The sequence below is a fragment of the Grampus griseus genome, assembly GCF_964374135.1.
Source record: "Grampus griseus genome assembly, chromosome: 6".
NCBI classification, from domain to species: domain Eukaryota; kingdom Metazoa; phylum Chordata; class Mammalia; order Artiodactyla; family Delphinidae; genus Grampus; species Grampus griseus.
Genome location: NC_139000.1, coordinates 95,105,162 through 95,387,059, shown reverse-complemented (window position 1 = coordinate 95,387,059; position 281,898 = coordinate 95,105,162). Strand labels below are relative to the sequence as shown.

The 281,898-nt window shown below is 44.8% G+C and overlaps 1 protein-coding gene across 1 annotated transcript; it reads left to right on the top strand.

Annotated features, from left to right (window-relative positions):
• Positions 1–54,083: 54,083 nt before the first annotated feature.
• Positions 54,084–267,360, top strand: ROR2 (receptor tyrosine kinase like orphan receptor 2; the record flags this gene model as incomplete). The annotated part of the gene is made up of 9 exons (XM_082657268.1): positions 54,084–54,171; positions 219,612–219,689; positions 237,265–237,552; positions 238,362–238,392; positions 254,723–254,850; positions 258,651–258,965; positions 260,180–260,425; positions 263,504–263,706; positions 265,088–267,360. The coding sequence occupies 9 exons, from the start codon at positions 54,084–54,086 to the stop codon at positions 266,531–266,533; spliced, it is 2,823 nt and encodes a 940-aa protein (XP_082513394.1). The 3' UTR covers positions 266,534–267,360.
• Between the last annotated feature and the right edge of the window lie 14,538 nt (positions 267,361–281,898).

The window sequence follows — 281,898 nt, the reverse complement described above, 5'->3', positions numbered from 1 at the left end:
GAAGATCTATATTTATTAATCTTTGTCCCCTCTGCCCCCTGCATCAGTGCAACCTGACCCTCATTGACCCAGTAAACACTGAGTGAATAGATTCTAGGACAAGAGCAATGAGCTCTTGTTATAGACCCACGGCATTGGCTCTTCCTTACAGCCTTGTACAACCCTGAGCAAATAGCTTTACTTTATGACAGTTGGCTTTCTCATCAGTAACATGGTCACAGTCTTATAAGTCCTGCCTACCTCTCGGTGATTCTAGAACCAAATGTGTGCCATGCGGTGTCAGAACACTAGGAGAATGAGCTAAGGTGAAACTCCCTAATGAAATGGAAATGGGAGGAGGTGGAAAGACAGGTAAAAGCTAGACAAGAAAGAAAATGTTCTCCTTGGACTGTTTGCTACCCATCCCCCAACCACCCACAGAAGGCTCTAGAAGAGACAAAAGACATCCTGTTCTCAGGATCCCTGGAAGTCTTAGGGAGCTGCCTGGGACCTGGGGGAGTAAAACACCTCCAAAAATGATGGATGAACCTCTGCTTAAAACATCTGACAAAATTGCAAAAGAGTGTACAGAGCCCAGACCCAGCAATGACTCCTTCTCTCCTTATCCTTACCTGTCTCTGCTCCTCCTTGGCATTCTGTCTGTTGGAAATCAGACCGAGGAAAACGATGGTCTTTAATTGAAACTTACAATGTACCAGATGCTGTTCGAAGCACTTTTTCATCCTCAAGGAAACCCTGTGAAGTGGGGATTATTGACATCCACATTTTATGGTTGAGGAAATAGAGGCACAGAGAGGTGGAGTGACTTGCCCATCATCACACAACCAATAAGAAGTAGAATCTACATAGAACCCAGATAGTTGGGCTCCAGCGACTATGTGCCCATCCACCAAATCACACTGCTTCTTATGCAAAATCACAATTTTCTTTTTTTTTTTTTTTTTTGTGGTACACGGACCTCTCACTGTTGTGGCCTCTCCTGTTGCGGAGCACAGGCTCCGGACACGCAGGCTCAGTGGCTATGGCTCATGGGCCCAGCCTCTCCGTGGCATGTGGGATCTTCCCGGACCGGGGCACGAATCCGTGTCCCCTGCACCGGCAGGCGGACTCTCAACCACTGCGACACCAGGGAAGCCCCAAAATCACATTTTCAATGTGCTCTTTCTCTCTGTTGGTTACATGTATCTGAAGATCCTAAGAATCTTAGATATCCATCTAAGAGATATATATTGATACTTATCTCCAAAGTAAGGTGTCTAGAGTGATGTTCAGCTAATGTTAATGTTAATTCATATTCAAAATGAAAATGCTTTGGAAACTATAACGTACTTTAACATAAAAGATTTATTTGGTGTACATATCACTGTGCTGTATACCTGAAACTAATACAGAATTGTAAATCAACTAAATTTCGATTTTAAAAATGCATTAATTAAAAAAAGAAAAAAAGAATTCTGCATCCTAATTCCAGGAATCTGTGAATGCTACCTTATTTAGAAAAAGAGTCTTTGCAGATGTAACTAATTTTAGGTTCTTGAGATGAAGAGATCATTCTGGAGTATTGAGAAGTGATGGGGGCGTACCTAAGTCCAATGATAAGTATCTTCAGAAGAGACACACAGGGGAGATGAGAAGATGTGAAGACAGAGATAGAGATCAGAGTGATGTAGCCACAAGCCAAGGAATGCCAAGGATTACCAACAGCTGTCACAAGCTGGTCATCTTACCCCAGAGCCTCTGGAGGGAGTGCAGACCTGCCAACATCTTGATTTTGGACTCTGGCCTCCAGAACTGTGAGAGAATAAATTACTGTTGTTTTATTACCTATCCGCCCCCCCCAAAAAAAGATTTCTTGGTTTATATTTTTATGTACTCTCGCGTTTGTATTTCATATCTATTTCATTTTCAATATAATTTTTTCTGTTCAATGTATTTTTGTGTTCTTGTAATCTGCTAAAAAGTCATAAAATATGATATATTTAATTCCTATATAAGATTTATTAGAACTGTTTTTTATTTGTCACTTATCTGTACCTATTTGAATCCTTCTATTTTGTGAATAGTATGTTGCTGTCATTTTTGAAATTATATCTTAAAATTTTTATTCTTATGCAGCATTTTCAGTGTAATTACTACTGACTAGATGACTCTAAGTGAGATATTTCCTTTAATTTTTTGAAAGATATGGATGAGGCTATTTGACATTAGTTCTTTTTCTTTTAAAACTTAAAAATCAAATTATATTGAAGGATTTCTACCCCAAATGTTCCCACCTTCAGCCACACTCTCACGAGGCAACCACTTAAACCTTTTTCTCTTTATTTCTTCTGGAGAACCAAACATTTATCTAAGTAATGTTATGTCTCTATTTCCTCATTTATCAGCCTTAGTTAGGATCTCCTATTTCAAAAATATTTTGTACATATCTTTTCCCCATTTCTCTGTCTGAATTACTACCTTTCACTTGTTCATTCTTCTAGGAATTCTTGGTTTATGCCAGGTAATAACCCCTTATAGTTTCATGCAATTGCATTACTAGCTGACCTCTATATCTTAGCTGTCTCATTGAGCAGAAGCGTGCATTTTGATGTAATGAAAGCTATCAACTTTTTTTCCTTACAGTTTTTGCTTTTGAAGTTTAGTTTAAGGACTTTTCAACACTCTTAGCTCTCCACTGATTTCAGATCTTTATTTTCACATTTAGGTCTTTAATCCAGCTAAAGTCTATCCCTGTATCAGGATTAGGTAAGGGTCAAATTTCATTTTTATTCTTCTTCACATGGTGAGATTGTTTTCCCAAATCATTCACTAAGCAAACTGTTGTTTCTCCATTAATTTATTCTTATAGTTTATCTTATATTAAGTCTCATACAAACAAGGATCAGTCTTTAAGTTATTATGTTCCCTTGATCTGTTCATCTGTTCTCGTGCCAATTTCACTGTCTTTATTAAATTATCATCTTTCAACATGTCTTAATATTTGGCAGGGCACACTCACCCTTTGTTTTCTCTAAAACTGACTTCACTATTCATAGATTTTTATTCCTTCATATACGTTTTAAAATAAATTTAGTTGAGTTCCTCAAAAAAGATCCAAGTGGAATTGTCTGATATTGCATTTCATTCATAGATTAATTTAGGAAGAATCAACATCTTATAATATTAAATTGTCCAATCTAAGAGAATGGGACATCTTTGTAAATATTTATTCAGATCTTCAACCTCCTTTATTAGAGTTAAGTTTTCCCATACAGGGATTTTTGTATTGGATAATTTCTAGATATTTTATACTTTTAGTTATTGTAATTTGTATTTACTTTTATAGTATTTACTGGTCAATTTTGCTGGTGTAGGAAAGCATTGACTTTTTTTTCAAATTTATTAGTAATTTATTATATTATAGAGTAAATGCTCCAAGTAAAAGAAAAGAATTTTAAGATTGGATAGCAAAAACTTAGGTATATTAAAACTCCACATAATGTCCACTGTGTGTAAAGTGACATTAAAAAAGTAAATAAGATTGAGCAATTAAGGAAAAGCAAACTGATATAACTACTGATATACTTACTGATGAGCATCATTAAGAAGTAGGACAGCAGGGATCCTTGTTCCCTCTTCTTGCCCCAAACACGGGCAGTTGTCTAGGGGAAGAGCTTTCATAACTGGATTCCAGATGCTTTTCTGTCTTTCCACCCAGACTGGCCACTAGAGTTCTGCCTCTTCCAGGAAGCCACGTCTCCATCACCAAAACTGTTGGACTTGTGACTTGATTATTCCCTTCTTCCAAGGAAAGTTAGCCTGTTTGTCTTGGTTCCCTTTGTTCCTGAGTCTCTCAGGGGTGACACAGAGGGCCCACGTGAAGTCTGCACATACGCTTGGTTGTCTCACAGGAGAGGAATGCTGAGGTTGTGGGATTTATTTCAGTTTCTTTGAAGTAGGAACCAAGCCTGCTTGTGTCTCAATGGGAGAGATGAGCTCGTCTATCCGAGTTCCTCACTGCATTTTTCAATTCGATGTTACTGCTTCAATTCCAACAGATGTTTTTCCCCCAGGATTATCCTGCTGAATTGCTGAGTCTTGGAGGACTCCTCTTCTCTCCACTGTCCTCAAATCTTCTTCTTGTTCTAACCAAGAGATCAGAGTGGGTTTCAATGATTGATACCCTGCTGTGGTCAGGTTCGCAGTTCTCCAGGATCACATCTCTGAAAAGAGTCCAGTAAAGTCCACTCTTCCTGGGTGAAGTCCACAGCCACATCAGCGAAGGTCACTGAGTCCCAAGAACAATTTCTCAAACACTCAGTCATCATCCTTTCTGCCTCTATCTTTTCCTCAAGAAGGCAGAAAGGGTCCTTAGAAAGGACACATTTTTCCATTTTCATTTCTTGTGGGTACTGAAAACAATTCATTATATATATGATATACACATCATATTTATATTAGACACCACTGGTCAAGACTGCAGCTGGATATTTGAAAGGAAGAAAGATGAAGTTTTTTATTCAGTTGACATGCTTGAGCTTCCTTGATGGATGTTGGAGAAGCTTGAGGCCTGGGCTTCCCTTTAATTTATCTCTGGCTTATTCCTTTATGTGTTCAGTAGATAATTAAGAAGTTATGAGCAGTTGAGAGCAGAAACATATTCAGAAAATGTCTTGGCATTATAATTCAAAGTTCCAAGCACACTCTGAACCACACGATGACCAGCATGACTCCAGCACTGATTTTTTTTTTTTTTTTTTTTTTTGCAGTACGCAGGCCTCTCACTGTTGTGGCCTCTCCCGTTGCGGAGCACAGGCTCCGGATGCGCAGGCTCAGTGACCATGGCTCACGGGCCCAGCCGCTCCGCGGTATGTGGGATCTTCCCGGATCGGGGCACGAACCCGTGTCCCCTGCATCGGCAGGCGGACTCTCAACCACTGCGCCACCAGGGAAGCCCCAGCACTGATTTTTATAAGTTGATTTTGAAAACTTACTGAATCATTTGTTGATTCTTTTGTTTTTTTCTAGTTAGTTGTTCATTATACCTCTTATTTCTTTTTCTTTCGTTGTAGCATTGTCCAGGATCTCCAGAACAAGATTAAATGGTGGCAGTGGTAGTGGGCACGTTTATCTTGTAATTAACCATAAAATAAGTTGGGAAGTGTTCTCTCCTCTTTACTGGAAGAGGAGCAATTTGTAAAAATTGGTATTCTTTAAATGTTTGGCGAAATTGTCTATTTGAAAACATCTGAAACCTGGGGATTTCTTTTTCAGGAGCTTTTATTACAAATTCTATTTCTTTAATGATTATAGAACTATTCATGTATCTATTTTATATTGCTGAATTTTGGTAGTTTGTGGTTTTTAAGGAATTGGTCCATTTCTTCTACGTTATCAAATTTATGAGCATTGAGTTTCTTGTAGTATTTGTTACTTATTATTTTAATGGCTGCAGGATCCTTTGTGACATTGGTGATTTGTGTCACCTCTTTTTGTCAAGGGGTTTGCCAATTTTATTGATTTTTTTTGACAAATGAGTTTTTTGTTTCATTAATTTTCTCTCTTGTTTTTATTTTCATTGACTTCTGCTTTTTTGTTGTTGCCGTTTGTTTTGTTCCTTCTGTTTGCTTTTTATTGTTGTTTTCTCCTTTCTTTTCTATTTCCAGTCTTTTGAGTTAGGAATTTAGACTACAGATATATTTTCTCTTTTCTAATGTAAGGATTTAGTGCTGTAAATCCCTCTCAGCCCAACTTTGATATGTTGTATTTTTTATTTCATTTATGCAATTTTTTTATTTTTTAAGTTCTTTTGAGACTTCCTCTTTGACCCATGGATTATTTAGAAGTGTATTGTTTAATTTCCAAGAATTTGGAAAGTTTTCTGTTGTCTTTCATCTACTGATTTTTTTTTAATATCTTTAATGGAGTATAATTGCTTTACAATGTTGTGTTAGTTTCTGTTGTACAACAAAGTGAATCGGCTATATGTATACATATATCCCCATATCCCCTCCCTCTTGAGCCTCCCTCCCACCCTCCGTATCCCACCCCTCTAGGTCATCACAAAGCATTGAGCTGATCTCCCCTGTTCAGCTTCTGACTTCTTGATTTGATTTTATTATGGACAGAAAACATACTCTCTATGATTTCAATTCTTTTAAATTCATTAAGCTTTGTTATATGACCTAGGACATAGTCATCATGGTGAATGTTCCATGAACACTTAAGTAGAATGAGTATTCTGCTATTGTTGGGTGGAGTGTTCTATAAACGTCAGTTAGATCTATTAGGCTGATGATATTGTTCACTCATCTGTATTCTTGCTGATTTTATCTCTGGTAGTGCTACCAAATATTGCAAGTTGGGTACTGAAATACCCAACTACAACTGTGAATTTGTCTATTTCTCTTTTCATCTCTATTAGTTTTTGCTTCATGTATTTTGAAATGCTGCTAGGTGCTGCACACATACTCAGGATTGCTACATCCTAGTGGGTTGATTAATCCTTTATCATTATGCAATGCCCACTTTTGTTCCTAATAATTTTCCTTGCCCTGAAGTTTACTTTATTTGATATTATTATGGTCACTCTTACTATTTTCTAATTCCTATTTACATGATACATCTTTTTACTTCCTACTTATCTATGCTATCTGTGAAGTCATTTTCTTAGTCTGTATATAATTGATAAATGTGTATTATTCACTCTATTTTTAATTTTTTTCCAACTTTACTGAAGAATAATTGATCTCTTTTAATTGGTTTATTTAAATTAATCATTGATGTGTTAGAGCTTAAGTTCTGCCATTTGGTATTTGTTTTCTATTTGTCCCTTTGTTTCTCATTCCTCTATTTTTTTCTTGTTTTCTTGTGAGTTACTTGAATGTTTTTTCTTGCTTTATTTGCAATATTCTTTTTTTTTAATTGTTTTTTTTTTATTTTTGGCTGTATTGGATCTTCATTGCGGTGCACGGGCTTCTCATTGCGGTGGCTTCTCTCATTGTGGAGCACGGGCCCTAGGTGCGAGGGCCTCAGTAGTTGTGGCGCACGGGCTCAGTTGCTCTGTGGCATGTGGGATCTTCCTGGCCCAGGGCTTGAACTCGTGTCCCCTGCATTGGCAGGCAGATTCTTAACCACTGTGCCACTAGGGAAGCCCTCCAAATACAGTCTCATTGAGGATTGGGGTTTCAACACATGAATTTTGGGAGACACAATTCAATCCATAACGTTGTTTTTTTTTAATGTTTGGAGAGCTTCCTTTAACCAACCTTTAGATGTAGATCAGATAGCAACAGATTCTCCTAATTTTCTTTCATCTGAGAAGTCTTATTTTCCATTCATTTCTGAAGGATAATTTTGCCAGATATAGAATTCAAGGTTGACAGTTCTTTTCTTTTATAACTTGAAAGGTGTTGTGCTGCTAAGTTCTGGCTTGATGGCTTCAGATGAGAAATCCAGTGTCATTAATTTGGTCTTCCTGTATAGTTAATGCATCATTCCTCTCTGATTATTTTTAAGACTTTTTTTTTTGTCTTTAGTTTATCAGAAGTTTAATCATGGTGTGTCTTTGTTTGGATTCTTTGGGTTTATCCTATTTGGGTTTCACTTAGCTTCTTGACTCTGAAGTTTTATGTCTCTTGCCAAATTTATGAAGTAATTAAACATTATTTCTTTGATATAATGAAAGAACTATTTGAGTATTTTTTCAGCCCCACTCTCTTTCTCATTCCCTTCTGGGACCCTGATGATAGGATGTTATATATTTTAAATATTTAGTTACATATCTGTTTCACAGATCCCTGAGGCTCTGTTCATTTTTTTTCAGTCTATATTTTTGTTTTGTTCATATTGTATAGACTCAGTTGATCTATCTTCAGGTTCATGGATTCTATCCACTGTCATCTTTACTCTACTATTGAGTCTACCATGTGAGGTGTTTTTTTTTAATATTTGTTATATTTTTCAGTTCTATAATTTCCATATAGCTGTCTTTTGTATTGATAATTTCTATTTTTTGCTGAGATTTTCTATTTTTTCCTTTGTTTCAAGAGAATTTGTAATTGCTTGTTGAAGCATTCTTATTAAATACAAGGATTTTAAAATCCTTATTAAATAAATTCAGCATCATAGTCATTTCAGTACTGGCATTTTTTTAAATTTTAGTACTGGATTTTTTTTTCCTCATTAAAAGTGTGGTTTTCCTGGCTCTTGGTATGATGAGTGAAATTTTATTGTATCCTTCACATTTTGGTTATTATATTTGGAGATGAGTGAACTTTTATTGTATCCTACACATTTTGGTTATTATATTAGGAGACTTTTAAATGCTATTTAAATCTATTTTATTAGACACTCACCCTTTTTAAGTTTAATGTCTAGATTCTGGCCTATTTTTGTGAGCTGTAGTTCCAGTGACAGTTTAGTTTTCAGAGCCCTTGACGTTTTATTCTGGTCTGCTTCATTCTTTGGCATTTCTGGGGCTCTTGCTCAGTCCCTGCAGGTGTTGCCTGAAGGGGTGGAAGTTGCTTTCCTGGGTCACCTAGAGTGCAAGGCCACCTTCAGCCAAGGGAGGTGGAGAGACTGAAGTCACAGGGCCTGGATCTTCTCATGCCATTGGATGGAGAGTGAAGCCATGCCAGGCTGTGCTAATGCTGCCCCATGGTGGATCAGTCTACCCACCAGTCCCCAGAAGAAGGGGTGGAGAAGGGGTTGGGTCAGCCCGGTGTGACTTTGAAGGCAAATGGAACCCTCTGATGTGCCCCCTTGTGAAGTGGGAGTTAGCATTCCACCCCACCCCCCACCATTTTGGCTCTGTTGGGTTTCTCCTTTCTGGGTTCTTTGGCCAATGCCTTTCTTGTCTGTTTGTTTGTTTGTTTGCTTGTCTATGCACATTGGTGATTCCAGGTTTCAGGCCTCTCTGGCACCCATATGAGGCATATAGGAGATAAAAGAACTCACCACATCATCAGTCCTGAAGTCCTGAGGTCTCTAAGTAGTCCACCTCTTCTTTCCAGCTTTCAGAATCCTTTATTCTTGTCTGTTGGATTATTTCCAGGCTATTTAATTGTTTTTTGGGGGGGATGGGTGGAGGAGGGATAAATGAGCCTACACTTTCTTGTTCTGGAACTGGAAATGCTATTAAAGATTTTGCATATGGAAAGAGGAATGAACCATTTAAATTGCATGGCTGCAAGAGCCACTTCTGGGCCTTGGTACAGAGTGGGCACTCTGTAATCATTATTGGTTGAATGAATGAAAAAAATGGAGTTTTCATACTTTAATTTCAGTGTCCTGGAGGCATGTGTAAGACAGAGCCCCGTTTTCCTGAATTCTTGGACAAGTACTTCTCAGGGCTTTTAGGCTTCATCTTTCTGAGAAAAGACCACAATGAACTGGTGGCCTAAAGGTAGGAGATTGCTATTGTTTGAAAGCGGATGACACTACTATGTCCTTATATCTGTCTATCCATCCATCCATCTGTCCATCCATCCATCCATCTCTCTGTATATATATAATCACCTCGAGGATCATTATTCTTTTCTTTTCCAAAAAGAAGAAAACTTGCTCTTCAGTATTCAGACACACTTAGCATAATAAGTCAGGACTCGAAAACACCCCCTTAGCTAGAATCTTTCTTCAAGAAAAAGGCCAGTATTTAAGATACAGAAATGATAACATTTTTGAAATTTTACTCTTAGTAACACCAGATTAACATGACAGAATGTCAGCACTTTTTAAAGATGTTAATGTTGAGATTTCAATGAGATTTCCTTCAGCTCCTATTTCCTTTTCTCTGTGAATAGTATGATGCCTCTCAGATGTGGCTTTTTAAATAAAAACATCTTAATGAAGCAGTAAATAATTCTACGGTGAGGGGATCAACTGTGAGGGGTGTGTTTCACAAAGGATCACACTCGCAGGTTTTGTTTTTGTAAATCTGAATTTTACTCCCCAGTGGATACCCCACTTTTTGTATTCAAGAGATGAAATACATAAGGAATTCATTAAGAAATCGGGCTTTGGTGGGACAGCTTTGATTTGACACTTTTGAAATACGATCTAGGTCACAGTGGTGAATGGTGCAAACCTCTTTTTTGGCAACGGCATCTGGACTTGATTATTTTAAATTAGGTTGTGGGGTGCTGGCATCCACCCCTCTGCAAAACTGCTACTGCAGACAGCCCTTGTTCCCCGAGAAGATATGGCAGATTAGATGAGTTCTGAATACTTAGAAATAAACTTTTATATTCTCAACTTTGTTGTTTCAGTAGCCCATTTTTATAAGCTTTGAGAATGTCACCTATTATCTTTCATTAGTAATGATGGCTTTCATGCCCAAGATAAATTAAACCTGGAGCATTTTATTAATATTTAACTTCTTCCTTCAGAAGCATAAGTGACACTAAATAGGTTCTTCAGCGAGTATTTATTAAACGAATGGAAAATTACCCCCAAGGTAATCTATCATTAAGAACACGCAGTTGTGTTCCGGGAGGTCTGCGGGCGGCTCTGTGGCTACCTGCACACTTTGTCCCACGGGCTTCATTCTCTTTCCATCTCAAGTGTTCAGGAATTCAAAACCCAACTGTCTCCTTCACTCCACCCTGACTGCAGTCAAACAAGAGGGTGTAAAATTGGGTTTAAACCCAGTTTTCGGCAGCTAATAGGTAGTTTTCTGATTTCAGGAATGTTTATATTTGAAAGTTGATTTTTCAGGATCAGAGTCTGGTTAAAAAAGAAAGAAAAAACACACTTTAACATCTAAAGAGTTTACCAACTGTATTTCCTCTTATACGTTGTTTCAGAAATAGTCACACAGCCATTTCTTAAATAATTTCATAGAAACCAAATTCCAAGTGTGTTTATGTTTCAGAGATGAATGGGTTATTTTGATGAGCTTTCAAATTTGTAAGGGCTTTATAACAAATATTTTGGGAAGAGATTGTGCACCAAGAAGAAATGGAATGAGGATCTTCATTTGTACCCACACGTCAGGGTGATACAATTGGATCCCACTTATTCTTCTCCGCAAGACTTAGCTTAAAAGCACCCAAGGGTGTAGAGTATTAGCATCTGTCACATTATATCTCAAAGCTCTCCAAGAAACTGCAACTCATTTAACCCACCCCCCAAAACCCACTTACAGATGAGAAAAGAGACAGGGAAACTAACTTGCCTCTCGTCCTACAGCCAGGATGTCACCAAGACCTGTTCTTGACTCCTATTCACTCCATTTGCTATACTTTTCTCTCTATCACACAGCAATCCAAAATGGGCTAAAAAGAGCCCTGGAAGATAAAATCCTGGGAAAACAATAATTTCCAAAAGGGCCCTCGAATCTCCCTTAATTTCTAATCAACGTGACTTTCCTTTGTTCCACTGAACTGTAACATTCTTTGTGTCCCACTCACCACCTTCTACTTTTAAATTTGGGATTTTTTTCCCTTCAAATGATGGTGTTTGGGGTTTTTTTGTGGGTTGTTTTTTTTTTTTTTTGGTGTATCAAAAAATAACTTATAAATCACAAAGTGAGAGAAACGCATTTATTTGTTAGAGAATAGGTGTTTAGAGTCTTGGGAACATTATTGATATTCCTGGGCTATTGTTTCCGAATCACTTTTCATCTGTTTCTGGACAGGCAGAGCAGACTCTTCCACGTTAAGAACAGAGGACTCTGGAGTTTTTCAGGAAGATAGAATTTCAATAAGGGTCTCCCAGTTTCTTAGCTCTATGACCTCAGGCAACGTTTTGAGCCTCAGTTTCCCCTTCTATGAAATGAGGTGGGACAAGCTGCTTCCCAGAGGCGTGGGGCAATTCCACAAGGCTTAGGTAATCAGATACCCGACCCACTTAGGGCAGAGCCCTGATTCCAGCGATGACCAATCAGAATGGATGCACACAACTGACGGCCAATCAGAATGGCGCCCACAGCCAGCCTCAAACTGAGCTCTGACTAAGCGGGTCACGCAGAGCATCCAGCTTGGTGCTGATTGAATGTCTACTGACTGACTGTGGCTGAGTTTGGGCTCCCTCAGGAGCAGACCCTGAAATGAAGATTAAAGTGACAGCAGTGTATCTGGGAGGTGATCCCGGGAAGCACCTGCAGGGGAGTGGGAGGCACTGACATCTCTCCAGGGATGGATATCAGTGAGAGGGTCACTCTGTGGACATCAGGGGCTCAGTCCTGCTGGGAACCTCTCAGTTGACTGCTTGGAGAGTCAGAAGGCTGGTTAGTGGCCCTACTCCTGCCCCTCTGGCTGAGGGCTGCTCAGCACATTCTTGCCCACTCTGCACAAGCTCTTGCAGCCACAGGCACTGGCTGTAGGTGTCACAGATGGGCAGACATGAGCTCTGAGGGAACGTGGCATCCACAGCGTCTGCTACGACTGCTGTTACAGGTTTTGCAAAAGAGGACTCAGTATTTAGCGAGTCTCCAAGGGGACAGTGGTCACTTTCAGCAGAGAGTTAAACCTAGGACTTTGGAGGACCTGGAAGCACCCTGCCTGGCTGTGCCGCCTCTCCCTGTTCTCTGCACGGTGAGCAGGCCTGGCCTGATGCTCAAGTTCAACTCCGGGCACCGACAGCAGGCCTTCACCCCAGTCAGTCATTGGGCGAGTTGCGCTCCCAAGGTAAAGCGCTCACTACAACTGAGACAGACCCTGAAGGAGCTGACAGCTGGGGCAACAAGCCCTTCCTTCAAGGAGTAACTGGATGGCGTGTCTGTCCAGTACATTCTAGAATTCTGGCAGGTGGCAGACTCTCAGCTGCCCAGGGCCACCCCCTCTGAGGGTCCTTCTTTGGAGAAAAAAACCTCCAAGCGCTGACATGTGGAGTGAAAGAACTGGCTCACTCCTAGGAGGCCGCTAGCCCCAAACTCCCTCAGCCAGCTTCTCAGCACCTGACTCTTCAATACGAGCAGATGGATGAAGATCACCATCGTGGGAGGGACCAAAACAAATGAACGCATCAAACATAATCAGAATTATTTACACACACATTCCTGTGGTTGGATATCATCAGAAATAGAAGAGAAAATTCGGCATTTGTGAATTGAGAAGAATTATCAGAGACCAAAAAAAAAGTAGCCTAAATTAATTTTTTCTTTTTTTTTTTTTTTTTTTTTTTTTTTTTTTTTTTGCGGTACGCGGGCCTATTACTGTTGTGGCCTCTCCCGTTGCGGAGCACAGGCTCCGGACGCGCAGGCTCAGCAGCCATGGCTCACGGGCCCAGCCGCTCTGCAGCATGTGGGATTCTCCTGGACCGGGGCACGAACCCATGTCCCCTGCATCGGCAGGCGGACTCTCAACCACTGCGCCACCAGGGAAGCCTCCTAAATTAAATTTTTTTTACAAGTTCAGTAGGTGGCATGGAAGATAAAGTTAAGGAAATATCAGGGTAAGAAGGATGGAAAATATAAGAAAATTAGAGAATCATTCTAGGAGGAACAATATCGAATTACCAAAGGTATAGAAAGAAAGAACAGAAAAAAAAAATGTTAAATGTTAGCAGATTCTCATTCACTTGGGTTTTTTTAATTAAATGCTTCCGCTTCAGCCAAATGTTCTAGCCGAAGCTGAATTAAAGAATATGGGGCTTAGAGATATCTACTTCTGCCCCAAACAGGGAAAATTGATAATCCTAAACTTCCATAGAGAAAAAAAATACAGATCTTCTATTGTGACAGCCACTGTGGATGTCCCCAGCTCAGAAGCCTGCAGTATGGCCCCTCCTGGGGGAAGAATCATATCCAGGTCAACTAGGGCCCCTTGGCCAGTTACTGGACAGGGTGTGTTTTGGCACAGCCCTGACCAAGGAAATGCAGGGAGACATCTACTGGGACTGTTTAATGTTACTGCTACTCTCCTGTTACTCGGGCTGTGATGTGTGGAGCTGGTGCAGCCATCTTATCCCAATGAAGAGCACCATTGCTGACACACTGAGGAGGGAGGGGCAGAGCTGGAATAACCCTGGAGCCTTTGAAGAGCATGGGAAGGTGCCAATCCAGCCTTGAGATTGCTTCCTTCTAGACCTCTCCTTAAGGGAGCAATCAGTGTACTCATGCTACTTTTAGACATGTGTTATGTTCTGGGAAGAATCAGAACCATGCACCCCAAAATATGACGCTTTGGCATAAGGATTATTTTGAGCTGAAGGCAGTTGAGAAGCAGCAGATATAGGAAATGCTCTCTAGCCTCCCACTATCTGCCTAAAAACAGGGCATAAGTTTCCCTTCATAAAGCTGTAACCCTCTCCCCTACCAGGAAGGGAAGAACCACCTTTATCGCTGGAGATGGAGGTGATAAGTCTGCATTAAAAAACCTTACTGAATAATCCTTATCTTTCACTACTTACTCCCGTATATATACCTCCCCAGAATTTACTGCCTCTAGAAGCCTAAACCCCTCTCCTTTATCTAATTGCATCTCCACAGTTTATCACTTTGTTAAAATGACATAGAAGTCCCCAGGTCTAACCACCCCTTGGGGTCTTTACTTTTTTTCTGTAGAGGCCTCCATGTACACATAAAAATTAACATCAAATAAAATTTGTGTGCATTTTCGCCTGTTAATCTGTCTTTCACCAGTTTCATTTGCAAATGCAGCTACAGAAACTAAGAGGGTAGAGGAAATGTTTTGCCTCCCCTACAGTTCCTTGCTACCCAAGGCAGCTTAATTAATACACATACAAAGAATCAGAAATAATAGTAGCATGGAACTTTTCAGCAGCCATATGAGAAGTTAAAAGAGTAAGAGATTAGTAGAGAGTGCGCATTTCCCTCTGTCCTCACCAGCACTTCCAGTGGGTACCCCATGGTTTCTCACTGTCATTTTAATTTACATTTGCTGATAGCCAGTGAGACTGAGCATTTATCACAGATTTATTGGCCATGTAGATTTCTTCTTCTAGGAACTGTCCACTCGTTTATACACTTTGAATTCCTTGCTCTTTCCTTACTGATGTGTAAATTTCCTTTTGTCTTCTGGTACTAATCCCTTATTCTCCATGTTGAAAATGACTTCTCAGTCTGTAATTTGGGGAGATTAGGGCTTGCATTCTGGTTGTGTCATCTTTTTTTTTAAAGACTTTATTTTTTAGAGCAGTTTTAGGTTCATAATATAATTGAGAAGGTACAGAGATTTCCCTTATATCCTCTACCTCCTCACATGCATAGCCTTTCCCATTATCAACATCACTCACCATAATGGTACATTTTTTACCGAGGATGAACCGACATTGACACATTATAATCACCCCCAAATCCATAGTTTACCTTAATGTACATTCTTTTTTTCATTTATTTCATTTATTTTTTTATCGAAGTATAGTTGATTTACAACACTGTGTTAATTTCTGCTGTACAGGAAAGTGACTCAGTTATACCCATATATACATTCATTTTTATATTCTCTTCCTAGGCTATTAAATATAGTTCCCTGTGCTATACAGTAGAACCTTGTTGTTTGTCCATTCTATATATAATTGTTTGCATCTACTAACCCCAAACTCCCAATCCATCCCTCCCCCACGCCCCCTCCCTCTTAGCAACCACAAGTCTGTTCTCTATGTCTGTGAGTCTGTTTCTGTTTCATAGATAGGTTCATTTGTGCCACATTTTAGATTCCACGTATAAGTGATATCATATAGTATTTGTCTTTCTCTTTCTGACTTGTTCACTTAATATGATAATCTCTAGTTGCATCCATGTTGCTGCAAATGGCATTATTTCATCCTTTTTTATGGCTAAATAGTTATTCCATTTTATATATATATATATAATATATATATATATATATATATAGAGAGAGAGAGAGAGAGAGAGAGAGGGAGGGAGGGAGTACACTCTTGATAATTGTACATTTTATGGGTTTGGATAAATGTATTATGATATATGTTCATCATGATGGTATTATACAGAATAGTTTCACTGCCCTAAAAATCTTCTAAGCTCTGCCTCTTCATCCCTTGCTCTCTCCCCTTTCAATGACAACCACTAAAGTTTTTAATGTCTCCATTGTTTGGCCTTTTACGGAACATAGTATAGTCAGAATCATCCAGTATGTAGGCATTTCTAGACTGAGTTATTTCTTCCTTTTTTTTATTGAAGTATAGTTGATTTACAGTATTGTGTTAGTTTCAGGCGTATAGCACAATGATTCAGTTATATATATATGTCATATATACATACACACATATATATATGTGTATATATATATATATATATATATATTCCTTTTCAGATTCTTTTCCCTTATAGATTGGTTGTGTCATCTTTGAGACTAAACCAACTCCTTTGTGATCTTAGGCAAATTATTCAACTTCAGCCTCCTCTTTTCTAACCAGGTGATATAACCCAACTCACAGGATTGTTTGGGGCATTAAGTGAAATAAAGTATGTCAACAGGGTAGTAGATTAATATATGGAGGTAGCTTTTGTGATTTTTAAAGCCGGAAAGAACCCTAGAAATCATTGAGTCCATTGATCATCAAATTAATTCTATTTAGACAACACTTACCAGGTACCAGGGGCAGTTTTGAGAGTTTTACACATATTAGCCTATCTAATCCTCACAACCACGCTATTTGATAGATACTATTATTACCCCAATTTTAGTATAAGAAAACTGAGAAACAAAGAGACTAGGACGCTTGCCCAAGACATCTTGGAGTGGGTAAGCAAGATAAAGGTATTGATACAATTTCTGCTCTTTCATCAACTGGGAGGAGTGCTCGCAACAATTCAGTTTAAAAAATAAAGAATGTTGTTTAAACAGGAGATCATTTGAAAAGGACTGATAACCACTCCTTAGCTATTGCAAAGACATCTCAAGTTTCTAAAGAACTACTGGTTGAGACCTACAGCAGGGTGCGAGGAGCCACGGACCCAGACCCGAAGTATCAGCTACAGTCCTACTTCCAAGCCCGCAGCGCCCCAGGCAGTGTTCCCTGATCATTTCCCATAAGTTTGCAAGAAATGCCATTGGATGCTGTAAAGAGGGACCATCCACCCTCATTATACACAACTGTGCTCTTCTGGGAAGAGAGTCCGTAGCTTCCATCAGATTCTCAAAGGGGCTTATCATCCCAAACAAGGTTAATTTACTAAACAAGCTCCCAGTCTAAATCTTAAGCTCCCCCCAAAAAGCTAAGAGACAGAACTTTCTTCTTTTTATTTTTACAATGATAAGAGCTCCAGTTTCCCTGAGCTGCAGGGGCTCCTTGAGCAAGATCTACTCATGTGGATAAAGGAGAGTCAAGAGGTGGTGTAATGAGAGGGGGAAAAAAATGCATTTTTTCACACTCTTATGTTCAGTTCCTGGGACCCTGCAAATTAAACTGACAAAAAAAAAATTAAGGTGAGAAAAAGTTTATGTCATATACAAATGAGGGAGGCTCACAGAAATGAAATGAAAACATGAGTGAAAGATGGTGGAAACAGGACAAAGGAAAGGGGGTTTATGTTTCTAGGGGCAGTAAATTGAGGGAAGATAAATATATGAGGGAAACTAACGGAAGATAAGGGTTGTTTTAGTAAGGTTTGTTTGTGGGGATCCATCCCGGTATTGACTCTGTGGTAAGAATGTTCTCTGCTTAGTATGGAGAGAGCACTTTATAACTGGAAATTGATGACCTGCTTTTAGGTGAGAAGGGGGAGGTCAGAGCCCTTCCTGCACCTGCTGTTTCTCAAGTGTTTGCAGCTCAAAATAATCAATATGCCAAAGTGGCATTTTGGGGGTGGCATATTCTGATTTTTCGGTGAGGGGTGTCTCCATCACTCCCCTCCCCACCTTCCCCGTCCCACCAGACTTCTCCCAGGACAGGGTCATTCACTTTCATTAAGCAGGTAAACAGCCTGGAGATTTTTAACCAGAATGGGTACTCTGTGCAAACAAATGCTCTGGGGACTTGGATGAGCTCTGTTCAATGACCAGAAGTTGTGAGGCCCTGGGATTTGGGCCCCTGGGGGGACCTTCCCAGTGTCAAGGCCTCCGCTGCCCCCCCTTTCCCTGAACCATCAGGGGCACTGTTTACAGCCACTTAGTTCATTCCATCTCAACTGGAATTCGGCCTGGGCAGCTATATTCCAAATGCTTTCTTCAATGCTTTCGAGGTTTATTGCTGTAGAAAGAGTTTTCTGAATTAAACCCATCTAGGTTAAAATCCATTCAAGGTTTTAGCAGAGCTTGGTGAACAAATGCTAATTCGCCTATATGGTTACACTTAGGTAAGGAAACTCGGGCTTGCTGAATTTAATCCAATACCTGGCCCACAGCACTCCAAGGTCTGGAGGGAGTTTGTTTAAGCAATCCTATTTCTCAAAGCCGAAACATAAGTAAATTAAAATTCTTTACTGTATTGGGGAAATTTGAACAGATCACATTTTCCTGGTGGTACTATTTTCAAAAGAAGAAAGATGAATCCAATTGTGTGTATTTTACAAGCTAACATAATAATCTCCCTAACACCGTTCTGATGTATAAACAAACAAGTGTGGGTGCCCAAGGGGGAAGCAACTGTGCATTTCAATATGAGAAGCAAAACGGGAAAGACATCCTGTCTCTTCAACAAAGGGAGATTTCTACCTCATTTTGAGCAGGGTTTAAGGGTTACATTATAAAATCTTTTAAATAACATTTTATTATGATAGAAAAAAATATATGTTCATTGTATAGAAACTTTAAATTGTTCAGGACAGCATCAAGGACAAAAATCACCCTTGATCCTTCCCCACAAAGGTAAAAGACTAATTATTATTAATACTTGCAATGAGTAACTTGATTAGTGATAGAGTTAGTTTAGGGGGTAGGGGAGTAACATTTAAAGAAGAAATGCGGGCTTCCCTGGTGGCGCAGTGGTTGAGAATCTGCCTGCTAATTCAGGGGACACGGGTTCGAGCCCTGGTCTGGGAGGATCCCACATGCCGCAGAGCCACTAGGCCCGTGAGCCACAACTACTGAGCCTGCGCGTCTGGAGCCTGTGCTCCGCAAAAAGAGAGGCCGTGATAGTGAGAGGCCCGCGCACCGCGATGAAGAGTGGCCCCCGCTTGCCACAACTAGAGAAAGCCCTCACACAGAAACGAAGACCCAATACAACAAAAATTAATTAATTAATTAATAAACTTCTACCCTCAACAACAACAACAAAAAAGAAGAAATGCTTGAAGATGGTCCACATAACACTTAAAATCAAACTAATAATAATAACAGTTTTATATATATATATATAAAATATACATTAATTCCGTGGGATAGGTATTCATCCCATTGTATAAATGAGAAATGTTTTTCTGAATGAATTTCTGCTGGCATCTTTATGAATTGTCCTATTTATCATGATACTGTTCCTGAGTGATTGGAGCAATAACCATAATGAATGATTAGTATTTAATGAGCCCTACATTTTGTCAAGCACTTATCTGAGTCCCTCAAAAACCAGGCAAAACCTCTCACGAATAACAAACTTTTTATGACTAAAAATTTAATCGTTAGGTCAAGATTAATTAGCAGGAGATTATATTAAGATATTAGAAAAAGTCCAGTGCCTTTGGCATGGAGCACCCGTTGAAATGGTAACTAGCGTAAAACAAAGGCTACCTCTGACTTTAGAACTGTTTCGCATCAGTTACAAATGCCGGGAGGGAGGCACCAGATTTTGGAGCCAAGGGCAGACAAATGGAGCAGCCACGTACATAATGGAGTCTAACCCTTTGAATAAATAAATATCTGAAAGTCCATACTGGCACAAATAAAAACTTGAATAAGTAAATAAATGGAGAAGTAGCAACAGCTCTTTCTTACAGGTGAATTCCAGTTAACAATGGTATAAGGAAAGAGGGAAATAGAAAGTCAACATTAGGTAGTAACAGACATAGTAATCGCTGTAGGCAAGATCCACCGATGGGTGTGAAAATTAGTGAGGAAACGTTTGAGAAGAAATAGGATAGTTGCATTGTCTCAAAATATTCCCCCCTCCAATAATGACACTGCATAGTGGGGACCCCAACAGACAACCTTCCCCAGGGGACTGAGGACAGACTCACATGAGGAACCCGGAGAGGGCACCTTGCACTAAGAAAGGTGCGACACCGCTTGGGTGGTTTTCCTGCTGAAAATGTGTAACCTCAACCTAATCATGAAAAAACCTCAGACCCAAATCAAGAGGCATTCTATAGAAATAACTGACCAGTGCTCTTCGAGACTATGTTAAGCCCATGAAGGACAAAGATGACTGAGGAACTGTCCCAGAACCGTGGAGACTAAGGAGCCATGGTAACTAGATGCCAGGTGGGATCCTGGAACGAAGAAGGGACGTAGTGGGAAAACTGGTGAGACTTGAATAAGGTCTGTGATTTGGGTAGTAGCATCCTTTCAGCACTAATTTCCTGGATTTGATCACCATGGTTTGGAAGATGTTACAGGAACCTGGGTGAGGGTATGCAGGAACTCTCAGCCCTATTATACAACTTTTCTGCAAGACTAAAATTATGTCAAAATAAAAAATATAAAGAAAAGAAGCAATGGCAACAGAGAGAATGATTTCCTCCCACTTGAGCACCAAATCACGAGACCCACGGGTGGCTGCTCTCCATGGCTGGCATGGATTTGTCATCAGTGATCTGGCTGAATCTCTCATGGGCAACTGGAACAGTCCCAGGAGAATCAAGGTCACGATTTATTTAGTCTCATGAAAAATGGAAAGGTGCCGGTTATTAGTAATAAGAGAACTGGCTCTTGATCACTAAGACCGGCGTATGACTTGAACAGAAAGTCGAATTAAGGAATCTTCGAAGATATGCCAACAAATTGACTAAAATGTGTTCATAATTTAAAATGGAAGGCATGCACAAAGTTCTCGAGCTTGTGTTGAGATTGCTGGGGGGCAGCAAATAATACCCCTCTTTTCTTCTCCTGAATTCTGAACTAATTGACAAGTAAGACAATCAGTGATCAGAATACCAGTTTTACAAGTATTAAAGTGGATTGGAGAAAAGGGTTTTTTCTTTACTTTCTAAGGGCTTTTTTCTTAATATCCTCCCCCAGCCCCATCCAGTCACAGGCAGACCTGAGCCACCACAGCCCCTGAGAAGGAAGAAGAGTCCAATGACCAGATCTGGAGAGCCTGTTACCTCCAAAAATCACGGATGATCCAGAAACCCTCGGCTTCCCCCAAACACCCATCAGAGAAATTCCCCTCTTTCCTTGTGCTGACTGGAGTGAAGGGGAAGAGATTCCTTGCTCCTGGGCTAAGCTCAGAATGCTGGGGGGAGAAAAAGGGAGGATGATTTCCCTACAGCTTATATCTAAAAGTCTAGCAAAACTACATGAATTAAGGTTGCCAGGGGCTGGGGGAGAGGGATGAATGCAGAGTTAGTGTTTGATGGGGACAGAGTTGCAGTTTTGCAAGATAAAAAGAGTTCTGTGGAGGGATGGTGGTAGCATAACAATGTGAATGTACTTAATGCCACAGAACCATATACTTTAAAAATGGTTAAGATAGTAAATTTTACATTATGTGTATTTTACCACAATTTTTAAAATTTTAAATTGAAAATGAAAAAAAAGGTACATGAATTAATAACATGGCCACAAATCAATTATGACTTTACTGTACCAGTACTATTCAAAAGCAAAATGAAATGCCATCACTATGTCTGGATTTATGCCTGCTCTGGAGAGAAGCAGAAAATGGTCTCAGAAACTTTCTTTTAATTATTCTTTCTCCAAGGACTACAGCATAGGGAGGACCAGAAAAATACTTCTCTAAACCTTTGTACTTGCTTCAGGAGTGAGTGAGTGAGAGGATGCCGTGAGTTTCCCAGTGATGAACAGGGAAGAAGCTAACATGGGGTCCTAGCAAAGGTAAAGCCAGTGGAGACAGGGATGGTGGGGAAATCATTCAGGATAGCGTTTTGGTCTACATCAAACGCACAGATGATGGACCCTGATCAAGGTCGCATGGGGAGGTAGAGGGGGCACTGCGTCCCCTTCCCAAGATCCCATCTTGACTCCTCTGGATACAAAGTGGCTCTGAGACGGCTCCAGATGGAGACTGAACCCATGACCTCTCCGCATAAAGACATCATGACACCCACTACGCCATCTGGGGCTCATAAAACCACATTCTCTATCTTTTCTTGGCTCTCAGGCTAGTCAAAAGCTGAAGGGCAATATTTGGGACGGCTCTGGTTTATTCGTGGGCTTTAATTCAGAACACATTTCCACAAAGAGAGGCAGAACAAAGCACAATAGCACTAAAGTTCAATTTACATTCTCAGTCAGTGAAACAAAATGGAAATAAAAAACAGTTGTGCAAGAGTCATTTATAACTAAACTATGGCTCCAAAAGAGCCTTTCCTATAATGTCATGGAATAAAAGAAATTTTTAAACCACCAGCAAGAAAAGCTTAAGTGACCAAAAAAGGAGAGGTGAAGGCTTTCTATTAAAAAAAAAAAAGATTAAATGAAATTAGAGCACCCATGACAGCATGCAATCTCTCTCTCCGAATTTGGCAGATACAAAGTTATGTCAGTATTTCCTGATTTAAAGTGCTTTCCTCCTGGTGATGTTGGTTTTAGTGCTTCTAGTCATTGGGAAGTCAGTGCTGTCACAGGAAATTCTGCAGGTTTCACTTCACAGTTTGGCGAGACTCCTCCAAGACCACAGCGCTTGTCCGCCATCACATCTCCGTGATTTCCAGGTACAAATTTGCCATAGTGAGTTATGTCTGGCTTGTTCTGCAAAAGAAATTTACCAAGTGCTAGCAGATGGCTGCAATTGCAACCACCATTGGCAGCTCCGCAGTTAAGAACCAGCACACGAAGCACGAGTGTTCTTACAGGATGGGAACCGTTCTAAGATTGCAGTGCTAAAGAAAGGGGCTCCCTCAGTTAAATTTCAAACTTGATCTCCCACAGCTAGTCAGCAGCAGAACCAGAAGGAGACTCTTGACTCCACGTCTTGCACATCTTCTGCAGAGCTAAAAAATGAAAATTCTTAGAAGAACACACACAAGCCCTCACAAGAGTGGTCCATAAAGCTGCTCACAGCTCCTCGAGGTGCCAAGCTGTCCTCATCACCACGCCTTCATCTGTGCTGAATTTTCTCTGAAACATTTCTGAGTCCCCATGCTAGTTTGTCACTGTCTGTTTAGTGTTTCTTTTGCAGGACCTTTCCCACATTATATTGTAACTATCTATTTATAGGCCTGTTCCCACAGTTGTACTGTAAACTTCCTAAGGATATGGGACATCCCTCAGTCATCCTTGTCTCCAGGGATTTCAGCCCAGTGCTTGGTGTGTAGTCAGGGCCTTGTGAAATGTTTATGGAACGAATTAATGCTCCATCCATACTAAATGCAGTAATTTTTCCAAGTTAGGTTTTTTCCTATTTTTGTTTTCCTTTAATTTGTGCATGGATATCTACTAAAGAAATCTACTTAGAAGATACATTTCGATAGAGTAAGAAACAGTGGGAGGGCAAACTTGTTTTTTAGCTCCTCCAGAACCCAATTCATAAAGTCAACTCCTTTGCTTGCCCCTAAGAGAGTTTAGAATGGCTTAATACTTGGATAAACAACAAGGTCTTACTATGTAACATAGGGAACTATATTCAATATCCTGTGATAAACCATAACAGAAAAGAATATGAAAAAGAATGTACATATCTATAAAACTGAGTCACTTTGCTGTACAGCAGTAATTAACACAACATTGTAATTCAACTATATTTCAATAAAAAGATTAAAAAGAATCGCTTAATACTTGTTTCCCAGACTCCCTTGCAGCTCAGTGTGCCATGGGAGCAGTTATGGCCAAAGATATGTCAGTGAAGGTCCCATGGGAGGCTTCCCCTTCTTCTTGCACCGAAGGTCACTGCAGCCACCTCCAAACAGGGGGCAGCAAATGTGAATCTGAGATCCATCACACCAAGGATAGAGGAGCAGGGAGACAGAAAGATCCGGGATCTCGGGGTACATCACAGAGCAGCTGAACCTACATCGGCAACTGCTATCCCCAGACTTCTTGTTCTGTAAGAAAAAGAAGCCCTTCTTTTTTTGAAGCCATATTTAGCCCAAAGGTGGCCTAATGTCTTTGAACGTTTTCAATTCAACAAAAAATAGTGGAGCAATTGCTCTGAGCAGAGCACTGTGCTAGTTTGAGGGGAAAGACATAGTTTGACTAAGGCAAAGCATCAAGGAAGAGGCTTTCTGGAATTTATAGCAAAGCCTATTTGAGAGTATTGTCATGTTCCCAAGTCTTATAATATTTTGTTTTTTTCTGCTATGACTTCCCAATATAAGGCTATGTATGTATTTTTTCTGAACAATTATAAAATGTGTTGTAGCTTTCATGACACTTTACCCCTGAATACTTCATAATGAATCATTTCCAGATGTAATCTAATGCTCGGTCCATATTCAAATTTCCCCAGTTGTCCACCCCAAACATGTGCTATAGTTCAGCCATCCCCTACCTTTTAGGCACCAGGGGCAGGTTTCCTGGAAGACAATTTTTCCACGGACAGTGGGTGGGGTTCAGGGGGTAACGCGAGTGATGTGGAGAAGCAGATGAAGCTGCACTCGCTTGCCAACCGCTCACCTCCTGCTGTGCAGCCTGGTTGCTAACTGGTTCCTGCTGTGGACCACTACCCGTCTGCAGCCCGGGGGTTGGGGGCCTCTGCTGGGTTTTAGAACCACGATCCAAGCATTGCATTCTGTTTTTATCTAAACTAGCCCTCCCAACCCCTTATATCTGCATAATATTGGCTTGTTGGAGAGACCAGGCCAGTTGTCATGAAAAGCGTCTCACTTTAAGGATTTTTTCAGATTGTTTCCTGTTGGTGTGTTATTTTATTTTTTTACTTTTTTTTGTGCGGGGGGGCTGCATTGGGTCTTCATTGCTGCACGCAGGCTTTCTCTAGTTGTGGTGAGCGGAGACTACTCTTGGTTGTGGTGCACAGGCTTCTCATTGCGGTGGCTTCTCTTGTTGCAGAGCACGGGCTCTAGGTACGTGGGCTTCAGTAGTTGCAGCACGTGGGCTCAGTAGTTGTGGCTCATGGGCTCTAGAGCGCAGACTCAGTAGTTGTGGCACACGGGCTTATTTGCCCTGCAGCATGTGGGATCTTCCCAGACCAGGGCTCGAACCTGTGTCCCCTGCGTTGACAGGCGGATTCTCAACCACTGCACCACCAGGGAAGTCACTGTTGGTGTCATTTTATTGTTGCTCTGTCCCTGTATTTCCTATAACTGGAGTTATGTCTAAAAGTTTGGTGAGATTTGAGTTAAAATGTTTTTAGCCAGAACACAGTAGGAGAGACATGTGGATATTTCTCACAGTTTCTTCTCGTCACACAGATCCGTGTGCCACCTTTTACTCCCAGGCCAGCTTCTCAGCCATCAGTCTTGTGACTCCGCTCCTTGTCCAGAGCTGTACACTGTCACTGTGCTTGGTCTGATGCACCTTGCGGTCACCTCCATGCCTCTGTGTGTGCTGGGCTCTATACAAAGATCATTTTTCTCCTGTAGTCCATAGTCATAAGCACAGTGAACATGGCCCTTGTGTGTGGAAAGGACCTGGCACTTGCTTCTGATCAGTAAAATACAGCACTGGTGAAGGAAGGTCACTCCCCTAATTAGGTTGCATACAATAGTAACTTCCAGCTGGCCAGCAGATTCTCTCTCTTGCTGACTTTAATGAAGCAAACTGTCATGTTGGAGTTGATGTGGCAAAGAACTGAGCACAGCCTCCAACAACTCCCAGCTAGGAATGAGCCCCTCAGTTAAACAGCTGTCAAGGACCTGAAGCCTGTCAAGAACAATGAGAGCCCGGAATTGATTCCTTCCCCATTTGAGCTTCAGATGAGACCCCAGCCCTGGCTAACACTTTGATGGTAGCCTCAGGGGAGACCCTGAGCCAGATCACTTAGCTAAGCTGCACAGGGATTCCCTACCCACAGAAACTATGAGATAATAAATGTATATTGTTTTAAACTGATATGTTTTGGAATAATATATTAAATAGCAATAGATAATGACTACAACCCACATATCACATTTCCGTATTTCAAGCCAATTAGTCTTCAAGGACCAGCCTAAATACTTTAGTATCCTTAGTACCCTAATGTTCTGAGTCCCTCTTGATCCGTCATTGTCAGAACCACACAATACATGATCTCAGACTACACCAGGACCATTAATACTATCCCTCCAACCAAGCCATATGTTCTTTGCAGGCAGGAGCCACATTTAAATGCTGCATTCTGAAGCATTACGCTGCATACATAAGAGGTACTCGCTGAACACTTCTTATTAACAACAGTAGCAATTATTATATTCAACAATCTGTTACAGTGTATACTCACTATAATCCTGGCTTACTAGATGTTGAGAGCTGTATCAGTAGCTATAATCAAACATGTCTATAATAAAGAGAGATGTTTGGCCCTGGAAAAGAAAACATTGTTATTTGGGATTTCCTCTTAGTTTTTACTTCTTGGGGAAACAATACAAATGGAGTGAGTTAGTGACAACGATGTTTTCCAGATGTTCTCTAGATATGACAATAAAAATATAAACAAGAGCCTTTTCTTATTTTTTTCCGGAGGAAACTCTAATAATAGGTTCACTGTTAAACCAATTGACCCTTCCCCCCACTCACATTTTCCCCTTAGCTTGGTGTGCCAAGCACAGGAAGGACTTAAAGAAACCATGTGTTGGTAAAGGTACTGCAGGGTCCCCAGTTCAAGATGGGGTCCTAAGCATAGTATTTCTTCCCTTAGAAATCCCATGAAATGGGAGAAAACTTACTTTTAAATGACAAATCCATCAGCTTGTTGAAAAACAGCAAAAGGGCTTATCAGGGAATCAAACATTTTGCCTAATCGTAAAAAATTAGGTGGCAACAGAGATGTTTGTCCCAAAACTAAAGCTCCTAGTTCACTTCTCAAGGGTCTAAACAATGCAGAGATCTGACAGCATGGGTATTTTTCTCTTAGAGAAGCATGGGAGAGAATGAGGTAATTTTGGACTAACAGGAAATTGGAAAGAAAAATAAAGATATCTCACCCCAAGGGTAAGAGATATATGAACTTACGCCACCCCCTGAATAAGAGCATCCATTGACAGTTATGCAGCTCCCTGCCATGCCTACCTTCTCCCCAGCACACCTTCAGGAAAGGAGACTGATGGGAAGTCCTTAAGGAAACACACAAGAAGGCTCACTCGGATGCCGTCTGTCATTAAAATACGTGGAACATCCATGAGAGAAGGACCAAGATGAGCAAACACAACAGACTTGGAAGAAAACAGAGACAATAAAGAGAGCAGTATGTGCTTGACAGTCTATTGTAAGCAAACAAGGCATCAACAACACTTCCATCTATGGTCTCCACATTGCAATAGAGCCAGGAACCACATTCCCAGAATCTCTTTCCTTGATTGGTTCTGGGACAGTGTCTGCCCATGAAAGACACGTGCAAGAGATTAGGAGGACAGAAGACGAGAGACGATTATTTAGAGGTGGCAGTTATAATAGAACATGTGAACAGATGTTGAACTCAGAGCATCTCCCTATATTGCCCTACAGAACTACCCATCTTACTTTTGCAGAGTGAAATTTGGTGGGAGCTTCCAAAGATTTATGAGAATTGCAGCAGCATCCTGGGAATCTCCTGAGAATCACCAACTTCTGAGGAGCCAAGCTAAAAATTTTAATGGCTGCTTCACTTAGCTTTATTCCCCCACCTTTAAATAGTTATGTGAACCCTTAAATCTCTGTATTAAAATCCTTAATACCTGGACAACATACATGATTTTTTTTTTATACCTGAGAAAACCCTGCCCAATGTGAATTGCAATCATGATCCTTAGATTCAGTGCCTATACCGCATCAATAAAACAAGAATGGGGGACTTCCTTGGTGATGCAGTGGTTAAGAATTCTCCCACCAGTGCAGGGGACATAGGCTTGATCCCTGGCCTGGGAGGATCCCACATGCCGCAGAGCAACTAAGCCTGTGCGCCACAACTGCTGAACCTGTGCTCCAGAACCCATGAGCGACAACTACTGAGCCCATGTGCCGCAACTACTGAAGCCCGTGCACCTAGAGCCTGTGCTCCGCAACAAGAGAAGTCACCGCAACGAGAAGCCCGCGCACCACGATGAAGGGTAGCCCCCGCTCACCGCAACTAGAGAAAGCCCACGCGCAGCAACGAAGACCCAGTGCAGCCAAAACTAAATAAAATAAAATAAATAAATTTATTTAAAAAAAGCAAACAACAAGAATGGGCTGCTAGGAAAAAGGAGCAACTAGAGCAAAAGTTGCTAGAACTTTTAAAATTTATATATTATATATATAAAATTGTGTAAATGTATGATTATTATAACTTGGGATTTCATCTGAAATTTCAAATTATTGATACAAAGCAGGTAAAGATGGAATTATTTGTGGTCTATAAGGTAAAATCAAGGAAATTAGAGGTGAGAGAAAACTTGAGACCTCAAAATATGTATATGTAAGTCAAATAAATTGGTTAGATTCTTTGAAGAAGAGAATAAAGTCAATAGGCAGATAAGGGACAATAAAGAAATAATGTAAGAATATTTCTTAGAGATGAACAAGTTTTGAGATTTAGAGAATCCACCGAGTACCAAACAGAAAAATTTACAAGACACACACCTAGGTACAATTTGGAGGAACTCCTAACATCAAGGATAAGGAGGAAATCCTAAAACTTTCAAAGAAGATAAACAGTTTATTTCATGAACGACAAGAATTAGACTGAGGTCTCTATCTCATGCTTTTTTTAACACTGGAAGATAAGGAAGCAGTGCTTTCCTTCTTAGGGGAAATTACTTTGAACTTAGATTCCTGTACACAGCCAAAATATCGATGAAATCTGAGCAGAGAAGAACACTATGTTGAACTTGGAAAGGTAAGCTTTTGATTGAAGGCAGCAGGAACCCTGAGGTAAGGCAACGGTCACATGGGGTTGCTTCAGGGCTTAATGATGGCACTAGAGACCCTGTTCCTGTCTGTCCATCTCTCCATTCTACCGCTTCTAGAATCCGCTTCATTCTAAGACTCGCTCTCATTAGGGTGTCAAGTTTCCTAATTTACATGCATCAGGAGAGAAAGAGTGGAAACTCTACTTCCTTCCCTTCAATCTGATGAAACTGGCTCAAGCTGTGTGTGCCCTGCACAACATAACACGTGCTGATTATCTTAAATTAATCCACAAACTCAGTCATGTGGTTGAAGTGGGAGAGGGGTAAATACCTCAAAAAGCTTTTCTTGGAAAGAAAGAAGGAAAACGGGTACTGGATTGCCAAATAACAATCCACTACACACTCTTGTATCCCTTCCAAAAAAATAATTTAAGGATATACTCCAATAAAATAGAAAAGACCTTCAGGAAAAAGGATGACACCCAAAGAAGAATGGTGAGCAAAGAAACATAGCGGTATATCTGATAGTAGTCAATGATATGGCTATAAAGTGGAACTCAGCTTTTATATAAGCATTCCTTAAAAATTAGAAGCAAACATTGTTTTTCTAAAATAAGGTAATCTGGAATCACAATTCCCAATTATTTCAGCAAAATACAGGAAAAAGAAGCAGTTAAAAGACAAAGTCAACAAAAACACCAGAGAGTTTGTCTTGAAAGGTAGGAGAGTAACATAAATATATTTATTCTCAAAATTATATATATATATATATATACATATTTGTCCAGGTGGTAGTGGTGAAATTATGAATACAGAAAAATAACAGATTCTTTTCATTAACCATTAGGGAAAAGCATAATAAAACAACAAGGGAAAACAATTTCTTTTCTTTTCTTTTCTTTTCTTTTTTTTGGCTGCGTTGGGTCTTCATTGCTGTGCACGGGCTTCAGTAGTTGTGGTGTGTGGGCTCAGTATTTGTGGCTCAAGAGCTCTAGAGCACAGACTCAGTAATTGTGGCACACTGGCTTAGTTGCTCCACGGCATGTGGGATCTTCCCGGACAAGGGATTGAACCCGTGTCCCCTGCACTGGCAGGAAGGTTCTTAACCACTGCACCACCAGGAAAGTCCATCCATCATTTTGGTAAACATTTGTTTTTTTAACTTGAGTTTTGGTCGGGGTAAAGGGAAATATACTCTTGTAGAAGTGTAAATGCATAAGCCATCTGGAAGGGGATTTACTAATATCTCTCAAACATTCAAACACTTTTAACTAGCAATTCCCCTTCTAAGAAACTTTAAGAAATATTTGCACTTGTTCATACAAATAAATGTTGACAATGATCCATGGAGTATTACCTAAAATTAAAGAACGGACCTATAAGCCCTCTAATAAAGGAATGACTGAATTGTTGAATATCCATACCACAGAATCTTCTGCAATAGTTTGAAGCAGAGTTTGGTTAAGTTTTTTCTGTAAAGGGACAGATAGTAAATGTTGTAGGTTTTGGGTGCTTTATGGTCTCTTCTTCAACTGCTCAGTTCTGCCACTGGAATGCAAAAGCAGCCCTAGGCAATACTAAAATGAATGAGCAAGGCAGTGCTTCAATAAAACCTCATTTATACAAAGAAGCAACTGGTCCGATTTGACTACAGATTGCCTGCCATTCATTTAAAGGATTTCGTTTATCTAATGTACTGATAAGAAAATGTTTCTATCATGCATTAGTTTAGAGAATCAAGTTGGAAAACAATGTACTATATGGTGCAATTTTGAAAATTACATGTGCATTTACATATACAGTCAATTCTCATTATTCGTGACAGTCATGTTCTATAAAGTGACTTCCAACAGTGAATTATCCAATACTGAACCATTTGCTCCTAAGGGAAATACAAAGTTAGGTTTCTGTGAGCTGCTGGTCACAATATTTTCACGAACTGCTTAATATATACATAACCTTGTTTTATGTGTGTTTCTACTTAAAGACACCTTATTTACATAATACATATTGTTGATTCATGAACATTGAACTCACAGCCAGCAGCACTGTGACTCATGGGTAGAGGAAGTTTATCTGACACATGATTTCTCCATAAGACACATGACAGCCTTCCTGTGCTTAGGACACCAGGTAGCACTTCAACACCACGCTGAAATCACCACCAAATGCACAAAAATGAGAAAAATATGCTCAGTAGACCGCGAAAAGGACACTTCTGTACAGCATGAGCTGAAACAAGATGACAGAATGTCACCTTGTCGACCTCAGCTGAGAACATGGATTCAGGCAACTCACATTTTTGCAGTTCCTTGAATGTGCAAAAGTGACCTTGAAAGTACCACGAGTATTGATTTTTTTTTTTTTCAGTACGCGGGCCTCTCACTGTTGTGGCCTCTCCCGTTACGGAGCACAGGCTCCGGATGCGCAGGCTCAGCGGCTATGGCTCACTGGTCCAGCCGCTCCGCGGCATGTGGGATCTTCCCGGACCGGAGCACGAACCCGTGTCCCCTGCATCGGCAGGCGGACTCTCAACAACTGCGCCACCAGGGAAGCCCCACGAGTATTGATTTTGAGGTTACAAATAAAATTTAATGAGTAGATAAATTTGTAAATACAGAATCCATGAATAATGAGGATTGACTGTATATATTTGTAAACATAGAGGAAAACATTTTAGACAAAAACACTAGAAATAAAAGGTTTACTTCTGGGAAAGAAAGACGAATTGGGGAACACAGAGGGAGTTTCCATTTTTCTCGTCAACAGTTCTCAAGTGTTTTAATTTTTCATGACTCCATATTACTTTTGTGGTATTCAAAATGACTCAAGGATTTTTTAAAAGTAATTGAGAATATGGCTTGCTGATCAAAATATTTGAAAGGTAGCCTAGAAATTAATTTAAAAATTTTAGCAAGTACCCAAAAGTCTGTCAACTGATGAATGGGTAAACAAAATGTGGTGTATTCATTGAATGGAAATTTATTCAACAATAAAAAGAAGTGAAGTACTGATATATGCTCATATATGGACATATATGGACCTTGAAAATATTTTGCTGAGCAAAAGAAGCTAGTCATAAAGACCATATATTGTATTCCATTTATTTAAAATTCTAGAATAGACAATTCCATGGAGATAGAAAGTAGATTAACAACTGCCTAAGGCTGGGAGGTTTCAGGGAAAATGGGGCTGGGAAATCTTTCTTTTAGGGCAGACAAATGTTTTAAAATTATATTGTGATGATAATACATTCATAACTCTGAATAAACTAAAAAACACTGAGTTGTATACTATAAATGGCTGAAATGTATGGTGTGCAAATTATATCCTAATAAAGCTATTTTTTTAAATGTTTCAGTGAGAGACTTCCCTGGTGGTGCAGTGGTTAAGAATCTGCCTGCCAATGCAAGGGACATAGGCTTGATCCCAGGTCTGGGAAGTTACCACATTCCGCAGAGCAGCTAAGCATGGTGCCACAACTACTGAGCCTGTGTGCTGCAACTACTGAAGCCAACGCACCTAGAGCCTGTGCTCCGCAACAAGAGAAGCCACCGCAGTGAGAAGCCCGCGCACTGCAATGAAGAGTAGCCCCTGCTCGCCACAGTTAGAGAAAACCCATGTGCAACAATGAAGACCCAATGTAGCCAAAAATAAAATTAATTAATTAGTTAATTTTAAAAAATTTCAGTGAGTTATTTCCCTCCAACTCAAATTTAACTTCTTGCATATTTACCTTAGATACCTCTGTGTTCTTTTCTCTGATTTTGTCTTCCTTTTCATCCATCTAATTAAAAGAGAGGATTTCAAAGACTTAAAAGTCACATGCTGGAAAGAAAGAGTTGTTAGCTTTGCATGATGGCAGTGTTTAAAGTGATCTTTATTTTCTACTTTTCACCCTTTTTTTTTGATAATACAAGTTTTTTACAGTGAGCATTTATTACTTTAAACACATTTATATTTTTCTTATAAGACTTTCCTATGGCAACTGTTTTGTATTTAACTTCAATTTCCAAATAAAAATTTTTAATATTTTTTTTGAAATTTGTTTCTTTTTTTTTTCTGATTTGTCACTCTGCAATTAAAGAAAAATGTTTCTGGGTGCATCCCATAATATGCTTTCATGCTCCAAGAGTGAGTCATCATATTTCTGAATGGAGCAAAAACAATAAAGATACAAGTTTAATCTTCTGATGAAGCGCCCTGGCACTGTGGGTTTTGAAGGTGTACACTCAGTCAAGGCCACTAAGCTCCATTATTTACTAAGGAGGGTGGGATCTACCCTTGGTATTTGTAGGAGACTAACAATAATGGTCCCCAGTGAATCATGCCTCTTCATGTCCAGTGCCCTCTGCTGAGTGACAGTGATACTCTCTCCTTATAAGTGTGGAATCTGTTTCTCCACCCCCTGAATCTGATTTACTCTGACCAGCTGATGGTGGCAGAAGTAACAGAGTGCCATATCCAGAGGCAAGGGGCCTTGCAGCTCTCTCCTTTGCCTGGTAGAACCAGGAGGCCACCCATTCTAGCCTGTATTGGATGGAGGAGAACTGAGGTGCCCCAGCCCATAGCTAGCACCTAGGAGTAAGACCATCTCAGACCTACCTATCCAGGTTACCCAGGAGAAACCACCAGAGGACCCACCCAGCCCATCCACAGAATCATGAAAAACAAATCATTGCTGTTTTAAGCCATTAAGGCATTTGGGGGTGATGTGTTTTACAGCAATAAATACTGGATCCAGTAACTGAGAACTTAAAAGGAGTGAATATTGGACTTAAGGGAGGAATGGGAGTACAGAAGGCCAGGGAACTGCTAGTTTGAGAGGTGGTGGAGTTCTGAGCCTGGCATGGTATCAGTCTCGGGAAGTGCAAATCTCAGTGCATGGGCAAAACATGCATCCTGCCATGGCCCAAGACTAGGGGACCATCCCAGCACTGCAGCCTCACATACACTTCCCACCTACTCATCTTCTGTTAACTGAATGAATTGGACCAAAGTAGTTATACTATGGACGTTCTATCTGGAATTTCCCATCAAATCACCTAAATGCAACTGAGCAACACCCTTGGACATGAAAGACTGAACCCTCTAGCACAATCATGGATTCACACTGGAGGACCCTCAGACACCTAATGGGTGGGGGCTAGTTTTGTTGCCTTGTGTTGTCACCAGCCAGTGAATGGGGAGCTCCAGGGTCACCTCTGAGTGCACAGTCTAGACCCCATTTGAGTCCTCAAGGATGGAGAACATGGATAATGAACACTCTTCTGAAATCATTTTAGCCTTATTTCCATTATATATTGAGCAAACATTTAAAATTTCCCTGCTTCCTACTTTATCTAATCCTCTCTTACATGGAGCTTACTTTAACTGTCATGCCACTTCTACACTGTGTGTGTTATTTATTAGGGCTGCTGTGATAGTTTTATGTGTTGACTTGTCTAGGCCACAGTACCTGGGTATTTTGGGTTTTTTTTTTTTTGTGTGTGGTACGTGGGCCTCTCACTGCTGTGGCCTCTCCCATTGCGGAGCACAGGCTCCGGACGCACAGGCTCAGCAGCCATGGCTCACCAGCCCAGCCGCTCCACAGCATGTGGGATCTTCCCAGACCGGGGCACGAACCCGTGTCCCCTGCATCAGCAGGCGGACTCTCAACCACTGCGCCACCAGGGAAGCCCAACAGTACCTGGTTTTTGTTCAAACACCAGTCTAGATATTGTTGTGAAGGTATTTTTTCGTTGTGATTAATATTGAAATCAGTAGACTTTGAATAAAGCAGATTATGCTTCATAATGTAGTGGACCTCATCCAATCGGTTGAAGGCCTTAAGAAAGAAAGACTGAGATCCCTTGAGAAAAAAGGAATTCTTCCTCCAGACTGCCTTCAGACTCAAATCTTCAATTCTTGCCTGTGTCTCCAATAGATACACGTGTCCTATTGGTTCTCTTCCTCTGGAGAACTCTAATACAACTGCTGCAACCTAGAACCACAGGTTTCAAGAACAGAAATTTATTGTCTTGCAGTTCTGGAAGTCAGAAGTCTTCCAGAGATCAAGGTGTTAGAAGGCTTGGCTCCTTTTGAGTTTGTGAGGGAGATCTGTTCTAGGCTTCTGACCTAGCTCCTGGTGTTTTTTCTGGCAATCTGTGGCATTCCTCAGCTTGTAGATGCATCACCCTGATCCCTGTCTTTATGTTTGTGTGGGGTCTCCCTATGGGGTGCCTGTCCCCAAATTTCTCCTTTTCAGAGAAGACGCCAGTCCTGATGACCTCATTTTAATTTGAATGCCTCTTTAAAGACCCTGTTTTCACATATAGCCACATTCTGAGGTACTAGGGGTTAGAACTTCAACATATGAATTTTGGGGGACACAGTGCAATACATAACACTCTGCCATTTATAAATTACCTCCACTTTCCTCCTACAATCTTTAACTTTCCATAATTTTATTCATCCTCCCTACCTTCAGTGGGCATTTAGAATTTGTTTCCCCAGCAAGCACTACACATGCTTAATGATATCCTTTTGAAGAAATACTTCTGCCCTATTGTGTGCTGGCAAAGGTGCATCCAAATGCACCTCTGCCACTGTAAAAGCCAGAGACAGCTTCTCACTATGACTGATGCCAGTACAACCTGAAAGAGAGGCCTGTGCACTAAGTACACCAACTGGACACTCTCTCCAAGAGCTCAAGACACAATGACCGAAGGAGTGATTGGAGGTTATATATTTCAGCAGGGTCATACTCATCAGACTGACTCTATTCTAGAACTAACATAATGAGTGAGTCCTAGGGCATACATAACCCCATTGGTTTCCAATGATTTCCAGGCTCCCATTTATTTCTTGATATTCTTCCATACAAATTCTTCTTTGCTTAAGGAAACTTGAGTTTATTTCTGTTCCTTACAGAAAATCATCCCTAAGAAACACATTAATTAGTACCAGTTGTGGGGTAAATGTATATGGCAGGTTAAAGATGGCCACAAATTCTTTGATACTTTTCCCATAGAAGTGGGTGTCTTTCTCCTCCCTTTGGATCTGGGCTGCTCTGTGACTGCTTTGACCAATGGAGTATGGCAGATATGAAGCTATGCCAGTTCTAGACATAGACTTTAAGACCAATACCCAATATCTTGCCCTCTTGGAGCCCTGAGCTGCCATGTAAGAAGCCTGACTAGCCTAAGACCATCATGCTACAAGCCCAAACTATGAGAAGACTCACTGGAGAGTAAGACACCATGTGAAGAGAGAGAAAGGCCAAGGAAGGCCAGTGAGCACTGAAACATATTGAGTAAAGAAGCCATCTAGAAGGAAATGCCCCAGCCCCAGGGACCTTTGTTGACCCTATGTAGCTCAGAGATTGACTCTCCTGTTGAGCTCTTCCAAAATTTGTGTCCCACAATATCGTGAGCAAAATGAAATCCTTGTTTTAAAACCAAGAGTTGTTTTTAAATTGTTGTTTAAAAACAAATGGTTGTTTTAAGCCACTAAGTTTTGGGGTAGTTTGTTATGTTGCAGTAAGTAACTGGAAGAATTTAACAGATCCTCAGGAAAAGATGGCATGGAAGACCGTGATGCTTTATGGGAATAAAATAGCCAGTGATATTCTGTAGCAAAACCTGCATTCCTAGGATAAATTCCACTTGGTCATAATGTATTATCCTTTTAACATCTGTAGAATTTGGTCTACTAAAATATTACTTAGACTGTTTTACATTGAGTTCTTGAGAGATATTAGTCTATAGTTTTGTGTTTTTGTAATGTCTTTGTATTATTTTGGTATTCAGGGTAATGCTGGCCTCATAAATTAGGCTGAGAAATATTTCCTCCTTTTAAATTGTATGGAAGACTATATATTGAATTGTTATTTCTTCTTTAAACAGTTTTTAGAATTCACCAGTAAAATCATCTAGGTCTGGCTTTTTCTATGGGAGGAAGTTTTAAACTATAATTTCAATTTCTTTAATAGCTATAGGGTTATTTAGTTTATTTCTTTCTTTCAGAATGAGCTTTTGTTAATTTGTGCCTCTTGAGGAATTAGCCTGTTATATCTAAGTTGTTGAAATTATTGGCATAAAGTTGTTAAAATATCCTTTATTATCCTTTTAATGTCTGTATAATCTGTAATGATGTCACATTGTGTCACTCTAGCTAGAGATTCATAAATGTTATTGATCTTCTCAAAGACTTGGTTTTATCAATTTTCTGTTGTCTGTTTCATTTAATTCCTCTCAGATCTTTATTAATTCCCTCCTTCTACTTACTTTTGTTTTATTTTGCTCTCTAATTTCTAGTTTCTTGTGGTAGAAGTTGAGGTTATAGATTTAAGACCTTCTTTCTTTTCTAATATATGCATTTATGCTATTGATTTCCCTCTAGTATTGCTTCAGCTACATCCTCACAGACTTTGATATGTGGTGTTTTCATTTGCATTCAATTAAAAGTATCTTATTTCTCTTTTTATTTCTTCTCCATCCCATGGGTCATTTAGAAGTGTGTTATATAGTCTCCAAATATTTGGGGGATTTTTCAGAGACCTTTCTGTTATTGATTTCTAATTACTCCATTGTGGTCAGGGACCACCCCTTGTATGGCTTGAATCCTTTTAAAGTTATTGAGACTTATTTTCTGGTACAGAATGTAGTCTGTCTTCAAAATTTTGATATTGCGTGGAGTATTTTATAAATATCATAGTGTAGTTCAAATCTTCAATGTCCTTATTGATTTTCAGCCTACATCATCTATCAGTTATTGAAAGAGTAGTGTTGAAACCACTGGCTATAATTATCAATTTGGCTTTTTCTCCTTTCAGGTTTTATATCAATTATTTTGGAACTTTGTTATTAGGTCCATAATGGTTTATGCTCTAGGACTGTGAACATTTTCATATCCTCTTGATAAACTCACCCTTTTATTATTATGAAATAATCTTCTTTACCCTTGGTAATATTCTTCACTCTGAAATTTGCTTTGTTGGATATTAATATAGCCATTCCAGCTTTCTTTTGACTAGTGTTACCATGATATATCTTTCTCCATTTTTTTACTCTTCACCTAATTGTGTCTTTTTATTTAAGGTGCATTTCTTATAAGCAGCATATAGCAGGGTCTTGCTTTTTCAATTCAATCTGATTATCTCTGACTTTTAATTATGGTGTTTAGTGATTTATACTTAATGTGATTATTAAATTGATTACATTTAAGTCAGTCATCTTGCTCTTTGTTTTCCATTTGTCCTATCTGCCCTTTATTCCTTTTTCTCTGTTTTTCTGGCTTCCTTAGGATTAATTGAGAGTTTTATGGTTCTATCTCTTTTATTGGCTATTGAGCTGCAACTCTTTGTTTTGTTATTTTAGTGGTTGCTTTAGAGCTCATAGTATAAATTTTTAATTCAACACACCCTCCTTACAAGTGATATTACACCACTTTATGTATAGTAATGGAACCTTATAATACTATACTTCCATTTTCTCTTTCTTCTTACTTCTATTATTCTGTTTATTCTTTATTCTATTGTCATACATTTTACTTCTACATATTTTATAAACCCCACAAACTATTCTGTCACGTAGTCTTAGAGCCTAGATTGTCTGATCCAAAGTCCATTTTTTTAATCTATATGCTAAGCACCTTGACAGAACAAAACAAGAAAACAAATGAAAAACAAATAAACAAAAATCCTCTGCTCAAATTTGGGCTTTGACAGACCTCAGCTAGGAAAGGTTATGCTGATTAAATGTAAGGCAGATCCTGGGTAAGATGTAACACAATCAGGAAATTCAACTGTATATTACTAGAGAGTGTTCATAGTTTGAACAATGCATGTTCGTTTAGGCCTCAAAAAGTTCTAAAATAGCTGTTGGGATAAAATTGATAGTTTTACAGGGTAATGTTACTATAAACTATTTTTTCATGTGGAAAATAAAATACATAATGTAACAAACAGCTTTGAGTTCTATAATGAGTAATAATTGCTTACACATATGTTGCTTATGGTATACTAGGCACCATTCTCAGTGCTGTATGCATATTAATTTATTTAAACTTATTTCATTGTAAAGTAGTCCATTTACATCAGGACAGTGAGAATTGCTATATATGGCAATTCAGAAAATGTTTAACTTGAGAGTGTAATCAATTTTGAGGATGGTATGCATCTTGTTATATTACTTCGCTACATTGGTTAGATCATGATTTACCAAAAAGGATGTAGTTTCCATCCCATGTGAATACTAAATTTCTTTCTCTCCTTAAAAAGAAAAACACTTTGCGTTTTATTATTTCAGCAAGTTCTCAATCTTATTGTTTCAACTAGTACCAATAAATTTTAGTTCTTACTGTTCATATCATTTTTATGATATGACATCAGACTCTCAAATAAATACTGACAGGAGCAGGGCTGGAATTCATGGCATAATACATTGTTTGTATAATCTACACCTCCTAAGAGATGAATAAATCATACATTCTTGTGTAACAGGTTAGAAGGAGCTCCCATGTGCTCCAAAGAAGGAACTCTGAGCACATCTGTGGAATGTCAGAGCCCTGGTTCAGGAGGAAAAGACCACTTGAGGTGGAAGTCCCATGGCTGCAGGCACAGATGCCAAAGGAAAGTGGTGACATATCACCCCAAAAGGTGAGATGGGACCAAGGAGCAGACCAATAAAGCCATCCCACCATCAAGGTTACTGTGCTCTCTGCATGGATCTGAGGACTCGTCTCCCTCCTCCTCATCAGGATGAAGTAAGCTACACCCATGCTCCCAGACGATGTCTTATGGAAGTGAAGAGGTGAAATCTGAAAAAAATCCATTTGGATCAGCTCATGTGGCGAGTTGAATACACACTCAATGAGTTAAATATATAGTGTTATAGATAGTGATACATGCTAAAGATTAAAAATAGAGCAGCCAAGGGAGACTGGAATGGTCAGCTTTGGGGACAGTGTGGTCAGGGAGGGCACCAGTGAGAAGATGACATTTGAGTAGAACCTGGAGGAGGTGAAGCAGCATGCCATGCAGGCTGTTAAGAGAAGTGCAGTCCCGGCAGCAGCAGGGGCAGTGGGCCTAGCCTGCTGAAAAAGACTAAGGAAGCTAGTGAGGAAGCAGTGAGTGAATAAGGGCCAGGGAGGGTCATAGGAGCAGAGGATACCATGTGAGATGGAAATGGAACAGCTTGGAGGAGAGTTAAAATTTCTAAACTTTTTCAGAAGAACAGGCTACTTACTAACTTCAGACTTAAATTTAAGTATGTATATTTGTTAGGAGTAATCAATAAAAATAGAAATATAGTGGATAACTATCAAGAAAGTAAAGTTAGCAAAAAATATATTTTTAATTCAACAGGAGTCAAAAAGGGTAAACATTAGAAATAAAGAGAAAGCATAATAAATTGGAAGCTAAAAATAAGTTGCTAAAAATAAGTTCTGGGTTTCCTGGTGGCGCAGTGGTTGAGAGTCCGCCTGTCAATGCAGGGGACATGGTTTTGTGCCCCGGTCCGGGAAGATCCCACATGCTGCAGAGCTGCTGGGCCCATGAGCCATGGCCGCTGAGCCTGCACGTCCGGAGCCTGTGCTCCGCAACGGGAGAGGCCACAACAGTGAGAGGCCCGCGTACCGCAAAAAAAAAAAGTTCTGATATATATGGTATATGATATATATATATACCATATATATATATAAATTTTATCTGAAGAGTTGGAAAAAATTGGATTAGATAATAAAAATATAACAATATGCTCCATAAAAGGCACACATTAAATATGAAAGGGAGGGCACCAAAAGGACACTTCAAGCAAAACACATAGATTGAAAATGGACTTGAGGACATGGGGAGTGGGAAGGGTAAGCTGGGACAAAGTGAGAGAGTGGCATGGACATATACACACTACCAAATGTAAAATAGGGAAGCAGCCGCATAGCACAGGGAGATCAGCTCGGTGCTTTGTGACCACCTAGAGGGGTGGGATAGGGAGGGTGGGAGGGAGACGCAAGAAAGAGAAGATATGAGGATATATGTATATGTATAGCCGATTCACTTTGTTATACAGCAGAAACTAACACACCAAAAAAAAAAAAAAAGAAAGAAAATAAATGAACACAAAAGCATTACAAGGCAAATATTGTACTATAAAAACAAAGCTAGTATAGCAATATTAATATCCTGTAAGGCACAATTTAAGGTATGGAGCATAAAAAAGGACAAGAGGGGCCATTTTATACTGTGATCAATTAGAATTTCATTTGTGGCAGTAACAAAACCCAACAATGGTTACTTCAACAAAGAGAGTTTATTTTGACAATATAAGTACTTCATTACCAGGCAAGCCAGACCTGCCTCAGGGTCTCATGCTGTCAGCAATCTCCTGGCTTCTTTCTTTCTCTATGTTCTGTCATTCTCATGGTTTCCTAATGATACTAAAATGACTCCTTTACCTCCTCTGTTTCAGAGAGGAGGAAGAAAAAGGGAATGCCAAGAAAGAGTGGTATCTATATCAGAAGTTATACCATGGCTACTCCTAAATAGAAGGGAAATCAGCAAAGGCAAATTATTAGCTGAGTATATTGTTACTCAAACCAAAATTGGGGTGTTGTTGCTAAGGAATAAGGGGAGAATATGTATGACGTAGGCCACAACCAGTGTTTATTATACACAATGACAAAACAAACTGTAGTCTAACTACATAAAATTATCAGAAACTTCTATGTACCTAACAACATCACTGAGAAATACAAAAGGCAAAACATAACATAATTATAGAGACAAACTTACAAAATCACAATCATAGTATAAACAAGCCTCTTTCAGACACTGATAAATAAAGCAGACAAAAAATAAGAATAAAGAACCGTCATCAAAGAGTCTACAAATAGGGAGTTCCCTGGTTGTCTAGTGGTTAGGGTTCCAGGTTTTCACTGCGTGGCCCAGGTTCGATCCCTGGTTGGGGAACTGAGATCCCGCAAGCCATGTAATGTGGCCAAATAAATAAATACATAAAAGTCTACAAATAACAAATGTTGGCAAGGATGTGGAGAAAAGGGAAGTCTTATACACTCCTGGTGGGAATGTAAATTGGTGCAGCCACTATGGAAAACAATAGGGAGGTTCCTCAAAAAACAAAAATAGAACTATCCAGCAGTGCTACTCCTGGGTATATATCTGAAAAAACTGAAAACACTAATTTGAAAAGATACATGCACCCCAATGTTCACAGCAACATTATTTACAATACCCAAGATATGGAAGCCACCCAAGTGTCCCTTAATAGATAATGGATGAAGATGTGGTGTGTATATATATGTGTATATATATATACGCACACACACACACACACACACACACGGACTATTACTCAGCCATAAAAAAGAATGAAATTCTGCTATTTGCAACAATGTGGATAGTCCTTGAGGGCATTACACTTAGTGAAATATGCCAGACAGAGAAAAACAAACATTGTATGCTATCACTTATATGTGAAACCTAAAAAATAAAAACATGAATGTACATAACAAAACAGAAACAGACCCACAGATATAGAAAACAAACTAGTGGATACCAGTGGGGAAAGGGAAGAGGGAAGGGGAAAGATGGGGTAGGGAATTAAAGGATACAATCTACTATGTATAAAATAAATAAGCAACAAATATACATGGTAGAGCACAGGGAAATATAGCCATTATTTTGTAATAACTTTAAATGAAGCATAATCTATAAAAATATGGAATCACTATGCTGTACACCTGAAACTAATATAATATTGTAAATAAACTACTTGTCAATTTAAAAATAAGCAAAAAAGAAAAAAGAATAAAGAAGATTTAAATCAGTGCTGCTCAAAGTTTGGTCTGTGTACCACTGTGCTACGAAGTTAGTAGCTTATGCCAGAATGTACATCAATTATGCCGCTAAGCACACTGTTCAGTTCAGTTAATAGTTTTTTTTTTAATAGTAAGAGTTTCTTGTTGAAGAAAGTTTTTTACATTGGTTTACTTTCTAGCTTAAGCTCCTTATCTTGTCATAGACCTGATAACGTGTTCACAGACCAGCTATTTTTTGAGTAACATTGATTTAACTCTTTTTTTATCCCCACATAAAGATTTGTTTTTTGACCAGCTACTTTGATTAATACTGGTTTAAATAATATCTTAACAAGGTTGAACCCAACAACAGATGATAATTACTTTTTCCTAAGAGTTACTGTGTGCCAACAGCTCAACCCTGACAGAAACCCGGGGGCATGTGAATAGAAGAGCCAGATTTGAACCCAGGCAAATCTGGACGACATTGCTGTTCATCGCTCTGCCTCTGTGGCCCGCACAGGAGGTCAGTTCTGTGGTGGCTAGCCTAAGTCACAGTGCTAGTCTCGTCCTCCACAAAAACAGTGCGGCGTGACACACTTCATCTGCCAGTGTGTGCACAAAATCTGTGCTGGTGCAATTTTCATCGCGTGGAGAATGGCTGATAAGTTATAAGTTTGAAACTTGCACTTCAATCTTACCTCCTACTAGTTTCATTGACTAAAGTCAAGTCCATTTATGAGGTTTATTTTCAGAAATTCCTGACCCCAGGGTGGAGGAACAAAGATGTTCAATTCTTGTGCTTGAGGGGGTCAAGGCAAAGGCTTGGGTGAGATCTCATTCTCTGTTGTTCGTCTTTGGGGCACACTGAGGAATGTAGAAAAGACAGAGCCTTGTTCCACAAATCTTATCTGTGCTCAATGTTGTACTTTCAGTTTTCTGGGAATTGAGGGTAGACATCATTGTGAGGAAAATAAGGAAACACTTGGAATCGTGGATACGACTTATCCGTGACTTTTACCCCAATCTCATTTCTTCTTCCTCACAGACAGGCACTGTTAGCAGTTTAAATTGTATCCTTCAAGTCCTAATAATATGCAATTATATAGTACAGATTGGGTATGGGATTATTGTTTTATTATTATTATTTTACAAAAAATCCTATATTGCTTGTATTGTTCTGTGACTTGCTTTCTTCACTTAACATGTCTTGAAGGTCTGTCTGTCAGTATATGTAACTCTATCTCATTGTGTTAAACTGCAGGTCAATATTGTGGTAAATATACATATGTCTATGTTCATTTAGACATTTCCCTATTTATAGATATTTAGGTGATTTCTGATTTTTTGCTATAACAAATAATGCTATAGGTATTAGTGCTTAGTCTCCAAAGATGGCTCTCAATAAAGTACACCTCCAGGTTTTCATGTCCTTACAAAGTCCCCTCCCACACTGACTCTGACATTGTGACTTACTGTACCCAATAGAATGCAGGGGAATTGGTGCTGTAATAGCTCTAGGATTAAGCCTTAGGAAAGACTGGCAGCTTTCACTTCTGTGGTCTTTGGAGCTGGCCGCAGCGTAAGAAATCCAATACCCTTCTGAACGGAGAGAGGCCATCCTACAGAGGCCTTGGAGAAGGACATACTCCACACTTCCCCTGGAGACAGAGGCCAAGTGGAAGAACACAAAGGTGCCAGACATGTAAGTGAAGAAGCCATCTTGGGTGTTTAATCCAGTTGAGCCTTCAGTGTCCTACACCCCAATGGAAAATCATCCAGCTGAGCTCAGTCAGACCCGTAGAACCTTGAGGGCTAATCATGAATTGCTGCTTTAAGCTATTAAGTGTTGGGGTTTATTAAGTGTTTTAAGCTATTAAGTGTTTAAGCTATCTATGTGGCAAGAGATAAGTGAAATTCTGCAATAAACAGTACAACTCCCCTCCTTAACTCTGTATACAGAGAACTAAATGGCTAGGTCATAAGGCACACACATCAAATTTTAATAAATCCTGCTGAGTTAACCTTCAAAATGGCTGAATACCACCATGATTGGGAGTATCATTTTCTCCTAAAGTGCTTGCCAGATGAAAAATGAGATTTTAGGGCTTCCCTGGTGGCGCAGTGGCTGGGAGTCCGCCTGCCGATGCAGGGGACGCGGGTTTGTGTCCCGGTCTGGGAAGATCCCGCATGGCGCAGAGCGGCTGGGCCCGTGAACTGTGGCTGCTGGGCCTGCGTGTCCGGAGCCTGTGCTCCGCGGAGGGAGAGGCCACAACAGTGAGACGCCCTCGTACCGCAGGAAAAAAAAATGAGATTTTACTTCATTTTGCATTTCTCTGATTATTAGTCAGTTAAATGTTTTTCTTTATGTCATGAAGAACCTAGGGGTAAGACAGGAATAAAGACACAGAACTACTAGAGAACGGACTTGAGGATATGGGGAGGGGGAAGGGTGAGCTGTGACAAAGCGAGAGAGAGGCATGGACATATATACACTACCAAACGTAAGGTAGATAGCTAGTGGGAAGCAGCCACATAGCACAGGGAGATCAGCTCGGTGCTTTGTGACCGCCTGGAGGGGTGGGATAGGGAGGGTGGGAGGGAGGGAGACGCAAGAGATATGGGAACATATGTATATGTATAACTGATTCACTTTGTTATAAAGCAGAAACTAACACACCATTGTAAAGCAATTATACCCCAATAAAGATGTTAAAAAAATGTTTGTTTTTCTTTGTGTACTGGCCATTTATGTTGACTTTTCTGTTAACTGCCTGTTATAGGAGAGACCATCAGGATTGTCTGCAGTGCTTCTCTCACAATTACCCTCCTACGGCGATTCTCTGCCTCAACTTCCCAGGGTTTCCAGGTACTATTGACATTGGTATGTAACTCCAGCTGACAGACAAGGTATTTATCTTGCTGCCTTGGCAAGGCCACTCTCATGTCCACAAGAGCCCCATTGTCATACATTCAGGTGGGTATCACTGATGCCCTCCCAAAGTCTCAGTGAAAAAGGAGAATGGGGCTTCCCTGTTGGCGCAGTGGTTGAGAGTCTGCCTGCCAATGCAGGGGACGCGGGTTCGTGCCCCGGTCCGGGAAGATCCCGCATGCCGCATAGCGGCTGGGCCCGTGAGCCATGGCCGCTGAGCCTGCGCGTCTGGAGCCTGTGCTCCGCAACGGGAGAGGCCACAACAGTGAGAGGCCCGCGTACTGCAAAAAAAAAAAAAAAAAAAGGAGAATGGCTGTGTGCCATTCTGCGATGATGAGAGACTGCACACTGTGTACATCATCCTGCTGTTGGCCTTCTGAACTGGGAGGGAATTATGACCCTCAGCTCCTGTTCCGGCCACAGCACCCCATCAGCTCACATTTGAGGACTGCCTAATCCCAGAGACAGCCACCACATCTTTCAGCACTGAAGTACCAGGGTGGTTTCATTTGCATCTCTGTTAGACCTGTAACACCTTGCGGGAGGGGTTGCAGAGCACCCATCACATCTAGCACCAGAGTACCAGGATGTCCTAAGTATGAAAACACTGCTCCCTCCAAGCGGCTGCACGCTGCTACTCTACTCGCCTAAAGTTGGAAGATCAAGTCTTTCCTGGAAGCTCTGAATCTCGCTCTGATGACAGCCCTTGGAGTGGATCCAGTTCTGGTTCTCCTCCCCGCCTCCCAGAAAGCAAGATCATCCGCATGGATGAAGCAATCACTGAACTAGCACTCACTCCCTCGTGAAGGAGAAGGCACTGTGGTCTTCTTCGTCTAACGCAGGAAATGTGTGTGTGTGTGTGTGTGTGTGTGTGTATTTCATCTAGTTTAGATACTTTTATATTGGACAATCTTGTGTTATGTTTAATACTTTTATAATTAATAGTAAGTAATTCGAAAGGACTACCTCTGGGCTGCACCCATTTATTACATTATATTAGCGTCCTGGGACTGTTGTAACAAACCACCAGGACAGGGTGGTTTAAACAAGAATTTATTGTCTCATAGTTCTGGAGGCCGAAGTCTAAGATCAAGGTGTCAGCCAGACCAGGATCCCTCTGAAGGCCTCACTCCAGCTTCCTTGGCTGTGGCAACATAACTCCAATCTCCCCAGTATGTCTTCCCTCTCTACATGTCTGTCCCTCTGTCCAAATTTCCCCTTTTTAGAAGGACACTGTCATACTGTATTAGGGCCCACGCTGATGACCTCTTCTTAACTTGATCATCTGAAAAGACCCTATTTCTAAATAAGATCACAGTCACAGGTACTAGTGGCTGGAATTAGTACTTCACCATCTTTTAGGGGACACAATTCAACCCATAACATACACCAAAACCAATGGCTGAATGTAAGACAGCTGAATGTAGGTCTTAGGCTTCCAGAAGCTTGAACTAGTGGAATCAGGACAATTTTCTATGTATTCCAGAGACTCTGTTACATAGGAGAAGAGCTGGATATATAAGCACAGACAATAAGACTAATAACTGTTGACTCATAAGGGATAGAGATTTTACATTTGCTTTTTTTTTTTGCGGTACGCGGGCCTCTCACTGTTGCGGCCTCTCCCGTTGCGGAGCACAGGCTCCGGACGCGCAGGCTCAGCATCCATGGCTCACGGGCCCAGCCGCTCCGCGGCATGTGGGATCTTCCTGGACCAGGGCATGAACCCGTGTCCCCTGCATCGGCAGGCGAACTCTCAACCACTGCGCCACCAGGAAAGCCCTCTACATTTGCTTTTAAGACTGAGAAATAAATTATTTTTAAAGGGGATTTGGAAGATATTTTAGCCATGGAATATTGTTGAACAAGAACATTAGCAATATTAGTACTTTCATCCAATAATCCTATTGTTGTGACCATGATGATTTAAATACTTCTTGGTTTTACTGACTTTTCTTTTCAAAAAAAGAATGGACTATTATTTTTAATTGCCCTGTTAGGAAAAATATTCTAACCACACGTATGGTATAATTTGGTATAATGTGGTATAACCTTTGTCTCTGGTTCCTGGCACAGAGCTCCTAGATCCCTTGAAATCTGAGTGACAGAAGTGTCTTTTGTTATTCACAACGAACCCCTCCAACCATACCTGAATTTATGTTAATGAGGTGACTGACTCTCGGAGGGGTCTAGAGAGCTTTGGGATGGGGGCTGGTCACCAGAAAGACCAACCAAGCCGTGATTAGTCACCCACTCCCAGCCCCCACCTGCCTCCCAACCCGACGTCTACAGAGGGAAGAGGGGCTGGATGTGGAGTTCAATCACCAGTGGCCAATGATTTAGTCAATCGTGCCTATGTAATGAAACATGCATAAACCCCCCCCCCATGAAAGGGCTTGGAAAACTTCCAAGTTAGTGAATACGTGGAGGTGCTGGGAGGGTGGTGCCCCGAGGGAGGGCATGGAAGCGCCACGCAACCCCCGTTATACCTTGCCCTATGCATCTCTTCCATCTGGCTGTTCCTGAGTTGTATGCTTTATAATAAACTGGAAATATTAATTAAAGTGCTTTCCTGAGTTCTGTGAGCCATTCTGGCAAATTATTAAACCTGAGGAGGGCGTTGTGGGAACCTCCCCGCATTGTAAGCAAGTTGGCAGAAGAGTAGGTATCTTGAGCACCCAATACCTGAGACGGGTATCTGACGTGAGGGTTTCTTATGGGACTGGGTCTCTAACCTGTGTGGTCTGATGCTAACTTCTGGTAGTGAGTGTCAGAATAGAGTCAAATCATGGGATTCCCAGTTGCTCTCTGGATCATTGAAGAATTGGTGTTGGAAAGACACCATGAAGTTGCTATCCTGGGAAGAAAAACCTTCTCAGCATGATTAAGGAGATAAAGGCTTGAGCTTCAACCAGTAGTGGGCCTTCTTGAGATGACCCCCTGCCAGGCGGGAGTCACTGCCATGCAAAATGATAAACTATAAAGGAAGAGATTAATTCCTGTCAGTCTCTTTCTGCTGCCCCCATTTCTTGACATAAAGATTGGAAATTTAAGATAAAGTTTCTTTGTTTTAATGATTGTGGTCAAGATTTAGAACTTCTAAAGCTTGTAGTTAGTGGTGGAAACTGGAATCTTTGTTTCATCGTACCTGAATCTGAGCTTTTGGGAACAAAAAAGCCTACGTAAGCTGTACGTAGACATAAATGGTTTGAGATAAAATATACTTTATAAAACCACTATAGTTTGGGAGGGATGTGTACTTTTGGGATAGACCCATAAAAAAATTATTCAGTCATTTTAAGTGTGAAATGGCAAAACTGCTAGCATTAATTTTATAAAGATTTGCTACACATTAGAGAGAAAGGCAGTAGGCTGGTAAATGAAAGAATTTATTGTTAAATCAGCGTTCAACACATCAGGGTTTTTCTGCCTTGCTTCCTCCTTCCTTCGTTCCCTCTCTCCCTCCCTCCCGTATACGCTGCTATCATATCTCAGGCATTGGTGAAAATACACCAGCCTGTTCCTTATGGAGGTTCAGATCAATAGGAAAAAGCGACCTAATCATGTCAGCTTGCATCATATGGGTAAGATTAGAACTGTGATGTGTGCCTGCAGGTGGGGTCCTAGGTACTCTGTCTACATAGAGCCTTGATCCATCGTGAGATGATGGTGATAGAAGGGGTGTCCCTGAGGAAGTGACAGCTGAGGGAGGAGTAAATGCTACCTAAGGGAAGGAAGTCAGGGAGAGCATGTTCCAAGCAGAAAGAACAGCTCGTGGAAAGTCCCCATGTGGAAGGGAGCCTGATGCTTTTTGTGTTTTTGAGGAAATGAGAGACCAAAATGGCTGGAAAGTAAGAGCAAAGATAGCATGGTGCAGAATGAGGCTGGGCATTTGTGTGGGGTCAGGTCCTTTACGTAACGTAAAGGTTTCAGTCTTTGACTTAAGAGCAGTAGCAAGCTATTGGGCAGCAACTTGGTTAGACTTGAGTTTGAAAGATCTTTTCATATACATGTGTGGAAAGCATACTGAAGCTGGGTGATAGTAGAAATGGGGAGACTGGTATGGAGGCTCTTATCAAGGTAAAGATGTTATTATCTTGAATTATGGTGATGGCAATGGTGATGGAGGACAGCAGACAGAAGGCATCCAGAAGGTAAAACCAATAGGATGTAGCAATGGGGTGGATGTAGGGAGGTGTCAAGGACAGGGCCTAGGTTTTTATCTTATAGAGATACATGGATACCTTTGCATGAGGGAGGGAATTTAGGGAAAAGACTAGGTTTGAGGCAGAGTTCAGGGTTTGGGGGACGTAGATCACAAGTTCAAGTTGGATAACTTTAGTTTGAGGTGCCACTGGGACAGCCAAGTGGAAATGCCAAGGAGACGGTTGAAAACGTAGGTCTGGAGGTCAGGGGAATAGTTCAGGTTGAATGTGTACATTTCGGAGTTGCCAGGCATATAGGTGGCAGCTGAAGCCATGAGCTTGGAAGAGATTTCTCATTTGGGAGTGTGGAGTGAGAAGAGAGTATGGTCTAGGACCGTGCCCAGCATAACTGCCAAGTGGAGAGGTTGAGTAACAAAGGAGAACAGGAGGAAAGCCTAAAGAAGTAGCAGTGGAACCAGGAGAGCTTGGTGTCATAAAGCCAAGGGGAAACATGTGTTTTCCAGAAGGAGTGGTCCAGGATAAAGTGCTGCAGAGAGGCTGAGAAAGAGAGAAACAAAGATGTCCATTGGGTTTCATAGTCTAGGGGTCCCAGCTGACCATGGCTGAGCTGTTTGTGTGGACTCAGTGTGGAGTGAGGAAATGGAACCATCCTGTTTTACAAGTTTTGTTATTTATCCTGTTTTGTACTTAATTTTTGTATCACATGCTGCTGTCAGAGACGTGTACAATTCGGTTGAGAATTTCCCAAGTGAAAAGAAAAATGAGCAAGTGACAATTTCACTGCACTAGTTTGCATGTGCTCCCCACAAAAGCCCAGTGGGCGGAAGGCTGTGAACTGTAGTTATCAACTTTTCACATTAGGGCAGTAAAGTTTGGTATGCTCAAACACTCCAGATTCTCACTGATTGTTTTGGTTGGAGCTAGCATCTACTGAGACTCAAAAAGCACTACCCATAAAAGCAAAGAATTGATTAAATTGAATTTCATCAAAATGAGAAACTGCTGCTTATGAAAAGACATTGTAAAAAACATTAAAAGACACATCAGAGGCTGGGAGAAAATATTATCTATGTCCAAATCTTTATCTTCCTGAAATGGGCTTATATCCAGAACATATTAAAAAAACACTTAAAACTCAAAAATAAGAAGTTAAAAGATGAGCAAAAGATTTAAGCAGACATTTCACAAAAGAAGGTATACAAATGGTCAATAGACTGTTCTTCAGATACCCCAGGACCCCTTGGTCTTGAAGCCTTCACACTGGCCCATTTCTGCACCTGGAATGCTTTCCCCCAGATATCTGCATAAAGACAGGCCTAAATAATTTGAACAGATTCCTTGCTCATGCTCTTCAAAGGGTGCCTGGCTTCTTCCTGTTACTCTTGCTGGCTCACACCACGACCATTTCCTCTCCCTGTTGCCTACTGCCTGTCCTGGGGACAGCATGGCTGTGTTCAAGGTACTTGATGTGATAATCAGTTTCCTGGTATACATGCCTCCATATAGTTTCCTCCTACAACAAAGGGGTCTGGCCTGCAAAACCAACAAGATACTGTGGAAATGACTGCACATGACTTCCAAGGCTGAGTTATAAAAGACTCTGCTGCTGCCACCTGGCTCTCACTCTGGGGGAAGTCAGGCGCCATGTTGTGAGGATGCTCAAGGAGCCCTGGGGAGAGGTCTGTGTGGCCAGGAACAGAGGCTTCCTGCCCACACCCTGCATTAACTTGCCAGGCATGTGAGCAAGCCACCTTGTGAAGACCTTCCTGCCCCAGTGAAGCCTTCGGATGATGCAGCCCTGGCTGACATCCGACTGCAGCCTCATTGCAGATCCTGAACCAGGCCTAGCTAAGCCTCTCCTGAATTCTTGACCTATGGAAAGTATGTGAAATAATAAGTGTGTACTGTTTTAAGCTGTTAGGTTTGAGGGTGACTTGTAATGCAGCAATCAATAGCTAATACATGTGGGAGGGAATAAGTAGGCCCAATCTGGCTTGGGATCTAAGCCACATTCTGCCAACTATTTAGAAAATGCGTATTTCAACCCTACCCATTTATAGGTGTAAACTTATTACGTTTATCCCTCAGTTCTGAACCTGTAGAAAGGGGAGAAAGGAGGGAGTGAGGGGGGAGGTTGGGGAGAGCAGGTCAGAGTTATAGGTAGGGATACTTTGGGGAAAGAGAAATCCTGAAAAGATGATTTTTAAAAAGATTTAAGAAATTATGTGTGATATAACCCCCATTTCTGACCCCACCCAAGAAACCGTCAGCAAAAATACATGTCACTGTTTAAACTGTTGGGTCAGGTGGGGAGCCCAGTCATGTGAAAATTGCAGACAGATGGGGGGCTGAAGCATGATTAGGTCGTTTCCCCAAAGTTCACACCCAGAATGTGGCAGAGCTGCTCACCCAATGGTTCTGGAAGGACAACCTCAAGCATATGCAGTGGAAAGCAAAAGGGGTGCAGGTCCATGAAAAGGACAAAGCTTTGCTGATTAACCGGTTTTTGAAGGCAAGGCTCATAGGACCTTTCTCTGCCCTCTCTGTCTGTTTTTCATTAAATCCAGAATGGACGAGTCTGGAACTCATGCTTCAAGACCAATTCTTAAAGCCTTATTTACTCTAAAAGCATCCTTGAGGGCCCCCAGGGGAAGAAAAGGGAGGAAACACCCAAAGATAAACACCTGGCAGTCCTCACAGAACACCGGGGAGAGCGGCCCGCGGTTCAGACCCGCAACAGTGGTGGCCGGAGGAGCAGCTGTCTGCGGGCCGCTGCAGCTGGATAATGATTTTACCATCTTCTCCCATTCTGCCTTGGATCCCTGGCCGCCCCTGGCCAGTCAGAGTTAGAGTCCTTCGTCTGCTTTAGGAACGAGAACTGTGTGGGATATTCCCCCAAATAGATTCGGCAGAGACAGACAGGCCTAAATAATTTGAATAGGCGTAAGGGGCGGGGCTGGCTCAGTCACGTTGTCAGCAGACCACAGCAAGAGGACTTTTATTTCCTGCCATGTGTGAGGCGGTGGAAGGGCATTTCCAGGGGGCCGAGCTCAGGGGTCTGCGGGCCTGGCACCCAAGGCCGGGTCTCTCCCGAATTCACGCCAACTCGCAGGAAATGGTGTTTGAGCAAAAGCGCCAAACAAACTGTTCGATAATCAGTTAAAAGATAAATCGCACAAAACAAACAACTGAGCCCCTGGAGGTTCCGAATCCTTCCTCCAAGAGAGCAAAAACAAAGAAAATTCCTAAGTTACAAACAGGAGGGTCAGGCCTTCCAATTCCAGACCTTTGCATGTGTTAAGCAAAACCAAGAATAAGCAAGAAAATATGCTATTTGAATTGCGTTCAAAATGTCTTTTACAAGTGAAGCAAATTACTTCTGCATGTTCTGAGGCTCTGCAGAGAACAAATAGTGGCCTTTAATGGGTAAAATTACACAATTTGCTTTTAACAGTAAACCCAAAGCCGCGGTGGCTTCAGATAGCATCGCACTCCCGAGAGCTCCCTCCACGCAGCTCTACTCTTAGCAGTTTCTGAGCATTTTGGAGGGACGAAGTTGTCCCCACCGGGCGCAGCGTGGCGAGGAGGGGCCGGGAGTCCCCGGCGGGGACGCGGCCTGTTTCTTTCCTTGAACGTTCTGCTTCTCTTCCTCCCGCGCCGCCAGTTTCTGGGACTGGGTGGCTCTTTGGTTTGCCCCACTGTAGGCTGGCGGGGCGCAGAGTCGTCCTGAGTTACAGATTTATGACCAGGCCCCCGGGGGTCCCGCCCCCTAAAGATGGGTGCCAACTGCCCCGGGCGTCTCTTCGGCGAGGGGAGCCTACCCCGAGGTTTGGCTGTACGCCCCCAAGGCTCCACCTTTGGGGCCAAGCGTCCCGAGGAGCAGGCCCGAGGGAGGGAGCGGGAGGCACGTCCGGGGACTGAGCTGCTGCCCCCGGTCCCGGCCCCCAGCTGCCCGCGCGCCCCGCCCGCCGCAGGCGTGTCCCTCCGGCAGGGGGCGCCGGCGCCGACCTCGCTCTGCCCATCGGGGCGGGCGAGCCTGGGACCCTGCCTCCCTGCTCGCCCGCGCCCGCCCCCCGCGCTTGTCCAGGCGGCCGGAGCCGAGAGGCGCATCCCGGCCGGGAGAGGAGGAGGACCACGAGTTGCTCGAAAGGGACCAACTCGCAAAGTGCCCAGGAGAAAGGGCAGCGGACGCGCGGCCGACAGGGGTGGTGGCGCCCGGACCCCGCGCCGCGCCGGTCCCAGCGCCCCGGCCCCTACGGCCCGCGGCATGGCCCGGGGCTTGGCGCTGCCGTTGCTGTGCGTCCCATCCGTCTGGGCGGCCGCCGCTCTCCTGCTCTGCGTGTCCGGGACCTCAGGTAGGACCAGCCGGTCCGCGCCTGCCCTGGCGCACCTCCTCCGTGCGCGAGTACGGGGCTCGCGGCTCGTGCGTGTTTCCCTTCCTTCGTGATTCTGCCCTGGCCGCCGCGCCGGCGCCGCTGCTCCCGAGAGAGGGGCGCCTGACTGGGCCCCTCCGCACCCGCCTCGGCCCCGTTCCCCTGCCCGCGCCCCGCCGCGCGAGGCTGCTTTCAATAAGGCGCGCTCTGGGGACGGCTAAGTGATTCCAGAGGCCGGGGCGGGCGGCGCCGGCGCCCGCGGGGAGCCCCTAGCCGGGGGTTTATGAGGGTCGTGAGTGTGAATGCGGCCGGGCCCCGGGTCCGCAGACGTGTCCGAGGTTCTCAGCACCTTGACTCGGCCCTGCTCCCTGAGGTTCCCTTCCAGGGCTCCTGGCCCGCGGCGCCCCCCTCTGCGCCGAGGTCTCCCCAGGGCGGGCGCCGCGGTGGGACGAGGCTCGGGCAAGGGGGCTCCCTATCCCCGCCGCTTGGTTGAAAGGGGATTTGGCTTCCCTTTTGTTGGCCCCTCACCCCCTCCCCCACCGCCGGGAGGTGGCCGAAGCGGCATTTCCTGTGCCTGGGGTCCCCGGGCGGCCTTTCGGCTGATGGGGACCTGGCCTCCTTCGGGCAGGCTGGAGGGGCGGGCCCGGCTCCCGGGTGGCGTTTTCCTCGAGGGTCGAGCGATCTTGGGCGGCGTGGACCCCGGGGCGCCCAAGAGCTGCCGCCAGGTTCTGGGGGAACCTGGGGGGACCGGCCTAGGGGGCCAAGCCGTCCCGATCCCCGGGGCACCCCTGGCCTGCACCCCTCGCCAGATTCCCGCACCCTGCCGCGGCGGGGGAAGGCGGCGGGGCCTCCAGGTTTGGAGGCTGAGGGGGTTCGCCTCACGTCCCAGAAATCCGTGAGCCTCCCCTTACACGTGAGTGGGTCTCAGTGTCTCCACTCCACGCATTGCTTCCTCCCCCCCACCCCCCGCTCCATTTCTGCAGGAAGGTGAGAGTTAGGCAACAGGCGCGAGAAGGGGGCTCAGCTCTTCTCGTATCCTGCTGCCAGCTGCGCGCTCCAGGGACCAGTCCTCAGATTTAGGAATGCTGGGCAGCCTTTCCTGGGGGGCGTTTGGGTTTAAGCAAGGGCCGATTACGTCACACATCCCTTGTTACTTGATTTGGGAAAGGGGTTTGCATTTATGTCGCTGCTCCTTAAAGCATAAGCCGCTCAGGGTGCAATGTGCAATGGTAGGTAAACCAGACCTTCTAAGTCAGTCTTTGGGGTTTTAACAACATCCCTGTGGATTTCTGAACCTCTCACCCCGCTAGAATCCCTCTCGCCTTTCGAGTCTGGGGATGCATTTGCTGCGCTGTGGGAGGGGAAAGAGGGGGCTTATCCTGGCGACTCGACGTGCTTTTGCACAGCGTTTGCGTGGTGGCCTCTGGGGGTTAATTGCCCTGCAAAAGCCTACCTCCTAAACTTATGCCTGGCGGCGGTTTAAGTTGCATTTGTCAGGGAAGAGTTGGAGGTGGGTGATGTGAGAAAAGGTGATGGGTCTGTTGCTTAAATAAAGGTTGTAAGAAGACTGGAAAGACTGCTCGCATTTTAAAAGCGCAGAGTAGTTTAAACATTGCCGTCGTTTACAGTCGAGTTTAAGAAATCTCTGAGGAACGAAGCCATCCAATATCATTTTCATTAATTTTTGAACCCTGTGTGGAGGTAATTTTCTTTTTCCAGTAAAATAATAGTAATCTCTATAGGGGAGGGAGTAGGGAAGCTGTTTATAATTCTTTTCCTTCTGGAATGCTAGGCTAGCTGGAAATTCAAAGAATATGATCATATTCAAAACTATGAATACAATTTTATGATTACAGGAGATTCGAGTGTTTGGCATCTTTTCTGCTGTAAAGAAGAATCCCTGTAATTTGAGTGTATTTTATACACAAAACATAAGTTACTATGTAAAAACATGGAAAAGTTATTCTAAAAGGATTTATAAGTTCTACATTTTTATAGAAGACTCTGTTCCTTAACGAGACAAATACCTGATTTGGGACCGTGTGCCCCGCCTGAGTAGGTTAGGCTGGGAGTTTTGGGGTCCCCCACCCCAATTTTGACAGTGCAGTGTTTGCTTCTGGCCCAGATCCCTGGAGTGATGGTGGTAATAAATAATGATAGTGATCCATTTGGAAGTAAGTAAATGAAAACATCTTGAATAAGAAGACTTTATGGAAAAAGAAAAGTTTTTATATACTCTATAGTAAGGAAGCATGTTTTTCTTATTATGGCTGTGTACTAAGCAAAGAAGAATCACACATTTGAAAATTTTCAATGTTTAACAGTGAGAGCAAGTTTAACCCTCACGTCTACTTGATAAAAATGCCATCTGGAGAAAATGACCACCACTGACCCTGTGTAACGTTCCTGTGAGCTGCTGTGCTAAACTGTTTATAAAAATGGCGTTAGGTGACCGAGGGGCTCTAGTCAGTGAGGCTGAACTCCTGATTAGTAAAGCAAGTCATAGTTAGAAAACTTAACAAGAAATCTGCTTAATATTTTGCAAGCAGAAAAGCAACATGGGTTTAAAATGGTGCGTTTACCAAGAGTAGTTTTTGGTGAGAGTGATCTGCAGATTTACGAGGCAATGTGAAATAACATTTGTATTATTATTGCTAAACCGTTTTTGTATTGTTTGGTCAAAATACCGCCGTAATTATTGTTTGTATGTCAGTCTCTGTTATGGTGTGATTTGTAGTGAATTACTTGTTCCCTGAGAACGTTTTGTCTCTTTAGCCTCGGTTTAACCTCTGAGACATTTAAGCCTGGCAGAGTTTGGGTTTAATGCCTATCCTCTGGAATCTTTTTCTGAGATCAATGGGATAGAAATGCCGGAGTAGGGGAACAGCCCGTCTGACAGGTAGGGAAGATTAATCCCCTAAAGGGGGATTTCTAAAGCAAGGTTTCAGCCGGAGAAGTGGCGCTCCTTTAAAATGCATTCCACGGGAGGCCAGGATGTGGAAAGTTATCATTATCATTGAAATGGAAACTGGGTGTGAAAGGCTTGGCCTCCCTAATCTGCAGAACTCTTGACTACTCTGATTAAAAAGTGTAGGAAATTTGTGTACTCTGTAACTCTTTTCCCAGGGAGAGCTGTAATTATACAATTCCAAGTTGTCAGGGAAAAGAAAGTGGGCTACTGTTATCTGAACCCAAGGTTTAAAACCATCTTCTAAAATGCTCGTTGATGTCAGGGGCCTTTTGGTATTTATCTCGTCCATTCCCTGGGAACCTGGAGGGGAACCGGCAGCATCCTGTGCTTACCACCTGGAGAAGGGCTGGGCTGCGGAGCTTTGGGTTTACCCTGCTGTGCCCTACGGGGAGCTCCCTATGGGCTGTGACATATTTCTGTTCATGGTGAAGAAAGTTGTCATTAAGATATTTTCTTCTTTGGGGACCTGTGGTGACTGCCAGGTGGACTCCATGAATACCATACAGTGGAAGGTGTCAAAAGCAGAGTAACCAGGGGGGATTTGCTTTGCAGAGGAAGCGTTACTGGTTAAGTCTGGATTTTCCATGGCCAATAGTAATTTCGTGAAAGGACAGTTGGGCTGGTTTTGAAAACATCGCTTCTCAGTGACTCTGGGTTCTTTGGTTTTGTATTGTTGGACTGCATCACTGTAACAGAAACACTAGGAGTTCGGTGGGTAGTGCGGGCTTCTTGAGTTTTGAAGTAAAAATCTAAGCAACAAGAGTAGCTCTGGCTCACTAATTATGGCTGCAACTGGCTGGGGTTTGTACCAGCCTCCTTTTTCTAGTATGTATTTATTTGGTTTTGCCGAGGAGCTTGCCAAGTTGGAAATGAGGGTGGGACAGCTCTGCTTGCATGTGCTGTTGTCTAAAATACGTCTGGGGTGTGATCTGTTTAAAATCATATTAGCAGAGTGGCCAAGGAATTGTTGAACATTAGGAAGGCTTTTCAAAAATAAGGAATTGTGTCGGTGTGGTTTGTGTTATTTTGGGGATTTCTGGGTTTTTTTTTCTTTCCCTCAAGTTCTATCTCTGAAAGAACCAAAAAAAAAAAAAAAAAATCAAAAGCCAAAGGGAAGGAAATAATTACAGAAAAATTTAGCCTAATTAGACTAAGTGGCTTGTCCTCCAGAAAGTCTTAAGTTCCAGTGGGATGTGGTGTGTGTGTCTTTAATTGTCACTGGAATGAGCTTCAGTAAGCACTCTGTCACTTTTGAGATGTTATCCGGGGAGAATGTGGCTGCTTCTTCAAATCCTCCTGGAGTGGGGGAGGGTTTTCCCCAAGTCCCCAAAGCTGCCAGCCTAATAGTTTCCACACACCCAGTGCCCTCCTGGAGGGCTAGTTAACCCAGCGCGCACTTAAATGACAGAAATCCTCATGGTAGACTTGTGCTGTGGAGTATAGTAGCCGCTAGGCACATGTAGCTATCTAGGTTAAAATTAATTAAACTGAACTGAACCGAAAGATTCAGTTCCTCCACCGCACCAGCTGCATTTCAGTGGCCGCGTGTGGCGGCGGCTCAGATGGCCCAGGTACGTAGAGGACATTTCCAGCATTGCCGGAAGCTCTGTGGGCCACTCTCCTGTTTGTCCAGGGTCTGTGTGTTGGTCACTGTTGCTTCAGGAACAGTCTTGTGGAGTCCAGAGCCAAAGAGGAGCTTCGCCTTGTTTGCTTAGAGTTCTGTTTGTTGACTGTGGGAGATTGGAAGGCAAAAATGAAATGGATTGACTCTAATCGGTGGAACTAGAGGGCCCTGCCCCAAGAGGGGCTTAGCAGAGGTGTAATGATGACCAAGGCAGCAAAACCTTAGCGTATATGCTTGCATACTGCACAGTGCTGATATGAGGGAAATGTTAGCTTTAAAGAATTTGCATGTGAGGGGCTAAACGAGATTATGTGAACACGTGTGTGCACACTCACGTATGTGTTCGCGTGTGTTTGGGAGAGGGCACACCATGGCTTCAGTGCCATTAAAAAAGCACATGCAATGGTGATAGTGACGACTGTTTCCTCAAATTAGGCTGTCTGACGAAATGGGAGATCTTCAAGTGGTGAAAGGAAACAAATGTCAATGGAAGAAGGTTTAAAGTGCAGATTCAAAAGAATCCCAGCACAAGAAAGGCAAAGGAAACCTGCCCCGTGCCTGGCACATTGGGGGCATGCAAAAGCAGTTTCCCACGTGGGGAACGAAATCACAGTAGGGGAGGAAGAGGGAATGGGGAGATGACATCTGAGGCCATACTTATGGACGAATTCACAGTCCAATCTGAACTGAGTCTTACATGCATCAGATATGATTTGCCAAAGACTTCCTGGAGCAAGCATATCTGTGATAACGCCTGTTAGCGGCCAACCCTCGCAAGATCTTCTCCTTTACCTCTGGTAACCCGCCATGTGGGATGTGGTGGAATGTGTTTGTGGAATGTGTTTGCAGACCGGAAAGGGCTGAGAGAGGAGGGCAGATGTGGGAAGAGGCAGTAGGAACCAAGAGCAGCCAGAGCACCGTCCACAGAGAAGGGGAAATCGTGTGGAGTCAAGAGTCTGAGGATCTTAGCTCCCAGGCAAATGCAGGATGTGATGCAATAAGCAGGGCAAGGCATGGCGAGCTGCAGCCACGTTTTTGGAGGATAATTTGGCAGCAGCCGGGGGTGGGGGTGGGAAAGCTAAGAGGGTAGTGGTTGCACCCAAGAAAGGAGGTGCATGAAGAATCAAGGGGCTTGGTCTTGGATTTGTTGGGGGAATTCCCAGGAATTCCTGGGAGGAGCATCCTGGGAGAAAACTGATGCGGAAGGGAAAGTTCAGTCATTCCTTAGGGGTCTGGAGCAGGGATGCACACAACATTTTGGCTCCTGGAAGACAATGGGCATTGGGAAGGAGAATGAGTAGGATTTGTGGGATGATGAGGAATTGAGTGAGGACTTAAGAGTTCCATCTAAAATAGGGAGCAGCCCACAAATGAATGGCAAGACGGGTGTAGGAAGGGAGTGAGGGGTCACAGGCTGAGAATGCTTTTAGGCACAACCTCTGGGTCATATTCAGTTAAGTGTCCACCTTGCTGTCCTTTTGTAGGACGTTATTTTATGTTTTCAACTCTTATAGAACATTTGGAAATAACATATGGAAATTGGGAATTTTCCTCCCAACAGTGAAATAACTCCCAGGTCACCATAGTCTTTGTATAACATTGGATACGTTTCTAGAGGAGCTTAAAGTCTACAGGAAGAGTGGTGACAAGGGGGGGCTCTGTCTTAAGTGAACATGAGATGTGGAGGGAGGGCAGGAGTGGAGGGACTGGCTGGTTGTGCATCTGCTTATTTTGCAAAAAGAAACACGGAAAGGGGAAACCATAAAGTGACACCTCAGATCTTTTCTTAATTAAGGGAAAATATGCATAAAAGAGACCTTTTAAGCCATTTTTAAGTGTACAGTTCACTAGCATTAAGTATCTTCACACTGTTGTGCCACCGTTGCTACCATCCATCTCCAGAACTGTTTTCATTCCCCAGACTGAAACTCTGCCCCCATTCAACAACAACTCCCCATTCCCTCTTCCAGCCCTGGCAGTCACCATTCTACTTTCCATCTCTATGAATTTGACTATTATAGTATCTCAAATAAATGGAATTATATTATTTGTCCTTTTGTAACTGTCTTCTTTCACTTAACATAGTCTTTTCAAGGTTCATCTGTATTGTAACATGTGTTACTACTTTTTTTAAGGCTGAATAATACTCCATTATACACACACGTGTGCATACATACCATGCATATACCACATTCTGTTTTTCAGCTTTTTCTGTCTTTCGGTGGACATTTGGGTTGTTTCCTCCTTTTGGCTCTTGTGAATAGTGCTGTTATGAACATGGTACACAGATATCTGTTCAAGTCCTTGCTTTCAGTTCTTTTGGATGTACACCCAGAAGTGGAATTGCTGGATCATATGGTCGTTCTATGTTTAACTTTTTGGGTAACCGCCATACTGTCAACATTTGTTATTTTCTGTTTTATTGATAACAGTCATCAAAATGAGTGTGAAGTGGTTTTAATCTCATTGTGGTTTTGATTTGCATTTTTCTAATGATTAGTGACGTTGAGCATTTTTTCATGTCATTTGTATACATTTCATGGCCATTTGTATATCTTCTTTGGATATGTCTGTTCAAATCCTTTGCTCATTTTTTAATCATATTGTTTGGGTTGTCTTGGTTGAGTTGTAGGAGTTCTATGTGTTCTAGATATTAACTCCTTATCAGATATATGATTTACACATATTTTCTTCCATTCTGTGGGTTGCTTTTACACTCTGTTGATAATGTCTTTTGATGCACAAAAGTTTTTAATTTTAATGAATCAATTTATGTTTTCTTTTTTTTTTGGTTTTACCTGTGGTTTTGGTGTCATATCCAGGAAATCATTGCTAAGGTCAATGTCATGAAGCTTTTCCACTATGCTTTTTTTCTGAAAGTTTTTAGTTTTAGCTTTTTTTAGGTCCTTGATCCATTTGGAGTTAATTTTTATAGATGGTGTAAGGTAAGGGTCCAGTTTCATTATTTTGAATGTAGACATACAGTTTTCCCAGCACCCTTTGTTGAAAAGTTTGTTCTTTATTCATTGAATAGTCTTGGCATCCTTGTCATTTGCTACATATGTAGAGTTTATTTCTGGGCTCTCTATTCCATTGGTCTATGTGTCTGCTCTTAAGCCAGTGTTTTGATTATTGCAGCTTTGTAGTATGTTTTGAGATCAGGAAGTATGAGTGTTCCAACTTTGTTTTTTGAGATCAGGAAGTATGAGTGTTCCAACTTCGTTTTCTTTTTCTAGACTGTTTTGGCTATTTGGGATCCCTTGAAATTCCATATGAATTTTAGGATAGATTTTCTATTTCTACAAAAAGCGTCACTGGGATTTTGATAAAGATTGCACTGAATCTGTACATTGCTTTGGATAGTACGGACCTCTTAACAAGTCTTCGAGTCCACAAACACAGGCTGTCTTTCCTTTTATTTAGATGTTCTTTAATTTCTCTCAACAATTTTTCAGTGTACAAGTCTTTTATCCACTTGATTGAATTTATTCTTAGTATTTTATTCTTTTTGATGCTTTGTGGATGGAAATGCTTTCTTAATTTCATTTTTGGATTGATTTTTTTTAGTGTATAATAGTGCAGCTGATTTTTGCCTGTTGATTTTGTATCCTGCAAATTAGTTTAATTAGTTCAAATAGATTAGTTTAAATAGTTTAATTAGCTCAAATTAGCTCAAATAGAATTTTTGTGTATCTGTATGTAGGATCATGCCATCTGTGAACAGAGATAATTTTACTTCTTTCTTTCCAACTTTGGATGCCTTTATTTCTTTTTAAATTTTTGTCTAATTGCTCTATCTAGAACTTCCAATATTATATTTAATAGAAGTGGTGAAAGCAGACATCCTTGTCTTGTTCCTGATCTTAGAGAAAAAGCTTTCAGTTTTTCACCATTGAGTATGAAGTTAGCTGTAGGCTTATCATATATGGCCCTTACTATGTTAAGATAGTTTCTTTCCATTCTTAGTTCATTCTGACATATTTTTGTATGAACATGTTAATGTTCTACATGTTCAAAAAATAAAATTAAATCACTGAAAATGGCAGGAAACTAAAGCTGAATACAAACAAGTAAGTCCAACTATAAAAGAAACCTGTTGGGTGGGCCAAGAAGTGCCTTCGGTTTTTTAAGTAAAAATAAAGGACACATTTTTCATTTTCACCAAGAACTTTATTGAACAGCACATTCACCCTTTTGTTCCACTACCATCTGCCATTTTTCAGGCAACTTCATAATTCCATCTTCCCAAAACTTTTTATCTTTTTGAGCAAAGAACTGTTCCAGGTGCCTTTTACAGCCTTCCAGGGAATTGAAATTTTTTCCATTAAGAGAACTTTGTAAAGACTGAAATAAATGGAAATCCAAAGGTGCAATGTCTGATGAATACAGCAGATGAATCAAAACTTCCAGCCAAGCTGTAACAGTTTTTGCCTGGTCATCAAAGAAACATGGGGTCTTACATTATCCTGATGGAAAAATTTTTTTTTTTTTTGACTAATTCTGGATGCTTTTCGTGGAGTGCCACTTTCAGTTGGTCTGATTGGGAGCAGTACTTGTTGGAATTAATCGTTTGGTTTTCCGGAAGGAGCTCATAATAGAGGACTCCCTTCCAATCCCACCAGAAACACAACATCACCTTCTTTGGATGAAGACTGGCCTTTGGTGTGGTTGGTGGTGGTTCATTTCTCTTGCCTCATGATCTCTTCTGTTCCATGTTGTTGTACAGTGTGTACTTTTCATCGCCTGTCACAATTTGTTTCAAAAACAGAACATTTTCATTACGTTTAAGTAGAGAATCGCATGGGGAAATACGGTCAAGAAGGTTTTTTTCACTTAACTTATGTGGAACACAAACATCAAAGTGATTCACATAACCAAGCTGGTGCAAATGATTTTCAATGCCGGATTTGGATATTTTGAGTATGTTGGCTATTTCCTGAGTGGTATAACATTCATTGTTCTCAGTTTATGTCTCGATTTGGTCACCATCAACTTCAGCTGGTCCAGTTGACCGTGGAGCATTGTCCAGCGAGAAATCTGCAGCACGAAACTTCGCAAACCACTTTTGACACATTTGATCAGTCACAGCACCTTCTCCATACACTTCACAAATCTTTTTTTGCATTTCAGTTGCATTTTTACCTTTCTTGAAATAATAAAGCAGGGACTTCCCTGGTGGTCCAGTGGTAAAGAATCCACCTTTCAATGCAGGGGACACGGGTTCCATCCCTGGTCGGGGAACTAATATCCCACATGCTGCGGGGCAACTAAGCGTGCTTACCACAACTACTGAGCTCGCACACGTCAACTAGAGAGCCCGTGTGCCACAGACTACAGAGCCTATGTGCTCTGGAGCCTGTGCCACAACTAGAGAAGAGAAAACCCGCACGCCACAGCTAGAGAGAAGCCTGTACGCCTCAACGAAGATCCCACGTGCTGAAAGGAAGATAGGGCCAGGATAGGTAAAAATATAAGATGAGCCAGGAGCGTAATCTTATGATAGAAAGTGAACAGAAACAATGGGAACATATCAAATGTACAGTTGCCAGCTTGGAGGCGTTCCAGCGGTCAAATCTCCAACAGGTTAAGCGTCAAATAAATAAGGACAAGCATGGATTATACGTGGAACAAAATAGGAATCTATGATTCAACACCGATAAGTAAATAAGTACAATTGCCCCTCTGTATCTGTGGATTCTGCATCCTCGAATTCAACCAACCATGGATCAAAAATATTTAAAAAATTCTAGAAAGTTCCAAAAAGCAGAACCTGCATTTTCTGCACACTGGCAACTATTTACATAGCATTTACATTGTATTTACAGCCTTTTACATAACATCTGCATTGTATCAGTTGTTATAAGTCATCTAGACATGATGTAAAGTATACGGGAGGATGTGTGTGTAGGTAATATGCAAATTCTACTGCCATTTTATATAAAGAACTTGAGCATCCTTGGATTTTGGTATTTGCAGGGGGTTGGGGGTAGTGGGGTGGCCCTGGAACAATCCCCTACAGATACTGAGAGACAACTATATAGTTAAATACATGCATTATTTTCCTAGGGCCGCTGTAATAAAGTACTACAAACTGGGTGACTTAAAACAACAAAAATTGTTTTTCTTACAGTTTTGGAGCCTGCAAGTCCAAAATCGAGGTGTCAGCAGTCCATGCTCCCTCCGAAGGCCCTGAGGGAGAATCCTTTTTTGCCTCTTTCAGTTCCTGGTGGCTCCCATTGTCCCTTGGCTTGTGGCAGCATCACTCCAATCTCTACACCATCTTCACATGCCCTTCTTTCCTAGATGTCTCTCTGTGTCCATTCCTCTTCTTATAAGGGACAGCAGTTATTGGATTTAGACCCACTTTAAATCCAGGATGATTTCATCCTGAGATCCTTAACTCATTACTTCTGCAAAAACTATTTTCAAATAAGGTCACATTTGAAGTTTTGGATGGATATGAATTTTGGGGGACACTATTTAACCCACTACATTACATAAATGAACAGAATAGAGAGGGAACAGAGGGTACTTCCATACAGTAAAATGCAGGCTAATAAAATTGAGGTGACTTTAAAAAATTATGATTTGCAGCAATAATTGTGCAAATTGATTTGGGCGATGAATGTTGAATGCAATTAAATGGGGCCATGTTTGATGGGGAGCAGGGAATGTCCATGGCTCAGAGTATTTCCCCACAGAGCCTTTATTTGCAAGGGGACAATTAGCAGCTACAGACTGGAGAAAGCAGACGTCATCTAACTCTGTGACCAAGGCTTACATCACCACTGTGGGCAGGTGGACATAGTCCTTCCAACAAGGGCATTGATTAGCCTGCATTCCAGCTGGGGATGCAGAACCTGAGTCTCATGGTGACAAAAACCAGCAAGCCCGGGCTTCCCTGGTGGCGCAGTGGTTGAGAATCTGCCTGCTAATGCAGGGGACACGGGTTCGAGCCCTGGTCTGGGAGGATCCCACATGCCGCGGAGTAACTAGGCCCGTGAGCCATGGCCGCTGAGCCTGCGCGTCTGGAGCTTGTGCTCCGCAACAAGAGAGGCAGCGATAGTGAGAGGCCCGCGCACCACGATGAAGAGTGGCCCCCGCTTGCCACAACTAGATAAAGCCCTCACACAGAAACGACAACGCAACACAGCAAAAATAAATAAATTAATTAATAAACTCCTACCCCCAACATCAAAAAAAAAGAAAGAAAAGTTAACTCTACAGGCAAGAAAAACCAATCCTTCCTCAAAAAAAAAAAAAAAAAAAAACCCCAGCAAGCCCAAATGGAGGGGCATTTTATTAAATAACTGGCCTGTAGTAGAAAACCTCAGTGTCGTGAAGGGTAAAAAACAGCCAACAAACAGGTCCAGCTTAAAGGAGACGACAGGAGGAGACAAGTAAATACAGAGTGTGATTCTGGACAGGACTGGGTTAGAGTGAAAACTGATGTGCACATCATTGGAACCTCTGATGAAATTGGAATATGGAGGTAAAGTATTTAAAAGTGTTGTCAAAGTTCACTTTCCTGAGTTTGTCAATTTACGGAGATACCGTAAGAGGACATCTTTGGTCTTAGGAAGTATGTACTCAGTGTTAAGGGGTAAAAAGCATGATGTCTGCAACCTACTCTCAGACAGTTCAGAATAAAAAAACAGTGTGACTATGGAGACAGAAAAGTGAAGTATATGGGTGAAATGTGAAAAATAAGTGAATCTGGGTAATGAATATGGAGCAGTTTCATGTATGAATCTTCCAACTTTTAGGTAAATTTGAAATTATTTCAAAATAAAGGACTAAAATCATGTTAATTGATACAAATGTATGACTGTAGCCAGTGGAATCAACAATAGAGTTGAGCATATTCTCTTAAGAGAAAGACTCAAATAGTTATAATTTTATGGGAAATGGTGTCAGACCTCATCCAGGGATGGGGCAGGGCAGGTTCCATGTGCCTTTCAGGCCAGACAGAGTTTCATCAAGGAATGAAGACAATTATAGGACAGATGAGGGGGTCTGTATCCAGAATACATAAAGAAGTCATAAATAAAGAAAGTAAATGTTCCAGTTAAAAGAGGGACACAGAGTACAGCAGGCAGTTTGCAGAAAAACAAATACAAACAGCCCAAAACTTAAGAGTTTGGCCTTAGGATTCAAGAAAATGCAAATTATGAGGCAGTTATCCCAATGTTCTTCTGACTGAGCTTTGCCTGAAGTCAGAAGTGGGTATTAAGTAGCAGGTTAGTAATGATGCGGGGAGGGTGGGTGGCACAGTGGTGTGTAAGCTACCACTTTGAGGGCTGTGTGACATTTAAAATACACATATTCTGTGGTCTGCTCTAAAAAAATACATGCATGCCTGAGAGGCATCCTGTTCACAGCTCCACCATTTCTAATAGTGAAAGTTGGAAATATCAACATGCCTTTTAATGGGAGCCAAATAATCGAACCGGCACCATGTCTCAATTGTGGATTATTGTACAGCGGCTAAAATGAAGATGGAAATCTGTGGATGTCAACGGAGGGAGAGTTCAAAGCAAGATTCTGGATAAGGAGAAAATCAAGTTGCACAGGGATATGTGCTGCATGGGATTGATCTAAAAATCCCACCTCCCTCCCCCATTTCTGCGGATATAACGGTCTCTAGAATAAGGTCTCCAATCTACACGTCAGACTGACAACAGTGGTTACCCTGGGAGAGATGGGAAGACATAGGAATCTTCAGGATCTTTGATTCCATCATATCTCCTGTGCTAGGGATTACTTTACTGGATCCTGTCTTTTAGCTCCTGGGGGATGACATTTATGTCTACACGTTTACATACATTAGCAGGAACTGTTACACAATGACCTCCTCCCTCCCATCATCTTTCCCTTTGCTTTGTGAGAAGTTCTTGTCCAGCTCTGGCCAGAGGGGAAGGTGAAGGAAAAACATGGAAAGTCAGTTTGTTGAGGACATTGTGGAAGTTCGTAGGTAATTCATAAGCTCTTCAGGGGTGCATGTTGATCTTTGGGGTGTTCTATGAGCGGGTAAAGAAATGGAAGTTTGGGGATGCAGGAAACTCACAGTTAGTTCTCTGAGTTGTCAGATTCTCTTGGCTTTACAAATATTTGATCCAAATTCCATCCTGAACATATTTAACGGTTTTAGAGCTGTCACGAAGAATACCCCTAAGGTCGCTTCATACCAGCCCCGTGGTGTGTCAGTGGGCATCTTTGGGTCTGCTTGTTTTGGTGCAGATAGGAGCAGCCGTCTCTGTTTAAGCCTAGAATCCTGAGTTTGCTCTGAGCGCTGCTGAAATACTTTTCCTTTGTGTAAATGCCCACAAGAGTCAGAATTTTCTTGATATTCTGAAACTAAAGCAAAACACAAGAAATATAAAAGGACGTTGAGGTAGAAATATGATTGGAGCTGTCTTTCAAAATGTACAGTTTCAAGTTTTTATGGCTATTAAGATGAAGTTCGTTGCTTTCACTTAATGACTGTATTATAAAGAGAATAGTATACAGTTACAGGTTGAATAGCGTTTTCCCCCCAAAGATACAGTGTTGGAGTCCTAACCCCCAGTACTTCAGAATGTGACCTTATTTGGAGATAGGGTCTTTACAGAGGTAACCAAGTTAAATTGAGGTCATTAGGGTGGGCCCTAATCCAATATGACTGGTATCCTTATAAAAAGAGGAAATTTGGACACAGCCCTACGTACACAGAGGGAAGACCATGTGAGGACACAGGCAGAAGGTGGCTGTCTGCAAGCCAAGGAGAGAGCCCTCAGGAGAAACAACCCTGCCCGCACCTTGATCTTAGACTTCCAGCCTCCAGAACTGTGGGAAGATGAATGTCTGTAGTTTAAGCCCCCTAGCCTGTGGTGCTTTGTTAAGGCAGACTGAGCTGACTCATACATACACATCTGCACGTACCTGCGTGCTAATCAAGTACGGCTTTCTATTGATTTTCTTTTCGGAGCATCTGCATTGGAATTTATTTGATAAAAATGTTCCACTGCTAACGGACACTCCTGTCAATGAGCCCATCGCGCCTGGGGTAGTAGCTAACTGGCTTGACCCCACAACTGGTTAGTATTGTGGTCAGGAGTCAGTGTTACCAGGCCCAGCATGGACTGCAGTCAGGGTGCCTGTCTATGCCTATGGCCTGACTCAGGCGAGTCCCTTGGCATCAGAGGGCAAGTCCACTTCCTGGAAAGCTTGTTGTCTGGGGCTGCTGCTCTGGACAGCGCTGCGGCCAGGCCTGTGTGGCCTCTGGAGCACCTCTGTGTAACCAGCCCTGTGTCCAGGCCTGCTCTGTGGACGTCACTGGTCCCCTTCACCTTCCTCCAGCTGCTGGCCTGGCTGTCAAGAGAGGCTTTAATGGGGACCTCCCGGAGGTCAGAGCAGAGAGAGGTGGCCCGTTGAGGCCCTGAGATCCCAGGCACCCATCCTTTGTTTCCCTTGGGGGAACCTGGGTAACAGTGAAAACAAAATTCAACAAAAGCATACATCCTCAGGCACCGGGATGGTGTGGCTGTCAGCATGGGTGATTTATCTGGCCTGGAAGCCTTTGAAGCAGGAGGTGATTGGACTCCCTGAAGGCTGGCGCCGTGGGAAGGGCCTGGAAGTGCCAAATGGAGAGGAAGGAGCAAGTGGGTCCAGAGGGCTGGTGAGGGAGGGAGCCCTTGGAAGTGTATTTCTCTGTCCTTCGGATCAGAGGCTCCTTCCTTCACCCTTGTCCTGTTCCAGAGCACAGGGGTAGCTCTGGAGGCTGCAGGAAGATGCTGTGGACAGAAAAAAGCATTGACTTTGTGCTGGCCCTAAACTCTGAAAACTTTGCCAAGGGGGACCCCCAGGCTGCTCCCCAGTAGCTTTTTGGAGACCTCAGACAGGGGCGCAGCGGGACGAGGCCAGCTGCTTCCCGGAGAGGCACCTGGTGTAGGCACCGTTGGGTGTTAGAGAGCGGGGGGCACGCATGGAGCTGTGCAGAGGATGAGAGTTAGCAATGAGCACACGTAGGGGTGTCAGCCTGCACCAAGTGGCTGCTGGGGCTTCTGACCGGAAGGCAGCTTTATAAGAAGGAGCCCAGAGGATGCCTTCTTGAGTGGAAACAAGAGGTGTAATTCTGATATAACCTTCTGATTGTATCAGTAATGGTCAAGCACATAATTGTTTCATTGTGAAGATTCAGCTAACTTTTTTGACATGTACATACTAGGTTTCCTTCACTATTTGCTAACTTCAGTATGTCTTTCTCATTTTATTTTAAAAGAAGGAAAATCCTTTGTTTAGCAAGGCAGAGAGAGCCCAGGCACAATTAACCTCTAATTAGTGAAGTGTTTTCAGAGTTCAGATAAGGTTCACCTACTTTTTTTTTTTTTTTTTTTGGCTGCTCTAAACTTTGAGCGCATTTATTTTCTTTCTCTAAAAAAAAAATAATAATTAAGAAAAAACCCCAAGATAGTCACGTTTCTTCTAGTTGACTAACCACAAATTTCTATGGGGTCTAAAAGCCAAGCTGATTCAAAACAAAACAAAGGGAAAGAGGGAAAGCCAAGTATGGGTATAAGTAGATCTGCCTGGGATTAAGTTTTTAAAAATGCTCTTTATAATTCCTTTTTTCCCCATCGGTGGAATGGGGCCTGCCGTGAGTTTTGGGTGTGTGTGGGGCGTGGGGTGTCCTCATGATACTGAGGGAACTTTGGCTTCGGCCCAATTGTCTTTTTATAATTGAAGGTATTTATTCAAAAAATCACTATGTGAAAACTCCCACAAAACAATACTATATACTTTCTATCTTTTCTGTGAGCAAATACTTATAAGAGGGCCCTCCTGGCGCTTGGGTGTGATTCAAAGGGACTTCATGTAACTTCCTCTGGATTGTTCTCATTTTATTATTATTTTTTACATTAAAATTTTTTTAATTGGCCCCGCCGCGCCACGCTGCGTGGCTTGTGGGGATCTTAGCTCCCGGGCCAGGGATGGAACCCGGACCCCTGCAGAGCAAGTGTGGAGTCCTAACCACCGGACTTCCAGGGAATTCCCTATTTTCATTTTAAATCAGGGGAATGCATTTATTCCTTGATTAAGTAATAATCACGAAAAACAAAAAACCCAGTAACAAATGCTTATGGCTTGAAAAACAAAACTGAGAAGGTGTAAAATGAAAAGAGCCTGTCACTTCTCACCCTACCCCTGCCACTCTCTCCCCTGCAAAGGTCCCAGATAATCTCAGCCCACAGTCTTTGTACTTCTTTCCAGACATTTCCTAGGCTCATGTGCTTGTCGGTGCATCTCTCTTGTTAATTTTTTTTTAAAATTGTGGTAAAAGGCACATAACATGAAAGTAAGCATTTTGAAGTGCACAATTCAGTAGCATTTTGTACATTCACTTTATTGTGCAATCATCACCCATATCTAGTTCCAGAACACTTCCATCACCCCCTACTTTAGCAGTGACGCCTCACTCCCCTCCCTCAGTCTCTTGTAACCATTACTCTACTTACTGTCTCTCTGGATTTACCTATTCTGGAAATTTCATATAAACAGAATCATACATGCTGTGACTTTGTATCTGGCTTCTTTCACTGAGCATAATGTTTCCAAGGCTCATCCTTGTCGTAGCATCCTTGATTTATATATATATATATATATCTATATATATATTTAACATCTTTATTGGAGTATAATTGCTTTACAATGAATTTGTTTTTATATACAATGAAATTATACCATGCATACTGAACTGAGGTTTGGTGTTTTCACATAACAATAGTTCTTACAAATCTTTCCATCTTAGCGCACGCCGTGCACCTCATTTTTAAAAATCTTTGCTAATATCTGTCATTTGGATACACATCATTAATTTCACTGGTCTCCTATGGATGGATACTTCTGATTTTTAGCTATTACAGAAAACAGTGCTGCAGGGAACATCTGTACATACATTTTTTGTTCTTCTATACTGTGTGTATCTGTAGAGTCAGTTCTCAGAAGTGAATTTTTTTTGTCCAAGGTATTGATATAGATTTTTGATAGATTCTACAAGGTTACGCTTCCAGAAGGTGGCAGCAATTTATGTGACAGCAAAAGTGTGTGAACTTCTCTGGTGTTTCCAAGCCCTGACCAACTCTGGAAATTATCAGGAATTTTAATCTTAGTAAGTCTTCAACAGAGAAATGGCATGTTAATTCTTTCTGTTGACATTTAAAAAATTGTCCATGAGGCTGAATGTTTACATAAGTCATTTATTCATTTTTTTTCTGGGAAATAAATGTTTGCTTTCTCTACTACTTTTCTACTAATTGGTCTCAATTGTTTCACTGATTTCTAAGACTATTTAGCTGTATTCCAGATCATATGAAAAGATTTTTTCTCAGGTTATCCTTTGACGTTGCTTATGATTGTTTCCATGCAGAAAGTTTTATTGAGTCAAACTAAGCTAGCTTTTATTTTATGTATTTTGAGTTTTGAGTCAGACATTGGAATCTCTTTTCCATTCCAAGATTATTTTAAAAAATTAACCTTTTTGAGGGGGAGTTTTAGGACTTTTTTTTTGGTTAAATCTTTCATTCACATGGAATTTAGATCCAACTTTAGTTGTTCTCCTCAGGAAAATGAGTTGCCCTGAACTCCTTTATTGAATAATCTGTTCCTTTTCAATTACTGGAAAAGCAGCCTTTTTTTTGGTATTATAAATTCCATGTTTGTTTGGTGTTATTTCCGGATCATTCAGTGTCTGTCCTGCTTTTAATTAATTACCATAGCTTTATAAGTTTTAATATTTAGTAGAATTAGTCTGTCCCTTTGCACATTTCCCCCAGAACTGTCCTGGCTATTCACACTTAGTTTTCTACATGAATCTTAGAACAATTAACATTGTTAATTATAAGTAAGGCAAGTTCTTAAGGGTATGAATTTTCTTATGAGTGTAGCTTTGGATACAGCTTTTAGATTGTGTTACATGTTGCATAATGTTTTAGTTGTTATTTTCCAGATAGTCTTTAATCTCAGTTTTTATTTTCTCTGTGATTCAAAAGTTAAGAAGAACATTTCATACTTCTAGGGACTCATTTTGTAGTTTCATTGCATTTTGTTTATAGAGAGTGTGGTCTACTGTATTTGGGTGTTGGGGAATTTGATGGTTTTTAATGGCTTAAAATATGGTTATTATTTGTTATGTACAGTGGGGACTTAGATGTAATCTCAGTTTAGAGCAACCTCATTGATTATGTAATTTCATTTTTCTTTATCTTTACTTACTTTTTTTTTCTTTATTTGCCTAAGGCAAAGAAGTGAATTCAGTATCCTATGCTATTATTTCTGTCTATCTCTCTAATTTTACTTCAGTTTTTGTGTTTTAGACACTGTGTTATTTGCTACATATATCATGAAAGTTCCTCATCGAGGATTGTAACCTTAATAATTTAAAAGTGTCCCTTTTGCTTTTTGCTTCTAATTAAATCATGTACATTAATATTATGTAATTTTTTTGTTCTTAATTATGGCATTTGTCTAGTAAGTCTTTGTTTCTAAAGATGTTTCTGCTTCCTCATTGTTTGGTTTTAGATAGATATTTTATTTTATTTTATTTTATTTTATTTTATTTATTTATTTTGTTTGTGGTATGTGGGCCTCTCACTGTTGTGGCCTCTCCCGTTGTGGGGCACAGGCTCCGGACACGCAGGCTCAGCGGCCATGGCTCACAGGCGTAGCCGTTCCGCGGCATGTGGGATCTTCCCTGTCCAGGGCACGAACCCGTGTCCCCTGCCTCAGCAGGTGAACTCTCAACCACTGCGCCACCAGGGAAGCCCTAGATAGATATTTTAAATATTGATATAATGGATAGCTTTATTTGGGTTTTGATCCTGATTGTTTTTTTCTTCTAGATAATAAGTGTTCCTCAGTCATATTTATTGAGATGTGGCCTTAAATCTATTGCCTTTTTTGGGTTATATCTTCTACTTCTATTTCCTTTTTCTTTCCCTTTTGTTTGATTTGTTTTCTTTGACTTTTATGTAACATAGCTATCTAAATCCAAGTTACTAGAAGGTAAAAAATAAAAAGAAGGGCAAAGATTTACCAGGAAAATATTATGAATTCTTGAACTTGAGTGATTTTACCAGTTTGTGCCCCGACAATGGCTGATCTGTTTCCATTTTTCTTGGGACCCATTGTACAAATAAATTGTCTTCCTTTATTTCAGTTCATTTTCATCTGTTATACCTTTGAATATATTTTTTTGTTTGCTATATTCTCTGGGACAACACTCGTGGGTATATTGTGTCTCAGCTTCTGTAGTCAGCAGCTCTACCCTTTTTCTCCTCAACTCCCTCTATGTGATTTTCAGCCTTGCCCGTGAGATGGACTCACTGATGGAGCTCTTCATTTGTCTATAGTGAGATCCATGTCAGGTACCAACGTTTCCAGTGACTCTAATGAGAATCTCTGCTTTTCTGGGGAGCCTTTCTCCGAGGCCCTATGGGTGGCTTTTCTGCCCAGGCATCCATCACTGTTGAACCCAAAGTGGTGTCCACTTCAGGATCTGCCCCCCAAATTCTGTGGAATGAACAGGTTCAGTGAGCAAGGTTTCATCTCTGACCGGCACTCCTAGTATAGGATTACTGTTATTCCAAGTTTGAGTTCCTGTGGATTGCCTGTCCGTAGATTTGCCGACTTCTAAGCAACTTAGTTATGTGTGAGCATTTGGGGGCAGGGAATAATCATGGAGAGGGAATTGGGAATTGAGGCTTGTGCAGAAACAAGTCACAAGGTCAAGAAGTGGGTATTTATGCCAAGCACCAAAAGCAAGCAAGCGCATGCATGTGCACACAGACCAGAGGCCGAGAGCATCTCTGGAGACCTGGCTCAGTGAGCCCCCCTGCCCTGGGTGAGGGTGGAGCACACCTGGTTGGGGGGGGCTTTGGTCTCATTTGTGGAAGGCTGTATCTTGGGGCAATTCGTTCCTGAGGGCTGTTGTCAGTTAACGTCTGCAAGATGAACAGATGTTAGGTGCTACGAGGGTATCCTTTTCCAGAAAACAGGAACCCCATGGTAGGGATTGTCTCAGTTTGGTCCCTGGACCAGAAGCACCAGCAGCACCTGGGAATGCATTAGGAATGTGAGTTCTTGGACCTGCCCCAGAACCTCCCGAATCAAAAGCTCTGAGCTGGGGCTCAAAAGTCTGTGTGTTAACAAGCCCTGCAGGGCCTTCTGAGGCATGCTAAGGTTTGAGAACCACCAGTTGTGATTCCTGTAGCGGGCCTGGGACAGGGGCACGCTGGCAGCGGCCACTAGCCTTGAGGGTGTCACTCAGCACCAAGGGATTAAAACTGACGTCAGCTTCCTTCTGCCTTTTCCTCCTTCTCCCCCACGGCAGGGACCGGGCAGTCCCCAGCCTGACTGCGGAATTCCTGGGGTTTCAGATGGGACAAAGAAGAAAGGAAAAGGGGCTCTGTGGTCAGCACCTACCACAGAGGAGCAAAGCCCTCACCCCAAGATGCCCCTGGGGGCATGGAGTGCCAGGCCATTTGTCCACAGTGCGTGTGGGCAGCGGGGCAGCGGTTTGGGGAGAACTGGAGGGGATTATGATCAGTCAGTATGGCCAAGAAGCATTGCAGGGAAAAATTAAGGGTGTCAGCATATAGTGGATCGAAGTGTGGCCTGCAGTGGGAATGTGTGAGAGCAGACCCTCCTGCAAAATCTGGGGGAGAGGAAGGCACCCATGTACCCAGAGGCTGTCCTCAGCTCTCTCAGTGGGAGTCACATAGGGCAGTTCATCTGACACTTTTGCCACCTACAGAGTCCTAGGGTCCCTCCATCTCTGTGTCCACAGGGGCCTGACTCTCCCAAATTGTAAGGGTATACCTGTTGGATAGGTATACAGTCCAGAAAATGTACTCCTTTGTATGTATGTTGTTTTTAACGAGCCACAAATTTATAAGTGCTTTGATAAAATTGTAGGTCAGGGTTAAAGTATTAAAGTCACTGCTGTCCACTTGAAATAAATTATAAGACATTGGTTACTTAGGAAGAATATAATATTTGTGGTCCTCCCGTGTGCCATCTTCAATGCTTTAGTGTAAATTTTAGAAAGAAAACGTTCAGATCTTTTCCCCAGCCTGGGGTCTCCATAACTGTTTTCCTCCCCAAGACCTAAATTCACTAGCTGCAAATTCTCTTATTTTGGACATTTCTGGAATGTAAGTTCAGGATGCCTGGGGTGTGCATTGTTCTGTAGCTCCTCTGTCCAGTAGGTAGCCACTAATCGCGTATGGCTACTTAATTTAAAGTCATTAAAATTCAGATTACAGACGGAGTTCCTCAGCCAAGCATTAGTGCTAAGCAGCTGCAGGTGGCTGGTGGCTACTGGCTACCGTGGTGGGTAACGCAGATACAGAGCATCATTATCACCACGGAGATTTCTGCTGGCTTCTGTACTGTGTCCTCTTGTTGCCATCGTTTTAACCAGCCAGTCATTGAACACCTGCTGTATGCCAGGAGCTGCTAATTTGTTGATTTATTCAACAACATATACTGGGCATCTCTGTAACACATTCCCTTTTACTGTTATTATTAGTGGGTTTTTTTTTTTTTTTTTAAGTTGGAAAAAGCCTTTGACGTGAAGGAGTGGCTTTATGTGAAGGTGGAGGTGTCTTGGGCAAGAGTGCTTGCTGGGGCTGAGGGAGGTCATGCCCACAGAGCCCTGGAGAGGTGGGCCCGTGGGGGACAGTGTTTGGAGGGACTGAGGGCTGTTCCCCAGGAAGGAGGGGTGGGACCGGGCTGTGCAGCTTAGCCACAGGGCTGGTTTGCCCAGCTAGCTGGGAGAAGAAACACTAACACAGGTGAGTCGACAGGCTTTGGAAAAGATTCCCATCCAATGGTTTTTAAAACATTATTTAAGTCTACTTAACATAAAACATTTAGTATGGACATCACACAGTTAATATTTAAACTGTTTCTCACTGGATTGCAAAGAAGAAGATGCGATCTGTTGGAGAAGTCGGTGTGGATTCCCACAGTCACATTTCCTTCACACAGACCATTTTCAGCTCTCCTGGGTACACCTAGGAGTAGGATTGTGGTGCAAGTCCAATAGGCATCTGATGCTGGCTAATGTTTGCAGCATCTGGCTGATTTCAGTCTTAGCTGGTTCTATATTTTAGCTGCTAAGGAAGTACTTTATATAAAACCTCAAACCTCAATTATTTTTTCCTGAGAATTTGTTTTAATTTTAACTTACACATTTCAGTTTAAGCCATTAAATTTTTAAAAATGTTAAAGCCTAATTATTCTGTTTTTCAAAACTTTTTTTTCTTCCAGTTTTATTGAGATGTAATTGACATGCAGCACCGTGTGAGTGTAAGGTGTACAGGGTAATGATTTGACAATCATTTCGTAAATTTAGCAAATATGCATCATCTCATATAGATACAAAATTAAAGACATGGAAAAAATATTTTCCCTTGTGAGCATTCTTAAGATTTATTCTCTTAACTTTCATATGTAACGTACAGCACTGTTAATTATATTTATCATGTTGTAAGTTACATCCCTGGTATTTATTTATCTTATAACTGGAAATTTATACCTTTTGACTGCCTTCAACCAATTCCCTCTCCCCCCACCCCTGCCACTGGTAACCACAAATCTGATCTCTTTTTCTATGAGTTCGTTTTTTTTTTTTTTTTTTTTTTTTTTTTGCGGTACGCGGGCCTCTCACTGTTGTGGCCTCTCCCGTTGCGGAGCACAGGCTGCGGATGCGCAGGCTCAGCGGCCATGGCTCACGGGCTCAGCCGCTCTGCGGCATGTGGGATCCTCCCGGACCGGGGCACGAACCTGTGTCCCCTGCATCGGCAGGCAGACTCTCAACCACTGTACCACCAGTGAAGCCCAAGTTCGTTTGTTTTTGAAGTATATTTGGCCTACAACACTGTTAGTGATTCGATATTTCTGTGCATTTTAAAATGATCACCATGGTAAGTCTAGTTATGATATGTCACCATACAAAGATATTACATAGTTACTGACCCTGTTCCCCACACTGTACATTTCATACCCATGACACATTTATTTTGCAACTGGACTCAAACTCTATTTTGTTACAGACCAATGAGGCACATCCCTTGGCTGATTGCGGCCACGGTAATTGAATTATGTTCACTTCACATGTCTCCTTGGTGCCTTTACTGGGGTTCCACTTTCCATTTTGTCTTTGGTATGTTCCCTTTGAACATACCATCTACTTGATCTATTAATGATGTGTTTGTTTTTTGTCTGCTTCCCAGCCCGAGGGCAGAGATCCTCCTTCCCTTTGTTGATGTATCCCCCAGGGTCCTGGAAGGGCATCTGAAGCATAGTGGGTGTTCAGGACATGCCTGCTGAGTGAAGATGTCAGCTTCCTCCGCTGGACTCTGCCCCTTCTCCCCTCTCTGCACTCTCATGCGGGAGGATAAAGCACAGTGCTTATTCTCAAATACATACAAAGGCCTAAAGTTAAAGAAAAAAAATGTACATCGTAGTACCAGAGTTTTCGAATCAGACGGTATGCTCTATATCAATATTTGGGTCCTAATAAAATCTCATATGTAATTCACTAAGGATTAGATTCTTTTCTAACATTTTACGAGTTACTCCAAAGGGGAAAGAAATATCTCTTCAAACTTTCATTTAACACAGTGTCTTCTTAGGGGTTGTGGATTTCTGGGCGCTGGGGAGGGCCTTTGGTTACTTGCAGACAGTCGGGATAGGTGGCCTCGGTGGGGCAGATGTAGGGGGGGCGGTGCTTGGCTGCTCAGAGCAGTCCCAGCCAGCTCGTCAAACACGTTGCAGAAAAAGGCACGGTTGGAGCTGACAGTCGGTTCTTCTCTCCCTCGATTCCACCCCGTAGTGCACGACAGACACTCTAAGGGGTGCAGAAGAACCTTTCCAGTGAGGTCAGAGGAAGCAGAATCTAAGACTTGGGGGGGGGCCTGGGTCCACCCCTTCCACCTTCCCACCTCCACCTGGTGGGCTTAAAGACCTGTGCATGCTGGTGGAAGCAGCTGGAATGAGAATTTGTGTCGCCAGCTGTCAAAGGGAACACGTTTGTCTGGAGACTTGGCTAAATTGGTATTGTAGGAACCCAGGTTCATGTTTGGTAAGAAGAAAAAAAATTAAATGAGGCCATTAAACATGTGAAATGATCCTCTGAGATTTTTCAGTGACATTAATACTGGAAGTGAGGTGGAGGGTTGGAGGGGGAGGAATAATATTTGGAAGGCTATAAATCTCGGGTTAGTTGTTCAGATAGTCCTGTGCTCAGAGACAGAGAGGGATCTGTGGGTTTATTGAGCCGTTATTTTTACAAGCTGGCCTTTGCTTTAATATGAATTTATACTGGTATTGGTATAAATTCTTTAAATATATTGGTATTTAAAGAAAGAATGGACTCAGAGAAAATAGGCTCATGTACAAATCCAGAGCACATCATGTTACACAGTTTGGCTGAGGAATTTTGATTGCCTGAGAAATCAGCTGTTTAAAAGCAAGGGATCTTGTGTAAAAATCCTAATTATGTTAGTAGCTATAAGGAACACTTATGAGTGCCCGTTTAAGAGCAAAGTGTTGCCTTGGGCACGTGAAGAAGTTTGTTCACAATGTAGTATTTGTCCTTAGAGATTTTCCAATGTATTTGGGCAGCTGGCCTACATACATTTTAAAATGATGTAAAATCCTAGACAGCGATTGTGTCAAGAGGAGGGGGCTGGAAAATCAGGTCAGCAGGGGATGTAGACTCCAGAAAGTGACCACTGTGGTGTCTAGGGGAGATCTGGGTATGGGATCTAGGGGAGATCTGGGTATGGGATCTAGGGGAGATCTGGGTATGGGATCTAGGGGAGATCTGGGGATGGGATCTAGGGGAGGTCTGGGGATGAGATCTAGGGGAGGCTGGGGATGGGATCTAGGGGAGGTCTGGGGATGGGATCTAGGGGAGATCTGGGGATGGGATCTAGGGGAGGTCTGGGGATGGGATCTAGGGGAGGTCTGGGGATGGGATCTAGTGGAGGTCTGGGGATGGGATCTAGGGGAGATCTGGGGATGAGATCTAAGGGAGATCTGGGGATGGGACATAGGGGAGGTCTGGGGATGGGATCTAGGGAAGATCTGGGAATCGACAGAAGCTCAGTGTACAGGCCTGACAAGGGCCAGAGGAGGCTAATTGCTAATTCTGCCCTGTTTGTTCCCTCAGCTTCATTCATCTGTAATGAAAGCAGTTTTTGCTACATTTAAGCAAACCTCTTAGATTTGACCAGAAATTATGTGCTCAGGACATTTGCAGGTGCTTCTTGCCCCTTTTACTTCAACAACAGAATTATTGAGATGATAGAGTACACATACCATAAAATTCCCTTTCAGCATGTGCAAGTCACTGTTTTTTAGGATAGTCTCAAAATTGTCCAGCCACCACGACTATCGGATTGCAGAACGGTCCATAGCGTGTGCCTGTTTTGACGAGATAGAGGAGGTTGTACCATACAAGATTGACTGCCTCTGACCATTTTCAACCTACAAAGATGGCAATCTCCTATGTTCCAGTTTTCAAACATTGTCTTAAAAGAGTTTCTCCTGAAAGCTAGCATAAGATTTTTCCTCCATCTTAAACTACCCTAAAAATGTTTGGGCATCAGGAACCCTGTGTGTGGAGAAGAGTTAAAGGGGACTTATGGGCAGCCCACTCTTGGGCCACCCTCAGGCCCTTGAAGTCTGTCACATGGGAGAACTTGCCCAATGGCTCTGTGTGCTTTGGCTTCTAAGGGAAACAGTAGTAGGGGGACAGTCGGGTCACTGGGAGGAGGGATTGCGACACAGATTTCAGCTTGATACAGCAATGAGATTTCTAGGTATAAAGCTGCCTAACCAACCAGCTCTGTGCTGTGTCCAATCATCGCTGGGTGAGCTTGAGCTGAGATGGGGGATGCCTGGGCTGGGGCACAGGTGGGAGGTTCCCCCACTGGCCTCTCTGGCTTCTTCTCACCTGTCCAGGTGCTCTCCTGAGCACCCCACATGGGAAGCGCCCTCAGCATCCTCAACCTGCAGGAACCACCTCTTCTGTCCGAGAAGCCCCCCTACATTTGCCTGGTCAGCGCTGTTCCCAGAAGATGCCAGTTTCATTGTGTCTGTGTCCTCATCTGGGGCCCCCCAGACTGAGGATGGTGTGACCCCACTCTGGGCCCTGGCTCCCCTGCTGGACCAGAAGCTCCCTGAGGACAGGTCTGTGGCCACCTTTCTCATTGCTGCACCCCTGGCCCCCTCTACGATGGGCCCAGGTCCCAAGGTTTTCAGTGTCAGAAGAAATGATGGGACTTGCCTTGTAAGCAGGTGTGAGAGTGTGCACACAGATATGTGTGTGTGTGTGTTTTATTTTGTGTATATCCAAAGGAAAATAATTCTATTAGGTTACAATGAATGGTATGAAATCACTGCCTTTGTGGGTTGAAAATGGCTGAACATTGAGTGATAGCAGACAATCTGAAAAGGCTGTGCACGTATCCCAACCATATGATGTTCTGGAAAAGGCAAAACTATGGCAACAGTAAAAAGATAAGTGGTTGTCAGGGGTTAGGGAGGAATGGAGGGATGAATTTTAAGGGAATTTTTAGGGCAGTGAAACTGCTCTGTATGATACTATAATGGCAGGTACATGACTCGGACATTGGTTAAAACCCCTATAACTTTCTAACAAAAAAGAGTGAACCCTATTGTAACTATGGACTTTAGTTAATCATATTTTATCAGTATCGTTTCACTAATTGTAACAAATGTACCACAGGTTGAATAGGAGCAGTTTTTATGATTCAACCTTCCCTCTGTTAGATTCTTCTTAATAATAGTAATAGCTTTATAGGATTCATATGTCATAGAAGTTTAAAAGTATACAATTCAGTGGTTTTTAGTATATTCACAGAGCTGTGCGTCCATCACCACAGCCAATTTTAGAACATTTTCATAGCTCTGAAAAGAAACCCTGCACCTCCGGCCCTGAGCCATCTGCTTTCTGTCTCTATGGATCTACCTGTTTGGGATAATTTCATGTAAGTGGAATCATACAATAGGTGGCCTTTTATGACTGGCTTCTTTCGTTCAGCATTATGTTTTCAAGGCTCATTCGTGTCATACATCGTATCAGTACTTCATTCCTTTTTAAAATTAAATTCTTTATTTAAGAGCAGTTTTAAATTTACAGAAAAAATGCCAAGATAGTCCAGAGAGTTCCCATATACCTCACACTCCATTTCCCTAATTATTAACATCTTACACAAGACTAGTTCATTTCTCAAAATTAGTGAATCAGACTGAAGTCCATAACTGTATTTGTATTTCTTAGTTTGTACCTAATGACCTTTTTCTGTTCTAGGATTCTACCTTCCGTTTAGTTGTCAGGTCTCCTTAGGCTCCTCTTGGCTGTGACAGTTTCTGAGACTTGTTTTATTTTATTTTTTTAAATTTTTATTTTTTTTGCGGTATGCGGGCCTCTCACTGTTGTGGCCTCTCCCGTTGCGGAGCACAGGCTCCGGATGCGCAGGCTCAGCGGCCATGGCTCACGGGCCCAGCCGCTCCGCGGCATGTGGGATCTTCCCGGACCAGGGCATGAACCCATGTCCCCTGCATCGGCAGGTGGACTCTCAACCACTGCGCCACCAGGGAAGCCCCTGAGACTTGTTCTAGATGACCATGACAGTTTTGAGGAGTACTGTTTGGGTAGTTTGTAGAGTGCCCCTCAATTGAGGTGTGTCTGCTGTTTTTCGTATAATTAGACTGGGTTTGTGGGTTTGGGGAGGAAAACCACAGAGGTTAGGTGCACGCATCCTATTAAGGGACCACGCTATCACCATGCCTCGTTACTGATGCCGTCCACCTGGCTCACCACTCTTTCCTTGTTGTTGCTGAATGTATTCCATTGTATGGAAGTATCACTGTTTATTTATTTGTTTATCAGCTGATGGACATTTGATGTATTTCCACTTTTTGGCTATTGAGAATCATGCTGCTATGAACATTTATGTACCAGCTTTTGTGTGAACACACATTTCCCGTTCTTTTGGGTATCTACCTGGGAGTGGAATTGTGGGGTCATATGGTAATTCTATGTTGAACGTTTTGAGGAACCTCCAGACTGTTTTCCGTAGTGTCTACACCATTTTACATCCCCACTGGCAGTGTCTGAGGGTCCCAGCTTCTCCACATTCTCATCATCACTTGTTATTGCCTGTCTTTTTGATAGATTCTGTTGTTGTTTAAGAGACCCAGTCTAACTCCTTGAACTTACCTCTGGGCATTTTCTTAGTGTCACATGCGTCTTCCATGCTGCAGAGTTTAGCTGGCCCATCTATCTTGCAGCTCAGAAGCAGCAGAGAGTTGGGTCTGTGCCTGCTGTGGAAGAAGGTGGGGGGCGGGTAGGCAGGTATTGGGTACTCAGGCCCTCCTGGGCAGCTTTCTAGTGTTTTTAGCTCATCTGTTTTAGCACAGAGGGCTCTTGGAATCAAAGGTCCAGGAGGTTGGCATGCCACTGCCTCTGACGGTGAGGGCGCAGGCCTTCCCCCCTGCTGCATAATGAGCAGTGCCATTAGCCTCAGCATTAATTATACTTCCCCAGAAAACCTCTCTCTTGGTAGCTTCTCCCCAGGTATCTTCTTCCCCCAAGTATCTGGGCTTTGGGTTCTTTTTCCTGAGTAGATTTTTAGATAGCAGTGGCTCAGGAGTTTAGAAACGTACAGACCAGTGGAGGGGGGACATGACAGCATGAAAGACAGCACACAGATTCCGTTTGCAGAGGGAATTTGAAATCCACGCCAGACCAAAAACGGCTGAGCTGAAGTGTTGCTCTTAAACTGTTCAAGAGAGTAGGAGGAATGCAGTGGGATCAGGAGGAAATTAATGACCGTCGACGGATGGTTGGTGATGAAACAGATAAGCGACACTTGAATAAACACGGGGAATTAATTTTGGAGCCACTGGGAAGAAGTAAAGCTAAAGAATTATGGAAGACACAGTGTCTTGTGGTTTTATTTGTTCCCCGAGACTCAGAGGCGGCAGATATTTTCCATCTAAGCATGGGAAAACCTTGAGCAAAGTGAAGCTTTGTTCTTTTTAAAGACCTTGAGAGGGTCTTTCTACCATGCTGGGGGCCACCTGCGTGTTTTTCCCTCCTTTGCCTGTTTCTTGTGAGAAAGCAGTAGTTCAGTGCCATTTATATAATGAGGTTTCACATTCTAAAGGAGTGTTGCTAAGTTTCTCTTCTTTTTTTTAGTTGATTAATTTATTTTTAATTAATTATTTATTAATTTATTAATTATTTATTTTTGGCTGTGTTGGGTCTTCGTTGCTGCACGCGGGCTTTCTCTAGTTGCGGAGAGCGGGGGCTACCCTTCGTTGCAGTGTGTGGGCTTCTCATTGCGGTGGCTTCTCGCTGCGGAGCACGGGCTCTAGCCACGCGGGCTTCAGTAGTTGTGGCTCGCGGGCTCTAGAGCACAGGCTCAGTAGCCGTGGCGCACGGGCTTAGTTGCTTCGCGGCATGTGGGATCTTCCCGGACCAGGGCTCGAACCTGTGTCCCCTACATTGGCAGGCAGATTCTTAACCACTGCACCACCAGGGGAGCCCTAAGTTTCTCTTCTTAAAAATTTTATGAAATACTGGGCGTCAGGGCATGGGAAAGGCCCCCAAGTAATTGTCACTTATTTGGATGCTTTGCTTGAGATCTGAATTACCATGAGGAAAACCGTGACCATAATGCAAACAGATGAGATCAGCTGGCTCATGGTTACAATTCTTATTTTAAAGAAGGGTTTTTGGATTTGAAGTCTAGTGAATGTTGGCATTTGGGTGGAGGAAGGGTAGTGAGGAAAAAGGTGAGGGGCAGGTGACTGGAGGCCACGATCCCTCAGGTGACCAGTTGAGGCTTTGGGGAGGGGGCAGGGAAGCGGTGAGATGGGGCTGGTTGCTGACTGAGCACAGGCAGGGCATTGCACATCGGAAATACTTGGCTAGATTAAAGAACTCATCGACAGAAAAGTCATGGAAGCTTCCCCTGAACAAAATTAGCTAACAGGACTTAAAATTCTTCTGAGATTATTCATGACTTCAAGTTTCTAATTTCATTCCAGAGTTATGGACATCTGGCAAGACCATGGAAGAATTCCAGGTGCCAAAATGATTAGTGGCCAAGGAAACCCATTTCCATGATTTGATCAAGTCAGCAGTGGCTCCTAGGAAGAGTCACCTTGCCCTTCTGAGTGGAGCCAGTTGTAGCCAAGCCGTGACTTCACATCCATCCCAGAGGCCACTGGGCACAGTCCTTTGTGAGACTGAGCTCTAAGAGCCTCTGTTCACAGATGCTGTGATATGACTGAGGAAGAGACATTAAGGATTGCCGGACACTCAGTTCTAGAACCTAAGCTAGCAGCCTGCCCTTTACATCTCCTGCCTCACTTCCCCAAAGGGAAACAGAAATGTACTCAATTCCTCCCCTGAGGGTGCCAGAAAGACGGATTCTAGTTAGAAGGAGCCACCTACGGCGGACCACGTGTGCAGGCCGTCTGTTGGGGGCCACATGTGGCAGTCAGAGTCCTGTATTCAGTTCAGGACCCTGTGTGAGGTGGAGGGTTTGGAACCTTGGATTTGTCCTTCTCTGTCACAAAGGGGCCGACACAGGCTGACTGCTGAGCTGGTGTTGAGACCTCAGCACCTGGAAATACCAGCTGTAGAAAGCCACTGCTGCTGTTACTAGGATGGTGGCCCCTGGGTTTGAACGGCCAGTTGCTGACCCTAGAAGCAGTCCTGACGTCAGATGCTACACTAGGGGGATGGGGATGTTCTGACATGGGTGGTGGAGCCTCCTGTGGAGGTAAAAGTTGGCCGATTGGCTCTTAAGTGGTGGTCTTGAGTAGACTTGTGATGTTTTAATCCAGAAACCAGCAAAAGAAACAGAAAGATTAAGCCCTATGTGAGGGCTTCCCCGCCCTTCCCTGAGGCCTTCCTTGTTCACCTTCTTGCAGCCAGTGTTCAGGTGTCCTGGAGCTGGCTGAGGCTCTGAGCTCAGACACAGTCCATGGCCCACCTGACCACTAGTCATGGTTGGCCAAGACCTGTCATGGCAATCACATTCTTCTTTGCTAGTAATTGGTCTGGGGCCAGTCCATCTCCTGGTTCTGACCAATGAGATGTGAGGGAAGGCGGGGCTTCTTCCAGGAATAAGGAGAGTCTGTTGGAGAAGGCCTTTGGCCACTGCCCCTCCTTCACTGCTGATAGCTGGTGTGATCCCTGGAGCTGCCACCTGTGACTATGAAGTAACCAACAAGAGGGTGGAAAGCTCATTGCTAAACATGATGGGATGGACAGATAGAACCTTAGGCCTCCATGATGTCACTGGACCCCTCCCTGAAGACCTCTTCCTAAGTAAAGACCCTTATGGTTAGGATTTTTTTGTCATACTTAGAGTCCCAAACATCCTAACTCCTGGACACAAATATAGATTTGTATTGTATGCATATCTCTCAGGAATTCAGTTTCATTCTGGTGATTGATTTGCTGAACAAAATTGAACTGAGCTTTTTTGGAGGCTTAACCTCTCTGCAGATACATTTGGGATATTGTCATGTTATGTTTGGTAGGAAAAATAAAGTTTATGAAGCTATAAGCCTTACCTAATGAGCTAAAATGAGGCTAGTTGGTGGCTGAGTTCTTAGCTCTTGAACTTGAAGGTGACTTGATTCTGCAGAGCTCTGTCTGCAGCTTCCCTCTTTCCTAGGGCCTGGCTGTGGTCGAGGCCTGCTCTGACGACGTAAACACACAGGTAGGCACCTGGGCTGGTGGCAGTGGTGGCATTAAGTACATTCACATTGTTGTGCCAGCATCACCACCGTCCATCTCCAGAACTCTTCTCAGCTTGTAAACTGAAACTCTAAACGATTAAACACTAACTTCCCGTTCCCCCCTCCCCTCAGCCCCTGGCACCCACTGTTCTACCTTTAGTCTCTGTGACTATTTAAGTTACCTCATATGTAAAAGCTTTATGAAAATCAGATTTCTTAAACTCTCAAGACTTGTGAAAGCATTACTGGCCAGCACAGAGTAGGATTTGGGGATAGCTTGGAAAAGAAATGGGGGTTAGCTTCCTGGGAAGCAGAGCTCATGACCTTGGGGGAATTTTTATAGAGCAAGAAGTGGGCATTGCATTTGCCTGATAGTCATTCTGAGTTGAGTCTCTGCCTCTCACTGTTATTCAGAACTTTCCTTGGGCATTTTAATTCTTGCCTTCCCTTTGCCAACTAGAGGTAATTAGCTTCCTCTCAATTGATGTCATCTTTTTAAGTAATAGTGGGTCCTGGGGCAGCTACTGGTAATTGTCTTCCCCTTGGTCAGCTTTGGCCATTGAGTCTCTAGAAGGCAGATGAAAAGTTCTAGTGAATTCTCTCATCTCACGCAACATAGAATTCCATGTCCTTTTCATTGACTTGAAAGGCTGGGATCTTTTTGTAGAGAGAAAAGAGACTAATCTTTCCAGTGTGATTCATTCCAAAGAATAAAAGTCTGCTCAGCCTGTATCAAGTGACGATCCTCGTTACCATATAGTGTCATCTGATAGATTTTTGTAGTCAATTTAAATTTTAATAAATGTTATCAATTTTTCCCTTAAAAAGATGTACCATTTTATATTCTTTGCTGGCTTATTACTTAATTAGTTATGTCCATTTTTATGATCTTATGAAAATATTAACTAAAGATCTAATTACTGTATTCACTAATACAATATAGAAATACAATATTAAATAAATATTATATTTAAACATTGCTTAAAGAATAGAGTTATAACTGATAAATCAAGAAGATCCTAAATTTTTACCTATTGCTTGTTTGATGGATTTAATAATTTTTTTCTGAAAAATTTATTCTTCACATTCTTTCAAATACATTGATTTTTTTTTTTAAAGAATCAAGGGTTATCTTTTTTTTTCTATTATTTTTGTCTGTGTTGGGTCATCGTTGCTATGCGCAGGCTTTCTTTAGTTGTGGCGAGCGGGCGTTACTCTTTGTTGCGGTGCGTGGGCTTCTCATTGCGGTGGCTTCTCTTGTTGCAGAGCATGGGCTCTAGGCACACGGGCTTCAGTAGTTGTGGCACGTGGGCTTCAGTAATTGTGGCTCACGGGTTCTAGAGCACAGGCTCAATAGTTGTGGCACGCGGGCTTAGTTGCTCTGCGGCATCGGGGACCTTCCCGGACCAGGGCTCGAACCCGTGTCCCCTGCATTGGCAGGCAGATTCTTAACCACTGTGCCACCAGGGAAGTCCTTGATTTTTGTTTTGACTTTAGAAGAAGGTGCATCCTAGCAGGAGAATACACACGCACACATGCGCATGCACATACAAATACTTTTATTTTGAAGTAAGTTTGGATGTATAGAAAGGTTGCAAAAATAGGGCAGTTCCCTTAACTCTTCACCCAGCTTTCCCCAATGTTAATATCATATGTCGAGGTGCACATTTATCAAAACTAGGAAATTAACTTGGTGTGATACTGTTAATTGAGCCACAGACCATATTTGAATCTTGAAGTTTTCTCATTAATGTTTGCTTTTGGTCTGGGATCCAATCCAGGATTCCACATTTCATTTGATTCACACCTTTCTTTCTTCTTTTTCAGTCTGTCATAGTTCCTCAGTACTGCCTTGTTTTTCTTGACCTTCACACTTTTGAAGAGCACTGGTCAGTACTTTTGTAGAATGTCTTTCAGTTTGGGTTGGTCTGTTTTCTTATGCTTAGATTCAGGTGATATATTTTTGGCAGGAAGAAGACAGAAGTGATGATGTATTATATCAGTAGGTGTGTTATGTCCACATGTTCCTCTGGTGGGGAAGTTAGCATGATCACTTGGTTAAGGTCGTGTGAGCCAGATCTCTCTGCTGTACAGTTTCTATTTTTTTCCTTTTTTATTAGTACATATCTTGCAGGGAGATACTTTGTGAGTATGTAAAAATCCTGTTTCTCGTCATGGTTTGTCCAATGATTTTAATAGCCAAAATAATTCCTGTGGTTTTCGATCAAGTGGCTTTGTATTTCCATCATCCGTTCTACATTTAGCAATTGGAATATCTACTTTCAGAGAGAGCTTGTGTTTAGAGCACTGAGTTTTGTCTATTTTTAAAAGGAGCAGGTGACAGGGTTGGGTGGAGTCATAGTGATGAGACCAGCAAGGGTTAGTTCCTTCCTTTGTCCCAGATATGTATTTGAAAACATCATCTATAGTGAGTGCATAATAGTATTCTTAAATACTAACAAAATGAAGAATAAAAAATCATATGATCATCTCAATAGATGCAGAAAAAGCATTTGAAATAATTCAACATTCATTCAGGATAAGAACTTTCAATGAAGTGAGTATAGAGGGAACATATATTAACATTATAAAGGCCATTTGTGACAAGGCCACAGCTGACATCATACATGCTCAACACTGAAAAACTGAAAGCTTTTCCTTTAAGATCAGAACAAGACAAAGATGCCCACTCTCTCCACTTTTATTCAACATTAGTATTGGAAGAGATAGAACAATTAGTCAAGAAAAAGAAATGAAAGGGATCCAAATTGGAAAGAGAGAAGTAAAACTGTCACTGTTTTCAGATGACATGATATTATATACAGGAAACCCTGAAGACTCTACCACAAACTGTTAGAACTAATAAATTCAGTAAAGTTACAGGATACAAAATCAGTGTACAAAAATCTGTTGCCTTTCTATACCCTACTAACAAACTCTTAGAAAGAGAAATTAAGGGAACAATTCCATTTACAATTGGATCAAAAAGAATAAAATACCCAGGAATAAATTTAACCAAGGAGGTAAAGGACCTATATATTGAAAACGTTAAAGAAATTGAAGAAGACACAAATAAATAGAAAGATAGTCCATTTTCATGGATTGGAAGAAGCAATATTGTTAAAATGTCCATACTCCCCAAAGCGATTTACAAATTTCAGTGGCATTTTTCACAGGAATAGAACAAACGGTTCTAAAATTTGTATGGAACCATGAAAGACTCTGAATAGTCAAAGAAATTTTGAGAAAGAAGAACAAAGCATGAATATATGCCCTGATTTCAAATGATATTACTGTAGTAATTAAAACAGTGTGGTATTGGCATAAAAACAGACATAGATCAATGGAACACAGTAGGGAGCCAGAAATGAACCCATGCATATATGGCCAATTAATTGACAACAAAGGAGCCAAGAATATACAATGGGGAAAGGACAGTCTCTTCAATAAATGATGCAGGGGGGCTTCCCTGGCGGCGCAGTGGTTGAGAGTCCGCCTGCCAATGCAGGGGACACGGGTTCGTGTCCTGGTCCGGGAAGATCTCACATGCCGCGGAGCGGCTGGGCCGGTGAGCCATGGCCGCTGAGCCTGCGCGTCAGGAGCCTGTGCTTCGCAATGGGAGAGGCCACAACAGTGAGAGACCCATGTAATACAAAAATAAATAAATAAATAAATAAATAAATAAATAAATGATGCAGGGAAAATTGGATAGCCTCATGCAAAAGAATGAAATTGGACCACTCACTTACACCATACTCCCAAATTAAGAGAAAATGGAATAAAGACTTGAACTTAAGACCTGAAACCATAAAGCTCCTAGAAGAAAATATAGGTGGTAAACAGTTTGACATAAATCTTGGCTATGATTTTTTTGAATCTGATACTAACAGCAAAAGCAACAGAAGCAAAAATAAACAAATGGGGCTACATAGAACTGAAAAGCTCTGCCAAAGGAAACTATCAGCAAAATGAAAAGGAAACATACTGAGCGGGAAAAAATATTTGCAAATCATATATCTGATAAGGGGCTAATACCCAAAATATATAAAGAACTCATACAACTCAACAGCAAAAACCCAAATAGTCCGATTAAAAAATGGACAGAAAATCTGAATAGACATTTTTCGGAAGAAGTCATACAGATGGCCAGCATGTACATGAGAAGATGCTCTACATCATTAATCATCAGGGAAATGCAAATCACAATGAGATATATCACTTCACACCTGTCAGAATGGCCATTATCAAAAAGACAACAAGTATTGGCGAGGATGTGGAGAAAAGGGGAACCTGTGCACTGTTGGTGGGAATGTAAATTGGTGCAACCACTATGGAAAACAGTATAGAGGTTCCTCAAAAAATTAAAAACAGAACTACCATATGATCCAGTAATTCCACAAATTACTTTACTTTGGATAAAGTAATTTCTTTATCCAAAGAAAATGAAAACACTGATTTGAAAGGTATATGCAGCCCCACGGTCCTTGCCTCATTATTTATGATAGCCAAGATATGGAGACAACCTAAATGTCCAATGATGGATGAATGGATAAAGAAATTTATTCACACACTCACATATATATATATATATATATATATGTATATATATGCATATATATATACACATACATATATGTTATTTAGCCATAAAAAAGAATGAATTTTTGCCATTTGTGACAACGTGGATGGACCGAGAGGCCATTATGCTAAGTGAAATAAATCAGAGAAAAATAAATACCATATGATCACTCTTCTATGTGGAATCTAAAATAAATAAATAGTTAGATAGGTAGATAGAGCCAAGCTCATAGCTACAGAGAACAGATTGGTGGTTGCTAGACACAGGGGGTGGAAGGTGGGAGAAATGGTGAGTTTTTTTTTAGTTTAAATAAACTGAATAAAATTATTTTCTTTTGTCCTGTTTTAATTTGCTTCTATTGTGCTATATCATTAAAAGGGTCACATATTTTATGCATTAAACATAAAGCCAAATTTCTTTGAATATGGGCATGTCTCTGTATTCAAAGCTATTTCTTAAACGTGTGTTCCCACATGTGAAGCTAATAGGTCCTCACCATATTTTGGGGGTGCAGATATTAGCAGTCATAATAATAGGTCCAGGTATTTTGAAGTGGTGTGATTAATCTGACCAGATGGCCTCTAGCACACATTCATCAATCTGCTCTCCAGTTAGCAGTGTCTGTTAGCAGTGTCTCCAGTTAGCATAAAGCTTAAAAAAAAAAAAAAAAAAAAGCAGATGATTTGAAGTAAAAAAGCACAGTATTTCTTTTCTTTTGAAAGAAATAAAGTTTTTTCAAGGGATCAAAATCCACAGATGGGACAGGAGGGAAAAACCAGGTCTGAGATACAGTTAATTCATGTGTGTCTGAGAGACAGAAGTAGGCGAGGATACCTGTCGAGAGTTTGGTCTTCATTCTCGTTTCCCAATCAGTGGGGATAAACCTCTTCTTTCGGCAAAGAAGAGGAGCTTCCCTGGTTTCTGAACTGGGAACCAATGTGTACAGCCTCATGTATACTGTTGTCATCTGCTTGTTTGGGCCACTTCCCTGCGAGCACTGGCCAAGGAAGCAGCAGCTGTGTGGAGGGACTGGACCCTGGCCCCCGGGGTCGAGGGTGTACAGACTTGACTCTACCCTGGTGGGAGAAGCACACCCAGGCCCAGAGATTTGAAGACAGATCGCAGGATAGGAAAAGCAGTTAACAAGCAATTTAAAATTTCTCTTCTGAAGGAAATTCTATAGGTTGTTTTTGGCAAAGTGGCGTGTTGCGTTAGGCTCCGTGGACTCTGGTGCTCTGTAAGTTAAAGAGGTTGGAGTCATTGTGGTTTCTTCTTAAATTCCTCTTGTTGGCTTGATGCCGCCAGCAGCTGGATCCACCATGATGTGCTAATTTGGGGGGATGGAAGAGAAACTTTCCCTCCTGGTCAGCAGATTCCAACTGCCCAAGGTGTCAGCTTTATGGGTTTCCATAATGAAATTGTAAGGGGGTTGATTTCTAGGAATTTGAGTCATTTTTCTTGATTGGCATCTTCCACTTGAAACTCAGTGCTGTTTCTTTTGGCTCTATTGAGTGTTTTAAAATCTCAGTGGGGCTCATTTTGGATAGTCTCTTAATGGCATTAATTTTATTTGTTATTCATATCATTAGTAATCAATTTTGAAGGAACAGTGGAGGGATGTTTAATTTATTTTAAGCATCTTTCTTTGGGACTAATATTGTTTATTTCCCCATGGTAATGATGTCCTCTGGATTCCTATGTAAACACCCCTTCCATAGGGTAAGTACCAGCACCGACCTACCTCACAGGGTCATTGTCTTGGGGCTTAAATGATTTAATAGTTATAAAACGCTTCGGGCCATACTTGGCTTGCAGAGTGTGAGATTGGTGTTTTTTAAGATAACTTCTATAGAGCCTGTTTGTGCTTTTTGTTAAAAAGTTGTTAAAACCTATATTTTCCCTAGCTAAATATTCTTTTCGAAAAACTGTCTTTGTTCCCATTGTTGGGAGACGTTTTGGTGGATGTTTTCCATAGATCCATTGCTACAACAGGTCTCACACTGGATGTGCCGGGAGTGCCTCAGAGGCTACAACTCCAAAAACAAACTTGTCATCAGCCTCCTTTGGGGTCTACCAGCCTGTCCTTCAAGGCATGGAGTGTCCCCTCCATTCCTCTTGTGACCAAGACAGAAGCCAGGGAGTTGCTCCCGACTCCTCCCTCTCTTCACATCTCTCCTCTTCCTCCCCAGTTGATAAAACAGCCATGTGTTAGTTTCAGTTCCAGACTAATTTTGGATTCCCCTCTCTGTCTTATCCCTCTCACCCAGCCTGTCTTTGCCTGCCACCTCTGCTGTGGGTGCCACTGAAATCTGCGCAGCATCCTCAGATTTATTTCATGGTGTCCTTACTGTAAACTACAGGGTGCTCTTCAGGCTCCTCCTGGTGTGCACAGGTGACTCACACGGCTGTAGAGATGTGGGCAGCGATGCCGCCTCTCCACAGGCACTTTGGGGTGCCTTTCAGCAGAGCCTCGCTGACATCCAGGCTGCTGCAGAATTCAGCACTGGCTTCTAGAAGCAGTGAGGGTAACCAGGCTCCTTTGTCATGCCCTCTCTTCAGGCTGCACTCCTGGTGGCGGGTCTTATCTCCCTCCGCCTGTGATGCCTCATTTAAAAGCAGTGCACAGGAGCTTTTAGGATGGTGGCTGGCTTTGTTTCAGGGTGGACGGACCTCCATGCTTGTTTCTGCTCTCTTCAGCCTGGTGACCCTCCGTTCTGACCCTCCTCATTTTGTCTTCACTGCACACATTTGGAGGGAGCCCTCTGAGACTGTCATTGATCGGAAGAGGCCAGTTTCTGGGAAAACAACAAAATTTAGGGTGGAAACCAGAAACTTCTCTGAGAGAAAAAAACAAAGGCCACCCATGCTTTGTAAGGCCCCACCCATGAACCCTGGTATTAATTAATTAATTTTTATCGGAGTATGGTTGCTTTACATTGTTGTGTTAGCCTCCACTGCACAACAAAATGAATCAGCCATACACATACAGATATCCCCTCTCTTTTGGACTTTCCTCCCATTTAGGTTACCACAGTGCATTAGGTAGAGTTCCCTCGGTATTTAGAAGTATCTTTACAAAATCTAGAATCTGCGGTTTTCAGGTACATAACCTAGCATGTGTCTGTGTAAGGAGCTGCTTAATTCCCCGTTTATTAACCTGGAAGGGGGATGGGCCCTTGAACCTGTTTCCCCATTGTATCCCAAATGCCCAGATGCGTGGAAGACACTTCATAACTAGTCTCGGGTTTTAAAAAAATCTTAAAATTTTTTTAATCGTGGTAAATTATATATAACATAAACTTGACCATTTTAACCATTCAGCTCAAGCAGTGAAACAGTTCAGTGGTATTAAGTACACTCCTACTGCTGTGCAACCGTCACCACCATCCACGCAAAGAACTTCTTTTCGTCCTCCCAAACTGAAACACTGCCCCCATTAAACACCAATTCCCCGTTCCTCCCTTTCCCCAGGCCCTGGCAACCACCATGCTACTTTCTGTCTCTGAATTTGTCTACTCTCTATACTTCATTTTTTAAAAATTGAAGTATAGTTGATTTACAGTGTTGTGTTTGTACTTCATATAAACGGAATCAGGCGGTACTTGTCCATTAGTGATGGGCTTATTTCACTCAGCATAATGTGTTCAAAAATCATCCATGCTGTAGCATGTGCAGACTTTCCTTCCTTATTAAGGCTTAGTGTTCCATTGCAAGTGTAAACCTCATTTTGTTTATCCATTCATCTGTCCACGGACACTTGGGTTGCTTCCACCTTTTGCCTATTGTAAATAATGCTCCTGTGAACACGGGTGTGCAAATACCCCTCTGAGACCTTGCCTTCTGTTCTTTCGCTCTCAATTCTTTTCAGTACCCGGAAGTGGAATCACTGCATCGTAGGGGAATCCTGTTTTTAATTTTTCATCGTGGAGTTTTTGCATCGTGACATTTGCAGTCTCCAAGGAAGTTATTTGTCATTACAGTTTAGTTTCATCACAAACCCCAGATGTTTCCCGAAAGCCAGACTCTTTCTTTCCCTTTACTCTGAGGCTTTGCCCCGCCCCCACTGGGGGCAGTGTGTGTGGGGTGTCCAGGGCTCCCTGGATGCATCCTAAGCCTGGGGGCGGGGGTGGCCCCCAATCCTGCACTGAAGAGGCTGGTAGGAGGTAAGAGGCTCACAGTTCATTTCACTCCATTCGCGGGTCCATTTAGCACATGAGACGATGACTTCTATTTAAGGAATGGAAGCTGCCCCTTTAGACATTAAAGTGTGTGGTGTGCTGGCCGAGGAGGCCCGCAGTATAGCTGTTTAGAGTGTGGTTTTCTCAGAAAGATGGCTTAATTGATTCATTTTTGATCCCTTCTGTTTTCAAATCCCCTTTCCCAGCTCTTTATTTTTTGGTTCCTCAATTTGCAGAATCTCAGGTCACTTATGGATTAATAAGGTGATGCCCTGAAAGAACTTGGGCTGGGCAGCCGCACAAATCCTCGTGCCCGGGGAGTGCAGGAGAGTCCGTTCTTCCCTTCCTTTCCTTGTGGATTTTGGAGAAATTCTTTGCATCCGTTTGTGTTTGGGAAGGGCATTCCCATGTGTGTCAGCTCCTGTGACACAGGCACTGTCCCACTGGTCATGCAAGGAGGGGCCTGGGGGCTGTGGCACCGCTCGGCTGGGAGAAAAAATGCACGCTGGCTCCTGAGAATGTGAGGCTTGACCCCCTTGTAGGGAGTTTGTAAATAAATGGCTTCCTGTCTAGGGTTTAAAGATAATTATGCAGATTTCTCACTTGATGAGGTTTTATTTGCTGCTGTGATTCAGCCCCTGCCGGTTTATCTCCCTTGATTTTAAAAATAGATGAGATCCAATGGGGAGTTGTTGTGAATGGGACAGAGTTTCAGTTCTGCAAGATACAAAAGTTCTGGAGACGGAGGGTGGTGATGGTTGCACAGATCTGTGAATGTACTTAATGCCACTGAACTATGCACTGAAAAATGGTTAAGATGGAACATTTATGTCATGTGTTTACCACAATTTAAAAAATATATTTTTAAAAAAGCCTGGAAGCTTGAGTGCACTGGGCTGGATGGAAAATGTGTACAGCTGAAGACCGGACAGTTTGTTAACAATCTTCTGTGCTCCTCAGACTGTCAGGGAAAGAACTGGTTGGGTTTTTTCCCCAATCATTGCAAATTGGTGCTTTTCTAAAACATAACAGAAAGAGTTAATAGAAAAATAAAGACAAAGCAATTAGATGAAATTCATTTAATAATGCAAAGATCATATGACCATAACTGAAAGAAAAAAACAATAAATAAAATCTAAGGGATTTTCCTAAACTCCGTGAAGGAAGCTGGGAGAGACTGTCAGTCTTCATCTCGGCAGGTCAGACACCGAGGACCATCCCTGGCTGCAGTTAGGTGGTCCCTTGTCTGGAGGAGGGACTGTACATGTGATCTCGACCTGGTGATTTCTGTGGCACCTGCCACCACATGCCGGTGGGAAGGCTGCTCAGGGTTTGGGGGGAGTACACGTGCTGAGCCATCCTCGAGGGGTTCTTTTCCTCCAGATGCACAGACTCTCAAAGGTTACGATGCACAGACCTTGTTCTGTTGGTCAAGAAAGAATTTTCCTTATAAAATGCAAGTTTGTCATGGCTGACATCCCAGGTCGGCACCCAGGACCTGAAATGTCAGTCTGCAACTCATAACCCGTGCCCCAGAGCCACCTGCAGCCCGGGGACATACAGGCTCCCTTGAACTCAGCCCCTGCAGTCCAGGCCAGAGGGGTGCCCAGGATGGCTGCCATCTGTGGGCATCACACGCATCTCCTGCAGCCAGAGCTGAGGTCACTGCTGGGACAGCAGGAGCTTCAGGGACAACCGACGCCTCTCTGGGGTTGGTGTGGTTTAAAAACCCTCCCCTGAATTTAGCAGTATTATGCCTGCTCAGCAATTATTACTGTTTTTTTTTTTTTTTTAAAAGAATTCTCTTCAAATGAGCAGTGTTTCTGCCTCTTCATTAATAATAGTTTCTCAAAACCAGCAATTCAGTGTTGCACATAAATCTAGCCTGTAATTTTCTACATTTTCTTTAATATGCAATCTTCTACTGGGATCTAGGATTTCCCAGGAGTGCTTCTACTCTTGGCTCTTAAAAGAAAAGAAGAGTATGCTGGTCGGCTCCCTTTCTTCATTCTTGGACTGTCTCCCCCATTTCTTCATATTTGCCTTCATTTCCATTTTCTTTTCTGAAAAGTGTGCTGTTTCGCTCCCTCTTCTCCTCCCCTTGTTCATCTACCATGTGGAGCAAGGGCTTGTGGTCTTTTAAAAAAAAAAATTGGAGGTGTGTGTGTGTCCGTGCACATGTGCATGTGTGTATGTGCACGTGTGGACGTGCATTCTGCAGCCGTGAGCGCAGTGCAGTCCCAGGTAGCAGATGGTATTGAAGGCGGTGAGTAATAAGCAGTTTGATTTTTCCCTTCTGGAGGCTCTGCCTTGTTAGCTTGGAAGCAGGGGCTCCTAAAGCCATAGTTGGCATCAGAAATGAGGAGCCATCCCATGGCTGGCTGGGGTATCTGATTTTGGAGACAGGACACTGTTAGGCTGGAAGGGCGCCGCAGCATGCCTGGTTGCCCTCCATCCTCGCCTTCCTGTAAGGCTGGTGGCTACTCTCCTCACGCAGATAGGGGGTCCCCCTGCTCTCATATCTCAAGGGCAGCCCCAGGTGGTCAGCACTCTGCCTAGACCCCTGCCAGTCTCTGCCTCCGTCTCCTTGCTGGGAAATGGAAGGGGTCACGACTTTTCTCCAAGGTGAGGGCATGTCTAGTTTTGTCCCAGGTCCTGCCACTCAATTCTAGACGGTGGTCTAGAGGAAGTCGGTGCCCCTGCCCCAGGCTGAACCCGCCTGATGGAACATTCTTGGACCCTGGTGACTCATGGGCATCCTTGGGTCGAGTGATGGCAGAGTGAAGTTGGGAGGGCTCTCGGGTTCTGACCTGGGGAATCTCCTCACCCCAGTATCCTGTCGTTCTCCTGACTCTCAATAAGGCTCAGGGTTCACATGAGGCTGCCACTCACACAGGTAGGGCAGTGATGCCTGGGCTTGTGGATGGTTCACCTCTTATTTCCTCTGAATATGTACAGCCACTCTCCTTTAAACATAGTTCAACCATCATCTGATTGTGTTTTTGAAAACCAAAGGGATTTTTTTCCAATCAATAAACATTTATTTATTTAACCCCCCTTTTCCCCTGTGGTATCAGTTGATATTTCTCCTCTTTTTTTATTATTTTATTATTATTTTTTGATATTTCTCCTCCTTGATTTCTTATTTTATTTGGGTCCTCTCTCTTTTCTTCTTGGTGGGATTAGTAGATACAAACTAATATCTATATCTCTCTCTATATATATATAGATAGATAGATAGATAGATAGATAGATAGATAGATAGATAAACAACAAGGTCCTACCGTATAGCCCAGGGAACTATATGCAATATCTTGTAATAAATTATAATGGAAAAAATATGAAAAAGAAAATAAATATATCTGAATCACTTTGCCATACACCAGAAACTAACACAACATTGTAAATCAACTATAATTCAATAAAGAAATAAAATAAACATTTATTGGGCCCGTACTATGTGCCAGACTCTGTCTTAGGAGCTGGGGATATAGCAGTGAATAAAATAAGGCAAGTCCTCGCTCTCGTGGTGTATCCGCTCTAGCGCCAGGCCCTTCGTGGGTCAGGAGGAAGCCAACGCTTCCTGCCCACCCAGGACCCTGCCCAGCCACCCCCCTTACAGCCCCACCTTGGCCCCGCTAGGCAGTGCTCGCGCAGATGCTGACCTTGTGTTTGAAACAGAACAGATGGGCCACCTTCCTCTTAGGACACTTGTCTACCCCATTGTTGACCGAGGAAGGAGCCTGAGCTGGTAGGAAGCCAGGCTCTGGTGGCCACCACACACTCACCAGCCCAGTTAGTTTCCACTCTTAAGCCCCCTAGACACTCTCATATTTGCCCCAACCCCCAATTCCTGCCCATCGCTCCCCTTCAGAATTGTGTGTTGAGAATGTACAATAGCCCTTTAAATGCATAAAACAAGCGTGGGCCTTAATTGCCATATACTTCCTAGTTACCCTTAGTCTCAGGCATTTTTATAAGCTCCTGGTAAACTTGCTCTGGAAACCGACCAAGTCCGTTGTGAGCCCCCTTTGTCTGCAGGGCTGCTCGTGTTCTCGCTGAGCCCAGGGGGACCCGGATGACCAGGGGGACCGGGCAACTGTGCCTGCTGGGCGAGTGCTGCCTTGCCTGACACTGAGAATGTGGGGAAAACCCATTTCTGGGGAAGGAGCCGATTTGCTGGCTGCAGGGAGAAAGTTGTTATCTTTACAGAGAATACTTAGGTTGACATGTTTGTTCTGACCTGTGCCGTAGAAGAATTTGGAGACGTGGACCTGGGCTTCATTCTGACTTGAGAAAGTATGGAATGACCTCTTGGGGTACATTTGTTTGGGGGGGCTTGTGTTGCAGAAGTGAAAGGGTGCCCCGGGGTAGGAAGGACTGAACCAGACCCCCTTCTCTTGGCTTTCAGGGCCGGGAGGGTCCGCAGTCCAGCATCCACGCAGGCTGGCTGGGAGTCAGGCCTGCCCTTGGGTCCTTCCAGGCAGGAGCACGGAAAGATCTGATTGCTCTTTGAAGTGGCGGTTTTTCTTTTCCTCGAATTCACACTTTAGGGGAGAATATTCTTTTTGTTGTTTTTATTTTTGAGCGTATGGCCTTTTTCCTTTTTAAAAAAATGATGGTAAAATGACACACCATAAAATTAACCATTTAAATCATTTTAAGTGTACTGTTTGGTGGCATTAAGTACATTCACATTGTTGTGCGGTCATCATCACCATCCATCTCCAGAACGCTTTTCATGTTGCAAAACTGAAAAACTGTTCCTGTTAAACCAACTCCCCATTTCCCCTCCCCAGCCCGTGGCACCTACCATACTACTTTCTGTCTCTATGAATTTGACTGCTCTAGATTGCTCATGTGAGTGGACTCATACAGTATGTGCCTTTTTGTGACTGGCTTGTTTCACTCAGCATAATGCCCTCTGGGTTCATCTGTGTTGTAGCATGTGTCAAAATTTCATTCCTGAAATTTTTCATTATGAAAAATTTCATACGATTTTTAAACAGTCATTTTTTTTTTTTTTTTGCCAGTGCCGATAAATGTTCATATATTAATTCTACTCTGATGAGCCAGGTTCATGTTAAAATAGTTCCAACATGTTCTTTTGTTGTTACTGATGGGCTGGTGTGTCAGTGAGGGCAGCCCCGCCCATGGGGTCTGGTGAGGGTGGGGCCCTGGACCTTATGCCCTGACCCACAAGCAGTTAGGAGGCCCCAGGACATGTGGCCCCCATCAGGAACTGCTTTTGGAGATACGCTTCTAGTGAGGGTTGCTGTAGGCTGAGGGAGGAGGGGCTGGGGGCACGGGAAGGCCTGGCTTTGTGGCTCTGGCAAGTCAGGTGGGCCCGCTGGAGAGCTGATACTGGAAGGAAAGAAAGCAAAGGGCTCTAAGAGGGAGGGGAAGGTTTACTTCCTTTGGGGATAAGTCAGGAGAGAACATTGAACATTTTGCATTGGCTTGATGCTTTCTCCCATGTAGGAAAGAATTAGATAAAGAAAACACAAGGAAAACTTTCGGAATGATTGCTTCTCCGTCCTTCTCCATTTTTGTGTGTATCCCAATCTCTTAGTTGTTTGCAGAGTATGTAGGATGCCAGTCAACCACTTTGGGATTGCTTCCCCCATGACCCTGGGAGGCAGATTCCCCAGTTTGGAGGAGATCCTGTCCTGTTCAGGTCTTGGCATTATCATTTGTCCTGGAGGAGAAAGCACAGAAGGCCTTGGAGTTGGGATTTTGAGCTGGGTGGAGCCCTTGTGAGTTATTTATCGCCCTGATCCTCAGATTCTGCATCGGCAAAATGGGCATGACAACCCCATTATGTGGATTAAAGTGTTGGGACTTGTTGACTGAATTGAGGGAGGTACTTTGTGCAAATGGTCTTTTTTCAAGTGCCTTTAGCGCTCTTGGCCTGATTCTCTAGACCCAGGTAGTGGCACCTGGCACAGGTACAGATGGCCTCTTTCACGCAGGAGCTTTGGAAGAATAAACCAAGCTCCTCCTATGCCTCAGGTTTAGAAACGTCAGAGCACTTTTATTTTTAACCCTCTGCAGAAGGAGATAATGTACTGAGCCAACATTTGAAATTACACGAGATAATGTACTGAGCCAACATTAGAAATGACACGGAGCTTTTCCGCCTTTTGGAGAACCTAGAACATAGCTCTAAATTGGGGAGAAATTAAGCCAGTGAGGTCATTGAAGGTTTGGTTACATTTGAAGCAACTTTTAAACTGTCTCTCCTTAGTTGCATGTGTTTTATGACTTCCCAGAGAGATCTGAAACATGCCCACAAACTGTTAGCATGCAGGTTTACATTTCCAGTGGATATGGTTGGATAAAGTATAGTTTATACTGGATATACTACATAATTTATCTATTTATATACACCATGTATTTTACACCATCCCTATTTATAGTATAGTTTTGCATTTCAGATGGGTATAGTTGGGCAGAGAAGCAAAAAAATTTGATGCTACAATTCCTGTTTCTTTAACTGAATGACAAGAGAAAGATTAGAGAAATCATAGGCGATGGTGTCGAGAGCCCTGTGATCAGCCTCTGTGTGATCAGTAAGGCAGAGGGGCTCATGGTGCAGCTTCCCAGCTTGTACAGGGAAAACCCTGTAGCTTTTCTTTCTCGTCTGCCCGGAAAAGGAATTTACAATCTAGTACCTGATTAAACTGTGTTTTTTAATTTCAAGAGTTTTGCTTCTTAGTTGCTCTTTAATTAATAACGGATTCCTTTCTTAAAAAAACACATGTGCATTCTTGACTTAAAAGTTTTTTTGCCTCCAAGAGGGGATTTATGTTCCTCTGTTATCACAGAATCGAGGTGCAAAGTGGGTGCAGTTGTAGTGACAATTTGGGGACCGTGGTTTTACGAGAGAGACAATGGCTGGTGAGAGGGACCTCCCTATCCCCGGCCCTCCCTAGCCTCCATCCCATCCGAGACTCATCGTAGGCACTCGGCAAAATGGGCCCCAGATCTCGAAGCAGCTGTGTCTTCCGGCCATGGGGTGCCTCAGCCTGCACAGAGCTAGGAGCCCCTGGGGAAGCGGGGTGCAGCCGTGCCACACAAGCTCTCCTCAGGGGGTCTGTGGCCAGACCTGATGGCGCTGCTCAGCCCTGCCATCTTACCATTTTCTAGGGGATGCTGGCATCTCGATGACCTGTTGGCCTCTGTCACCACTTCAGCACACTTCTTTCTTGTTCTTCAAGTCTGCATGGTGCGGGGCCTCTAGGCCCTGGGGCCCTGTTGCACACATGTCCTCATCTCAGCTCTGTGTGTCTTCCGGCATCTGGAGCCCAGGCGGATAAAGTGCTGAGGCCAGTTTCCTCCTCTCCAACTGTCTGTTGCTCAGACTGACTAATCTCCGTGGTCGAGAACCGCCTGGTTAGGGGCTGGATGCCTTTGGTCCCTAGGTACTTAGAGGTTAATGTTTCACTAAGTTATCAAGGCTGCATTCACAGGTCACTAAAGATTCTATACCTCTATAAGCTTAATTCCCTCACTCTTGGTTTCCTGGTGTGTGGGTGTGCGTGTATGTGTGAGTGTGTACTGCATGCCTGTAATGTGTATGTGTGTACATGAGTGTTTGTGTGGTTTCCTGGTGTGTGTGTTTGGCATGTGTGTGGCTGTGAGTGCGTGTGTGTATATTTGTATGTGTGTGTGTGTATTTGTGTGTGTGTGTGTGTGTAGTTTCCTGGAGTTTGTGTGTGAGTTCGCGTGTGTACGTGTGTGTATGTGTGTGCAGTTTCCTGGCCTGTGACTGTGTTGGGGTCGAGGTGTCGCTGGGTAAAGGCAGAGTTTTGGGGACCCTTTGGGGGACCTGGTCTCAGGTGGATACCTTAGCCCCTCCTCCTCTCCCCTCCCTGAACGGGAGAGGGTCTTCCCAGCCGCCACACCACCACCACCCAGTCCTGCCTGTCCTGGCTTCTCTGCTTCTAAGGAGGCCTGTTTCCCAGGGGTAACCTAACCATTTACACTCGTGTGCACCTGACCATGGGGCAGGGAGGGCGAGTTGCACACGGGCACGGGCATGGGCAGGAGGAGGCCTAGCCTCTGGTCACACGTGCAGTGAGCGCCTCAGCCCAAGACCCTGCTCTTCCCGTTGCACTCAGATGTTTACAGACCCCCAGCTCCATCCCCCCCAGCCATGGCGCATGAGCCCTCTTAGCTGCCTCCTTCATTCCAGTGGTTCCTTCTCCACTGTCACCCGCACCCCAGGCCTTCCTGGTGGCACTTACCGCCCAGGTCTTCTCTCACAGCACGTGTGCTCTCATGGACTGATTTTGGGGGATGCGAGTGTCCCACCCGCTGACTCGGCCACAAATCCCGGAGGGAGCTGAATGGGACGAGCCCTCCTGGTGTGGCCTGGGCGGCTCCTGGCAGCTGTGTTGCCTGGACACACGGAGAATGAGTGACAGGGCTGCCTTCTCAGCTGCCCTCCTTGTTCAGAAAGCTGCCCCTGCTGTTGCTTCTTGAGCAGCACAGAGCGACCAGGGGCAAGACGAGGGCGAGGTGCCTTGGGGCACATGGTATGCGGGGGTCCCAGCCCTCCCCCAGCCTCCTAGAGGCCTTGGGTGGAGGCAGGACAGCATTGGCCCCACCAGGGGAGGCCAGTTAGGTGCTGGTCCCCTGCGGTCTCTGCTAGCTGACCAGAAGCTCCGCCCTGAGAGGGGGAGTAAATTCAGCTTTGTAAACAGGACTGTGTCCTTTTAAACTGATGCAGGAATTTGTGAGTTAAGGGCACCTGGGTGAATGGTCCGCTTGCCAGTAGGTCCCTGGCCCAGACACCCTGGTAAAAAGGTGTCTTGCATTGTTCTGCTACACAGGTGAGTGTTCATCACACCCAGCCGTGGGTCCACATTGTCACATGTAAATTACACCTCAGTAAAGTTGATGTGAACCAAAGTGTGGGCTGTCTGGGACCTCTCCAGCGTCAGATCCTGGCTCTTTCCACGTGTTTTGGGCAGGTCATTTAATATCCTGGGTCCCACTGTCCACCCGTAAAAGGGAACACCACTTCTTCCCTCACAGGGGTGTGACCAGGTCGCGCACCAGCACACTGCTGGCCTCTGGTGTTGTCCGGGTGACCGCTATCATTGCTTGGGGTCTTTGAGTCGGCCATGGTCACTCTTCCTCTGAGGGAAGCTTGGAATGGACCATTTGTGGAGAAGAAACTCACCAAATGCACACAGATAATCATTTGGGACATGCTTTCCAGAAGTAGTGACCATGATGGTGAGGCCCAAGGGGTCCAAGGGTCTGGGGACCCAGCCGTGGCTGGGTGTCCATTTGGCCTGTCTGTCACGTTTGCTCCATCTTCAGGCATCTCCAGTCTCACCCTTTGTGGCTCCCAGGCATCAGGGCTGCTCCCTTCGTAACACAGTGATGCAGCCTAGGACGCTCTCAGAGGCTGATCCGTCTTCAGGGTGGGAACTCTGGGTGTCCCAGCTGGGTCCACCCCTAGGATTCCTGCCTGGCCCCTCTCTCGGAGCCTTGGAGTCGACGTCCCAGGCCTCGAATGTTTTCACCTAGAAGGAGTGGTGAGGTTCTGAATGAGCTGGTCTCTGCAGAGTCCCTCCCAGGCAGGACCCAACAACTACCCAGCCCAGGTGCTCCCACCTCTGGGCTCTGGGGAAGCCTGTTGTCTGCCCACTGTGGGCTTCTCAAGCTCACCCCACATCCAGGCCTCTGCACCTTTGGCCAGGTAGTTCCCTCCACCTGGAACACCTTCAAAATCCTGCTTTTACTGGACTGAGTTCTGCTCCATATGACTTCCTGCTTTCATTTCATGAAAATTTCCTGAAGTGATGGAATTTTGCACTACTTTTTAGGGGGGCCCAGCTGTGGGACTATTTATACCATTTATTAGCTCCAAGAAGTCTGCAGTGCCTTAGAGTAGGGTATGCCAGGAGATCTCGGTTACCTTCCTTCCTCTATGCAAATGGGATGGGACTGTCTACCCTGGATCCCTGTGCGATTATTTTGACCTCAAACAAGAGATCGTATTTGGATGCACTTTGAAAATTAAGTAGTATAGTTTTAATTGCTAATATTAATAATTAGCTTGACTCTCAAGTCTAATGGGACTTGAAAACTCCTCACTTCCCACTTAATGTGGGGGTATTGATTCTGATCACAACACCTTGCTGGGCTGGGTGGGGGCTCCCCCAGTGCCCTCATCATGTCCAGGGTATACCCAGCTCCCGGTGCCAAATATAACTGACAAGAAAGGGGAACTTTTGTGGAGCAGAAACACACCCCCATCTCTCCCACAGCTCATGCTCCCTCTTTAAATGAGCTGTGTTACCCCAGGAGAGGGTCTGAGGAGAGCAGTGGAGGACGGCGGAGCCCAGCAGTGTTTGCTGGGGCCTGGCCAAGTGGAAAGTGGGCCCGTCAGGAATGATTAAAGAGCCCAGTGTTAGAAAAGAACAAGCCTTTATGTTGGTGGTAAAATGATTAGGAAGTAATAAGAAAAATGCAGGTTTGGACAGAACATTGTTTTGTTTAATCAGTTCTAAGTCCAAAAGAAAAAAAGAAAGGACCCTTAGAAGTCATTTAAAAAGAGATTACCACATACACATGAGTGTTTTTTCCACCTAGCTTACAGGTTTAAACTTTAGAGGGAAGGGGCCAGACAAGTCTCTATTCCTGGTTGTGTTCCTCATTCCTCAATCAGATGAGACAGTCTCTATAATGGGAACTGGAAGCAGAGGGTAAGTGAGAAACAGACTGGTGTGAGAAGAAGATGTCACCTGGTGTTTACAGTTCTGTCTGCTGCACAAAATCCAGATGGATCAGATTGTCCCAGAAGCTGAAGGGAGAAACCTGGAGTTTGATCACCTTGCAAGGAGAAATGGGAGCTGAAGGAGAGTGAATTCTGTTGGTTTTAAAGTAGTGTTGTTTCTGAAGATAAACCTGATGACAGAATCGTGGAGGAGCGGGGGGTCCAAGGTTCTGTCAGAGACAAAGTCAAGGACTATGAATATGCCCAGGGGAGCAGCACTGGCAGAGCCTAACAGGGTAGCCTGATGCTGCTTTTTCTTATAGACTACAGGATATAGACTGCTTGAATGTTGCTTCTCGAGGGAGGAAGACAGACAGATTTGGGGAAACCTTTTTAATAAAGAATCCTAATTTCACTTGGATCCTTTGGATTTTATTATTGCTTGCAACACTGTGTCATTTGTAAAAACTGGAGGCTGCTTGAATATTCTTAAGTGATTTGACAAGGGTTAATACTTTACTGATATGCTAGCAGTCTCAGAGCTTCCCTGGTGAGAAGCACTGGCACAGGGCTGTTGTAGATGGACAGGGCTTCTCTCCATCACCAAATGCCTGAATCATCAAGTAAAGGAAGAGTGTTTTTTTGTTTGTTTGTTTTAGGTGCCTTTATATTTTAGAGCAGTTTTAGGTTCACAGCAAAACTGAGGGGAAGGTACAGAGATTTTTCATATACCTCTTGCTCCCACTTATACATAGCCTTCCCCATTGTGAACATCCCTCATCAGAGTGGTACATTTGTTACAATTGATGAACCTGCATCGACACATCACAAAGTCTGTAGTTTACATTAGGGTTCACTCTTGGTGCTTCACATTCTCTGGTTTAGGAAAATGTGTAATGACATGTATCCACCATTATAGTATCATATAGAATAGTTTTGCTGCCCTAAAAATCTTCTGTGCTCCACCTATTCATTCCACCCCCATCCCCAACACCTGGCAACCACTGAACTTCTTACATTCTCCATAGTTTTGCCTTTTCCAGAATGTCATAGAGTTGGAATCATACAGTATGTAGCCTTTCAAATTGGCTTCTTTCACTTAGTGACATGTATTTAAGTTTCCCCCATGTCTTTTCTTGTCTTGATAGCTCATTTCTTTTTAGTGCTGAGTAATGTGCCGTTGTCTGGATGGACCATAGTTTATCTGTCCTTTTACCTACTGGAGGATACTTTGGTTGCCTCCAAGTTTTGGCAATCATGAATAAAACTGCTATAAACGTCTGTGTGCAGGTTTTTGTGGGGACGTGAGTTTTCAATTCATTTGGTAAGGTACCAAGGAGCGTGATTGCAGGATCGACTGGTAGGAGTATGTTCAATTTTTTAAAAAACTGTCAAACTGTCTTCCAAAGTGGCTAGACCATTTTGCATTCCCACCAGCAATTAATGACTGCTCCTACTGTGCCACATCTTTGCAGCATTTGGTGCTGTCAGTGTTTTGCAGTCAAATGCTCTACCCCTGAGCTATACCCCCTGCCTGTTTTGGATAGGAAGAGTTTTCAGTGAAGATTGAATATCCTAAAGGGACTGGAAAGGACAGACTTTCTTTTCCTCCCCAGGAATCACAGTGGAAATGCTCGGGACATCCAGTGTTTCTCACCAGGTTCCTGGGCATATTTTGGGTACGTACAAGGTCCCTATGAACACTTCCAAGTTTTGTGCTTTTCTGTTCAGTGGCAATCTCATCTAAAATTGGTGCTAACCAGTTTAAAAATGACCATATTGTGATGTGAGTGGAGATCACATGAGCCTGAGTGATGCACACTGTGCAAATGAAATGAAGGTAGAAAATGAGGGGCAGAAACTCTGGAATGTATAAGAAAGTACTTTCATGGTAGAGGGAGTGGCCGGTGCAAAGGACCTGAGGCTGGAACAAGCTTGGAGTGTTCGAGGAGCAGCCAGGATGACTGGAGGTGGGTGCTGGGGGAGTAGTGCCAGGGCTCCTAGGGCCTTGCAGCCCACAGTGGGGATTTACAATTCATTCTGCGTGTACTGGGAAGCTTTTGAGACTCTTTGTGCAAAAGAACGTTGTTACCTTGTTTTATGTTAAAAAACACCCTCCCAAAGTTCAGCCGGAAGATGGAGCTCAGTCCTCGGCATCTGGCTTCATGGCTAGGCTGTTCTGCCTTTCTGCAGGTGGTGGACAGGACGCTAAGGTGCCCCCAAGCTTCTTGCTCCAGCCTCCCAGCCTGTGACTGTGATGGAGCTCTCTTTCGTCATTAGGTTATATTATGTGACACAGTTGACTTTAAGAAAGGGAGATTATCTGTGTGGCCTGGCCACGTCACATGAGACCCACCTGGGCCTACAGGGCAGATAGGAAATCAGAATTCGAACTGTGAGAAGGATTTTGTGTGTGTGTCTGGCTTTGAAGATGGAGGGGTGCCTGTGACAAGGAACATGGGTGGCTTCTAGAAGCTGAGAGCGGCCCCCCAGACGACAGCCAGCAAGGGAATGGGAGCCTCTGTCCTACAGACCCAAGGAATGAAATCAGAGGACAACCCAAGTGAGCCCAGAGGCGCTAGAAAGGAACACAGGCCTCATTAACAACTTGATTTCAGCTTTGTAAGACCCCGAGCTGAGAACCTGCAGTGCCGTGCCTGGACTTCTCATCTACACAACTGTAAGCTCATTAGTGAGTGGTGTTTTAAGCCTCTAAATTTGTGGAACTTTGTTGTGCAGCAATTGAAATATACTGAACACAGATGCAAAAATCCTATGTAGAATTTAGCAGATAAGACCTGGCAATATGTTAAAAGAGCAATAATAAAAATAGTTTATCCTAGGAATTCTAGGATGATTTGACATTAAAAAATCCACATTTACAGAGTAGAGGGAAAAATAATCTCAATGGATGCTACAAATGCTTGTGCTAAATTTCAGAATTCTTTGCTGATGAAACAATTAACAGAGTAGGCTTAGATAACTCAATAAAAGGAATCTTTTAGAAACCATGCAGTGAGTATTACGTTTCAAGTACAACATTTGAACGTCAGAGACAAGAAATGGATGTCTGCTATCATTGTTATTCTGCAGTGCTGTTTGGGAAGTCCCAGCCAACATGATAATTGGAAAAAATGAGAGAAAGCTGTCATTTGTAGGTTATATAAATGTTGGCTCTGGAAGATTCAAGAGACTCAACTGACAAGTATTAAAACTAAGGAGAGTATTAGGCAAGGTGACAGGATATGAATGAGTTAACAGAAAACCCATTGGCTTCCTGATGCATCATGAGTGACGCTATTAGAACAAAACCAAAAACTGTAAAACACCTAGAAATAAGTCCAGTAGGAAAAGTGCAACATCCATGAGAAGAAAACCATAAACGTTCTTAACAGACCCCAAAAGAAGATCCAAATGAAAGGAGAAACTGTGTTATTATCTAGGAAGTCTCAGTTTTGTTCAAATATCAGTTCCCCAACAGATACTCTATAAATTAGTGCATTGTTAATCAACATCAAAAGCCTTTTTCATCAAACTGAGTGAGCTGATTCTAAAATTCATGTAGAAGTACAAAACCTAAAAGCAGTCAAGATCATTTTGAAAATTAGCAATAATTTTGGGAGGTTATCTTACTAGATATCAAAACCTAGTCTAAGGCTGTAATAATTGGAATTGTGTGATGTTGACATAGGAATAGACAAGGGCTATGGGCTGAATTGTGTTGCCCCTGAAATTCATATGTTGAAGTTCTAACACCCAGGACCTCATAATCTGACTGTATTTGGAGGTAGGGTCTTCAAAGAGGTGGCTAAGTTAAAATGAGATCATTAGGGTTGGACCCTAATCCAGTGTGACTGGTGTCCTTATGAGAAGAGGAAATCGGGACACATAAACACACAGAGAGAAGCCCATGTGATGACACAGGGAGAAGACTGCCATCTGCAAGCAAAGGAGAGAGGCCTCAGGAGAAATCAACCCTGCTCATGCCTTAATCTTGGACTTCCGGCCTCCAGAACTGTGAGAAAATGAATTTCTGTTTTTTAAGCCCAGCAGACCATAGGACTTTGTTACAACAGTCCTAGAAAACTAATACAACAACCAAATAAGAAAACTGAAGAATCTAGAAACTGAACCATGTCTGTGTGAACTAAATTTAATATAAAGATGTTGGGCCGCTGGGTGTTCATTTGGGGGAGAATAGCTCTACCCTCACCATTCACAAAAATTAATTTCAACTGGAATAGTCATCCAAAAAGTTGAAGAAGTGCATATAAGAGGTTAAGTTTGTAGTCTTACTCTGGAAAGTCTTCTTAGTGAAGAAAAAAAGACAAAAAGCTACGTGGGAGAAGATTCCAACATTCTTTATGTGAAACATTATCATTCCATAGTGAAGATATCTTTAAGTGAGTGATTTCTTCTTTTATTTTCCTGAGAAAATCTTCCACTTTCAAGCCTGATGCAGTGGGCTCTTGTTCTGGAAAAAGGAGGCCAGGCTAAATGGGAAGGGTGGTGGGACCCTGGTTGGGAGGGTGGAGGTTTCACGCAGTGCTGTGAGGGGTGAGGGGCTTTGTTCGAGAACCACTAACATCCAGGCACGTTTACTGCCAGGTCACATTCATGGTACAGCCAGTGTCGGCGTTTCCTCATAAGCCCTCATTTTAAACCATGTGTGTCAGGCATTGAATCGTGATGTTTACCCCAAAACATACAAGAAAAATGGCTCTGGATCGAGGGGATCCTATTTCTGTTGGAAGAGCCGTGGCATCGTGTTAATGGACTCAATGTGTGTGAACATCCGTCTCTGAACAACATTCATTTGTGCTCAGTATCTTTTTAGGCCTGTGAGGCCCAACTGTGTTCTGTGAGTTGTACTTACAAAGTTGGTTCAGAAGATCTGGATCGAGGGGTGAGCACACACAGGGGTTTGGGGGAACCCCTGGCAGAACCTTGGGAGGCTGGAGCACTTGGGCTTGCTTTCTGGATGGGGGTGCAGAGAAACCAGTGCTGGTTCTAACAGCTTGTCATGAGAGAGGTCTTGAAGGGTGCGGGGGCACACTGCCCCGAGGAGAGACATGGCACCGTCGTCCCAAAGGACAGGCTCCCTGCTTGAGGTTGAGCACAGCTCCCGGGGGAGAGGATCTCTGCTCACAGATGTGTCCTTGCCCGTCCTGTCCGCGTCCCCAGATGTGGCCTTTGAATTGCTCTCTGGCCCCTGATTTTCTCTTCTGGCTTTTCTTCCAGGAAACTGAGGAAAAAAGTTTGTTTCCATTTTCTAAGAAAAGAACAATCTGGGAAAAGACCGACAGACCTACTCTGGGCTTTCACTGCTCACACAGCTGAAGTCATTGTCTCCCCACCCCGACTCGGGGTGCAGCCTGAACAGCCAGCTTAGGGAGCAGAGCCAGCCAGGCCTGTCTGCCCTGCCTTGGGCTGGCTGGCTTGGAGCCCTGGCTGTGGGAATGGTGACTCCCACCCCAATATCCATCCAATATTCTCAGGGGCTCAAGCCAGAATTATTCTGGAGCCTGTCCTATGTGAGGGGGTTTCCTGTGTGGGTCAGCCATAAAACACCCATTTCTCACTCTGTAGGCCCCTTAAAGAGGCGAGGTACATGAATGCAGATTTTAAAGTTAAGTGCTATGTTTTCGGACCTCAAGAAATTTCTGAGTCAGCCTTTCTGAAGCCCATCTCTGGGCCCAGTCTCAGGGAATCAGAATGTTCTGTGCAGTGTTCGAGTCTGACGTTGGCCATGATGTTTGTAGTAAGCCTGTCTTCTGGTCTGTTGCATGCACTGGTCGGTGTGGGTGGCTAGGAGGCATCGCAGAGAGGTGGGGCGTCTGTCCAAAATCTTGGAGCAGCAGTTACAGAGCTCAGGCCTCCTGACCCAGCCACGCCAAGCACATCAGCTACATATCGGGACATGTCTCAGTTCTCCGTGGGATGACTTGCATGATGTAGCTTTGAGACGGTGACCTTCACGGTTGTGTCCATCTGCAGACCTGATGTGCTGGGCGGCCCAGCAGTTTGCCTGACCCCTGTGGCTTGGGCGTGGGCCCACCATTGCCAGCTTCAGCCCTGCAGGCAGGGGCTTCGTACTTAGCATCAGGTGTTAACAGGCTCAGGAAGTGCCCTGGGACCATTGAGTCACTCCGCCAGTCTTGCTGGAGAGCTTTCAAAGTTTAGTATTGGCTAGGCACGGGGGAACGAAGCGCCCATCTCTCTTTTATTACATGGTCTCTCTTCCAAACGGCGTTACCTGTGATGGATTGTTTTTCGGAGGAGTTGTTCAGACCCAGTGAGAGCGCAAACTAAAATGGACAGTTAATGTTAAAAAGTGGAAAAAGAAGCCCAGCAAGCCACTTGGTGACAGCCTGTGGGCAAAGAGTAGTGGGTAGGGGCTTGGCCTGGAGCACACAGCTCTTCCCCTAAACGCTGGGAGCCAGAGACGCCTTGGCCACGAGGAGGCCCTTTTCTGTCTCTGGCTGCAGTGACTCCTCTCCTGGTGGCCAATGGTTCCTCCTTGTTAATTTAGCCTTTATTTTCATGGCCAGGCACGCATCTTGTCCTGCTGTTTCTGAGCAGTGGCCTCGGCCTTGACCAGCCTCCTAGAGAGCAGTGTGGTCCAGCATGCCTGGGCAGGAAGGGAGAACTGTTTACTTCTGTTTCACCCCATCCCAACACTGCCACACTTGTGACAGTGTAGACAGAGACGTTAAGCAAAGAGGGAGCCTTAAGAGTGTCTACTGCTAGCTGGCTACAGAGCTAGTATCAACGGGTGTTTCATCACGTCTCCTGGAGGGGTGTCAGCATGGGGGGAGGGGAAGGAGGTTGATTACTGCCCAGGTATTTCCCTGGATACAGCACGCTTCCTTCCCATGGGTCAGTGTGGTTTGTGGTTCATTGTTCATACCTCTAAATCTGTGTGAATATCCACATTCCCCTCTACCTAAATCAGTGGAACTAAAAAATATTAATAGGCAGCTCACCTATGAGGAAACCTTCAAAAGACTCATAAACCTGGAAACGCAAGTTAAAACCTCGAAGAGGTACCACTTTGCCCCTGTCAGAGACAAAAAAAATGAAGTCTGACAATTCCAAGTGTGGGCAAAAATATGCTGTGAGAGAAGAAACTGGCCGAGGGAGTTGATTTGTTTTCAGAAAGAAGGATGTTTTTTATTTAAAATAGTACGCAGCATATTCTGATGTTAAGATCTTTTTAAAAAATTTTTTATTGGAGTATAGTTGCTTTACAGTGTTGTGTTAGTTTCTGTTAAACAGTAAAGTGAATTAGTTATATGTATACATATATCCTCTCTTTTTTAGATTTCCTCCCCATTTAGGTCACCACAGATCACTGAGTAGAATTCCCTGTGCTAAATAGTAGGTTCTCATTAGTTATCTTTTTTATACATAGTGGTATACATATGTCAATCCCAGTCTCCCAATTTGTCCCATCCCCTGCTTCCCCCCTTGGTAACCGTAAGCTTGTTCTCTACATCTGTGACTCTATTTCTGCTTTGCCATAAGTTCATCTGTACCATTTTTCTAGATTCCACATATAAGCGATAATATACGATATTTGTTTCTTTCTGACTTACTTCACTCTGTATGACAGTCTCTAGGTCTATCCACGTCTCTGCAAATGGCACTATTTTGTTCATTTTTATGGCTGAGTAATATTCCATTGTGTGTGTGTGTGTGTGTGTGTGTGTGTGTGTGTGTGTATACACCACATCTTCTTTATCCATTCCTCTGTCGATGGACATATATGTTGCTTCCATGACCTGGCTATTGTAAATAGTGCTGCAGTGAACACTGGGGTGCGTGCATCCTTTCAAATTCTGGTTTTCTAATATTAAGATCTTTATTGACCTGGTTATATTTGACCTAATCTGATGTAGGTGAAATATTTGTGTCTGTATTCTTCTGTCCTTTTCCTTGTGTAACATGAGTATTCTTGATTTGTAAGCTTCTAAATAAACAGAATTGCTATCTTAATAACAATCTGTGAAATACAAAATATTTTCTGTTCAGATCACAACCTCACATTTTCTCTGTTAAGTCATTAAATTCTGTGGATAATTATGTGGATAAATTACAAATTATAAATAGGTTATTTTACCCGCTTCTTAAAATGAATGTGCATATTTGGATTAGCATGTCTTATTCTTAGTCTCCTTTTAGTTTTATTTTTTTCTGACTAGCCCCTGCTTTTTTATTATTTTTATTTAAAAACTTTTTTATTGTGGTATAGTTGATTTACAATGTTGTGTTAGTTTCAGGTGCACAGCAAAGTGATTCAGTTATACATATATATATTCTTTCATATATGTATTCTTTTTCAGATTCTTTTCCATTATAGGTTATTACAAGATATTGAATATAGTTCTCTGGGCTATATAGTATGTCCTTATTGGTTATCTATATCAGGCAGCTGAGCCCCAGCTGGAAAAGTTGAATCCTGCCACACCATGAGGCAGGTACCAAAGAAACCCTCACACAGGGCGAAAGGGAACCGCAGCGGGGGTATTCACAAAAACTGCAGACAACTCAGATGGTTACAAATTGTGATGTATTTATTGAGTGGAGCCACAGGTTCTAACGTGGATGGCTCTCACAGCATAGCTTGAGTAGGAAAAGCCAGTTGTAAGAGGATCCAAATGGCCCGATTCTATTTATGTAAAAGTTAAATCTATGCAAAGCAATCTTATATGTTGCTTTGGGATAAATGCATATATGGTAAAAGCGTAAAGCTATTTATGAGAATACTAAAATAATATAAATTCAGGATAGTGGGGGCCTTTGTAAGGGGATTGAGAAAGGAATAGGACTGTAATTTGGCTGTTGTATTATTCATTCACTTTTTCTGGATACATCTGAAGTAGTACCTCTAAATTACTCCAAACGTGAAAAACAAATGAACCCCGAAGACTGTGAATAATCGCATGTTAGAAATGGAACTCTGATCTTCCCTCAGTGTGCCCTGTGCCTGGGATGGGAGATTGTCCCCTGAAGTAAAACCCTTACCCAGCGGGTCCTGCTCGGCCTTGCCTTTGTGGGTCTCTTCTGGGGAGCCAGAGACGTTAAAAGCTGTTTTGCTCCAGATGCTTGAAGAGGTTGAATTTCCTTAAGATCCTGGGACCCTGGATAAAAGAAAGGCGGGCTGTCTCTCCTGTTGTCAGGGGAGCCCCTCTTGGGTCTGTTTTTATATATTCATAGGATCCTCTCCTGCAGGGCTTTTAAATGGTGAGTAATGGGTTCATGACCCTTGGTGAGAAGAAAGATAACCCCAGCAGGTAATATTATCTTTTCCTTTCATCTGCTAATCTCCCTGCTGCCGGCCAAACACCCCAGAGTGCTGGGTCTCTGTGCTCTCCAGAACCCTGCAATTACACCCTTTGCCACTCACCCCTCCCCCCGAAGCTGGAAAACCTGATTTTCCTAAGGAGAAAAGAAAAGAAACCTCATCCTGGGAACGGAATTTGGTTTGTATTTCCAGAGAAGCATGGGGTGGTCAGGGATCACTTCCTAACCCTCCTGCATAGCCCCCGGAGCAGGAAATCGGAAGACCTTTGTCTCAGCGTTGGGTGGTGGTGGGGGAGGCAGCTGCTCCCATCCTGGCCCCCCTGCCCAGACGCCGAGGTGTAGATAGTCTGAGGTGTAGACGGAGTCCGTGGTGTACATGTCATCATTCCAGCCCAGGTCAGCCTGGACTTCTGTCGCACCCTCAAAGTGGGGAGGGGGAAGGATTGCTAGGAATGATAGGAGTTTTCTTTACGGAAAATTTCCGACTCCTACAAAAGTAGAGGGAGTAGCACCCCTCTAGCACCACCCTCCCTCCCCGTGGACCCCACTCCCTCACTGACTCCAATAATAATAGTCTATTCACACCTCCATTCTCTCCCCTTCTGCTCTTTGAATTCATTTCATTCATACTTAAACGTCTTATTATGTGTCTTAAACAGATAAGGACTCCTTGACAAAGGAACTGCATTCTGCCATTATCACACTTGAAGCAGTGAACAATTGTTTCGTAAAATAAAATATGCAATCAGTGTTCGCATTTCACTGTTGATTTCATGATTATTTTATTTTTTATTGTTCAACCAGGATTGAAATAAGGTCTTACACCTTGCAAATGGTAGATTGACTTAAACACATTAAATTAAATCTCACTAATGGAGACAATCACAAGCTGGGCGGGGAGGGGCTTTGGAGGTTTCATGTTGGAATTACATTGTGGTAACTCTCCCCTTCCTTTCTGATCCCAGCCTTGCCCAGGCATCTAGCCCTGTCCTTTAATTCCATCCTATGTCATACTCACCTGGTGCAGCAAGGCAGGCATGGGGTCACACTCTGCTTCTGGCCACCGAGAAGCCCCTCCCCTGCCACCCCAAGGGTGGGATGAAGGGATCGTGAAGCACTTTAAGGAGGACAAGTGGTCATCCTGATGTGACAGCCTGTGTTGGGCTTGATGACACAGGAAGTCTGTGGAGGCTGGTTCATTCCTGTGGAGGAGGTCCGCGAGTGGGCCTCCAGAACCAGAGACCACTCCCCCCAAACTTTTGCAGAGGCTGTCTTGTTTGTTTTGTTTTTAACCTCTCCGAGGCCCTCTGCTGCCCCCCCCCCTCCAGTCCCTTTGTTTTCCGGCCACCTGTAGGCCATGCTGCTGTTTGGAAACCGGGCTCTCTCCCTGGGTCTGGCTAACAAATGGGAGAGAGCTGGGGTACAGAGGCTCGCGCCTTTCAGTGGGGGAAAGTGGAGGTAGAGAGGGCTGCCAGCTTAATCACCTTGGGTTCTGGACTCCTGAGCTCAAAGGCACGTTAGCTTTCTTGGTAGAAGGCTTAGTGAGTTCTGCCAGGTAACACAGAAAATTCTGAGTTAGGGCAATAAAGTGTTTCCTACATTGTCTCGCCCACCAATTAATCACCTTCTCAGCACAGGAAATCGATGACTTAATTTAGAAAATATGGTTTCAAAAAGTTGGTCCCAAAGGTTCTTTGGACTTAATTCAGTGCATGTTAATATCTCTCCAGATTATATCCTGACTTTCATTTAATTAAAAAAAAAAGGACTCAAAAGTTTTGCCAAACTGGAAATGGAAGCGTGCTCTGTGGATGCATAGATCAGTCTTGGACGTGCTTGGCAGTCCGAGGGACGCTTTAGCTGCTGCTCAAGCCAAAAATCCAATAGAGGAACGAGTTTGTTAGATAATTGTCAGATCAGGGAGAAGACTGAGATAAAGCCCTGCAGCATTAATATTCTGACAGTGTTAAAAACTGTCAGGAAAACAGTCATGGTGAATGGAAAATGTACAATATAGAAGCTGTGTGTACCTAGAAGGCCTGCCTTTTTTTTTAAAGGTGATCAAGGATAAGTGGAGAGTAAGTAATCCTCTTTGTAGGTCAATTAGGTAAATTGCACCTGAGTTCTCCCCCAGTGATTCCTGGAGGGGTGACTGTCTGTCACACACACATCACTGTGAGGTGGAATCCGAAATGCTAGCGCAAAGGGCCTCGACCAGGGTGTTTCTGCTTGTGTTTATTTGGATTTAGTTGGGCAGAAACTGACATGTGGACAGGTGAGGCAGGCTTTATTGGATGGTGTTGAATGAGGAACGATGGAACTGAATTGAAAAGCACTGACAGACAGAGTAGTGAAAAGAAGGGGAAAAGAAAGGGATTAGGGCTTAAGCACCTCAACTTCCCAGATCGAGATTCCTCTGGCGATTCTTCCAGTTTCCTTTTGGTTGAGTGGCATGGTGGTTCTACCTACCCGTGGGCTGGTGAGTGTTTTTTCTCTCTGGTTTTTTCCTCATGTGGCTTTGGCAGTGACCATAACATGCTTCCCAAGACACACATGTACCCTGGCAAGAACCGTGTTGGTGTGACATCCCCTGAGATTTTACCCCCAGCTGGGACTGGGGTGGCATCTCCTTAGGAGAAGGGACTTTGGCGGGATTTCCGCTCAAGCGAGTGCTTTGTTAAAATTGACCCAGCAACTTCCAGAGGCAAGGGCAGTGCGAGGTAGTTGTGGCTGCCAGAACACAGAGCAAAGGGAGCTTTCCTGTTGGGAGTGAGAGGATTCTAGTCCTCACGTGTCTCATTCTGAGGCCGCTTGTAGGTGAAATCGTATGGAGCAGCAGTGCCCAATAGAATTTTCTGCCATGATGAAAACATGCGACATTCATGGTGTCCAAAATAGTAGCCACCAGCCACGTGGCTATTGAGCACTTGAAATGTGACTAGTGCAGCTAAGGAACTAAGTTTCTAATTGTATTACTTGATTTTAATTAATTTAGATTTAAAGAGCCCCATGTGGCTAGTGGCTTCCATCCTGGATGGTGCTGTGTTGAGATCCAGCTCCCTTTCACCTTTAAACATTTTATATTATCATGCAAAATAGTATAGAAAATGTGAGTGTACAGTGTGAAGAGTGATAAAATGAGCAGTTGGGTACCTACCACCCACTTTAAGAAACTGAGCTTCATTCTCGGTTCCTAAGAAGTGTTCTGGGTCCCATCGGTTTCCTAGGTAACGATTGTCCTCTTATTCTGTGCTAATTGTAATTTTACCATATAGTAGTGTGTACCCCTGGATTAGTTTGCTAGAGCTGCCATAACAAAGTGCTTGGGAGGCTTAAACAACAAAGATTTATTTCCTTATAGTTCTGGAAGCTGGAAGTCCAAGATCAAGGTGTGCTCAGGGTTGTTTCTCCTGAGGCCTCTCTCCTTGGCTTGCAGAGGGCTGTCTTCTCCCTGTGTCCTCACTTGGTCCTCCCTGTGTGTGTGTGTCTGTGTCCTAATTTCCTCTTGCAGGGACACTAGTCATACTGGATTAGGGCCCGCTTCAACCACCGCATGCAAACTTAATTACTTCTTTGAAGACCCTATCTCCAACCGTAATCACCTTCTCAGGTATTGGAGGTTAGGAATTTTAGGGGGGATACGGTTAAGTCCCTAACACCCCCTAAATGGCATATGGCTTAGTTTTGCTTGTTTTTGACATTTATATAAGTAGAGGCATGTTATGGATGCTTTTGCTGCCTGCTTTTTTCACTCAGCATTTTCATTGCCTCTTCGTGGTCACTTAGAGACCAACTTACAACTCTCTTGGGGTGTGGTTGCCTTGGTAATGGGCCAGTTCTTTGGGCTGAGGGATCAGTTCTGGGTTCTCTTTCGGGGTTGAACGGGCCAGAACCAAACCTTACTTGCTGTAGAATCAGTAGGCTTCTGCCCTGGATTGACAAGGAGAGGTGGCTCCGCCCGGAGCCTTGCACCCCCTCTGCCCAACTAGATGGGGACACACTGATGCCCAGCCTAGGAGAGGCTACTGCCCTCCTGGCCCGTTAATAGAACTTTCTTCCCAGCCTCTGCTTTAGAATTTTAGTCTCTCTTTTTTTAATTTTTATTGGAGTATAGTTGATTTACAGTTTTGTGTTAGTCTCTGCTGTACAGCAAAGTGAATCAGTTATACATATGTACATATATTCCACCTTTTTTAGATTCTTTTCCTATATAGGCCATTACAGAGTATTGAGTAGAGTTTCTGTGCTATATAGTAGGTCCTTATTAGTTATCTATTTTATATATACTAGTGTGTATATGTCAGTCCCAATCTCCCAGTTTATCACACCCTCCTCCTTACCCGCTGGTAACCATAAATTTGTTTTCTACATCTGTGACTCTGTTTCTGTTTTGTAAATAGGTTCATTTGTAACCTTTTTTTTGGATTCCACGTACAAGCGATATCATATGATATGTGTCTTTCTCTGACTGACTTACTTCACTCAGTATGACAGTGATCTCTTAACACCTCTCCCCAGCATCCCCCCGCCCCTCCCCCCTTTTCATCCTCTCTTCACCCCGCAAAGCTCCTTGTCCTCTAGGGACTTTCCTTAGAAGCCCTTTTTCTTTGCAATATTCCCACATGGCCTTGTTTTTGCTCTTTGATAATGGCCTTGGCTGACAAGGCTTAACAGCCCAGTGGTGCTCACCCGCCTCCTAAATTTTTCACCTATAAAATGGGTGCATGTATGTCAATATTTGGAAGGAAAGTAGTATAAAGAAGAAAACAAATTATTTGTAATTACGCCACTGGAGATAATGCACTCTTAAAAATTTTGGAGTATTTACTTCCATTTTTCACACATTTGTAATCATATCAATGTGCTTTCATTACATGAACATTTTTTCTTGTTGCCTATTTAGTCTTTTTATAACCACCACTTTTAATGGTTGCATATTATCTAATCAAGTATGATATTCCTATCAAGCACTCCAATGTGTTTAGTCGTGTAGAGTTTTTTTTGTTTGTTTGTGGTTTTTTTTTTTTTTTTTTTTTTTTTACGGTACGCGGGCCTCTCACTGTTGTGGCCTCTCCTGTTGCGGAGCACAGGCTCCAGACGCGCAGGCTCAGCGGCCACGGCTCACGGACCCAGCCGCTCCGTGGCATGTGGGATCTTCCCAGACTGGGGCACGAACCCGTGTCCCCTGCAACGGCAGGCGGATTCTCAACCACTGCACCACCAGGGAAGCCCGTGTAGAGTTTTTTGATTTTTCCATATTATATGTACGAAGTTCAGAGCTTACTGGAAAGTTGCAGGTACAGTACACAGAACATTTTTCCCCTGAACCATTTGAAAGTAAGTGGCTGGCAGGATGCATCATCACCCCAAATACCTTAGTGTGTATTTCCTACAAACAAGGACATTCTTATATGTAATCCTAATTTTACCACCATCAACATCAAGAAATTAGTATTGATAACATAATTACCATCAGATCCCATCCAGGGCACTTTCACTGGCGGTCCCAGGGATGTCCTTTGCACAGAAGAATCCAATTCAGGATCACATGCTGCATTTGGTCTCTTCCAGTCTGGGACATTCCTCAGCCTGTTCTTGATCTTTGCAATCTTGACACTTGCGAACAGAACAGCACACTTTTGTAGAAAGTCCCACAGTTTGGGTTTATCAGGGTTTATATATTCGGCAGGACTAATGTAGACGTGATGTTATGTATATCTTTCTCACTGCCTTCTATCAGATGGCACGTAGGTCCAATCTGTCCCTGACTGATGAGGTTCACTGATGAGGTGGCATCTGCCAGGCTCTCCCTTTGAAATCGATCAGTATTTGGTATTTGGTGGGGAGGTACTTTGAAACCATCTTGTTCTTCATCAGACTCTCACTTTATTCATTAGTTTACTTATGTTAGTATGTTTTATTCAGTGGATTATCATCCTGCCATGGGAGCTTGTGATTATTGTGTCATTACCTAATGTGAATGTGTCTACAACCGCAAACACTTTAAGTGTATTTATTACTATATTAGCTTGCTAGGGCTGCTATTACAAAGTACCACACACAGGGTGGCTTAAACATCCGAAATTTATTTCCTCACGGTTCTGGAGACTGGAAGTCTGGGATCAAGGTGTCGGCAGGGTGATTTTTCTGAGGCTTCTGTCCTTGGCTTGTAGATGGCCATCTTCCCTGGCATGTGTATCTGTGTCCAAAATTCCCCTTTTATAAGGACATCAGTCAGATTGGATTGGAACCCACCCTAATGACTTTATTTTTATCTTAATCACCTCTTTAAAGACCCTTTCTCCAAAAACAGTCACATTCAGAAGTACTGGGGGTTAGGGCTTCAACGTAAGAATTTTGGGGACACCATTCAGCCCAAAGCAGTTATTAACTGGGCTTTTTTTTTGTATTGACGTTCTATCTGGCCAACATTTGCTATGATGAAATACTCAGTTTTGCCCTCCTTAACCTTGCTAAGAATCTTCTCAGACAATGTGAGTGCAAACAGAGACAAAGGCTCTGAGTTGAAGAGGAGTCGCGGGCAAGGGCAGGGGTTGGAAACTAAACCCTCCATAGTCCTTGTCTAAGTTAGCAGGACTCTCTTGATACTTGGTGAGGTCTTCACTTAGTCTTTGGGGCCCAGGCTTTGGTCATGCCCCAGGGTTTTCCTAGGATTTGTTTTTTGGTAGGCATGTTCTGACCATCATAAATGCCTGACTGTACATCAGAAGAGATCAAAGATTTGTGGATACTTAAAGAAAGCTGAAGTTGTTGCCTCTGCAGAGTGGGGGGTTGGGTGGCTGGGGGTAGGAGTGGAAGAAGATCTTACTTTCCATTTCTTTATAACTTTTGAATGTTGATACGTTTCGTGTGTATGTATATATATCTCTTATTCAGAAAATACATAACTAAATTTATCTTAAAAAAAAAAAGGAAGTAGAGTGGTAAAGAGGGTCAGTTCCTCTTCTCATGGCCTTATCCTTTGTCCTTAAATTTAGAAGGATGTTGTCACTTTCCCCACTGCTCCTGTGGCCCAGGATGCTGGGATTCCCCATCTCCTTTCCTGGAACAGAGCCCAAGTCCCATTCCCTGGTGACGTGAGTGAATATATGCCACGTATTAAGAGTTCCTTTTTGATCAATTTCCATGACCTTTGGGGGTGCCTTTCTTTTGCATTTGTCTTTTTAAGAAAACTGGAGTTTTGCAGGAGTATTCTAGAAACATGGTTGGCTTTTAATTTTGTCCTCTAGAAAGTGAGAACCCTTCTCACATTTATGCTTCTTAGAAGATGGTGGGCCACAGTTTGTTTGAAGCCTCTGAGTGGTGTTGCAAAGAGACTAATTTGCCACATTCATTCAAAAAAAAAAGGTATCAAGCCCAAGAGAGTCCTGAATGTGTAATGAGGAGCTTCTCGGAAGGTTGACAATGAATAAACAGACTCTGTCCTTAGGGAACCCATGTTTTACAGGAGGAGCCAAGCAAGTGAATAATTGTTCAGTTTGGTAGATGCTATGAGGTGGTTGGGTCTGTACGAAATACCAGTTGATGACCTATAAATAAAGGACCTGCTTCTGCCAGGTGAGGCCAGGAGAGCTTTGTGGAGAGGATGTGGCCTCTGGAGCTGACGGTGAGGGGCAAGTCATTTTCACAGGTGGAGGAGAAGAAGAGCCGTGGAGGTGTGAAAGAACACAGGACCTTGAACCCGAGGAGGGGAGGGGCTATCATGGTCTGTTGAGGCAAGATTCATTCATTCTTACTGCCCTCCACCACCCCGTCCTATACTGGTCTATAGAATAAGAGAATTGAATGAATGGGCACAGTTACAGTGCTACTGTGGTATTTTTCTAGCCAGAAAGGGATTTCTCAGATACTGTAAATATTCCATTTGTTGGAGAAAACCAGAGGTGGTACTGGGGCCCTGTGAAGTTCTAAACACTCTGGAAATCTTGTTAAAGCTAGAGGCTTAAACAAATTAAGGGGTCTCCATCCTTAAAGTCTTTCTTTGTTAGCTTCCTTTTGATGAGAAAATAATTGATTATCTTTGGGGATAATAATAATACCTTGAGTTATTTATAGTCCTTCTCCTTGGGGAGCTCTGGGACAGTTTGCAATGCAATCTAATTATAAATCTTACAACCTCCTACTGAGGTAAGAGGCAAGTATTATTACCCCTTTGGCCCCTTTCCCCTCCTGTTTTTAGTTTAAATCTAACCCTGGGAGATGAAGCGACTTGCCTAAATATAATGTAGTCTGTCAATGGACATAACAGGAATAACTGGTATATAAAAAACTCCAGCTGCAAAATGATTTGATAATGTCATTTGCTATGGTTATTCAGAATTACTAAGAGACTGAATAAGAAACGAGTGAATGTAATAGAGTTATCTGGCAACACTTAATATGTTTCCTGGAAATTGAGTTTTTTGCAAACATCTAGGTGATAATTTTGCCTTTATACGTATCTCTTCTTTTCCTGACACAGTAGTCTTTGTCTGACCTTCTTGGTCCTTTATGGTCACAAAAACCCTCAATCCCCTGGAGAGCTTATTCTGTGTCTTTCTGTCTCCTGTCAGTCTAGGCTGGATACCTGACATAGGGATGGGCATGCTCCCCACACCAGGCATCCGTGGGACTTCCTGGTCTTCTTCTTCTTTCAGGAAGTGTGGCTGAAACCTTGAGTGTGTGGTGGTGAGTGAGGTTGGAAGGAGAGTGAAGAGAGGCATGGGAAGATGAGATAGGAACTTTCTAAGAAATGGTATGTCAATGGTAAGTTTTCTGAGTCCTTGTAAGTTACACACACACACACACACACACACACACACACACACACACACACACACACACACGATAGTTTGACTGGATATCATTCTCAGTTGGATGTCATGTTCCCTGGAACATCACCCACAGTTGCCTAGCACACTGTGCTGCCTTCTGAGAGGTCCACTGCCACTTGCAGCCTGATTTCTTCTCTGGTGACTCGTTTTTGCTTGGAGAGATTTGACGATCTTCTGTTTATCCTTGGTGTTCTGAAATTTCATGATGGTATATTAGATGTACATGTCTTTTACATTAGTATTAGGTGAACAACAGCATGGTTTGTTGTTCTGAGTGCTGGCTTGGCTCTTTTAATATGGATACCTGAGTCTTTCAGCTTGAGAATGTTCTTTGTATTTTTTTTAATCCCCTGCTCCATTTTTTTTTTCTGTTTTATCGTTCTAAAACTCCCCCTTTCCTTTTTGCTCTCCTTGTGAAATTTCAGCTTTATCTTCCAGTTCTTCCACTGAATTTTGCTTTTAACTTGGGCATCATATTTTAATTTCCAGTAGCTCCTCCTTCTCTAATGATTCCTATTTCATTGTTTTCCGGTAATTTTCAAAGAATCCAATACCATCTCTCTACTGTCTCCAAAAGTTTAGTTTTCTTTCTTTTGACTCCTCTGGAGTCATTTGTTTGTTTGTGCTCTTATCTTGGTACCTCTTTTTCAAAATGGGGGCTTTCTTCAAATGTGTGGTGATTCTTTGTTGATTCCTGATTAAAGCGGTAACATGATTTGTGGGGCCCATTTACCAATATGGATGGGTGGACTCACTTCAGGTTAAGTGTCAGGGGCTGGGTACTTTACAAGATGTACAAGTCTGTTCCTAGGTGGTCTGTTTTGCTTTACTCTTGAATGACTGGCACACCCTTTTTCTTTGGTCCCCTGTGGGGATTAGAAGAAAGATAAGAAATGGATACCTGAGCGCCAGGCCTGCTCTGGGCTCAGATGGGAAAGGCTTGTGGGCCCAGTAGGGATGAGAGTTGATGGTTTGGGTTTCTGCTTGTCCATCTATAGATTTGCAGTCCTGCTGTTATTTCACCCTTGCCTTGCTCTTGGATAAACTTGGTCAGTATTTCTGAATTCTGAGTCTTTCTACGCCTGTGCTAGCCACTTGGACCCCCTTTATACTGTTTTATTTTTCAGTTGCATCCCCCCTAGCTCCCCTAGGCTTTGGGTCCTCCTACCTGTTGTACCATGAGTCTGCTGACTTGCTTTCTTCTATAAATTTATGGAGCTCTCTCACCTCCTGTGATCTTTCTCTTCTTCTCTTTGTGGTTATGTGTTTATACCTTATTTTATCTCATTCTTATTACTTTGTGGGGCTTTTAGAAAGGAAAACAGAAAAGCATGAGGTCAATCCAGCATTTTTTCACTTCTGGTTGCAATAATTTGAGAAGCACTGCAATTGGCCTCTCCTATTTTCTACTGACTCTTAAACATAAGAAAGTGAACCAGTTACTTTCTTAAGGGCACTTGGTGATTCCTTGAAAAGAATTTACATTTCTACACCTTTCTCAAGTGGATTGAGTACTCTACTAGGATTTCTACATATACTTCTTGTTGCCAGATATTTGTTACTTCTGATTGAGTCAAATTCTTATCCATTTAGAAAGTTGGTATCAACAAAAATATGAAAGGCTTTGGAGAATATCTATAGGCATTACACTGATAGCATTGCATATTGAAATTAGAATAGAAATCTGCTTACCATCTGCTGCCAGGACTTGTAATTGGGTGGGCTAATCAAAAAAAAGTCTTTTAAAATTAGTGAAACATATGAAAATAATAATCAATGTATTAAACATTGTATTCCACTTAAATCATATAAATATACATGAAGCCACCAGTGTTTTGATGTAAGCCAAGGTCTTTTGCGAGGGTCACCTGATAGGAGTCCTCAGTTGTCTTCCTTGCATAGGCTACATCCAAGGTTTTGAGTTTGGTTTCTTTAGAAATGAAATGAAAACTGAAAGAAACCTGTGAAGCAGGCCGAGATCAGATGTTTATAATATCTTCTTAGTCATTTATAGTTTTATCTTCCACACCTCATTCTAAAATAGTTTTTATTCATTGTATTGAGTCCTTTCAAAACCAACTGAGCTTTCCTAGAGAGAACTCTTTTTACCCTCATATTTCCTCATAAATATTACATATTTAAATAATATTTAATTATGTATTTTAATGACCATAAGTGCCACTGACATAAGCAGGCCTGAGAACAGATGTGATTGAGTCCTGGCGAGGGTGTGTGTCACTTCATGGAGCAAAAGTGGAGTCTGGACTTGCTGTGATTGGTCAGTGTGTTTCACAGGGGCCATGAAGAACCTCCCGTGACTCCCAGAGGAGTTGACTTAGTAGAAGTTGCTCGAGAGCCTTTTGCTGGAACAATCCTGCTGGGAAGCAGATTGATTTTCCACCATCAGAGAGGAAATGAAGAGTCTTCTCTCTTTCTCTGAGTGTAAGCCCAAATTTAATGGTTCCTGGAGGGCCTTTTTGGGAGCGGGGCTTTGGCAGCCCCCTTCCAGGTGGCTATCATTCCTGCATGTCCTGACTTGATTTTCTATGGACAGACACTGAATTACGGCTGTAAGTCTTTGTTGAAGCAAAAGAAGCCCAACTCCCCCAGCCAATCCAACAGACCACCAGATGGAAAAGCCTTTAATGTACTCTGGTAGACACTCTCCTTTTAAAATCTATCTCCAAGGAGAAGTGAAAGTTAATTTGTCAAAGGTAATTTACAACCTGAATTTTCAGAGGAGAAAAAGTTTCCCTGAAGGCATCTCTTTATGGGAGAATTTGGATGTAGAATGAGACGTTGGACTCTGGTATTCAGCTGCTCAGCGCTGGATAAATTACAGTGCTGTCAATGCAGCAATATTTATTGCTCTGGGTACAGTATGTTACTGTAGAGGTGGTATGTTCATCTGCCCTGGTTAAAATGCACTTCAGATGTCCCTGGGACTGTAACAAAGAGGCCTTATTGCACCCTGTGTTCCCTTGGTGGCATTATGGTGTTATTGCCAAACACTTTCACTGGCTGACAAGGGGGATATGGACCAGAGGCACACAAGCAGTAGTAAATGAGTCAATTTGCAGTTTTCATAAATGCAAAATGATGGGATTGGGGCAGTGCGAGGAGTGGGTAAAAACCAACCTTTATGATGTTTCATCCAGAGGAAGGAACCAGACCCACAGGGCCAGGAGTCATGGGGACCAGCCTTATCCCATTGCTGTCAAAATTGGAGGAAAGTACGATGATGATGATAAAATGAAAATGTTAAGTCTCCGTGAACTTTAAGAACTTTTGAAGAACTGTACTCACGTTCTCCTTCAGAGTCAAAAACGTGAATTAAGGGGACATTGGGTCTGTGGACCTTTGTGGGTATAGTTCCTTAGTTTTAGGCAAAGCACCCCAAGGTGCTTTAATTTTTCTCACTGTGAACAGGACCATACTGTCCAGGTCCCTTTCTGTCCCCCAACGTGTGTTGTTACTTTGGCTGTGGGCCATACCTTCCTAATTTATATTGAGGGACTGCTAAAGGAGTTCTTATTCTGTATATTTTTATATCTCTAGGCCAGCCTCCTGGAATACATAGTAAAATGCAGGCCCTGTGTTTTGACAGTTGACAGTGCTGCCTATTGAGCACCATGTAGTATGAGGGGGCCCATGGAATACACCGATCTTTAAGCACAGCAGCCCAAGAGGAGGAGTTGGGAAATGCTGAAATGAAAGAAGAGTTAACTTACTAGCAACCTTAACAAAAGTCTGACTTGACAAAAATAGAGTTGATTCTGGCCATGTGTAAATGCTGCCTGATCCCCCCTCAAGGCCGAGCAGGAGAGGGAGGAAGAGTTGTTGGGTGTATTGGAAATCCGACATCTGTTGGAAAAAAAAAAAGTAGCTTTCCTTGAGTGATGCAATTATTCATAATTAACGTAACCGGACGGATCAAAAGGTGAATAGTGCCAACCTGAAGCTATAGCTCCAAATGCATTTACCTCCAAATGAGGGAGCCAGGTCAGAAAACTTTTCACCCCCCATAGACTCACTTTAATTATACCAAAGATGGGGAATCTCTTTTATGCTGATGCTGACTTTTCCCAGAAAGCATGAATGAATGAATGAATAAATAATTAGAAAGAAAGAAAGAGCAAATGAGGTTAAATAGACAATGTAAACTTCTTTATTTAGAATTATTTATGGAGAAAATGAAATTCTTCCACAGATCTGTTTTGGTTATCTGTTGCTGTATAACAAAACACTCCACAACTTACAGGCTTAAACCTGTAGTTTATTATTATGCTACCCAGTTCTGTGGGTTGACAGGGTTCCTACTTGGGGTCTTTTGTGAGGCTGTGGTAAGGTGTCATCTGGGGCTGCAGTCTCATCAGAAGGTTCAGTTGGGCTGATCATCCAAGATGGTGCACTGACATGGCAGGTGGTTGATGCTGATTTTTGGCTCAGAGCTCAGGGGACCTCTTGTCCTGAGCTCCCATATGTAACATCTTCATATGACTTGGCCTTCTCATGGTGTGGCAGCCAGTGTCCAAGAAGGACTCTCCCAAGAGTGAGTGTTCTAAGGACAGAAAGTGGAATCTGGCTAGTTACAGGCTTCATACAGACTGGCATATGGTCATTTCCTGTCTATACTATGGGTCAAAGCAATGCCAAGGCCCACCTGGATTTTGGAGGGTGGGCCCTCCAAAAGATAGGCATATACACATTTGTATTATTACAGTACACAACCACATTCTTCAAGTCTGAAGGCTGATTCATTCATTGATTCATCAGACATGTATCTAGTGCATGTTGCGTGATGTATCAGGACCAATAAGTGACAAGATGGAAGAATGATAGAAAGAGAGAGTAAAAGACACAGATAATGGTTTAGATAGAGAAAAACAAACAGTGATATATCAATCAGACAGCTGCTCTACACATGGAGGGAACGCAACGCATAAACAGAGAAAATGAGACTCTCCAGGGCAGAGGCAGAGGGGAGAGCTGCATACTAGAGCCGAGGAGGGGCAGCACAGCACAGACCATCTCAAGTTGTACTTTCTTACCTCTGAGGAAAATAGTGGACTCTCACCCTGTGAGCCATGTTGAAACAACCAGGAGTTTCTGTGGTCAGGAGAGTTCTTAAATCTGGATGTTAGTGCCTCTCTCTGGAAGGTGCCACTTTAAAGAGTAATTTGATTTACCTGTGGAACAATACTATTTTTAATGTTTGTATTAACAATATTTACAACTGTATTTTTACTTAATATGAACTCTGCTAATAGCATTCTGGAAACTAAAGGATGATCATGAGTGGAGTTTTCTTGCTCCTGTGAGTGTCATCAGAATAAATATTTTCCCCAGGTATATAAAAATATTATACACACTTACTCAGACTCTCCTTAAAAATCAGTTCCAAATCTGTGGCTAAGGGCCATTTGCAGGCTGCATGAAATAATGCAGTCCAGATTGGTTGAAATGTAAGGGCGTTTTTTGTTTCTTTTGACGTCTGCATTTTCAGCATTCAGTATTTTATTCAACATTAAAAAATCATTTTTGATCCTGAGTTGCTTTCAACATCACAAGGACAGATATATTTGTATAACCACCACCAAAATCAGGATACAGAACAGTTCCAGCGCTCCCCAAACTTCCTTGAGGTACCCCTTTATAGTTGCTCCTCCCCCCACCCAAAAGCTTTGGCAACCACTGATCTCTTTGTTCTCTGTCCTATATTTTGTCTTTTCAAGAATGTCAGGTAGTAGAATCATAAAGTATTTAACCCTCTGAGTCAGCATAATGCCTTTGTGATTCACCCACGTTGTTTCAGGTATCAATAGTTCATTACTTTTTACTGCTGAGCAATAGTCCATTGTAGGGGTGAAGCATAATTTGCTTGTCCATTCACCTGTTGAAGGGCATTTGCGTTACTTCTAGTTTTGATGGTCATAAATAGAGCTGCTTTAATATTCATGTACCGGTTTTTGTGAGACCATGAGCTTTCATTTCTCTATAGTAAATGCTAGGCGTGGAATTGCTGTGTCGTATGATGTGTATGTTCAATTTTTAAAGAAACTACTAAATTGTTTTTCAGAGTGGCTGTAACTTTTTTTTTTAACATCTTTATTGGGGTATAATTGCTTTACAATGGTGTGTTAGTTTCTGCTTTATAACAAAGTGAATCAGTTATACATATGTTCCCATATCTCTTCCCTCTTGCGTCTCCCTCCCTCCCACCTTCCCTATCCCACCCCTCCAGGCGGTCACAAAGCACCGAGCTGATATCCCGGTGCTATGCGGCTGCTTCCCACTAGCTATCTATGGCTGTACCATTTTGCATTGTCACCATGAATGTAGGAAGGTTTCAGTTTACCAGTTTTATTCTTCTTCCTTCATTCTTGATCATCCAAGTTTTTCTTCGGATATTAACTCTCTTCTGTATGAAGTACTTCCTTTAGTAGTTCTTTTACTGCCAGTCTGCTGACAATAAGTTCTATTAGTTTTTCTGCATTTCAAAATATTCTAAAACCTTCATTCTGCAAATATGTTTTCGCTGAGTACTTGTAGAATTCTGGGTTGATAGTTTGCTTCTTTGAACACTTTAATATCTGTTCCACATCCTTCTGACCTCCATTATTTTTAATGAGAAATCTGCAGCCATTAATGTAGCTGTTCCTTTAAAATAAATAATTTGTTGTTTTTCTCTGATTGCTTTTAAGATTCTTTTCTCTTTGTCCATGTTTTTAGGGTTTTTTTTTTTAGTGGTTTGATTATTATATGTTTGAGTGTAGATTTCTTTGGGTTTATTTTTTGTGGGGTTCACTGAGTTTCTTTGTTTTGTGGGTTTACATTTTTTGCCACATTTAGGAAGTTCCTAGCCATGATTTTTTCCATTTCCTTCTGAGACTCTGATGATACAAATGTTAGACTATTTATTTTGTCTCACAAGTCTGTGAGGGTTTGTTCATTTATTTCTCAATCTTTTTTCTCTTTTTGTCCAGATTCTATAATTTTTATTGACACCTCTCTATCATCTCCATACTAGTTATAATCTCATCCAGTGAGATTTTCTTCCATTTATTGTATGTTTTTTACTCTAAAATTTCCTTTTTTTTTTATACCTTCAATTTCTTTGCCGAGACATTCCTTCTTTCTTTTGGTTTCCAAAGTGCTTATTCCTTATTGGAGCATTTTTATAGTAGTTGTATTAAAGTTTCTGCCAGATAATTCCAGCATCTATGTCACCTTGTTTTTAATGTCTGTTGATTTTATTTTCCTGGTTCTCTGTATGTTGAGTACTTTTGGACCGCATCGTGGAGATTTAACATATTGTATTTTGGCTACGAGACTCTTGAGTGTTGTTTAGCCCCTATGGGGAATATTGATACTGATGTAACAGGCGGTTGATCCGTTTGGTTCAGTCTGCAAACTCCCAACAGCCTTCTGTATTTGTGGTTCCAGTGACAGTTCTGCTTTCAAAGCCTTTGTAGTGCTATTTGGATCTGTCTTGCATGTGTGCCAAGCTGTGGCCAGTCTGGGACCTGAGTGGTGTTCTATTTTTCAGTTCTATTCTAACATCTGTTTAGGGTCAAATCCACACATGCACAGCTCATGGGTGGTCTCAGGAGTTTATAAACAACTTTAAGGGATCACTTTTCTGAATTTTTTCCTCCCGTGGCCTCCCTTGTACTTTCTGATTCCTTGGAACGTCCATTTTAAGTCCCCTGGCACAAAACTTTGTGCTTTAGTTACATGTTCTGCTCCATACCCACCTTGACTATGCCTATGTCCAGGGCTAAGCAGTTGGAGGACAGAAAGAGAAAAAGGCAATGAGTCTGACCACTGCTTGGGACCCCAACTCCTCTAATTGCAGAAGTAGGTTCTTCTCCTTCTGTATTTTAGGCTCCTGCAGTCGCCTGTTGCTACCTGCAGTACTACCTCCATATCACCCCATGGGGCTGGGGATGCAAGAGAGTGAAAAAAGGAAGAAAATGATAAAGAAGAAGCTGGGCTGCTCTCCGTGCTCTTCTAGTAGGGAAGGATATATAGACCCGACTTATGTTGGTTTGACTTAAGATTTTTCAACTTTACAATGTTGCGAAAATGATACTCATTCAGTAGTAACCATACTTCGAATTTTAAATTTTGATTTTTTTCCTGGGCTAGCAATATGCAGTACAATATTGTCTTGTGATGCTGGACAGCAGCAGTGAGACACAGCTCCCAGTCAGCCATGCAATTGCAAAGGTAAACAGCTGATACATTTACGGCCATTCTGCACCCAAATGACCATTCTATTTTTCACTTTCATTATAGTATTCAATAAATTACATGAGATATTCAACTCTGTATTATAAAATAGGGTTTGTGTTAGATAATTTTGCCCAACTGTAGGCTAATGTAAGTGTTTTGAGCACGTTTAAGGTAGGCTAGGCTAAGCTAGGGTGCTTAGTAGATTAGGTGTATTAAATGCATTTTCAATTTCTATCGTTTTTTCAACTTAAGGTGGGTTTATAGGGATATAATCCCATGGTAAGTCGAGGAAGGTCTGTACTTATCTTTATACTCCTCAAGAAGAGCTAGAAGGTGTCTCCTGGCACTTTCTTCTGTGCTGATACCCATATGTGATTCTTGGGCTGTGTTAAATTCAGGTCTGCGAGTACTGCAGAAGCCCCAACCAGCTGTTCCCTGCATTTATTCAGTGGGAGAGACAGGTACAGTGTGCTTACACCATCTTGTCCAGAACCACAACCTTTAAGGTGTTTTGATCATGGTAAATAATTTGCAGATTTTATTTTCTTTTTTGTCTTAAAACACAATAGCACCAACTTCATTTTGAGGAGGATTTGCAGATTTCAGGTTGTTTCGAGATCCTATCCAGTTTTTCTTCCAAGGCACTGGTTTCTCAGATTTCTGTAAGTCCTGTCCCATAGAGCTTTTGGGGATGATAGAAGTATTCCACGTCTGGGCATGGTAGCCATTCGCCTCACGCGGCTCTTAACCACTTGGGATGTGGTTGGTGAGACTAACTGAATTTTAAATCTTCTTTAATTTTAGTTAACTTAAATTTCAGTAGCCTCATATGGCTACTGAAGGAGCCCTATAGTGGCTCCTTTACTGTGCAATGCAGCCCTAAAACATGCAGCTGGCAAGCCTGGATTTGGGTCCAAGGAAAGGACCTCTCTATTTCTCGCTTTGTTAGTTCATATGAAAGCATCTTTGTTGTGACTCCACTATTGTAATACAACACCTAGCTGGAGTGTTTTGATTTAGGTAATTTGGGAAGTGGCTGTTTTTCAACATACGTTGCTAAGCTTGGATAGTGTCCGTGTTTGAGGCATATCCTGTGGAGCCACTTAAAGAAAAACATCTTCTGTATTATATTTTTGGGCGTGGGGCTCTATTGAACAGCTCTGGTAACTCTGATTCAGCTGTTCCCCTTCATTTAGAAGTCACCTTACGCCAGATAACCTGGCCCCCCGAAGAAGCCAGCATTTTTCACTGTACCCCCAACTCACGCTTCCAACTGAAAACCAAAGTAGAACTTAGTGATCTCATAATTGTGTTTAAAATAAACTCGTGTCTTGGGCCCATATTTTGAAATATTATCATGTCTTTGTTTATTTTTTTTAAGGAATGACAAAGGACTGACCTGCAAAAACGTACCTCTTTCTAGCTTAGTGCTTATATTTACCAAGTTGCTTTCTGGTTGCTTTGTGTGCTTTTTTAAAAATGAAAGGGCTCTTCTGCCCTCCCTAATTTTACTCCTGCAAAGTCAGCATTTTGGTATTCTGATTTGGAAAGAGGTAAAGAGGAGGAAAGTTAATGTGATTAAAGTCACATTATTTTTCAGTTAAGAAAAAAGGCTTCGCAGATGAGTCGTTTGATTCCGCGATTCTCTAATTGGGGGACTGTTCTCCAAAGCTGAGGTGTCACTTACAGAGAGGTGTCACTGTCAGTTGCAGGAAGAGCCTGCTGGTTGGAAGTGTGCAAACTGCCTATTTACTGGGGGTGATGGGCTTAAGAACAGTGAGTGCCTTCATGTGGTTTTTCCTTTTGTTGTCCTATGAAAGAGCTGGTGGAGATCTTTTAAGCATTTTATTAGCATCTAGAATTACTGTATTTGAAAACTATACTAAAAAAAAAGCTTTTGTCTTAGCTCTTACCTTGGGAATGTTGTAGATCACAGAACTGAGTCAAAGACTTCGCTGTTGGGGGAGAGTATTTTGCAAAGCACACAGATTCCTGGCTAAGGGAAATATTGTGGCCCTGTGAATTTCCCTTTTGAGGAATGCTATGGCTAAAGTGATGTAAATGAACTTTATCTTTAGGAACCACCATCTTCCACCTTCAGAGCAGACAGAAGGAAGATATATTGGAGTGTATCATCGGGAGAAATAAGACATAGTACATTTGGATTTACCGAGTTCTGTTTATCTATTCCTTTTTCTTTGTTCAGTTATGATGAAAAGGATCTATTTTTTAAATAACTTGTTGTGTAAAATGAGCACATCCTGAATATATCCCAGCCTCATCGACTCCTCTGGCATGTCCTCATGAACATAGGAAACAGATTCTTGGGACTTCTGTTTGGAAGGACCAACTGTGTGTGTGACCACGCTGTAAAGTGGGCCAATGTACTGTAGACCCTCTTAATTCATGTGACTTTCACAGTCCAGGCGGGTGCCTTCCACACACTGTGATCTCTGGTGGTGTTTCCCTGCAAACTTTGGCACGAGAATCATAACGTCTCTAAGTCATAATTAAGATTGTATGACAGGACTGGAGTGTCCCCCCTCCCCTTTGCAATTGACAGTGCTTCCTTATTCCCACCCCCCCCCCTTACTCCCCATGCCCATGGTCCTGGTTCTCAGCTGCCAGGGGAGGGGTAGAGAGGGGACCCAGGGTGGTTTGTCGACTCAGAGGGAAACGTAGATTTTTCTCCATTGCCTTGTTCTGGTCAAAACTACCGATATCTGTGTCAGAAACAAGAGGACCCCTTTCCCAGCGCAGTCGTCTGATAATATAACACAAGTGCTGGGTCTTTCAGGTTGAGTTTAACTTCTAGGGAACACAGAGGTGTGTGGTGGAAAGGAAAATTGGCTGTACACAAGGATAAGGTTGGAAACCTTGCACATTGAAGGGATTCAGGAGTTCATACCCCAAACTGAGTCTACCTCCACCTTTTCCTGAAACCACCTTATTTTCCACTTCTTTTCTGCTTATTGTCTGAGCCTTTCCTTTTTCCCTTCCCATTTCCAGCATCTCCAAATTAGTCATTCTTATTGATGCACGTTTATTGAGACATAATTCACATACAAATGCAACTCATCATTTAAAGTGTACAATTCAATGATTTTTAGTGTATTCTCAGAGTTGTGCAACCATCTCCACACTCAGTTTTAGAACTTTTCATCACTTCAAAAAGAAATGTTTCCTTTAGCTATCATCCCTCTCTGCCCATCCCCCCACCCATCTCCCAATCCCCAGCCCTAACTGCTCACTAACGTACTTCTGTCTCTATAGATTTGTCTTTTCTGGACATTTCATATAAATAGAATCATAAAATATGTAGCCTTTTTGTCTGGCTTTTTTTCCCCCACTTAGCGTCATGTTTTCAAGATTAATTCATGCTGTAGCATATATCAGAACTTCATTCCTTTTAATGGCTGGATAATATTCCATTGTATGGACATACCACATCTTTTCAGTATATGGACATTTAGGTTGTTTCTGCTTTTTGACTATTATGAATAATACCGCTGTGAACATTCCTGTGCAAGTTTTTGTGTGGACATACGTTTTCATTTCTCTTGGGTATATACCTAGGAGTGGAATTACTGGGTCATGTGGTAACTCTATGTTTAACATTTTGAAGGACTGCCAGCCTATTTTCCACTGCAACTGCACCATTTTATATCCCCATCAGCAGTATATGAGAGTTCTAGTTTCTCCATATCCTTGCCAGCATTTGTTATTATATATCTTTTTGCTTATAATTATCTTAGTAGGTGTGAATTAGTATTACCTTGTGTTTTTGCTTTTAATTCCATGGATGGTTAATGATGTTGAACATCTTTTCATGTACTTATCTGTCATTTGTGTATTATCGTTGGAGAAATGACTATTCAGACCCTCTGACCATGTTTGGATCGAGTTACTTGTCTTTTGTATTAGTCAGCTTGGCCTGCCATAACAAAATACCACAGAATGGGTGGCTTAAGCAATAGAAATTGATTTCTCACAGTTCTGGAGGCTGGGAGTCCAAGATCAAGGTGCTGGCATTGTGGGTTCCTGATGAGGATTTGGATCTTCTTGGCTTGTGGACAGCCACCTTCTCACTGTGTCCTTACATGGCAGAGACAGCAAGCTCTGGGGTCTCTTCCTCTTCTTATAAGGACACATCCCTCATGACCTCATCCGAACTGAATTACCTTCAAAAGTCCTCACCTCCCAATTCCATCACACTGAGTGTTAGGACTTCAATATGTGAATTTGCAGTGGGGGTAGGGCATACACATATAACAGTCTTCTTTATATATTCTAGACACAAGTTCCTCATCAAATATGTAATTTGTAAATATATTCTCCCATTTTGTGAGTCTTCTCACTTTCTTGATGAAGTCCATTGAAGCACAAAAGTTTTTAATATAGATGCGGTCCAATTTACGTATTTCTCATCGTTGCTTTCTTTTTGATTTCATATCTTAGAAACCATTGTCTAGCTCAAGGTCATGAGGATTTGCACCTGTGATTTCTTCTAAGTGTTTTATAGTTCTAGCTCTTATAATTATTTTGTTTCATGATTGATTTTGAGTTAAGTTTTACGTATTTTGTGAGGAAGTGGTTCAACTCCATTCTTTTGCATGTGGCTATCCAGTTGTCCCAGCACCAGGTGAATTGTCATGGTGGCCTTGGCAAAAATCAGTTGACCACAATGTGAAGGTTTATTTCTGCACTTTGAATTCTGTTCCATTGATCTATACATCTATCCTATGCCAACACCCCACTGTCTCAGTTACAGGGACATGTGAGGCTTCCAACTTCGTTGCTCTATTTCAAGATAGTTTTGGTATTCTGGGTCCCTTGCATTTCCATATGAATTTTGATGGAAGCTGGTCAATTTCTGCAAAAAACACCAGTCAGGATATTGGGAGGGATTGTGTTCAATCTATAGAAAAACTTAGGGAGGATTCCTATCCTAATACTGTTTTCCAATCCATGAGCATGGGATGTTTTTCCATTTATTTAGATCTTCTGTCATTTCTTTCAACAATATTTTGTAGTTTTCAGGCTTTAAATGTGTACTAAGCATTTAAGGTTTTGGATACTGTTATAAATGGAATTGCTCTCTTAATTTCATTTGCAGATTATTTATTGCTAGTGCATAGAAATACAATTGCTTTTTGTATATTAGTTTTTGTATTTATATTTTATAAATTGATCATCAGAATGCTGATAGATGGGTTAAATATCTCCCCTCTCAAGCTGGCTCTTTTCTCTGACTCCTCTGTTCCTGGTAAGGTCCCTTCATTCGTCCAGAGAGTAGGAGGAAACTCTAGGTGGGATTTGACTTCTTTCCTAATCAAGGAGTCAATGGAAGTTCCCTCTCTCCTGCTTTGCTTCTGCAGGAACCCGCTCACAGGGAGGAGAGTGGGCTTGACTCCTTACCCTTTCCCTCCCCCAGACGTTGAAGTTCTCTGTAAGCTGGTCAGGGGTCCACTTTTCCAGAAACCCCTCTTGGGAAAGGCCTGAGACCCTGAGCCTTTCCTGGGGTGTAGGGGGGTGTCTCCTTCTTCCATCCGGTGTCTTCTTAAACCATCCCAGTAGATCACAGAACTTTCCCAGAGAAAGGCCTCCTGCCCCGCAGCTGTTCTGGATAGCATCCTAGGCCTGCAGAACCACACTTGCCCTAGTGCCCCTCAAGAGTGGGTTGGCGCTGGGGGTGTTTGGATCTTCTTGGTGCGGTTTTCTTTGTGATGCTCCCACATGCTGGAGCTGTGCACACCTGCTGGAGCTCAAACACGCATCCAGATTTTACGTTGAATATTGCCAAAATGCTCTTTCTTGAAAATGCTGACTTGCCCTTTCTTTTAGCGTCCCTTTAAAAAAATATTCATAATGTTGAACACTTCAAAGTGGAATTTGAAATGTGTGCTGCTTACTACTTTAAGTTCTGTCTTCCCCACTCCCCAGTCTTTTAACAATGGGTGCTGTTTACTCAGCTATCGACCTTCAAGATGGCCTTTCTGAAGTGTTAGTTTGGTGTAACAGTCAAGTAGGTGGGGTGTGTGTTCTGATTACGTGGATATAATAGATATACATCAAAAGCTTTACAATATCTTACTGTATTCCTTATAAGATTGCAAAGACGGAATTTTATCAGCAAGGTATGAAAATGCAGTTACAGATTTTTAAAAAAGTCTGTTGTGGCTCAGACTTTCAAATGCTCTGTCCAGTCAGGGCTGAGTTACCCCCCTGTTGGGACCTTCATGTTCCTCAGCCTTCACCTGGGGCAGGGTCAGCACTGGATCTCCTTGTGGGTCACCAAATTTCTCCTTGACTGACCTGCCCCAGCCTGGCCTTGGCCTTGGACCCAGGGCTGTAGGCTTCTGAGCCCCCTGCCTCTCCGGCCTCTCTAGCATCTGTCCTTCATCTCTCCTCAGTGGTGACACTGGGAGGCAGCACTGTGTCCTTCGCAGTGCTCACCATAGTTGTGTGTTTAGGAGGTGGACACTGGGACCTACCCAGTGGTTCTGTCCCTCACTAGCTGTGTGATCTTGGGCAAGTTATTCAACCTTTCTGTGCTACAGTTTCCTTACCTGTAAGGCGAGATGCTGGCACTAGCCTCAAAGGGTCATTGTGAAGGTAAATGAATTGGAACGAGTCAGTGGTTAGGACAGGCATGCTGTGGGGAGGCCTTGCGGAAACACTAAGTGCTCTTGTTATCATTACTGCCTGTGAGCACAAAATGTGTTCTTCAGGGAAGTCATAAAATCGCTCTCTTATTTGTTTTGAATGTAAATGGACTTTGTTTTTAGAGCAGTTTTAGGTTCACAGATACTTTGTGTGGAAGGTTCAGAGATTTCCCATATACCTCCCGGCCCACCGCCTACAGTCTCCTCCACCATCAATATCCCCACCAGGCTGGTGTATTACAGTCGATGAACCTACAGTGACACATCATCACTCAAAGCCCATAGTTTACATTAGGCTTCGCTCTTGGTGGTGTGCATTCTGTGGATTTCGATAAATGTATAAAGACATGTATCCATCATTACGGTATCATACAGAGTAGTTTCGCTGCCCTAAAAATGCTGTGCTTCACCTGTTAACCCCTTACCCACGACCCCTGGCAATCACTGATCTTTTACTATCTCTATAATTTTACCTTTTCCAGAATGTCCTATCGTTGAAATCATACAGTACGTAGCCTTTTCAGATTGGCTTCTTTTACTTAGTAATGTACATTTTAGTTTCCTCCTTGTGTTTTCATGGCTGGATAGTTCATTTCGTTTTATGCTGAATAATATTCAGTTGTGTGAATGGCTCTATTGTTTTTTAAACCAGTACTTTGCCTCTGTATGAATAAGACCTGCTCTACAGAGTGGTGGTTCTCAACCTTTAGCCTGGAGGCTTGTTAAATACAGATTGTTCAGTCCTGCCCTCAGTGTATTGGATTCTGTAGGTCTGGGGGAGGGGCTGAGATTACGCATTTCTAAGGACTTCCTGAGGCTGCTGCTGGTGGCAGGCACTTTGGGAGCCAGTGCTCTGTAGGCTGTATGAACACAGACACATAACCATGCATGTGTTCAAACGTGTGCACACGTACCTGTGCAGGTGTGCGTGCATGTGTGTGAATGTGTACATGTACATACGTGTATGCAAGTGCAGTTGCGTGTGTGTGCATGTGAGTGCGTGTGCGTCCTTTTCCATTGCCCAGGGGCGCTGCTGACAGTCGCCGCCCTCCCCGGGTCAGCCCTGGCGGGTACAGGAGCCCAAGTTGGGGGCTGTAGGAAAACAGGTCCTCCCCTTAGGTACGGCCTAGGTGGACGTTGTCTTTGCTCCCCAGTGCCGCCATCAAGTAGGGCTCAGACTGCCTTTGTTTTCTCTTCCTGTGCAGGATTAGGGCTGGGTTCTGAGTGGGAACCAGCCTTCGTTTGTATTTACTGGGCTTGGCGGCTACACGCTGGCTTCCTCTGAAATCCAGAGGATCTGTGGGCGTAGCATCTACCCCCTTTTCCACATTCACCCCTTTATTTTCTCATGTTCATTTCAACAGGATTTATGCTTGATTAAGTTACTCTCTTTTATCATAATTAAAGAAAAATGTGGTGGGAGAGCCCTCCAAACTCCACTCAATGAAAACCAGATTGTTGAACCTGCAGGGAAACAAGGACGGCCCCGTGCATCCGGCGCCCGGCCGGGAACCGGCCTCCAGAGGGACAGATCGGCCGCAGTGGGGATGTGCCTGCCTGGTGCTGCCCGGGATGACCCAAGGCCATGGGCACAGCAGTCTATCAACCCACCGGCCCCAGCCCTGCCCCGAGGCACTATGCCCACGGTGTTAACTCAGTCACAGTGAGCCGCCTGAGTGCCACAGCCCAGCTCATAAAGACCCTTCCCCGTGGGGCCCGCCAGCCCCCTTCTGTGTCCGCGTGGACGTTTGTGAAGAGCGTGCTTCTAGCTGACTCAGAGCTGGCCAGGCTGACTCATACAGGTGACACTGCAAGGGTCGCGATGCCACCTGGGAGGTCACAAAGCCCTCACTTCTTGCAGGGACCAGGAGCTAAGGGGTCCCTGAGAACTTGGCTGAGCGAGGTCAAGACTGCCAGGTGGGATGGTCTCGCAGCAGAAGGGAAGACGAGCTTGCTGACGCTCATGAAATGGCTTCTGTGATCTGTGTGGGGTGCTTAGAACACTGAGACACAGAGCCCTGAAGTCCCAGACCTACAGAGCCAGACGCGGGGAGGAGAGGGGCGTGCCTGAGGAGGGGTGATGGTCACCAGTGAAGTCAGGAGCAGGGTTGGGGGCTGTGGTCCAGTCCCCATTCTGCCACAACCACGCAAGAGTGTGCCCTGGGCCCCCTGACTGAGGGGCCGTTTTAAGGACCAGGTGTGAGCATGCGTTCTGGAGCCTCACAGCCTGAGCCCCAACCCTGGCCCTGACGCTTACCCGTAGGCTGAGCCTGGGTGAGTGCCTTCAGCAGAGAATGGCTGATTTTCTTCCTCTGTCTACTGTGGATAATAAAAATAATACCCATCGCGGGGAGTCGTGGCAGTGATTGAATGAGTGAAGCGCTCAGAACAGCAGGCACCCGTCATATGTTGGGAATTATCACTGTTGTTATGGGATGCCTGTTTTAGGGCTGTGAGGCCCCAGACTGCGGCATTATATCAGTCAGCTCGGGCTGCCATGAAAGGTACCACAGACTGGGCAGCTTAAACAACAGACATTTTTTGTCTGAGTTCTGGAGGCTGGAAATCAAATTATCAGCAGGGCTGGTTCCTTCTGAGGCCTCTCTCCGTGCCTTGTAGACCCTTCTCCCTGCGTCCTCAACCTGGTCGTCCCTCTGTGCGTGTCTGTGTAAACAGGGTCTGCCTCTGGACCGGGGAGGAGGCCTGGGTCAGTGTCCAGGGAAGGGCGATACAGGGAGCGGGGAAGGATGTCGGGTTTGTCTTAGCCAATGCTCCCTGCGCACTACACGTGCTGGCACTGGCACGCAGTGCCTCCGCCCTGATGCAGCTGACAGTTCTGGGGTCCCGTCCACCTGTTAGCCTGAGACCCGCCTACCTCTTAGACCTTCCCCTGCCATCTGGTTGCAGGAAACTAGTGAGAGTGCAGTCACAACTTCTGAGGGAAGGTGCCCATTCCAGTGCTGTGGGAGACGAACCTTCTCCCTTTCCTTTCTTAAGGAGGGAATCCCTGCCAGCCTGGGTGTTTGGACTTCAGGGTCTGCATGACATTCTGACCATGGCCCGGGGCCTGGCGGAGATGTAGGGTGGCCTGAATACCATGCCCTGGGGCAGAAGGCCTCTCTGGATTGAGTCCTGTCCAACAGCTCAACTCTGCACACAGGGACGTTCTCCGTGTCTTGGTCCAGAAGCACCAGCGGGGAAAAAAGGCCCAGGGATTTTTATTGAGCCTTCTGGGAACATTGCTCTCTCGTCACATGTGAGAATGGGGTTGACTTTAAGATAAATTTTTAGTAATCTAGTAGGAGCTTCCTGGACCCAGAGGACAGCTGACAGCACTTCAGAACTGAGGGGCCAATGTAAGTGAGGGCCCAGCTGCCTCCTACCTGGTAGAAAGGTAAGCCCTCCTTTGGGGGATGGGAGAGTGGGTGATAACTTACTTTTAAAAGCAGTTGAGCTCAATTTTGTGTTCTCAAGGAAGGAATGGTAACTTGAGGATAATTCTGTTCTTCTGAAAACAAGGTTTTAAGTATTTTAGAAATATCAGTTGTGATTATAACCTATTAATATGTGTTTTCATTTGCCTCTTCTAAAATATTTGAGTCATCACTACTAATTACAGTTTTTAAAATAAAGCCTTTGCTAGTTCTTGTTGGAGGCCACAGAGGATCAAGTGCCTTTAGATTATGAAACTTGCAATTCTGTCATGTGACTTGGGTTCCTTAAAAGAGGACGCTTGATCTTAATTTCTTGATTTAAATAATCGGGAAGTGATATGAAGCCAGATCACCTTCACTGAGAGATTAAAGTGAAGAAGAATCATCGCTTTATTACTCTGCAGTCAAGACTTTGCAAATGAGTAGCATCTTCATACAGAATGTCAGTAGCCACAGAGCATATATGTGACAAGGAAAGTGCAAGGCCAGTAATTATGTAGTAGCCAGTGTTGCCAGTTGGTATCTGCCCTGCCTCCCTCCCATGTCACGCAGGCTGCTGACTCCAAGCCCTTGCGACTCTGCCCTAGGCCTTTTCTGGCCAAAGTCACCCTGGCCCACAGATAAGGTACCCTGGAGGTGTGGGGAGCTAGCACATACACCCGGCCTCCAGCAGCCCTCCACCAGCAATGACCAGGACCTAGTAAAGAAATATGCCAACTGCCTTACCCATTAGGTGGGTCAGTTCCGTCATGTATGATTGCACAGCCTCCAGGGGTGTAACCTGCTCATCATCTCACCTGGGTGGGCTTCCATCTGGTCTCCCTCTTTCCTACTCCACTACCAGGATGTGATACAACCGATATAGATTTGGTCTATGCATCTGGTTCCTGACACAGAGCTCCTAAAACCTGGGTCATGTCCTGAGTGACAGGGGTGCTAGGAGCATCTTTTGTTCCAGTATTTGGTCTTTGAACCCATTTCCTGATACAGAGCTCCTAAATCCCTTGGAATTTCCTGGGTGATAGGAGCATCTTTTGTTCCAATGAGGTGACTTGTGGTGGGCTCCTGGATAGCTTCAGGATGAGGGCTGGTCACCAGGAACACCAAGCGGTGATTAGAAGTTTGGAAATTGCAGCCTCACCCCCACCCCCTGGGGAGAGGACAGGGGCTAGAGATTGAGTTAGTGATTTATCCTGCCGACAAGATGAATCCTCCCTAAAAATCCCTGAACTACAGGGTTTGGAGAGCTTCTGGGTTGATGCACAAATCCATGTGCTATGAGGGTGGCATACCCCAACTCCATGGGGACAGAAGCTCCTAGGCTCAGGTCCCTTCTGGACCTCACCCTACGTGCCTCTCTTCCTCTGGTTGTTCACCTGTATTCTGTATAATACACTGGTAAATGTGAGTAAATATTTCCCTGAGTTTTGCGAGTGGTTCTAGCATATTATCAAGTCTGAGGGGAGGGTTGTAGAACCCCTGGCTTTGCAGCCAAGTTGGACAGAAGCGTGACTACCCAGGGGACCCAATACTTGCGACTGGCAGTCTGAAGTGAGGGTATCTTGCGGAGTCTCTAGGCAGATGATGTGAGAATTGAATTAAATATGGGACACCCGGTTGGTGTCCAGAGAGTTGGAGAATTAGTTGATGGGGGGAAGATACCCCCCACACATTCTGTGTCGGAAGTATTGTGAGTAGAGAAACAGTTTTCCCTTACAGGGCCGCCTGGGGTCATTCCCCAAATACACCACTTGCCCTCAAATTCTTGTCTCTGAGTTGGCTTCTCGAGAAACCCAACGTACAATAGAAACTGCAGATTTTGGCTAGGAGGTACCTTGTTCATCCGCATGTCAAAAAATCCTTGTTTTGCTCACATTTACCCTTTCTATCATCTTCTATGTCTCTGTCCTTTTACATATTCAATATGGGCCCCACGGCACTGCCAGACCGAAATGCATATTAATGCGTGGAATTTGACAGAACTCGGCTGTTCACGCTTTCCTGACACAGTATCAGTTCATGTGTCATTGATTCATGTGACAGAATGTCGAGTGGGACACTTCCTGTCCTCTTGAATCAGCAACCAGGACCCCGGGCTGAGGATAGATGGGGGAGGACCTAGGGGTGGTCACCACTCTGCAGAGCTCCTGAGTGGGCCCTGCCACCCCTAACGCTACGCCCCCCTGAGTCTCCTGCTTCTGATGATTAGAGGGTAGTGGAGGGAAGGAAGGTGGACTGCAGTGTCTTCGGTTTTGTCACTGTGTCACTTGTCTGCAAAGTTCATCCATGTGGATGGCTCACCTGACATCCTGATGTCTGGGGCCTGGACTTACTCATCTCCAGGGACCCTGTCCTCCATCTACCCCAGGTGCTGACACCTCTGAAGCTGTCTTATCTGAGAAAAGCCTCCTTTCCTTCTGCCTCACAGGAGCTTCTGGCTCACCCTACCTATTCATGGCATGGTCACCACTTACCTGTTCACTGAGTGACCACTATCCTACCTGTTTATGGCACATGGTCACCTTTCAGTACTCTTTCTCCAGGTCTTCACACTTGTGCCCTCTGCTTTTAGTCCTGGCATCATCTGGTGAGACCCAGCCCTGGAGGAGCCCAGCTGACTGTAGTCTTTGAGACAGCTGGAGGGCATCCCACAGGGTAGCGTGGTCAACCCCATTTGCTGGTGATCAGTGCCCCCAGCTGGGCTGTCACGCTTTAGCAGACTCACCGTTGGCTTGAGAGCTCATCCTCCTGTGCTCCCCAAAGTTTAACCATTGACTCAACCAGCATTTCTCAAGTGCCCTGAAGGAGCTCATATTCAAGAGGGAGTGAGAAAGGCAATAAGCAGGTGGACAAATAGTAGGCGGTGTGAAATGATGTGCTGCAAATCAAGCAGGCTGTTGTGATGGGTGACTGAGACCAGCTTCACTTTGATGGTAGAAATCTCCCTTTCCTTTCATCTCTTCAGGCGTTCCTGCCTTTTAATTCACACACTAAAGAAAGCTTTAGAAGGGAAATCCCTCCAGTTCTTGGTCTACATCCTACCAGCATCCTGTCCTCTCTCTTCCTATTAGGACAGGAGTGATTTCTTTTCTTTTTTGAAGGACAGTTCCTCCACTTACTTCATGGCTCCATCCCTTTCTGCCTTCTTATGGACCCTCATGTCTTCTTGCATTGATTTCATTTGTTTATAACCCTGCCCTTTCAACTGAATTCTTCTCACCTCCTTTTAGATGTGCTCACATTTCCTGCATTTGGGGATAAAATTCTCCCTACCACACCTCTTCAAGGAAATCATCCCATATTATTGGGATATAAATCATCACGATATATCTTGAATTTACTCCCCCTCCACCTCCTGGGATGGAATTAGTTACTTTACTTCCCATCACACGTGGGATGGTTGTATGATAGTCATATCCACTATTGTGAGAGGTGAAACTAGTGTCAAGAACACTAGGAGGTTGTAAAGAGGCTAATTTCTCCAAGACAAAGTTAAATGTAGCAAACAATAAGTATACTTTTTTTTTTTTTTTTTTTTGCGGTACGCGGGCCTCTCACTGTTGTGGCCTCTCCCGTTGCGGAACACAGGCTCCGGGTGCGCAGTCTCAGCGGCCATGGCTCACGGGCCCAGCCGCTCCGAGGCATGTGGGATCTTCCCGGACCGGGGCATGAACCCGTGTCCCCTGCATCGGTAGGCGGACTCTCGACCACTGCGCCACCAGGGAAGCCCCTAAGTATACATTTTTTAAGTGATAAAACTGAAACTAATTGCAGTTGGTTCAATTTTCTGTGTATAGAAAATGCAAGGAATTCAGTTGAACATCTTAGAACTAATAAGGGGAAATATGGCAAGTTGGCTGGATTCAGGATCAACTTAGAAACATCAGTATCATTTTTGTTTACTTGCAGAAAACTATGAGAACACGGGATGGGAAATAATCCTGTTCACAGTAGCAACAAAACCAATCAGATACCCAGGAATCACCTTAGTAAGAAATGTGCAACAGCTCTGACTTCACTGAAGGGTATGAAAGATTAAAAGAACTGGAAAGGGAAATCCATTTGTTTGAATGGGACATCAGTGCTCTTGAAATTAACATATTAACTTAATGCAGTTCTATTTAGTACCCTGGTAAGTTATTTTATAGAATTTGGCTTGCTGTTTCTAAAATCTGTGTAGAATTGAAAATTAGTAAGAAGAGCCAAGGTAATTTTGAAAAAGAAAACCTAATGGGATCCTTGCTCTATCTGATATCACAATGTGTTATAGTGATTAACTAGACAAATAGATCAAAGGAAGAGAATAATCAATTAACAGACCCATGGAATATATGGAAATTTATTAGATGATAAACGTGCCTTTTCAAATGAGTGGGGGAAATAATGATTTTTTAAATAAATAGTGTTGAAATAATTGAATGTGCCTTTGGGAAAATATCATATGAGACACCTTCTTTACACCAGTCACCAAAAAAACGATATGAGAATTTGTTTATGACAAGTAGGGAATTCGTAAGTCAATGAAGACCATAATAGAACGATTGAGAAATCTTCATAAGAAGCTTTATTGGGCAAAGGATATGAAAAAAGGAATTTATAGAAAAGAATATAAAAATAGCCAGTAAATTTAGAAAAAATGCTTGTCCTCAGTAGTTGTATTATTTTCTTATTGCTGCTGTAATAAGTACCATAAACTTAGTAGCTTAAAGCAACACAGATCTATTCTTTTTTTTTTTCCCAATAGATTTATTTATTTATTTATTTATGGCTGCATTGGGTCTTCGTTGCTGTCTGCGGGCTTTCTCTAGTTGCAGCGACCGGGGGCTGCTCTTCGTTGCAGTGCGCGGGCTTCTCATTGTGCTGGCTTCTCTTGTTGCAGAGCACGGGTTCTAGGCATGCAGGCTTCAGTAGTTGTGGCACGCGGGCTCAGTAGTTGTGGCTTGGGGACTCTAGAGTGCAGGCTCAGTAGTTGTGGCACGCGGGCTTAGTTGCTCCACGGCATGTGGGATCTTCCCGGACCAGGGCTCAAACCCGTGTCCCCTGCATTGGCAGGCAGGCTCAACCACTGTGCCACCAGGGAAGCCCCAGATCTATTCTTTTTTAGTTCTGGAGGTCAGATATTAAAATGGATCAGTGTGTGCTGTGCTCCTGCTGGAGTCTCCAGGGGAGAATCGGTTTCCTTGCCTTTTCTGCTTCTAGAGTCTCCCACATTCGTTGGCTTGTGGCCCCTTCCTCCATCTTCAAAGCCAGCAGTAGAGCATCTTCCAGTCTCTCTCCCTCTGGTTCATCGTCTCACATTGCCCTTTTTAACCCTCTTATCTCCCTCTTGTAAGGATCCTGATTATGACACTGGACACCCCCAGATAATCCAGGATCATCTCCCCATCTCAAGATCCTTAATTTAATCCCTTTTGCCATGTAAGGTAACATATTCATAGGTTCTGGGGATTAGGCTGTGGACATCTTTGGTGGGCCATTATTCCGTCTACTACACTAGTACTAGGAAACATAAAATAAGTTATGATCTTTAGCCATCATTTTGGCAAGGTTTAAAGAGTTCACTAAGGGCTAGTGAGGATGTGGGGAAATGGGCATTTTGATAAACTGGAGTATAGATTGGTGCCTCCATTTTGGAGGGCAATGAGCCATGTTTCTTAAAATCAGCACCGTGTATCCCCATGGACTTGGGCTTGCCTTCCAGACTCACTGAGCCTGGAGCACAGAGGAGCATGTACGGGATATTCATGGCAGTGCTGTTGAGGAGAGAGAAGAAGAAACATTAACTGTTTATTGTTTTGGACATGGTAAAAAAGCAAGAACAAACTCACAAACATGGCATATTCATATTAGGGAATATTATACATCCCCTATGAATGAAATGGAAAATTGGAGGTGGCTCTAACCTCAAAGGTCATGGCTCAGTGAACAGAAATCATTTGCAAAGTAGCATGTGTACAGTGATGCTATTTAGGGGAAGAACTACACTCAAAACAACATATTTCTATAGGTAGAGAAAAACTTGGAAGCATAAAGCACAAACTGGTTGTGTCTGGGGAGATGGGCTTGAGTGGACTTCATTCAGCTTTATCTACCAGCGTGACTCGGGGTGGGCAGCGTATTCACATACTCCTTGAATAGTGTAAAAGAAAGTTAGAAAACCAAGGGCATCTTCTTTGAAGCAAAAGGTCAAATATTCTGTGGTGATCACCCAGCAGTGTGGGTTCTTGAAGACAGTGAACTTGGTCCTTGGACTATGGGTTCTTCGTGAACTCGGCTGTGTGGCTGGGGTGGGGACCCAGGCTGGAGCTACAGCTCTTTGTAGCGGGTGGGTTTCCTTGCAAACATTAGTCCTAACTGCCGGGTTGAAGAGCAGAGCCTGGAAGCACTTGGTCACGCTCAGAGATTTGCATTGCGTTTTCTCACCGCCAATACCAGCTGGCTCGTCCGTTGAGGTATTTTTCATGTCGAAATTTATCTCCGTCTCCTGGGTCCCTGCGGCTGGTCTCTTGTTCTCTTTCCCTGCCCTGGGACTCTCAGCATTGACATCAAGAGAAGCCTGGGAGTGCTGCGTGACTGTGCTGGGGATGAGAAGGGGAGGTCATGTCATGGGCACGGTTTCTCTGATGCTCCTGAAATCACATGAAATCACAGTAAGGTTGACCGAAGTGATCTCCTTGCGCAGTGAGCAGCCGTCCTATAATCAGCTGTGTCTCCTTGAATGTGGACACGTGGGTGAGCTTGTGGACGGTGGTGGCTGTGGACTTGAATTCTCAGTTCTCAAGGGTAGAGTGTTAAGACTTCTGATTTCCCTAGAAAAGAATACTTCTTAGAGTTGCAACTGCTTTAAAAGTCTTGGAACACAAAAGTATTACATAATGCGTTTCTTTCCTTCATGTATTATTTGGAGATTATTATAAAAATGTCCTCAACTGTAGGCCAACACGAGTCCACATGATATTATGGACTACAGCCTTATGTCCTGCTGTTATTGAGATAATAACTCTTCAGGGAGACTGGTGAGGAGAGTGGATGGCCACCCTGAGCAGAGGCCCCATGTATCCGAGTCCGCATCTCCTCGAGTCTCGGGATGGGTAGACACACAGATGTCCACCCCTTTCTGAAAAGCCAGCAGAGTTTCGATACAGCCTACCCCGCTGGTTTAATTACCTGAGCCACCTCGCTCTTAATCTTGACCTTCGGGGGGATTCTCAGGAAAGAGCCCTTCTCCGGGCTTCTTGAATGGCATTTTCCCTTGATCGTGAACACCGACATGCATCCATTAATGGAAAGAGAAATCAAGAAATAGAATCAAACCAACACATTTCCGTGTTTTATTTTCCATAAAACACATCTGCCCCTTCACTGTGAGAAGACTCGAGTATCACTGGTTTTGTACCCCAGGTGATAAACCTCAGGTTTCTGCTTGCTCTGAATGATTCCACAATAGAAATAACTTTTTCTTTAAAAGACTCATCTGTTTTACATTTTGAGGCAGTTTCGACACTGCTTGGGGGGGCGGGGGTGCTAGCCTAGGAGTTCTGCTGAAGCCAGTGCCTATGTACTTCCCATGCTGGAGAGTGAGTCTGTGTGCTTCTTTCAAGATCAAAGACCGACTTGCGTCCAGCTGAGCGGAACTTGAGCTCTGGGGAGTGTAGTTTTTGGTGGCGGCAAAGACATGAAGGATGTCTTCCTGCTCAGCAGCAGCCCCTCGGATGGAAGGAGCAGGGTCCACCCTGTGCAGGGGGTATTCTCACCTGATCTTCCACCCCCACTCTCAGCACACCTGACAAGGAAAGGAGAAAAGCAGCTCTGGAGGACAGATGCGATTTAGCAGAGTTGGGTCTTGTCTGTTCAGACTTATGTTTAAAGACTGGACTTGTTGCTTTGTTTGTTGCCTCTCACATTGTCTCCTCTGGCATCCTTGGAGGCTGCCTACAAGGGGGTGCTGTGGATGGAATGTCTGCCTCCCCAAATCCACATGTTGAAGCCCTGACCCCCACTGTGATAGTATTGGGAGATGGGGCCTTTGGGAGGTGATTAGGTTTAGATGAGGTCATGTGAGTGGGGTCCCTGCAATGGGATTAGTGCCCTTAAGAGAAGAGGAAGAGACAACAGAGCTCTCTCTCCATCATGAGAAGACAGCTGTATGGAAGCCAGGAAGAGAGTTCTCACCAGGAACTGAATCTACCAGCACCTTGGTCTTGGACTGCCAGACTCCAGAACTGTGAGAAGTAAATGTTGTTCAAGCTGCCTATCTATGATTTCTGTTATGGCAGCCTGAGCTGACTGAGAGAGGGGGAAATAGGTTTGGGAGCCCCTTCCAGGGGCACATTTGGGTTTCTAAGTGGTGTGAAACACAGCCTTCCATTTTGGGCTGTGTTGCAGAGAGGCATAGGGTCACAGGTACTTAGCAAATATTAAGTACTTAGCAATAGATTGGTCCCTGAAATGACCTCTTGGAGCTCAGAGAGACAGTAGCCCTGCCTGCTGAGGTTAACACAGGCCTCCGGATGAATGAGAGGGCCCAGGAGGGAGGCACAGTGGCCTCCCACAGCGGTCAGGTACGGTGCCTCCACCACTGGAGCCCTTGGTGTAGAGCCCATCTGGGTGGGACAATGCTCCCTTCCAGGGCCCAGCACACCCCTGCTGTTCATAGGGCTGGCTCTTGCTGACACCTTGAAACTCATCCCATTTGTCTGTTGTGGGGCCTGGGCTCATGGGGCCCATTGGGCCATAGTAACCCCGGTATACTTTTGGGAAGGAAGGGGGCATGCCCACTTCAAGTCCAGACTCTTGCATAGCTTCTGCCTCCCTGCCTGGACTCACCTCCCACCTTCTCCATTCCCTGCTCCGACCCCATGACATTTTGTATCTTGGTGCTTTTGCACGTGCTCTTCCCTCAGCTTGTGCTGCCCTTCCCTCCATCTCCTGGGAAGTCCACTAGGCTCTGCCCCATGGCACCTGCACGCTGTGTGCTATGGTTGGCCTGGTATCTGAAGGGCACTTTTTCTTCAGCAGGTCTTTATGCACTTTGACCCATAGTTTCTGCCACATTAGTTATGTCCCCAGACTAGTTGATATTTGGATCATAGGATTTCCAGGGCAAGGTATCTCATCTTCCTTAGAAAGCAGGGGAGCAAAAACTACAAAGACACTTCCGATCCCGAAGACTTCCAGTGGTGGTCTCAGGAGCTCTGGCTTCAAAGGAGGTTCAGCCACGGAGGGGACAGCAAGACTTGAAACCGAAGCCCCACACCCACGTGAATAGAGCAGATCCATCATGTGTTTTTTTTTTTTAAATTTTTATTGAAATATAGTTGATTTACAATGTTGTGTTAGTTTCAGGTGTGCAGCACAGTGATTCAGTTATACATATGTATGTATACTCATTTTTAGATTCTTTTCCATTATAGGTTATTACAATATTGAGTCAAGTTCCCTGTGCTATACAGTAGGTCCTTGTTGTTTATTTTATATACAGTAGTGTGTATATTTTAATCCCATCCTCCTAATTTATTTCTCCTCCACCCCTTTCCCTTTTGGTAACCATAAGTTTGTTTTCCATGTCTGTGAGTGTCTTTCTGTTTTGTAAATAAGTTCCTTTGTATCATTTTTTTAGATTCCACATATAAGCAATATCATATGATATTTGTCTTTCTGTCTGACTTACTTTACTTAGTATGATAATCTTTAGGTTCATCCATGTTACTGCAAATGGCATTATTTCATTCTTTTTTTATGGCTGAGTCATATTCCATTGTATATATGTACCACATCTTCTTTATCCATTCATCTGTTGATAGACATTTAGGTTGTTTCTGTGCCTTGGCTATTGTAAATAGTGTTGCTGTGAACATTGGGGTGCATGTGTCTTTTCGAATTAGAGTTTTCTTTGGATAACTGCCCAGGAGTGGGATTGCAGGATAATATGGTAGCTCTGTTTTTAACTTTTTAAGGAACCTCCATACTGTTCTCCACAGTGGCTGCACCAATTTACATTCCCACCAACGTGTAGGAGGGTTTCAGATCCATCACATGTTGAATAGTGAGGTTTGACTTGAGATTTCCTGTAAGGAAAGGGTTTTACTGCTGAGAGAAAGTCTGTGTCAGTCAGCTTGGGCTGCTATAATAAAACACCACAGAGCTGGCAGCTTAAACAAGTGACATTTATTCCTCATAGCTCTAGAGGCTGGATGTCCCAGATCAAGGTGCCAGCATGGTTGTGTTCTGGTGAGGGCCCTCTTTCTGGCTTGCAGACGTCCTCCTTCTCACTGTGTCCTCACATGGCAGAGAGCTCTGGTGTCTCTTCCTCTTCTTGTAAAGGGCACAGTCCTATGGGATCAGGGCCCCATCCTGCAGGCTCATTTAACCTTTATCACCTCCTCACAGGCCCAATCTCCAAATACAGGGACACTGGGGGCTAGAGCTTCAACATATGGATTTTCGGGGGGACACAGCCCAGTTCATAGCAAAGTCAAAATCCACTATACAGCATTCTTACTTTCAAGACAAAGAGTCTGAGTCTTAACTTGATCCAGCTACTCCAGATATGACCAGTGGGCCTAGGCCTAGGCTCCTGTCACCTCTACCACCCTGGTGAGCTGTTTTCATAATTGCCCAGCCTGGAGCAGTTCTCAGAGACTGACTGTGCCAGCTCACTGCGGTCACTTCTTTTGCCACTCGCTTCTTAGGGCTGCTTGTGGTGGTGCAGTCTGTATTTGTCGACATACACCAAGATGTGCTCCTAAAATGGGTGTGTTTTACTGTGTGTAAATTATACCCCAGTATAGTTGATTTAAGAATCCTTCATTGTGACATTATTTTGTATTTGATTTTAGGATAAAATAGATATTTATATGTGGACTAATTTTTACAATTTTGAATGAGTTTAAAACCTTCAGAAGAGTTATAAGAATGAGACAAAGAACTTTTATTCCTCCTGACCCTCCCAAGAGCAAGCTGCAGGTATAATGCCTTCTGACATTGTTTGGAGACATCTAATATAGAAGAAGTTGTATGTGTTTTAAAAAGTCTGATGTATGTAGTTCTTGCACTTTGTGCTTTAAATTAAGAGCATTTGCTTTATTTTGTTAACATAAAAGAATCCTTCTTTGGTGGTTGTATGTTCATTTGAATCTACCCCATCAGAGTTTTGGGTTAGCACTGGAAGTATACTCATCAGGAATTCCTGTATGTTTGTCAAGTGGGTGAGCTTTGAGTAAGAATTAAATTGTGATGAGAAGAAAGATGGATGGATATTTCCATGAACGTCCTCTGGGTTCAACACTGCTTTGAGCAGAATTGGCCTCAGGGTCACCGACCTGAGGGGAGGCCTGGCCGTGTAGCCCTGGCTGCTAGCCGCCCAGAAGAGATTCCCAGGAGAGTCAGGGCCTGGCTCCCCCGAGACTAGCTCTGACTCTGGGCTCGCAGGCTGGACACCAGAGGTGAGGGATGCTGGGGACACAGTGTCCAGAGCCCCCCACCTTGTGTCCTCGTGTTGCTGGACAGAGGGCCATGGATGAGAAAGTGATCCTTGTCCCGTCTTGAGCACCTTGGAAGTGGGAGGGCAACTGCATGTCTTCGAGAGGGCAGAGAATCAGGAATCATCCCTCTACTGGCAGACCACGGGAAATTCCCCTAGTTTTGATTAGATTCATAATTTTAAAGTGTGTCATGGATGCAGCTTGCTTTGTCTAGCAATATTTCGCAAACCATGAAATGGTTGCTTTAAATCAGGACACATGTGTGAAAAATGCAGGAATTATTCCTTCCCCCTTCTCCCTCCAGCCCTGACCCACGGGGGAGACGGCTGAGGTTATGGAAATGAATTCCTAAATGCGGCCTTTTGGGCCCCAGTGATTTCACTTGGGTTCTGGTTTTCCTTTCAACCTTCCCAACCATGCAGGTTCTGGTGGCAAAGAGCTGTAGTCCAGACACAGAGAGAAACTGCAATGTTGCAGACAGCCTGAGGATCTCGAGTAAAACCGCAGCGTGTGTGACAGCGATTGGCAGAGAGGGAAGCGTGGAAGCGCCCTGGGCAAGGAACAAGTGCCCGTCTGTGGAAGGAGCACAGCCCGGAGCGCACAGCGCCTTCCTGGAGGAGGCCTGGGACTTGCCAACAGTGTTTCTTTGTGCTCTGGGCTCCCGGGACTAACAGCCTGAAGCTGGTAGCTAGAAGTCTAGCCACCAGGCAGTGGTTTAAATCAAAATAATCACTTTAAGAAACGGTAGGGAGCTTAGCTGGAGAACCATTTCCTCTGCCCCGAAATGCTAAAAACACGTTCTGATTTATGCTGTTGGCTCTGGGCAGCTCACTGAAACGTTCAGAGTAACGCTGACCCCTCCCCTCTTCCTCCCCCTCTCCGGGGATGAAAAACATTTCAGAGGGAGAGTTTGCGGAAGGCCTTTAGTGCCAGAGAGTGGCTGTTGAAAGGACGCAGGTCTGCAGAGAGGAGGCCGTGGGGCGAGATGTGTGGCCAGCCGGCTGGGAAGTGCATGCTGAGACTTGCTTCGTTTTCTTCTGAACTGAGAGTTCTAGGAAGATGTGCTCTGCCTCTCTAACTCGACGGGGTTCCTTGAATTTGATGTTGGAGACTCTCATTCCTTAAGCAGGGGCGGCGCCAGCCTCTCAGGGCGCACGCTGGCTGAGGCTTCGTGGTGAGGGTGGCCCTGCACCTCGTGACCCCACCTCCGTGTCCAGTTCTGGGCTTGACTCAGTGCTCCCCCGGAGGTGACGTCACGGCTCCTTCTCTCCACGGGGGGTGAGGTCGTCTGAATTTCTTACGTCAAGCAGGTGTGGATTTGGGGCTGGAGGCTCATTTCCTCCCCGTGGTGGCAGGTAGGCAAGCGCCACACCAATGGGGTGGAGGGGCTGTGTGACCTCCTGGGCCCCCGTCTCATCCTTGGTCCAGCACGAGCCTTCTGCTCTCCTCCCCTTAGGTGGGGTCTAGTCTGTTGGCTTGTGGTTTTTATCCAGGGAACACATGCTGCCTGTGCTCAGCGCGAGTCAGATCTGGTACCTTCTTTCAGACAGCTCCGTCAGTGGGCAGGGATGACCTCCCGGGCCCAGTGGACTCTGCCAGGTGTCTTGGCGAGGCTGGGGTTTCTAGGAACAGGGGCAGGAAGAGAGAAGAAGGATGGTGATGGGTGTTCCAGGCTCCCATGTGCCCTGTGGATATATTACATACAGACATTGACTCACGTGTAGAAAGACACAGCCTTGTGGGGCGGGGGCGGGGATGCATCTATGGACACAGTAATCGCTAAGTGGGAGCAAGCTTATGGAATGGGGCGGAGCCCTGTAGGGGAAGTCCATTTCCTCCCAAGAAAGTAGGGAATTTCAGTAATAACATCCCCTCTACCCCAATCTAGAGCAGCATTTCTTACAGGGGCTGTGGGCTTCCAGGATGTATTATGTGGGGTATTAAGAACAATCAGTAAGTCTAGAATAAATGGGTTGTCTTGATGGGGCCATGTGGGCCTTTGACCCACTCCTGCACCCCTGCCTCTCCCCGGGAAAGTGTGGAGTGCCCCCCTCGGATGGGAACCGGGTGTGTCCCCGGGCCTGTGGTCAGGGTCTTTCCACCAGTCCACTGGCCGCTTCCTAGGCCCCAGCCATCCTCTGTTTGTTCCCAGATTCCCTGGGTAACTGCAGCTGCTCACTCCAGTTCTGACACATTTGTGCTCACGTAAGCACAGTCAGGATGGTCCCACTCTCACCCCAGGTGGTTCTCTTTCAAATTCATATTCTCCCCACAAATGTTCCTCAGCATCGATCAGGAAAGCATATCCGGAAAAAGCCTTCTTGGAGGGGAGGGTGGGTTCCACCAGTGGGTAGGTGGGCACCTCGGTCCAAGGGACGGGAAGAAACGGGCCATGAGAAGATGCTGCCCCACTGACCGGGGGGCTGGGAGCCCGAGATAACTCGGTGACATCCACGCCTTTTCCCTCCAGCCACGTGTGGGTAACTCGGGGGCCCTACAGACCGAGTAGACACATGGCTGGCAGCACAGGGCCCTGGGGTCCAGGGGTTGGGGTGGCAGTGAGAGCATGGCACCTCTGCCCTCCCTTGAGGCGCTGGGCCCTCCCGGTCTCCTCACTCGAAACCCTGCTGGGTACTGGGTCCGTGTCCCCTCCCAGCTCCATCCTGGGCCCCTCAAGGGGGAATGAAAATGTTGAAATGTTCAGAACTGACTGGGCAGAATGGGCTGTTTCTCCTTGTTGTCTTGGATTCAGGAAGCTGCAGGCGATTAGAACTAAGCTGGCTGTGTGTCCTTAGGTGACAAGGAAGGAGAGGGAGATGGTGGGGACAATTGTGGCTTGAAGCTGGGCCAGCTCAGCACGGCCCCAGGTGGGTTCCTCCTGCAGGAGACTCGCGTGCAGGGTTGGGAGCGGGCATCCGAGCGCCAGCCTGTTGGCATGAGCCCCAGTGTTCTCAGCTGACATGTGGGATAACATTGGGCTCACCAGGATTATATGAGATGACATCAGTTCTGGCGTCTGGCACACAGGCCATATGCACTGGCCGTTCCTGAAACGTGTAGCAGCAAGAGTCATAAGTACCGGAGATATTCAGAGGGTTCAGGTTTGAGAATTTGGAGGAGGAAGAAGATTAAGAAATCCTTCCTGGGCTTCCCTGGTGGCGCAGTGGTTGAGAGTCCGCCTGCCGATGCAGGGGACACGGGTTCGTGCCCTGGTCCGGGAAAATCCCACATGCCGCGGAGCGGCTGGGCCCGTGAGCCATGGCCTCTGAGCCTGCGCGTCCGGAGCCTGGGCTCCGCAACGGGAGAGGCCACAGCACTGAGAGGCCCGCGTACCGCAAAAAAAAAAAAAGAAATCCTTCCCAACACCCACCATCCATCTTGCGCAAAAACTTGTTTTATGACAGTCTCTCCTCTCTGCGCTTTTCCTCGCCTTTTGTTTATTCGTTCCTACCCTCTCTCTTCTGTGTTCAGCACTGGCTGAGCAGATTTGGACTGCACTGGGGTGCGGGTCCATGGCCTGTTACCGAGCATAGGGCGAGAGGCCTGGCCCAGCGGGGACATTACTGCCGGGCCTTGGAGAAGGTGCCCTATCCTCTCTTTGGGAAACACAGACAGAGATGCTCTGAGATGACTGGTGCCAGGTTCTGGACAGAAGGTGGAGGAAAATGCACAAGCTTCTGGCGGTTGAGGTGCCCTTAATGTAAGAAGAGAAAGTTCAAGAAGAGGCAGCCTGGTGGGGATGGCATCAGGGCTTCTCCTGGGCCGAGGAGGAGCTGCCAAGGAGCTGGAACTCCAAGGGCCTTGAATGCCAGTAGCTTTGGAATCTGAAGAGTGGAGGAGCCACTGGCCATTGGGAGAGCTCAGGCGGTGACCTGGGGGCCGAGGGGAGGAGGGAGGCCACATAGGAGCCCCCTACGCAATGCTCTTGTGGGGAAATAAATAGGGACGTTTGCAGATGTTCCTGCAGACCCACATCCGCTCTCATTTGTAGATCACCTACCTAGCAGGTGAATTTAAAATCTTATCACTTTAAATAAACCAACGAGCACAGTCTTTTAAAATTAACTTCCTTGAAGAGCTTCTGACCTCAGCTGGTCCTGGCGGGGACCACCTTAGGGCCTGTAACTGGGTTCCAAAGTTGGGCCTGCACTACGTTCTGAACTCTAGGGAATTTATTAACATCTGTTGGGTGGACGAGCTTCTAAAAAGCATTGATGCCCCAAAGAGAAACATGTAGCTTAGAAGATTGCTTTACATCACCAAGGCTTTTTGTGAGCAATTGAAAGAAATGTGCTTGTGGAGAAAGAGGAATATGGTTCACGTTGCATCTTAAAATAAAAGGTAGTGGGTAGTAGGAAATTTTATTACACCTATCTTGATCTCCAGGTAGTGTTGTGGCATCAGCTGAGAAAAGTGGCTTCAAGCCCCTGATGCCACTCCAGACAAACAGATACACACAGACAGACAGAGACACAGAAGCAGATACATATACTTACATAGGCACACAGGCAGACACATACTGACACAGACACACACTGACACACAGACTCATATATCAGAGAGACACACAGACATACAAATGTCGCAGGCCCTGGTCTGGCCACACCGGCTATTGGAGGAGGTGTTTTGGTAAAGACAAAGTAAGCCTAACAGCTCTCTGCTCCCCCATGAAACCCTTCATCTTGTCAGATCACTAAGTTTACTCCTAGTCTCCCGTCATCGTCGTCTGCGTTGTCAGCCGTGTGCAGCGACACAGAGGGCCTTGGGCCTGTGCAGTGTGAGCGCCAAGTATCTTTATTTTAACGTCCTTTTGACTCTTTGCCCAGGATCAGTTATGAGGTTTTCCTTTCAACCAAAGTGAAATGTGTCCACTTTCCCTTCAGAGATCACAAAGAAACCTCCTCTCTGGTTTCTGCTGAAGCTGACATCCACCGTATGCTGAAAAACGATTTTCTTGTTCCTTGTGCTCTTTTATTGAAAACTCCAGAGTGGAGCATTTGCTTTTATGAATGCTGGGTTTCAAGAAAATTCATAACATCTGTAATGGGTAAGTGCGTAAACACACAATGCCTGTTTTACTCTTTTAAAAGGCCCTGGTAAGATCGATCACATTTTCTGAACGCTTGGGGTCTCTGGCCCCAGAGCCCAGCTCCTCCTCCTCCGGAGAGGATGCAGCCATGCTGTGGGTGACTTCCTGTGAACCCAGTTGGGGAACAGGCCCTGGGCTGCAGCATACCAGCTCAGAAATGGGGCATTTTTGAATTCGAAGTCCTAAATCAGAGTGGAACCGCCCCTGGGTTTTGATCTGTCAGTGTTTTTGTGTCTTGTTTTATGAAAAGGTGATTTATGATGAAGGCAGATGAGGTAGAGGGCTGCAGAGCAGGGGGACTAGGTGGTTCTGGAATGTTCTGGGTGCTAGGAGAGGGGGGAGTCACTGCAGACATGGGGGGAGGGTGGTTGCAGGCCACCCCATGGCCAGGAGGCACCCTTGGGGACAGAGGGGCTGTTCCAGAGGGGTTTAGAGGAGAGGCCTTGCAGCTCAGTTCTGCATAGCTTGGGCCTCCCGACCAGTGGGAGCTCCCGATGGGTTCGCTCACCCTCATACCTCCTCTCTGGGCTTCAGGCTAATCCAAACTTTTGGTTTGGGTGGCTTGCTCTGTCCCCAGATGGCTTCGTATCGCCTGGTTGAATTTGCCTTTATGAGCTCTCAGGCATAGCTGAGCTTTTCAAAAGGATACTCTTTTCCTCTCTTATGAGTTGCAGTGGACATATCTTTCAGGGTCCAAAGGGAGAATTATACACATCAGGTGTGCTCAGGTTAGGGAATATGCTCAAGATGTTAACTGCCTCATAAACTGTAAATCTCAAAATAAACTCGTGAGCAAGGCAGGAAAAGCTCCAGGTCAACATGCTTACATGAAACAAGTCTTGTGAGGGCAGTGGGAGTATGGATCATTTCTGTTTTTCCTAGAATGTGTATTTAATGTGGCAGTTTGACAATGAAAGCTATCATTTGAGTTTGTGTTTTTTTACACGTTCCAGTCAGAATGTGTCAGCAGGTGGCACGTTACATCTCTTCCTCTTTAACTTCTACTTTGTAGTTCAAAGTCAAGGTGGGGGAACATAAATTAAACCTACAACAGTGCTTAAAAATTATATTTTTTCCTACTTGCCAAATGTGTGTAAATCAAATCTAAGAACCCTGAGCCTTAAGAAAATTTCTTGTGCACAAGTAGAATCTTTCCTCTCCTTTTAAAAGTTTTAACATCTTGAAAATGAGACAGCTGGGAAATAAACAATTTATGAGGAGGCTTTAAGAATAACTGCTGACCCTTTAATTGATCGGCCCCCTCCCCAAACCCCTCAAGATCTCTCACCTTTGGGTAATGCTCATAAAACATGCAGGGGTGGAGGGGTTTGTTGTTAATATGGCCAGGTTTTTGTTTTTGTTTTTACTTCCCCTCTTACCTATAATATTTGGTGACTTTTTAACTGTTATAAATTATGGTTTCATTGTAGTGGATGTGATCTCATTATATATATATATTTTAAGACCAGGAAACACTGCCGAAGAGAAATTCTTAAGGAAAGATTTAAAAACTTGTGTGTGTGTGTGTATATATATAATTTTTTTAAATCTGAAATGAACTTTTAAAATAGTTTTTCTTGGACACACATTCCTTAAAGAAAAATGACTTATGGATTTTCTTCTGATGGTTCTCTAATCCAATAATCTTAAACTATTGTAACTTCTTTCCTTTGGAAATAAACATTGACCAAAGTTGCAAACAAAAATCACCCCAATTTAAAATATTGCATTAGTCCAGTGCATTAGAGCAGACACACTGAAACCAGGGACAGGGCTCAGGTGGCCCGAGGTGTCCTCACCTGGCACCTGGGCTGGGAGGCTGGAACCCCAGACTCACAGACAGGGTCTCTTCCCAGGCGCAGGGGAGCCTGGGGGCAGGTGGTGTCTCACCTGGTGGTTCTGGCTCCTCAGGGGAGTGCTCTGGGAGACCGGAAGCCGAGGTGGCCAGGCTCATGAGACCTGCGCCTGGGAGTGGCATGGCACCACTTCCGCCTTATTCTTTGCGTCACATGGCCACGGAGCCCACCCTGATCCTCCCAAGGGGAGGTGGGAGAGGACCAGGGCATGTGTTCCACCTTCAGCCCACCATGCTTCCCCACCTGGGACGCCTGTGATTCTCCCTTTGGATCATCCCTGTGATTCTCCCTTTGGATCATCTCAGTGGTCATCGTCTTCAGCGTTTGCTGAACCCACCTGCATGCCCAGAGGCTCTGAGTTCATTGGTCTGGGGTGTAGTCTGGGAATATGTATCGTTTTAAAGTCCTCTCAGGTAGTTCTGAAGTGTGGCCAAGGTTAAGAGCCACTGTCATGATTGAATAGAAGTAGGCGTTTGGTATGCAAGTTGATGCACATAGTAGGGCCTTAGTAAATACCTGCGTAGTGGGGTGGATTTTCCTAAGGTAGCTGCTTGGGCAGTGGGTGGATTGTTATGGAGATGACCGGCAGATTCAGAAGGCCTGCATGCAACTTGGGGCTGTTGATGTGGACCATTTTTAAAGTCTTTATTGAATTTGTTACAGTATTGCTTCTGTTTTATGTCTTGGTTTTTTGGCTGCAAGGCATGTGGGAACTTAGCTCCCCAACCAGGAATCAAACCTGCATCCCCTGCATTGGAAGACGAAGTCTCAACCACTGGACCATCAGGGAAGTCCCAGAGTTGGTTTTTTAAAACCGACAATGTAGGTGGCAGAAGGATGCAGAAAAGTAGGGAAGTGATTACTACAAAGCATTGTCATAGCATCGAGAAGTAGTCACCTTTGAGAGGGGAAGGACACACAGAGGAGACATCCGTGGAGAGTATTTTTGTAGCGTCTTTTTTTTTTTTTTTTTTTTTTTTTTTTGCGGTATGTGGGCCTCTCACTGTTGTGGCCTCTCCCGTTGCGGAGCGCAGGCTCAACGGCCATGGCTCATGGGCCCAGCCGCTCCACAGCATGTGGGATCTTCCTGGACAGGGGCACGAACCCATGTCCCCTGCATCGGCAGGCGGACTCTCAACCACTGCGCCACCAGGGAAGCCCTGTAGCGTCTTCTTGAAAAACAGGTTTCACAAGGCATCCTTCCTAGGCTGGTGGGTGGTTTTGCCCCTGCGGGGTCAGGCTCAGTCCCCACAGGTGTGTCCTTCTGCTTCCTCCCGCAGTGGCAGGTACTTTCATTCTCCTGCCTCTGTGCATCTTTCTGCAGAGACGCTGTTCACTGTTACTTAAAGATCTTACCGAAAGATGCCCAGCACCGGGGCTGTAGGCTCCTGAGTCCATGGCTGTGAGTTAGGAGTGTTACTGGGAATATCTTTCCTGGTCGGTGATGGGGGAGCCACGGAGAGACCTGTCTGGCACTTTAACCTGAAGCGTGCCAGGGCATCCCCAGTGGTCCTGGGCCTGCTGCTGCTGCCTTTTCAGGATATGGAATGAGGGCTGGGGCCGTGGGTGTGTGGAGAGAGTGATGGAACCCTTATACTGATGCCACTATCCAGTGAAATTACAGATGTCTTAAAGAAGCCACTGAAATCGGAGTATTTTACGAAGACAGGACAAGGCTATTTGTTACGCGTTTGGTAAACAAGGCACATCTTTGTTTTTGTTAGCAAGCAGCTCTCCTTGAACCAGCCGGTTGGCTGGGCTGGTGAAAAACGGTTGGAGAAGAGGGAGGCATTGGCAGAGCAAGGCTTGTCGGCTGCTTCCAGCAGGAGGGTGGCGTGAAGACCGAAGGGACCTTGTTTCTGGAGGGCCTTCGGGCATCTTAAATTCTGTCACCGTGTGTTTAGACCTGTGCGGGCCCCGGCCCTCCCCCTGGCGCACCCGTTTGCCTGACGCTTGTGCTCAGACATAAGGCAGAGCACATTCTTGGGCTGGACTGAAAAAGCAATCATTTCCTGGCAGAGGGCTTGGTCCAGTTATAAAGGGGCCTCCCTAGAGCAGAGCCCACGCTATCGGGTTTTTATTAGGGCTGTGTTTATCTTGAGCCCTGTGAGAGTCAGAGCCGTTACTCCAGCGGAACTTTTAGGCGAACCTTCGGGCTGAGCCTGATGGACCTCATCTTCCTTCCTTTCAGGACTCAAGAAAAGTTTTTCTCGGCCTTAAAATCACATGGGCTTTCACTTAGGACCCGTAGCTTTTGAGAAGGCTTTAAAACTTCAATTCCACTTCAGTTTTTCATTTTGGAATTTTAAGTGTTTGGATAGATGGGTCCATTACCCAACGTCATGGGGTTTTTGGGGGCTGGAACATAAATCTCGCCGACATTTGCTTTGCTTGGCTTTAAAGAGCCGTCCTGCTGATGTGTGCTGGGGGACGTTTTCTCCCCATTACTCCGTGTGTGAGGCTTGGCCGAGAGGTCTTCCACTTCCTCTAGAGTTAGATGTAACGAAAATTCAGACAGGGCACACGCCAGGACCGAGTGAGGATTCACATTTGCTCTGTGGCTGGATTAAAAAATGAAGCACTAAACACAAGGGCCCTTCAAGCAGGGCTGGCTTTAAGAACTCGCAGCCCTCCAGTGAGCTGCGGGTGGTAGGTCCAAACTGGGGGAATGCTGGTCCTGGTGGCGGCAGAGGAGCTGATGAAGTGAGGCTTCTGGACGTCTGGGGGTGCGGGGGTGGCGAGAGGTGTGCCCTGGAGGCCTGCCTGCTCTGGCTCCCACACCCACTGCCCCCATTCCTGTCCCCTGAGCCAGGGCTGTGCCCGTCTCTCTGAGTAACAAGATTTACAAGTTTTTGTCATGGAGATCAATTTGCAACCTGAGATGGATTTTTTACTTTCCATTCATCAGCTGCAATGGAACCTGGATGAAATTTACAGCCCTGCAGTCCAGGAGGATGGACCTGTCCCTCTCCTCGCCTTCTTGGACTGTTCCTAACCTCAGCCACCAATGCCTGAGGCTGGGGGCGAGACCGCGGGGAGGAATCATGCTCACAACTGCCTTGGATTTTCCAAAAGCTGGGCTGGGAAAAAGCGGTTCTAATCAGTGCAGCCTATGCAGCAGGGCCCAAGGAGTTCACTCGCAGCTCATGGGGAGGAGGGAACTTGAGCTCGCCCTCCCTGCAGAGTGCACCCGGGGAAGGCTAACAGGGTGGGAATCCACGAGGGTGGTGGTCGGGTCACATGGGGTCTGCAGGCCAGGGTGGGACTTGGGCTGTTCTCCTAGTGAAGGGGAGGCACCAAGAGATGTGCACAGAGCGTACGTGTGGGTACCACTGCGGGGACCGGAGATTCCAAGCACTTGGAAGATGTGACCTCCCTGTACTGGGAGGGGGAGTGGTTGTTGAGGCAGGGGGCTGTGATGTGGGCTTGGTGCATTTGCCCACCTCCCCTGTTCCTCTTCTGGGCTATTGTGGGGTCTGGGGGAGACTCCACCTGTGGAATCTGGAGGTGCTGAGGGGCTCCTAACGGGAAAGCTGTTTGCAGCAGGGCCCCGAGGGCTAGCACTGCACCTCTTCTCGGGGACCTCTCCTCACCCATCCTGGGAGCCCTTTTTCCACTGAGGTTCAGGCCTGCAGGAGGCGCCTGTCCTCCCCCAAGATGGAGATCACATTTCTGTTTCTCTTGTTTTGGAGTGCTTTGGGGTTCAGTCAGGGTTCAACAAGAGAAACAGAACGAGTATGAAGAGCTTTATCGTGAGGAATTGGCCTGTGGCACCACGAGGCAAGTTGGAGATGCATCGTCGGGCAGCCCGCGTGGAAGGGCTGGACTCTGGCTCCGGCTGCTGCCCACACACGGTGGAATGCCTTCCTCCTCAGGGGACACTCCACCCTGCCCAGAGGCTGGTCAGCTGATCATCCAGGCCCACCGAGATCTTCTAGAGTGACCCCCTTCCTTAAAGGCAGCTGGTGATGGATGTTAATCACATACAACTCATACCTTCCTCTTTGATGTAATGGCCAGGCTGTGGCCAGCACGTGGATCCGGCCATCACAGGGGCAAGGGGTGTGAGAGGGGATCACATCTCTTTTCTCTGCCATCTCAATGCTTTGTTTAACAATCTCATTGATGTTTTTTAAAAAATTTATCAGTGCTTTCATCTGTAGCTGACTCAAAGTTTAAATTTTAAAGTAGAAAATAGTACCAATGTCAATCTAAAGAAAGACCCCCCTCCTGGAAAGACATGGACCGGCAGCCCGCTGTGTCCTGGGCACCGTGTGTGCCTCTTTTGGGCTCTCTCCATTCTTCATCTGAGTTCTGCAAGGTCAGCGTTGTGGTGACCGGTCAGGATCACCAAGTGGTCAGCTCAAAAGTCCAAACAAGACGGAAGCCCTGCTCCCAGCCCCGTGTGGGCATCTTAGGTCTGCGGAGTCTTGAGTCAGGGACGTGATCGGTTTGTACTTGGCGTCACACAGATCATCTTTTTACAGGGATGGGAGGTGGGGCCGTCCTCTCTGTTGCTACAAGCCTGGTTTGCAGTTCCTTTGCCTGCTTTTCTTAAAGGGATCAATCTTATATAAGTGCACAGCCGCCTCTAAGAAATAGTAGCATGAAATCCTTGATTCGTTCCAACCAGACTCTCCTGGTTCCTTCCAGGAAGTCATTTGATTCATCCATCCCCAAAACTGCACTTCCTGCTCCCATTCTTTTTCTTTAAAACAAACTTATGTTGCAAAACTAATAATATGAATTAAAAAAAAATTCAAATCCAAAACAATGTGTCATGTTAATTCTAACCTTTCCGTTTCTCAAAGACCAAATGTAATTACTGGTAACAGTTCGGAGTCTATCTTTCCAACCTTTTTTCTCTATATACAAACTGTGTGTGTGTGTGTGTGTGTGTGTATTTAAAAAAATGTTCATATTAACTTTTTTCGGGAACCTCTTTCTTCCCTTAATATTGTAACATACACATCGTTTACTTCAAGGATTGGTTGTATAATTCTTTCTTATTCTTTTTAGTGGCTGCAAAATAAACTAGAAGCTCCATTTCCTGTGTTAATAAACTGACGGTTGCCCATGGCACGGCAGCACCGGAGGCTGCTGGCTTCCTCTCCCCTAAGTCTCCGCATACCTGCTTCCACAGTGGGGCTGTGTATTTTTAGCCGAGAGTCTTCCTAAACCTGCTTATGGGAGCCTTGTTTGTTATCACACATACATAATTATGTAACTCAATGTAACTGTAACCCAATGGGATACAGTATGCAAAGAAAGGAAAACTCAAGGTGAATGCTCTGAAAATACAGAATGAGAAAAACTTGTTAAAACTTAGCTGTTGATCTAGATATGTCATAATGAAAATTGATTAGGGTTTTGTATTCAGTTTCATAGGTGTATGTAAACATGTCACTTTTAAGAAAACCAAACCAGGAAATAGATGATATATTTATGAAGAAATTAATGTAAACATAAATCAGTAGATTTTTCACTCCAAGAAAGGGCCTGGGCTCTGCATCAGTAGGTTGATTAATGATGGTTCATTTCTGTGTTTTAGGCTAAATTAAAATATTTATTGTAGGGGTACATCACTTTTTATGATTTCCCCACTTCATGTCATTGGCTTCCATTAATCAACCATCTATAAATCACAATCACGTTGGTAAGAATGTGTCACCTGACCGGTATTCCAGAATATGGCTGTGCCTTCATTTCATCACTCCCTGCTCTAATTATTTAAATTTTTCTTTCACGTGGTTCCTGGTACATGGAAATACTCACAGATTATGCCTGAGCTTCCTGCCTGCTGTGAAATGCCTGTGTTTAATTACAGATGTGCATGTAAATGTGGCCCTATGTTTACAAGGATGGCCCAGAGTGTTAATTCATTTGTCTCCCTCCAAATGCACTGCAGGGAAGTGACCGCACTTGCAGTGTAGTTTATTTAGAGATGGGACAGTGTGACAATGGTTAGTTAATGTATACTTACGCTATATCTTGAGGTCATTTGAAAGTGGAATTCTCCCTCCTTCTCAGCTTGTGTTTACTTTCTGAGGTCTATAATCATTTAGACACTATAAATAGGGAGATTATGACATACCCGAAAGGCTTTTAAGAAAATTAATCACACGTTTCTCATTTTACAAAACTGTAGGAAACTAGAGATGATAGAAGGATACCTTTTTATAATGTTAATTAATATCTATGCCAAACTGAAAACAAACATTAGTGGCGTAACCTAGATATTCTCATTAATATCAAGACCGGTTAAAAAAGACTTAGGTGACGTCACTCTGTAAGTCTTGCCAACGTATTAAGACATGAAACAGAAACAAGGGGAGATTTATGGATCGTACAAGGTGTAGCTATTGTTTTTACGAGACTGTGTATCTTAAAAATCCTAGTAAATAGACGAAAAACTTTTTAGAGTTAGTGAATTCATTAATATAGTTGGAAAAAATATATTGGAAAATCTTTCCTGTGTATCACCAAAAATCAGAAGCTGTATGGGGGACAAATTCTACTGCAAAAAGCAAAACCAGATAAACTATACCATCATATCATCAAAAAATGTGTAGATTCTATTGAAGTAACCTAAAAACTCTACCAAAGGATATGAAGTCATGTTAGAATAATGAAAATTTAAAAAGGCCAATAATTTATTCATGCTCTAGAAGACTAACTGTTTTAAAGATGTCAGTTCTTTTCGGAGTAGCACACATTTAAAATAATCTCAGTCTACATCCCAGTGGGACTTTAAGGTGGGGGACACTGGATAAAATGACTCCAGGGATTATCTGGGAGAATAAAGAAATGGTTAAATTGCCGAGAAAATTTTGAATATGGAAAGTGATAGAAGAAGATCTTTACTATGTTTAATAATATGTTGTAAACCTGCAGATGCCGAAACGGTATGGTGCTACCCCAAATGATGACTAATAGGAGGGTAGGCAAAGGACACTAGTAAATTCACAGAAGAAAAATACTAATGGGGGGCTTCCCTGGTGGCGCAGTGGTTGAGAGTCCACCTGCTGATGCAGGGGACACGGGTTCGTGCCCCAGTCCGGGAAGATCCCACATGCCGCGGAGCGGCTGGGCCCGTGAGCCATGGCCGCTGAGCCTGCGCGTCTGGAGCCTGTGCTCCACAACGGGAGAGGACACAACAGTGAGAGGCCCGCGTGTCGTAAAAAAAAAAAAAAACAAAACTAATGGGGGTACAGAAATGTCAATCAGAATCCTTCAAAATCCAGAAAGATATTAAGCTTAATGATGAGCTACTTTTGGCTATCAAATTGTAAAAAGTCGTAGAAAATTAGAGTTTTAGGCACTGCTGATAAACGTGTAGATTGGACCAGTCTTTGACCCAGTACTCTCACTTCTAGGAATCCTTCCTGAGAATATGGGGAGAGAAACAAAGATTTACAGATGGGGATGTTTATCATAGCTTTATTTGGTCCAGCTGATGATGAGAACCAGCGTTCGGTAGCTGTAGAAGAGTTAAGTAAACTTGGTAAGCTACCTAGAGAAATGTTTCGTAGATGTTTTTAAAAAATCACATTTTCAGAGAATAATTAATAGTACAGCAAAATCTTCATGATACAGTGTTATCTATAATGATATGGAAACAATTTTACAATGTAATATTCATCTGTTCAACTAAGACGTATAGAATGCTTAATATGCACCAGGAAGTGCCCCAAACTCCCAGGATCTGTCTGAATTATGTAGCAGGATTCCCTTCCTTATAGGGTAAAGAGTCCAGGGAGGAATATAATAATGTAATATTATCAGTGATATTAATAACAAAAAGCTCAGTTTGGGAACTAACTCTAACCTTGTAACAAAAAGTGTTTGTATCCGTATGTAGAGTGTGTCTAGTTTGGGAAGCCAGAAAGAAAGGCACCCAAATTTTAATACTGGCTTTGTCTGGGTCAGAGTATGACAGGTGATATTTTTGTTCTTTCCTTATGCTTTTCCAAATTTTTTATAAAAGCTGACTTAGATTTTTAGTAATCAGAACAAAGTTAAAAAAGAATCACCGCCCCCCCCCACAAGGCTCCCTTTCTCAAAGTACACACACAGTAGTGATTTACAGACACAGTAATTGTTGCTTATTCTCATTTACAAAAGGTCGTTTGCTGAACCCATGAATTGACCACTGGATTCTGCCCAACATGTTACTCTGTACAGTTGCAGGGTCATGGAATTTAACCATGATATACTCTGGGTTTTTCTCTGGGTTTTTTGTTTGTTTGTTTGTTTAGGAACACGTTGGTTATAACACAAATAAAGATGTGGGTACGTCAGCGTTAAAAATAGCATGAAATTAGAAATGGGGCCTGGAGAGTATGGGGGACACAGACTGTACAAAAATAAAATAATAAGGTCAGTGTGGGTGGACTGCTTACTGCTGTTCTGTGTCCTGCCCTCATGCGTTTCACCTTGTGAGGCATCTTCCCCCTTTTACGGACGGCCTGGGGCCTGCATGCTCCCTGGGAGCGTCTGTCACCCAGTTCATACTTGGCCGAACCGGGATTTGAAGCTAGGGAGCAAAACCATAAGACACCTACAACAACGACGTCAGCATTCCCTCCGGAAAAGCAGTTATTTCCCAGTAGCTGGGGGCCAGAACCTTCCCGGTTTTCCACCCCGTTAGACTTTCATAGAAATCACGAGGGAGAGGACCTGAAAGGATCTGTCCCTCATGCCTGTGGGTCACAGCTGACTAATTGAGCCATAATGCCTGTCACTGGTGTATATGCTAAAGCAGGGACCTTCTCTTTCTTTTCTCTGCTCGGAAATCAGAGTGTTTGTCTAAGTCAGCAGTTTGTGGCCATGGAGAAAATCTGAGGATTCTCTCTGTGGCTTTGCTAAATTGATGCTTCTCCGTTCACAGTCCAATTCAAAAGTCCTGTGATATAGAAAAATCTGCCATGTGATTGGTGGCCCCAGTCCTTGGCAGATGCTTCCTAAAAGATGGGATTTGGGATGTTTCCTCAACCCCACCCCACCCCCTGCCTCCACTCCCAGGACTCAGGCAGGATATCCCTGTAGAAATCTCTGTAAATAATTTGGGCGGTGGCAGCTCTCCAGATCTTCTAAGGGATCGTTTCTCGGATACTTTGCTTTCTGTTTCACGTTTTCACCCCAGAGTCCTTAGAGGCGAGTTAAATGTGAGCGGGTACCTACTGGTTGCAAGTTTGAAAGGTCTGACCCCTCCACACCGGATACCCAGGGTGGGAATGGGGCCTGGGCCTGTCCCGAACTCAGCGTCTCATACCTCACAGCATCTGCTGTTGTCTGGGGGCAAGTGGCCCAAGAGCAGTTTTTAATATATTGCTGGTGCCGAGTCTTCCAGGATTACGAAGGCTTTCTTCCACATCCGGGGAGGCGGGCTTCTTTGAAGGGCTTCTGTGTATTACAGACTCGTTGCCAGTGGTGTAAACAGATGTGTGTGTTTTTCTTATTGTCCCCCATGTCTGAAAAGATACATGCTATTTGTCACTGGCTTCCGTAAGGCCACAAAGAAACATTCAGCGGCTCAGCCATGTGGCCTGTCTGACTTGGGCACAGGACTGAGCCCAGAGCTCCCTCTTCCCTTCATTTGCTGGAGGCCAGAGGACTGGGCTGCCCTGTGGGCAGTGTTCTTCACTAGGTTAAGGGGCCTTGTTTTGGCAGAGAAGAAATTACCGCTGGCAAGAGGCCTTGCTGGGCCCTCCCCTCCTGCCATGGCGGGCTGCTTCCTAATCGCAAACACATGGGCTAGTTGGAGAGAGCGGGGACAGATTTCAGGTCCTGCCTGGTGAGAGCTGTGTCTGTTTCACCCGATGCCCTGTTTCTCTTCAAGGGAACTGGGGCACCACATACCAGGGACAGCGGACAGCTGCCTTGGCTGGGCTGGGCCCTCCCAAATATGCCTGCCTCGAATGTTTTTGGTGTAAGTTGGTGAACATTTCAGTTATCCTCTATTTCCTCCTGCATTTTTAGGGAATGATTTTGAAGACGTTTCCCCTTTTCTTTCTCTTGGTATGAACGTACTTGCTGTTATAAATAGACTTCTTGAATGCAGAGTGTCCCACAGAGGGATGCCCTCCATGCACGTTCCTGGACTTTAGCCAAGTTCTGTTTCCCTCAGGGATTGGCAGGGACCCCATCTCCCAGTGCACAGGCGTCCCCGGGGTGGCTGGTGTCGCTGTGCTCAGGAGCCTGGCTTAGAGTGGGGAGGCTCCCTGCGGTTACAGCATAGGGTTGTGGGAACCTCACAGGCTCATATCAGACCCACCTGCTTTCAGTGCCCACTTCCTTGTGGCCCTGCCATCTGGTCACCTTCCTGAGGTCTGATCTCGCTGCAGAATTCCAGCATCAGTGTCTCTCCTGCAGGGGGTCATGATGATGACAGAGAGCAAATGAAGTAGAGTCTGCTTTGAGCTCATGGCTCATTGTGAGAGACCAGCTTTCTAAGAGCTGGGCCTGAGAACCTGAGGGCAGCGGGGAGAGAGTGGCCACAAGCCGTGGGGGTCTTAGAGGAGCTGCCACAAATCCAGCGTGTACAGAATTTCAAGGAATTCAGGAGACTGAGAAATCTCGTGCATCGGGAACTTTGAGGGTGTTGCATATCCGGGCTTTCCCTGAGAACCTGACCTAAGTGAGCAGAATCCTGTTGATTCATCACTACCCTGCCACTGTGGGCCTCTTTATTTTCCATCACCTTTTGATGCTAAAAGTTTTCAAGTATGTAAAAAAGTTGAAAGATAGTACGGCAGACACACATAAACTCTCTACCCACATTCGACAGCCAGTGATGTTATGCCATGTTTCTTGCTCTTTCTCTCTGCCCCCAGCACATGCATTTTATAAAAATTGTTTGCAGGGTGTGCCGGCTCCTCCCCATGGGCCTTTTCAGCTCTTCTTGCCTCTCAGACTTCTTTAAACACCTGTGTCTGTTCTGCTGAGCTCCACGTACCCCTCGGTTTCCCTCAAGGAAGCTGGACCCACCCTGAGCCATCCTGAGTTCCAGCCCCTGACCCTATGCCGCTTGGACTGTGCTCAGCTGGGCCAGCCGTCCCAGGAGCACCCAAAGAGCAGGTGCTGCTGCTGGGGACCTGATTGAGAACGTGCAAGTGGACGACTCCTGCCCAGGCTCTAGGTGGGCAGTGCCTGGGTCTCACCTTGTCCTGGGATGCGTGTGCAGGTGGCTGCCGTCTCCATGGTAAAGGCTGATGCGTTGGCTGCATGGCTTCAGAGGGTCTGCATCTCAATCCTGTCACATTTCTACCGTGTCACTCCAGGACACAGCAGGATCTCACAGGTAGCTGAGGCACCTCGATGCCATCCTGCTCGTGAGGATACCTCAAAGGGGGCCTGCTCCAGCCTTATCTGCCTTGACTGTTCCCAGGGACTGAAGCTTTAAGGGTGCAGAGCAAGGGAACTTTGTTTTCTGATTTCTTGGGCCAGGATCCATGCCTTCTGTTTTGCAGACAAGACTCCAGGAGCCTGTATCACGTGGCTGGGGTAGAGTGAGAACTGGGCTCCTTGGGTGATGGTGGGAATCCAGCGGCCACACCTTACTGGGCTGCCTTGGGGCCGAGTGCGTGTGTGCACGTGTGGCACTCAGCACAGGGCTGGGTCGGGAGATGCTGAGTAATGATGCCAACCGTGCCAGTGTGTGGGCTGCCGGAGCTACTGGGGTCCTTGCCGGAGAATGAGATGTGAGGGTCTCCCCCGCGGAGAAGTTTGGGTCTCAGAGTGAACGGCTGAGCCAAGCTTATGCTTGAGGGGCTGGGAGACCGAGGGTTGGACACAGGCAGGTTGGCCTGTGTCCAAATGAGTGGACCGTGGAGGGTGGGGTGACAGGAGCTGTGACCAGAGGGGCAGCCGGACCTGCGGGGGCTGCTGAGGGCGCAGGCTGCTAGGAGATCAGGCAGTGGGCGTGGAAAGGAGATCAGGACGGTGCCAAACGCGGAGCACTGGTCCATGGTGGAGGGGAAGCATTTCTCAACTGGAGGGGAAGCATTTCTCAACTGAAGGGGAAGTTGGGCAATAATAACAAGCAGTAGGAGAGCCTGTCACGTGCTATGTGGGTCGGCTCGGGCTGCTGTAATGAAGCAGCACAGACCGAGCGGCTTGAACACCAGACACTCACTGTCTCACAGCTCTGGGGGCCAGACGTCAGAGGTTAAGTGTCCACAGGGTTGGTTTCTTCAGGGGCCCCTCTCCCCGCTGGCTTGCATGCGGCTCTCATATCCTTGTGTCTTCACATCATCTTCCCTCTGTGTGTCTGTCTCCAAGTCTCCCCTGTTTATAAGGGCTCTGGTCATATTGGACTAGGGCCCACCCTAACGACCTCATTTTAACTTGATGACCTCTGTAAAGGCCCTCTCTCCGAATTAGGGTCAGCTTCTGAGACGTTGGGGGTTAGGGCTTGAGCATATGAGTTTGAGGAACACAGTTCAACCCAAACACGTATGTAGATTGTAAAGCCCTGGGCTACATAATAACCCATTGTGCCTACATGGACGTGGGGGTGGGGGTGAGGGGAAAGGAGCTTGGTGACAGACCCTCCCCATGAATGGATTGCAGCTGCTCCCGTGACTGTCACTCTTGGGACGGTGTTGAAGCCACCATGCCTGTTCTCAACTCTGGGCTGGGGACAGGACCACCGGGCTCTTTTCTGGGTCTCCAGGACACCTCCCTGCAGTGAGTTCTGGGCATTCTTCCTTACCGGTAGCATGTTAGGCCATTCCCAGGGAACACCTCCAAATTTGCTTTTTCCAACAGTTTTCACCTGCTGTGGCCAAAAAGGGCAAGCAGGCACTCCGCTTTTCTTGGGTCAGTCGGAGGATGGCTATGCGGCTGCTTGGGCAGGCACCCTCTGTGGTTAGAATTTCTGAACTATTATTTCTTATTCTCTTATTGATAGGTTTTCTTGCATAGCTATTAATAAGTGGCAAAATCTAAATAAAATTTAGAGGTCAACCCCCTGGTCGACGGCAGTCGTTTCTCTTCCATTTCTCCGTGGGTTGATCTGCTGCGTGTTGCTTTGCAGGTGCCTCCACTGGGAAACATACTCCTTCCTTCCCTCTCACTGTCACCACCCCCGTGTTTTCCCTCCTGGCTTTTCTTTCTGTGTCCATCCTCTAAATGCCAAGGCCCAGGGCCGGCACTGCTCCCTTCCTCAGCAGATCCTCGCCCTCAGCATCTTTTGGAAGCCGAGAGTTCCCAGACACCCACCTCTAGTCCAGACCAGGTCACAGCAAGGTTTTCCTTTCCCTGTGAGAGTCTCCTTCGGGTCATCTTGGTGTCTCCAGACCACTTCCCTGAAACTGCTTTTGCTGCCCAGGAGGGGCTGCATGGCACTTGTAGGTATCAGGAGCTAAGAGCCTGTGGACTGGAGAGGCTGGCCTTTTGAAGGGAAGGACAGAGACCCTCGGCATAATGGGTTCTATCTGGAGGGGAAGAGGAGGGAGGGAAGGGGGTGTTGGTTTGGGGGTGGATTGCCAGGAGAGCCAGGGTCCGACTGGAAGCCTGGAGCATTTGTGCAAAAATCCCATAGTGGAAAATAATACACATTCCAGCCCTGGTACCCCCAGGTACCACAAGTGGCCCAGGTGTGTGAACACGATGGAGGTGGCCTGGCTGAAACACTGGCTGCCCGACCCAGCGAAACAGAGCCTCAGAGGACAAAACTGGAGCGAAGGGGATAATGGTAGCAGTTTATATGGTCCAGTGTGATCCCATTTGCACAGAACACTTCCAAATCTGTTCTGTCTTTTCAGCCCTGGCAGCATGTACTGGAATTTCCTTGGGACCCAGTCCCAGAGGTTCTGATTTCATTGCTCTCTGTGGGGCCCTGGCGTTGATCTTGCTCAAATTCCCCAGCTTATTGCAACATGCAGGCAGCCCTCTTCTGATCTCATCTACTCCCCTGCCTTTTACATGAAGAACCTGGGGCTTAAGTAGCTCAACAGGCCCGTCCAGAGCCAACCCCTAATTGGTGGCTGGCTCAGCTGTGCTGGTATCGACTTCCCAAAGGTGAGGCGATGGAACCCAGGTCAGGCACGCAGACCTAAGGATGAGAGTCGTCTTTGCAAGTTTTTTTCTTTTTACGTAAAAATTAACATGAATTTTGTATTATCCTCTGTTGCATTTCCATGTTTGCTTTGATATTTTAAATCTCCCCCCAAGTTTTGAGTTAAAAAAACAACCCACTGTCTGGGAAGAGGGGCTTGTTTACCCTGTGGCTCCTGACTCATCTCGCTCCAGCCATATACACAGGCATGTACACACACACATACAGAGACCAGAGACATACACATACATAGACACTCAACACAGACATATATACATACACATACAGACATGGACATGCACACAAACACACAGAGGCATACATACGAATACATAGACATTCACAGGCACACAGAGACACATATACAGACATATACACACAGACACACATATAGACACACAGACTCACGCACAGACTTCACCACTCACTGCCTAGGGGCCTCTCTGGGAGGAGACCGAGAAGCATGGCCATTCTCTGTACTGATAACCCTGCGAGGTGCCCAGTGGGTGGAGGAATCAGAAGCTTGGCAACAATATGGAAGAAGACGGGCAGTGACTGAGGCTTCTGTAATTGTTTTGTTCCTGTGCTTTTAAAATTCTTGCCCCAGTAAAGGCATAAACTGTGCTTCAATGGGGAATTAAGCCCTGGGCCATGGCATCCTCACCTCCCCGGCACCCCAGTCCTCTGCTCCTTGCTCTTCCCTTGCCTACCTGTCTGTGGGCTGCATTAGAAGCTGGTCGACTCATCCTCCAGGCTCACCCCTGGCCTAGTTGATTGCCCAGTGGTGGGCATTTCACCAGAGGTGGACCGTCAGGCTCCTCGCTGGAGTTGAGGTAGGGAAGGAGGGGTGACTTCTTTAGCGTCTGCTTGGGCAGAGCTGTGGGAGCACTGGGGATTATGTTTTCTTCATGGAGCAGAAAAAGACAGGCACCATCCTTCAAGAGCAGATTCGAATAAGCACACAGAGAAGAGCAGAGAGGAGAGGCAGACAGGAGATTCTGCATGCCCGACAGGTCCTATTTCCAGAACAGGATGCTCTGCTGTTCATAGGTAGGGAAATGACCCAGAGTCCACAAGTCAGAGTTTGCTGGAGTTGACCTACATTGAGTTGATGCATCCACTGCAACTAAGAAAGACCAGAGTTCATTCTCCTGCAGCTCTGGGTAGGTCGGGTCACCACTTTGGTCAGTATTTTGTGTTTCTAAGCTGTTCTGGTCCATTTGACCTGCTTTAACAAAATACCCCAGACTGGGTGGCTTGCAAACAACTGACATTTATTTCTCACACTTCTTGGGGCTGGAAGTCTGAGGCCAGGCTGCTGGCAGGGTCAGGTTCTGATGAGCACCGTCTTCCAGGTTACAGACTGCTGACCTCTTGCTGTGTCCTCAAGTGGTGGAAGGAGCCAGGGAGCTCCGTGTGGTCTCTTTTATAAGGGCACTAATGCCACTCAGGGGGGCCCCACCGTCATGACTGAAGCACCTCCCAAAGGCCCCACTTCCTAATACCACCACATGGGGGTTAGGTATCAACACATGAATTTTGATGGGACACAGACATTCAGACCATAGTGCAAGTCCGCTGGGGCAGTTGCTAAGGGCCCCTAAGTTCTGCCCCATTCTTTCTGTTTTCTTCTGCATAAAAGGGTTAAGCTTATCTATAACCAGAATAGGCAATTGTTCCAGATCCTTCTACAGGGAGCCACAGTAGCTTTCTTTGTAATAAATTCTTCCTTCTTCTACCCCAGAGGGCTCTGTTAGGAAGGATTCAGGCTTTCAGTGTAGCCGGTTGTCCAGGCAATTAGGGTGGCTCAGTGGGGGAAGGCTGGCAACACCACGTAGCGGGTGAGTGACTGTGATGGAGGAAGGAGGCTCGTGGGGTCTCTGGCCTTTTGTTCCAGTTAAAGATGTTAGGAGAGATGCTAGTGCACAGGGAGTGCTGTTAAGAAAAGTTGAGTGTTTCTGCCTGATGTGAATGAAAAAATTTAGCTGTGCATATCAAAGAATAGAAATCTGTCATCTTAAAAGTCACTAATTTATAGTTATGTGACACAGATTTGAGTAATTAGAGGATTTGATCACCAAGCATGTGAAACCTATACAAATGTTGGTCGACATTCTTGGAAAGAAGTCAAACTCTGAGACTGTTTGAGCGAGTCATGACTCTTTAAAGGTTGCCACAAGCTGAATTGATTTAGTTTGGCAGAAACTACAAAAACAAACATGGAGTTTAGAAAAGCAAAGGCTCATGTGATCACAGCTCTGGCCCCCGAGAAAAGGAAATGCTTCATAAATTGCACCGTGGACCCGCTCGCCTAGGCTCCCTCTCCCCCACCTGATAATTTTAAGATCATCTGGAACAGCTATAAACAAAAGCTGGAGACACTGAAAGAGCCTCGGCGGCCCCTCCCCCTCCCCTCTCCTCCTGCTTTCTCTCCCCCCTCTGTTAACAGCCCGCTGGGCTTGTGGTTTCTTTCTGCTTTTACTCCCTAAGTAAATCTTCGTCGTGGTAGTTAAATGCGGCCTTGATTGTCTTCCGTTCCCATGGATACCAGACGGGGCCTTGGCTTGGCAAGATGGTCATGGGCCAGCCTGATTCAGAGCGGCCATGGCGCTGCATCCCTGGGCGTCAACGTCTGGACCACGGGGACCGGACCAAGGGAGGCCCCTTCTTGGGGCTGGGCTGGCGCCTGCTTGGTATGCAGAGGTAGAGTGACAGTTGCCAGGGTGCGAAGCATCTTCTCTGGCTCCTTCTGGTACCATCTCTTCTCAGACACGTCCACACGCCCCGAGGCCACAGTTACGCTGGTCCTGATGTGGCCTCACGCATTTATGGTGAGCATGTGATCCCGTCAGTTAGCCATGGGGCAGTGTGGCCCTGCGAGTCTGGGCAACCACCACGCCCTCTGGATGCCACGGAAGACGTCCTGCAGTGCTGGAGGCAGTTCACTGTCCTGGACTGAAGCTGGGGAGGTGGGGAAATGAACCTACCCAGGTCTGCGCCCACAGCTGGGTCCAAACATCCCTCCCCGCAGCTCCACCTCAGAAGTGAAGTTGGCCAAGACTGAGGCCAAGGGCCTTGCCAGCACCAAGCTTCGAGGGTATGTTGCCTGTAGTGTTTGAAGTGGGGGTGTCAGCTCTCCCCACTGCTTGAGGGAAGGAATTGTCCAGAAGGCAGGCAGGGCAGGGGGTGCCAGAGGCCATGGGGCTCCCTCCCAGGAATCCACGTCTCCTTCAGAAATGCATGGTAGCTTCAGAGTAATCCAAAAACAGGTCATCAGTGAAAATACACTTTGTCAGGTTTTCAGGATAGTTAAGAAAACATCCACTTAAAATAGCACAGTTTGCTAGTGAATGGTGATGAGTATTTCTCAAATTCCATTTACAAGTGTCTTTTCTTTTTGAAGCTGGGCTCAAAACCAGTAACGAACGGTAAATGACAGTCCTTGCCCTCCTCTCTGATGCCCTTGCTTCTTTAGCTCACGTTTAAATCCTCTGTGGATTGTCACGTCCTTTCGCTAGAAATATACAGAACACGCCAATTCTGGAGGGGACTGGAGACAATTAACAGCTAAAAAATAAGCAAGGGGATTTCGGATAGAGGCAAAGGCAATGAAGACAATAACATGAGAAGATGAGACTGAGTGATGGGGGCAGGGGGAGCAGGGGGAAGCCCAGGGGAGGTGGGCATGGAAGGCCTGTCTGAGAAGGAGCTCTGCATGGGAGCCAGGCTGATGAAACACATGTCCATGTCTTAGGGCAAGAAAGAGCTTTGGTGGACCAGGACCAGCAGGGAGATCAATAGCTACTCTGGAAGGAGGAGGCCTGGCAGAGTGAACACTGGCCTTTGCAAGGGATGGTGAGGATTTGGGCCTTTAATTGAAGTGGGTTGGGCGCCCCCTTGGAGGGTATGAAGCAATGAGGTGAGGTGATAGAGTTTATCTTTTTTTTTTTTTTTTTGCGGTACGCGGGCCTCTCACCGCTGTGGCCTCTCCCGTTGAGGAGCACAGGCTCTGGACGCGCAGGCTCAGCGGCCATGGCTCACGGGCCCAGCTGCTCCGTGGCACGTGGGATCCTCCCGGACCGGGGCACGAACCCGTGTCCCCTGCATCGGCAGGCGGACTCTCAACCACTGCGCCACCAGGGAAGCCCGAGTTTATCTTTCGAACGGACCCTTCTGGCTGCGGGCAAACAGCTGGGTGTGTGTGCTATGGTGGTTGAATGTGGAAGTAGGGAGCCTGGGTGGAGGCCAGGTTGGAAGGTCAGAACAAGGATGGTGGGGGCTGGTATTAGGGTGGGGACAGGGGACGAGGAGAGAAGGAGCTGGCTTGCGACCTGTTCTGGGGGTAAAACTTGACTCCTGACTTAATGACTGCCAGCAGCAAGGTGGTGACTGGTGTTTGCCTTGAGCTACTGGGTCCGAGGTGGGGCTGTTTACTGAGGAGGGTTTTCTAAGATGGGCAAACCACAGGCACTGGGGGTTCTACAAGGCTGTCCGTATGGGTGACCGTGAGCACACTTAAGAGAATGGCCATGGAAAGCATATTTAAGGGCAGCCCCTCCCCCATTGCTGGTTGTTGCCTTTACCTTGCTGTGGTGGTTAGGTTTTTGAGACATACTTATCTTCTAGACATCTGGGCATTGCCTAGGGAGTTGATGATTTCCTCCTAATCAATTAAAAAGGGCCTCCAGACCTACTCTGCATTGCAGAGTGGTCTTTTTAAATTTCTTTGGCATCCCATCAAATAGTTTTGGTTTGCAGGGAATTTACACGAAGACCATCAGTTTCTAGAAGGTTGACAGTTGAAGTGCTGTCACAGCTCCCATCAAAAATACCCCTCGATAGCCAGCAGGCAATTTCTGAGCTAAGAACAGTATTTACTCTGTTTATTTGAGGATTAGTGCAAATCCTGTAATTCCCTATGACCCTGTCAAAGCAAGAGGAGCTTGATTTAATGCCTCAGTCTTGAGCAAAATGCACTCATTTACCTGTAAATATTTAATGTTCTCTTTTAAGCACCTTTTCAGACATATGTATTCTAATTGCCTTAAAGTTTATTTTTCAAACCATGTGATAACTTTAATTATGAATGAAAATGCCTGTGGTTTCTTTGCTACTGAGTGGGAGCTATACTGCTCTGTAATAACTGCTTATCAGAGAAAAATCATTTTATATATGCCATGAATCCGTAAAACGGCATGCTGGAAGCCATTGATCATTTTAAAATGCAATGCATATCATTTAGTATGGAAAAGGGTATTTGACATTATTGGATTTCTTTCTTGAAACGTAATCTGTAACCGTGAACTTTTTCATGAACCCATTACATAAGTAGACTTTCACGATTCACTAGAAGAGTTAAATTGCCTGTATTCGGTGATCTTGACTTAGAACCATTATCATTTTTCTGCATCCTGTTTTTTGAGGGGGTAATGAGGGGGCACTCTGCTGGTGGCAAACATTTGACCAGATCCTTTGCAGGAACAGCTCATTTGTCAGCTCTGCCCGTGCCTGGCCAAGGGAAGCGGAGGTTTGTCGCTGAATGTGTTGGTCCTGTGGGCTGATGAGAAGAGAGCTGCCCAGTGAGTTTAGCAAGTAGAAGCCAGCAGAGCCTGTATTTGAACTCCGTTTTCTTTGTTTTGTTTTTTAAATTCCAAAGCCTAAGTTCTCATTTTACAGCCATACTGTAGATGAGTGTTAATCAATAAACTCCATTTTCTTGGGAGTTGAGTTGTTTTCCCACCACTGTTCAGATCCTTGAAAGGTGGGAAGGAACCCTGTCGCTTTTATCTTACAGAGAAGGAATTAGGAGCATGGAGGGAGCCCCTAAATCTTGGGGGGAACTGAAAGTAACTTTAAAAAAATGTGGTCCAAAGTGCAGTTTTTGTTTTAATATCCAGAAGTCAGCTTGTGGGCAGCGCTGCAGTCCCTGGGGGAGAACCCAGGAGGGTGACGAGAATCGAGGGTGACTGTCATGCCATGGCCCTTGGGAGGCCTCCCAGCCATGACCTGGCCCCCAGGGCCTGTGGCATCTGCAGGCCTTGTGTCCCTCCTCCTCACCAGAGTGGGCAGAGGGCTACATTAGAGGCCAGAGTATATGCAGGCTTTGGGAGTAGTTTTCTGTTCTCTAGGTGGCTGACAGAGCTGGGCTGTTGGCCTCCAGAGATGGAAGATGCCTTCCAAGAGTAGAAGTATGCCAAGGTTTCTTTCACTTTGTTTTTTTTTCCTTGAACATTTTTCTTCCTGACAGAACATCTTATCTTGCAATTTCTTTTCTTTTTGGAGAGGAAATGCAGTACCATTCAGAATTGTCACTGAGGGCCTGCCATGTCCAGCAGGTTCTCAGATCTCTTGTTCTGCCATCTTCAAGTTTTTCCAGTGCATTCTGGTCATTTCTGGTGTCCAAGGGCCTTCTCTTCACTTCGGTTTGGGGAAGCCTCCCATTCCTGGGTCGTGAATGCTCTCTCCTGAGAAGTGCATGGTTATGATGGGAAGTCTTTGGAAAGGGAGATCCGGAAAGGCTGTTCAGAAAACTTTCTGGAGTGGCCCTGAACTTGTACTGAATGGCGCAGTGCAACCTAAGAGATGGGGCACGACAGAACCTTCTGGAAGGCTGCTCTGGGCTCCCGGGCCACAGAGTTGGGTTTCTGTGGCGGGATGTTTTTTGGCATCCCTTTGCTGTGTGGTTACTCCAGAAAGCAGGCCACACAATGTAGGCCTATTTACAATTCACAAAGACCCTTTCTCGCATCATAATTTCCCTGCTGCCCATTTATTTGGCTCCTTTAAGCGTGTACGTTCTGAGTGGTGCTCCACAGACGGCCTCCCCACCTCAAGCCAGGCGCGCCAGCCCTAAACAATATGGTTACTGTTTAAGCAACCGATGTAAATAATGAGCACCTCCATTACCGAGAGTATAAATACATTGAGACAAGTAAGAGTTCTGTAGAGTGAAAGTTTAGGTTATGCGAAAACATCAACAGCTGTAATTTGTAGGCCCTTGTAGAGAGAGGGGTGTGAGTGATATAAACTGGAGAAAGCCGACGTTTCGTTTATGTATATTTTGTCATTGTGCCAGGAGGTCAACTTTGTTACATTTCTTTTGCTGTGAATTCATCTTGAGGGGGGCAGCACCTGCCAGAAAAAAATGTTTTGGCCAAAAGTAAACTTTGCATATTCGGTTAGGTGGCTTGTGTGAAGGAGTGTCCTGGCAAGGCTGGGCCGGGCCTGACTGTCAGCTTTGTACGGGGAGCTGCAGTTGGTCTGCTCCTCTTTTCCTGGTGCTGAAAAAAGTAATTAAAGGCCAACCACAACGCCATGTGATTAAGGTGAATTCAACAGTAAGTAGACAGAGGTATTGGGTTGGCCCAAAAGTTGGTTCGGGTTTTTTGTAAGATGTTACACGTGACAAAGGACCCCAATGTTGGCTCCAAGTACCAAACCTGATGTTTCTCTGCTTTCGGAGCACAGGAGGCTGGTCTGTGTAAGCCGGTACAGTGTTGGCAGGGATTCTCTTGGTGAATGGGTAGAGTGAAGTCTTCCTCTTTTAATTTTTTGGTCAAAACTGTAACTTGACTATAAAATTAAGTAGTTTTTTTTTTTTTTTTTTACAATGAGAAACAGGCGAGGCAGAGAGTCACTTGGGTGTGAGGGATGACTGGGTTTTCTCCTCACCGATGCACAGTTCATGCATGTGAACCGGCTCCAAGCCAAGGCATGTTTGAGAGGGTCCCAGTGTGGGAGACCACCACACACGTGTGCATGCCTGACCCTCAGAGGTGCTGATTCTGCCTTACGTTTGGAAATGACATTTGTGTTGATTTTCACAGTCACTGTGAATTCGTGGATTAGCTTCTGAGACCTTCCCTGACACCCCAAACGCTCAGCCCAGCGTGGGGCCTTGAGGACATATTTGTATCATGATCACCTATTTGGGAAGATGTACAGATCGGGTGATCTCAACTAGCTATTTGCTAACTCTGTTCCTTTTCTTCCATGTCTCCACTTCCAGGAGAGGACCCACTGATTCATTCCACACGCACATATACACACACACACACAGCTGAAGGGATTGTCTAAATTTTAGTAGAAATGAGAATTGAGTGAACCGAACGCCAGGCAGGCCAAACCAGAGTCCAGAGTCAGAGGGAGGTGGGTGCTTGAAGGTATGGGGAATTCCCCTAGCAGCAAGGCCCTGTTTTAAAATATGCCTGGGATTTGTTTTAATCATGTCTGGTAAATACACAGGCTTAGAAATGATTGCCATGAAGCGAGAAGTTTTTGTCCTCATGGAGCCCTAGAAACAGGAGGTGAGCCACACAGGGCCACACAGGAAAGCACCAGGGTCTGGCAGGAGGCAGAGGGGAAAGTGGGCAGGAGCTTTTTTTTTTTTTTTAATAAATTTATTTATTTATGTGTTTATTTCTGGCTGCGTTGGATCTACGTTGCTGCGTGCGGGCTTTCTCTAGTTGCAGTGAGCGGGGCCTACTCTTCATTGTGGTGCACGGGCTTCTCATTGCGGTGGCTTCTCTTGTTGCGGAGCACGGGCCCTAGGTGCGTGGGCTCAGTAGTTGTGGCTTCTGGGCTTAAGTTACTCTGCGGCGTGTGGGATCTTCCTGGACCAGGAATCGAACCTGTGTCCCCTGCACTGGCAGGCCGATTCTTAACCACTGCACAACCAGGGAAGTCGCAGGAACTTTTAATGTGGTTTTCACAGGAAGAAATGGGCGAACAGGGTGAGCAGGCTAAGCAGGTGTAAGGTGTAGGGGCTGCCCTAGGTGTCTGGTCCAGCCCTGGGGTGGTGAGGGCAGATGTTGAGGGTGTGGGAGCCTTGCTTGGTTTGCGTATTGTCCAGCCCAGGGCATGGGGGTGGGGGGACAGCCTCTCCAGGGTCAGCAAGGCCTCAGATGTCAGAAATATAGAAAATAAAAAGGAGTGATTAATATAGTCCCTTCCTCAGGGAGACCCCAGGTAGAGAAGGGCTGGAGGAAGGACCTGGGGGAAGCAGCCAGCTTTCCACAGGGCCTGAGCACACACTCCCAGCCACACCCAGGTCCATGCATGGTCCAGGTGCCCTGGAGGGCATCCCCAGGGTCAGCATTCCTACCATTCCCCATGTGACTGCCCCACGGGGGACTGGTTGGGGGGCTAAAAGCGCTGCAATGCTGGGCAGGGGATTCTGTAGGCTCTTGAGGGGCAGTGCGGGATGAAGTGGATCAGTGTGGGTGAGTGTGTCCTTTTCCATCCTGAATTCTACACTGAAGCCACTGCCCCAGCATCACCAGTCCTCCCAGCCACCCTTCCTTCACCCCGAAGGCAAAAGGGATGGTGAATGCTTCTCTCCTGCTTGTCACTGAGCTCAGTTGAACTTCACTAGCTCCGTAGTCCTTGATGTGAACCCACACGTTGTACTTCTGCCGGGAAAAGAGCTGAGTGACACGCCCAACACCAGCGGTCCTCACCTTCCCCTGAGAAGCTCTACATGAACATCTTGTATGTTTGTTCTATGAGAAGATAGCCCCTTCATTCATAGTCCATTAACTGTTAAATTGCCAAATCATAAACCTGTGTGCAAAGATACTGATTATAGCCTCGCTTGCAGTAGCAAAACAGCCACATGGAAACAAAGTGAATGCACAACTCCAGGGGAGGAGCCGGACAAATCCTGGTGCATTCATACCGTGGACCTGCATTCATACTGTGACTGTCAGTTGCTGCTAAAAAAATGGAGTAGAGCTCTGTCAATATCTGATACTTCTGGAGAAGAGAATGGAAGGGTGCTCACCAAACTGTGCAGTGGTTACCAGATTATTTGGAATGAAAATGTGAGCCAAGGAGGAGTGGAGATGTATGTCTCTGTATCTATCTATCTATCTAGATATAGATAGATAGATATACATGTATAGATATATATACACGTACAGATACATATATATAGATAGATAGATATGTTGCTATCTCAGGATATATAACTATGTATATATGTTACCACAGAAATTCACTTTATTTGGAGTTTTAAGTTTATTTATTGGATTTATTTGGATATTTTAGTTGGATCACAGAAATGTCTTACCATGCTGGGCATCAGAGTTTATTTACTTTACACGTATGTGATACTTATGCAGAGAAAAAACAAGCAACATCATTGTGAGAAGAAAAAGTGGTGAGAAGAATTTCAAACCACACGTTGCCAGCAGACTCTTTAACTGTGTGCACCCAGCTTGACACACCCAAGGCAGAGAGATGGTCCAGGTAGTTATGAGATTGTGATGGCTCTTCGGTGCATCTTAGTGCATCCCCCTGCCTTTTACACTAATATGGTTCTGGACAAACAAGTCATCTGGGGATGTTGTGCTTTCTCTTTTCTTGAACTTGAGATGCCATCGTCTCACATTTGCATGTGCTGGAAACCGGTGCCCAAGGCGGCAGCTTGGGGGACGGGCTCATGCTCTGTTGTTTACTTCCTGTGGGTCTTACCTTCACGTCTCCCAGGCTAGGAGAACTGAGTATGCAATTCTATGGGAAACGTGCTTCATCATTCACACTCCACTATGCAAATAGTTTATATGCTGTTGTCATTAAAGGCCCTGACTTCGGAATTCTAATTGGACCTCAGAAACGTATTACCCGATGGGGTCTCAGCATTCCTTACCTGTCTGCATCCTCGTCCTAAGAAGGAGCTGATGGGCATAGTGTGGAAAGTTGGGGCTGTTGATTCTGCGTGTAGCAGGACTTTAGACTCACCCTCAGGCTGCTTCCTGTTGACTTAAAAAAAAAACTATGGCGTGAACAGCCTCGGGGGCACTGTAAGACTGTGGCAGGGCTCTGGATTCAGCCCAGCACCCCTCCCCCTTCCACCATCTTCACTGTGTACTTTTTCCCACCTGGTCCAGGCCTTTCTGTATCTGCCCACCTGGTTTCTCTGTGCCCCACCCAGCCTGCCTCCCAGGCTCATCACCCTCCCCCCTCCCCCCCTCTACCCACCCCCGCAGAGGACCAGCCACCTTACAGGCAGGGTTTTATGGACCTTGGTGCTGAGCAAGAGCTGCAGGAGGGTGGGGCTCCTATGTGGACATCCTGCACCTCTAGGCCCCTGCAGTGTCACGCTTGGGATTCGCTGAGTAAACGAAGGAATCCAGGTTCTTGTTATTGTGGGTGGGATCTTACAACAGCCTGGAGTCTGTCCTTGGAGGTACCTGTGAGTTTCCTTCACCTACATAAGTGGCTAGGTCCTCTGCCCGGCAGGTGTAAGAAGGACCAGCTCTGAGATCGTGCAACAGGGGAAAGAGGATCCCTGGATGGCACTCTTCCTCTACTTCAAGTACCCTCTTTCCATGCGGAGTAAGGGCTAAAAGCAGATTATAAATTTTTACAGGAGTTAGAGCCTGGTGAGAGTGAGCAGGGGCTGCCCAGCAGGAGAGGACCGGCCTGCTCTTTGCTCTCCTGCAGGAGATGAATGCCACCCCCCAGACAGTGGCAGTGGTCTCCTGTCTGCACCTCCACCTTGCTAGCACTTAGCAACTTCTCTTCTTTTTAAAAGATACTGTGTTCATTTGCTAGGGCTGCAGGAACAAAGCGCCAGAGCCAGGGGGCTTAAACAACTGATGTTTATCCTCTTACAGCCCTGGAGGCTAGAAGTCCCAGATCAAGGTGCGGGTGGGTCAGTTCCTTCTGAGAGGCCTCTCTTGTTGGTTTGTAGACAACCACCTTCTCCCTCTCTTCACATGGTCTTCCCTCCGTGTGTGTCTATGTCCTAATCTCTTCTTATAAGGACACTAGTCATGTTGGATTAGGACCCACCCTAAAAGCCTCATTTTACCATAATCACCTCTTTAAAGACCCTACCTCCACATGCAGTTCCATTCTGAGGTGCTGGGAATTAGGACTTCAACATGTAGGTTTGGGAACACAGTTCAGCCCATAACAGATGCCAACCTGAGAGAGCAGGAGAGTGAGGCTCACGCTACCTTGTGGCAGACTGAATGCTCGTCCAGGGTGAGAAGTCCTGGACTTCTAAGCGTTGGGCTTCTTTGTCCTCACCTTCTGTTGTCCCCACCACTAACACTTTGGAGAGGGCTCTGGCCAAGGTGGGGGTCTCCCTCCTCCCTGTGCAAAGTGGCCAGGCCATGTGGGGCTTAGGTAGCCCTGTTCAGCTCAAACATACTATGCCCACCCCACCCCCTCACCTCCCCGCACCTGGGCTCTCATCCTTCCAGGAGAAGTGAGGTCATTGCCAAGGCCAGTCCTCACAGGGACCTTGCTCCATGTGCGTGCCCCGCATGACAAACAGTACTGGTCAGGCGATTCCAGCCTTCCTGGACACTCTGGCCCTGCTGTGCCCTCCATCACCTCCTAAGCCTGTGCTGTGAGCACAGAGAGTGTGGTCCCTGCTTTCCAGGCCACCCCCATGATGCAGGTCACAGGGCACCACGTGGCAGCCTTCATTCCTGGGCACACAAACTTCTGTCGGGAGTGCCTGGGAGGCACCTTGTGTTAATGCCCTGTTGGAGGTTGAATTTACCCACGTGTTAGCCATCTGTGGGCTGCAGGATGTCACATGTCAGGGTTTCCTCCTCCTGGTGTGGCTGCACCAGGGCTTAACGTGAAGTACACGGTGGCCTGGGTCTGGGGCACGCCTCTGCCTGGAACGTGCCAGAGTGCAGAGCAGGGAGGGGCTTCAAGTGTGGCTGTGTGTCTCGGCTTCTCCTGTAGAACTGTTCGACCGTGTATCACAGGTAAGTAATACCTGTGAAAACATCTGCTTAAGCATCATGCAAATCCACACCTGTCAATCCGGCAGGCCCTTCGGGTCTTTCCAGTCGCTTCTAAGAAGGCATTTGCCTTCTCATGCTTCTCATGTTTGTGACAGATACCCTTGTACATGAATGCTTTGGGATGAGCTTGGTTTTCACTGTGAAATAGGTAGGGTGGCTGTGAAACTTTCCCAGAGAGGTGGGAACGGGTGCCAAAACACTCTTGAACTTCAGGAAATCATTGTGCCCCATTCCAGATTCTGTCACCGGGCAGCCTCAGCAATGATGGTGGAAAGGCTCTGCCCAGAGTGGTGGGTGTGGCAGCCTCGCGAGGTGGGAGGGGGTCACCTTGTGCCGCTCCCTTGCATTTGGTCATGTCAAGGGGGGGAGCCCAGCTGTCTCCTTGACTGACTGTTGCCAGGAGTTAACAGCACAGCTTGGTTGGTGTTTTTCCTCTTGGTGCATAGTATCAGTTTTAACTAAATTGCCACGCATTGGGTGTCTGAGAGAGGCACACATTGTCAGTTACAGCTGTCCTTACTTTAGACACTGTTTGGGGTCAGGAATGTGTTAAAGCCAATTCCTAGTGATGTTACTCCCATTCCATTAAAGGCTAGCGTTAGCCCTTGGGATGTCACAGTGGGGTTCACAGAAGCTCCTGGGCCTGGTCCGGGGGCACATGTGCTTTCAGACACACGCAGTAGTGAGGATGCCCACGACCTTTGCCCTCCCTTGCTGCCCACCAGTCCTCAGAAACCACATATCAGTGGGTTGTTAGAAATGAATCGCGCTGGCAGGCTGCTGACCAGGATTTGGTTCTGGCCCAGGACTACCCCCTTAGAACAAGCTGCAGACAGCCTGGCTCCTCCCTTTTATAGCCCCCTCCGCCCTCTTCCCCCACCTCCCCCTTCTACCCCTCCCCTTCCCCTCCTCCCTTCCTTTTTCTCTCTGGAGTTGGGAGGGGGTCAGTGGTTTGTCAAAAGGGATCCAGAGACCTGTGAAGCAAAATCGTCGCTTTTGCCAGAAGAGTGACTGAAAGTGCATGTGGTTGCTTATAAAGAAGCAGAAATAATAGGAAGCAGAGAAAAGCAGGCCCCCGATTATTGCTCATAGGTCACAATGACAGAGGGCAGAGGAACAGCCCACAGATCCTAGCCTCGAAGGACCATAAGCTGTATGCTGGTTTATGAGCAAAATGATAGGTTTCGTACCAACATTCCCACTGAGCAGATTAGCTGCATTTTTTTTTTCAGAGAATGTCGGCATAAAAGAATACCTGCCAAGGAGGGAGGGAAGAAGGAAGGGACTTGTAGACAATCTGGGGACCCCTGAAGGAAGCAAACCATTGAGATGGCAAGAAGGTGTTGAGATTCTCAGGAGTGCCTGAACCTGTCTTCCTCTTAGGGCATGTGCAGTTTCTAAGTGAGAGAGAGCCCTGAGGTTCAAGTGAAGAAATAGTGTTACACCAGTGGATTCTTTTAAAGGAGTTGTCATTTCTGTAAATGGACCTGAATTGAGCATCCGAGTCACAGATCCTGTGTCTGGTGTGGCTCCAGTGACATGACTGTGGGCAGAATGTCCAGAGCAGCTGTGGCTGAATGTCCATCAGCATCAACTGGAAACTTGCTGGAATTGCAGATTCCTGGGCTCCACCCCAGACCGGCTGAGCAGGAAACCTGGGGGTGGACCCAGTGCTCTTTCAACAGGCCCCCAGGTGATTCTGATGCTGGCTCAGGTTTCAGATCCACTGGGCAAAGGGGGTTGCCCCGCTGTCCAGGGACAGCCTGTAGGGCCACGTGGGGACCTGCAGCGCCTCTCCCTGGCTGCCATTGGCGTCACCCGGGGAGCTTGGGCTGCAGCCTGATCGTAGGATATAAAAATCCCCTGTGATTCTGGAGTGCCCCCAGGGTGGAGAACCAGCTCTTCCCAGTTGTGTGGGGCACTTCTCCATTAGAGGTGCTCCATCATTAGGTCAGAATGTGAACTGGCTCCATGGCCCAGGCAGGTGGTCTTCCTGGCTGTTTCTTGAGCTCTGCTTTCTCCGTATGAGATGCAGAAGGGCAGATGATGGATGTTCAGATGACTAACTCACCAGTGAGGCATTTAGGAGTTCTGAAATACGAAACCACTTTTCATGTCTTTTCAGGGAAGAAGATGTAAGCCGTCTCGTTTGTCAGCAAGTATTCCACAAACTTGAAAAGTGGCCTTTCGCATCCACTCAGCACACCGAGATGTTTCATGTGCTGATGATGTGAGGTTTGGGGCCGCAGCTGGAACAGGCTGTCCTGTGCCCGGCCACCTGAGGGAGCTCTGTCTGTGTGTGACATGTGATACGTCTCGTGTTGGGGACCACTGGAACAGAATCCTTCCTCAGTCCCCCCACGTGGTGCAGCAGCTCTGCTTAGCTGCTCAGACCACAGCCTGTCTCCTCATGTTTAGAGCAGAGTTTTGTCTGGTTTCTCTTGCCCTGCCCCCTAAATATTCTGGATATCGAATATGGCACGGGTCTTACCCCAGATTCTGTTCTCCTGCTGTCCCTCTCATTGGGAAGCAGGTGTTTGCGTTTTTGGTTTTGGTAAGCTCCAGCTTTCTGTGCCAGGCCCTGAGCTAGGTGCTGGGGTGAGGTGCTCAGCAAGTGGTTGGGAAGATTTGGTGGTCTGAATTCATGTGTCGGGCGTAAGCAGAAATCTCTCTCTCTTTTTTTTTAAGAGAGTTACTTTAAAATTGCTTAATGTGTATCTTCCTTTACACTTTCGTTTTTGGTGGTCTTGTTATCATCTGAACGGTTTCAGGTAGAAGTCAGTGGAGTCTTCTATGCAGATAAATCCAGCTCCTAGGATCAGAGGCCCCACCTCTCAGCATAACTGTTCCCACACCAGCTGTCAATGGGAAGACCTGGCGAAACCTTGGCGTGACCTCCTGTGGATTTGGATAAATTGCTTACTTCCTCTTTACCTCAGTTTACCTGTCCGAAGCATGGATATAATAATGACTACTTCATGGGGTCATTGAAAGGAATAAAAAAGATAATATTGTAAAATTCTTAATACATTCCCTAGCGTGCGATAAGTATTCAACAAATGAGAAGCTTAGTAGTTGCTGATGGAGTTAGAGGTGGATTCCTTGCTTATGATGCAGTGAGAGCTGTCAGTTGAAAAAGTAGATTAAATCAGGAAACATTCAAAAGACTCCTACTTCGCACATTTAATTTTAACTCATTATGTGCGTTAATTTACTGATACTTTAATTGAGGGGAGCTCTGCATAAGTGCCATGTCATCCTTCTCTCATCAACCACACCCAAAGCACATTTTCAGTGATTTCCAGCTTTTGATTTCTTTAAAATGAAGTAAAAGCTCCTAGATATTTAGAATGTGCAGAATCCTAATAGATTTTCACCCCCACCAATGTTTTATAGTTGTCATGTGCACAAGTACCTGATTATTTTTTAAGCAGACACCTTTATTTATTTCCTAAAGTATTCATCTTAGTTTTTCTAACAACAACTTTCTTCTTGTTAACAGTTCTGTGTCATCACATTTAGTAATAGTTAACTAAGTAGCACAGTATAATAACATTACAATGGGCATAAACAGGTTTGGTCCAAAGAAGACATACAGATGGCCAATAGCCACATGAAAGGATGCTCAACATCACTAACTAGAGAAATGCAAATCAAAACTACAGTGAGGTACCACCTCACGCCAGTCAAAATGGTCATCATTAAAAGTCTCTAAATAGTAAGTGCTGGAGAGGGTGTGGAGAAAAGGGAACCCTCCTACACTGTTGGTGGGAATGTAAATTGGTGCAGCCACTATGGAAAACAATGTGGAGTTTCCTCAAAAAACTAAAAATAGAGTTAACCTATGATCCAGCAGTCCCACTCCTGAGCATGTACCCGGACAAAACTATAATTGGAAAAGATACATGCACCCCTGTGTTCATAGCAGCACTATTCACAATAGCCAAAGCATGGAAGCAACCTAAATGTCCATCGACAGATGAATGGATAAAGAAGATTTATGTGGTACATATATACAATGGCATATTACTCAGCCATAATAAAGAATGAAATAATGTAACAACATGGATGGACCTAGAGATTATCATACTAAGTGAAGTAAGTCAGAAGGAGAAAGACAAATACCATATGATATCACTTGTATGTGGAATCTAAAATATGACACAAATGAACATATCTATGAAACAGAAACAGACTAGACATAGTCTCTAGACATAGAGAACGGACTTGTGGTTGCCAAGGGGGAGGAAGGTGAAGGGAGGGATGGAGTGGGAGTTTGGGATTAGCAGATACAAACTATTACCTATTGAATGGATAGACGACAAGGTCCTACTGTATAGCACAGGGAACTATATTCAATATCCTGTGATAAACCATAATGGAAAAGAATATGAAAAAAGAATATACATATGTATAACCATCACTTTGCTGTACAGCAGAAATTAACACAACATTGTAAATCAACTATACTTCAATTAAAAAAAAAACAGGTTAGGGACAGCAGCTGACCCTTGGTGGCGTAGGGCTTGGCTGGTGCAAGCGGGGACACTGAGAGGACCAGGCACCAGCCAGGGGTGGAACTCAGGCATCCAACTATTGGCGCCTTCTCAGAAGAAGTGGAGAGGATCTTATGGCAAATCAGCCCGGGCTTGTTTGGCAATAGACATACTTCTGTCATATTATCATGAAGTACAGTGATCTCATTGACCTCCCCCATCAGGTCTAAATGGAATTTGTCCTTCTCCCTCTCCAAACCACCACTGCATCTTCTCCCTAATTCTGTTCATAAATCACTGCTGGGCCCTTTCTCAACTCCCTGCACTCAGACACTTAGTCACAGAGCAGCTGGTTCTACCACTGAAATGCACATAATAGGCAGTTTTACTTTTTAACATCCAATAAAACTGAACCCTGTACTGAATTCCACCAGAGTCTCAGCGGCCTCAGTATAGTTATTGTGGGGTGATGTGTGCTCCTCGGCAGTGCGTATGTGTTGTGCTTTCCCATTAGTTCTATCCCAAGAAGAATGTTAGCTGAGGATAATGTGTACCTTTATCCTTTCAGGGTGGACAGTATTGATGATGGGATGGGATTCAGTTGAACGTTTCAATGGATTTTCATCATCTCATCTCTTTTCCTTCTTCATTCAACTCACAGAATGCTTCCCGTGGAGGTGAAAGGTGTGTGTGTGTGTGTGTGTGTGTGTGTGTGTGTGTGTGTGCGCGCGCGCGCGCACGTGCTCACATGCCCTCGTGAGTGCTGCTTTCCCTGAAGACACAGCCAGAGCACGTTGGTGTTTCTTCCTCTGCTGCCCCCTTTGCTTGTGTCTGCGTTTTGGATTTCCAGTTCTCATGCCAAGGGCGTGTGACTGTCTAGTCAGGAGTTGCAGCTTCTCTGGGCTTCTGGGTTGAGGTGAGAATGGAGAGTATCATTTAGGGGCGGAGGGAGAGAGGGAGGGGAGCTAAATTTGATGGAGGACGAGGGCAGATGGGAGAAGGTGGACCTCAGGGGCAGCTCCAGCTCTGCCACTGACTACCTTGGGCTGCCTTTGGATCCTCACCTGTGTACCTGGGTCCCAGGTGGGGGGACTAATGCCGGATGAGGAGCCTCTCAGGTTTGCTTCTCTTTCCTCCTGCAACTCAGTGCCTGGGAAGGCAGTGGATAATCAAAGCATGTCATCCCATGACCCTTGTCAGCCTAGTGTGGGTGTTCCGAGATCAGTGTTGGTGCTGTGTGACTGTCTGTGTGGTGGCAGCAGACCTGTGTGTGTGCTGTGTGTCACAGTGTGTGCCAGGGATACCGACAGAAGGATTCTGAGGGGACTGGAGAGCAGTCACGTGGCTTTTGAAGACCAGAAGCCCTTTAATAGGTTGTAGCGATTAAACACTATTCATGTATTACTGTGAAGTACTCTGGATAAGTAAGAGCTCTTTTGTGAGAAACAGGAGGATTAAGGGCGCATACCTTATTCCTGCAGAGCATTTGGTTTAAGCTTTTAAATCATAAAAGAAAGAAAAAGGAATTTTCCCGAGGTGGGTAAAATACTAACAGAGAAGGCTGGATAATGCAAATGAAGCTTTCAAGTGATCCAGTTCGTTAAAATAGAGGAAAACAACTCAAAAGTCGAGGGCTAAAGGAATTTAACAGCTGTTTTCATTCATACTTCTCATCTCCAGAGCTCGGGACTGCAACCCTACTCTTAATCCATTGCTGTAGTTTCATCCCTAAAGATTTGCTTTTGGTGGTGGATTCCAGGACCTGGGGTGGCCTGGGAACTTTGGGGATGTCTTCAGGAATCAGCTCCCTGCAAGAGCGGGCTGAAATGCAAAGCAACGGCTTGAAGGCAGGCCCAGGAGCACAGGTAATTAGGGGTTTTAGGCACTGGGAATTAGGCTCTTGCCAAACTGCCACATCCTGACGCGGAGACGTGAGTGGCCTTTCTGTCTCTGTGCCCAGGCTGGGAGAGAGCCTTGGTCCTCTGTGCCTGTTACTTCCTGTGGGCCAGCCGCCAGGGTGGAAGCCATGGGCCCTGGGAGGCCCGCAGCTGGGCCACAGGTTAAGAAGAGGCTGCCAAGCAAAGCCCCTCCAAGGACATCTAGGTGACTTTGCAGCTGTAGGGGCAGGGCTTTGCCAAGACAGCTCCTGGGTTATAATGACGTGTAAATTGGCCCAGTTTCAACTCAGGCGGTTGTAGGAAGACAGAGGACAGAGCAGGCAAAGGCAATGTTGACCTAAACAAAGAGGTAGACTGACGCCAGCTCAAAATTGTCAAAAAGATGAGTTTCTTTGGGAACAGCAGAGGAATTGCAGTTTGGCACACAAATGCCACAGCAAGCTACAGAGGAGTCCGCTGAGGGTTTGGGTAGGCTGTATTTAAGGGCAGGGAATGTAAAGAGGAGAGAATTCAGAGTCAGTTAAAATCAAAAAACAAACAGAGACTGGCTTGGAAGTTCCCCGAGCAGACAAAACCAGTCCAGTCGTACAAACAGGGTTCAATACAGCTTAGTTTTCCAAGACCAACTCGACGTGGGTCACTTTCTTGTTGGTGTCTCTGGAAACAGTAAGCAAAACTTCCCGAGTTTGGTGATAGGAGGCAACCCCTGATCAACTCCCTATCATTTAGAAAACGGATAGAATCTATCTATTTATCTATCTACCTATCTATAAATAAATAATGTATCAAAATATAAATATAGAAATAAATCAGGCATTTCCGAGAAGTCAGCCCCTCATTCCTTCAGTTTTGTTTTCTTAGGGCACAAGGGTGAGATTTTCCAGTTTAGAATAAAAATCTTTCACAAGACAAAGATGTTATTAAGTGCTTTCCACCATGATCACTGAGTTAGGCAAGGCTCACAGTGGGGTCCAGCCCTGCTCCGCACGCTTGCAGAGGTGGGTGCAGTTGGTATTGTTCCCATTTCCAGATGTGCAGACTGAGCCACAAGGAGCTCTCCTGACATCAGACGTTTAGAAATGAGTGTGTTTCTGGTGGTGGTAGCCTCCATGGGGTCAGTCAATTAAAAATAAAATCTAAAATGTTTTCACCCAGAGAAGAGATCCCAAACAGTGTATGACATGGGCCCTGAAGCCCACTCCCTGACTCAGGGAGATTCTAAAGGCATCTGTGAAGCCTTTAGTCAGAATAATTCTTGAAAGTGACTGAGGCTCCATGGAAAGTACAGATCACTTAGCTTTGTGTGCAAGGCTCCAGACGGTCCTGAGTGGATACACATTCATGTTCACCCAGGTGTGGCGTGTGGTCCCACAGAGGACATGGCATGTAGGGCGTTTCTCCACTTGGAGCCTTCTACGTGGGTGTCCCTCCAGCAGCCCATTGGGTCCTTCTCTGGAGTTCTCATCTAGCTTGCGTGGATTTTTTTTTTTAATTGTGATTAAAAACACAACATAAAATTTAGCATCTTAACCATTTCTGAGTGTACAGTTCAGTCGTGTTAAGTATATTCACACTGTTGTGCAACCAACTTCCAAAACATTTTCATTTTGCAAAACTGAAACCCCTTAAACAACTCCCCATTTTCCCCTTCCCTGGCCCTTGGGAACCATCTTTCTACTTTCTGTTTCTATGGATTTGATTGCTCTAGATACTTCACATGAATCATATAATATTTGTCTTTCTGTGACTGGTTTATTTCACTTAACATGATGTCCTCATGTTATCTATGTTGTAGCGTGTGTCAGAATTTCCTTTTTAAGGCTGAATAATGTTTTGTTGTATGGATGTACTACATTTTGTTTATCCATTCATCCATTGATGGACACTTGGGTTGCCTCTACCTTTTGGCTATTGTGAATAATGCTCCTGTGAACACAGGTGTACAAATATCCCTTCAAGACCCTGCTTTCAGAAGTGGAATTGCTGGATCGTATAGCAATTATATTTTCAATTTTTTGTAGAACCACCATATTGTTTTCCACAGCAACTGTACCATTTTACATTCCCACCAACAGTGCACAAGGGTTCCAATTTCTCACATCCTCGCCAAAACCTGTTATTTTCTGTCAAGTGGTATTTCGTGGTTTTGCTTGCATTTCTCTAATGATTAGTGATCTTTGCATGTGTCTGTTGACCATTTGTGTATCTTCTTTGGAGAAATGCCTATTTTTGTTCTTTGCCCATTTTCTGGTCAGTTCCTTCAAGTCTTCATGAGTCAGCGTCCCTGCATGGCCTTGGAACACTCTGAGCTTTTTCCCTGAGTCCTTGCTCCGGGTGGTTCCTTCGCTTCCTTGGTGGTCAGGGAAATCAGGAAAACCTCACATTCTTTCCACCTGGGCTCTCCTGGCACACATCGCCCACTCGGGCTGGATTCAGTCCATTTCCCATGGGCAAAAGGGGAAGTGTTTCTGGCGCTATTTCATAGATGTTCTGTGAGCCCTTCCCTCTCTATTGCCCCTCTCCCTTCTTTCTCTCTTTGCCAAGCACCATAGTTGAAGTTGCCTGTGTTCTGATGGCCTTTGAAGAAGCTACACTGCACAGAGAAAGTGCTGCCCTTACATCCTTGGGCTAAAAAAGTAGTTTCTTCTGCCCCTGGGCGAGTCTCAGCAGGGGTCTCAAACTTAAATGCCTGCAGGGCTCAGGTGGGTAATATAAATGCCGATTGTGTGCTCCACCTAAAACCCTCCAAATTAAGGGAAGGTTTATTTGTGATGGGCTTTGTTGACCAGTCAAAGGACCTGATGACAGCTGCCAGTCTTTTTTTTTTTTATAACATCTTTATTGGAGTATAATTGCTTTACAATGGTATGTTAGTTTCTGCTATATAACAGAGTGAATCAGCTATATGTATACATCTATCCCCATATCCCCTCCCTCTTTCGTCTCCCACCCACCCTCCCTATCCCACCCCTCTAGGTGGTCACAAAGCGCTGAGCTGATCTCCCTGTGCTATGCAGCTGCTTCCCACTAGCTATCTATTTTACGTTTGGCAGTGTATATATGTCAGTGCTACTTTCTCACTTCGTCCCAGCTTACCTTCCCCCTCACCGTGTCCTCAAGTCCATTCTCTACGTCTGCATCTTTATTCCTGTCCTGCCCCTAGGTTCGTGAGAACCATTCTTTTTTTTCTTAGATTCCATATATATGTGCTAGCATATGGTATTTGTTTTTCTCTTTCTGACTTACTTCACTCTGTATGACAGACTCTAGGTCCATCCACCTCACTACAAATAACTCAATTTCGCTTCTTTTTATGGCTGAGTAATATTCCATTGTATATATGCGCCACATCTTCTTTATCCATTCATCTGTTGATGGACACTTACGTTGCTTCCATGTCCTGGCTATTGTAAATAGTGCTGCAGTGAACAGTGTGGTACATGACTCTTTTTTTATGGTTATGGTTTCCTCAGGGTATATGCCCAGTAGTGGGATTGCTGGGTCATATGGTATTTCTAGTTTTAGTTTTTTAAGGAACCTCCATACTGTTCTCCATAGTGGCTATATAAATTTACATTCCCACCAACAGTGGAGGAGGGTTCCCTTTTCTCTGCACCCTCTCCAGCATTTGAGCTGCCAGTCTTAACTTCCGGTTACCTGAAAGGGCATCCTGGGGCACAGCCCTCTCTGCCTGGAAGCCAAGACCTCATTGCTCTTAGTGGCCCCCACACCAGCAGCATCACATCGCCTGGGAGCTGTTTGGAATGCAAAAGCCTGGGCCCCGCCCCACAGAGTCAGAATCTGCACTTAGAAAGCTCTTTGGGTGGTTTGTATGCTCATTAAAGTGTGAGAGGGCTGGTCCAAAGGGATTACCTCAGAGTAGACACTCGGGCTCCTGGCTGCTACCCAGAGAATGGAAACTTAATGTTCACACAAAAACCTGTCTACAGATGTTCTTAGCACTTTATTTGAAATAGCCCAAAACTGGAAATAGCGCAGATGTCCTTCAGTGAATGAATGGATAAACCAACTGTGGTCCACCCATACCATGGAATACTGTTTTTCAAAAAAGAGGAAATAACTATCTCTACAGGCACCAAATTAGATGACTCTCAAAGGCATTCTGTTGCGTGAAAGGAGCCAGTTTCAAAAAGTTATGTAGGGGAGGGAAAAACTTCTACTCTCATAGATTCGGTGACTGGAGCCTGGGAATTAAACTGACAGAAGGCAACAGGAGAAAAGGCATACTGACTTTACTGATGTTGACATTTCTATGTGCACGATGACATCACAGAAAAAAAGTGAAAACTCAAAGACTGGTCAGGCTTGGGTGGTTATATACCATATAAACAAAGGATGATAAATTGTGGAGACATGATTAGACAAAGGAAAGCGGTTTGGGTTTCTAGGGGTGGTAGATTGTGAGGAAGTGACTAGGAAATATATGTGGGAAACTAATGGTAGGTAAGGGTTATTTAGTAAGATTTGTTTATGCAGATTCATCTTGGTGCCACCTGTATCTATGGTGACAAGGGTTGTTCTTCCCTTCATGGTCTGAGAGATGGGGACACCTTCACAAAGAGAAATTTATGTCCTGCGTTTAGGCAGATGGGGAGGGCAGAGAGCTCTTCCTGCCTCTGCTGTTTCCCAGTTATCTTCAGCTCAAAATAATTCTTATGCCAAAGTGGCATATTTGGGGGTGGCATCTTCTAATCCCCTTCAGGTATATACTGTGTGATTCCATTTTTCTCAAAAAGATACAACTATAGTGATGGAGAAAAAAGTCTGGTGTGTGTGCGTGTGTGTGTATGGTGTGGTGTGGGTGTGACTGTAGAGGAAAGCATGAGAAGAGTTTTTTGGGTGATGAGACTCTTTTATAAATTGACTGTGGTTGTGATGAAATGAATCTATTGTGTTAAAATGCACAGACCTGGACACCAAAAGACAAAGTAAAAGTCAGTGAAAATGCAAACAAAACAAAAACCAAAACCCAGTGCTTCAATGAATAACCATGTCCACGTATCATTTCACATACACGTGAGTTCATTTTGTAGGACACATTTCCTACAGGTGGAATTGTTGGGTCACAGGTATGTGCCTTTGTTAGTGTCAGATCTAGGTCACAGTCCTGTGTGGAGTTTGTCCCAGTTATACACCTCCTGCCGTGTCTCCACCCTCCCTCAGCCTGGCCTGGCCATTGGGTGACCTAGCCTCGTGGTCTTTGCCAGGTGATGGGGAAAACCATCACAGTTTTTTTTTTTTTTTTTTTTTTTGGGGGGGGGTATGTGGATCTCTCACTGTTGTGGCCTCTCCTGTTGCGGAGCACAGGCTCCGGACGCGCAGGCTCAGCGGCCATGGCTCACGGGCCCAGCCGCTCCGTGGCATGTGGGATCCTCCCGGACCGGGGCACGAACCCGTGTCCCCTGCATCGGCAGGCGGACTCTCAACCACTGTGCCACCAGGGAAGTCCCCATCACAGTTTTTAAATGTCAGGTGAGCTTTGTTTTGTGGGCCACTCACAGGCCAGAGACAGACAAGTGGACCATCATTTTCTGGGATGGTTTTCTACGGCAAAGGTTCATCCATTTGACCTTCAGGTCAACTGAAAGAACTAACTCCTTTCAGCAGCCTGTCAGCAGTAGTTTAGCTCTTTTTGTGCGCTTGTCATTCAGGACTTGGTGGTGGAGCCCCAAGGTCCTGCCGCCCCTTAGGACCTGGCAACACTCCACCTGTCAGCAGGTAAGATGGCTTCAGGGATTTTGGACAAATCACAGCAGCACTGGATCTCTGGCTTCTTTTTCCAGTCCATCTTTTTCTAGCCCTCCTGCACACCACGGGGGCCCTCACCTCTGACAGGCTTCTCCGGTTGGCCTGTTCGCCCCTCCAGTGCCTTCCCCAGCGGATGCTGCCTCTTCTCCCCGTGTGGGGCAGCAGCATGGCTTGGGAGAGCACCGTTTCTGTCCTCAACGAGGAGAGCGTATCCACTCCGGGAGGCTTGCTGTCATCTTTCCCTCATGACAGCTGCCATCTAGACTTTCTCAGGGTCTCTCTAATTCACTTCCCCTTTTAGCACGAGGCCTTGGGGACAGTCACGTCCAAAAGGAGCTTGGAGAGAGGATAACCTGAAAGCTTTTCAGGCCATATCCGGCACCTTACGGGGTGCTTCCTGTGTTCAGGCCATCCTCAGGGAACGCACCCTGGGGAGGCAGAGCTGCGTGGGGACCCCATGACTGCCTAGCCTCCTCTACGGGATGCGTCTGTGCTCAGTAGACTTCTCATAGATGTCTGGGCCCAGTTTATCTAAACTCTTCTGTGCTTTACGTTCTTTACTCGTGAGCGTAAAGATGGGAGGAGCAGCGAGGCGGGTGGGAGTATGATCCAGTTTCCTGTGTAGGCTGCTGGTGTGCAGAGTTTCAGGAGCTGCCTCATTGGATGCCTTGGTCCAACGTCTCCATTTTGGCCAAACTTAACCCTCCAGGATGGAGAGATTCCAGACCTTTACTCCCCTCGACTTTTACGTGGTGTTAGACTTGGCGTCTGTTTTGGTGCTTATTTTAAACAGGGCTGTGGCCCGTTATGAGCTCCTTACCGTTGGCAAGCCAGTGCACCTGGAAGAAAGGCTTGTTTGCATAAATAACGAGTCTCTTTGGAAACATGGCTGTGAACTTTACGGTGGCCTAGTCACGAAGTATGAAACCAGCTTGGAAAGAGTTTGCAGGTTGGGGTTGTGTGTTGGAGCTGGTGTGTCCACAGCGTGAGCCCCTGGCCCCTTCGCCTCCTTCTGTGTCTCCTTCACTGTCCAGCCTGCGTTGCAGTCTCACTGACCTTCCTTCCGTTTCATGTTTGCATTTTTATTGCAGTGGGAAAACACAGGAAGGTGAGACCACAAAGTTTTTCCTGCCCTTGTGTAAGGACACGTTTCCTCCAGTAGTTCCAATATCTGGGTAACCCAAGTCTCTGTAGCCAGCAGTACCGTCCCCACCTTTCTCTGTAACCATAGCTGGGGTACCAAGAGGGGGCTAGCCCGTGGGTGCTGTATAACACACTGATGATGGCAACATCTGCAATGATGTCACTGTCTGAGAAGCCAAATGATTATGAGAAACAAATAGAAACATGGCCAGTGTCACAGAGAAGGAAAGCGAGGCCCCAAGATTGGTCCTGCCCACTCCTTCCCTTCTGTTACCACCTCTCGCTGCTGAGGGGGCCCAGGTCAGGAATACCTGGTGCTGGGTGCTGGTGCTGGGTACTGGTGTGGGTGCTGGTTCTGGTGCTGTGCTGGGTATTGGTGCTGGTGCTGGCACCAGGTGCCGTGTGGCCGTCTCTTGGAGGAAGGAGCCGTGACCTTGGCCTAGAAGGCATCCACGGTGACCCACAGGCTTCGCCTGGCCTCAGGGATATCTCCCAACTGAGTTGGAAGAGGAGGAAGAATTAGAAAAAGGGTGACAGATGGAAAAAGAGAGTAAGCATTTATTTACTTACTGATTTTTTTAAACATCTTTATTGGAGTATAATTGCTTTACAATGATGTGTTAGTTTATGCTATATAACAAAGTGAATCAGTTATACGTATACATATGTTCCCATGTCTCTTCCCTCTTGCATCTCCCTCCCTCCCACCCTCCCTATCCCACCCCTCTAGGTGGTCACAAACCACCTAGCTGATCTCCCTGTGCTACACGGCTACTTCCTACTAGCTATCTGTTTTACGTTTGGTAGTGTATATATGTCCATGCCACTGTCTCACTTTGTCACAGCTTACCCATCCCCCTCCCCATATCCTCAAGTCCATTCTCTAGTAGGTCTGTGTCTTTATTCCCGTCTTACCCCTAGGTTCTTCATGACCTTTTTTTTTTTTTTTTCTTCTTAGATTCCATATATAAAACTGCAAATAGAACTACCATACGACCCAGCAATCTCACTACTGGGCATATACCCTGAGAAAACCATAATTCAAAAAGAGTCATGAACCAAGAGTAAGCATTTATTGACTTCTGTGTAAGGCATGCAAAACACAGTCTTGAGACGTTCAGCATGAATCTCGTCAAATCGGCACCCCAGACAGTGCGGCCTCCTTACTTGCCATCCTGCATTTAGGGAGATGGAGTTAGTTGCCTGTGGGCCATTTCTCTTGCCCCCGGTTCAAAGCTCATAAGTGGCAGGGGCAGGATTTGCATGGGTGTCTGACTGTAAGGTTGGGCTTTTCTAAGGCACCAGCATCTTTTGAGGGCTCAGTTTCTGTATGTGGAATGGGAACAAGGACGAGCAAGGCTGGATGAGATTTTCTCTAAATTTTATTTCAGCTCTCAGGCTTGCTGACTCAAAACTGAGAACTAGAAGGTAGCCTGGAGTTGAGCAGAGCTTCTCAGCGTCACACTGTTGACATTTGGGGCCCAGTAAGTCTTTGCGGTGGTGACTGCCCTGTGTGTTGAGGATGTTCAGCAGCATCCCTGGCCTCGACCCCTTAGACGTCAAGGGTGGCCCCCATCTGACAGTCAAAAATGTCTCCAGGTGTTGCCAGATGTCCCCTGGGGGCAAAATCCATTTTATCCATTGAGAACTACTAGAGTAAAGGAAAGATATAACCTCTGGAAGGGTGGAAAGGGAATTGGAATGGGAAACAGAAAAGAGGTTCGTTACAACTTCCTCTACCCCTCGCACATGAGGGCCTCCAAAATGAAAAGGAAAAATACAAAGTTATCGTGAGAGAGGAGGGGTGTGTGTGTGTGTATGCGTATGTGTGTGTATTTGGGTGTGTGTGTGTGTGTGAGAGAGAGAGGAATTGATCTTTTAACTTGATTGTTCTGTTTGAAAAATTCTTCATAAGCAGATCTACCCCCTAAAACGTGTTTTGTTCGTGTGAAATTAACCACGGAAGAGCAGGGAGGGGATTTTATTTTCTCTGGCTTGCAGTCTCTCTCTCCTTCCTGTATCCCAAAGTCTACCTAGCCTCACAGATACATTATGAGAAGAAATAGGATTTCCTCTGAGTTATGCTTGAGGAAAGTAGAACACAGGGCTAGATTCGATAGGAGGCATCTTGTGCTCCCATGTTCCTGGACAAGGAAGGAGAGCCAGGGATGTCAGCCCCCATCTGTGTGCTAGGGGATGTGTCAGCCTACCTTGTTCTCTTCATCAGGTCACATTTTCCTCCAAATCCAACGGTTTAAGATTACTGTGAGTGTAAAGCTGTGAGGATGGAGCTGTGGGGATCCCCTGAGTCCCTGAGTCATGTGTGTGTGCCTGTTTCCTGGGTGTCCTGCATGTGTACCTTCATGTGTATTTTTGTGATAATGATGGAGAGAGAGGTTCCCTGGTGCCATTTGGTTGTTAAAGCAAAAGTGCTTTAAAAATACCAAGCTGAGAGACACCTGGGACCTCTAGAGACAGAAAAGGCAAGTCGCCCCAGTGGTAATTACCCATGACATTATTCCATGATTGATTAGTTTAGGGCTTCTGGCTGTGAAAATAAAAAAGCCTCAAAGAAAAGCCTGAAACAACCATGATTTATGAGTTTAAGAGTCTCAATTAGGTAAAACAATGTATTGAAAAATGTCCCTTTTTATAGGGGCAGGGGAAATAAGTAGTGTCTGGTGATATGATTGCTAACTTAATTCTTTCAATAAATTCTTTCCTTAGAGGAAAAGCTTAGAAAAGACAAAGACATTAATTTATAGAAAAGAATCACAGTTGGCAATTATGTGCATTTTTATGATAACCACTAGCAATGGTTTATATTGCTTTAATCTGTTCAATATTAATACTATAATATGCTGACTATAAAATACAAATGTGTACATTGATGTTGCAGAATCCTTGCTTTTTTGTTGAAGAAGTTAGACATCATGCAGTGGTATCCACTGCAGTGGAAGATATTCAGGAAATAGAATATAAAGACTCTATCTTCAAGTTGTTTCAAGTGCATGGGGGAGGGGCATGCAGGGAAATTCTCAGTACAGCTTCATCCCTTTTTGTGCAGTAGATATTTTGTTATAGAATTTGTTAAATTGTTAACATTCTTTTAAAAAACCGAAGAATTTCCAATGTGAAGTATTTTGTTTTACTCTAAAAAAAATTAGGTGTTTTTTTTTTGTTTTTTTGTTTTTGAAAAGGAGAAGGCTGAGTGTACTAAAACAATTCAGACACAGGCTCACCCTGTTTCCCCCTCCAAAGTGATCTGTTTCTTATGTAGCTTCAGCAACTGTAAATAGGTCAGCAGCCTGTGTGTGATCAGGAGTGGCTGTGTACAGTCAGTTTTATCTTGCTTTGCTCACACCTGAGTCTGTCTTCATCATCTTTCTGCATCTTATACACAGATTTACTTCATGCTGCAATCCCAAAATACAGACATTTAAAATTCTTTATCAATGATTGGGGGTGACCATAGGAGCTCATAGGGTCCTTTGAGGGTAAGAAAAATAATCCATGAGAGGGGGTTTGGCACCCAGCACCGGTTAAGGGCTTAAAACTTGTGACAATTGCTATCATTATTATTTATGTACCATGTTTATTATTACCAATTACATGTAACCATTCTGTGTCAAACCAATACTGGCTCGATCAGTATTTGGGTATCTCCCATCTTCTGCTGTGACAGCAAGGGCTGGAACAAGCATCCTTAGAGTTGTGACTTTGCACCTGTAGAGTACCTGGAGGATAAACTCCTGACTGTGGAATTGCTGCACAGGGACCTGATTGGTTTGGGGAGATGGACCCCTCCCGTGGCAGAGATTCTGAGGAACTCTGCATGCCCTAGGCCAGACAAGGAGTGCCTGCTTCCTTTCCTTTCCAATGTGACACGTGAACATAAGTCTCCCATTTCAGTTCACCTCTGTTAACACTGTGGTGTTGAGTCTTTTCATAGACTTATTAGCCATTTGAATTTATTTGCAGACTCTCATGTTCTTCAGCGCTCCGTATTCTTGAGCAAATACTTGACTCTTGGTTTCATATTTTATGCTTAAGTCTTTGATCAGCCACAATTTACTTTTTCATGAAAGGTTACAGAGTTGCAGCTTTCAGTGACTGTCCTATCCCAACCAGTTGTGGATTCCTTCCCATTTAGTTGAAAAACCGCCTGTTTCTAATCGCCGTTTCCATATATACTTGGGTCATTTCTGGATTCTCAAATTCCATGTGCTAGTGGGAATAGACAGCTCTCCAAAGAAGATATGCTGTATTTTGTTGAGAACTTTTGCATCTGTATTCATAAGAGATATTGATGTTTAGTTTTGTTTTCTTGTGACATGTTTTTCTGGTTTTGTATCAGGGTAATACTGTCTCATAGATTGGTTTGGAAAGTCTCCCCTCTTCGGTTTTCTGAGTCTGTGAAGGATTGGTATTAAGTCTTCTCAAAATGTATGGTAGAATACACCAGAGAAGTCATCTGGTCTTATGCTTTTTCTCTGTGGGAAGTTTTTTGATTACTAATCAAATCTCTTTACTTGTTATAGATCTATTCAGATTTTCTCTTTCTTCTTGAGTTAGTTTCAGTACTTACGTTTCTGTAGGGATTTGTCAATTTCATCGACATTCTCTAATTTGTTGGCACACAATTGTTTGTGTTTTTATTTATTTATTATTTTTAATTTTATTTATTTATTTAATTTAATTTTTTTTTTTTGGCTACATTGGGTCTTTGTTGCTGTGTCTGGGCTTTCTCTAGTTGTGGCAGGCGGGGGCTACTCTTCGTTGCGGTGCGCGGGCTTCTCATTGTGGTGGCTTTTCTTGTTGCGGAGCACCAGCTCTAGGCGTGCAGGCCTCAGCAGTTGTGGCACACGGGCTCAGCAGTCATGGCTTGCGGGCTCCAGAGCACAGGCTCAGCAGCCATGGCGCACACAGGCCCAGCTGCTCCACGGCATGTGGGATCCTCCCGGATCAGGGCTCGAACCCGTGTCCCCTGCATTGGCAGGCGGACTCTCAACCACTGCGCCACCAGGGAAGCCCTCTTCAAAGTTTTTTGTTGCTGCTGTGGTTTTGTTTTTGTTTCATTTTGGATATTGTTGGTGTTTTTTCTATTACTGTTCATTTGTTTGCAGCTTTCCTTTACTAATTCTGAAGTTTCTGTATTCCCTCTAATGTATGACCACCGAGTTATGTATTATTTTTTAAGTTATTTTCTTTTTTTTAAACCACTTTATAGAGGTATGATTGACATTCAAAAAGCTGTACATATTTAATATATACAACTTGATAAGTTTGGAGAGAAGTATAAGCCCACAAAACCATCACCACAATCTATATGCCATAAACATGTCCATCTCCTCCACAAGTTTCCTCGTGCCCTCTTTATTTATTGTTGTGGTTATAATTATTGTTATTGTGTATGTGTGTGGTCAGAACACTTAACATAGATCTCTTACATTTTTAGAGCTTGATTCCTAGGGATGACATGTGAGTCAGTATAGTTGTGTGATTAGCCAGTCACTGGCCATGATATTTTCTTGCACTTTTGGCCCAGGGGATCTTGTGAGAAGGCATGCCATCAAACATCAGCCTTAGCTGTCACTTCTTTTTTTAAAAAATTTTTTATTGGAGTATAGTTGATTTACATTGTCGTGTTAGTTTCAGGTGTACATTAGCCGTCAGTTCTTGTTTGCACCAGAGATGAGGGACTCGTGTCTTCTCCTTTTGTAGGTCTTCCTTGGGCATGTGCATAGCCTTCCATGTGTGCATAGCCTTTTTGACCCTGGAAATACATCGGCGCTTTTGAAGTGCCCTGAAGTCCTCTAGTTCTCCTGGATTTCCTTTTAAATCCCGGGCTGGGCTCAAGTTTACCGCAGTTGTAGTCACAGCATTAGGCAGCTGAAGTGTTGCCAGCAGCTTGTTGTTGTTTGCATAACGCTCCAGGGACAGACACCACCTGCCACCCTCCCCACGACCCCAGGCCAGCCCAGCTCTGAGTCAAACCTAGAGATTTCCCAGAGTGCTGCAAGTCCAGACAAAATAGTGACTATGGGATGGCACTTTGAACAGAGCTTCAAAAGCTTCAGATCTGCTGGCCACCTGCAGGACTGCTGGAGAGGGAGAGAAGATGGTCACAGCCCACGTTAAACCAGCACAGCCCTGCCATCTTGCTAAGGTTCCATTACTTCTCTTGGATAGATGATTTTTCAGTTCATTCTGTGGCTCTGGTTCATTATCTGAGTTCTTAAATGGTTGGTTTTAGTTGTTTAGCCTGCATTTTTGACATGATGTAAGTGAGTTCATCAATATCCTCATGCCGCCATTCTGGAAGCTGATTCTCCAGTACCTTCCCCTGTGAGTCTGGCCTCTTCACTTAGCCAGATGCATGTGAGATGCACCCACTGTGAGGTGTGTATCAACAGTTGGCCCTTTTTATGTTTGAGTAGCACATGGTATGGTTTTAAAATTGTAAACGCTTCTTTTTATTCATTTGGAGTTGTAAAGATGCATATGTTCATTTAAAAGGGCATGTTGTCAGAGAGACTGTGGAATGTGGGCCTGGTGGCGCTCCTTGGGGCACTGCCAGGAATCTCAGGTCTGAGCGCCTTCGAGCAGGGCAGTGTTCTCTAGTGGTTTGGAGGAGCAGCCCGTCCCCGGGCAGCAGAGTTGCGGCACCATCGTCTGCCTCTGGGAAGAGGAGCTGACATGATGTAGGAGGAGGTGCTGGTGGGGTGGGTACTACCCGTGCTTGGAGCAGGTATGAGCTCCATCCCTCAAAATGTGAGGTGAAACTCAGGACTTCTCCTCACACATGAGCGTGATGGTCCCAGGACACTGCCCGTGTTTGTTTATTCCTCACATGGTCATGGAGTGCCTCCTGCATGCTGGGGTCCCAGGTGGTGAACACCAGATGGTCACCCAGAGCCTGGCCTCATGGAGGCCACCCTCTTCTGATGTGAGAGAGACACGGACAGGGCAGGCCACGTGTGGGCCCTAGATGCTTTCCATACGGACTTTCAGGGGAGGCCTTGTTTATGAGCGAAGCTTGGAGCAGAGGAAGTAAGGGGTGAGCCTACAGGGGGGTCTGGGGAAGAGTTTTCCAGGCAGAGGGAAAAGGAAATGCAAACCCCAGAGGGAAAAGGAGCTGGAACTGTTCCTGGAGAGTGAAGGGGAAAGGCGTTGAGGTGAGGTCAGGAGTGTGTGTGTGTGTGTGTGCAGGCTGGAGAAGGGGCTCTGGCTGCTCCTCTGAGGAGGTGGAAGGTGCTGGAAGTTGTTGAGCACAGAAGCATTCATTCATTCACCAAATGAGCAACTACCGGCTGTGCTCCAGGTGCTGGGGATAGAGCAGTGAGCAGACAGGCAGAAACCCCTGCTCCCAGGAAGAGGAGACAGAGACATAAACTAATGAATAAATCGTCTCTTGGAAGTGCTAAGGGGAAAAGAAAAATGGGAAGCAGGTTAAGTGGCAGGACTGTGTGCACAAATGTGGAGGGAAGTGTTTGAATAACATCCCGCCAGGCCTTGTCCCAGGAGGTAGCATTATATGAGAGAGATGAAAATAGAAGCAACGTGGTAAGCTTTGTGTAAGTATAATATACATAGATAAAAGTGCATAAATCTCCACATCACTAGACCATGCCAGCAGCCTCTCAGAAACCCATCCCCTGCTCCTTCCCGGCCATCACCCCCAACGTCACCAGCCTTCTGACCTCCATCCCTGCAGATGTCTCTGCCCATTTATGAACGTGGTATAAGTGGGATCATACAATACAGGGTCTTTTGTATGTGTATTTTCTTCCACTCAGCCTCAGGCTTTTGTGATTCGCCCCTGCTGTCTCAGGCGATGGTATTTGAAGCTCCTTTTAGAGGTGCAAGTGTGTCTGCTGCTTGGAGAGCAGTGGGGAGGGGGGGAGGGGAGGGTTGGGGGTGGCTGTCATGTGATCCAGCAGAGCTGGAGCTACTGGGACTGGGTGTGAGCAGGGAGGTGTGAGGAGCGTCGCATTCTGATGTATTTTGAAGATAGAGCAAACAGCATTTCTTGTTGGATTGCACGTGGGGTATGAGAGGAAAGGGAGTCAGAGATAACCAGGATGTGTGGCCTTAGCTCGTGGAAGGCTGAAGTCAGAGTTTAGGGAGGCTGGTGACTGCAGGGGAGCGGTCTGTGGAGGAAAGCTGGGTTTGTGTTTGGACAAGCTGAGCGTGACGTGTCTATTAGATGTGCAAGCGGAGACGTGAGCTGGTCCTCCCGTTTCTGAGCCTGGCTTTTTGTGGAGAGGTCAGGCTCGGAAAGGTGTGCTGGGGAGTTGTGGGCGTTTTGCTGTCGTTTAAAGCCAGGTCATCAAGGGGACAGGTACAGAAAGAGAGGGAAAGCTTTTGCAGGCCCAGCTCTGGGGCACTCCAGCATTTACAGGGCCGGAGACAAGGAGACGTTCGCAAGAGAGACTGAAGCAGGAGAGGATCCAAACGTGGAGGGTCAAGTGAAGGGAGTCGTGCGGATGTGTGCATCGTATAAAGTGGGCAGCCCTGTGTAAACGTGGAGCAGAATCATTACCAAAAATGGTCAGACAGGCTGCTCCAGATCCCACGACACATTCCCTCTGGGCCTGCCATGCCGCTCTTTGGGAAGAGTGGTGGTGGTGTAAATATTATGAGAAAGAAGGAATGCCAGCCTGAGAGGAGGGGCTCTGGGGAGATGCCACGGCTGCTGACGGAAACTTAGGGAGATGAAGCTCAGAGGACAGCGGTGTCCCCAACTGAAGCCATGAGGGAACACCTTCAGAACGAAGGAGTTAGGATGCTAGAGTCATTAGCAAGTTGTTGGCAGATCCTTTCAGTATGTGGGCAAGCCCACCCCCGACACCTCTGTACTTAGTCCAGACCCCCTGTTGATTCTTTCTCATCAAGGCTTTCTCTGTCTCTGTCAGCCTGTTCCATGCAGTTGCAAAAGTCACTTTCAAATCAGCATTAAGTATAAAGAAGCTTTGAAGATAAGTAACACTACCTGTTATGGGTTGATTTGTGTCCCCCCAAAATAGATATAATGGAGTCCTAACCCCCAGTATCTCAGAATGTTACCTTATTTGGAGATAGTGTCTTTACAGAATTAAATTAAAATGAGGTCACTGGGGTGGGCCTCTATCCACTGTGACTGGTGTCTACGCATAGAGGAAAGACCATGTGAAGGTACAGGGAGAAGCTGGCCACCTACAAGCCAAGGAGAGAGGCTGCAAGAGAAACAACCCTGTCAACACTTTGATCTTGGATTTCCGGCCTCCAGCACCGTTGTTTAAGCCACCCAGGCTGTGGCACTTCGTTAGGGCAGCCCTAGCAAACTCATACAGGAGCTACCTTTAAGAAAATCACTGCTGGGCTTCCCTGGTGGCGCAGTGGTTTACAGTCAGCCTGCCAATGCAGGGGACATGGGTTCGGGCCCTGGACCGGGAGGATCCCACATGCCGTGGGGCAACTGAGCCCGTGCACCACGGCTGCTGAGCCTGCTCTCTGGAGCCCGTGAGCCATGGCTGCTGAGGCCCACATGCCTAGAGCCTGTGCTCCACAACAGGGAGAGGCCACTGCAATGAGAAGCCCGTGCACCACAGCGGAGGGTAGCCCCCACTTGCCACTATTAGTGAAGGCCCGCACAGCAACAGAGACCCAGTGCAACCAAAAATAAATAAATAAATAAATTTATAAAAATAAAAAAAATAAAAAGAAAATCACTGCTGGGCTTCCCTGGTGGCCCAGTGGTTGAGAGTCCGCCTGCCGATGCAGGGGACACAGGCTCGTGCCCCCGTCCGGGAAGATCCCACATGCCGCGGAGCGGCTGGGCCCGTGAGCCATGGCCGCTAAGCCTGCACGTCCGGAGCCTGTGCTCTGCAACGGGAGAGGCCACAGCAGTGAGAGGCCCGCATACCGCAAAAAAAAAAAAAGAAAATTACTGCTGTCATCTTTGATTATAACAGATGTATATCCTTGTTTGTTTCCAAGAGCTCCAAGTGATCACTGCCAACAAATCTTCTGATTTCAAATATGCCAACTGGTCGAGCTGCTCTGGGGATGAGTGCAACTTCAGGCTACATAGGCTGGACATAGACTCATGGCTGAAAGAGGCTGCAAACCTTCAGAATCCCTTCCCTCTGGGTCTCATCCACTCCACCCTGAGATTTCTCCAGGCAACCCTGGATTCCAAGGCTGTTGCACCTGTAGCTGAGGAGTTTAAAACTCTCCCTGAAGCAAACAGAAAGTAACTTGCAGCATTATCATGGGACAATACGCAGTTTCTTTTTCTAATAAGGGTTTTTCTTTAAAAAAAAAAAATCTTTTCCCTCCTTACCTTTTTTTTTTTAAAAAAATAAATTATTTATTTATTTATTTTTGGCTGCATTGGGTCTTCGTTGCTGCACACGGGCTTTCTCTAGTTGCAGCGAGCGGGGGCTACTTTTCATTGCGGTGCGCAGCCTTCTTGCGGTGGCTTCTCTTGTTGCGGAGCACAGGCTCTAGGCACGTGGGCTTCAGTAGTTGTGGCTCGTGGGTTCAGTAGTTGTGGCTTGCGGGCTCTAGAGCATAGGCTCAGTAGTTGGGCGCACGGGTTTAGTTGCTCTGCAGCCTGTGGGATCTTTCTGGACCAGGGCTCGAACCCATGTACCCTGCATTGGCAGGTGGATTCTTAACCGCTGCGTCACCAGGGAAGTCCCCTCCTTACCTTTAATTAAACACCTTCCAGAGGTTCAAGGTGAAAAAGTGATTCCTTGTGTTCATGGGAATAATTGATACTCAAAAGAGTCTTCTGTGAAACCAAGTGGAAAGAGAATGAGCTCAGAGTACTTACCCAACATTTTTGTTTGCTCCTCTTCTGTTGGTTTTGCAGAAACCGGCAGTAACAAGCAGGCGCATCAGTGGCATCAGGCCCCGGAGCTCGTGTTGCAGAGAAGGGTGTCAGGGTCTCGCCCTTTCAGCTGCATCTGTTATGGGTGGTGTCTCCCGGCCTCCCAGCTCTGCCAGGCCCCGTGCCACCGCGGCCAGGGGCTGTAGGTGTTGGGAAAGAGAGAGGTCAGTGAAAGGCCCCAATTCAGCCTCCTGAGCAGCTTCACTCCCCCTTCAACCGATTATACTCTTGGCCCTTGACAGTGGGACCTTTGTTGGGGGTTCTGGGGGGCTGTCTGTGACAGAGGTAGGAAAAGCGTTATGACAGCAATATTGGAGGGCATTGGGCCTGTGCCTGGACTCTTTTGGGGGTTTGATATTTTTGCTGTGGAAGTAGAATCAAAGTGAAGGTTAAATTGGTGAGAGACACTGGTCACTCCATTTTCAGGTTGTTGGATTTAACTTTGTATTTCCAGAGCAGAGTTAGGTCAGCCCCTTAAGGAATGTAGACCCAGAGGCTAATATTTGCTCAACTCCAAGTTCAAAATAACGAAATGAGAAATTACAGACTGTTAAGACTACTGCCGATTAGATACTGGCAGCTCACCTTGAACGCCGTGTGGTTTTCTAGCTGGCAGTTGAGACACACGGTGTGACGTTTTAGTAAGCGCATTCCCAGAAACATTATCGAGTCTCTTTACTATGGACATACTTTCTCTGGCCCAGTTCCCAGGCTAATGGACTCACCTTTTAGGATTCTATACTCTGCTCCTTTCCAGTTATTCATTCTTTTCCTTAAATTGTTGCATTTCTAGCATCACGGATGTTTTCAGTTTGACGTGTTGCTGAGCTAAGTGATTGTTCTGGAACACATTATGGACGTTTCCAGTTGCCAGTGGATGTGCTGACTTTTCATGCAGCACAGCTCAGCATAAAATCCATGCTTGCCCTTCCAGAGGCTCCTGGCCTGCCGCACGGTCCTCCCTTCCAGGCTGTGGTCTTTTACCCATGTGCCCTGACTGCTGTTTGTTCTCATATTCTGGAAATTACACCGTCATTAAGGACGACCAAATCCAAGAATGCAAAGCTTTGGTGAATGAAATACCATCACTAATTAAAAGGAGGCTGCTTTGAAGTTGTCCGAATAGGCCAGAGACTGCATATAATTAAATCACAAGTGCACTGATTCACATCAACAGGTAGAGATTAATGGGTGAATAGTCTGAATAACAAAACATTTTTTAAGAGAAACACAAATCAAAAACAGAGTAGCACATGTACTCAAATCCAAGGGTGTGGGTTGAACTTCATTAGTGAACACTCTCTTAATCAAATGTCTCTGCTCTTAATGAGAGAGCTGTATTTTAAGACCAGAGAAGGAGCCTGGAAATCAGAACAGACCCACTTGTACTTTGCAGATATAAATTTCTCTTACCTGATTGATGCCTTAAATCAAGATGTCACATTAGAGGCCTGTGTTGAGAGAAGGTCTGTAGGAGATCTTGTTTGGCTAAGGTACGGTTTCTAATTACTCAGAATTTGCACCCATTTGGGCCGGCCGTGCATTTCCGGCTATTGCGGGCTTGTGGGAAACCCTGATTTTTTAACCAGCCCAGCGACATCAACAATGCATCCTTTCATCTGGTCTTTCTTCAGACACCAATTGGTTCAGCCCTGAATATACGGGACAGTGATAAGTGCTGCTAAGAATACATGCTAAGTATCAGGTTAGGAGCCAGTATCACCATGCCATGACAATTAACGTAAAATTTAGCTCAAAACCCGATATTCTCAAAAGTGATTTAATTGCTGAGCATTCACTGTTATGCTGTTGAATCTTTGAATAAACTGTATCAGATTCTGTGAATCTGTGTCACGCGGTTAATGTTCATGCCTGGCTTGCACCATTAAGGCTGTTTGGAGATAGGATCTTTCCTACAGCTCTTCTTTACTTGTGAGCCTTGGTTAAGTGCTTGACCAGTGTGGAAGAATGTTTAATTGTTCTTCAATAAACTTTTTACTGTGTGAAGATAGGGCAGAGGGTTTGCATATTCCTCATACTCTGCTTCCTCTTAGTGTTAAATCTTACATTAGTGTGGTACCTTTGTCACAGCGGATATGCCAAGATCAACGCATTATTCTTTACTAAAATCCATACTATTCATCTTTCTTTGGACTTTTGGATATCTTTTTTTTTTGTTCTAGGATCCCACTCTGGTTACCACATTGTAGTTAGTCTTTGCTCTAGGTTTTAAAGTGTAATTTTGACATGGATGAAAGTATACACTTAATGTATCATTGCATGGCAACCAGCCACACTTAAATTTTTCCATATTAAATGCTCTCCTTTCTTTTTTATAAATGATGGGTAATTTTTTTTTTCCGGTACCCGGGCCTCTCACCGTTGTGGCCTTTCCCGTTGCGGAGCACAGGCTCCAGACGCGCAGGCTCAACGACCATGGCTCACGGGTCCAGCCGCTCCGCGGCATGTGGGATCTTCCCGGACCAGGGCACGAACCCGTGTCCCCTGCATCGGCAGGTGGACTCTCAACCACTGCGCCACCAGGGAAGCCCAATGCTCTCCTTTCTTTAAACATCAAAAAACTAATAAAGAGTTAATGATCACTACCTGATTGATGCTATCAAAGGTTTGAGTTTTCTGGTAGCTTTACATTGTCGCCCTATGTGTTGTTTTACAGTGAAGATCACTCACATCCAATGGAAAAAGTTAGAACGTCATGAATTCACATTTTTTTAAATAAGTTTATTTTTTTAAAATTTATTTTTATTTTTGCCTGCGTTGGGTCTTTGTTGCTGCACACGGGCTTTTCTCTAGTTGTGAGGAGCGGGGGCTACTCTTCGTCGCAGCACGTGGACTTCTCATTGCAGTGGCCTCTCCCGCCGCGGAGCACGGGCTCCAGGCGCGCGGGCCTCAGTAGTTGTGGCGCACGGGCTTAGTTGCTCTGCGGCATGTGGGATCTTCCCGGACCAGGGCTCGAACCCATGTCCCCCGCATTGGCAGGCGGTTCTTAACAACTGCACCACCAAGGAAGCCCCCATGAATTCACATTCTTCATGGACACGTGTGGTGTTAGTACAACTTTTAGTATTTTACCAAAACGAAGGACATGTAGATTTGCTCCAAGTAATAGCCTAGTTTTCAGAAAACAATAATTAAGTCCTGAGGAGTTAGGGCAGCCAATTCCTCCCAGAACCTTTTCTCTCTTTAGGTCTTCCCCATCTCCAGTCAGCCAGCTGGGGTGAGGGTACCGGCATCAGGTAAACCCAAGGGGACCTTTGTGTAAAGAAGCACTCAGGACAACCATGTGGGAGATCTGACTGGACTCTCACCACCTTGGACTAATCGCTGACTGAACTGGGCTGGCAGTAATTGCCAAGGTGGGTTATGGGGTGAAGAAGGTGGATAGAGGTCATTCGTCCAGCCCTGGTGACCTGCAGAAGAACGTGCTAGTCGGGGAGAAAGCAGACGACACGAGTTCCCAATGCTGCATTCATTTTGGTGGCCCCTGAACTCGCAGTGATGAAATCCTTCCTTAGTCCTTCTTGTCACAAGCCATGTCTTATCTACAGCAGGAATGTGAACGTGTGCTTGTCTCTTCCAAGTGAGACTTTCAGCTCCTAAACCGTCATATCTTTGGATAAATAATCCTAGTTGTCTAGCTTTCCATAGTTCTCTGTCTTTCATCCTTTAGTCATCACTGTGTCTCCCATTCATCCTCCACATCCTGTCTACTTGGGCAGCCAAAACCTCCCCACAGGGTCTGAGCAGTAGCCTGATGTGCTGATGTAGCATTTAATGGCCTCTGCTAATCAGCTAGTACAGTGTGCTTCTCTCTAGCCTTCTTTTTTTTTTTTTTCTCTTTTTGGGCATGAAATTTTAAAAACCTAATAAAATTAATATTTGTTCAAAAACCCACATATTGTATGATTCCATTTATATAAAACGGCCCAAACAGATAAATCCATAGAGACAAAAAGCAGGTTAGTGGTTACAGGGTCTGGGGGAGGTGAGATTCCGGGGGACTGCTAATGGGAACAAGGTTACTTTTGGAGGTGATAAAATATTGCAGAATTACATAGTGGAGATGGTTGAACAACTTTGTGAATATATTAAAAACCACTTGATTATAGACTTTAAAATGTGGACTTTTGTGGTATGTGAATTATGTCAGTTAAAAGCTTGATGCTTGTTCATTGTAAGGATGTTGAAAAATAAAAGAGGACATTTAAATTACCTATGTAATTTCAGATAAGTAGTAGTGGCACTTTGATGCGTGGGTGGCAGTTTTGTTGTTTCTGTTTTATGTTTGTTTCATTTTTTTTTCCTTTCGGTTGTTCTTGACCCTTTTAGGGCCAGGAGAAATCCTGTTGGAATCTGCCAAGGCACTAGACCCTGGTCTCACTTGTCCCCATACCCCAGGTTCACATTTGCCCCTGTTACATTTTGCTTGTAAATTTTAGGAGGTGCAGCATCTTGAGTAAAGATGGCTGTTCTGCACTGTAGGAGAATATGAAGACACTTAACTTCAGAATGTAAATACTGCCCTTATTTCTCAGGAAGCAACAATAGGGCCTAGTTTTGCTGGAACTTAAGGTGTCAGTTCTAAGGACCAAAGCGATTGGATATCGTGAATTTATTCACACATTTGACTTGCAGAGGAAATGGGCAGGATCTCAGCCACTGTGTGCTTTCACATCTAAGTCCCAAAGCTTGGGGTCCCTGATATTAGCCGGGTGGGCTACTTGAAACTTACCTGTTTTTCCAAATATGTAGATGATGCTCTCTTGCTCAAATGCCCAAGCTAAATTTTACCTAGGGTAGAAATGAAGGCTGAGGAGAAACAAAAAATCAAATTCCAGCCTATGTGCTGACCAGGGCAATGTATTCAGGGAGAATCTCAGCACTTCTAATGTCGAGAACAACTTTGCATGTCTCTGTGGGGGTGACATCTGCTCATGAGTCAACAGAAGCATTTGGATCACCTCCGGCTCTTCTCCCATGAAGAGTGCGCATGTCCACACCCCGGCTGGGATGCTCATGAAAATAATTATGCTTCCAAACTAAAAGCTGCCTTGGAAGAGCCAGGAGCCTTGTGCCCAGTGGAATTGGGCTAATGGCGCTTATTTTTCTTCAGAGTGTATATTTATTTGACTGTTTTACACCATTTGTCAATTTCTAAGCAGTTAATAATTTTTATGCCTCTTTCAGATATGTGTATATAGTACAAGTGTGTTTGATTTCCTGTGGTCTCTCTACATTTAAACAGTGCTGAGTGATGGTATGTGTAACATGCCAATTTAAAATTTCAAACCTCAACTGAACCGCGTTGATTGGCTTACATAGCTCATGCTTGTCCCTGTCCTGTAGCAGCCCCAGATTCTGTCTAGGTTTTAGTGCTAGGACCATTAGCCCTCAATAGAGACGCAGCATCTGATGTCCTCCAGCTGTTTACAATCCATTGAGGAAAATTAAAACATATGCAACTATTGATTCAGAGAATGATGTGATTGCCACCGGAGAGGTGTACAGTTTGTTTTGGTTTGTTTTGTTTTTAATATTTATTAACTTATTTGGCTGCGTCGGGTCTTAGTTGAGGCATGAGGGATCCTCCACTGTGGCCCGTGGGCTCTTCGTTGCAGTGCTCAGGCTTCTCTCTAGTTGTGGCATGCGGGCTCTAGAGCCCATGGGCTTAGTTAACCCGGGCATGTGGGATCTTAGTTCCCTGACCAGGGATCAAACCCGAGTACCCTGCATTGGAAGGTGGATTCTTAACCACTGTACCACCAGGGAAGTCTCTTGGGGCATAGTTTTAAAAGGTGTTACTTCTGAATGGTTGATCAAGGACATTTTATGAAAGATGGTACGGGTGCATGGCTTCTGACGGGTGGGTAAGTTTGGACTGGGAGTGATGGAAAGGACTCTACCATAATTGAATGTGAAAAGCCATGGGCCCATTCAGAAATAATGTCTCCTGTTGATTGCTTGGGAACTGGGCCTGAATTCTAAGGGCATTGCAAGCTGATGCGTCGCCTCGAGTGTCCTGTGACTTAGGAACAAGCGGGTAGAGAGGATCAGCTTAGACACACGGGTACCCTTAAGTGTAAACCGGCCAGTGTTTGTTTAGCTAAATAATTTGAAGAGTCTTGCATACCTGGTTCTGCCTGAAAATCACTTGTACTGCACTTTTAGACACCAGTTTTTCTGAGCAAGGCCTCGTCTTAAGCGGGATCTGAAGTGTCCGGGGGCTTTGTTAGTTCTCGTCTCTCATTTGAGAGGCAAGTGGGGTGACCCAATATTGAATTATAAACCGCCTTTAGTAATTTTTTTAAAATGTGGTAAATACATATAACATAAAATTTACCATCTTAACCATTTTCAATGCACAATTCAGTGGCATCAAGTACATTCGCATTGTTGTAAAACCATCCCATTATCCAGCCTCAGAACTTCCTCATCTTCCCAAAAGGGAACTCTGTCCCTATTAAACAAACACTAACTGCCCATTCTGCCTCCCCACAATCCCTGTGACCCACTATTCTACTTTCTTTGAATTTCACTACTCTAGGTATCTCATTAATCATATAGTATTTGTTTTTCTGTGTCAGGCTATTTCACTCGGCATAATGTCTTCAAGTTTCATCCATGTTGTAACGCGTGTCAGGATTTCCTTCTTTCTAAGCTGCATCATTTTCCATCGTATGTGTGTCCCACTCTTTGATAGGCTTTGATGCTATAAACCCAGTTTCATCCAGATGTGTTGTCAGAGTCACCCTTGACTTCGCCATTTCTACCCCAACCTCCAACCAGTGCGACCCAGTCAAGGCCAAGGTATGGGGTGAAAGTCTTGAAAGTAAACTGCGTTGGGATATTGAGAAGGGTCTCTATGAGGCCCCATACGGTTTCTAGGTCATCAGTCACACCTGCCCACCCTTCCCCGGCATTCCAGGACAGGGGACCCATGACTCTGTGTTGTATTCCCACTTGAACAGACCAGATCTGTTCTTGCCATTGGTGTTTATGATTTTGGGGGTGGCTGCTCCCTCTGACACAGCCTCTGAGATGTGGGGTTGCAATTGCCATAAGAATCAGAAACTTCTGTCCTTACAGTTATGGGTAGATCAGTCCTTGGCTGCTGGCTGCCGGTGGGTCTGGGGGCCGGGAGGGGAATGAGCTGCTGAAGAAACCCTCCAATTCTGAATTTATTCAGAATTACCAGGGGCCTCTATTTGGAGGGCCACCTGCTGACTCTGACTCCAGAGTGTTTAATTTTGCCAGCCCGTGTTTTAATCTCTCTCTCTTTCCCTTAATGAAACTTCAGCCACCTGTTTGCTTCCTCTGTATGTGCTGCAAAGCATTTGCATTTTGCTGTTCTTGGGATAAAGCAAGAATCACTTTTGCTGTTGTATCAAATCTGATGCTAGAAAAGTCCTCTGGAAGCTACCATAACGCCTTATCCCTCTAGGTTTTCTATACAGTGGGGAGTTTTGCTGAAACATTATTGTCTCTGCAGGAGAAGCAGAGTAAAGGTCCTGAAGGGAAATCTCAGTAATGTGTGTGCTGTGCTCTTTTTGCACAGGGCAAGCAGAGGTTCCCGACCCGAATGACCCTTTGGGACAACTGGATGGACACAACAGCCCTATTCCAACTCTAAAAGGTAAATTTTGAAGTGCTCTTTGAATGCAAGGGTTCGAAAGTGTTTTCATAGTACCATGTAGAGGGGCTCACAGTGCCATTCTACTCAAGGCCTGGCCGGATGAAATGGATGGTCAGGGTCCCCTGTGGCCCAGTGCTGCCCCATGGCTGGGTGTGAAGTCGAATCCAGCCTCTGTATCCCAACACTGAACCAAATCTCGGAGACAGAGTTTTGGGTGAAGTAGAAAAGAATACATTTATTGCTTTGCCAGGCAGAGGGGGGTCACAGCAGGCTAATGCCCTCAAAACTGTGTGTCCCAACCTGGAGGGGGTAGTGAGGAGTTTTATATAATGGTTCAAAGAGGGCGTGATCAGCTTGTGGACATTCTTCTGACTGGTTGGTGGTGAGGTAAGTGGGAGTCAGCATCATCAACCTTCTGGTTCTAACTGGTCTGGGGTCTACATGCTTGTGAGCAGCATACCTTTCACTTCTCCCACCAGGTGGGGGTTTCAGTTTCTGCAAAACAGCTCAAAGATATTGTTATGTGTATCCCTTGAGGGGGAACCAGGACCCTGCCCCAAGGCTGCACTATTGTTTCTTGACTGTTCCTCCCTTGTCTCCACATCCTCTCCCTTCCCTGATTAGCAACTGTTGGAACTGCCCATTGGAACTCAGGGAAGGGCATGGAGGCTGAATGAAGCCTATTTCCTGTAATCAAGAAATGGGGGGCACAGGCTTTTGTGCCCAGGAACCCCACAGGGTCCTGCTTAGTATCCGTGCAGTGGTCTGCCTCCCTCCACATCTGTGTCTCTTGACACAGTTGTGAGGGTGCTGAGGGCTGGTTGGAGCTAGTCAGAAGCCTGTGGGTGGGTGGGAGATAGAGGGCAGGGGTAGACAGATCGCCACTAGAGGGAGGAAGGGGCTTTGGGGATGTTTCGTGGGCCTGAGTGGAGCCTTAAGAGCCGGACTCCTGGCTTGACCACGAAGTCTCCTGAGGACAAGTGGCCGTCTTCTGGGCTTATTGTCGAGGTGTAATTGTCCAGACTAAGGGGCATCTCAGGGCGGGCAGGTGGCCCTCCTGCAAAGGATCACCAAAGACCATGTTCTTTGTCTTGTTGCTCCGGGCTTTCCCAGAGGTCACTGTAAGGGTTACTGTTCACTTGGCACTCTTTGTTGGCATCTTAGATTTGTAGAGTCGATAGACCCCATTTCCTGTGATGCAGCCCAGTCACTTGAAGAAGTGACGATTTTCCTTCTTTATCCGCTGTCACCATATTGCCTTAGATTATTGCCTCAGTCAGCTTGAGCTGCCACAACAAAACACCACAGACTGGATGGCTTAATCAACAGATATTTATTCCTCACAGTCCCGGAGGCTGGAAGTCTGAGATCAAGGTGCTGGCATGGCCAGGTCCTAGTGAGGGCACTCTTCCTGGTTTGTAGGCAGTGCAATCTTGCTGTGTCCTCACAGGGAGAGAGAGCGGGCTCTGGTTTCTTCCTGTCTTATAAAGATTCGGATCCCTTCCTGGGGGCCCCACCCTCATGACCTCATTTTAACCCTAATTACTTCCCAATGGCCTCTCCTTCAAATACTGTCACACACATGGGGTTAGGGCTTCAACATGTGAATATGGGGGGGACACAGTTCAGTGTATAACAATTAACGATTAAAACAACCACTTCATTTCTGTTTAATTTCTTTTTTTAAGCATTATTCGGAACCCAGAAATCCATATTAGTTTCTCAGCCCCTTGCACATTAAAGGTCCCTGTGTTCCCTCAGGAATGTGTTCACCTCCACGTGTCCAAGGCTGGGTCTCCTGGGGATTGAGCAGCAATGACTCAAGTCCACCAGTCTCAGCCGAGTTGACCAGATGTCCCTCTGTGTCCTGAAAGGGCCTCTTGGGGTCACACAGGGAGCTGCTCCCTTCTGGCCTCGGAACAGTCGTTTAAATCAACAGAAATAGAGTCACAGATGTAGAAAACAAATGTATGGTTACCAGGGGCGAAAGGGGGTGGGAGGGATAAATTGGGAGATTGGGATTGACATATACACACTACTATATATAAAATAGGTAACTAATAAGGACCCATTTTATAGCACAGGGAACTCTACTCAATACTCTGTAATGACCTACATGGGAATAGAATCTAAAAATGAGTGGATATATGTATATGTGTAACTGATTTACTTTGCTGTACACCTGAACTAACACAACACTGTAAATCAACTATACTCCAATTAAAAAAAAAAAGAGTGCGTGGATCTGCATGCTGTTCGTAGCACCTGGTGTCTGGAGGCTCCTTGACAGGGATTTTCCTCTTTAGTATGTTATGCAGTAAATACACAAGTTAGTTTCCTCAGTCGACCGCCTCCTACAGTCCTACTTTGGTCGCTGTGACCTTGCTTGTTAGGGGAGAGCCTCTACTGGGACAAGGATGTGTTCCCCAGGCAGACAAGACCTGGTCTCTGGAAGCTTGTGTACAATGCTGGGCCTCAGGAGAGGTTTCTTAGGAAGAAAGATACTTTTTGATGGTTAGATTCTGAAATCACTTCTCACAAGTGTGACTGAGCTCAAAATCGAGACAGCCCACACAGATTTCCTGACTGCTCCGTACCAGGTACTGTGTGAGGCTGGGCACAACTGGTGATCAAAACAAGTGTGTCTCTGCCTCTCAGAGTTTACTGGACTGGGGAATTGGCATCGTAAGGGAAAACTGTTAAGTTATAAAACTAGGAGTTGTGAGGAGTAGTCTGAAGGAAGAAATGAGGGTGTGGTGAACTGGAAGGAAAGGAAAGGATGTCTTGGTTTAAGGAAAGGATGTTGTGCTGAGGTCTGAACATCTGACATTCGCTAAAAGAAGGTGGGGGGAGGGTGTGTCTGGGGCCAAGGCAGAAGCCTGTGAAAAGACCTTGAGGCCAAGAGGACTCGGTGTCCTGGGGCAGCTGGGAGAAGGTGGGGGCTTATGGGCTGGGGGAGCTGAGGTTGGAGAGGTTTTTGGGTCCAGTACCATGGCCATCAGCCATGTGTGGGTCTTTAAATTTAAGTCAATTAAAATTACATAAAATTGACTCCAGTTCCTTGGTCTTACTAGCTATATTTCAAGTGTTCAGGGGCCACCTGTGGCTAGAAGCCACCATGATATGGGCAGTACAGATCTAGAGCATTCCATTATCAAAGAAAGTTCTGTTGGCCAGCCCTAGGAGAGCATGCACAGCTGTTTAGATGGCAGGAGAAAGCTCTATTTCATTGTAAGAGACGCCCTTCATTCTGGAAAGCCTGGGACGTGGTGTAACCTGATTTACTGTCTGTGAAGATCTCCCTGGCAGCTCTGGAGGATGATGGAGGGGAAGTAGAGGGGCATTAGGAGGAAGGTGTGGCTAAATAAGTGGCCGAGCCACAGTAACAGCCTAAAATCCAACCTGCAGTCATTCCGTGGACGCTAATATTCCCTCGGGAAAACGTGCTTTGGGGCTGTGTTTAGATGTGCAGACCTCTCCCTCCAGGCAGAGCGGGGCCTCCTTGTGGGCATGGGCTGGGGTGTGCAGGGGCCGGGAAGGAGTGCTGCACTGGCCACTGCTGTTCTTCAAGCCGAGTGTTCACAGCTGCCCTAAAGGAGGCAGAAGCAGCCGCTGGACTCCTGGTCCACCTGGTTGGAAGATGCATTTGCTAATCGAGGTGCTGAATGACCATGGGCTGAACAGTCATAGAAACTTTATTGCCAACTAGCCGTAAGCTCCAAACATCAATTAGTCAGCTTCAGTGGCTTGGGTGGGATTCCTTGACCTCCTTTTTGGTATTCGAGCAACTTCTCCAGCCTAGAACAGGATGCTTTCTAACGTCCTCTGCTTCGTTGGGATTGGGTTGCCTCTCGATTTTGTTAACCCACTTGTGATTGTGTTACCACTGTGTGCACATCAGTGTGTGTGCAGGGCTGAGGGGAGTTTCAGTTAGAGTTTGGAAGCTTCTCCAGGGCACAGAAATACCAATTGCAGAAGTTAACTTGTCAAGCGGGTGTACGTGTGTGTGTACACGTGTCTGTGAGCATGTGTGCACGCTTGTAAAAAGGCAATAAAAAAGGATGCAGAGGACCACAGCAAGCTGGGCCCCTTTTCTGTAGTGGCAGCACCAGATAGTGAAGCATGGTGAGGGCAGCGGTCCGTGCTTGGCTTGGCCAGAAGACAGGCCTGGACTGAGTGGCGCTCCACCATCCTGTTGGGGTCCGGGCACTGCTCTCGGCCACATCTCACCCCCAGCCATTGGAGGGATGGAAGGGGTATAGCGCTCACCCAGAAGGCAGTGGCTGGATACTGAGGCCATTTGTCATTATCACAGTTATGATTTTCAGTGTGTCCATCAGTTTCTAAGCATCGAGACCACAACAGCCCCTCAGGGACAGGAGCCTGGTGAATGGCCCCCCAGGGAGACCCAGGGGCCTCAGTTATTCCCTTGCAACACAATTCTCTAGTCCTGTCGTGCGATTTTACTTCCTTATGGGTTATGGCTCTTGCACAAACGAGGATTCCATCCACTCTTCCTTTCTGATCCCCCGACCTCCTTCTCGCACCCTCAGTGACTGAAGGAACTGGCCTGGCAATGCCAAATTTATTATTCCGCGCATTTTTTTGTTTAAAGAGCTTCAGGGAGCATTACTACTTGGCCACGTTTGGCTTAAATCATATATAAAAAAATAATAATAGCCGAATGGACTGTATGAGCCATTTCTTTAACCCAGTTACCATTTATGATGCCCACGCATCTGTAAAATTGCAGGCAGGTGGAAACGGCCAGCGGGCCAGTCTGTCACCAAGCAGAACAGGATCTGAGAATTAGTTACAAGCGTAAAAAGTATTTGAGTTCAAATGCACTGGGCCAAGATTGAGCACTTAACATATAATAGGTGGTTGGTATTCAGAGAGAGAGAGAGAGATCCCAGAGTCTAGAAGGAAAAAATGAATACAAAAGACACTGTGATTTACAGCTGAAACGTTTGCCTGAAATTTCTGTATTCCAAAGTACTGTCACTGTTAGGACTGAAGGCTTACGACTCAGGTTATAGCGATATTTAACAGGAGTTTTATATTCTTTGCTATATTAGACACACTATTTATTATTATATACTTACAAAAGTGTGCATTTGGCCTAGAAACCATTTGCTCTTTTGTTCCAAGGCTGTATTTTAAATGCATATGTAACACATCTCTGGTTTTGTAAAATCAGTACTTTGGAATGTGTGTGGGAAGTGGATCATTTCTGAGAGCCCGGACAGGTGGTACTCATCTTGTTCGTCCTGCAACCTCCAAAAATAGACTCGCTTGCTTGTGTCTCCTGTCTTAGGAGGAGGACTACTCATCATCCCCACTGAAACTAGAAGGGGAATTCCTGACTCTCCCCACTTGAGGATGTGTTGCAATGAGAGGTGATCTGTAGGGCATTCTAAATCACAGGGCCGGAGTCGATGCCTTACTCACCAGGCTGCCCCCTGCTATTTGTGACACGCTGTGCAGCAGTGCTGAACTAAAATTTCCTGGGACAGAGAAAAAAAAGCCATCAACAGAGTTCACCATGTTGGCATGAAGACGATGCCTGATGTCTGTTTACTGGGTGCCTGGTTCCCGATTCACATAGAACACAAGGATTGATTAGCATATATGTTGGGTGCATTTCTGTTTTATTCTGGAACTCTTGATGTGTGTGTGAATGTGTGTGTCAGTGTTTCCTGCAGTTTACTAGAGAGTGCGGGTCTCCAGGGCTGACGGGGGTAAACTTGAAAACAGCACCCTGCTTGCAGACACAGTTAGCGTTAAGTCTGTGGCTGGAAACTTGGCACCTCCCCTCTGGGTGTCCCCTGGCTGGTCATGGAAACCTGGGGCTCCCCCAGACAGTGAGCGGAGGGCCTAAAATGTTGCCCCACTTCCTCTGGACAGATGTAACATGGGTTTCCAGGCTCTGATCCCTGGCCACTCTCGAGGTGAAGGCTGCTCGTTGAGCTCCCCTGACCCTCCTGCCGGCTATGAATTTGCAGAGCCCATTGGGCTGCCCGGGATCTGGACAAACTCAGCCATGTTGGGAGAAAGCCTCAACCTACAGATGAGAGATTTCGAAATGTACACAGTCATGTTGTCCGGGGCGGATTGGGTGGCACGGGAGCTCGTACACGTGCACGGGAGCCCACTCTGGGGAGGGCGGGGACACAGCCTGCTTCCAGGAGCATGAGGCCAGTCTCTGCCTCCAAGCCTTCCTTTCTGCTTCTCCTTCTCATGTCCTCCACTCACTCTCCCAGGGTAGCTGCTGGAGACCTGCACGTCAGCTGGGATGTAGTCACGGCAACTGGTGGCCATTGTCTGGCCGGACCATCCATTGTTGTCCCTATTGAAGGTGACAGAGAGGCAGTCATTCTTCTTCAGCCCACTGAGTTTGAACACCAAACTGCAGGGAGCTTGCTCATGTGTGCTTGTCTAACGTCTGTCTCAGGTGTGTGCATCTGTGTGTGTGTGTGTGTGTGTGTGTGTGTGTGTGTGTGTGTGTGTTTCTCTCCCTATGACCCACCCCTGATATGCACCAAATCCTATGTACTCCCAGCCACCTGGTTTTTGTGCGTGCTTCTCTCTCTCTGAGCCTGCCGGTGCCTGCATCTGGTTTTCTGGGTCTGGGTCTGTCTTCCTATGCCTGAACCCTCCAAGTGTGTTTGTGTGTGTGTGTGTGTGTTTGTGTGTGTGTGTGTGTGTGTGTGTGAATGTATCTGTGTCCCTGTCCCTTTGAAAGGATGTGGGTGTCACCCTGTTTGTCAAATGGTCTCCTTCCTTCTCCCTCTCTTCTGCTTTTATTCCTCAATCCCTCGAGCCCCCTGCAGTATTTTCCAAGGGCTGTCATAACAAAGGACCACAAACTAGGTTCCTTAAGCAACAGAAATTTATTCTCACAGTTGTGGAGGCCAGAAGTCCAAAATGAAGGTGTTGGCAGGGTTAGCGCTTTCTGGAGGCTCTGAGGGAGGAACCGTCCATGTCTCTTAGCTTCTGGCACTGCCTGCAGTCCATGCAATTCCTGGGTTTGGGGCTGCATTACTCCAATCTCTGCCTCTGTTTTCACGTGATCTTCTCTGTGTCTGTATCCAAATGTCCCTCTTTAAAGGACACCAGCCTTTGGATTAGGGCCCACCCATATGTCCTCATCTCAGTTTGATTACATCTGCGATGACTCAATTTCCAGGTAAGGTCACATTCACAGGTTCCAGCACCACTATCTCACTGGGGGACACAGTTCAACCCACAGCACCCTGTTCTCCACCAAACACTGTTACTTACTTTTCTCTGTCTCTCAGGTCCTTTAATTTCATTTCCCCCTGTTTTTCTCATTTTCTCTGATTTCCATCCTTTCTAGTCTCACAGCCTCCTCTGACCCTGTTGCTCCCCCTGGTAAGCTCCCCTCCTCCAACTCTTTCTGCTGCTGGTTCCGTGCAGACCGCTAGACAGCTCAGCAGGAAGGTCTGAGCCCCTGCCACTGCCCCCGACGGATTTATTGGCCTGTAAATACTTCCTTCTGGGAAGAGCAGCTTTGTCCTCTGCGCCGGCTCTCAGGGTCCCCTCATCACCTGCCCTTCTAGGCAGGTTGTTTTATTTCCCACCAATCAAAGCCCTGTGACCTCATGACCCTAGTACACATGGCTCTCCTTATCTCCTCCCAGGCTAGTCAGTGTGATCTGGTAAACAAGCAGATCCTCAAACACCTTAGTCATTTGACCAAGTTGGTGAATATGTGGACGGTCAGTTGGTGTAAAAAAAAAAAAATTGTTAATCATTGATCTGACTGTGAGGTCAGGAGTGGTGTCCACTGGAAACAAGTTCTTTGTTACCTCTGCCTTTAGTATGTTTTCATGCTTGGACTAAGCTCCACTGTGTAGAGTTTAGGGGCAAGCAGAGAGCTGGCCTGGGCATCAGGGAGATGGAATGCATTAGCATCAGTTGTTGAAGTGACCCTGCTGTGAGGAAGGGGAACCTCCCTTGCATAATCAAAAGGGAAGACTTCTGTTCTCCTCTCTTAACGCTGTGGCGGGCTGACCGGATCCAAGGTAGCAGAATTTGCGGTCGCCTATGCCTAGCTCCTCCTGGCCTGTTCAGTTGTGTCTGGAGAGGTTTGGGGCAACTCTAAAGGAAGACTTTGTGAGCTAGAGGAGAACTTAGCAATGGCCAGTACAGATGCCATATTTCACACGGAAAGGAAATGAAGCTGAGAGGTGAAAAACTGGCTGGTAATTGAACACCAAGGGAGAAAGCAATATTGTGCTTAGTCTTCATAGAATTTTCTTTCTACTTTCATTTCGGCCTCCAGAGAATGAATGGTGGTTGTAATGGTGGACCAAATTAACTTGGCCTCCCTCAGACTTAAATTACATACAAGTGCTCAATAAAATATTCGTAAAAGATGTAAATGCTTAGATGAACTTGCAAGAGAGATGGAGAAATGCCCAGGAGCCAGGAATAGGAAGGAAACAAAATTGTGATAGCCCTGGACTGCCAAGGCAGGAACCACCCAGGTGGTTCCACTTTGTTTATAGCCATGGAGAACGGCACAGTTTTCCTGGGAAAAAGTTTAACTGAGACAAAGAGTTGGACTCTGCAGGTGTTGTGCAACTGTTATGACATGAGCTTTCCAATGGTGAGCTCTTCAGCAGTGTCACCTTGTGGCCACGGGGCAGATGGGGATGCATCCATGGGCTTCAGAGTAGAACGAGCACCAATAAGACGAGGACACTTTGGCAAAAGATGGTGCAGGCAAAGGGTAGCTACAGACAAATCAATCTTCAGTGTTTTGACGCTGGAATAGCTTTCCCTAGAGAGGATACCCAGAAGTAGAAAATCCTGATTTTGAGATTACATGAAATAACTAAACATGCTAAAGTTACTGATTTCCCTGGAATTGGATGTATTACATTTCCTTCAATCAGGAGAAATAAGGGGTTGAGAAAAAAAATCAAGTTTGGTTTTAGAAAAATGAAGGAATTTACATTTTTTATGCCTTAATATAAGGCCTATGAAATATCACCCCTGCTGTAGAAACTATTCTGCTAGGCTTAGTTACATCAGAAGCCTTGGGTTTCAATATCATGCCAGAAGGCAACCCATGAGGCAGAGATCAGAGATGTTGTAGATTAGGCACCGTGGCTAAGTCCTAGGAGACCTAAGGAAACAGGGGGGAGTTTTCATTCATTAGCCCAGGAGGGTGAGAAGAGGGCTTGCCTGAAGCCTGGTTCGAGGTGGGAAACACAGAAGGCTTTCCCATGAGAAATCAGACTTGGATCCACACATCAGGAAACCACATTTACATTTACCAGAATGTTGTGGGGGAACCCTGAGCCCAAGAATCAACGTGAACATTTGACACTGCCTGTTACAGGAACCCAGTCCTAAAGGGATGCCCACAGAAAAACCAGCCCTGCAGGGGAAAATTACAAAGTACACTCAGAGAGGCCCAGGATGAGTGATGAGCTAGTAAACAATGAAGCCAGAAGGATTAAAGATAAAGGAAGAAAAAGCAGTGGTGGGTTTGAAAAGGAACCAAAGAGACCTTCTAGAAATGAAAAATGTAGTAGACGAAATGAGAAAACTTGATGGACAGTAGACTGTGCTTAGCTAAAGATTCTAAAAGGACAGGAAATATAAAAGTAGGTGAATAGTTTGGAGGAATCACATAAAGAAATTCAGCATATATCAAGAAGGAGATTTCAAAGGAGACATAAAGGGGAAGGGAGAAACGATATTTCATGAGATACTGGTAGAGAATTTCACAGAATTGATGGAAGGCATGATGTTGGAAATGGCACGGAGGCCCGTTGAGGCTAAAATAAAACTAAATTCACAGCTAGTGACACTTCGAAACGGCAAAGACAAGGGGAAATATGAAAAGTAGCCGAAGAGGGGAAAGGTCAGATTACCCACAAAGGAACAGCAGAACTTGTAACAAAACCACAAAAGACAGAGGACAGTACTGTAATTGTCAGTCTAGAATTCTGTACCCAGCTAAGCTATTATTCAAGTGTGAAAGTAACAGGTAATTTTCGACCAAGAGTAAGAGTGTTTATAACCTCAGTCCTTTACCCAAAGAGCGGATGAGAATCAGGAAGAGCTCGGTTGAACCAGGAGGAAGGAGTGAGATGCAGGCAGACTTGGCAAGGAAAGAACTTGGTAACCAGGTTGGCAAATCTAAAGAAATACTGTTAGTAAAAATCATCAGTAATAATGACCCCGGAAGATGTACAAATGGAGTGTAACTAAACACTGGGAAGCAATGACTCAAAGCTCTGGTGTCTGGGGGGTGATTGTAGCTCACAGCATTTCAAGGTGCTTGTATTTGGTTGTATTGGGGAGACTTTGTCAAATTAGGTATGCCTATAAAAAGTAGTAAAGCTAGCCACTTAAGCCTAACTTTCAAACAAGTAATGGGAGAATAAAGAAAAAAAATGAGTAGAAAATAGGAAGAGAGAATTAAGAAGCAAAATTAACACTTTAAAAATAAACCCATCAGTTAAGAAACTCATAAGGTTAACACATACAGACTTATAAATTAACATGTTAAATTATACGTTGTTTACAAGATTCATGTCTAGTATATAAACATAAAAATCATTAAAAAAATAAAAATACAGAGTAGGACTACATTAACCAAAAGTACTCTGAAATAGGTACATTGCCATCAAACTAAATGATGTTTTAGACACAGAAGCCTTACATAGTGATGTAAAGACTAGACGATATAATAAACTGGGAGTTCATTGCACCCAGCAACATAGTTTCCAATGTATAAGCAAAACCTCAGAGAATTATTAATGGCTATTTGCCATATACAGTATCAAATTAACACATATCTCATTGAAGCTAATAGATAAGTATAAGTATTAAAAATTTGAGCAACAAATTGACAAGCTTAATCTATTGGGCATATATAAACACCTGCATTGAGCAATTAGGGAAAACACATTCTTACCAATCAAATGTGGGACATTTTAGGAATTGACTCTGCACTAGGCTGTAAAGCAAATCTCTCTTTTTTTTTTTCATGTTTCATTTTCTGTTTATTCCTTGAAATCGTGGTGTTTGTGCAAGCAAATCTCAGTGGTATCAAAGAATTATCATCACACAGACTATGTTTTGTGACAACAGTGCAATTAAAGCACACCTTTAATAACTCAACCAAGAAAAATTATAAATTACAAGATAACTGGGGTCTGACCAACCACATGGAGATTAAATAAAATAATTTATTTGGTGGCTAAATAAGAACTTGAAAAATTCATATTTAATGCATACATTAGAAAAGGAAAAAGATAGAAAATTTATTAGGAGAAGTTAGGAGTATAAAGATTTGAATAGACAGCTACAGAAGGAGAGCCTCAAGGACTGGTAAACCTTCCTAAAGACTCTTGAGCTCATGAGGAATCCTTAAGATACAACCTAAAACAACAGCACTGTTTCATGTCCAAAATATTGGCAAACATTTGAAAGCCCCCAAACACCAAATGCTGGCAAAGTTGTAGGAGAAATACTTTAACTCAGGCACTTTTGAGACCTAGATCAATGAAAGATTTCAAGGCCCTATGACTTATCACTAATGCATCCAGGTGGATACATGTACAAGTTGAGGTGTATAAAGATGGTCATTAAACACTGTTTGTATTAGCAAAAATGTGGAAACGATTTACTGCTCCAGAATTGGGAAATGGATAAAGAAACTGTGGTTTGTTTGTACAGTAGAATATTATACAGTAATTAAAGTAAATGAACTACATCAACATAGGTAAATCCCAAGCTGACTCTGAGTGGAAAAAAGCAACTAGCAAAGATGATCTTTCAGAGAAAATTCTAAAAATATAAAATAATACAAATATGAATTGGAATAGTGTAGTTCTCTGGAGAGGAAAGGACAAATAGGGAAGGGTGTGCTTTAGTTACATTCCAGAATGTCTTATTTTTTAAGTGTTGTAAGTCAAATATGGTAAAATATTTGCGTAAAATCTTGATGTTGTGTACATGGGTACTACTATGTTAATATCTGTATTTTTCTCTGCAATATTTCAGTATTAAAAATGGTTAGCTCAGGGCTTCCCTGGTGGCACAGTGGTTGAGAGTCCGCCTGCCATTGCAGGGGATGCAGGTTTATGCCCCGGTCTGGGAAGATCCCACATGCCGTGGAGCGGCTGGGCCCGTGAGCCATGGCCGCTGAGCCTGTGCGTCCGGAGCCTGTGCTCCTCTCCAAATTGTTAACTCAAAAATAATTAATATTGAAGAGAAGGCAAGAGGAGATAGGAGCAGTATGAACTTTGGAAGCAAAAAGGCTATATTATTGTTATTTGAAGAAAATCTACATAGAAAATCTAAAACAACTCAGAAACTCTTATAACTAAGGTAGTTCAGTAAAGTGGCAAGATAAAAGAAAAATATACATAAGGGACAGAATAATGGCCTCCCAAAGATGTCCACGTCCTAAGTCCTGGAACTCAGAGCATGTCACCTTTCACGGAACAGGGACTTGGCAGGTGGGACTAAGTTCAGGATTTTGAGATGGGAAATGATCCTGGATGATCCAGGTGGGCCAATGTAATTACAGAGGTCCTTATAAGAGAGGGACAGGAGGGTCAGTCACTCAACAGAGATGTGATGATGGAAACAGAAGTTGGAGTGATACAAGGAAGGCACCATGGGCCAGGGCATGCAGGTGGCCTCCAGAAGCCAGGAAAGACAAGGAGAAAGACTCTCCCAGAGCCTCCAGAAGGAATACAGCCCTGCTGACACATTGATTTTCGGACCTCCGACCTGCAGAACTGTATGTTAGTAAATTTGTGTTGTCTCATGCTGTTTGTGCTAACATGTTACAGCAACAACAGGAAATTAGTACGACACGTAGAAATATAATAGTTTTCCTATAATAAATGCAGTTCTCTCTCCATCATCCTATCCCAGTTTTTAAATGGAACTTATCAGAATGGAAGAGAAATAGCCGTGGAATTGAGAAACTCGCCCCTCCGTCAAAGTAACGTTTGTTATTCTTGATGTCAAAATGTATTTCAGTCATCATAATTTAACGCATGTGACTTTGACATAGCAACAGGCCAAGATCAGTGGGGTGGGGGGCAAGGTTAGAAATGAATAGAGGCAGCTGGGAATACCCTCTGTGGAGGTGACTTTCTGGCAGAGAATTGACTTATGAGAAATAGAAAAGATCAGAGGACTAGGGGTTCTTGGCTGACTGCACCATGAGGGATCAGTTGGGTGTGTTTTAGGAAGAACAAGGGACCCCCCCTCCCTTCCAGTGGGGGAGAATGGGGAAAGGGAAAGAATATTCCAGAAGCCTTGATACCATGGGTATAAATTAGCTTTTCTTCATTATCTGTCTTTCTGATTTCTTCCTGAAGGCTCACTTTTACTCACCTGCCTAGGGAGGGAGCTATGAATGTATGAAGTTACCATGTTATCAACCCATAGTTTTGGTGTCTCTGAGCTTCCTGCAGAGCATGAAGGAGGCTGATTCAAGACCTAAGTCAGGACATGGGTGCCGTCTGCGGACATCCTGCCCTTTTGTCCATTCCCAGCTGGACAGACCTCCTATATGCCATTGCACTCAGAACCTCCCCAGGTATTCTTTCCAGTCATACCGTGCCCTCCAGCGATGCTTCTCAGTGTTGTTTCGGGTTTGCTCTAAGTTCATTCTTGGATGGGTTTCGTTCACTGGAATTGTTGCTTTTCTTTCTCCTCAGCGCTTCAGAGCAGGGACTCTTAGCTCGGGCTGCACACTTAAGAGTTTTGACAAATTGCGCAGCTGGATGTATATTATAAGCTTCCAGGTGACCCCAATGTGAAGACACTGTTGAACCCCACTGGTTTAGACGGTGTAGGATCGAGAAGAGTTGGCAAGAACTCCCCATGTGGACTAGATCACTTCACTAGATTCTCCTTTGTTTTTTGTAGACTGAGGAAGGTGTGGCTTCAGGAGTGAGTGTTCATCTGGTTGAGAGTGAAGGGAATCTGGATAAATTGGGGAGGAAATCAGTGGAAGGCTTACCCCGGGATCTGAGCAAAACTGAGGGTGGTTGCCAGCACTCTGGGAAGGATGCTTTCAAGAGAGTGGTCCCCCTCCCCTTTGCCTGACACCTCCACCTCCCCTCTACCTGCTTGTCCGTGATTTGTTCACCTGGTCTTACCTTGCCCATCCCTCCTCAGCAGGCATTTCCTGACCCCAGGACTACACTTGTAATGCTATGCAACCATCACTGCTCTCTAGTTCCAGACATTTTCATTACCCCAAAGTGAGACCCCGTACCCATTAAGAGTCACTCCCTTATTTCCCTTCCCCCAGCCTCTGGCAACCACTAATCTGTTTTCTGTCTCTGGATTTACCTATTCTGTACATTTCACATAAACAGATACAGCCAAGAGTGCTTTAAAATTTAAGTCAACTGTGTAAGGTGCTTGATTCCAGCACCTGTGGATTTCTTTAGTCCTTGTTAGCTAGTGTTGATAACGCATCGGAAAGGGAAATACCAGCACCACCTCTGGATTAAGCCTAATAGATGGTTTCACAGCGCCCTACCCGGTGGAACAAGGTTAACATCAGGGCTGTCTGTGCCCACATGGCGCGCAGACCAGGCACGAGCCCATCTGCCCTATTCTGCATTTCTCAGAAAGGAGCCTTCCTGAGGGACACGGAAAGACTAAGTCTAAACCGCTGTCAATTCGTCAGTCAGGGGTGTAGGAGAAGCTGTTGGTGGGAACAGTGAAGAAGAACTCCACGTTTCCATACCCATTCGATGTAAAAAAGATATTCTTGAAAAGAAGTAGACACTAAGGGTCTATATTTAGAGTAACTGGACAGTCCTGGACTCTCCCCAGGTTTCCTTCTAAGTTGTACAAAAGGAGCTGTCTCCTTAACTTTATCCTGTGCTTCCCTCCCCTTCTTCCCTTTCTTCCCTTTCTAGACAAATGTTGTTTCCATGTTGAAGAAGATCCTTCTATATCTTTCAAGATTTTTAGCCGATCGATGGCGACGTCCCAAGTTGATGTGTGCAAATGGAGGAAGGCGGTAGCAGGACTACTCTCAAGCCAGTCCCCCAAATGGATGAGATAAGAGCCAGCAGCGACCACCCTGTCTCGGCCCTCAGAACCCCTGGGCCTGCTCCTTTTAGGTTTTTGCTAGTCAGCTTGGAGACACAGATCCTTACACTCTGCCTTTACACGAAGCCATTACCTGTGTCTCCCAGGAAGCCATGGTTTGTCAAAGGCCTTTGGAAAAACTGTCATCAGGGTAGAGATGAGAATTATAATTAAACTTATGCCAGGAAGAAGAGATCATGGTGATGTAATCTGTCATTTGCTATTTTAAATTATAATTTGATGACTATTTTATATGCCCTACTGTGCATTTTAGTGTAACGAGACCTTAATGAAGCATTTGAATCTTAAGCAACTTGTAAGTGCTTGGGCTCTGGCCAGAACATAGTGAAACAATGTGTTCGCTGTAATCTGGGCAGCCCGGATTATACCAAGTAACTGCTTCAGAATGTCAAATCAGGTCTCATTTTGTTTTCAAAGATGCTGGGTCTAGTGCAGGAGCGTCAGGAATGCAGGTCTCTCCAAGTTGAGCTTGTGCTGTTAATGAACAGCCCTGACATCCAAGATATCACCCTACTTGATTCAGCCTCTTTTCAAGGTGTTTGTCATCGACATTTTAGTTACCTCCCAGCTCTGTGTCATCAGTAAGAATTCTCTTCCTCAACTTGAGTGCACTGAGAAAGGGGTTGGCTAGCAGAGAATCAAGGTAGAACCTAATGATGTTGTTAATAATATTCATAAATAGTAATCAGTACTACTTAGTGACACCTCTCTAGACCGATATCTATCCACTCTCCCCTGTGAAGGAAAACTGTCCCTTCATCTTGAAATTCACAACCTCCCACCTCCTCAGCTATCTCCTATCACCCAACATCTGAGCCATCACTCATCCTGTGAAACTTATCCCCAGGGTCCACTAGAAATCCTATAATTTTTCATCCAATTAAATCAGTAATACAGATATGTGCCATCTTTCAATGTTTCACTTCATTAAAACAGAAAAAAAGAATAGGGACCAACCAGAAATCAAGCCAAAAGATTTAGAACTTGAATAGGCTTTATAGGCTTTTTTGATTGCTCTATTATCTTGGTTTTGTCTGTAGTAAGTTCATCTCCTGATGATTGATTGTCTTGTCTGTCTAGCCTTAGTGGGTTTTTTTAGTGTTGGAATTTTAGTGTGCATGTTTACCTTGACAGAGGGTATCCCCCAGCCCCTGACCTCCTACACCACACACACACACACACACACACACACACACACACACACACACACACACACACACACACACACACACACACACACCCTCCCCCTCCCCACCGCTGTCTGCCTTACTTCCTCTTGTTCCCAGTGGCCTTTGTCACCAGCTGAGAAGCTCTTGCCTGTGGTTGAACTGGAACCCCACGTTCCTGGGCAGTGTTTCCAGCCCCACTAGCTCTGTATTTCAGGTACTTTTACGCCCTGTTTTCCTTCCTGTGCGCGAGCCCTGGACGGCTTCTTCCTGCTCCTGCCCTGGGTGCAGTGGGCAGCAACACTCAACTTTGTTATTTTTGTTCTGTTCAGACCAATGATTAGCTTGTTTTTGAGGCTATCTCTGTTTTGTCACATGCTTTCTTTTCCTACTTTCCTTATTGTGGCTTGTGCTTGATGGTGTGGTAGAGGGAGGATGGACTCTCTGAATATGAATTTGCATCATAAATTTAGTGAGATTAGATTTAGTGCTTTCAAAAAGAAGTAAAGTTGATTCTCATTACTTGCAGATTCCATATTTGCAAGTTTGCTTATTACCTAAAATGTATTTTTAACCGCCAAATCAGTTCTCACAGTACTTTCATGGTCATTCATAGACATGCCCAGAGCAGTGAAAAGTTTGAATTGCCCAGTGCACACATGGACACATTCCCAGCTGAGCCTGAACAAAATGACACTCTGCCTAATGTCCCAACTCGTACTGTAAACAAATGTCCTTTTCGTGATCTGTTTAGTCCCATGTTTTTTGCATTTTTGTACTTTTTGTTGGTAATTTGCCATTTAAAATGCCCCCAATAATGGTGCTGAAGTGCTGTCTGGTGTCCTAAGCACAAGATGTGCCTTATGGAGAAAGCATGTGTGTTAGATAAGCTTCTTTCAGACACAAGTTATTGGTCTGTTGGTCGTGAGATCAATGTTAATGAATCAACAATACTTACTAAATAAGGTGTCTTTAAACAGAGCACAGTAAAACAAGGTTCTTTATTGATCGGTTGATTAGAATGCTGTGACCAGAGGCTCACAGGAACCTAACCCTGTGTTTCCCCAGGAGCAGTGAGTCCGTATTCTCTCATTCAGTGTTTGAGGCAACATTCTAGAACAAAATTACCCCAAATAGCGAGAGTGGGCTATACCTATGTGAGAGAAAAATCAAAACCTTCCCCAAGCAGTTCCAAGAAGGAGCCCCAGGCAGCCTTCTCTCCCAGCCCTCACGGACGTTTGCTCCTCTCTGACTGTTCTCCTTTGCAGGGTACTTTCTGAATTTTCTGGAGCCAGTTAACAATATCACCATAGTCCAAGGCCAGACAGCGATTCTGCACTGCAAGGTGGCCGGAAACCCGCCGCCCAGCGTGCGGTGGCTGAAGAACGACGCCCCGGTTGTGCAGGAGCCCCGGCGCATCATCATCCGCAAGACGGAATACGGTTCTCGGCTGCGGATCCAGGACCTGGACACGACGGACACCGGCTACTACCAGTGCGTGGCCACCAATGGGGTGAAGACCATCACCGCCACTGGCGTCCTGTTCGTGCGGCTCGGTGAGTGGGGACAGTCCCCGGTGTGTTGCTTATCAGATAGGAATGTCCCCAGCCACCGAGCAGCAGATTAATTTGCGGTTTGAAACTGAACACACACAAGTCAGCAGAGAGGAAATCAATAAAACCCTTCCCTGAGGTCTTTCCCATTGTGCACGAGATCCTGGCTTAACCTGTTACCCATTTACTAGTAATAAAAGAAAATAGACGCAGATGGAGAGGTCTGTAAACCTGGAGTGCAGAACATAATCTCAGGCAGGCTATGTGTCAGGAGGTCACCCCACGGGGAGGCTGGCCACGCACACTTCAAGCCCAGGCAATCCAGACAGGCACCCACCCACCCACCCACCCACAGAAACCCAGCCCGGCCCAGAGGATGGGCAGGGAGCAGAGCGTGAGGACAATTTTGTACTCTTGTGCTTGTCACAGGTGGCATGAAGCAATTAAATGGCAGGCAGGAATATGTCCCTTTCATCCCAGTTCTGTGGAGGTCCCTGCAATGCCCCAGCCATTCTGTCACCAGTAAGACAGATCTTGTGAAACAAGTTTAGATGAGAAGAGAGAAAAGACAGCAAAAACTCCCAAAATATCTCCTGACATTTCTGCATCAACACAGAGCACCCCTTCCATCCTTGGTGGTTTCCCCCATCCTTGGCGTATAATATTGGGCAGGGGCAGAGCTGGAGGCCGAAGACAGCTCACCACAAATGAGCACCCTGAGCTGCGGTTGCCTTTACCACGGGCTGGATTGGAAAAAAAAATTATTCCAAATCATGAAGTATTAATAACTTGTCTTTTTTCTTTTCCTTTAGGTCCAACACACAGCCCAAATCATAACTTTCAGTAAGTATTTGCTTTCCTCAAACCATTTTCTCATTCTTTGTGGGCTTCCGTTATATAAGAACCCCGGCTTTAAATCGGGCAAACACATGTTTCTGCTGAATTTGCTAGAAGTTGGCTGGACTTCACACAAGGATGGCAATGTGCTTGCTTTTGGATGGAAAACGGTTATATTTTCCATGTTGAGTGTTAGGGAAAAAGTCATAAAAGCAGGCATAGTTAGTTGTTATCAGAGATCGTGACCTTGCAGGGCAACTGGAGGCAGTATAAGTGTACAGACCAGGTTGCCGGGGCTGCCAGGACCCTGGTGTCCTGGACACATTTAAAACAGAGAGGCAGTTACCCTGAAGTCCCAGCGCCACCTTAACTGCATCGCCAGCTGCAGTCTACAAAATGTGTGCTCGTCAAGCCTCGGGGAACCTCCACCATAGGCGGGGTCTCAGACGCACTTCAGAGCTGAGGAGACTGAGGCTCAGAGCCTGGCTCAGGGGTCTTCCCCCACCTGCGGGCAGGTTCTGGCTGTGAACTCAGGCCTCTTGTTTCCCGGTGTAGCATCTTTTCTCCTCCGGACCTCACACATCCATGAGAATCACTCTTTTCAGCGCCTGTGTTCGAGGTTAGCCATGGCTGTTGGATTCCTCATTTACTCTTCAGGCATATCAGAAAGCCTTTGCTTCACGTCTGAAAGTTCTGAGCAGTGGTGCAGACGCTGTGCTGGTCAGCCAAGCAGTGTTTGCTTCTCTGTGTCCCCCTGCTGCCTCGTAAACCCTAGCCATTGGGGTGCGGTGGGTGGGCAGGGGCCCCTCTTAGCTTACATCAGGTGCCACTTGCAGAAGGCAGATTTTTGAGAACTTTCTGTGCTGAGCCATAGTGTCCAAGCATTTCTCCTTAATAGTCATTCATGCATAGAGTGAGAAAAGAAGAAATTGTATCCAGGGCACATCTGTGAGGCTTTCAAAAAGGTATAAGTTATTCAAAAGTTGAGTTCTTATTTTCGTTTATATCTTATGTTGTCTATTTATGTATAATTTAAGTAAATATTATATAATATAAACATATATAATATATTGCAAAATATATAAATAAATAGTTTACGTATAATTTATTAAATATATAAATATCAAATATACTTATATTTTATTTTATATACAATTAAATTTTTTTTCTATGTTTTTTAAAAATTTATTTTATCGAAGTATAATTGATTTACAATGTTGTGTTAGCTTACATTTTACCGTGCTAGCCTATCTTTCCATCCGTTTCCATTCATCAGTTGTCTTCTTTCTTTTATTCATTTCACAATAATTTGCAGATATTTGTACACTTATCCTGAAATATTTTGGATATCATTATGGATTATGATATCATTTAGAAATATTATGGAAATCATTAACAAGAGTTCAACATCTGTGTACTTACTTACTATTCTTGTTTCTTCTTTTTGAGTTAAAACTTACATACAGGGCTTCCCTGGTGGCGCAGTGGTTGAGAGTCCGCCTGCCGATGCAGGGGACATGGGTTCGTGCCCCGGTCCGGGAAGATCCCACATGCTGCAGAGCGGCTGGGCCCGTGAGCCATGGCCACTGGGCCTGCGCGTCCGGAGCCTGTGCTCCGCAACGGGAGAGGCCACAACAGTGAGAGGCCCGCGTACTGCAAAAAAAAAAAAAAAAAAACTTATACAATGAAATGCACAGATCTTAAGTATTCTATTAATAAGGTCCAAACAATGCAAAAACCTCTGCAATCTAAACTGTTATCCAGGCACAGAACATTCCTATCACTCTAGAAAGTTCCATCATGCAACTTCCTGGTCACTACCCCTCCTCCCCAGGCAACAACTGTTCTGATTTTTTTCTACCATGAGCTAGCTTTACGTGTTTTAGAACTTCATAGAAATGAAATCCTACAGTACATAGCCACCTGAACCTGGTTTCCTTCACTTGACATGGTTCTCTCGAGAGTCATCCATGCTGTACATGTTTCACTAGTCTGCTGCTATTCATTGCCGAATAATGTGCCCTTGTGTGACTGGATCAGTTAGTTTTTCCTTGATAGACACCTGAGCAGTTTGCATCTTTTGACATTGATGAATAAGCTGCTATGGATAGTCTCATACAAGTTTTTTGTGGACATATATTTTCATTTCTGCTAGGTAAATACCTAGGGTCAAAGTTCTGGCTTATAGGGTATGTGTGTGCTGAGTTTTGTAAGAAATACCAGACCTTTTCCTAAGGTGATTGTACCACTCTGTACTCCCACCAGCAGGTAGGAAAGTTATGGTCACTGCATTGTTTGCCAGCATTTGATCTGGTTGGTCTTTCTAAGTTGAGCCATTCTGATGTGTATGTAGTGGTTCAAGTGATCTATATGTCATTCTGACTTCTTAAAAAAGTAGTTTTTATTAGTCATTTTAAATTTTCATACAAAAGCATTTAAGACAGTAAAGTTTCCTCTGAATACCATTTTGGCTACATCTTTTTCCCCTCCAGGCAACATAAGCTTTTGTTTTTTGTTATTTTCTGATTTTTGTTATATTATTATCAGTGAATTTGGGATGTATTTTACAGTTGGTAGTTGGTTGAGATTTTCTTTGTGGCCAATTTGATATGTTAAATTTTTGTGAATATTTCCTGTTGTTTCAAAAAATAAATGTGCTCTGATGGTAGCCAGTACACAATATTTCGATCCATGTATTAAATCACATGTTAAGTGTATTATTAAAAGTGTCTATATTTTTTGTTCACATTGGTTACAGATATCTGAAAATATATGAAAGTTGTCTATACTCATTTCGGATTTGCCAATTTCTATCAGTTTTCTATTTTTTTTAATTTTGAGTTTATGTTCTTAAATACCTCCAGGTTTGAGACTATATAGCTTTTGTTTTGTCTTGTTTTTAAGTTTCTTTTGAGGCTTTTTGCCTTGAATTCGATTTTGCCTAGCAATAATATTGCTCCACCTACTTTCTTTTTATTTGCACTTGCTAGAAAGCTGTTTTACTATTCCTATCCCACTTTTTGCCCTCAACCTTTTTGTGTTCTGTTTTATGTAGGTCTCTTGTAAATAGCATATAAGTGCAGTTTTTTTAGGGGTGGGTGAGGAGGGATCTGGAAGTCCAGGTTAATACATGTAGGTTAAGTTCATTTTAACAAATATACAATACTCCATTCTGTGAGTCAGTCTCACTTTAATTGTCCATGTGTTTACTCAGTGAAGGTTAGTTGTTTTCACTGATGCAGACCATCTTATGTAAACATCTTTCCATGTCTACTTGTCCCAGTGGGTGAGAGTCCTCCAGCAATAGAAGTCTGGGAGTGGAATTGCAGGTATTCACTTCCCACCTCTACCATGTATGGTCAGATTGCCTTCCAAAGTGATAAAGGACTTCATAGTCCCACCAGCAAAGCATGAGTTCTTATTTCCCCATGTTTTCCAGCCCGTGGTATTATCAGAACTCAAAATTTTGCCAATATCTTGGGTGTCAATTGTAAGTTATAGTAATTTTACATTAGATTTCACCAGTACACAGTGAAGTTGAACATATTTGTATTGGTTTAATAACCATTGGATTGCCAGTTCAAGTACAGTCCATTCTTATTTATAGACTCAATACTTGCAAATTTTCTTACTCAGTACAACTTCTTTGTAACCCCCAAATCAGTACTCAGGATGTTTCCATGGTCACTCATGGATATGCACCAACAGTGAAAAATTTGAGTTGCCCAGTGCATGCGTTCCCAGCTGAGGTCTGCCATCTTGTTTCACCTCTCCTGCTGTGCACATGTCCTTTTCTGGGTCTGTTTACATTTTGTGCTTTTCGTTGGTGATTTTGCTGTTTAGAATGGCCCCAAGCACAGTGCTGAAGTGCAGTCTTATGTTCCTAAGCACCAGAAGGCTGTGATGTGCCTTGTGGAGGAAATACGTTAGATAAGCTTCATTCAAGCATGGGTTACAGTGCTGTTGGCCCCAAGCTTAGTATTAATGAATCACCAACCACATTAAATAACACATCTTTAAACAGAAACACACATAAAACAAGATTATGTATTGATTGGTTGATGAAAATGTTATGACCACAGACTTGCAGAAAAGTATCTATTTGCCTTAGGAACAATGGCTCAGTATTTGCTAATTCAGTGTTTGTGGCAACTTTATAGAAAATGACTGTCACAGATAACCAGAGTCGACTGTATTTTGTCCATTTTTCATTAGGATGTTTGTCTTTTTCATACTGATTTGCAAGAGTTTTTTTTTTTGCAGGAGTTTTAAAATATATTCTAGATATAATTTTTACACAGTTTCTACTCCATCTAGAATTGATTTTTATGCTGGTAGCAGCTAGGGTTCTACTGTAATACTTTCCTATCTCAATGGCCTAGTGCCTTGGCATCATCTAATGAATAGCCCCATCTGTAATCATTAAATTTAATGTCACTTCTGTCATCTGTGAAATTTCTATACATGCGGATCTGCTTCTAGGCTCCCTATTCTGTTCTAGTAACTTTTGTGCCTGGAAAAATACCACAATATTCTAACACTATATCTTTGTAATATATCTTGCTATATGTAGAGAAATATTTTCGCTTATTGCTATGGATTAAATTGTGCCCCCCACCAAATTCAGATATTGAAGCTTTAACCCCCCTTCATGGGACTGTATTGAAGATAGGGCCTTTAAGTAGGTAATTAAGGTTAAATGAGGTCTTAAGGGTGGGTCCCTGATCTGATAGGGCTGGTGTCCTTATAAGAAGAGGAAGATACATCAGAGATTGCTGTCTCTCCTTTCTGCCATGTGGGGACACAGCGAGAAGGTGGCCGTCTGAAAGCTGGGAACTAAATAGGGTTGCACTTTGATATTGAACTTAACCTCCAGTACTGTGAGAAGTCAATGTCTGTTGTTTAAGCCCTCCAGTCTGTGGTATGGTATTTGTTATGGCAGCCTGAGCTGGCTAATACAGCTACCTTATTACTATACCATTTTTCTAAATTATCTTGACTGTTATCTTTTATTCTTCCATATGAATTTTATCAGTTTGTATTTTTATTGGAATTGCACAGAAGTTTGATTTTTACAGTTACTTTTTCAGATACAAAGGTGATTGTGTAGTTTTTCTCCTTTCAACGTATTAATATTACGGTATGTAATAGAGTTCCTATTACTAGGTAGCTTCACAGTTCTAGACTGAAATACACTTTGTTAGGGTGACGTATTCTTTTAATATTGTGCTGAATTGATCTGCTAACTTTGTGTTGGCAGATGACCTGCTTTGTTCAGATACTTCGTAGCCTAAGGCACCTGCCCATTGACGGTTGTCTTTTTTGTGACCATGATTTTTTTCTGCCCATTGACTGTAATTATGTTTCAGCAGACTCACCTTCAACTCCTTTATGATATCTCTGGAAGTTGACCAGAACAAAGACAAAAAGAAGGAGTATCAGTGGGTTTAAAATAGAATTACCCACAAGTTCTCCGTTTTCATCTCTGGAATATCACTAGCTTATCCAATTTTCCTGAGAAAATGCACAGCAGTTAAAGCTCTTTCATTGCTGGTCTGGTGGTATATCCTGTACCTGCAAATGGAGAGTTGCAACAGTGAATAATCATACAGCCCTGGTTGATCCCTGTGTACAGCATGTCAGCATGGGGACACGCCGAGGTTGGTTCTGAACCGTGAACAGGGATGGTTGTGATGACTCATCCCCTCCAGGCTCTTTGCTCTCTTCCTCTGGCCGCCGCCCTCACACATCCACACACAGGGTCACCAGCAGTGTTGGTGGATATCAGTTTGTATTGAAGGAGGTGGGGGGTAGGGTGGAAATCCTCAGAGGTTAAGGGATTTATTACCATTAAAACATTGTTTTTCCTTCCATCCATTTGAAGGCGGGGTGAGGAGGGTGTGTGTATGGAGAACAAAAGCTTCAAGGACAGGCCGTCTCTCTGCAGGCATAGGTTCAAAGACAGGGTGATTATAGCTTACTCAGGTAGCAGTTTTGGTAATGCGAGGGGATTAATGTGAGGCTGTGTGTCTCACATTTCATGTATGGGTATCATTTCTAGCTACTCTTTTAAAAAGTGGTTTATTTTCACGATGATAGACACATACGTACACTGGTGGGGTAGCCTCGTGGTACCAGAGTTGGGTGAAGGCGTCGGGGTGCTCCCTGAAGCGTGAGCATCAGGGCTTCCATGTTTCCTGTGTTGGTTGTCCTAGGCTATCCTGATGGCTCACAAGTAAATGCACGCATAATGTGCTTCAACGAACGTCTGCTTAAAGGAAAATGTGTTGTTTTTTGGGCAGGTAAAAGTTACGTTAATTATTGGCTGCTGGGAAATCACTTTCCTTGAGGCCATGTCTGAGCCCTTCTTGCTTCACGACTTGAAGGTAATTCCAAGGTTTCAGCCCTTCTCCACCCATAAGCTCATGACCCTGACATCTCCACTTCCAAGTCTGACTTATCTCCCCATCTCCAGGCCCCCCAGTTCAGCCCCATGGTGGGCGTCTCCAGGCGGATGACTCACAGGCATCTCACAATTTGCATGTCTAAATGGAACTCAGCCATCTTCTACCTCAAACTCCTTCCATTGCTCTTTGGGAAATTGTCATAAGCCTAGTTCAAACTTTATCCTAATTATAGGAAAATAGCACTATTAAAAAAAACCCTGAAACTGCCAACTGACTAGCCAGTAATTAAAAGTGACTTCAGGAGAAACCAAGCTGCCTTACTGACAAGTTGGTAAAAGTAAATTAACTTAGACAAAAGGCTAACATTTAGCATTTGATGTTAAATTCATTAAACCACCAACCTAATGAAATTGAGTTGGAAGGGGGAGAGAAGCCAACCTAATTTTTTCTCCATGACTTCTTGTTGTGATAGGTTCTTTTTTCTGGAAAAGTAACTCCCCTTAAATCCCATAGTGCAGAACTTGAATAAAAGATAGAAACTTAATTCATTTTAAGATTATATGATACAGGCGATAAGTGGCTAAACACAGTCATGGTTAAAGTAATTAGAGACTACACACACATTCTTTTAAATTCAGATCATATAGTGACACAAATGAAAATGTTTGTGCTTTAGCAGTAATAATACTAGCACTTGATGGTAGCAGCACATTCAATGCTCCCACTAAGTCTTTTTGTTTTCAGTTGAACTCATGTATCAGCTATGATGCCTTATTATACATGAATGAGAGCTTTTTATACACCAACCTCCAAATTCACCCGAAGTCACCAATCTTCCAAGGTTGATGTGAGAGGGACCAGCCCCCTGAACATGACAGAAGAGAAAAACGTTTACTTGCCAATGAACTATTAGTGTTGGAGACACTGTTTCTCTGCCTCTGGGCGTCTCATGTGATCCTAGCCTTAGAGATGGCCGTTGCAAAAGCCAGTGTTTCTAAAAGGTTTTGCTGACTTGGGTTTTTATGACATGAATGTTAGTGTTGGCTTTATGAATGAATTTGCTCTGTTCACATTTTTGCCCATCAAATATGACATCAGTATAATTGCATGCAGGAGTATTTCATATCAAAAGTAGAGAGGAATAAAGTATGATGTCTGATTTTCAAGGAAATCATTCATTCATTTATTTAACAAATTTATACCGAGGGCCAGCTATGTGCCAGGCCCTGTTCAAGTTATTGGGGGTCCAACAATGAATGAAACAGACAAAAACTAAAAACTCCTGCCTTGTGCCGCTTACCTTTTCCTGGGAGACTCTTATTTCTGGCTTTTTCTACAAAATATAATATCTGAAAAATACTTTATGTGGTTTATTCCTTTTTGTTGATGACAATTATTCTGTTGTATGAAGATACTACAATGTATTATCTGTTGATGGACATTTGGACTTACAATTTGGAGCAATTATAAATAGACTGCTATGAATATTTAATTTGGGGGAACATGTTTTCATTTTTCTAGAATAAATCCTAGGTGTAAGATTGCTCAGTCAGATGGTATGTGTATATATAAACTGTATAAGAAATTGCCAGATTCTTCCCCAAAGTGATCTTTCCATTTTATACTGCCACCAGCAAAGTATGAGAGTTCCAGTTGCTCCACATCCATACCAACATTTGATATTCTCAGTCATTTAATTGTAGCCATTCTAATGTCTTGCATCGTGATGATTCATGGTGTTTTAATTACATTTCTTCAGTCACTAAAAATGGGGCCATCTTCTAAGGACGCACTTTTGTGAAGTATCTGTTAGGTCTTTTGTCCAATTTTTACTGTGTTGTTTGTCTTCCTATTGAGTTATGGGAGTTCTATATATTTTCTGTATACAGTTTCTTTGTCAGATATTATAAGGTGTTTTCTGCCAGCTTGTGGTTTGCCTTTTTAATTTTCTTAATGCTGTCTTTTGCTGATCAGGAAATTTTAATTTTGGTAAATCTAATTTATCATTTTTTCTTTTATGTATCATGTCTAAGAAATCTTTGCTTTCGCCTACCTCAGTACTATAAAGGTATTCTCCTGTGATTCCTTCTATAAGCATTTTAATTTTAGCTTTTATGTTTAGGTCTATGATCCATCTTCAAAACAATTTTTGTGTATGGTGTGAGTTAATGCGTTTAAGTTCATCTTTTTCCATACAAATATCCAGTTGTTCCAGCATCATTTTTGAAAAGACTGTTCTGTCTCCCTTGAGTGTGTTAGTGCCTTTATTGAAAATCACTTGACTACATGTGAAGATATATTTTGGAATCCTGTTATGTTCTATTGATCTATCCTTACACTCCAATACCACATTGTCTTAATAACTGCAATATTACAGTAAGTCTTAAAATCAAGGGGGTAAACTTTCCATCATTCTTCTTCTCTTTCATGATTGTTTTGGCTACTCTAGTACCTTTACATTTCCATTTAAATTCTAGATTGTTTGTCAGTTTCTACCACAGTGCCTACTGGGCTGTTTTTAACTTTTGATTTTGAAATAACTTTAGACTTATAAAAAAGTCACAGGAATAGTAATAAGTAATCCCATATGTCTTTACCCAGGTTTACCAATTTTTTGTCATTCTGCCATATTTGACTTATCATTCCCTCTATGCCTGTTTGCAACTATTATTGTTTTCTGAACCATATGAGAGTAGGTTGCATTCATTACACCCCTTTGCCCTTTAACACTTCAGTGTATATTCCCTAAGACCAACTGTGTTTCCTTACAGAACGACAGCTTCAGCTTCAGGATGTATGTCTTTGAATTGCCATTCATACTCCAATTTCTTTCATTGTCTCAGTAATGCTTTTTAGATCTCCCCGCCCCTGGGTACAGCTCCTTACCATGTTGCTTTAGTCCCCTTTACTCTGCAACAGTTCCTGGACCTTTCATGACACTGAGATGTTTGATAAGTGCAGAACGGTTATTGTGTAGAATATCTCTAAATTTGAGTTTGGCTGATGTTCACTCATGATTAGAATCTGGTTATGCATTTTTGACTGAAATAATGTAAGTGATATTTCCTTCTCAGGGTATCACATCTGGAGGTACATGATGTCAGTTTGCCCCTTATTGGTGACGTTAATTTTTCTCACTTGGTTAAGATCTGTTTTCTCATTATACAGTTATTTTTCTTTTTGTAGTAAAAGGTAATTTGCGGGGAAATCCTGCTAGGATTTTGATGGGGTGATATTGCACTTTGGGAACATTGACTTCTTTAAACTATTGAGTGTTCCAATCTATGAACATGGTATGTATTTCTATTTATTTGGGTTTTCTTTCCTTTCTCTCTGCAGTGTTTCAAAGTTTTAAGTGTGGAAGTCTTGTACATATTAGGTTTATTTCTAAGTATTTAACCATTTTAAGTGTATAATTCAGAGATATTAAGCACAGTCACATTGTTGTGCAATCAGCACCACATCCCTCTCCAGAACACTTTCATCTTCCCAAACTGAAACTCTGTATCCATTAAACAATAACGCCCCATTCTTTCCGCCCCCAGCCCTTGACAACCACCATTCTACTTTCTATGAATTTGACTACTCCTCTGTGTATTTTTAATATTATTGTAAATGATATTTTTTAAAAATTTCATTTGCTAATTGGTGCTCAAATATAAAAATATAATTGATTATATTGTCCTTATCTTGTGGCTTTACTAAATCCGTATTAATTTTTGTAATTTTTTAATATATTCATTAGAATTTTCTATGTAAATTATGATATCTATGAGTGAAGACAGTTTTATTTCTTCCTTTCTAATCTGTAAGCCATTTATCTATCTACCATCTCCTATCTATCTATCTATCTATCTCCTCATTGTAATGGTTAGGACTTCCATGGCGATGTTGGGTAGAAGAGGTAAGAGCAGATATCTTTGTCTTGTTTCTATATCTAAGGGGAAAATGTTCCTTATTTCACCATTAAGTAAGAAATTCATTGTAGGTTTCTCATAGATGCCCTTTTTATTAGATTGACAGTTATTTTCTTTGTTGAAAGTTTTGATAATGAATGAGTGTTGGTTTTGTCAATTGCTTTTTTTAAAAAATATTAACTGAGATTATTACATGGTTTCTCTCTTTAGCTCTGTATTTTCAGTGATTGATTTTTAAATGCTGAAGTAACTTTGTACTCCTGGGTTGACCCAGTTTGGTCCATTACTCATTTCTATATTGTCTTTTTATTTTGCTGGGTCCAGTTTGCTGTTGTTTATGGAGCATGTTACCATTTTGATCAGGGGGCATATTGGCTTATAATGTCCGTGGAACAGACTTGTCAGCTTTTTATATCAAGTTTATGTTTGCCTCATAAAATGAACTAGAAAGTATCTCTTACTCCTTTATTTTCTAAAAGAGTTTGTGTAAAATTGCTGATGTTTCTTCCTTAAATATTAGACAGAATTCACCAGTTTCTATTATTTGGGGCTGGAGTTTTAATCATGGGAAGGTTTTTGACTACAACTCCAAGTTCTCGAAGAGATTTAGGGCTATTCTGAGGTTTTATTCCTATTTATACTAATTTTGGTGTATTGTCATTTGTCATTTTTTCTAAGTTGTTATATATATCTGTGTTCATTTATTATCTTTAACATCTCTAGAGTCTTTGGTGAGTCCCCTTGTGCATTCCTGATATTGGTAATGTGTGTTTTCTCTTTTATTAATCATTTTTTCTAGGTGTTACCAACTTGGTTAATCTTTTGAAGAATCAACTTTTGGCTTTATTGATTTTTTTATTGTTTGTTTTCTATTTTATTGATTTCTGCTCTCATCATTAATATTTTTTTTCTAATTACTGCAGGTTTAACTTGACACTCTTTTTCCAGCTTTTTAAGGTGTAAAATCTCATCTAATTTAAGCATTTAAAGCTATAAAGGTGTCTCTTAATTACTCTTTTAGCTTCATCCCACGATTTGGGGTATCCTGTTTTCATTTCTCATATGTTATATATTCTCATTCCATTTAAAATGCCATTTAATTTTTCTTGCATTTTCTTTTTTGAGCCCAAAGGTTATTTAGAAGTGTGCTATTTAATTTCCAAATAGTTCGAGAGTTTCTAAATATATTTTTGTTATTGATTTCTAATTTAATTTTGTGTGATCAGAAATTTATGGTTTCAATTTTTTAACATATTGTGAGTTGTTTTATGGAGAGCATATGGTCTGTCTGGGTGAACGTGCCATGTACACTGACACGTGTATGCTGTCTTGTTGAGTATATTGTTCTAGATGTCCATTGGGTCAAGGGGGTGGTTAATATTTCTGTTGTTTCTTCGCTTATTTTTTTTGTTTAGTTCAGTTAATTGCTGAGAGTCAGGTATTAAAATTTCCAACTATAATTATGGATTTTTCTGTTTTGTCCTCTAGTTCTGTCAATTCTTGTTTATATATTTTGAAGCTCTGATATTAGGTGCATTCATGTTATGTCTTTTTGCTTAATAGACCCTTTTATTTGAAAGAAGTTTTTGCTGAGTATGGAATCCAGGTTCACAGTTCATTTTCTCTGCTAGTGCCTTGAAGCTGTCATTCCCTTGTCTTCTGTTTTGCTTTGTTTCTGACGAGGAGTCAGCCATTATTTTTTATCTCCCCCCTTTTCTATTTATCCTAGGTTTTTAGCAAGTTGATTGTGACATCAGCAGGTGTGGTTTCCTTTGTATTTATTCTGCTTGCTTTTCATTGATCTTCCTTGGTTGGTGTGTTACTACTGTATTTTAATGAAATTTGGGGAAATTTTGGCCATCATTTCTTCAAACCTTTTTCCCAACTCCGTGCATCTCTCCCCTCCTCTTGGGATTTGATTGTACATAAGTTAGACCTCCTGTACTTTCCTATAGCTTACTAAGGCTGTTTAATTTTTGGTAAATCTTCTTGTCTCTCTTTGTTTCAGTTTGGAAATTTTCCATTGACCTGTCAAGTTTACCAATTTTTTTTCCTAGCTTTATCCAATCTTTTGTTAATATCATACCATGAATGTTTTATTGGAGGTTCTATGTTTTAGTTCTTCCAGTGGATTCTTTTACAGTTTCCATCTCTCCTGCAATCACCCATATCTTCATTATAGTTTCTTCTGTGCGTTGTTTACCATACTTATATTTCCTTAAAGTGCTGGTCTTCTAAGTCTAACATCTGGGTTTATTTCTCTCGACAATGGGTTATATTTCCCTGTTTCTTTACATGCCTGGTAATTTTTTATTGTACACCAGTCATTTGTACATTTATTGTACACCATACATTGTGGTTTATACTCTAGGTTTTGTTACCTTCCTCTGAAGAGTGTTTTGTTACTGCAGCTTCTTACGTTACTGGCAGGTCACCTGAAGCTTATGGAGTTTATCACTTTTTGTTGAAGCTGTTGCTTCCTCTGCTTCACTCAAGCAGGAAGCCTGTTTATTGCAGGCAGACCCTCTCATAATAAGAATAATAATTATGAAATGGTTTAACCACTTTTAACAAAAAAACTGTTTGGGGAAAATGTTACCTTCCTACACAATGTGTAACTACATTTGAGTTTTGGTATTGATTACTTTTCAACCTCAAAGGAGCCTACTTTCCTTTAAAGGTTATTCATTATTTATAACAAGGAATTTTTCTAAGGTTTTCTTCAAACCAGTTTTTGTTTGTAGCTGGTACCATTGCAGGGAAGGTGCTGACTGGCCCCACCATCTCCTCAGCCGTTTGTGAAGAAGCCCTTTCTATCACAATATGATGGCTCCTTTCTCTGTTTCCTCCCAATCTCCTACTCCTTTCCCATTGCTTCCCCCCCCCCCCCGAGATTGTAGTAATCTCTCTCTCTCTTTCTCTCTCTCTCTCTCTCTCTCTCTCTCTCTCTCCTCCTTTACCATGAACTTGTTGATATACAAGTTACTTCTTCATCTGTGTTATTAGTGCCTGGCAGCATTAGGAATGGAGGAGATTTCCAAAATTGAGTTTCTATCACATTGATGTTCTGAGATTTGGTGAGCATGCTTGTTTCACTTGTGTGGTTTAAAGGATTTTATAGAAGGCAGCTTCTGTGTCAGCACTTTTCTTTAGTCTCTGAGTGACCAGTTTTACAGACTTACTCCAGCTCTGTCACTCTTCAGAGGTCCTAAACAATGCCAGGTGAAGATAAGACATAATTCTGTTTGAAACTGAAAAGTAATTCCCACTTGTTTTCTCAAAATTCAGAAACCTGAAAGATGTCATTGTCCAACCATTTCTGTTTGCGTTTTTGGACATTCTCTAAAATTCAGATTAGAAGCCCACTGAGATGAGTAAGCTGTGAACACGATGTGATGGCCTTGAGCCCCTTCTCAGCGTGTCTTCCCTGCACCCTTGTTGCTCCCCCATCCTGTGGGCACCTGGCCAGGGAGAAGCCCACAGTGAGGGACTAGGCTTTGTATTCCTTGACTCTTGAGGCAGAGAAGAGAAATTGCTTACTCTTGTGGGGGTCACCCAAGGGACTAACTGAATCAAATCTCATACCCTAGGTGGGCTGACGTTAATAAGAACGTGCGCATCTTCATGCTTTTCCTGGCATAGCAGGCAAGTGACCTAAACCCAGCCTGCAAACGGGGACACAGAGCTCACACACCGGGGCAGAGTTGACTTGCACTTGTGTTTGTGTATTTGGCAAGTGTAACATTGGTTTTAGTTTAATCAGCAGTTAACTCCAGCTCACAAAGGGTGAGAGAGGGGTGGGTTGGGTGTGTATTGTTAACACATGTGCTTGCTTATTTAAACGATATTTAAGGAATCCTTGACCCAAAGAAATAATGGCCGGTGAGCTTGAGAGAAAGGGCATCCGGCTCTTACTGACACCAGAATCTCCTGTTTTAGATTATTTATGGCTCCAGGTTCTTTTCTTTTCTTTTCTTTTCTTTTTTGTGGTACGCGGGCCTCTCACTGTTGTGGCCTCTCCCGTTGCGGAGCACAGGCTCCGGACGCGCAGGCTTAGCGGCCATGGCTCACGGGCCCAGCCGCTCCGCGGCATGTGGGATCCTCCCGGACCGGGGCACGAACCTGTGTCCCCTGCATCGGCAGGCGGACTCTCAACCACTGCGCCACCAGGGAAGCCCAGGTTCTTTTCTTTGAAAAAGAAATTTTCTTAAGGGGCTGAGAAGACAGCAGAGGAGGGAGAGAGCCAGAGGTGGCTGAAGAGACTGTGTCCTGCCAGACCCCTTGTCTCCACTGTTACGAGCGTTCAGACTTTACATTTGTGAGAAAGCTAAGACAGGGATTCTTAAAGTCCATTTGGTTAAATTGGACACAACCCCGATTTCGTTTGGGGATGGTCCAAATCAATGTAGGGTGGATGACATGTGTTAGGCTTATGGCAGGTGGCGGATTTGCTAGAAAACAAGTGACTTAATTACAGGCCTGAGGCACTTTGCCGAAACTTGTCCTGGGAGCTCCCGGCCCCTCTCCTTTGCTCCCCAGCAGACGGCAGCCCTAATATATGTGCTTTGGCCCACTTTTACTATCTCCTTGGAGCATCCTCAGGGCCACTTTAAAAAGCACCTAGGTGCTTAGAATGACTGATTTTATTGGCTAAAGGCAGGACTAACAGGTTTTACCGAGAATAATTTAGCACAGACTCCAAGGGGACATGTGCAGGCTGTTCCCTACAGGCTGGGGGGAAGGTCGGACTGCAGGGCAAGTTGGAGGGCTGTGCTTTTGAGAGTCTCCCTCTCTGTCCCCCGTATTTATACATGTGGTCTGCGCTGTGGAGCAGTGGCGAGGTCACCACTCCTCTGTGGTGTAATTAGCACATCTCGCTGTACAAACTCTTTGAGGCCCTGCCTGACTTTTCGGAATCCTCTCCATTGCTTTCCTCTGTTTCAAAGAATTCTCTCCTACAGTTTAACAGTAGAACACAGTTTCTGAATGAACATCATTTTCATAAAAGCGTCGCTTGCAAACAACGGAAGTTAATAGGGGTGTAATGTTTCTGATGTAGTTTAAGACTACGATGAAACATGTTAATCGTTAATATCCTGCGTGTATTTGAACATAGGCGTGAGCACGTACCCACCCATGTGTACACTTCACATTTATAATCCGTCTTTCATACTCAACTTCCTTTGTTCCATCCCCCCTGACCTTAAAGAGGCTGGATTTTTTTTTAAGTTAATAGACTTTATATTTAGAGCAATTTTAGGCTTACAGAAAAATTGAACAGAAAGTACAGAGAGATATCATGTACCGGTTCCCCACATCTGTACGTAGAGTTACCCCTATCCGTAACATCTTATGTCAGTGTGTGGTGCATTTGTTATAGTTAGTGAGCCTATGTTGATACATTATTATTAGCTAAAGTCTATAGTTTACGTTACAATTCACTCTTGGTGTTGCGTATTCTCTGGGTTTGCACAAATGTATAATGACATGTTTCTGCCATTGTAGTATCATACAGAGTAGTTGCACTGTGCTAAAAATCTCTGTTCTCCTGTTCACCAACCCTCCCCCCACCCTTTGGCATTCACTGATCTTTATACTGCTCCATAATTTTGCTTTTTCTAGAATGTCATAAAGTCGGGATCATACGGTATGCATGCAGCCTTTTCAGATTGGCTTCTTTCACTTAGTAATGTGCATTTAAGTTTGCTCTGTGTCTTCTCATGTCTTTTCTCGATAGCTCATTTCTTTTCAGTGCTGAGTAATATTACATTGTACTACAGTTTATCCATTCACGGTGGAGATTTTGGTTGCTTCCAAGTTTGGGCAGTTATGGATTAAGCTGCAAACATGCACGTGCAAGTTTTTGTGTGGACAGAAGTTTTCAATTCATTTGGGTAAATGCCAAGGGACAAGATGGCTAGATCATCAGATGCTGAATTTAAAAAGAAAAGAAAAACATCGGGGATATTTGACACCTTCCAGTGCACTTACAGACCATGTGTTTTTTACCAGAGACGACTACCATGAGGATGGATTCTGCCAGCCTTACCGGGGAATCGCCTGTGCACGTTTCATTGGGAACCGGACCATTTATGTGGACTCTCTCCAGATGCAGGGGGAGATTGAAAACCGAATCACAGGTAGGAGCGCAGACCTTTGTTCTGAGACAGTGAGCACACACGCAGCTGCCTGTCGCCACGCTGGTGTGTTTTCAGTCCCACTTGGGTGTTTTGTTGGTTGTGACCTTGGACAGTGAGTCCCTGTGCCCTGCCTCCTGCAAGAGAAAGTCAGAGGCCTTTTTCAGAAGGAGTTGCAATTACCACCGCGGTTTATCCTAAAATGTTCCCATTTATATATGAAAATTAGCAAGTACAGTCTGCTTAGAATGTGCCAACACACTGAATTAAGTCAACCACGTGGGTCCGAAGCCCTGCATTGTCTTGTCCTCACCGCGTGACCAGGCCAGCACCTGCCACATTCATTCTCGGTTCTACTTTTCCTGACTCTTCTGCCTTCTTGGAGTTACGCTTGACTAAACGGTACCCAGGACTGATTTTAGCTGTTGGAGACAGAGGTTCCAGGCCATCGGCTGTGCCTGGGGACACTGCAGTGAACTCAGACCCCCGTAGGCCCCCAGTTTCCAGGCATAGCCAGGTCTTTGGGTACCTGCTCCGTTGTGTGAGAAATGGAGCAGATCATTTAGGAGTGAAGCTGCTCGTTCTCCGTCATTTTAGAAGTTACTGTCTCTGGTTGGTTGTTAGTCCTCACATTGATGTCAAGGACTTCCTGGGGAAAAGCCCTTGAGAAGTGAGAAAATGAATTAGACCAAGGCCCCAAAAAGCCCCCCTCCGCCTCTCTCTGCTCTCCCCACAAGCCCAAACGTTTTCTCTCCAGACTCTATAAGGAACAAGGAGGATCTTGTGAAGATGGCAGGTGTCCCCGTTGAACTACATCCTCTGCACAGTGGTTCTTGACCCCGGCCAACCTGCGATGTGGGGCTCCCGGTGATTCTGGAGGGATTTGTGGAGGGGCTGGCAAAGCACTGCCCTGGTAAGGGCACAAAGGAGGTCCCCAGGTAGAAACTCACATAGGTGACACTGATGTTCTTCTAAGTTTTAGGTCAACCCTGGCTTTGTATTTCACCCACAGTCTGGAGGGTCTAAGGTCACGGTCACAGAGGGGCCTGCCTGGCCCATGGTTACAGGGCCCCCTGAGGACAGGGCCAGGTGTCCAGTGAGAATGGAAGGGCAGTAATGGGACCTGGAGATCTTGGAAGGTGCTATCTTGTTCCAATGGGAGAATCTTTTATAATTGTTGGTATCTCTCATTGGAAAAGCTTCTTATGCCATTTAAAGCAGAACTTCTCAAACTTTCTGACCACAACGTACAGTATCAATAAAAAGTGTGTTTTACATCGTGACTTAGTCTACACATACCTCTACTTCACAGAACTGAAATGGGCTACAGGAAACAACATTTGCCCTGAACAAAGGCAGTGAGTGCACTGTGATTTTTCTCTTCAGTTTTATTTCATTAAAGAAAAAAGTTGGTTCCAGCCTTAATGCGAACCATGCCCTCTGACATCCTCTGTTCCGTTCTAGTCATCTTTTAAAATGCTACCCGCAGACTCCAGAATTAATTTTATATCCCAGTAATTGGCAAACACTGATTCAAGGCACAAGATTGTCTCTCAATTATTTCTTCAGGAATTATTTAAAGGATTAACAAATCAGATGTCTAAGCAGACTCATTTTTATAGTAGTTTTTAGGTACAAGTTTAGAATGAGGGTTCTCTACATTTGTGTATTTTTGAAAAAATAAACGTGAAGTTGCTCTAGACTGACTGACTTGAGGTTTAGAGACTGCATTGGTCGTGGAGATAGTCTATTTGGAGAGCGTGCTTGTCAGAACTCATTCCAGGGACTCTGGAAGCTTCCCAGGAATGGGCCCCAGAGAACCGTCAGAGTGATGTGCTGGGTGTAAACAAAAACGGGGACGTGATGGTTGGACCTCCTCGGTGCCTAGAACCATCTTTCAGAAATAAGCCCTCACATGATAGGTTCTGGGGCGGGGTAGGAGAAATCCTAAAAGGGTCAGCCTTGACATCCTATCAGTTGGTACCCCAAAAGCAATGCCATGTTTGGCTTTCTTAGGTCTTTCCCTGCCTGGGGGTCAGGTCCAACACTGGCAACAACCCTCTTGGTAGTCAGTTGCCAGCTCCCGTGATGGGACTGAACTGGGTTCAAACTTGGTTCGTCAGCTAACTCCAAGAGACCCTGCACCTTAACCTCTTACCTCTCCATTCCTCAATTTTAATATTGTCCACAAGGGACCAGAAGACTAAGGATGATGTGAGCAGCACACTACAGAGTGCCTGGAACCCAGCGCTGCGTGCAGCGCGTGGACCCAGCCTGTTACCAGACCCTCATGGACCATTCACCTCACGTGCTATTTTATTGGCTCCATGTGGGCTTTCATTCCCCAAAGTGTGGCCTCGACAGATCACTTGACAGATAAAGACCCAGGCCCAGAAAGGACTGAGTGACTGACAACCCTGTAGTAAATGACAGGGCAGGGCCAGAACTGGGCTCCCATGCCAGCTCATCTAACCCAATGCCTGCCATGGGTGGCTGGTGGGTCCTTGGGGTGGGGGTGGGGGGTGTGAGGGGGCGGTGTGGGGAATGGGTGCCAGCAGCGCCACCTGCTGGCCACACTGGGCATGGCACTACAAGTCATGGGTGGAGCTGGGGTGTCCCAGGAACTAAATTCCAACCTCTCTGGTTTCCTCCTCCCCATCTCAGCAGGGTGTGTAGACAGAGGCGCCTCTTTTCCTCCAGCTGTCCAAGATCAGATCCTTACAAGCAGGTCCTTCATAGGTCAGAGTGGGGTGGGCCTTCTGGCGTGGGCATATATGGGGCAACTGATGCTTTCCTTTGAACCCTGACTGCCACAGCCCTGAGGAGAGCGCCTGGAGTGCACGCCTTCCCTCCTGCCACTGGCAACTCTGCTCCCGCTCACCTGCCTAGACTTTGTATCTGAAGCTCCCACCCCCTTCCCTTCTCCACATCAGGTGTCAGGTTCTTCCCATCAGGCTCCATCTTGTGACGTCTTGCCCCTAGAAAGCAAGCCAGCCAGCCCACCCTGGCTCCAGGCTCTCCTGCGACAGCCTGCTTCTGTGCTCTCCTTTATCACAAAGCCCTGCCCCTCTCCCCACTCAGAACCTCCTCCAGCAGTTTCTTGGCTCTCCCCAGACTCCACCTGAGGGACTCCCCTGTACCCCCATTTGTCATCTTATTCCCCCTTAGGCTGCATGTCCCAGGGTGGATCGTTCGTCTTTCTGGCACACTATCTCCGTCCCCTGGCCAGGCCTCCCCTCTTCTCACAGGCCCTGAGATGTCAGGAAGACCCAGGCTTGGTCCTTGTGCCTCCGCTCCAGTCTCTCCTTCTAGAAGCCACTCAGCCCACAGCTTTACCTACCGCCATGTGCTTGCAGAGCCAGTTCATAGCAGGACCTTAGGAAGTGGCTTTGGGTCTGATAAGAGAATCTTCCTGTCATGGAAGTAGCATCTAGGTGGATGAGATCTGGGGCCCAGTTTTCTTTCTTTCTTGTCTCGCTTTTGATGTTTGTAAATGAAGCCCTGGCACCAGGGACCTTCTTTGTCTGGTGCAAACCTGGGCGGCCTATGTGCTCCCCGGGGCCCTGCTCTTGTGAGAGCCTCTCGCGGCTGGCAGAAGATAAGGCGGAGGGCGGGGGGCGGCGGGGCATGGACGAGATGGAGGCCACGGGCGCCGGGCAGGGTGGGTGGGAACAGGGGCCCTGGGAAGAGTGGGGAGCCAGGGCTGGAGATGAAACCAGGGGCGCCGGGCAGGGGTTGCCGGGCAGATGTTGGTCCCAGGCAGGGCCCAGCCCACCCTAACGCCAGCCTCGCCGCCTCCGCAGCTGCCTTCACCATGATCGGCACCTCCACGCACCTGTCGGACCAGTGCTCGCAGTTCGCCATCCCGTCCTTCTGCCACTTCGTGTTCCCGCTGTGCGACGCGCGCTCCCGGGCGCCCAAGCCGCGCGAGCTGTGCCGGGACGAGTGTGAGGTGCTGGAGAGCGACCTATGCCGCCAGGAGTACACGATTGCGCGCTCCAACCCGCTCATCCTCATGCGGCTGCAGCTGCCCAAGTGCGAGGCACTGCCCATGCCCGAGAGCCCGGACGCCGCCAACTGCATGCGCATCGGCATCCCGGCCGAGAGGCTGGGCCGCTGTGAGTCTGTGCCCGCCCCCGAGGCCGGGGTCCTGCCTCTTAAGAGCCTGGGGACCCCATTCCATCTGGGGAAGTCTCACAGACCGGCCCCCATTCCGGTAGGGCAGTTGCGGGGTGGGGACTCGCCGTTGTCCAGTTCCAGTTGCACAGCCCTCCTGGCCCTGCCTGCTTGTGGGTCCCCAGTAAGTCACGCTACCCTGATGAGCCACAAACTTGGCTTCTCTAAGACGGGAGGACTTTCTGCACCTGCCCCCAAAGCTGTGAGGAGCTTTGGGGGAGGCAGGGGCTGCTTCCAAGACTGCCTTGTGGTGCACAAGCATCTCTCAGCAGCTGACTAGGATTGTGGCCCTCCTTGAGGGGAGGGGACCCAGGGAAGCGGTCGCCTCCCTCCCAGGCTTGGGAAATATTCACTTCCTTGGCGAAGCCAGGGTTCCCGAGGGCGGCAGGGCTCCTCACCAGGGCAGTCAGAGCCTGGTCTACAGACCCACTGCACCGTCCAAATCCTGGTTGCCAGGCTGACTCCATGGGACCTCAGGCAAGTTGCTTAAATATGAGTTTCCTCATATTACACGGGGATGATAACTACTGACCTCAGCAGCTGGAATGTAGATTAAATGAATTAGTATTTAAAAAGTTCTTAGAACAGTGCCTGCACACGGCAAGCACGGTGTAACCGGTGTTCAACAAACACACACCCCGGGTGTGGCTCAGAGGCCCTGGGTCCCCCTGGTCCCAGAGTGGAGTGAGCCTGGGGCTCTGTGCACAGGAGGCTGAGCCGCGTCCTCACTGAGGCTGGGGGGCCAGGCCTGGGAGTTTCTCTTCCCTGCTGCGTCGTTTGGTTTTGCTTCTAGTGCAAGTGAACGTGAGGCTGGGGTTGACATCGTCATTGTGGAATGGGGGTGCCTCGTGAGTCCAAAGGTGTTTCAGGGCCATAGAGTAACTTCTGACCAGTTGTTTCCCCATATGTGTACCTGGTGCACCCGCCCATTAAATTTGTGGGCTTGGGACTGTATTCAGTCATTACGTCTAATGCTGCTTTCCTTGGAAGTGATGTCAAACTCTTCGGTCTTTTGGAAATTTCAATGTGGGTACATCCAGGCAAAGTGGCTTTGTTGTTCCTTTTTGGAATAGTTGAAGAAGGGTGCTCCCTGGACCCCCAGAGGAGGGCGGCTTCCTCTTAATTTTGGGGCCTCCTGACGCATCTTCTCTCTCAGACCATCAGTGCTACAACGGCTCAGGCACGGATTACAGAGGGACGGCAAGCACCACCAAGTCGGGACACCAGTGCCAGCCGTGGGCCCTGCAGCATCCCCACAGCCACCACCTGACCAGCGCCGACTTCCCCGAGCTCGGAGGAGGGCACGCCTACTGCCGGAACCCTGGAGGGCAGATGGAAGGCCCCTGGTGCTTCACGCAGAATAAAAACGTACGCATGGAACTGTGTGACGTACCCTCTTGTAGTATGTATTCTCTCTCTCTTTTTTTTTTAAAGTGTTGACTGTGGGGTGTACTTTGTGATGATGTGGAACCGGGAGGCTGATAGCTCTGGGAGCCCCCTGCCCACACCGAGTTTCACCACCATGATTATTTGTTTTAAATAAAGCTGTTGCTGGTTGTAAAAGTAGCATCTCGTCTTTATAGGACGTTTTAAATTATAGAAAAGTCTGAAGAAGAATGTGTAAATCACCTCTAATTTTACCACTCAGCAGAGACTACTGTTTACACTTGGGGGCCCTTCTGTCAGCCCTCTTTCCATGTGTGGTCCTGGGATATTCAGTTTGGCCTCTTGTTTCCCAGTGAACATTGTCATGCATTTCCCACTATTAGTGGAAATGCTTCCCATTACTATTACAACCAGCTTCTCAGACCAGCATCTGTAGTTGGGGCACAAGGCCTCCTGCTTGCCCTCCCTCGCCTCCCACTCTGCTCAGCTTTTACACAGAGACTCAGCAGAGTGAGGAGAAAATAGAACTTAAATCTCTTAACTGTTTTCCCTGCAATTTCTGTCTTAAATTATGACTAGGAGAAAAGTTTGTAGTTCATGGTTGCAAATTTTACAGACATCATTATCTCTGTGCAGGAATAAATTTTAAGAATGAAAAGTTTGGTAAATAGATTATAGTAAAGTTATTCAATGGAATGCTACAGTTGTTTAAAAAAATTTCCTGCAAGGAAGGATGTTCATATTGACCTGTTAAGGGAAAGAAGCAAGCTGGAGGGCAATAGCTGTGTTATGTCTTTTTGGTTTCTCTTTCTTCCTGTTCTTCTCTCTGTCCCTCTGTCTCTCTCTGTTTTTCTTTCATCCTCCTCCTCTCCCTCCCTTCCCTTTCCTTTCCCTCTCACTTTCCCTCCTTCCTCCCTTCCTCTTTCTTTCTTTCTGATAAAAGAAACAAAATGAGTGAAGGGTATGTGAGTGAGCACACATATGCACCTATATTTCATGGAAGAAGTTTTGCAAAGATAAACATCCTACTTTCAGCAGTGATTTCCCATGACCTACAGATATGTTAAAGCATAAGATGTTTTTACAATGAGCAGTTTTTATTTTTGTAATTAAAAATGAATCAAATCATAAAGAGAAATAGGTATGTTCTTTGACCTGGCAATGCCATAGGAATCTTATATTGCAGAAATATTTGCACTTAACGGGCAGAAATGCAAGGATATTTGTTGCAGAATCACTTTTAACAGCTAAATGACAAACAGAGTAATTGTTTACCAACAAGGGGTTGGATGATAATTGAAGTACATCCGTACCTTGGGACAGTGTGCAGCTCTTGCAGAGTGCCTAGTGCTGTCTGTTCTGCGAGAAACGTGGCCTGAGGTATATTATTCTGCCACAAAACCAGGAGCAAGAAAACATGGATGATGTGATTCCATTTAAAATTCTGTTTTTAAAAATTATATGAAACTGCTGCTTCTCTATGTCAAATTAGTTGAATATTGGTTATTTCATGTTCAACTTAAATATATACATAAAAAATTAAGTGAATACCAACCTATTAACAGTAGTATATCTAGCCTTTGGTGAAATTAGTTATTAGGAACATTCACTTTTCTCTAATGCTGTCAATAGAATTATTAATAAGCATGTGTTCTGTTGGTGATTTTTAAAAGGTAATGATAAAAGTTAATGGTTTACAAACCTATGGATGGTGGTCACATCTCTCACCTTGGCCTGAGGATCCTGGAATCTCCCCTTAGCACTAATTGTGAAAAATGACCCAGAATCCCCACTGCCCCTGGGTCTTCTAAAATATCTGCCTCCGGGGTGGGGTCAGGAGAGTTGTGTGTGTGGTTGTATTTGATTTTTATCTTCTTTTGGAGGTTGGGGGGCAAGACTGGCTTTGGGACAAGGCTTCTTTACTATGGTGGTGGTAGTGGTGATTTTTAGAACTGAATTGGCTCTTTTGGGGGACCACATGGACCAGAAATCACGTGTTTGCTTTTACATGGAAAGCTCATTACCCACTGGTCATAGGGAGGCCCAAGTCCCATGTGATTATTCACAAGGTTTAAGTGAAAACTGTTGTGGGGAGAGGGGCCTTTTGGAGGACTTGCCTTCCACATCACAGAGCAGAAGCCTCAACTCTCCCTCAGAGGGCAGCGCTGCCCACAGGGTTCCTGGCCGTCCTTTTAACCTTGCAGCCTGGGGCCCTCTGTGCTTTTCTGTAAATCCTGTAGGGGGAGACAGAGCGTTGCTCTTCACCGTGGAAAAAAATGAAGGAAAAACACTTGGAACTGCTGCAAATTGTTAGGTCAAACTCATTGGCTACCAGTGCTCATTTAAATAAAATGCATTTTTAATTATTGTCTTTAAAGAATATGGGTTCATTGTACAAAAATGTGGAAAACCCTAAAATGTTGAATGAAGAAAAGGATCATTTCTAATGCCAGTATCCAGTTTCCTTCACTGAGGACAAGCATGTCCCATGTGTTTCATCGAGTTTAGTAGAGATGGAAAGTCAGAGCACCTATTTCCAACGGTATTCAAATTAGAAGGGAATGTGATGGTGGTGTTTGCTACTGTAAGGCCTTTAGAGTTCATTTATTAACTTTTTTTTTTTTTTTTGCGGTATGCGGGCCTTTCACTGTCGTGGCCTCTCCCGTTGCGGAGCACAGGCTCTGGACGCGCAGGCTCAGCAGCCATGGCTCACAGGCCCAGCCGCTCTGCGGCATGTGGGATCTTCCCGGACCGGGGCACGAATCTGTGTCCCGTGCATCGGCAGGCGGACTCTCAATCACTGCGCCACCAGGGAAGCCCTGGAGTTCGTTTATTTTTTGAGCTCTGTATTCCTCTTTGTTTCCGTGGTGGGCAGTTCTAGATTGTGTCTCACAAATGTTTAGCGGGATGTGTGTTTTTGGGTACATTACTTTTTTTGAGGTTTGGCTTATAATTTTGTCCCTTTGTGAAACTTACCCTGATTATCTACTTGTGCTTGAATATTTTAGTTGGAGGTGGGAGTGGGATGGTGGAGAACTTCGAGTTGCAAACAGGGATGATTTCAGAAAACTCATGAACGCCTTGCTGTTCACAGGCCCCCAAGACAGCAGCAGGATGGGAATTCTGTACATCCTGGTTCCGAGCATCGCCATTCCCCTGGTCATCGCATGCCTTTTCTTCTTGGTCTGCATGTGCCGGAATAAACAGAAGGCTTCTTCCTCCACGCCCCAGAGGCGGCAGCTGATGGCCTCACCCAGCCAGGACGTGGAAATGCCTCTCATCAACCAGCACAAGCAGGTCTCTGTGCCCCCGTATTTAAAGAGGCAGCTCTCCCAGGCTTAACCTCTACCTGGAGATTCTTAATTTGCTTGATACACAGCACATAATTCTTTTAAACTGTCCTTCATTTTGCCGTTTCTTCTCTAAAATATACCAGGACGTTTGTGTCCTTAGGGGGTATATGGAAGGTGTGTTTGGACTTCACTGTTCTCCCTCGACGGAGACCAGCCATTTTAGCATGGGCCCGAATGAGGTGCCCTCACTTTGCTGTGCTTCAGCTGTCCCCACAGGAGGACACACAAAAGAAGGGCTCAGATCACCCCCACCACTAGAGGGTCAACATGGTATTTTTAAGGGATGATGACCAGTTTTCTGGTCAGTTTGGGTTTGGGTTGGTTTTGCTTTGTTTTGTTTTACAGGGAAGGACACAGCAATAGTGCTGTAGTGGTGGTAGGGGAGCAGACCACCCCCAACCTGAGTTCTTAGGGTAGCGAGAACACACTGAAATGTATCACAGGAAGAGGTCTCTCCCAGCCCACCTAGCTTCAGTGAAGGGGCATTTACATTACTTGAAAGTTTTGGGGGAAAACCATTTCCATCCAGGCTCTGAAGAGGGAGAAGGTGGACTCATTCTGCTCAGTAGCCAGGAGTCACGGAGGGTTTGCTGTGGGTGAAGGGCTGGCAGGTGAGGGCACAGATTCCCTTGGGTTCAGAGAGCCTCCGAGGACGGGGGCCAGGCACACAGAAGGGATGGGAAGTTGTAGAGGCTGAGACGCAAGGTTCAAATCGATTTCACCTGTGTGGTGCTTCTGTCCGGTGGCATCCACTGGAGAATCTAGTCGAGAGGAAGCGGCAAAACAGGCTCTTGGAGGCACATCTGGAGAACAGCTGGCCTGGACTCTAAAAATGACTCAGATCGGGGGAAGCACACCTCAGGGTTCGAGGGAAATAGACATTGCATCTTGTTGTGATGAACAGTGGTGGCTGGGCCTGTCGGTGGGCGCATAGCAGGGAACATCAGGAAAGTCCCTAAGTGGGGGGCACAGCTGGGAGGACAGCCGGAGTTCAGCATGGCTGGGGTGTGTAGACAGGTGTGCACGCACACACACCCTCACACATATAGTCTGCAATGTTATCTTTGGGACATTGTTTGCAGCCTGGTTGGGACCCTGTTGAAGGTTTCAGGCAGCCTCATGGTGTCAGAGCACATTTAAGAGCAGAGAGCATTGTGCGGGGCAGGCTGAGCCTGGGCCGGGTGGGACTGGCGGGTCCTCTGCAAGCCCAGGCTGGGGGGCGGCTCTAGGACTGCCGCCCCCCAGAATGCCCTCCCAGCTATTCAGCTCTGCCTCCTCGCATCTCGGTGGCAGAAATGTTTCACCAGAGCTTTTCTTCTTGGCAGGCCAAACTCAAGGAGATCAGCTTGTCCACGGTGAGGTTCATGGAGGAGCTCGGGGAGGACCGGTTCGGCAAGGTCTACAAAGGGCATCTGTTCGGCCCGGCGCCAGGCGAGCAGACCCAGGCCGTGGCCATCAAGACGCTGAAGGACAAAGCGGAGGGGCCGCTCCGGGAGGAGTTCCGGCACGAGGCCCTGCTGCGGGCACGGCTGCAGCACCCCAATATTGTCTGCCTGCTGGGCGTGGTGACCAAGGACCAGCCCCTCAGCATGATCTTCAGCTACTGCTCGCACGGCGACCTGCACGAGTTCCTGGTCATGCGCTCGCCGCACTCGGACGTGGGCAGCACAGACGACGACCGCACGGTGAAGTCCGCCCTGGAGCCCCCCGACTTCGTGCACGTAGTGGCGCAGATCGCCGCGGGCATGGAGTACCTGTCCAGCCACCACGTGGTCCACAAGGACCTGGCCACCCGCAACGTCCTCGTGTACGACAAGCTGACCGTGAAGATCTCGGACTTGGGGCTCTTCCGCGAAGTGTACTCGGCTGACTACTACAAGCTGACGGGGAGCGCGCTGCTGCCCATCCGCTGGATGTCTCCCGAGGCCATCATGTACGGCAAGTTCTCTGTGGACTCGGACATCTGGTCCTACGGCGTGGTCCTGTGGGAGGTGTTCAGCTACGGCCTGCAGCCCTACTGCGGCCACTCCAACCAGGACGTGGTGGAGATGGTCCGGAGCCGGCAGGTGCTGCCCTGCCCCGATGACTGCCCCGCCTGGGTATACGCGCTGATGATCGAGTGCTGGCACGAGTTCCCCAGCCGGCGGCCCCGCTTCAAAGACATCCACAGCCGGCTGCGGGCCTGGGGCAACCTGTCTACCTACAACAGCTCGGGGCAGACCTCAGGCGCCAGCAACGTCACGCAGACCAGCTCCCTGAGCACCAGCCCCGTCAGCAACGTCAGCAACACCCGCTACGGGGGCCCCAAGCAGAAGACCCAGCCCTTCCCGCAGCCCCAGTTCATCCCCATGAAGGGCCAGATCAGACCCATGGTACCCCCTCCCCAGCTCTACATCCCCGTCAATGGGTACCAGCCCGTGCCGGCCTACGGGGCCTACCTGCCCAACTTTTACCCGGTCCAGATCCCGATGCAGATGGCCCCGCAGCAGGTGCCCGCCCAGATGGTGCCCAAGCCTGGCTCCCACCACAGTGGCAGCGGCTCCACCAGCACGGGGTATGTCACCACCGCGCCCTCCAACACGTCCGTGGCAGACAGGGCAGCCCTGCTCTCGGAGGGCACTGAGGACACGCAGAATGTCCCGGAAGACGTGGCCCAGAGCCCCGTGCAGGAAGCAGAGGAGGAGGAGGACGGCTCCGTCCCCGAGACCGAGCTGTTGGGAGACAATGACACTCTGCAGATGGACGAGTCTGAGGTCCAGCTGGAAGCCTGAGGGCTGCAGGGCCGCGGGGCGCTTGGCAGGAGACTTGGGCCTCCCTGAGGAGCGCGCCCCGGGTACCAGTGGGCTGGAGTGCAGTCTCCCTGGGCGAAGTCCTCCTCTGTCGTCCTCTCGTGCACGGAGCAGCTCTGTGCCCACCTGCTTGGTTGGAGGGTCTTGTAGCCAATGGCTCCTGACAAGGCAGGGGTGGTAGGTAACCCAGCAGGACGCATGGTGACCCCCAGTGCCACCTACATTTCCCTGGAGGTCAATCGGCCGTGAGCAGTGCCTGTGCTTTGAAGGAAATTAGATGGCATCTTCCCTCCATATTGCATAGGGATTGAATATTTCCAAACATTGGGAAAACAGGCCTGCAAAAAGGCAGTGAGGTGGGACTTCGGGCTTTGCGATGCCCAGCGACTGGGCTGCTGCATGAGGATGGAGGAGGCTGCTTTTCTCTCTGCTACCCACCCCGCCACTGCCCACCAGTAACAGTCTCTCTTCAGCCACCAAAGATTAGTGGGAACAGGACGCGTTCGCCTGCCACCTGTCAGAGTCTGATGAGAAAGGGGCTCCTGGAATGGGAGTTCCATATTAAAACGAAATGTGCCTTAAAAGAAACCCACACAATTTTGTACTTCTGTGAAATGATTTTAATTATCCTGCATGTGTATTTTGCCCAGTTTTCTGGAATTCAAGGGAAAGTGTTTTTGGGGTTTGGAGTGTTACAAAGGAGACAATATTGTACAGAGCACAGTATTGTTATTTTTTTCTTTTTTTTTTTAGAATCCTGTACAGACCTTAAATGTAATTTATATGGTTTTTGTATGCCATTTTCATTGAAGAATTTTGAGCTTAAAATAATGACTTCGTAATTTAACTGTTTACGTTACCCACATTGGGATGCCACCTGATTGTATTTTGGTTTGCTTGTGTTTGTACCACATGTAAGCGAGGTCAGTTCATTTCAGAGCTCCTATGAGAGGAGGTGCACAGGTACACTGCATCCGACACATGGGGTAGAGCACACTTGTATAACTCCCACACCTGGTGTATCCAATAAAGAAAAACAGAAGGTTCAGTCTGCCCTCTGCAGGTCCTGAGGACATCAGGCAGCAGGAGGTGCTGGATGACGGAGACGCCCAACGGTAATGATTTGGGCTGAGTTTTAGGGGGCTCATCCAGGACCAGCGACTCCATTTGAATGTGGATATACGTTGACAGATAAATGATGGGAACAAGTTGCATTGCTTTTCTCGGTAAGGTCTGTGGCAGGGATTAGCTGCAGATGACGTGAAGATGGTCTTTTGTTTTAAACCTCTCTCCTCCTGAGGTCCCAGAGCCCCTGCCATTTTTAGACCTGGAGTCTGGCTCTTCCCAAGGCCCTGGAGCAGGGCTGGAGGGGGAGAGAGCGAAGGAGATTGGGCCTCCTTCACCACCTGCTCAGAGCTGCCTGCATCCCCTCGTTGGCTGGCAGCGTGGCCAGCTGAGTCCAGGTACATCTGGACCAGGGTCAACTGCGGGGTCAGTGGCTCCAGGGCTTCCAGTCAGGAGAGGGGCTGGGTGAGTCCTGGAGATGCTTCTGCCAGCCAGCCAATGGCCTTTGCTGCCCCTCGGGCACGTCCCTGTCTCCCAGCATGGCCTGGTTGGTTTTCCGTGTTTAATGGAATAGGTCCATAACCCTGGTCCAGGCAAGACTCAGGTAGGAATTTGCTTCACATCCGCAGGCATTGGTTCTTTAGCCTGCATCAGAACATCCTGCAAGGCTTGTTGCAAAATGAGCACTGCCCTCCCCGCTCCCAGTCAAGTCTGGGTTGGACCAAGAAAGTACATTTCTAACAAGAGCCCAGAGGGTCCTGATGGTGAAAGCCCCTTAAGCACAGCATCATGTGATCCTACCCCCTGGGTCTCCCTGGCTCTCCAGCACATCAGGTCGTCTTGTACACCCCTTGCTCTTCTGCTTTATCATAATGCTGCTGACAGGTAGAGCCCCACACACAAACAAATAAAACGTCTCAGTGTATATCCTAAAATCAGCAGGGACTCTTCCCTGCTCGGTAGAAGGAAGTAATGTGAATGACTGGGAGCCCCTCGGAACCCCTCTACCAGCAAGTGTGGTCTGGATTGCATATTCAAAGAACTCAGGGGTACACGGAGCTACTTCTCATTTCCACTGATCTGAAAGAGGAACTTCAGTTTATCTCTAATTTGGTACACCTGATGGTTTAACTGTTGAGTCGAGACCTAAGAGTAAACACTGGGAAATAGCCCTCTGGCTGCTCCCTCTGCAAATGCAGTCAGGGAGGTGGGCGGCCACTTCAGTTTCCCATCACTCAGCCCCAAGACTTGAACGTCGTGCTCGGGGCCACGGACAGAACCACAGAATGAGCAACAGAGATTCTGCAGAGAGACACGGGGTTTTTTGGCAGAGTGGGGGGAGGTTTTGATCTGGAGGATTTTTTGGCTAGAAATAACACGTGTTTGTTACAGCTCATTCTAATTGTAAAATCTTTAGGAAGATGCATCTTTAGGAAGATGCATCTTTAGGAAGATGCATCTTTAGGAAGATTATTGAGGCTTTAAAGTTGATGCAGTTGAACAAAAGTGACTTAATTGGCATGTTCCAGAACAACTGATTTTAGAGCTAAGCTGCATGATTCAGATAAATGTCACTCGTACCTTCTACCCAGCCGCATGCCTGTCCCTGTTTATACCCACAAGAGGGAGATTTTCACACCTATTCAGTAAAGTCACCTAAGTGTAATTAGTTTTAATCAAGCCATACAAAGCCACAAACACCTTGTACACTCCTTATATCTTTTGGTATACAATACTTGTTGTGAAACAGAGCGCTGGCAAACTTTTCTCTGCTAATATTAGGATATTTCACTCAATGTTACAGTTCTATAATGCTTCCCACTAAATTAAGACAAACCTCTTGGGTCTCTCAACAGGGAAACACTTGTTTAAAAGTGTTCACTTTGGGTGAATTCCACCTCACAATTCAGTGTTGGTAGCTACTTTCAGACAGTTTGTGAGTTTCTGACGGGAACACTGACAATCGTTTTTGAGATGAACTTTTCAGGAGGAGGATGTGTCAAAGTAAGCAATGTCAGAGGACCTTCTCACAACCTGGCTACTGGAAATCAACGTGACCTTTCCAAGATCAGACTTGTTCCCAGCTCACCCCCTTGTTTTCCTTCATCAGTCCCCAAAGTAGTAGAGACTATAAGTGTTTTTTGGCCTGGACTTAGTGGTTGCTCAGTAATTAGCTTTTTTTTTTTTTTTTTTTTGCCTATTATGTACAAATTTATTTTCAAAGGGCCAAATTTCTTTTCTCACAGTAATATGTTACCTATACATTTAGCCACATTTATCAAATAAATAGATCTCTTTAGCATAATTGCTTTGAATTATACCTTAATTTAAAAATTTTTTTTTTAAATTTATACACAGTATAATTTACCCTTTTTAATGTACAGTTCAAGTTCTGACAAATACCTGTGGTTGTAATTACCACCAGAAACAAGATACAGAACAGTTCCAAGCATAATTTCCTTTTAAATGTCAATTAATCAACAAGTACTTATTGACCACTGACGTGTCCAGTGGTTACTGGTCAGTCTTTGCAGATAGCAGTTTGCTGTGAATCACTGTCATCAAGGTGTCACTCCTCTTTACTTAGTAGACAACCAACTTCCTAATCCTCTTGTCTCTCCCTGGCTCTCAAACATTTCAAAGCCTGGGTTCAACACTATCTTCCAGGATGACACCTTGCAGTTCTTCTTCACTCCACTGGACCAACATCCATTCATTTGCTCCCTTCACAGCCCTATGACAGGTCGTATCTCCCAGTAATTAGCTTTTGAAATAAGAGTAATGTTTTCTTTAGGTGGAGGAGGCCTGGATTTAGGCTACCTGACACTCACCCTGAGAAGAACATGAGCCTGAGTGTTAGGTGTTTACACTTAAGACCATAGATCTTTTGTAGCACTGTATTTCTTTTTCAGTTTTATTTCAATCGTTTAGTTATTGTATAGCTCATACATTCCTATAGTTCAGAGTCACAGTGGGAAGTTCCTCGCCCATCCCCAGCTATCCCACCTCCAAATGTATTACTGTGGATCCTCTCAGTTTTTTAATGCATATCTAAGAATACTTGCCAATGTGTTCTTATATTTATCCCATTTTTTAAACGTTAAGAGGTAACCTTCCCTACAAATTGCTTTCTGCTGTACTTTTTTTTCACATAACTGTGTATCTTGGGGGTCTTTGCTTGTCAGTGGATGGGAGCTTGTCTGCTGGAGGAGTTCTTTCCTAGCAGTGGCCCTGCGCGCAAGTGAGGGCAGGAGTTGTAAGGGGGCAGAGGTCACCACAGTGCCTGCCCACAGGGCTCTGGAGGGCTGCTGGGGTGAGGTGGACGAAGGGGGGCTATGACCAACACACGTGGCTCAGCTCTAATGTGTGTTATTTGAAAGACAGGGCAAGTCAACATTTTTAACTCATTAGTATTGTTTTTTCACTAATTTGTCCTGTTTATTCTCTTTCCCAGTCTGAAGTGCTGAGGTTTTAGTGGAAAATATTGCCCCCAGACAGAGCCGTAGACTCAAACCAGCCCTTGTGTGTTGGAAGGTGTCGGGGAAATATGCAAGTACCCAGGCGAGAAATGGGGCCAAATGACCACTTCTTTGGAATTCCAGAAGGCAACTACAACCCCCGCCCCCTGCCCCAGGATGGCAAGTGACACACACACACACGCACAGACGCACACACACACACCCTGGCCCAGGATGGCAACTGCCACACACACACACAAAGCACACATGCACACACACACCCTCTGGCCCAGGATGGCAACTGCCACACACACAGACACACACACACACACACACACACACACACACACACACACCCTGGCCCAGGATGGCAACTGCCACACACACACAAACACACACACCCTGCCCCAGGAGGAACTGCCACACACACACATATACACACACACACACACCCTGGCCCAGGATGGCAAGTGACACACACACACACACACACACACACACACACTGGCCCAGGATGGCAACTGCCCCCCACACACACACACACATACACACACACACCCTGGCCCAGGATGGCAACAACAACCCCCCCATGGCAATTAAAACTCCTCCCACCCCAGGAGGACAACTCACCCCCCACCCCAACCCAGGTCACGACTGCATCCACCAGGGAGCTAAGTTCAGGTGATATTAATGGTATTTCTCAGGTCTAGATGGAAAGTGGAAAGGGAGACAGTGTCCAGACAGGTAAAGGAGAATTCAGAGGAGGGAGAGGCAGCCCGGCCCCTCCCTGTGCTCCTGCGGCCCCCATTTGTGACAGTTCCATGCTGAACAGGTTTAAACAGTCATCTTATTGTCAGTTTTTGCTTCATCTTATATTTTGATTATCTCCTCACCGTGGGATCTTTACCGGAAAACTGCACTAAAGCAGTTTGGGGGAAAGCTAGTCTAAACTAATAATGTAGAACCACAGAATTTTTTAGGGAAATTCACCATTACTTTGAAATATGCAGAATAATCCAAATTAGTCTATAGGAGCCCAAGGAAAAGACTGAAGAGACTAACATGCAAATTGCCTGAAAGGTGGTTTTTGTGTTCAGGAAGCATCCTCCTGCTAGCTGACTTCCAGTCTCAATTTGATGGCCAGATTTTCCCACAAATAATGCAAAGGTGTACTTGAGCCACAGCACTAAATTAGTCAGAGAGTCTGAACGATTTACAGGCTGGGAATAGCCAGGCATTCTAACCTGCAGATAGACCACCTGCAAGGCCAGCCATGGGTCTTTGCATGTCTGGCCACTATCTTGTTTCCAGTCTCTTATGCACTGCACCCTCATGCATCTAACCCCGGAAGACCCCCAGCATTTTGTAACAAGGGCCCCAGAGAAGGCACTTTCCTTTCCTTCAGGTAGAGATCTTGGAGGTCACTTAGTCACCACTGGTTATCTTAGAGAAGACTGAGCCACTGCTTTTTTCTTTAGCAGCTTAACTGTGCTATAATTTACTTCCGTAAAATTCACCCATCCGAAGTGTACAATTCAGTGATTTTGTTTTTTAGTAAATTTGTGAAGTGTGTTGCCTTCACCCCAGTCTAATTTACAACATTTTCATCACTTCCTCAGCCCTGGGCAATCTGCTCTGTTTTCTGTCTGAATGGATTTGCTTTTTCTGGACATTTCATATAAGTGGAATTATACAATATATAGCATTTTGCTTCTGGCTTCTTTCACTTAGCAGAATGTTTTCAAGGTTCATCCAAGTTGTAGCATGCATCAGAAGCTCATTTTATTGCTGAATAGTATTCCATTGTATGGATAAACCACATTTTGCTTATCCATTCGTCCCTTGATGGATTTGGACTTTTTCATTTGGGGGCCATTATGAATAATGCTGCTATGAACATTGCATATGTTCGTATGTGGACATATGTTTTCATTCTCTTGGGTAGATTCCTAGGAGTGAAATTGCTGGGTCATATGCAAAAATCATTGATCTCTTTAAGAAATTTCCAAACTATTTTCCAAAGTGGTTGCACCATTTTACCTTCCCTCCAGCAATGAATGAGGACTCCAGCTTCTCCACATGCTCTCCAACACTTGCTATCATGTGATTTGTTTTCATTAGAGCCATCAACTTTTAAGACTATCAAAAGAAGACATTACTTACATGAAAAGATCGAGGTTGCAGACAAGTTTTATGAACTGTTCATCTCACCAGATGCCCTTCACTTAATTGTTCTTATAGCCATTCAACAAATATTTCTTGAACATGTACCATTAGCTAAATTCAGTGGTGAATGAGATAGGAAACATCATCCCCACTTCCTCAGGAGGAAGTTTATTAAACAAGAAACACTGTAATAACAGGCTAAGTCTTCCATGGGTAGCAGTATTTTCTGTGCAATGAGGCCTCGGGCAGAGCCCAGCTGTGTCAACTGAAGAGGATCACACAAGCATCACTAGATTGGGTCCCAGCGTTTGCAACCAACAACGGACAGAAATGCCTCCTCCATCATGGGCACACTGGCAGGGTTGGTACCCACTGTCTTCTAGAGCTTGTGTGGCTGGAGTGTTTCTTTGGAGGCTTTACCTCCATCTGGAGATCTCAACATTTCCTGGGTCTCGGAACATGTTGGCAGGGCCATACCCTGGTGCCCAAGACCTCCTAGACCTGCCTGTGAACGTGGGTGGGGAAAAGTACATGTTCATTTTCACTAACCTCTAACTGAAATGTAGCATTTCCTCTTACTGCAAATGTAGGAATAAACCCCAAACGTGTTCAGCGTGCTCATGGCTGCTCACCATGAGTTCTTTTCACATCACATTGCAAATGCCACATCAATACTCCAAGATGACACCCATTATGGGGCCTGCTGCAAAATCTTCCTACCAAGTTAATAGAGAAGCACATATATTACAATTTTTTTTCAATATTTTGATAATTTCAATATGGATGTTTTCTTCGTAATTTGAGTCTTTTATTTTCTGCATTAAAACCCTACATTCAGAGAAAGGACCCAAATGCCAAGGGGTCCATCTGTGATGCAGAGAGATAAGAAGAAGATGCCGTCTTTACGGCTTCTCTTCTGAGACCACTCACTGCGTGCCTAGTGCCCTGCTCCTCCCAGGATGCAGTTCTCTGGGTGGGAGGTGGAGGGATGCTGCCTGCAGACTGAGCAACCACTTTTTTTCCTTTTTTTTTTCAATTTTATTTATTTATTTGTTTATTTATTTGGGGTTGCGTTGGGTTTTCGTTGCTGCCCGCAGGCTTTCTCTAGTTGTGACCTCCCCCAGAACCCAGGGGTCCCCCTGCTTGCACTCACTCATCAACACCCGCCTTTCCCACTTGCATCCCGGCTCCACTGCTTTGGTCCAGGTGAGATGGAGCGGCGGTGGCAGGGTACTGTACCACCACCTGCCTTCCTACTTTCTCGTGCTGTTTCAACAGTGCACATCAAGAAGAAACAGCAACACAGAGAACCAGGAACAATGTCTCCCTAGCCCAGTGGGAGCGCAAACTGGTTCTATGTTTTTTTCAGAGTAAATAGCAATATTGTTGCTTTTTCAAGTCTACAGGGGCTCACAGGCTCCTGCAACATAATAGCTGTTCTCTCCGAACCCCCCAACATCCCTGGAGGGGATGGAGGAGACTTTGGGTTCCTGGAGGCTCCATCTGCCAGGCCAGTGTCTCACCAGGGAGAGCAACCACTTTTTTTCCTTTTTTTTTTCAATTTTATTTATTGATTTGTTTATTTATTTTGGGCTGCGTTGGGTCTTCGTTGCTGCCTGCAGGCTTTCTCTAGTTGTGGCTAGCAGGGGCTATTCTTCATTGCGGTGGGTGGGTTTCTCATTGCAGTAGCTTCTCTTGTTACAGAGCACAGGCTCAAGGTGTGCAGGCTTCGGTGGTTGCAGCACATGAGCTCAGTAGTTGTGGTTCGAGGGCTCTAGAGCGCAGGCTCGGTAGCTGTGGCGCCTGGGCTTAGTTGCTCTGCAACATGTGGGATCTTCCCGAACCCTAACCTGTGTCCCCTGCATTGGCAGGCAGATTCTTAACCACTGTGCCACCAGGGAAGCCCTCCTTTTTTCCTTCAGATAAATGTTCTTCAAATTTTGATTATTATCCCATAAGGGTAAATTTCTAGTTCCTTAAAATAGCTCTTTCAGTATGGATTTCCTTGACATAAGAAATGTCACATTTCTTCCAGTCAACTAAACACACACACACACACACACACACACACACACACACACACACACACCATGGGAGTTATGAGTTAACTTTTATTTGGGGCAAAAAGAGGACTATAACCCAGGAGACAGCATCTCAGAGAGCCCTGAGAAACTGCTCCAAAGAGGTAGGGGGGAGGTCAGTGTCATATGTGATTTTAGTGAAGGGGGAGCACACGCAGTCAAGCACACATTTGGGGTGAGGCTTGGCGCTACTCAGGAGGAGCGGACGTCACCGTTAGTGATTTCAGTGCTTTTCTGGATACGAGGAGATGCAAGAATTGGGCTCAAAAAATCCTCTCCTGAAAACATCTAACTATCTGAAGACCTGTTCTTCCAGTTTTTCTCAGAGCACAGATTGTCTCATTCCTGATCTCCACCCTGAACTCCTTTCAGGGAGTGTTGAAGTTCAGCAGCTACAGTGGCTCACGATTTAATCCTTGTCGAGGTAGAGGGCAAGCGCCAATTTGTAGTCAGCTTTCCCTACGAAATACAATCTGCCACGTTCACTTTATGAGGTACAGTGATCTGATAAGAGGTTGATTATGTAGGTGCTATAAAGATGAAAATTCATTGCATAGGTTGTATTCTCAATAAATTTTATTAACTTGATTATACCTTGGGGGCATTTTTTGCCAAATTAGCATAAAAACCTGAAATGTGCAAGGAAACTAGAGTGTTTATTAGAGAAGTTCTGCTTTTTGCTATACTGCAGTTAACACAGCTATTTAGAATAGCAGTTATGGATTTAGTTGTGGGTGAAACACTCTGTTGCAAATGCAAATGTGCAATGTTACTGATTGGGCCACAGAAATCACAAGGAGATACTTACTCTCCAAACTGATCCAAGGGGAGATCATTAGATTAATTTGTTGACAAATGCTGATGGAAGCCTGCTGTGCCCCCGCTGCAGGGATCAGGCAGAGAACCATGTAGATAAACCCAGCAACAAATTACATTCTCTAACGTCTGTGATGCTCAGTTCTCTGACGAAAACACAGCATGGGGAGGGGAGATTCCTTGGCAGGAGTGGGTAGTTTAAGAAATCTGGTCTTTACTCACCAAATGTGCCTCTGAAAAATACTGTGACCAAGAACGATCTAAGTCTTCAAAGTTCCTTTTCTTGTGGCCAGAGATGGTTTTTTTCACCCTCTTTAACTGGAAACAAAACCATGCAGGTATAGCAACATAGGCTTATGCAAGAGAGAATAACGAAAAACAGAGAAATACACTCTCACTACTAAAAAATTGCATCCCTCTGAACAGTGTGAATTTCCAGTTCACGAGGTTAGCATCTCAGGATCATGGAGAGTGGGAGAAAGAAACAGGTGGCGAGTCATTTGATTTTTATGGGGACAAGAAGTCCATACTCCCCCACATGATTAGCTGTGCAAGAATGTTACGTCCTTAGATCAGAACTCTGTGCCCCCCAGGGCAGCTGAGCTGGGAGCAGGTTCCAGCCTGGGGGTGTCCTCAGCCTCTCTCAGTCCTCAGCCCCCAAACAGAAGTGGTGTAACTCTGACAAATGCCACTAGAGGCCACTAGAAAATGAATTCTAATTAATTAATCCATTGAGATCCTTATCTCTCTTTGCCTAAACATAATTTTAGTCCACAGTCAGAAAAAAGGGCAGGACAGCTGTTTGGTGCACCAATTTAAAGGGGGGGGGGCATAAATCTAAATCTAAATCAATGGAGAAAATTGTGCCCCAGGTGCCCTCATTACCCACCTGGAAAGGCAGGGTCTCAGGAGGTCAAGTCCCAGGGCAGGGGTTTTCTCCTCTGTTTTGTTCACTGCTGTGTCCCCAGCTAGAGTAGGTGGGGGGCGGGGGGTGGGGTGCTGGGTGACTTTTAGGCTTTGCAGGATCATAGAATGGAATTGCTGTAGACAATAGAATGCAGATGAGGCCATTTTCCCTATGATGCCCAGCATGGCCCTCGGTAAGGTGTCTAAAGACTTCTCTTCCCATCAAGTGTCAGGACAGACTGTAGTGAGGACCCAGAGCTTTAATCTAATTTGTAACCTTTACTAAGAAGTCACTTCAGGATGTGTTCCAGCACGGGGGGGGGGGGGGGGGGGCGGGAAATCAAGAGAAAGGATGACATGGAAAGTAGCAAGAAGGCCTCCTAAAATTCCTTTCCCAAATTTCATAATTCAAAGTGTCTGCTGTCTCCGCCGCACCATCCTTCCCTCCCTTCCTTCCCCTCCCCATTGGCTTTGAGTCTCTAAGGTGGCCTGATACCCCACATGCACATGTGCACACACTCACGCACGTGCGCGTGCAACTCCATTCACCTCCAGGAATGTCATTCTTTGCCTAGTGACTGATTTTCTTTCTGAAAATCCTCATGGCAAATTTCTAGTGAGATTGTCCAACTCTAGATTTTTTTAGTACTAAGCTATTTCTAAATGCAATTATAAGAATGCAGAGAACACTCTCGTGCACAAAATTGTGACTGGCCACCATGCGTGGTGGAGAGAAGCCCTAGGTGAGTGACTGCCTCACCATCCCCTGCAGGGCTCTTGTTGAGCTACATGATCTGTGTGTCCTCCCCCTCTTTTCTCTGGGTCCACTTTCCTTCGCCTCTCCAGTCTGGTCTATTCTGACACCCTTCTGCTTTCTTCTACCCCACACTGATTGCCTTCTCACAATATCTATGCCTAGGGATGGAACCTGGGGAACACATTTTCACATTTCACCAGAAACCCCTCTCTTCTTGACTTGAAACACTGCCAAGTAATAAAGCTGTCATTCACAAGGCTCCATGGCCAGAGGTCTTTGTCAAGACCTGTGTGAATTCAAATGCACACGCGTTGTTGAAACAAGACTAGGCCAAATGCCTTGAAACTAAAGTATCGAGATTTTCAGAGTGACCTCCCCACACCAAGGGAAAATGTCTATATTAGTCTTCATTCCGATTAAAATGTAGAATGCCTGTATTGATATAGGAGATGGGGCGCATGTTGAATGCTGGTGTTCCTTCAGAAGTTATCCCCTCGGTGACTTATGTTGCTAAAAGGCAGGTGATCATCCAAACACAGGCAGGAGTGTCCACCGTGTTCCTCGGGCAGTGATCCTCAGCCCACTCAGCCTTCCCCCCGGCAAGGTGAAGTGATTGTCTGAGGTCAAAAAGATTGAATAAAAACGCAAAGGAAAAGAGACTGGAGTCACTGTGAATGTGAAATACAGTGAGAGTTAAGGCCAAAAGAACTCAAAGAGAAAATGAGGGGGTCCGTGGAAAATGTCAGGGAAGCCACAGATGTGTATACACCAGGCATGGCAGATAAATACACAGAGCAACAAGTCCCAGGAATAAACAGCCGTTGTGGGAACAGTAAATGCATCTTTTTTTTTTTTTGCGGTATGTGGGCCTCTCACTGTTGTGGCCTCTCCCATTGCAGAGCACAGGCTCTGGACGCGCAGGCTCGGCGGCCATGGCTCACGGGCCCAGCCGCTCCACGGCATGTGGGATCTTCCCGGACCGGGGCACGAACCCGTGTCCCCTGCATCGACAGGTGGACTCTCAACCACTGTGCCACCAGGGAAGCCCGTAAATGCATCTTTTAGAAACTGAAAGAGCAAGTCAGAAAAACATAAGAAAACACAGGAGCATGTTAGTAGCACAATCCCAAGCCTGAGGGAATAGACTTGAAAACTTTGTTCCCTATGCAATGTGTCATCTTAGGGCACATTGCAATGATCAATCCATGTGCTTGACAACAAAGTCCACCTGAACACAATTCCCAAAGGAGAGATGTCACAGGCTCTATTCTCTGATCATCTGACCACAATCCCAGAAAGCTAAAGATGGCCATCATCTTCTGATGTCAAAGGCATTGAGAACGGATTTCGTTTCTTACCTGGTGAGAAAATCAGACTCACTGAGGCCTGGAACCCCACTGTCCATCGATATGCACTCTGCCACTGTGCCCTGCCGGCAGACTGCCCACGCCTGGATGTCTGCCTTCCCTGTGGGCACCATCATTTCACTGTTTATTGGCCTTTCCACGACGAAGAAGGAATGAAGTTTTGAAACAATCATGCCCACAAAAGTCTGGGTTTTTTCTTTCTTTTGTCAGAAGCAAGTTTGTAGCTGTTGATTCCCACTGATTCCCCCACCCACAGCTTTAGTGATTGTAACATCCTGTAACAGAGCCACAGAAGCAGGTAGGATGGTCCCCAGGACACACAAGAAAGCGTTTCGCTTCTTTCTGCCTCTATCACAGAAACAATCCGGTTAAGTAATAGAGAGAAGGGTGACCTAGGAGAACCTTAAATACAGGCCTGCCTGGGTTTAAGAAAATCAGAGGCCAAGGAGCAAGTTTCCTCCCCTCCCTTTCTTGTACAAACGCTGGTTCCTAAGGAAAGATTATTCTTAGGAGTGAGGGGATGGGTCAAGTAAACATTGCCCTATGAAACATAAATATCACCTATCTCTTTTTCCTGGTAACAAAATTTAATGGACATATTTTTAGTGTTGGATAGTTTGTTCAGCCCATGTTATGGAGCCCGTCTGATAAAATTGCTCACAGCATATCATGCTCTTCAATATTATTTTTTCTCATGGAGGAACTAAATTACACTTGGGTTAAATCAGACTTTCTTTAAGTTTTTTTAAATTTACTTTTCTTCTTTCTACCCAGTGCCCTGCCTCCCCAGCCCCGCAACCAGGTGTGGATCGGGCCCTGAACCAAAGAGTCAGGGTATCTACACCATTTTTACTAGGAAACTGATGAAATTGGGGTGGAGTAGAGAGACAGGAAAAGGGTGAGACAGGATGAGCTTCTGAGGAGAAACTGTTGTGTTATCTCACCTCGCTCTCCCAAAAATCCGCACAGGGAGGTCGTACTGTTCCCACTTTGCAATTGGGGAAACTGAGGTCCCGGGAAATCAAACAACCCAAAGTGCAGGGTAGTAGGAAGCAGGTGTTTGAACCAGGGTCGTGACATGTACCTGGGGAGTGGGAACAGGAGGGTGCCGTGGCCAGGCCGGGCTTCAACCCCTGGGGTGACATCCGAGGGCCTGGGATCCCCACTGGAGATCTTCCCACAGGGAGGTGCAATCAGGGCGTGGGGTCATGGGAGGGGGCACCTGCGAAATGTTCTCAGGGCCGGGGACCACGTGGGGGGCGCAGGACTCCTCTCGGGGGTGGCACCCCACCCCAACCCCGTGCTGCAGGACCCACCCACTCGCCGGTCCGAGGGATGCTTGGCTGAAGGACCTCTCGGGGCTCCGAGACAGATCACGATGGCCCCCGGGGGGCGGCGGGGGTCTGTGCAGGGCGGGTCCCCAGGGAATGAGCCACACCCAGGGGTCCTTGGCCACAGAGATTTCGGCCAACTTATTTTCTCTCCGTCAGTTACTTAATATTAATTTAACTGGAAAGCCATACAGGCAAGTCACCGGACATGCGACGACCTCAGCCTCAACAACCACGTGACTGCAACTGCGTGGGAGACCCGAACCCAGTCTACCCCAGATTCAGGAGCAAAACAGGTGCGTGTGGGGTTGTAACTGCTCTCTTTGGCTGGCTGCTGGACAGCAGGCTAGAACTGGAATAATCGGGTGAGATGGTTGGCTTTGGCAAGGATGGGGTTGCTGTTGACTGAGATGGGACGTCAGTGAGCTGGGGTTCGAAGTGTCCCGTTCCACTCTAGTCGCCCGGGACCCTCCTCCGCCTGTCCTTTCCCATCCGTGGTCCTAAGGACCCTCTGTATGGGGTCTGCCCAGCTGCAGAGCCACACCAGGTGCCACTGGGGCCTGCCCTGGAGCTTCCCTGTCGCTGTAGAGCTGACCACACATATGCAGCCCCTATGAGCAGGGACATTACCACACGCTGGGAGGATACAGCGACTGGGGGAGATGGGTGCTGGCAGACCCATAGTTTGCATTCTCCCCTGCAGAACAGATTCTCCTGAGGTCCTAGAGACGTGTCCTGAGACATATCTGCAGATGTTCCCAACTGATTGGGCGTGGAGCCAGCAGTGCTAGCTCAGTCACTTGCTGTCTCATGCGTGCTCTTCCTTCACCCCTGTCTCCATAGTTGCCTCCCGCTGTGTCTCCTAGGGACCGCAGTGTAGACACATGCCTGATGGATATTCCATTGGAGGTGTTGACCGAGGCAGTTAGACATTCAAGCTTGGAGTTCGGGGGGGGATTCTGGGCTGGAAATATACATTTGGGAGCCAACAGCACACAGATGGCACCCCAAGCCATGACGCTAGAGGGAGTGTAGATTAAAATGGAAGAGACTGAGGTGATCCCTGGAGCACCCCATTGGTTAAGGGTCCCAGAGAAGAGGTGGAGGAGTGTCATGAAGGTGGGAGAAGGACTGAAAGGATGACCGTGCCGAATCTGCTGCTGAGGGTCCCCAGGCCTCTCACTGTGCACAGTCTGTGAGGCCACCGCCAGCGGAGGTCTCCACGGATGTGTGGGTGGAGAGGCAGAGGGGTCAAGGGCAAACTGGAAGAAGTGAGGGACCAAGGCTGTGGGCAACGAATCCTTTAAAAAAGTCTCGCAGTCCACGGAGACAAGTTGTATGCTACTCTGATGCTCTTTTTTCTTTTAATAATCTCTTTTCTTTCTGGATGCTTCTAAGAT